Raw genomic sequence first — 288,358 nt, forward strand, 5'->3', positions numbered from 1 at the left:
AAGATGTAAACATAAAGGTGATCAAAGTGGGGAAAGATGAAGTAAAACTCTCCCTCTTTGTAGATGACATGATTTGTATTAAAGAATTCCACTCCCACATTACTGGAGCTGATTTGAAACTTTGGCAAAGTTGCGGGGTATAAAATTAACCCTCAAAAAATCAATGGCTTTTCTGCATGCCAACTATGAGAAGAGCGTAGCTGAAATCAGGAAAGCAACTCTATTTTAATAGCCCCACAAAAAATAAAATACCTAAGAATTAACTTAGTTAAAGAAGTGAAGGACCTCTATGATGAAACCATTAAAACCTAAAAAGGAAATCAAAACAGAAACTTAGAAAGTGGAAAAACTTCTCATGCTCCTGGATTGGAAAGATCAACATCGTGAAAATGGCAATACTTCCCAAGGTTATCTACAAATTTAATGAAATACCTATCAATATTCCAACCCTAATCTTCATGGAAATAGAAGAGGCAATCCAAAAATTCATCTGGAACAATGAAAGACCCCAAATAGCAAAAATGATCCTTAACAGAAAGAACAGTGCTGGAGGAATATCAATACCAAATTTCAAACTCTACTACAAAGCTACTTGTGCTACTGGCACAAGAACAGACCTCAGGACCAATGGAATAGAACTGAAAACCCAGAAATGTACCTACAGACCTATAGCCATCTAATCTTCGATAAGGGAGCTAAAAAAATAGAATGGAAGAAAGACAGCCTCTTCAGTAAATGGTGCTGGCATTTAGTAAATGGTGCTGTAGAAAACTAAAGCTAGATCCTTATATATTACCCTATACCAGAATCAACTCCAAATAGATCAAAGACCTTGAGGTCAAAGCAGACACCCTGAAAACATTACAGGATGGAATAAAAGAAACTCTACTTCTCCTTGGCACAGGCTGAAATTTTCTTAATAGAGACCCAGAAATACAACAAATCAAAGAAAGCTTGGATAAATGGGATTGCATGAAATTGCAGAGCTTCTGCATAAGCAAAGGACATAGCTAGCAAGATCAATAGAAAGCCCACGGATTGGGAGAGGATCTCACTGGCCATACAACAGACAAAGGTCTCATATCTAAAATATACCTGGAACTCAAAAAATAAATCCCCCAACAACAAATCCTCAAAGAAACAACTGCCAAATAAGTGGGCTAAAGACTTGAAGACAAACTTCTCTGAAGTGGAAATAAGAATGGCCAATAGACACATGAAGAAATGCTCAACCTCTCTATCCATGAAAGAAATGCAAATCAAAACAATATTGAGATACCACCTCATCCCAGTTAGAATGGCTAGAATCAAGAACTCTAATAACAACAGATGCTGGAGGGGATGTGGACAGAAGGGAACCCTACTGCATTGTGGAGGGAATGTAAACTTGTTCAACCACTTTGGAAAGTAGTCTGGAGGTTCCTTAAAAGACTCCACATAGAGATCCCCTATGACCCAGCAATCCCACTTTTGGGCATTTACCCAAATGACCACAAACAAGGCCATACTAAAGCTACCAACACAACTATGTTATTTGCAGCATTATTTACCATAACTAAGATATGGAACCAACCCAGATGCCTCTCAGTAGATGAATGGCTCAAGAAAAAGTGGTATATATACACAATGAAATTCTATGCCTCCATCAGAAAGAATGACATTGCCCCATTTGTTAGCAAATGGAAAGATTTGGAAAAAATTATATTAAGTGAAGTAACCAGGCCCAAAGGAACATAGGTCCCATGGTTTCCCTTATTTGCAATAACTAGTACATGTCTGGGACAAGTAGAAAAGGTCAAAAGCTATATACATATGACCAGATAAGATGAAGGTAAGTGAAATGAACCCCAAGATAGAGACACAAGTGTTTTTTTCTTTCTTGCTATTGTTTCTAACATATTTTTAAGGTACCATGTGATTTTTTGTTGCTTTGTATCTCCCTCCCCCATGGTATAACCCCTGTTTTCACTGTATTTGATGTTGGTATAATTTGGGGAGAGGAAGGGAAAAAAACTAAATGTTTAGCAACAATGAGATGTACAAGATGCTATGTTGAAAAAGGAACTTTACAATTTAAGCAGGTGTGGGGAGTGTAGTTGTGGAGGTGGGAGCAAAGGGATGGTAGGGGAAAAACAAAGGAGGAGGCAATAATACTTGATGAGAAATGTATTCATTACCTTGCTCATGTAACTGTAACCCCTCTTTTCCAGTATTTTCACAATAAAAAACATTAAAAAGTCAAGAATGGTTCTTATAAGGATTCAGAAAAAAGAGATCGCTTTTAGTCTTCTCGCCATGTTGAAAATGGGTATCTCTCTGTAGGGCAGTGTATCATTACTGATATATACCATAGTGAAACGGAATGAATAATGAAACAGCTATTTCCTTTTCAATAATGTAACTTGGAGGTAAATTTAAACATGAATAAAGATTTAGTTCTGAAGTTGGGTTCACAGGAAAAATATTGGCAACAACCTAAATATCCAAGTTTTTGTTTATATAAATTATAATGCAATGAAATGTGGCAATGTTTTACAGATGTGTATGACAAGAACAGACTTATAGTAAAATTCAGAGTGAAAAAAGAATTCTATGCAGCAAAAATACCCACTACAGATCTCTGTACAGATGTAATGTTGTCTTAGCCACACATAGTTGTTGTTGACATATGCCTTCATATTAGAGTTATTACAAATTTAAAATTTTTGGTTTTCTTACACATTTTTCTAATGATTCTATCTTACATAGATATGATTATATAATTAAAAACCCCAAGCCGAGTGAACAGTGTGGATAGGCTCCTAGCCCCTGTTTGTGAATAGAATTGGTTGTGATAAATTTGCTTTAGGTAATGCTCACATTCACTCAGCATGCACATGCAGAGCCCCTACTGTATGCAGAACTCCATGTTTGACATCCTTTCACTGTGGAGATGTTGACTTCACCGAACTCTTTACCACCATTGTCAACATTTCTAGAGGACCGGGAAGGGACTTTATTACACATCACTTTATTTCCCATTTCTTGAAGATAGTTCAAAAATGGGAAATCTCTTCCAGGCTCTTGTTTTGGACAGCTAGTCTACAGTGACTTCTTACTCAGGAGAGCTGAAGCTTGACTGCAAGATTGAGTTTTGGATCTACCAGTCTGATGTCTTCTTTTCACTGTGTTCCTGAGCTGTTTGTCAGGCTCATCTTGCTATGACAGAGCTTTGGCACTAACACTTACTTTCATCTCACCAAGTTGACAGAGGATAGAGTTAAAAGCAACATGCTAAGTGACCTTCAGACAGAAGTGGTAAAGACTATTCAGGAGCTGGTAGCCCCCTTCTCCAGGGGTCCTGTGTAATGCAGGATCCCCAGTGCCTGGCATATGAGTTAACACAGACTAGGTAGGTACTGAATGGGCCATGGGACTAGATGGTTGAGAATAAAATCAGCTATTGGTGTGCTTGTAAATCAGCTCACTGGCCTTTGTAATGCAGGATCCCCAGTGCCTGGCATATGGGTCAACACAGACTAGGTACTGAATGGACAATGGGACTGGGTGATTGAGAATAAAACCAGCTATTGGAGTGCTTGTATCTCAGCTCACTGGGAAAGAAACCAAGGTAAGCCCCTTTTCCTAAATTCTCCATAGACGGAATCAGGGATACATGGAAATATAGGGAATTTGGAAAGGGCATTATGTGGATAATAATTCTGACAAATGAGAGTGTGTGGTGGCACAATGCCAGAAATGAGAGGGAACATAACCCATGTGCCCTCTAAGGACTGCAAACACAGGAAGGACACTCAGCCCTGTCTCTGTTTAGTGTACAGGAATTTAATTGGGGACCTAAATAATATAGGACGTTTTCTGTATTAGAATTACACTATGCCTTTCTGTATACCTGTCCCTAAATGAGGTTCTTTGTACTGGCATGCCCAGATTGCTTTATTCAACACCAGCAGGCAGCCACTGTTCACCTGTGTTCATTCAAGTAATTGGGAGGGAGTTCTTGTCTTCCTAGCGGGCAGTGATGCTTTGGCGGAAGTTGTCACTCCCTGTCTATTGATGTTACTAATCTGTGGGAAGAACAAGCAGACTTCCTTTCTCAAATTAACAGAAACTCCCAGTCTTACTCAATACCTAATGTATCCTAAGTAGGCCAGCACACCCCTTTGTTCCACTTACTCCAAGATTTGCCTCCCTTTTTATTAGACAGAAAAGTGGAAGGCTTTTCTTTTCTTTTCTTTTTTTCTACCGAGGGATGGTACAAAATAGTTTTATCTTCTCTTTTACTCTTGTTCTCATTCTTATTCTCATCAAGAAATAGATGTCAGCGGGGTGCAGGTGACTCACGCCTGTAATCCTAGCTACTCAGGAGGTTGAGATTTGAGGATCGTAGTTCAAAGCTAGCCTAGGTAGGAAAGTCTGTGAGACTCTTATCTCCAATAAACCACTAGAAAACCGGAAGTGGTGCTGTGGCTCAAGCGGTAGAGTGGTTGCCTTGAGCTGAAGAGCTGAGGGATAGTGCCCAAGCCCAGAGTTCAAGCCTCAGGATGGACAAAAAAAAACCAAAAAGCAAAAAACAATAACAACAACATAAACAAAACCAAAAAAAAGAAACACAAAGAAATAGATGTCAGAAGAAAAATAGGCTACTTTGCTGCTTTTGATTGTCAATCAATTTTCTAAGCTAGCTAACAAGGAGGGACTTTATGAACAGGAGAGTAGAAGAGTTTTGAATGTGTTTAGGAGTGACACCCTTCCCCTGTGGTGGCTATTATCAGCATCACAAGATGATAATGTCAGGGCAAGAAAAATGCCTCTTTTGCCCTTTAAGACAGTTGAGAGGCTTTTATAGTCAACCAACCAAAGACTACTCTGCACTGCCATTTAGTTTTTAATTAATATTCAATTTACAATTGGATTTTTAGCACATCTCTCATTTGGCCCATGTTGGCCATGAGAGAGTTCACCTGGAAGGATATTCGAAAGAACACCAGGGGAATGAATAAATAGCCATGGTTGCAAGAAAGCACAGAGAGGAAATGAATCTCAGTGAACACCAAAGGGAACTCCAGAAGCCCAATGACACTTGTGAAACACTGATCATTGAGAGCCTTGTTCTGCGATAACTGCAAGATTTATTTCACTTAGGGAACTTTCAGAGTTGGGGGAGGGTGGTATGGTTGAATTCAAAGGCATTGGATTTGGGTTTTGGAATTAGTCACTTGAGGTGAAAGAGTCTAGAATATACCCTCTAGCACCCCTGGAAAGGTTATCTAGCCAGATTTGGGGGCCAGATATTAGTTGTTATGGCTTCAAATTTGGGTTCAAAGAGGGATTTGCAGACTGGTGTCAGTGAAAACAATTGTTTTTAAAATTAACTTTTAAGGATACAGGTCATGACCACAACAGAGAATTTCTCAGGATACTTCTGTGAGGATGCAGATAACAGAGCAGGTGCATTGTTTCTACGGAGCAAGCAGGCTTTATTTTGATGGTACATTGCTAGAGTGCCTGGAGTGTTCATGGAAAGGAGAAAAAAGAGAAGGAGAAATAGAAGGGGAAGCAGCAAGAAGGAGGAGGAAGAGAGGGAAGAAGATGAAAAGGAAGAGAAGGAGAAGGATATGGGGGAGAAAGAAACAGGAGAGAGTCCTAGAGCTGACCGGGAAACTTTTACATCTCTATTAAAAAGTTATTTATTTGACCAGATTAAAATATTCTGCTATAATAGTAACTGTAATTCTCTTTGAATAAATTGAAAATGAAAACTGTTTCTCTTGGGGCTGGGAAGGTGGCTCTGTGGTAAAGTGCTTGTCTTGCATGCACGAGGCTCTGGGTTTGATTCCTCAGCACCAGATAAGCAGAAAAAGCTGGAAGTGGTGCTGTGGCTTAAGTGGTAGAGCTCTAGCCTTAAACTGAAGAGCTGAGGGACACCGCCCAGGTCCAGAGTTTGGCTCTATGACCAACCAAAAAAAAAAAAAAAACAAAACCACAAAACTTTTTCTTGACCTATCTGTATTTTCCATATTTTCTACAATTTCTTGAACATATATTACCTCTATAATTAGGAAAAGTCAAATAAAATGGGACCCTTGCATGGCAGGATGATATTTTTTAACTAGATTTGAGAGAGTAATGTTAAAAGACAAATGTCAGAGGAACATGTTCTTCCAGAAAGGGATGAATTCCCTCATGATGTTACAAAAAAATAAAAGAACAAAGGAAAGGAAATTTAAGTGGTTGAGGTTATGGAGAAATGGTAACAGTTCTGTGATGTATTATAAGACATCCTAAGACGCAGACAGCTCTTGGAGGACTTTACTGATTAGAATGAAAAGTCATAACTGCAGAAAAAGACCAGCATTTTTAAAGAGTTCGGGAGGAACAAAATTAGTAAAAATAGGGTGAGTGAGAAGTATGACTTGGTGTTTCAAATAATTTTCTATTCCTATCTTCTTGATATTGGCTTTTTGTTTTCTTTAGTATGTATATTGTCTGTCATGGTAAATAAAGATGACATAGCACTTTGATGAAGATGCACAAGCCAACTGCTTTGGATTGACTTTTATCCCCCCCTCCCTCCAAATTCATAGGTTGAAGCCCTAACCTCCAATGTGACTGTGTTTGGAAATAGAGCTGTCAGGAGTTAATTAAGGTTAAATGAAGTACTTAGAGTCGGCCCTAATTTGACAGAATTGATAGTGTTATAGAAGGAAGTTCTGTGTCCGCCCATCTTTCCTTTTCTAGTACTATCTCTACCTTTCTCTGCACATGTTTGTGTGCTCATGTGCCAAGTAAAGGCCACATAAGTACACACCGAGAAGGATGCCGGGTGCAACCCAAGCCCCTCACTAGACAGTAGTCATTCTGGCACTTTGACCTTTGACTTACTGACCTCTAGCAGTAAGGGAATAAATTACTGTTATCTAAGCCACCAGAATGTGGTATTTTGCTAGGGCAATCAGACATGAAGAAGACACCAGCTACCTTGTAGAATTTTGTAATCATTTTGTACTTAGTTTCTATAAATTACTGTGAAAGGATCTTGACCTAGAGGGGGTAATTTAAAATAAAACCAGTTATTTGCATCTCCTTTCTTAAAGTTTCCTAACAGAAATTATATCTTAATATTTTCTAGTCACTTCCTGTCACCTGCCATGATGTTTTCTCATTGGAGATACAGTTACTACACACCCTGAAATGCTCATTTCGTTTTACCAATCCATCTCATAAACTATGTTTAACCTTAAAGGCAAACCTTCAGAATAGGAATTTTTTCCTGTTGGTTGTGGGGCTTGAACTCAGGGACTCGGCACTGTCCCTAAGTTCTTTTGCTCAAGGCTTGTTCTCTACCACATTGAACTACAGCTCTACATCCAGTTTTCTGGTGGTTAGTTGAAGATAAGAGTCTCATAGAGACATTTCTGCCTGGGCAGGCTTTACCATCGTCAGATCTCAGCCTCCTGAGTAGGTAGGATTACAGGTTGGAGCCACCGGCACTTAGCAAGGGATATTCTTGTTTTATCTCAATTCTAAGTCTTGGATAGTTTTATTTGACTGTTTCCTAAACTATGTAACAAAGAACTGTGTTGCATCAATGGATGTAGGGAGCTTGGTTTCTACTCTAATCTACGGTTAATAATGGCACAGTATTAGTGGAACATCAAAAGAATATAAAGACGAATAAATACTGTTTCAGAGCATTCAAAACTAAGTACAGATTTTTAGGAAAGTATTTTATTTTTGTGTCTCAACAGATGAAATTCATAACCTTGTTTTCTGATAAGACAATTCAAACATACAAATCAAATACAACATGTGCTTATCAGCTCCCCCCTCCCACCCCTATACTTGAAAGCAACTGACAGTTTTGAAGGACACCAAGACAATAGGGCTTAGCTAAACAATGTAGCAATTAAAATTGGCCCTCTCAGAAAATAATTACAATAGTGGTTGAAAAGATTATTTTTTTTTTTGTGAGCAGAACAGAGTGAGTGAAAGGAATCACATGAAACCAGGAAGATTTTAGCTTCCCTTCTGATACGAGAGGATATATGTTAAAATAATGGTACAGAAAAGTTGGGGAGTCAGACTGAAAACAACAGAAAGCCCTAGGCAAAAAGTTGCTCCAATAAAATGCATCCCCTTGAAGATATCCATTCAAACTCTTGTTCATATAGAAGTAAATAACTATTTTCCCACCCCAGCACTTGCCAGTAAATAATTTCTGCACTTTTTTTTGTTAAAACTCATTTAATCATTTTTTTCATAAGCCAGTATCTCTCAAAGAGACAGTTGGATTTGTTATAGAGTTTTGTAGAATCAGTGAGCTGAAAGAGAAATTGTGACAACTTGTAGCCAATAGCATTTTAAATGCAAAAGGACATAGATAATATCCTGCCAGACCTGGTGCTTCCAGTGGGGTGAGGTCCATAGTTACTGATTTCTTCTAGTCACTCTCAATCCTGTAGCACCTTGGTAATAGCTTTCTAATTGCACACATCATTCCCTCATGTTCTTCGTGGTAGGCCTCACAGCACCCTTGTGAGGTAGTTAGTGTTATGGTCTTGAGAGATGGGGATGCAGAGATGTTTACTCACTTGCCCGTATAGAATCATGAATCTAGTGCCAGAGCCCTGGGAACTCTTAACTCCAGATTCTTGTCTCTTAATTACTTAACTAATCTGACTCCCTGAGAGTGGATCATTAAAGCAGGTATGTCCTTAACACCAGACTGCATGCCTGGCCAGTTGACAATAAGGCCCATCTCCAAACCACGTGGGTTTAGATGGCAGAATGAGATATAGATTGTGAGCAACATGGAAGCCAAAGGAGTTCATGTGAATTAAAATTGGAACAACAATTTGATTCTGACTTTATTTATGGATGTGTCATTTACCACATTGCATGGTCAAATAAATGAATGAGTAAGCTGAATGAATGGAGATTGTGCTTGAATACGTGGAAAATTAAATTTTCTGTATCTTTAAAAAAGCTGAAAATATGTAGTTATATTTTCTGATTAAGGATGAAAAAGAAGTAAATAGTATTCTGAATTTTCTGTGAGCATATATATATAATATCTTATATTATATATATATATATATATATATATGAAATGATGCTGGTAGCATTTAAAATGATATAAATACAAAGCCATTTATCAATGATTTTCTGTAAAGAACTTGTTTACTTATTGGCTTGGAACCCAAACCATGAAAGATCACTATCAGAGGCAATGAGACAGACATAGACCTCATCCATTTTCCTCTGTAGATAAAGTCTCTGGTATATGACTAGTCACTCATTGCATTTCTTGGAAAAAAGTCTGTGCTCTCCAATGCACCAAATATTATTTTTAAAAGTTGTTGAACTACCTAAACAGTAAACTACTCTTTGCACTTAGCAGCTAGGAGACATTTTTCAGTTCCTTTCTATTTCTGTGAACCCATTTTATTTTTGCACTCCATAAGACTCAGCAGAAAACAGTGCTTTATATTGAAACCGGCACTGCATTAATACCAACAAGTTTCTTATAGCAGTGCCTTGGAGGGCTCTTGAGAGTGCTGAAGTATAGGCAACTGGATTCTCCAGGTATTGCTAAAATAGAAGAACTCATATAAATCAAGATGTTGGAGCTGGTAATCTCTTTGCATTACATGCTTGTTCTGTGCTCAGTGAATTAATTCCCAGTAGGTTGTTAGGACTGATACACTGGGAGGCTTAAGGAACTCTGGATTCCATAATATGGATTTGTGTGTGAGTGTGTTTAAAGAAGTATTTGTTTAACTTTCATGAGAGCCCTGTATGTATAAAATGGATGTAACCTATTAGTCTCTTGTACATCCAGCTAATAGCCCATGGCTAAAGGAATAGATTAAATGTAGTGAATTGCCTTTGTGCTACAGTGCTAGCATGCTTGATCTCTCCCACTAAGGAATAATATGCCTAGTGAGGCTATCGTTAGAAAAAGGTTCACATAAATGTTACCTCTGCCTTAGAGGGAGATCTGGTAAATAGATTTATCTCTTGCTGTGATAATAAAAGCTCCCAAATTATTTATTATGGATATAACTTTTGCAATCCTACACAAGATCTAGATCTTCCCATCAAACTGATAACCCCTCTAGCAACATTTTATGTTTATGGAGACTCTAAGGTCTTAGAATCTCAGACTTTGAATGGTTGTGGTCTTAGTTTTCTATATTGGGTGGCCAATCTTAATAGTAAGAATCTTCAAATCACCCATATATTTTGTGTGATTTCTTTTTTCTTATAATTTCTGCAGATGGTACTTAGTACTGTGTGTGTGAGTGTGCATGTGTGCATATGTATACATGTGTACACATCTGGCATTAAAATACAGGTGCTATTTAGAGATTTATTGGTTTATTTCCTGATTCACTCAGCTGAGAGTGTTATAGAATGAAACAATGCCTGCAGATTTACAATAAGGGATTTCCTTCACAATCCATGTTCTTAAAAAGAGTCATACTTTTTGCATTTACTTATTTGTAAGAGTTGATGAAAGGCACCAGAGTGAAAAGCCCTAGAAGCTATCGTTTTCCCACCGAACAGCGGTAGAAATACTAGGCGATTTTCCCTTAGGTTTCTCCATCTTCTCCTTTGCTTGGCTTTATTCCACATTCATCTTCTGAAACTGACAATGAGGATATTAAGAACACAGGGTTGATTGATTAGTTTACTTGTCTGTAAGGGAGTAAGTAGAAACACCTAAATTTTATTTCCACTATATTGACTCACACAGAAGTAACAGTCAGCCATCTGTAATAGGATGTTTATGACTTACGAAATGTGAGAAAGAGGAAACAAACCCAAAATAAACATGCAAAACTATGAGCCTCTAACCAAAAAGTCTTTACAAAGGCAGACCACTGAGTTAAAATTAACTAGCTTTCATTTAAAATGCTGGCTTCATTATATTACCGCTTTCCCATGGATGAAAAACAAGTCTTGAAGTACTGGGATCACCTTATCCCTGATCAGTGAGTTTTCGGGACAAACTAACTTGTAATGGGAGTTGGTAGAGATGTGTACCCAACACGTGCAGAAACTGGCTTAGTGGTATAAAATGAAAGGCCATCATTAGATATGTGAACTCTGGTGTTCCCAGAAAGCCTCTATACAGGGTTTCCCAGTCAGGTGACAAGGTCTTAGTTTGCAAGTATAGGATACTAGAAAAACCTTCTAAATCTTTTGCTAGCAGCTTCAGAACTCTATGTGCTTGCTGCTGCCTGAAGGTGAAGACTTCATTATCCTATAACACAGTAACTTCCAGGTACCACTAATGTTAGCTGTCTACTTCTTCCTTCACCTCTATTCTCTACACTCACTGGAAGGCATCAAATGAGCTACAGGGTCAGGGGGTGAATTTCATAGCACAGCTGATGATAGATATACCTGAACCCATCTCCTTTAAGCCTGAAGTACCAAAAGAGATGTGTGTGAGAGAGAGAGAGAGAGAGAGAGAGAGAGAGAGAGAGAGAATTTTTCCTCTCATCCTAAATACTACACATGAACAGTTTTCAAGTAAACACACTGGATGGTAAAAGACAAAAAAATTACACTTGAATACGATAAATTATACAGGACTCTAAACATTTACACAGTGAGGCCAAAGGAGGATATTCTTAAGAAAGGATCACAAAGGCTCAATAGCTATGTGCTTATGACCATATAAAATGATGTGTATGAAAATAAACTCTAAGAAAGGGAAAGAAAAAGGTTTTTTCTTCTTATTTTGCTTTTTTCTTCTCTCTCCTTTGTTGCTGTTTTTGATTTCTGTACCTTTGTCTTTTATTTCTAAAGTTATCTGTTTCGCAGAGGGTAATGGGGAACACAGAAATGGTGGGACAGTGTGTGAACGAAGTCGGCAGTGATACTAGACGCTATGTTGAAAATTAACTCTACAACTTGTGCAGGAGAGGGGTCAGGAGGGAAAAACTGGGAGAAAATGAGGGATGAGGTGACACTGTTCAAAAAGAAATGTACTGAATACCTTAGCAATACCCCCTGTACATCACCTTTAAAACAATAAAAAATATTAAAAAATATTCATTTTCCCTTTTAATACAAGACTGCCTTCTCTATCTTCTACTTCTAATTTTATTGAAGACAGAAGAGTGTTTTCTCTTTCAGTTCCTGTGCTTTTCTGTTGTACCTTATGTTTCAGACCAGGAAAAGCTGGTTCAGTGAAAGCTAACTCCTAAAAACTAAATGATGTTTCCAAGTCAAATGATTTGTCAATCCATCTTCCTTTTTTTTTTTTTCTTTTAAGAAAGATTTATCTTCACTAAAGTAGAATATCTTGAGTATGGTTAATTTTGCATAGATTCCCATACCCAGCAGGTAATTTTTCAGATTAAGAGCCTGGCAAGCTTGCCTCGCATTCTTTTGAGTAGTCTCTACTCATTCCCCTTTGGAATTCATGCCACAGGACTGGCCTCTTCTCTGACAGTTCTGAGTATTATTTCATGAATACAGTGCCAATGCTGTCTCAACAACCTCATGCTCTTTGAGAAGTTCATTTCCTTACTGAGAAATAAAAGTACCTTATTTCTCAATAAAGAAATAAATATATCCATGTGACTCCAATTACATTTTATTATATTTCATTTCTTAATAACCTAATAGATTTTTACTGAGATGACAGATGCATAAGCCCTTATCATCTGCAATGATAACATGTTTTCTAACTTATTTTACATGTTGGTAATTTGTTTTTACAATAGAAAATGCTCACAACAATTACCCAACAATAATAGTCAGTGAGACATAAACCTAAATCATAATCTTTTTTTCTTTGATATTAATGTTTTAAAGAAGAAAAACTTTCAGGCATTTTGAAAGAAAAAAATTGTTAGTTAGTGTTGAGTAATTTTCAATGGTGGAGTATTTCCAGAGTAAGATTTTGATAATAAGAAAAAGAAAATACAAACATACATTTTGTTTCTTCCCCTCTGTTTAGATGCACCAATGTTCATAAGAGTTACATTTTAACACTTAAAAAATCAAACCATCCTCCCCTATATATTTATATATGTTTATATAAACAATGCCTTTTTGAGTGATTATGATGAAGGGTGTTCCATACCCTACAGATAAAACATATGAAGACAAACGCTTTATGTACCAAGAAACTCAACTATGTACGGTGCCCCTGATTTTATTACAGAGGAGTAAAGTTTTCTTCCAAGTGGCCTCCATGTGTCTATACAACATGTTCATGACTCATTTTTCCATTTCTCAATGTCACATACATACATAGTTGAATCTAGATGTAGCTAGACCTACAGCTGTAAGGAATGGGAAATATTTTTTGGAAGGTTGAGTTAGTCTTCTGCCTAGTCATTATTTGTTGACTGTATTATATTATGGGTTGAATTGATTGTTTTGCAGTATAGATTAAGAATATTAAAGCAATTTAGAATTAGAGGTGTGCAATGATGAATAACGGTAAGATGGCAACCACATTTCTGATTCTTTTGGCCTTGTAGATCAGACACAAAAAATTTTAAGCCATTTTCAGTAAAGAAAGTTACCTTGTGGGCTATACTACAATTGATAGAGCTAATCAATTTAGAGGACACAAATTTGCATTTTGTTACCTTCTAATGGCTAATTTATCCTATTAAAGGTAGATCCTTCCTGAAAATGTGGAGTGCTCTCTTGATTATGCCAGCTCTTCTCTCATTTTGCTTAGGCTATAAATAAATCTGTCTATTTAAGGTCGGCATTTTATCAATCCACCTGCTTTGGGAAGAGAAAAAAAAAACCACCTCAGAATCATTCAGTCTGCAGATTGCTGTCAGCTTGTGATTATGTGAATGGAAAGTCTTCACTTTTAAAGTGTTGTGTGAGATAGGCTTTAGGGCTATTTTTTTAAGAGCAAGATCTAGCTTAACAATTATTCAAGAATTTCTGAGTACCAATGAAAGAAGACTTATCTTGTGCAAGAACGTTCATCGAAGGGCATGACAGCTGCTCAGAGGTGACAGTGGAGATGGGGAAGGCAGGAGAATGAAGGATCACTTCAATCTTGGCAGCAGAAAAGCACTCAGGAGTGTGAGGAAACACCAAAGTCTTCCACAGCTGTCTCAGGGGAGTTTTTGCAGTCACCCCCTACCCCCACACTTCACCATCATTTTGCTTCACTTGCTCCAGCTAGCCAAGATCATTCTCCATTGAAAAATACTAAATGACTATCTGGGGGTGTAGTGCACAGAGAATGCACATCCACATATCATTTATTATAGTATATTGCTATAATTGTACTTAATTTAGAAATTAAACTTTGTCAACAGGCATATTTGTACAGGGTGAAAATCAGTATATAGGATTAGATATTATTACTGAGTAGCAACTGACAGTCTTGGAATTTATCCCCATGGGGGTGGGATGGGAATCTACTGTGGTCACTGCTACTGTCCTCCAACCTATTGATGATATTTTCAGAGAGCTGGAGGAATAGGAAGGAGAAGATACATTAAATACCTGGGTAAACTGAAGGAGGGCGGTCTAGGACATACGTAATCATGTCCTGATCACATTTCTGTGTTTGGAAAGAGGAACTTCAGCTCTAGTTCTGTTTTAAAATGAAAACTCATTTATATAACCTGCTTTTTTTTCCCAAGGAAGGGTAGTACTTTCCCTTAAGCTATCTGTTGAGAAGTTCATATAAGATAAGGAGTTTCCTGTGCCTAGTGTTTTGTTGTTGTTGTTGGTTTTTTTAAAAAAAATATACAGTTACTTTTACTACTTCTAAATAGACAAGCCAATTTCAGATTTGAATGCCTGTCATTCATTATTGAGTTACAATGTAATTCTCTTAGCTAAGCCTTGTAGGCATAGATTTTCTCTGAGCCCAATGTTTATTAGGTAAAGTTAGCTAAAGATCACAGCAAATCAGCTCTCATCTCATCCTATAGGACAAAGTTGTGAAGCTTCCCCCTGACCCCCCACTGGTTATAGACTTTTTTTTGGGAAAAGTGATAAGACTTTCTTGGGAATGGCTTTTGTAGGGGTGAATGATAGAGCAAAGCACTGAGAGCATCATATCAAATGCTTGCTTGTCATCGTTCCTTCAAACACTCTGCTGTCTAATGAAAAGATGAAATTCTAAAAATATTAGGCAAGAGCCAGGTGCCGATGGCTTATGCCTATAATTCTAGCTAATCAGGAGGCTGAGATCCGAGGATCATGGTTCAGAGACAGCCTGAGCAAGAAAGTCTCATATCTCTAATAAACTAACCCTGCAAAAAGCTGGGAGTAGAGTTCTGACTCAAGTGCTAGAGAGCTAGCCTTGAGGAAAGGAAGTCAAGGACAGCGCCTCATTTCAAGCCCCAGGACCAGCACACAACAAAAACAAGAAATAATATTTCACTTCTCAATGCTTTATATACAAAAGATAGAATAACTGTAAACCTCTTTCACCAGAGATATATCAAGGATTTTAGCCAAAAGGAATTGTAAAGGAGGAATCTCAATAGAAATAACCAAGAAAATGATGTATTAGTCTTTCAGGAAATGTTAATTTTAGTAATAAAAAGGATAAGATTTTACCTAAGTACCAAGTGCAATGAATGGCTATTGTGTTAACAGATTTTCTAATTGGTTCACAGGTCACAAGATCCATTTGAAATCGGATGTAAGCTATAGTGTCCAGGAGTTAGAGGATAAATGCATAAACCAATGAATGTTAGAAAAGACTATAATCACTTTTTCAGATACAACTATAAAAATTATCAATAAAAGAAAGATCATGGGGCTGGTGGTAGAGTGCTTGCCTTGCATACATGAGGCCCTAGGTTTGATTCCTCAGCACCATATAAGCAGAAAAAGCCAGAAGTGGCGCTGTGGTTCAAGTGGTAGAGTGCTAGCCTTGAGCTGAAGGGCTGAGGGACTGTGCCTAGGCCCAGAGTACAGGTCCCATGACCAAGCCCCCCAAAAAAGCAGAAATAACAAGTCCCAGAGTGTTCTCCAACCTTTCTTTAAAGTCCTGATACGTCTTTTTTGCAAGTCTTATTCAAGCTGTAAATGGACTATTTTTTTCTCCTCTAGAGAGCCTCAAGACACCCTTTGTGATATTCAAAAGTTTCTATGAGCAGAACCTGAATGTAAAAGAACTGTCTTGATATAGAGTTGAAGGAAGACCCTTAGACTCTACTTAATTTTATTTCTCTAAGATCACATCTTCTCTTTGTACTTCTAATATAAAAATACTTTATCTAGTACTAGAGTAATGGGAAGTTACAAAAGTCAAGCTTCAACAGAGGTGAGATTTCAATGATTCTTTTTTTAACAGAGACACAGAAGATTGCTGAGAACAAAATTTTTGATATGACAATGAAAAAAAGAATCCCACCCTAAATACTATAGAGTAAATTTGAATACCTTTGAACTACAAGAGAACTGATGTTAAGCTTTCTGAGAAAATTGAGCAAAATCAGAGTTTTAACAATTTCCTGAGGAACTTAGGAAGTATGAGTCTTTGAAATTTATGGATTACATTTGAAAAGCACATGATTGTAAATACCATGTAAATGAAAAGCCTGGAAAAGTGAGGATTCTGAAAAATGTGTAAAAGTAGAAACTGCTATATACGAATATGTTAGACCAAATTGGGTGAGTCTTACTCTAGTCTTACTCTAATAATATGCTGTTCAGACATGTGGGCTTGTGTGTCAATTTTCTAATATTATTAGGACTCGGCTCAAGGATTTCTTTTCTCATAGAAATTTAATGGCTATAGAGAGAAAATACTACTCTAAAATATTTAATATCATATATACTACTGGTCAACCTAGAACAAAATGCTGAGCCAAACATCTATATTTCTTCATAGTATACTTTGAAACACACCCTGTAGGAAGAAGATAATTCTGAGATGTCATACCTAAGGTAAGAATTGGCCTGTGTGTTGGGATGAACTGTTATTCTATACTATGATCTAGTTTGGTCAAACAGAGGTCATCTATAAGCATAAAGAAAATTTTATGCAATCCTTTTGTAAGACTGAGTACTGATGTTCCAGATTACATTTAATGCCAAAGCCTTGCAGATATTAAAAGCAAGATTCACATAAATAGTGAAAATATAGAAAAGGTAAGGGGCTATTCAGTTACTTATAAACCCATAACCACATTGCTTCAAGCAAAATATAGTCAATTATTTCAAATACATTTGGTCAATATACTGTTGTGGTCTGAATAGTTATACAAGTGATATATATATATATATATATATATATATATATGTATACATACATATATATAAATGTATATGTTTTACTTCAAGAAAAACTTATGTAAGAGACTTTTTCTTTGTAACTGTTTTGTTTTTTTCTTTTTGTCTTTTTTTTCACATATCTGTCTTTGGGAGGAACACAGAAATGGAGGAACAAAGGAGGAACAAATGCAGCAGTACTCACTAGATGCTATGTTGAAAATGAACAAAACAACTTATAGATAGGGACAGCAGGGAAAAACTGGGAAAGAATGAGGGAGGGGTGACATTGTCCAAGAAGAAATATACTCTTTATCTGACTATAACCCCTCTGTGCATCACCTTTATAATAACAATAATAGTGTATGAGAAAAAGCATGGTTCTTATTTACAGAGGGTTTCTTAGACTAATATAGACTTCAAAGGAAAGACAATAGAAATGCAATATTTACCCAGTTATTGGTCAGTGGGGCTCTTAAAGATTGCCAATACGATCTTTACTATTCCATGGATCTGAGTATGGAAACTTGAATCCAGTCTGAATTCTTTGAATGAAATATGTAAGTCATTTAGCCAAATATTTTCATGAATGGGTTTAACTTTAATTTAATTTAATTTTACTTGGGAGGTTTTATTCAACTTTTAGTTTGACAGAAAAGAAGGAGTAGCAAAACTCATTTATTAGCTCAGTTTTTGCTCCGTCCTTGCTTGGTCTCTGTCTCTGCCTCTGTCTCTTTCTTTCTGGTAGTTGGTAAAATATTTCTTCATAAAAGATTCCAAAGTTAAAAAGAAGTAGTTTTTCTTTGAAAGGCTATTTTTCTATTTTATCTTTAGTTTTTCTTTTAAATCCAAAGAATCTATTTATTTGCACAGGACTTAGAATTTTGATAGAATTTCTGCACAGTGTGATTTGTATTACTAGATATAAATAAGTTCACAGATGAGAAAAGAACTTCTAAAATATCTATGATAATCATCGAGATAGTCAAATGAAATATGACTCAAATGGGTAATTATTTGATTTTTCTTTCTCATTTTCCATTTATTATTAAGGGAGAAATGGGTTGAGATGTGCTGTTATTCAAGTGGTGATACAATTTCTGCACTTGTCACTTTTGTATTGGGTTTGAATTAATCTTGTTAAAGTTGCTTGAAATTTCAAGTATTAAAAAAAGCCAGTGGCTTAAAAATCAGATCCTGATTTTATATATCAAGAAGGACAGTCCTTTAAACCAGATCACTTCTGGTAATGATATGATGTTATTTTTTTAAAACTAGAATTTTAAATCTTGAGTAAAGTAACATTAATGCCAACTGAGTTGGGCAACTATCCTCAGGTCAAGAGGGTAAAAGAATCAGCAGAATTTTACAGATATAATTTTATTTTATTTTCTCAGTGGAAGAAGATAATCAGTAAATGCCATTTAATCCACCATTTTCCCTTCACCTCTTCAAAAATAAAACACATTCTTCTGATCTGTATAAGATAAATTTCAAAATAAAGCCCATAAATCTACTTGGTAGAAAAAAGTAGGGAGAATTTCTGAAGATAATACTGTGCATATAGCACTGGAATAGAGAACATCAGAGTGGTAGTAGATATATATTCCCTTTGACTGGGGTTAATCTAGAATTCCAGTAGCTATCATGGTTTAAATAGATCCTTAGGTGCATCACCATCTTGTCTTGCACAGATGACCCTGGTTCATACTGGCAACTGAAAAAAACCATATTTAGGGCTCTTTCAGACAAAATAATCCTTGGTGTATATATATATATATATATTTCCATATATATATGTATATATCATATATATATTTATACCTCCTTTTCCATTTTAAATTAGCCCATTAGCAGTGACTGGTAAAATTAATATCAACGGGTGACTAAGGGGATTATTTTAATTAATAACACCTACCTTGCATTTTTCAAGGTACATCTAGTGGCATACCTCCTCCTGGAGAAACCCAGGGCTTTGTTACAGTAAACTGGTCCGGTGTGATATTACAAGTATAAAAAATATTCCATTCTGTATCAAAACTAGGCACATGCCTTTATTTATAATAACAGAAGTGAACAGACTTGAGCAGTTTTGCCTTGGGTCCTGTTTCTTAGCATCCTCTACCAGACATACACAACTGTCAACAAATTTCCACCCATTACCTCCAGGGATCTAATCTCAGGCTTATCTGTAGTAAAGGAACATGAAATCACACTTGGATCTATAGTGGTGAGTAACTAAAAAGCACAACCTCTCATTCATATTGCTTCAAAACATATACAGCATATATGTTTCAAAAAAAAAAACCAAAAAAGGAAAATAATCTATTGATCTGTTTTTGGTGCAGAAGCAACAGTATGGTATGATGCAAAGCTTTAACAAATGATAATTATAGATACAAATTTTTCTGTAGAGTATGTGTTAAACAAATGTGTCTTTTTAAATATGTAAATCCTACACTGTAGGTTGTTCTTTTTAATTTTTTTAATTTTCATTTTTTGCCGTGGTAGAAAATGCTGAATTATTGTCCATGAGCATGAGCCAAAGGTTCAGGTTCATGACTGAGATCCCCAGAATGCCAGTATTTGCAATGCAAACAATTAGTATCCCACTGAGTGAAGGGTTCTGACACATGCCTGCCTGCCTCTAAACATCGAGAGTCTCCATAAGAATTCTTCCTGCTTCCATACAGGGGGCAGCTGGGAGCAGCTGCTTCTCAAACTAAGGATTTTCTGTGCCAGACTGCTTTACGGATCACCAACAATGACACAGAGACAGTAGTGCCCATCAGTGGTAGACCCTCAAATCATTTTCATGTTGAACCTCCTGGGTCCGGCCACCTCCCCTTCTACAACAGCACCATTGTTTTTTCGGGGTACATACTCAAGGTCAATGCTGTTTTTGTGCTTGCCTTTCCCTCGGCTCCACACAAAAAGGAGGAGAAAACAAAATAAAACCACTCCCAGGAATGTGAAACAGCCCATGGCTGTAGATACCAGTATTGTTTTAAGGTCCAGGGAGAAAGTATTGGCATTGGTGCCATTGGAAATGGTGTCATTGGAGTCGGTCATGTACATAGGGGTCCTATTTGCGTAAAGGAAGCGGTCTGAAGTGAATCCTTTCACAGTTAAGGAGGCTGTGAAGGTGTCATTTCCCGCAGCGTTGCTAGCGATGCAAACATACATCCCACTGTCTTGATCCTGGGCAAAGCGGATTTCTAAGGTGCCATCACCCAAGACGGTGGCCCTTCCGTTGGACTTGGAGGTGATAAAACGCCGTCGGGGTGTCACCCAGGAAATCATGGGCTGTGGATCTCCATCTGCATTGCATTCTAGCTGCACCGTCTGCCCTTCATCTACCAGAAGGTGTTGCAACTTCTTTTCGCGGATTTTGGGTTTTTTGCAGGTAAAATAAAAAGAAAGGGCAGTGCTGTGGAAATCCTTGAAGGATTTCTCCCGGATGGTATCTGGCCCAGCGCACATGGGCTGCTGGCCACCGAACTGCAGGGTGGGCTGTCGCTGCAGGATCCAGAGGAGACGGCAGTCACAGGCCAGTGGGTTGTTATTAATGCTCAGGACCTCCAAAGCCCTCGGGGAGGAGAAGACATTCTCTTCCAAAGTTTCCAGTAGGTTCTGAGACACGTTGAGCACACGAAGGAAACGGAGCCCTTGGAAGGAATGAGGCTCAATGGTCCGGAGCTGAGCCCCCACGATATGGAGCTCCTGAAGGCGGGTCAGGTCAGAGAACATGCCTGCTTCAATAGTGCTGATGGGGTTGTAGGAGAGGTTAAGGTGGGTCAGGTATACCAGATGTTTAAAGGCCAGGAAGGGAACCGTGGACAGGTTGGTGTTAGTGATAGAAAGGGATGTGAGGTTGAGACCGTAGAGGCTATTGGCGGGCATCATATCCAGTAAAGGCCAATAGTCAATCTCTAGGTGTTTCAGATGGAACAATCTTTTGAAGGCATACACGGGCATATTGTTGATGTTAAGATGCTTCAGATGTAGGCTGATGAGGCTGCGGAGGTGGGAGAGGGCTTCCGTGGGGACTGCCGTTAGATTGCATTTCTCCAGGGTGAGCTGTTCCAAGCTAAGTAGCCCGCTGAAAGCCCGGTGTGATATATAAACCAAATCATTGTCTCCCACTTCGAGAGACTTCAGGTTATGCAGATCCTGGAACATGTAATCCAGTAAAATGACAATCTTATTTTCACTAATGTCCAGCTTGGTGAGGTTGGACAGCCCCGTGAATACTCCTAAGGGGACCAACTTCAGGCGATTGCCTTTCAGGCGAAGGGAACGCAGGTTAAAGAGATTGTTGAATGCTCCCGGCTCCACATTGGCAATGATATTGTCACTCAAGTCTATCTCCTCCAGGAGAGGGTATGATATGAATTCTTCAGGGTTGACACTTTTCAACCTGTTTTTGCTGAGGTCCAAGATTTTGGTCTCGATGGGAATGCCCTCAGGGATGGCAATCAGCCTTCTTCTGTGGCAGCTAACAGACTTGTTCTGGGCAGAGCACTCACAGCGAGCGGGGCAGCCGATGGTGGATCCCATGAAGATGAACACCACAGCCAGACCCAGGAGTGGCTGCCAGCATGATACGGCTGTGTGAAGCATGACTCCACTTCTTAGTCTACACCTTGGTCACGGGCCTGCAGAGACAGGGCAAAAGAAGGAAGAGACGTTGAGTTAGAGCATACTTAAGGGACATCAACAGATGGGTAAAGGAAACACGACTCTGGATGAGGAGCGAGAGCTGGGATTATGCTGGAGGGCTCCCCCTGCGGAGCACATGATCTTGGAGAGGTTATTTTGGCTCTCTGTACTTTGAGAATCTCTCATCTATGATTATAATGCAAGGTAGTATTCTAATGGTGTTAGTAATTGTAATACCTTCCTAGAACTCGGCATGACAAACTTAGTGTTCGACAAATCTAACAAGACGAGTTTAGTGTCTGGAACAGACGGAGGTAAAACAGCATATAATTCACATGCTTTCGTTTAAATTCAAGTGAGAGAATCAGAGGTCAATAGCTAAGAGGAAAGCAGTTCTGTGGGAATGGCAGTCTGCATCTGTAATGTCTGAGATCTCATTCTCTATTCAAAATGAAGCTAATAGAAGTTTCATTCAACATCAGGCTAGTGGGTCCAACAAGCCAAGCAAAAAAATTACACTTACTACAAAGTGCTGAGATTCTGCTCCACCTCCCCACCATATATTCCCTTAAAAAGGACTTACGATTTTAAGGCAATCTTCTGGTAAGAAGTCAGTGAAATTTGATTTAGGAAGGACCCCCCACCACCTTTTTTTTTTTGAGGCAAACCAACATTTTGCCTTCATTGTCTCCCTGTTGGTTGTGTGTTTCTTGTAGAGATGAAACACAATCAAGGTACCTTGATGACTATGGTATAAAGACTTATAAGCTTCCATCATTCAGGATGGGAAAACTTGTCAAAAACTATTTGATCAAATAGGAAAATAAGGAATCTAGAGTTTGCAAAGTAAAATATATATATTTACTTGTGTTGTAAAACTTATTTTAGTTAATATCATTACTAAAGAATATCAAAGTTCTTAGAATAAACTTAAGAAATGCATAGAAGTAATATGACAATTACTAAATCCTACTGATAAGTCAAAATAAAATTTACTAAACAAGGACAAACTCTATAGTTAGAAATATGAAATAACATAATCTCAATGAAAACATTCATTACAAAATATTTTAATATAGAAAATTAATTCTAAAGTGGAAATAAACAAGCAAAATACAAAGGTTTGTCAAAGATATCTCTTAATATTAGTTGGATTCCATAGTAGAGCTTAATAAACATCATATTAGTTCTATGTATTTCCTTTTAAGGTTATTTTTGTTTATCTGTTATAGAGGAAGACTGGAAATGTATAGTGTATACATATAGTATAATCTTGGTTTTATAAGTTATGATATCATTATACCACAAAATTATGTTTGTAAAAATAAACATGGTAAAATAATCAGAAAAAGTAAGGAAACATAATGAAAATAGTATTGTATATTTAAACATAGGAAGTAAAACGAATAAAGCAATGTGACATTGCTATAAAATATATAGTTAAAGAATAAAGAATTATATCTGAATGCATGTGAAAAATGCTGTGTTGAAGATGACTGATGTTAACAATTTAGTGAGGAAAATATACATAATTAGCTAAATATTGTCAAAAGAAGGTTGGAAGAATAAACAATACAGATGGAGAGAAAATAATAAAAATACATTATTATGCCTTTATGCAAATATCACTATGAAGCCTCTTTGCATAGTTTGTTAACAAAATGTATACAAAGAATAACAGTGTTCAAATTTATATATTCACATTTACTTTATTATGGCAGGGAAATATGTTTTTGACTATATTTGTATGGGTCTTTATGGATGAAAAGATTTTTATATCATTTATACATTTTTTGTTTCTTTGGAACTGGTAAAGTGAGTCTTTCAAAAAAATTCCACTGAAGAATACTGTTATCTTTGGTAAAAATTTGCTTAATGTACATGTAACCAGTTAGATAATGAGAAAATTGGCATCTTGGTTCTGACTTGTTTCAATAATATTTTAGGAAAGTGTTCTTTATTAAATCCATTAATTTGGCAAGGAGAGTACACTTTGGAAGATAGTGATCCAATCATTGCTATAGCTAACCTGGGAAGGAGTTCAATAGCTAGTATATATATTTTAAAGGTTATTTTGGCTGAAGTCAAAATGATGGGCTGTCCAAATGGTTTGTACTCAGCTAGCAGGCAGCAGGCAAGCTATCTTCAGCTCAGGAACACTTCAGCCATTGATTACTAGCAGAAGTAGATAACCTGGAACCATAACGCATCTGAGTTCATTGATGTAGCTTGGAAACTGTGGAGGAAGGTTATACTTTACTATTTTCCCCACAAATATTCTTTGGTTTTACTCTGGCAGGGCAAACTGCTGATTCCATTTAGCTTTCACTGTCAGTAGAAGTCTTACAATCAAAGCTTCCAATGTCCAACTGTGACCAAGGTTTGACAGGATGAACTTTGTTCGTTAAGAATAAGCAGAAATTTCAAATATATAGGGAGCATACAAGGGCCCTTCCATTAATTCTGATCAAATGGACTCACCAGGATAGTGATTAGTAGCTTTTTAAACCTAGTGTGTGAAGTTCGACATTTTCATCCTTAACATTTTCTCTAAGCTTGGTATTTATTTACGACTTAATGTATTGTATTACTGGAAGAAACACAAACAAAAGCATCAGGGGTTGTATGAAAAAGAAAAGCAACCTAGGAGGACAGAAACAGCAAAAAATTCTACCTGGCTCAATGATAAGTTATAAGGTTCTCACATACACATGTTATTTTGTGGTTATAAAAGAGAATAAATGGGAGCATTAAAGATGGTATATGTATGGTGCCTCACACATTAATAGCTGTTATTTTCCTCATGTTTTAATGGGAGAATGGTTTGGCTTCCTGAAGCGGTGTCAGTCAGAACAGAATATCAAGCCAAAGAAAGACGTGGATTTCTACTGAGGACAAGACAGCTCAGAAGAAAGAGATCTTCCAGGGTTTGATACATTGGCCAGAAGTGGGCAGTTTGCTACAATGAAGAAAGAGAAATAGAGAATTCCAAGTAGCCATAATATTTAAAAATACCAGTAAGAAAGGGGGGTAACAGTTGTATATTATTTATAAAGAAAAATTCAGAAAGGAAATAGCTGCTTTGATGGATAGTACAGTAATGATAAATTGTTTAGTCTGGGAATTCTATGATTAATTTAGTTCTCTGACAACTGAACAAGGGCACAAAACAATAAATGGACACCATGGAAATCTTAAACCTTCATCCTACTTAATGATAGGATTTTCTCCTCCAATAAAACGATTTCCCAAAATGGAGAGAAGTAGTGATAAATAAAAGAAGTAGGGAAGAAAAGGAAACAAAAGATGCAATGAACAAAGGCTTCCAAATTCATCTGATATCATCAAACTTTATAGTTGTCTAAGACTCTAAATTGGAAATGCTACTGTGTCAAAAATCAGATACACCTGTGTGAGCCAGGTGCTCATTGGTCATACTTGTAATCTGAGCTACTCAGGAGGCTGAGATCTGAGGATCATGGTTTAAACCAGTCCAGGCAGGAAAGGACATGGAACTCTTATCTCCAATTAACCACCAGAAAACTGGAAACAGAGATGTGGCTCAAAGGGATAGAGCACCAGCCTTGAACAGAAATGCTCAGGGACAGGCCCAGGCCCTGAGTTCAAGCTCTATGACTGACAAAAACCAAACACCAAAATCCAAAACCCAAGAAATCACTTGTGAAATCTGTACAAAGCACTGGAATCAGAGAAATCCATTCTATTGTGAATATATCTGGAAACTCAACAGGGGGACCTGAGTTCCTTGAAGGATGTAAGGAAAATTGAGATCAAACCCAGTGTCCCAAATCTATCAGAAACTATTGGACTTGAGCTCTTTCTCTACAGAAATTAAATTTCTCCTTCTACATGCTTCACAATTACCCTCAAAGCATTGATTCCATTTTTCTTAAAAAAAGGAAGAGTTTTATTTTTCATTTTTAAAAAAACTATATCTAAGTAGCTATACAACGAGTTTTCCATTCAACCTGTCACCTGGAAAGTTTTAATACTGAAGCTCAATTTAGAGAATCTTCAAGAGAAAATGGTTATAGTCACCATGACAGCCAGATGTGGAGAACACCAAATGAGTTTTATATTATAAACATAGTTCTTAAACTAAAATTTATAAGCACAACAATAAAAATTTTTCAGTGGTTCAGACTAGAAAGAAAAGTTACCCACCATTTATAATGATACCTTTCAGTTATCCATGGTCTATGACCAAATCTGTGAATCATTTTTATTATCTTTTAGTAGTTTTACAAAGGAGTTGTGATTTAACAAAGCAGTTTGTAAATGTAATATATGTTGATTAATGTCACTATGTTCAATATTTTCACCAATCCCTCTCCTACCCATCCTTTCCCTTACTCTTGTGAATTTTGTAGGATATACATTAGATTCTTGTCTGCATTTTTCTGTGAATCATTTAAGAGAGCATTTGGATATGAAGTTATAGTACTTGTAGAAACTATTAGATACTTGCAATTACTATTTAGTTTAAAATCTATATAAATAGCATAAGATTCTATCTGTATTGAAAGGAACTGTTAAAATGACAATGTAATAAAGTCTTTGTAAACTGATATAAAATGGGCATATATCTTATAAATCAGACATATAGTCATATCACTTATTTACTTTTTCCTCTCTGCTGACCCTTATAGTTTATTCAGAAGAGGTAAGTAGATTAAGAAAGTTTTTATTTAATTCTATCATAAATACATTAGTGTTATGTGGAACTGATGGATTTTCTTTTTAAAAGTTAACAACTTTTATGTAGTAATCTCTTGGGATTTTCAGGAAATACAATCAAGAAACATTTTATATAGTTCCCTTTGAGCCTGATAATTGAATCTCTGACTTGGTGAGTCTCTAGGACTCCTATCTATTAAAGATGCCACTTTAAACAAGGGGAAACCATGCTGGTATTGGCTCTCTCATGAATGTGAGAAATAGTTATTTAACTGGAAAAATTCTAGGAATGCAAAAAAAAAGCCCCACAAAAACCCCCAACAACCCAAAAGCTCTCAATAGAGCAACAACTCTTTTTACTCTGACCTAAAAGAAGACAGCTCCTTAATATGTGTTCTCTTGCCAGGCAAGAGCTAGACAGGAGGCATGACGGACTTTTTGCTACAGGGTGAGACTACTGAGGAGTCCATCTAATCCTGTTGAAGTACTTATCTCTTGACTTCAGAAGGAAAAAAAAAATACACCCTTCTTGCTGATGTGTCATTTGCCTAGGGTTACAGCCTTAGTACTGGAGAATGTATTTTTAACCAGGATCTCTTGATACCCAGGATTTTTTCTATCCATGATTGCTTGAGCTCTTAACGTTTATACTTCCTGCATCCCTTCTCTCTCTCTCTCTCTCTCTGTCTCTCTCTCTCTCTCTCTCTCTCACACACACACACACACACACACATATTACTATACAAATCGTATCCCAAAGAGATAGAACTATTTTTGAAGAGCGTATTTTTTAAATAGAAAGTGTACACTTTTCTCTATTCCCTTGGGGCTGTGCTTTGGAATCTTTTTATTTTTTTCTTTTCTTTATTTTTCTTTTGTATGACTCAGAATCAGTTTTCTACCAGATTGTATCTATTTTAAATCACGAGTTCATCTTGAATTCAAATAACTGGTAAACAATTAGAAAAGCTTGTCCTAAATCATTACTTAATAGTTTCTGTTTAATCTTTCTTGCAACTGGAGAGCTCGCCATTCTGGTGTTTATTTGGATCTCTTTGAAATGAAAATTATTTCCTATAGTTCTAAATCTCCTTTTGGCCTACATAGAAATATTTGGACACATAGAGTATGTCTATATTACTTGCAACTTTAAAAGATGAAAGTGGTTTTTGTTTAACTTAGAAATTAACATTACTAATTAGAGGTTAGTTGGCTTCAGATGCCTGGTGGCCTCAAAAGTGTGGTACAGAATGCTTCCAATCAACAAGCAGGCATTGGGTGATAGCTTAGAGCACGGGTATGCTTACAAATCTAGGCCTTGATATTCTACTTCATCTTACCTCAAAAGCAAGAACAATAGTGAGCATGCTACAAGACTTTTTATAAGAATTAAATGTGATCATGTAACTAAAATCCTTTATATATTTTGTGTGTGTGTGTGTGTGTGTGTGTGTGTGTGTGTGTGTGTGTTTATGAGTACTCATGACCTCATATATTCACTTGGCTTTTTTGAGGAAGGCTGGTATCCTACTACTTGAGTCATACCACAACTTCAGGCGTTTTGCTGGTTAATTAGAGATAAGAGTATTACAAACTTTTCTACCCAGGTTGGGTTTGAACTGTGATCCTCTGATCTCAGCTCCTCAGTAGTTAGGAGTAGGATGTGAGCCACCACTGCCTAACCACACTTTTTTTTTTTTTTTTAATATTTAGAGAAAGGAAGATGCTTCAAATGGAACCAAAAGTCTTTGAACTGAAGACAGCCCTAAAATTCTTTTTCTTTTACAATGCAAATAGTTACTTAGAAAATAGAGAATCCTTAGCTCCTGGGTTAATCTATTGCGGTAGGTGTCAAAGTTGGTTAAGTATTTCATATTACAGATGAAAAAATTAAGATAGAACCCAGGGCAAGAAAATTCTTCTCAGAAATTACTTACATTCTCTAAAGAAGGCAGGCAGAGCTATGAAATATGTGCCTTGCTTGGACTAGAGTAAAAAAAAAAAGTTGGCTGTCTTTTTGTGATAATTACTCATCTTCAAGATCCACCCAGGCTAATCTGAAGGAAACATGGACTGCCAAGAACCAATACTCCTCCTTTAAAAGGTTATTAATTTTTTCTCGAGAAAATAGGATCAGACAGAAGAAAATTCTGTTAGTAGTTTTCCTTTCAGATTCTTGAATTTTATCTATTTTTTTCCCATGAAGAAATGGACTTTTTGAAGTGCTGGTATTCATGAACAAAGGCTACTCTCTGCGGATTACCTGATTTTAATTAGTTGGTGCTGAAGGCACCTAGACATTTTAGCTTCTTTCTTGTTTAAAGCTGTTTAGATAAGATAGCTGTCTTAAATCCCTTCTGGAACACTCTGGAAATGAAACAAATATAAATTCATACCAGCTTCTGTAACAGATAAATCTGAGTAGCTTAAAATGAAAGAAGTTTATTAGTTCTGCTCCATGAAGACATTGAGAGACTGGGGCTGGATTTTAAAGTTTCCACTCTCTTCCAAGTCTTTGAAGTCCCCTCCATTCCAGGAAGACAAAAAGGATCACAATTGAAGGGTCCTTATGAACCAGACCTGACATTTAATTAGCCACTCAGTCATGTGGTCATGTAAGTCATTGGGAAAGAAAGGGCTCAAGTCAGAGCTGCTACAAAGAGAGCTGCCACATGCCCCAATCCAGCTGTTCTGTGTCCATGATCTTTTCACATATAATGGCGATTTTCACTGTTTATTTAGGTTTGATAGATAGTGTTCTTGTACTTTCTTGTACTAAGCACAGTGAAGTGTTACAGTAGCAATAGCACACTACCTATATTTGTTTTTTGCTATTAACGTCATGACTTTTATTGAACCCCTGTGTGTACCCACACCATGATTTGTTTCATATTATTTTTAAAACCACCTAAAGACAGACTATGCTTATTTCAAATGGAAAACATAAATGGGAAGTAATAATTGAGAGGTAATTTGAACATATATAATAGAAACAAATTAATGTTATATTCCAAATAAAATATCTTCAAGAATCTATTTGGGAAGAATATTCAGGGTTAGAGAGGTATTAAAAATAAATCTTTTTTTTTCAGGGAACTATTATTTTAAAACTCTTATTGACTAATTTTCTCTAAATATTGAGTATAACATTAGACTGTATGTCACACTCTGGAAAACATATTAAAGACAGGTATAGGGTTGTTCACATTTACTAAAAGTTGTTAAGACTATAAAGCAGAAACAACAAGGTTTTGGTTCACATATTTAAAAAATGCAGGGATGGGAACTCTACCATCTTGACTGCCATTCCATTCTGTTTTTCTAACACACATCTCTTTTTTTATTTCATTGCTTGGGATAAATTGCTATATAAAGAATAATTACTAACATTTTTCTGTCTTTCAAGTAAATTATTTCTAAGGAATCTTTTAAACTGATTTTTTGCTTTATTTAATTTCATAGGGCTAAGAGCTTTGTTTTGTATATGTTAGCAATATATCTAAACATGTATGTGTGTTTTAGCGGGCACCTACCTAAACCTATACTACATATGTATCACTTGTCTGTATGTATAGAAGGGGAGGGAAGATACCATATAAGTATTCTCACATTTATTTATATTTTGGTAAACATTTCTAAAAGCATAGGGAATCAGGTTATCTTGAATGTTTTTTTTTCAAGTTAATGGAAACAAGTCTTTAGTAAGTAACTTTTAATATCAGAAAAATAAGACTCTTATAATTCTCTTTACAGCAAATTTATAATATCATTGCTTTGGCCATCTTAAGTTAAAGGCCCTTTATCATAAAATATATGGTTTTAAACTTTACTCAAATTGAATTCATAATCTCTATGACTTCCCTACATATACATAAGAGTGCAGTAAAATTAGCAAATACTAAACTCTTGATAATTTATCATTCCTAGTTTGTGGTTTTTAGGAACAGTACACACACTTAATATATATTGATTCCTTGGTTTAGCTGCAGTGTTCAATTAAACAAAATACAAAATACATGCTTGGTGAACATTTCACCTGTGGATGTCTATGACGTCACCCTCAGTATGTTCCCAAATCTTGGCTAGCATTGAAAGGACAAAACATCATGCTGGTGGGGTTTTCTACTAATAGTTTTTTTGAAGCATTATTTCTCCAACACAAAAGAGCTTTTTTCCCCCCTCAGTATAATGAGAATTGAAATCCTATGTGTATCAATAGCAAATAGACAAATTTTATTTTTTATTTTTTCAAATAACTGTTTTTATTTTTATTTTTTCAGTATAAATATTTGCCTTAATGGCATATTATGATGAAACACCAAATTGCTTGTAGGGTAGGTAAATATCTCAGTATTGAAACCTAATCTCTAGTTGTTGTCTTAAATATTATGTTTGCATTCATGCAACATACACACTGCTTAGCCTCATCTAGATACATTTGTCTTGAAAAAAAAACCAATAAATGGCTCAGCAAACAAATTTTTATGATTGCAAATATAGATGGAAATCAAATAAAACATGAAAGAGCCCAGAGACACTGTAAAAACCTGACATAAAGAAATGAATCATGGTGATTCTCACCATTTTATAGAAGCAATTTTTTTTTGAATAGTCATGGGGCTTGAAGTCAGGGATTGGGCTCTGTCCCTGAGCTTCCTTTGCTCAAGGCTAGCACTTTACCACTTGAGCCACAGTGCTATTTCTAGCTTTTTCTGTGTATGTGGTACTGAGGAATGAACCCAGGGCTTCATGCATGTTAGGCAAGCACTCTACCACAACACCAAATGCCCAGCCCTAGAATTAATTCATTTTAAACTTCAGCCCACCCAAATCCAAAGTATAATCCATAGGCAATGTTCTAACAAAACCTTCACTTATGTATTTCAAATCAGGTAAAGTCTTAGTTTGGCTTTCAGACAAGAAAACTTATTTTAAATTAGGACTGGTACTGCTGAAATACGTAGCTAGAAGACACAAGCAAGGTTACCTAAGAAGTTCTGGAACAAATGGTATGCATGAGGTCTATGATTATTTTCCTATATGGTATTTCCAAATAATGACCATAATGAAATTATTTAAGACACGGTAACTTTGTATGCCTTATATTAATTAATATATTAATTAATTAATGCCTTATATCAATACAATCTCCTCTGAGATAAAACTTTTTCATATTAGCAATTTTTTTTTGCCAGTCTTGGGGCTTGAATTTGGCCCAGGTGCTGTCCCTGGACTCTTTCTGCTCAAGGCTAGCATTTTACCATGTGAGCTACAGCTCCACTTCTGGTCTTTTAAGAGTAGTTTATTGGAGATAAGAGTCTCATGGACTTTCCTGCCTGGGCTGGCTTTGAACTGGGATCCTCAGATCTCAGCCTCCTGAGAAGCTAAGATTACAGGTTTGTGTCACCAATGCCTGGGTCACGTTAGCATTTTATAGGTGGAAAACTGAGGCTGTGGTTTAAATATATATGTAGAAGATCACACAGAAAAGCAGCAGTCAAAATGGGATTCAGAGTAAGTTCTTTATAGCTCCAAGTTCTAGTTACTAGGTTACAAACAGCCCTGGGTGGTAGCAATTTTATTCCTACACCTCCAACAGAATATTCACCTGAGCCTCAGACAACCAGAGCAAATACTCCAAGGTCATTCCAGTAGTAATAGGCAGAACTAGGATTCCAATTAACTCAGGCCTGTCAGTGAACATCCTCTTCCTAGCTCTGAATAAAAATATAGAACTGCTGTAGTGGAGACACAAAGACAAATAATTGTTGAGACTCCTTACATTTTATAGATTAGATCAGCAGACTTTACTATAGAATTGATCAGTTTTAGCTTCATCAAGGTCTTAGACTCTTGAATTAGGCTTCATTTCCATGGCATGTTCTCAGCATGGAAAAACTCAAGGAGTGAGGGAACTATGCTGTGTCTCTTGGTGATCTAGTTTTCTACAAGTAGAGTGACCTGAAAATGTAGTATTTAAACTTTGAACTTCTGGGATGTGCAGAGCACTATTCACCTAGATGCAAATTCATAGAAATACAATGAGAAACAGGGTCAATTCCAGCCAAAGGCAGATACATGGCCACCATCCTTGGGACATGTAGTCTCTCTTCCCTGACTGTCCTAGGCTGGTGTTTTCCTTGCATGAGCTTAAGAGTTCTCCTGTAAAGATTCTTGCTCTGTGTATTGCTGTCAAAACTAATGGAGTTTTTTCAACAATAATCCACAGCAAAAAAATAATCCTAATCTATTAATCCAGATTTAGGTATAAGTTTGACAAGAAATGCATTTACTACATTACTTATACAACTGTAACCCTTATGTATATCACTTTGACAATAAAAAATTTAAAAAATCCTGTTAAAAAATCTAAAATTAGGTGTATGAGGATTGAGACTAAAGTTGAGCAGATTCTCTTTCCTTTTGGGGGCCTTGGTCATTTTTATGGCCAGAAGATTGTTAAGATTCAGGAGTCTGCATTTTAACATTGAGTAAACAGCATTGATTTTTGTGTCTCATTTTTGTGGCAAGAGTGATGCTCATGAATTCCATTAATGCCTCAGGAGATATATTGCCTTTGACTTTCAATCCTTGTTTGGAACTCCAATGTGAGAACTTTTGTAGAGCAGACCTTTTTAAAATTCCAGTGAACAATGTTATAATTGGGAGTTTGGATTCATAATCAAGGACTTGGAATCAGCAATAGATGAATGAAAAATCATAGTTATAGTGCTGTGCCCTGGAAGCAAAGATATAATCACTGAAATGAATAACACTTTATTCAAATATACTTTGAGCTAAAAAATTAAGTACCTCAAAAATAAACCCTCAAAGAAGCAATGCAATTAATAAATGGGCAAATGAATTAAAGAGAAACTTTTTCAAAAGAATTAAAAAAATGCTCAATATCTCTGACCATAAAAGGAATGTAAATCAAAGCAACACTGAGATTCCACCTCAGTTAGAGTGTCCATTATCAAGAAAACTAAACAATTAGAGATGCTGATGGGGATGTGGCCAAAAGGGAACACTACTAGACTGTTGGTGGGAAGTAACATTGTTCAGCCACTCTGGAAAGCAGTATGGAGGTTCCTCAAAAGTCTAAACATAGAGCTCCCCTATGACCCAGCAATTCCACTACTGGGTATTTTTTTCATAGACCACAAACTAGACCACATTAACAATACCAGTACAACCATGCTCATTGCAGCCTTATGTACCCCTATATTTCCCTGTCTTTTCTACGTCTGCCCCTCTGTAGCTTTTCTTCCTTTCTTCTTTTCTTCTTTTATTCTGCTTTGTTCCCTACCTCTTGCCCTCTAATTTTCTCTGTCTCTTACTCAAAGTGGATGGTAAGCAACACAAAATGACAAAATGTACATACTAGACATCAAAAATAGTTTTATAAAATGAAAATTTTACTTTAATAATTAATGAAATAATAATATAATAAAATAATGAAATAATTAGTTATTTAATCAGTATAAGTCAGGCTAATTTAGAAGGGTTCTACTGACTATATTAATTAACACTCTTTTGTTGTTGTTGTTGATGTTGTTGGTTGTGGGGCTTGGACTCAGGTCCTGGGCATTGTCCCTGAACTTTTGTGCTCAAGGCTAGCACTCTATCATTTTGAGCCACATGAGGTTTTCTGGTGGTTAATTGGAGATAAGAGTCTCATGTACTTTTTCTGCCTGGGCTTGCTTTGAACTGTGATCCTCATATTTCAGCCTCTTGAGTAGCTAGGATTACAGGCATGAGCCACCAGCACCTGGATGTCAAATAACACTCTTTAAGAAATGTGCTGATATTATTTACCATAGCTAAGATATGGAACCATCCCAGATGCCCCTCAGTAGATCAAGAAAATATTTTATACACACACACACACACACACACACACACACACAAACAAACTGGAATTTTATGCTTCCATTAGAAAGACTGAAACCTCCCCATTTGTAATGAAATGGAAGGACTTGGAAAAAAATCATATTGAGTGAAGTAAGCCAGACCCAAAGAAACATAGGTCCTATGGTTTCCCTTATGTGTAATAATTAGGATACATTCATGATAATCTTAGCATATGAGCAGAATAGCTCGATAGCTATGTATACATGGCCATATAAGATGATGCTAAGTGAAATGAACTCCAAGACATGGACAGGAGATTTTACTTTGTTGTTGTTGTTCTTAACATACTAGGTGACTTCTTTTGTCTTATGTCTTTTTCCCCCTGTGGCTTATCCCCTGTTGTCATTGTATTCAATTTTGGTGCCCTGAGGTATATACATTTATCTGAATTAGGGAAGGGGAACAACAAAATGGTGAGACTAGGACAAAGGAGGAACCTATACAACATCCATACTCACAAGACAATGTGTGGGAAATGATCTGTTCAAACTGGGAGGGTAGGGAATGAAAGAGAAAATGAGGGAGGGGTAACACGTTAGACAAGAAATATACTTACTAGGTACCTGTAACTACTTATGTAACTGTAACCTCTCTGTACATCACCCGACAAAATTAAAATAAAAAAAAGAAATGTGCCGATACACTGGGTGTCAGTGGCTCATGTTTGTAATCCTAGTTACTCAGGAGGCTGAGATCTGAAGATCATGGTTTAAAGCCAGCCTGAGCAAAAAAGTCCATGAGATTTATCTGCAATTAACCATTAATAAAGCCAGAAATGAAGTCGTAGCTTAAGTGGTTGAGTGTTAGCCTTGAGCACCTAAGCTCAAGGATAACACATAGACAATGAATTCAAGTCACAGGATTAGCAAAAAAGAGAAGAAAAGAAAGGGAAAGAAAAAGAAAGAAAAGGAAATGTGAAGATTGTTGACCATATTTCTCTCTGGAAGACAAAGTTCTCTATAGTTAATAGACACATGAATGTCACTTTAGATGAAATAGTCTTCAAACTTCTTTACTTTTTATTTTAATTTTTTAAAAAAAAGACTTTCCTGTTGGGAGCCAATGGCTCACACCTGTGATCTTAAGCTGCTAAAGTGATATCTGAGGATAGCAGTTCAAAGCCAGCCTGGGCAGGAAAATCTGTAAGACTTTTATCTCCAAAAAAATTACCATGAAAGCCAGAAGTACAGTTGTTGCTCAAATGATAGAGTGCTAGCCTTGAGCAAAAGAACCCCAGGGATAGCGTTCAGACTGTTGGATTGGAAAAAACCCACCAAAAAACCCTTTTCTTTCCGTCACTAACGATTTTACCCAGTGGATTGAGCTCTCCCACTGAGCTACATCCCTGGCCCCTTGAAACTGTTGTTGTTGTGTTAGGGTTTGTGTGTGTTTATGTATATTTGTAGGCGTCTTCTCGCCCTATGGCTTTCAATAACAGGTCCTAGAATGGAACCAAAGTCATGAAGAAATTTATAAAAAAAAGAAATGTAAGGTATATCAATAAAAGAAAGAGATACAAGTAAAAAATAAACAGTTCTTTGTCTTGGTTTAGGCTCCGGTGAGGGCATCTAAGGACTTATTGTATGAATTTGATTTTTCAGTACTTTTAGCATCAGCAGCTGGGATCTGGTAACTGAAGGCTGATTACGATGTAAAGGAGGGAAAATAGATTTTAATTAGATAAAATTGTCTGCAGAGAATAGGAGCATTTTGGAAACCCGTGATATAAGAAAGCTAGACTTCTAGCAAGCTTGTCTACTAAAGGAACAGTTTCCTCTCCACATCCAACCCTTCTCCCTGTGTGTCACAACCTGCCTGACTGAACAAATCACTTCCCATAGTGTGGGGTTGGGGAATAGCACAGTTCTCTTTGACAATGGAACCTTGTGGTTTAGCTGTGCCTTATCCTCACCAACAATCCTATTCCAACAGTGAGGCCAACTGAAAGAATTACAGGAATTATTCTCTCTTTTTTTATGTAAGTAGAATTGTCTAGAAAAGCTTATGTAAAAGCTTATCCCAGCTTTTACACCTGAGATTCTCTTCTTTGATTTTTCCCTATCACACTAACCACTGTCAGTATCGCTGCAATGAACTCCAGGGTGATTACTTTTTTTTATATGTCCACTTGCCTGGGTTAAAAGACGCTGACAGTATTGGTAAGACTTTATTTATGGTTGTTTCTGGGAAGATTGGCATTTGATTAGTAACTGAGTAAATGGATCCACCCTCACTGATCTGGGCGGGCAGTGTTCAATTGGCTGAGAGAACAAAAAGCAAACTTTTCTGTGTGTTTTTGAGTTGAGCTATCTATCTTCTTCTGCGCTCAGATATAGGGTGTCCTGGTTCTCAGGCCTCTGGTCTCAGATTGCCTTACACTGTGCTTCCCTAGCTTGTGGATGGCAGAAGGTGGGCGATCTAGGGCTCCATAATTAGATGAGCCAATTCTCACAGTCTCTCCCTCTTCCTCTCTCTCCCTCTGTCCCTGTTACAGTTCTTGTCCTATAAGTTTACTTCATTGTAGAATTCTGGGTAGTAGATGCCTTACAGTACTATGCCAGTGTTGGCTTAAAGCAAGTAGGGTCTCTGACATTAGTGAATAAAGAATCATCTAGGAGAGAACAGGATGGGGAGGTGTGATTCACAAGGTCCAGGAAGGGAATCCGGAATGAATCATCTTTTATTTATTTATTTATTGATTGATTGATAAGCACTTTCTGGTGATTCTAATTTAAATGAGTAATGGAACCCACTCTTTTTTTTCCAACAGAAGTGTGTAGAAGAAAAACATTATTCTAGAGAATTCATACTTCATAGAAGCAGGCTATGTTCCTTCCCCAAGTTAGGGAAATTGGAGCTCTAAAACATTTAAGGAAGTAAATCTATCAACAGGATTGCTGCCAAGAGGCCAATCTGGTCATTATCTTGTCCTAGGAAGAGACGTGGTAGACATGGTCATAGCTAGTTTAGCCTTTGGATTTTTCAGAGCTACCTCATTTTTCAGAGTTACCTCTGAAAAATTGAGTAACTTTCTTGCTGCACTAGTCAGCTTCTTGGGTTTTCCTTCTTTTTCTGCTGATCCTGGGTTTTGAACTCAGAATCTGGCTCTGTCCTTCAGCTTCTCTGCCCATGTCGAGTGCTCTACCACTTGAGCCACAGCTCTACTTCTGGCTTTTTTAGGGGGGTAGTTTACTGTAGTCTCCTGGACTTTCCTACCCAGGCCGGCTTTGAATCAGGATCCTCAGATCTCAGCCTCCTGAGTAGCTAGGATAATAGGCATGAGCCATCAATACCTGGCTTTTATTAGGTTTTTTATTAAGATCCAGATAATCAGTTCTCTAAATAGGTGGCATATTTATAAACACAACTTGTTCTGTGGCACTCCCAGTGGGGATGTCATGGTGGGGATTCAAGAGAATTTTCCTTGAGTTGCCATCTTCCATTGCATTTCCTCATCTGAGTCTTCTCTTCTTCTTGGGATGGAGGACAGCATTTGTAATGGAAGGCCTTTTATTTCTCTGCAATGTCTTATTAGGAGTCATAATACATTCTAATAATAGTAACAGCTTTAGGTTGGCCTTTCCCCCTTCCTTCCTTCCTTCCTTCCTTCCTTCCTTCCTTCCTTCCTTCCTTCCTTCCTTCCTTCCTTCTTTCCTTCCTTCCTGTCTGTGTTTGGATGTTGGTATACTTTTGAAGAATTGTGGAAATGTGTGAAATACAGGGCAGAGACCCCTTCCTATGTGTCACTAAAGACCTGTAGATGGTATTCCACTCATGTGAAATCCCTTGAAGAAACCAGGTATAGTCCATACTTTGATAGTCACCATACCTGTGTTCATTACTGCCAAGTACTGAATGCTTTTACAGGGGATTTATAGCAGTAAGACTTCTCAGGGCAGAAGCATTATTCTTATTACTGGATAGGAGTTCTCCCCTTTAACAGTTGGGTTTAATAAACAAGAATTGGCAGGTCAAGATTACATGAAAGGCAGTATTTAATTCAAAAGCTAAAATTGTAGCATGTCTCTTGGGTCTCATGCCTGTAATCTTATCTACTCAAGAGGCTGAGGTCTGAGGGTATCAATTCAAAGCCAGATGGAAAAAATTCTGAGAGACTCTGTTGAATTAAACATGGAAGCATGGCTCATGTGGTACAACGCCAGACATGAGAAAACGCCCTTGAGAATTCAAGTCTCTGAGCTCAAACCTCATTCTCAGCACAATAAAAACAATAACCAACAAAATAAGCAAACAATTGTCACTATCACTAAGATAGGAAAAAAAAATGTTGGTTATCTCCTTTTAGAGAAAGAAACAAAGATGAAGAGTAGGCTCATCCTGACTGGGGGAATGGTAGGCTTTTTCAGTCTATTTAATTTTCTAATTCCACACTAATGCTTGACATTAGGAAACAATTGCTACAAGAGTGAAACAGGAAGTTCAGATTCTGTAAGCTAACCTATCAAACCTGCTGCTTGCAGACATATTTTGTGTGTGTGTGTGTGTGTGTGTGTGTGTGTGTGTATGTGGTCAAGGGAGTTATTAGAAAAGTAGTCATTGCTTTGTTATCTTTGTAGTTGTGAAAAGAGTTGACATTCAACAAAGTAGCATATGTATACAATATATCTCCATCAGTGTCACCCCTTTCAATATAACCATCTCCCCCGCCTTTCCACTCAACTTTATTAATTTTGTAGACTATGTACTGACTTTGTAACTGCAGTCTTGTGACTTGTGTTGTAGGACTTCCTGAGTAAGGACTTAAGGGCACCTTTTATTTACCATGTGTTTAGCTCCAAGGGTTTTGCCAAAATAGTGATTTAGGTACTTAATAGAAAAGAGATGAGAGATAAATTCTGTGTCTAATCCATATTTTTGGCTACTAGCAGTAATGGGGTGCTTAAAATTAAGAAGTCGATACTGTGATTAACATTTTATTTAATGTGCCAGTCTTAGTAATGTATTATTTAAAGTAATTTTCTCTTCATAATACCTATAAAGATTGTATCAAAGTACTTTGAGATTTAAGAGCTACTAAATGGTTGTATAGTGATAAATTTGAAATAACTGTGTGCTTCAAAATAGGGGAAATGCCTTATTTTCAGATTTTTGCTAGAATTCCTACCTACCAACACATTCATAAATTTGTGCAAAGTTAATTATTGATACTTTAAGACCTAGTGAGAGGTAGATCTAATATATTCAGTAACTGCATCCTATACATTTAGTTAAGTAGCTACTTATATACAGAAACAATATCTTATATAATAAGTACAATTTTATGCAAAATATGTTATCAAATATAAGATTGCATTGTTGAAATACTAGTATGCATTGTTTTATAATACTTAACTATTTCTGAAAAGCTGCCAATCAATTGGAAATATCTCAAATTTAAGCTTTGTGGTAGCACAAACAGTTGCAAAATGGATTGAAATAACTAGAGAAGAATTAATTAAAACTGAAAGCTCTCAGGCACCAGGAGCTCATGCCTATAATCCAAGCTATGCAGGATGCTGAGATCTGAGGATTACAGTTCAAAGCCAGCTGGAGCAGGAAAGTCTGTGAGACTTGTATGTCCAGTTAAACATCAAAAAGCCAGAAGTGGAGCTATAACTCAAGCGGAACTACACTAGCCTTGAGACAATGCCCAGGCCCTGAGTTCAAGCCTCAGTACCAGCACACATACATGTTCTCTCTCTCTCTTTCTCTCTCTCTCTCTCTCTCTCTCTCTCTCTCTCTCTCTCTCTCCCCGCCACCTCCAATGGAAATATAAAACTACTAATGAAATATACTGAAGGGGATATAAAAAAGAGGAAAGGCTTCCCATTTTTATAGGTTAGAATAGACAATATCATTAAAATATCTATACTATTCAAAACAGATTACCAATATTAATTTGATCCTTGAGCAAATACCAATGATGATATGGAAACAACCCAGATCTCCCCTCAGTAGACGAATGGATAAAGAAAATGTTATATATATATATATATATATATATATATATATATATATAGTATGTATATATATAATGGAATTATATGCTTCCATCAGAAAGAATGACATCGCCCCATTTGTAAAGAAACGGAAAAACTTGTTAAAAATAATATTAAGTGAAGTAAGCCAGACCCAAAGAAACATAGGTCTCATGGTTTCCCTCATTTGTAACAGTTAGAATATGTCTAGGATAGTCTTAGAAGAGGTTCACAATAGCTCAATAATGATGTACATATGACCATACAAGATGATGTTAATTGAAATGAACTCCAAGATATGGAGACAAAAGGTTTTTTTCTGTGTGGTTGTTTAGGTTTTTCTTTTTCTTGCTTTTTTTTTAAAGTGTACTCTTTGCAGTTATTTCTTTGTCTTTCTTTCTTTCCTCTGGTTTATTCCCTGTGGCCACTGTTTCTGATTTTGGTATACCTTGTCTTGCATATAAGTTTATCTGATTTGGGGAATGGAAGGGGAATCACAGAAATGGTGGGATGAATGGTGAACCAATGTAACAGCAGTACTCACTAGACACTATGTTGAAAATGAACTTTACAACTTGGGTGGTAAGGAAGTCAGGTGGGAAGGAAAGTGGGAGAAAACAAGGGAAGGGTAACCTTTGAAAAGAAATGCACTCATTACCTTACTTATGTAACCGTAACCCCCTGCACATCACCTTTACAATAAAATTAAATTAAAAATAAAAGAAGGGCTGAGAATGTGGCTTAGTGTTAGAGTGTTCATCTAGCATGCATGAAGACCTGGGTTCAATTCCTCAGTACCACATACACAGAAAATGCCAGAAGTGGTGCTGTGGCTCAAGTAGTAGAGTTCTAACCTTGAGCAAAAGAAGTTCAGAGACAGTGCCCAGGCCCTGAGTTCAAGCTCTAGGACTGGCAAAGAAAGAAAGGAAGAAAGAAAAGAAAAGAAAAAGAAAGAAAGAAAGAAAGAAAAATGCACTAATTATCTAACTTTATATAACTGTAACTTCTCTGTATATCATGTCTACAATAACAATAAAAAATAAATAAAAAATAAACCAACATAGAGCAAGTATGTATTAGGTCATCAATGTAGTTAGCAGAGATTGATGGTGAAGCCCAAAGTTCTGAAGTCAGGCTGGTTTTATCCCTAATCACCTGACAGAATGAGAGTAAGGCAATTGCTTAATCTATCTGCATCAGTTTTCCCTCTATATAATGGAGTAATGACCATACATTAACAAATTAAATATATAAAAATCTCTGAGAGCGGTATTTGCCTCCTAGTGAGCATACTGAAGATTTTATGGCTATTGACAGTATATTTGATCAGTCTCAGATTGTACAAGAGTGCTGTTTCTCAAAGTAGAGGGTGCCAGAAAGGTATGTTTTAACAAATTCTGCAGATATATACAATGGTTTAAGAAGTTTGAGACTGAAATTTCCACTAGAAATTCCTGTGTTTTGAAGGTTCCAGAGGAGTTAAGTAACAACTTGGAGACCTCCTGTATTTGAGTCATCTGTAGAACTGGTTCAAAATGCAGATTCATATTTATTTACATATGAAAATACTTTAAACATATCATTGCCTATATGAGAATAGAAAGCTTTGTAAGAATTCAAAGATGGGCAGATGGGCGATGCAAGTTGAAAAGAAAATGTTATTATGTCTGTTCCTTTTGACTTTGGAACCATATGTAACTTACAACGTTAAATATTGAAACTAAAGTAATTTTAAATACATTGCATATTCTGACTGTAATGACTATATATTGGATATCAGTTATAGTTATGAAGGTCAGATTTATGGGTATTACTCACAATATGTTCAATTCAAACCTAGCCTAGAGCTGAGTGCCAATGGCTCACGCCTGTAATCCTAGTGACTGAGGAGGCTGAGATCTGAGGATCACAGTTTGAAGGCTGCCAAGGGCAGGAATGTCCACGAGACTCTTAGTTCCAATATACTACTCTGAGAAAGCTTAAGTGGTAGATTACTAGTCTTGAGCACAAGGAGGCTCAGGGACAGTGCCCAGTCTCTGAGTTCAGACCACAGGACCAGAAGCAGCCTAGAACCTGGGAAGGCTGAATCCATGTGGCTTATTTCTAGAAATTCCACGTCGTGGAAGTGGCGTTGTAGCTCAAGTGGTAGCACGCTCGCCTTGAGCTGAAGAGCTGAGGGTCAGCACCCAGGCCCAGAGTTCAAGTCCCATGATTGACAAAAAAAAAAAAAAGAAATTCCACATCGTTGTCTTAACTATCATGAACACCGTAGGTAGAAACCTACTGCTGTTAGAAAGGTTACTGGTGTTGGCTTGTTGCCTGAATTGTATTATTTGTTGGGCTAACAAAGAATGAGATGTCCTTCTAAGTAAAATATGACATTGATAGGAGGCATTTAAGGCTTCATTTCTTGGAAGGTCTTTACATATTGGACATTATTGTCCCTAGGAGGTAGGACACTTGCATTCTAATATGCCTTGCTACTGTCTAGGTATCTCTGGGTAAGTCTATTATCTTTTCCATCTTTTTGGTTTTCTTATCTTCCAAATGGGAATATTAATAACTATTCCATTTCCCGCTCTGGGTCAAATGGGACAAGATCTGAAACCATTTCTAAAGCACAAAGGTACTGTGAAAGGCAATTAAATCTGGCCTTGACAGATTCATTGCACATTTATGACATTTTAATGACATTTCAGATTGTGCTAGGACAGAAGTCTCTTAGAAACTCATGTCTCATTTGCTGTAGGAGTAATTTAAAAAATTGAACTAAACTTAGGTCTAAAAATCTACTTTCCTGTAATAAGAAAGAGTAGAGGCATTCAATCACTTGTCTTTGAGCCCATTTGTATTGTACAACATTTGTGGATTTTGTAATCTCTTTAATGCTATGAAGGAGTTGATTCTTCCGACAGTACTGGATACATTTGACTTGAATTGCTTGACAATGCCCTTGCCAAAAGAAAAACCATCACTTTATCTGAATTATTATTAATTAGCTTCCCACAGGTTATAAAAGTGCCACATGTGAGCCTGCACAGATGTTAGATGGAAATAAATGAAATAATGGCTTGAGCAATGAAATAAAACCAATAAGGAAGCAGCTTTTCCTCCCTCATGCAGTTTACAGAAGAAGCTGCTCCTAGGCTTGAGGGATTCATAGGAGCTGCCTGACCACTCTTACAGGAGTATGTCTGCCTGAAGGCCCATCTTCTAGGAAGTACTATGGACCATGGACTCATTCTCAGTGTAGACTCTTTTTCTTCTTGCAAAAGAAGTGTTGCATAATTACTAACTCAAACTAATCTTTTCTATTTAAGCAGGTCCAAAAATTCTCTTCCATCTTATTTTTCTGGTGGGACAAAGTTTTGAATTCAGGGTTTAGTGCTTGCTAAGAAAGTATTCTACGACTTGAACCATACCCCCAATTTTTGTTGCTTTGGTTTTTCTTTTAAGATAGGGTCTTGAGTTCTTGCCAAAGCTGGCCTTAGAATGCAATCCTCCTACCTCTCCCAAGCAGGCATTTGAGGCATGAACTACTAATTCTCTTCCTTATATTTGTTTTTTGTTTTTTGGTCGGTCTTGGGGCGTGAACTTTGGGCCTGGGCGCTGTCCCTGCGCTCTTCAGCTCAAGGTGAGCGCTCTACCGTTTGAGCCACAGCACCCATTGTTTGTGAGGCCATTTGGCCTGAAAGCAAAAACACTTAAAATATAATAAGAGCTACTATTTATATTCTGGGAGCTATGCTGGGTTCTTGTGGCGTATCATGTCATCTATGCCTCACAACAACTCTACAAAGGAAGGTTTACTTTTTATTTTTGTAGATGAGGCAGTGGATTGTTAGATCCCTAAAAGGATGTGGCTGGTGTCATATGCTAGTAACAGCTCTGTTTCATCACCTGTGTTTTGTTCCATTCTATCATATTGACTTATTTTTCTAAAAGGATGATATTAAAAAAATTCACCTTTACTTTTTATGTGATTAAGCATTGAGAAAGTGATTGAATTTATAAATATACTCCTTTCCCAGTTGACTGGATGCTGGGCCAGCAGTCAACCTAGCTAGAAAAGAATTATTTATGTGACAGGAATAAACTGAATTGGACTAGGATATTTTGCAAAACCTTCTGTATATATATGCATATATATATGCATATATATATATGTTCTACATTTGGTTCTCAGCACATAATCTCTGTGAAATCCTGTGTGAAGATTCCACTAAGGCAACAACAAAGACTTCTGTTTCAATTGACTTTTTATGTAAATGGAGAAAAATTGAACCTGAAGCCAACATTTGAAAATGCATAAGATGCTATTCCCTCAATAATGATGCAATATCCATAGAAAAAGACTGTAGGTAACATGCTAAAATATGGATTTCACATTTTTTTCCTCACTCAAAAAGTGGAAGAGCAGAAGGGAGGATAAAATGTTAGCAGCCGGAGAAAACGGGAGGCAAAGACAGGAGGAGGCATTTCACAGTTGCTCAGAATGGCAAGTATCTGGGAATTAAACTTCCCAGACAACCAGGGAGGTTTCAATTGCCTGGAATGTTCACACCTTTCTGGATGACTAATTCATTATCTTAGGAAATGGAGACCAAGAAGTACACACAAGAATTTTTTTGTGGCTTATTCTTATATCCCCAAAAGAAAATTAATAATAATAATAATTGTTATTATTAGTTGCTTTTGCACTTCCGCAGGTTACCAGGACTCCCTGGTTGCAAGAATAAATAAGAAGCTTCTATTACAAGGGATGGTATGTTAGGGAGAGCTCTTGACTACCCATACTCAGAAGACCATGCATTTTATTGGAAATAAAAAGGAATGTGACTATAATAAGTAGCACTATCAGTATACACTTTCTAAATATTTTACTACTATGTTAGTGAAATATTTAAAAAGGCTCTGTGTGAATCGCTCCTGGATTATGACTCTGTCATAAGCCAATCCAACCATCTGACAATCTCATGGCAGGATAACACCACCATGAAAAAATAATTATGCCTAAGAATGACTACAACTCTTTTTCACTTTTAATATGGGTCTCAAATTAAATATGTGGTAAGACTATGCATTAAGAGCTGCAGCAAGCCATTTTTCCACCTGATTCAGGCTCTGCAAACAGGCCCCAATTGAGCTTCAATGCACAGGTCACTTTTGGTTCAGTCAAGTATGTGCTTGACTGCTTTTAGCTTCTTCCTTAGCTTCTTCATTGGGGAGGACATCTCATGAAGAGCCTCTCAGGCCTGGCAACACTGTGTGGGTTGTTCATCTTTTGCCCCTTTTGTTCCTGGGATAAAATGTAAGAACATGCCATCTCCGGACTCATGTTTGGCCTGGATTCAATGCTACATTCTAAAATTTTTTCACATTTCCTTAGACACTAAATGAGCCATCTTTAGGTGAACTGCAGTTGGGAGCAACAGATGAATTGGAGTTACGTTGGAGGACATAGCTGAACCCAATAGGTTCTGTCTAGATGTTTCCAAATGGAGTCTTGCTGGGGACTGAATGTATGCCTACTACCAACATTCCTGTGTTAAATCCTAATTCCCAATATATGATGTAAGAAGGTGAAGACTTTGAGAGGTGATTAGGTTATAAGTTTGGGTCTCATATAAATGAGATTAGTATGCTTACAGAGCTACCTCTCTCCTCCTTCTGATGAGAAGATGCTTTCTATGAACCAGAAGTTTGGCACTTACTAAACACTACCTTAGTCAGTGACATGATCTTGGACTTCTCAGCCTTTAAGAAATAAACTGTGAGGAATAAATTCCTGTTAAGTTCATGATGATTGACAAAAGTTGATAAAAATGCTGCAAAGTACCACAACAGTAACAGATCTTTGCTGTTATGGCCAAGGGAGTGGGGCAGGGAGTTTTTCTTTTCCTTTTTTGGTTTGTTTTTATCGTTTCTTCTGCTTTATTGAGTAGAGCTTTCCAGATACTTATAATTTTGTTCAAATGACTTGGAATTGGAAGAGCAGTGGCTCCTATGGACATATAACATACTGCTACTAATGGTCTTCATACAAATTTGAATATAATTTTATACACTGAATTTTTGGAAACTTCAGCTATGCTGTCATCTTTGAAAAAAAAAAAGTATCTTACTTTACTTGTTGACTTGGCATTATATGGAAGTTAACGGCCATATTGGTCTAGAATCATTACACTCAATTTTTTTCATTTATACAGAGTTAACACAGTGTGTCAAAAATATAAGGTTTTATCTATATGAGTTAGATTACAGAAAACAAGTCAAGTACTTTCTAAATAATGAAATAAATAAATAAATTTCCATTCTTATATGGTACTGAATCCATGGTACTCTGGTATAACACCTTGAATGAATTAAAGACCTTCCTAGACCAATTTACACTTTAGTATAGAATATAGAATCAAAGCCTAAGATTCCATCAGAAAGCTCTATAGAACTCTTTGTGCACACATTTGACTAAATTGAATGCAGTAAATTGAAGAATGGAAAATGTAGGAAAGTAGCTGATTCTTTTGGACCACTGCGATCAATACCATGAGAACTTACTTTATGTTCCATGTTCTGTGATAAACATTTTACCCCCATCGTATAACAACCTTGAGAAAAAGCTAGAATTATATTGTAAAAGCAATCCAGGACTCAGAGAAGTTAAATCATATATTGAAACTCACACAGCATGTAAAAGATGGAATTAGAATTTGAATGCTGCTTAATCTTACTGCAAACCAATTAGTATTTAATTGCTAAATCAGGGATAGAAAGATACCTCATATTGTATGCCGGCATTATTCAATTGAAACACTGGGTAGTGGACACTTGTAAGGCTGAATGTGTAGGTCACCAGAAAGAAGGAGATCAGTCAAGCATGGCAGTAGTGGTAGCTCTCTTGCAAGGATTTGCCATCCTTACTTCCTTCGGTCACTAAGCTCTTCCTCCTATTTTAATTTCCTGGTTAATATATATTTGGGGAAGGATTAACACAGTGAGGTGAAAAAGACTTAGAATTAATTTACTCCTGATCACTATTTCACTTGGTGATCTTGAGGTCATCTTTGTTTTTATTTTGCAACAGTGTCTTGCTATGTTGCCCAGGCACAAGGAATCCTTCCAGTTTAGCCTTCTGAACCTCTCCCAGCTCTCCATTTTCTATAAATGATTTATAAGAATTAATTTGAGATCAATATTGGAGATTCAATAATTTTATGTGCAAATGTGTAAAATAGCAACTAACTAGTTCTAACATTATAGCTGGTAAATTGCATTTCACTTCATAGCCTTTAGTATTCTGTTCTGTTAACAATCTACCTGAATGAAAAAGAAAATGATATAGAGGTACAATACAATACATAACCTTTTCACAAAGCAAAATTCTGTATTGACTTGCCTTCTCGTTTACCTCTGCAATGCCGCCAAATTTGGAAGATTATTCCACTGCGATCCCATGATTTCAGTCACAATAATAATAGAAAAGAAACCTTTTTGGCTTCGTGAAATGATACCTCTCTTGTTTTATATTAAAGGACAAAGGCTTACAAAGGAAAAAAAAAACTTGCTCAGAATTTAGGCACACTATGTATTTTATGTTAATGAAGATTCACAAAAACTAATCTGAAGAGAAGGAATCACATTTCATATGAGCAGCCACCCTCTTTATAGCTATTTAAGGAGGCCAGATTCCCAGGACCTGAGGTATATATAGTTATTTCCAGCATGAGCTGTTCAGAATGTTTTAGCCTTTTCTTTGCACGGTGACAAAGCATTTTGCCTGGAGAGGGAGAGGCAAAGGTGCAGAGTAAGTGTTCCTATTTAGTCAAGAGAAACAAAATCATGTAGAGCAATGAAGCCAGAGAGCAAGAGAGGAACAGCCGTAGCAGTAAGGCCCTCAGACTTACAGGTGCGAAGTACTTTTTATGCCAGTCATTCATTTGGCAATGAATTGACAAGAAAACATTTAGTTAACAATGCATTATTTCATGTTAAATCAAAGGCCTTTCAAAGAGGAATTGCTTTTTCAAAGAGATATAGTCATGCCTAGCCATTGGTGGGGGCATTGGAGACTACATTTCAAAATATTTTCTTCATTTTCAAGTTCAAGAGGCAGAATGTAATGCCAATGCCTTTAAAAGAAATAACTTCAATGTTTTGACCACTACTAACAAGATGATTAGAATGTCTCTAGCCATCTTTATGTAACAACATATGTTTGCCTTGGCATTTTTCCAGTCTTCCTGTGTCAGCAAACCTAATCTTCCCTTTTCATTAGCTGGTGTGCTATTCATTTCTAGTCAGTGAAGAGGCTGCTTTTCGGCCTGCCATGCTAGTGCTTTGATTTCAGATGTGGGAAGTTGGCTGATCTCAGACAGGTACATAGATTCCCCGAGCTTTTACATAGGTCATGTGAGACTTAGGCAGCTAGGGGGCAAAGCAGGCAACAGAAGTGTTCCTTAAGTGGTACTTTTACTCAGTGTGCATGTTTACCCTATAATGTGCCATAATAAATTATGAACTGAAGGCAATTGGAAGATTTGTGCCCTCTGTGCAGAGCAGAAGTTTAATATATGAAAGCAAACTACAGGTCAATTAGGAGAGTTGATCAATATTTATATTGCTCTTTCATGAAAGGAAATAACCCAGATGGATTTTCCTTGGGATTGCTGATGAGTATGTATTTGTAGTCACACATGAGGCTTTTCATTGATCGTGGTCAAATTAAAATTTTATTAACAAGTCAGACAACCACCTGGATTTTTCCAGAAGTTCTACTCTAAAAGCCAGTTAATAACCTTGCCTTCTACTTTCTATCCCCCTAGTCAGAATTAACATTTAAGTGCTCACTATGTGCCAAATAGTGTCTCAATTATTGCCTCATAGAATCCTCACAACCACATCGCAAGATAATATTAACTCCATTTTTAACTTCAAACTGTAAATCTTTAGCCATAAATTTTCTCATTAACTCTTCAACCACCAGGTGGGGTTGATGATATTAACTCTGGATTTTTGATAGGAAACTGAAGCTAAGTATGATTTCAGTGACTTCTCCAAGATCTGGTAGTTCTTAGAACCTGGAATGTTAGTTCTGTAACCCCACACTATTATCTCAGGTGGAATGATGGTTATTTTGTCACATGGCCTTGTTTGAATGGAGCTGTTAAGAAAGGAGAATGATGAGAGTGACAGGGAGCTGCCCCTATACCAGTGTGTAAGAACTGTCTGAACCAGCCCAGAAAGGTCCGGGACTGTTGCACCTGCCTTATTCAGAGAACAGATCCTCAAACACATCTACCTTAACGAAGGAACAGAAAGTCCTATGTGGCATCTTTAAGCCAAGTGATGGAATTTAGCACATGTGACCTGAAAACCTTCCTAGTCTCCATTGAGTCTCTTGTTTTTAGTGGCTGTAAAGTAAATACAATCATCATTTGGTATTTCAAACTCTCTGTTTAGATTGTGTCTTCACTTTGTCCAGGGCTGATTCTAGACATCCAAGCAACATTCCTTTTATTAGAAAGTTTGACGTTTAATCAATAGAATTGACCACAAAAGAATTCAAAAGCCACACTTCCTGGTTCCATACTTCATGCACCAGGTAGACGTCAAGTCTCATTTTGTGTTTGATCTAAAGTCTCTGTGAAAATTATATTGCTTCCTTCCTACATGAAATTTAAGATTCCAGCTTGCATTATGTTCAGCAGGCTGCAGGGCTACAGTGGCAATCAGCTCTAGAAGTGTAGAAATTTTATCTGAGCTGCACTGTAATGAAGATTACATTAGAGGTCAGAGTATTTTTTTTCTCTTCCTCTTCTACATATTAGACTTGCTCCTTAATGGATGGCCTGATGCATGCTCTCAATCTCCTTATAAATAGATTACACATAATTTATAATCAGGCAGACACTAGGAATCAGCTCTTGTATAAAGGAAATGAAATATACTTTAGGGGCTAATGTGTGACAGACATCCAGAGATGAAACAGGCATGCATGAAACACATGTATGAATGCATATACTTGTACGCGTATACACACATGCACACACGCACACACACACACACACACACACACACACACACACACATGCTAGTGCTTTTTACATGCTGCCTACATTCCAGGTTCTAAGAACTTTGCAGACACTAATTAAATTGCCTCAACAATTGTATTTGGTAGGTTCATCTCAATTTGTAAGGGGAAGCTAAGGTAATACAAATTAAGTAACTTGCCTTATTTATTTTATATAGCTAGCAAGTAACCAGTTTTGTTGTTAATACTGAGTAATATTGGTTAAGAGGATATACCCTTAACTATTCTGCTGTCCTTGTTCAAGATTTGTTTGGAGAGCAGAAAGCCTGAACCTTAGCTATGAGATCTTGGACAAGTCACTGAAATCATACTTAGCCTCAGTTTCCTATAAAAATTCAGAATTAATAACATCAACCCCACCTGATGGTTGAGGAGTTAATAAAAAATGCATGAAAGGTACTTTGCAAATTTGTAAAGTGCTGCATCCGTGTCATCAATCTTTTACTGATATGACGCATAATATACACTCAGTCTTTGCTGCTTTAGACTCTTCTGTGTCCTTCCTCCCCACACAATGATCTGAACTCATGAAAATATACAACACTTAAAAATAATAATGTACAGGGGCTGGGAAGGTGGCTCAATGGTAGAGCGCTTGCCTTGCATGCCTGAGGCCCTCGGTTCAATTCCTCAGCACCACATAAGCAAAATGAAAAAAGCCGGAAGTGGTGCTATGGTTCAAGTGGTAGAGCGATAGACTTGAGCTGAAGAGCTGAGGGACAGCGCCCAGGCCCAGAGTTCAGGCCCCATGACCAGACCCCCCTTCCCCAAATAATGTACATTATATACATTCCCTTAAATCTATGAAATATCCTAATAGATCATGTGTTAATAATAAAATATGCATGAATACAATATTTTATATCACAAAGAAAATAGAGAATGATTTGCAAGCCAAGGCAACACATTCTGCCATCTAGTTATGGGGAATGGATGATCTCAAAGGCTCTATTAATCTAAATGGTAACACCAAAGTATTAGCAGGAGAGCTATTACTACTATGAAAACAGAGAGACTGGTGTGTTCCCCACCCAAAGCACAGAACCTAGAAGGGTGAGACTTTCAAAAAAAGAGACAGTGTGATGAAGTCCTACCTGGGACAAGCCATACAGTGCATTGGCTCTGGATTTAGAAAACTTGGGTGCAATTCACCCATTCATTCAAAAGTGGTCGAATGGAGAGTTTGTACAGGTTCTTTGGTCAGGGAGGTTCCAGAGATCAAAGCGACTACAGACATGATTTGATTTGTGTGTTCCTGCCTACTCACTAGGGTGCTTTCTGTCTCTCTTTCCCTCTGTGTGTGTGTCCACCTAAGAAGATTCTTGGTTTCCTGTAAGCAAAAGAGACCAAATGGAAAATCAGGGAGCTAAAACCACTTTTTAAAGCAGATGCTTCGAACTCATAAGGTGCAGAATGAAAACTTTAGACATCCTATCCCATTCTTTCCCCAACTGGATTTCATTAATACTCCTGTAATTTACCCCACAGTTCATTTCATTTACTATTTGGCCATAATATATCAAGATGTTATTTATTAACTTTTGTACTTCACATTTTTTTTTTTAGTGTGTGTGTTACCACTGGAGATTTCTGATAAAATATTAAAATCTTCCCTTGCTAAGATCAGTGTAGCCTTGGACCATTCCTGGACCATGCAAAATTGACTTTCAAAGTGAGTACAAGGAGGAAGTGAAAACAAGAACCAGAGTTTCCACAGGTTGAGAAGGGAAGTTATACTCTTTGGCACAATGAGATTGGCAAGAACCAAAAAAAAGAAAGAAAGAAAACAGGCTTACGCCTGGGAATTTTTATCCTCTTCATTTAATACTGCTGGTTTGAGCTATTTGAAATTATCCTTGGATGATGGTGGTAATCCAACCAAACTGTTGCTCTGTATGTAATTTCTTTATGAGAGCCACAGGCTATGTGTCTTATAAAAGCCATGGACTTTATCTTATTGGTAATGGAAGACTGCCAGAAGTCCTTCTGAATGTATCTTACCAGTAGAACCAACCAAGCTTACTTACTTAAGAACAATGGGTTAACATCTACTAGAAAAAAATGCTATTAGAAGATAGAATTGGTTTCTGAGTGTTGTTTTGCTAGGAATAAACACCTATGCCAAGACTTCTTGTGTCCTCTAGGTTTGAAAGGAAAGGTACTTGTGGTCTATCATTTCATTATCATGTTACCTCAATGGTTGTAACTAGCAGTCAATAAACCAGATCTTGATTGGGTAGGGACATGAAAAGAGCATCACATCATCTTTTTCTGGACTAAGAAGGTGGAATTCTAGTATGGATACTGATAAAACCAGCAAATATTTAAGATGCTTTCTGAGCTCCCAGGTCTGGGGTAAGGTTGTAGCTTGCCCTTGAGAATTTTATGTTCTAGGGGCAGAACTGGGTAAAGAGTTTAAGATTAACTGAGAGCGACCATGAGACGTCAGCTTATATTTATCATCTGTTTTTTAAAAATCTGCTTAATCATTTTGTTTGCTGGTATTACTATTATTCCAATTTACAAATAAGGAAGCATTTAGAGAATTCAAATGACTTCTTCAAAGTCACTAAATCACAATGATCACAGTAAAAAATTATCACAGTTGAGGAGGAGAAAAGAATAAGGTATTTTGTTTTGCATCATTTATTTTAACTCATGACAAATCATGTAGTAGGATATTCTGTATGTGGTAGCTGCAATGTAAAACTAGATTAGGTATCAAGATTCATGCACTAAATATTTGCACTTTTTCACATCTGTTATACTTCAATATTAAAACAGAAACAGGAAGGACATATTTAGGGACAGTGTTTATGTTTTTAGCATTATGTAGGATGTAGGTGACAATTGTATGAGTATTACAATTACACTCCTCAAGATTCAGATATTAAATGTATATTTTTTTGCCAGTTGGAGGGCTTTGAACTCAGGGCCTGGGCATGTCACTGAGCTTCTTTTGCTTAAGGCTAGCACAATATAATTTGAGCCACACATCTACTTCTGGATATTTCAGTGAATGATTGGGAATAAGAGCCTTTCAGACTGTCCTGCCCTGGCTAGTGGGGAACATTGAGAACAATGGAGGATTTGTGGGGAGGATAACTAGAGAAATAAATTCTGATTATAATCTCACATGTTTCTTATGACTCAGAGTTATTTTAGGTAGATAGTTTAGTTGTGAGATAAATATATGGAAAATTTCAATAGAACTACTGGGGCATTCTCCTTTCTGAATGTGTGAAGGCTTGTCTCCTGGTAGTTTCTCATTCCTCACCATAAGTGTCATAACATAACAGATATGTGCACTGTATATACACAACATCTGTTTATTTTTTATCTTACTTCTTTTTGGTTCTGATATGCTTTGATGTGAATGCATAATTATAGTCAGACAAAATACTAATTCAAAATTTAGCAACTCCATAGTAAGCCATCAAACACAAAGTTCAAACGGTACCTCTAAGACAAAAATAAATTAGTGTATTGCCAGTTTTTCCATCTCAAGGATGGATAAGACCCTGTATTTGGACACTTGTGACTTGAATCCTACCCTGAATCGTTTAGCTGTGAATCTTTTGGTAAATTAATGTCACCAGCTTCCTGTGTCTTTGTTTATTCATCTTTAATTTGAAGATGATGATATCTAACTCTTGTAAATTGGTAAAAACATGAGAAAAGGTAACACAAACTAAGAAAATACTAGGTAAAAAGTATTATTACTTTTATGATGATTTTTGTTTTACTATTACTGTATTGGCTGAATAAAAATCATAATCTGCATATATAAAATCTTGCAATTCGCCAACACTTTTGAAGCCATTCTGAATGTTTGGAAACTGTAGAAAAAGCTGGATAAGGTATCTAGTGCAGAAAGAATTCAATAAAATGTGAATTACAATATTGGAAGTTGATGGTAAAATCAAAGTAAACTTATTCTTTCACCTTCCTACCTGCCTGGAACCAAGACTTTTTTTGGTCAGTCATGGGGCTTGAACTCTGGGCTTGGGTGCTGTCCCTCAGCTCTTCAGCTCTAAGGCTAACACTCTACCACTTGAGCCACAGAGCCACTTCCAGTTTTTTGGTGGATTATTGGAGATAAGAGTCTTTTCTGCCCAGGCTGGCTTTGAATTGCCATCAGCCTGCTGAGTAGCTAGGATTACAGGTGTGAGCCACTGGCGCCTGGCCAACTAAGACTTTTTAATTCCCTCTCCAGTTTGAGAAACTTTTTTTTCACTGGGAAATGATAACCATATTTATAATGGTAGAGAGACAATCACATTCTCAAGCATTTATTTTATAAAAAGAACAACCTAGCAAGGAAAATGTTCCTTCTGAGTAGTAGATGGTGAGACACAGCAAACTAGTTTGGGCAGAATTATTATGAATTTAAAAAAAAACTTTGGTAAGAGGGTTGGCTTCTAGAGAGGGAGAAAACACCCAGAAAAGCCAGAAAAAGATAGAACATTGTCCTATGTGATATATCATAGTTATACCTTCTGTCGTTAATCAGCTAATTTGCAAAACATTTTACAGAGAAGAAAAGAAGAAAGATGGGGAGGAAGGAAGATAGGGAAGAAGAGAAGAAAAGAAAGATAGGGAAGAAGAGAAGAAAAGATGAAGGAGAGATGAGGTAAAAGAGTCAGAACTTTTGAATCAGTACCTGTGAACTTTGGGAGCATATATCAGAGAGATAAGTGCATCCCAGCTACTCCAGGCATGAATTTAATAATATTTCAGACCATATAATGAATACCTGAGCACAACTTATCTACAGTGTTTAAAAATTGGGGCTGAAAGTAGCCATCAGTCAGCAGTATTCACTGAAGGCTTATGATAGGTCAGAAAGCCTGTGGGCTTCTCCCTGCCTTCTATACCACAGGAAGTGGTTATGTGTCTCAAGGGGCAGAATGCCAGGCATGAGTGGAAAACAAAAAGAAAAGAAAGCATAGGCCTGATGTGGAAGGAAGATGACAGCAGATTATGGCTGGAACATCAAGAGAAGTAGAAATATCTCCTTGACCTTTTTCTTTCTCAAATGTTTGAAACTAATTTCCAAATGACACCGAATATTCTATTCTAATCTTGCATGTTAAAAATCCTGGGTGACATACTTTAGGAGAGTTGAGTGCCAGGAGTTTAGTGGGATATATTTGGAGGAAAAATAGTGTGTGAGTTTTTCTGGGATGGTGTCTCACTATCCAAGAGGAGGAAAGACATGAAAGACAGTTCTCTGTACTCGGAGTCAGCAAGACCTGCTCTTGCTCTTTATGCTATGGTTTATGGAAAAGAAGCTGAAGGGTATAATAGTTCCCTCAATGTCACTTAGAACCAGATTGTTTTGTGAGCTGGGGGTTGATATTCACCTTCACAAAGTAAAGCTAAAAACTGATCTTAAAGGGTACCGAGGAAGACGACATGGTGTGTGTGTGTGTGTGTGTGTGTGTGTGTGTGTGTGTGTGTGTGTGTGTGTGTGTGTGTGTGTGTGTGTGTGTGTGTGTGTGTGTGTGTGTGTGTGTGTGTGTGTATGTACCTGGGCTTGAACTCAGGGTCTCAGTACTATCCCTTAGCTTTTGTGTTCAAGGCTCAAGCTCTACTACTTGAGCCACAATGCTACGTTCTAGTTTTTTGGTGGTTAATAAGAGTCTCAGATACTTTGCTGCAGGGTGGCTTTGAACCTCCATCATTAGATCACAGCTTCCTGAGTAGCTAGGATTACAGGAATGAGCCATAGGCACTAGTCTTCAGATGATTTGTAAAATGAGCCAAATTTCTATTCTATCAGATATTCTTAATCCATAGCTGTTAATTTGAATCTGAGCAAACATTTCCTAGGTGACTGAATATGTCTATAGTCTCTTAGAACCGTTTCTCTCTTTAAAACTTAAGTGATGTGAATTTGGATTATAAGAACCACATTCTAAACAGCTGAGAGGTCACAGCTCCAGATCACTTTTACATTAAATGAATAAAATACTTGGTTGGAAGTTGATCACGTGGTATGCCAACGCAAATCACTTAGTCACTTAGCCAAGGGTGAAATGGAAGCACAGGAGAGCCAGCTCTCTGGCCTTGGTATACTAGGGACACTATCTGTTATCAGACCCTGGCTTTGGAAAGATACAATAAAATCTCATGAAACCATAAGCTCCACTGACAATGGCATGAAGTGTCAGCTTCACTTTAAATAATTCTTTGGATAACAAAGGAAAAAAATATTTCAATCCAAATTGCTATGTTTTATTTCCCAACGGTTTCTGCTCTGGAAGCTTGGTCCCCAGTGAGACAGTGTTGAGATGTGATCCTCAGCCGGGTGGAGTGTTGAGGAAGGTCATTTGTTTATAGGGGCTCCAGTCTTAGAAAGCATTAATGTAACTCTGGTGGGACTGGATTAATTGCCCTGAGGGTAGATTACTATAAAAGACAGCTTAGCCTTTCCCTGGTCTTCTTCCCTCTCCTGCCATGTGAACTCTTTTTCATGGCATGGAAAGGCACATGCCATGTTCTGATGTTCTCAGAAGGCTCTCACAGAAGATTACCACATAAGATCACAATATTATAGATTTTTCACTCTTCCAAATGATGAGATTAATAAACCTCTTCATTTATCTCTCTAAGTGGCATCATGTTCATGAAGTTACTCAGGGAAAAATTCAAGTGCTTCTGTTCATTCCACTTTCTTGCTCCCTAGAATATAATTGGATTTACCTTATCAACATCTGGATTGAATGGTCTACAATAAATTAAAAACAATGGAGACTTTTTAAAAATCCCACTATGACCCTAGTTGAAGCCATGATTATCTCTTGCCTAGATGACAGCAGTAGCTGTCTCTTAGCCATCTTCCTCTGCAGTTATTTTTAACTGTCCTGCACCTTCTTTTGACACAATATTCAGAACAATCAGTTCACCCAGATCTACTGATAGTTTTGAGATTTGCTAGCTATATTGATATTGTTGAAACCTGCCAAGATCTTTTCCACCTTGAGATTATATGTAGTTTCTTTTTCTTCTGCCTGGAAGATTCTTCAAGATCTTTGTAGGGCTTGTTCTTGCTGAATTCAGCACTTCTAGCAAAGGTCTACTTACTTTCTTCTCTTGTTATTCAGTCTTTTTTATTGCATATTTATTTTTTTATTTTCAATTGCTTGAGAGGCAAAGTGATTGGGGCAGTCATGAAGTCATTCTAAAAGGCCAGTACCATCATTTAAGCAGCACTTGTATTATTATTATGCATAATTGGAACCAAAACCTATATCCAGAACCAAAGGACATGAGTATGTGATACATTGCTACAAACTTCCATTTATATTACATCATTCAGCTCTTTCCTCAACAAAACTAGTGTTTTTCCTGTTTAGAACAAAGGGTTAAAAAGATTAACTCAGCTAAGTTCGTGGTGGAAAATAGTAAAGCTGGCATTTAAGTCCTTGTTTTATGACTTCAAGTCTATTTTTCTCCTAAACATTTTACATTTTTGTTGATACCACTGATAGGAAAGCTCAGTAGAAGGAAACAGAAATGAAAAGGAAGGGAGATGGAAAACAAAAAGAAGAAAAGGAAAAGGGGTCTCAGCTTTAGGGGGCTCAGTTAAAATCACGTTTTATACAAACCTTTCTGTACTGTTCCAAAATATATTAGGTAGTCATTTCCTTAATGTATTGTCAGTACTTATTTAGGAAATAGCTCAAGTTTTCTTCAGTCTTACTGATTTTTCTGTCTATACATTATCTAAGTGCTAGTTTAAATCTTGTGAAGTTTCATGAGATTTATATCTGATAGAATAACAATTCCATATTCTAATAGAAATTAAGATTTTTTGCCTGTCAAAATAGCAACTCCATATGATTTTACTTCATATAGCAAGTTTTCCTTAAAGCTAAGGGTCACATCTAATGTCTGCTTGACCTGTTCTAGTTTAATCTTTGTTCATAATTGATGATACTGGATATGGATCATCCCAATGTGAATGTACATGATGGCTTCTGTCTCTCAGTATACTGAACAGATCTGAAAAATGTCACTAAGATTCAGGACCATTGCAAAGAATCCCATCAACAGCCTCAGTCTCCCGATTTCTTTACTTCTATAGGCAGCCTCATTCACTGAGGGTTCTAACCCAATGCATATATGAAATAGTGAAAACAAAGAACTCATATAAAGAAAAATTCACAATTACTTACATTATTCCAGAGACTATGCTAAGCACTTTATGTGTATTATCACAATGGGCATTATAGGATACTATTCCAAGAATAAAACCTAGCATTCTCATTTCATAGTAGAGTGAGGGAGTAATCTGATCCTTGCTGCAAGGGTTGTAATGCAGAAGAAATAGAATAAAAACCCAAGTCTGCCTGGAAGACAGTCTACCTGATTAACCACTGAAGTACTCTGCATTCTCTCTGCCAAACACCCACCACACAAACTTTGCCTGCAGAAGTTGTGTAGGGTGTCATGGAAGCAGGCATCACATACCGATTCTGCCATCTAGCATCTGATTCCCTGTTGGACCTAAAAGTAAAGACTACGTTTGTTCTGCTGCCAAAGCAGGAAGAAAGAGTTCAGGAGCTCAGATGGGAAGATTCACTTTCCATGGGGGTAAGCAACCCCAGGTAGTCTCCATTTAGCCAGTCTGATCACAGATCAGCCTCACACTAAACAAGGGAGCCAACAAAAGTGGGACTAGTATCCTGAAAAATGCCAACATCAATGATAAAAGAAAGTAGTCTATTTTTCTTCCTCTCACTTCTTATGTTCAGGGACACACACCACTATCGAAGGAATGTCGCTCAACACAATAAACTGTGCACTGAGGTGAATGATTGAAGGGTTAGACTGCCTTCCCTGAAGAGCTTAGAGAAAGTGTACTTCTTTTCCTCTCTGTTATGATTCCCTTGGGGCTTTGGCCCTTGAACCTCAAAGCAAGCAAATAGAACATATGACCTTTCACAGTAACACTGTAAGCCTTTAAGATCTGAGTTCACAAGGTAAGTCAAAACCAGGATAGTTTCCAGCTTCACTTGAGCACATTGCTTGCAACCATAATTAGCACCATTCTTTCCAGGCCTGGCAGATGCCAGGTATCAAGGTGTCCCTGTTTTCAGAACACTTGCTTTGGTTGCCCATAAAAGGACATAGATAGAAAAGCATGAACAGATCATGTCAGACACAACTCAAAACACACAGCAGTATATTGAACATACTGCTTATGCAAACATAGGCTTTAACTTTTCACCATTAAGTATAATGCTGGCTGCAAATGTGCCCATATACCAGCCTTTATTATATTGAGGAATGTTTCATGGATTCTTAGCTTCTTCAGAGCTTTCATCATAAAGGGCTGTTGGATCTTGTCAAATGCTTTTTCTGCATCTATTGAGATGATCATGCTGTTATTGTCTTGCTCTTGTGGATATATTCAAGTACATTAATTGACTTGCGTATATTCAACCAGCTTTTGCATCCTTGGAATGAATCTTGTTTGATCATAGTGTATGATTCTTTCTTTTTTGGTTACATAGAAAACATGGAACTATACTTTTGGCAGACATCACCACTAGCTGTCTCTCCTACCTGACAGGACTCCCATGGACAGGAAAGAATTTTACAGGAGAAAAATGAGGAATACATATGATTTTTATTTCTGTCAAAGGAAATCTTGGTAGATATTCTTATACCAAATTGGCAGTCATATTAAAATAGTATGTGTTTTAATGGCATGTGTCCCAGCTGCCATTATTCAGCTAAACTCTTACCCATTTAAAAACTGTCTTTGTTCCTCATTTTCTCCTACCTGCCCTTCAATTTCCACAAGGTTCCAGTTGTCACCCAAATCATAAACTCATTTTCACTTCCATCTGTGCTAAACCCACATCCCGACTCTGGGATATTCCTACCCTGGGTATTCAGATTGATTTCTCTTACTTTTCTGTTTCTGTCAAGTTACTGGAGAAGGTGTTAATGATAACACAGCAGGCTATGGTCCCAGTAAGTCACTTCAGGCAGATGAATTTTGACAGAAAATACCCCTATAGTAGTTGGACCTCCTCTATTAATGATATTGTTTTCCATTTATTTACCTTCAAGTTCTTATTTTCAATATGTGAATGTTCTTTTCCAATGAAGCAATAATCATAGATTTTAAAAAGTTAGTCTGTTGGAAATCTCAACTATAAAAATAATGGCTACATAAATTATTATATATTGACCCAAGGTAAGAGGTTGGCTTTTATTAACTTATTCAGCAATTATTTACTGTGAGTATGAACAATATCCTCCTGTAGAAATTGCTAGAGCAAAGGCAAAGGAAACTAACTGTTCCTGGCTGGAAATAGTTTTGAAGGTGGGTAAATAAGAAAAAAAAGGAATTAGATGCACAAACTCATAAATATCATAATGGAAGTAAGAATAATGTACAATGGAGGGATAAAGAAGGGGACAATCAATGGAGAAAGAATCAATAACACAATGTAAAATACAAGTGAGTAAACAATATTGTATAAATGCTCTGGATGCATCACATATGCATACAGACAAGCCTTAGAAGTAATGAAGAAAACTGAAGTTAATATGTTAGAGTGGCAGATCTCTGGTTAGATTTCAGACCAGTTAGTTTATGTTTTGTCTTCTATTTTGTAATAAACAAGAATTTACTGAGGGAACTCTTACAAAGTAAATGGACCCTTGCGTGAAGCATGACTTGTCAAAGTAAGGGGGAGGGGGAAGTAGACTGACTGGTAGATTTTATATCCATAGGCAAATGAAATTGACATGAAGAACCATCTCCACACAACAGAAGGGCCACAGGTCACAACTAGGGGATTTAGACTATTCTCCTATTAACTGGATTATCTTAATCAGCCATTAGAAAGGAAGGCAACAGTAAAACCAAGCATTCTCCTGAATAAAAGCAAGAGTCAATGGTTAATGTTGGTGGATATGCCAACCTTATGGGTAGTGTCACATTTATCTGGATTTAGGAGAGCTTGGTAGGGTTTGTGGGTTTGTTTTTGAATTACCATAGAATTTAGGATCATTTCCATGCCATTCATTGTGATGACATGATAGGATTTCATATACTTAGCAACTTTTTCTTCTTTCCCAGTGACACTTCACATGTAACATAGGTTAACAAATAGCTTTTTGTTTTTCTGGGAAGGGGTATTTTGAGATTCAATTGTGGGTAATTTTGGTATTATCGTTTATTTTTCGTGAATGACAATATTAATATGAGCTCTGACTTTTATTTGGTCAAATCCTATTTATTATTGAAAATCCATTTCAAATCACCTCTTCTAAATAATCTTTTCTTTGATAATAATTTCTAAATGGATATAACCATTTCTCAATGTCTGACTCACTAAGCATAGATTAATAATTGCTTACTAATGTTCAAATACTTCTGTCAGATAGACTTTACAGATGCACTTTATTAGAAATTCCTTAAAGGAAGTCAATCTTATATTTTCCCAATTGCTCCTAGTGGTACCTACCATATGACCAAAGATATATAAATAGCTCAAAAATGCATTTTGCTTCTTAAAAATGATTAATTTATGTATTTTCTCTCTTATATACACACACACACCTGTTATTACTGTTATCGTATTATTCTGTGCATGTACTGGAGCTTGAACCCAGGGTCCTATGCTCTTAGCTTGGCTTTTTCAATCAAGGGTGGTGATCCACAACTTGATCCATACCTCTACTACTGGCTTTTTGTTGGTTAATTAGAGATGAGTGTTTCTTGAGTTTGTACTGGAGCTTGAACCCAGGGTCCTATGCTCTTAGCTTGGCTTTTTCAATCAAGGGTGGTGATCCACAACTTGATCCATACCTCTACTACTGGCTTTTTGTTGGTTAATTAGAGATGAGTGTTTCTTGAGTTTGTCACTCCAGGCTAGCTTTGAACCATTACTCTCAGATCTCAAACTACTGTAGAATTAGAATTACAGGCTTGAGGCACATCTAGCTTTTGTTGTTTCTATTGTGTGTGTGTGTGTGTGTGTGTGTGTGTGTGTGTGTGTGTGTGTGTGTGTGTGTGTGTGTGGCCTGAGGCTTGAACTCAGGGCCTGGGTGCTATCTTTTAACTTTTTTTTTTTTTTCTCAAGGCTAGTGCTCTACCACTTGAGTCATAGTTTTTTGTTTTTTTTTGTTTTTTTTGGCTAGTTGATTGGAGCTAAGTGTCTCATGGACTTTCCTACCCAGGCTGGCTTTGAACCACATCCTCAGATCTCAGCCTCCTGAGTAGCCAAGATTACATGCAAGAGCCACTGAACCTTCCCCTGCCCCTCCCCCAACATTTACTTATTATTTTCTGTTTTCACTGATACAGTTTCAAAGAGCCTCTTGTATAGTGATATATCAAATTGAATTTTTTTTACTCTTCCAAAAGGGAATTTAATACCTATATGTTCACATTCGGCAAGATTTCTCTTGAAATGGTTATTTACTTCTGACATGTAATGTTTCTAGTTCATTTTATATAACATTTAGTCAAAGCCCAGGACCTCATTTTGCAACATCTGTAGCCAGGTGGAATACATAGGCCACTTAGGGTCAGGGTTAATAATATCTACATTTTCACTCACTGGAAGATTAGCATGACTCAGGATGTGTATGTTCTCTATAGAATTCAGTAAAATGCCAGCTGAACTATAATGGCATTCATTTTGAGGTACTATCTAGAGGTCATTAAAAACTTTGAGATGTGCTTCTTTTTGTCATTAGCCAGAGAACCTGAGTCCAGATGAGCTCCAATTTCAATTCTGCTTCTAAACCATGTGTGGCCTTGGTTGGGTAGATCTTGCTGAGCCTCAGAATTCAGCCTCTAATATAAGGTAGTTTCATTAATGGATCACAAAGTACTTTTTTTCAGATTGCAATTCTCTGCCAATTAATTGATATTAATAGTCAATTTTATTGTTCATTTACTACATGCCAGCCAATTTGCTTTAATGAGTTGGCACTGTGTATCAAGTGGAAATGAAAACATCTTGCATTTAACCATAATGGAGATATATTTGTGAATATGTATCTTCTTGTCTTGTTGGAAAACTACCAGTAGATGAGTGTTTTGTTGTTCTCCTTTTTGCATCAAATAGCTTTAAAACAAACAGGAAACTACTGATTCCATATTCAAGTGCTGAACAAGTCAGTAAGTCTCCAAAATGTATTCAGTGGGTCATCTGATACCTTTAATAGAGTCTGGGACATATGATCTAAATGGTTTCAAGAGAAGGGTTTGTTCACCTAGCTAGTTGCTATCTGGATATTATTATTATTATTATTTCCTGGGGCTTGAACTCAGAGCCTGGGTACTGTCACGGAACTTCTTTTGCTCAAGGCTAGCACTCTACAGCTTGAGCTACAGAGCCATTTCTGGCTTCTTCTGAGTAGTTTATTGGAGAAAAGAATCTCAAGGACTTCATTGCCTGACCTGGTTTCAAACTAGTGATCTTCAGATTGCAGCTAGGATTACAGGTGTGAGCCACTGGTGCCTGGCTGCTTTGAAATTTTTAATGTGCCAGTTCTGTACTAACGTTTGACTTTGATACTCACTGTAGTGGCTTGTCTGTAAGGTGCTACACACCAGTTCTGTTCTTGTCTATATATGCAGGTCAATTTTATCTTTGAAAGATAAAATCTATTCTTTTTGTCATTTGGATCTGGCCTTGGCTATGACTACATTGACCAATAGAATACAGAGAAAGTGGGGTCAGGGACTTCTAGCTAGGTCATGTGAAGCCTTTCAGCTTCACATGGATCTCTCAGAATGTTCACTCTGGGGACAAGACAGCTGCCATGTATTAGTCCAACTGTTCTGAGGCCCTTTGTTGTGAGGAGGCCCAAGCTAGCCATGTTAGGAAGTTTCCTGGCTGGTGCTCCACTGGTCTTAGTCATCCTGGTCTAGGGACCAGTGAAGAAACTTTCACAGGACTTAAGCACCATACGATGGCAGGTCTGTGACTCCTTAAATGAGTACTACTATGGGAGACTGTGACTATCAGAGCATGAGAGAGAGGAATAAATTGTTATTTTAGATCTCTTGATGTTGGAGTAAGTTGCTACACCACACTCTATAATTTGAAAACTACACTAAGTCCAGAATACCATACAAGATAGAACATTGTTCCTTGTATAGCTGAAGTACTTCTGTTCTACGAGAGGATACAGATCAGAGTCATCCCCAGAATTCTCTATTACCTTTTTTTTTGCTTGTTAAAATCTTGGCACAATAGAGAATTAGGTACAACTAGGAATGAAAAATTATGCAAAACACCAAGAAGAAGAAAGGCATATTAGGCTTGGCCCTCAAAAGTCCAGATTACTTCACTTGATTGAAATCTACAAAAAAAAGAACACATAATTCCTCCAAGTTAAGATCGTAATCAAAATGTCTAAACCACATAATCTGGGAAAAAGGAATGTCTTGATGAAAGGCTTGGGCCTGGAAAATTGAAAGTTGTAATAGTTTGTGTGCAGGTATAACCAACCAACCAACTGACATACCCACTACACATTGCATTCCACCACTCTACACATTAATCACTATCTGATGGTGAACTCTGTGCATGCATGCATGTGGTATGCACATCCATTACAGGAATACCTATGTGGTCTATCTGGTAGAACTTATGTGAAGGACACTCATTGCCCTTTCTACCTGGAGGCAGTTTAATTATGGAGAATCAGGTGTTTCCCTGGAAGGGATTGTCATGCAAGACTTCAGCTTAGTCTATCAGAAGTCTTGCTTTGAAAACGTTAGAGGATTCAATGTCCACAATAATAAGTATCTCTAAGTCCAAGAAAAGACAGACTGTCAAAAGGACTGTTATAGACTGGGCAAGAAGTAGATGTTGCATGTTGTTTTCTAGGACTAGAGAACTCACAACAGACCTTATATAATATAGATACAATGGCAAATGGCACATCATAAATGATTAAGGGGTAAACTGGATTTTAAGTAACAAAATTCTCCTTTCACTCAAGATTAGATCCCTCTATACATGATATCAAATAGGTGTTATAATAGTTGAAATGAGCTTTAGAGGTGATTGGATTGTTTTCTAAAACCTCTTTCTCAGATATGCAACAATGATGTGATATTGATTTTAGAAAGTTAACAGGACGAATTCAATGAAAAGAGTAGTCGTGAGTGAATGTAGGTGAAAGTAGCACACATTCAGTGAGGAAGTACTGTGGAGCTATCAGACGAGATGATGGATAGCAGCAGAGCTCAAACTACAGAATGACTAAAATCAACTCGTGAACATTGTAGTTTGTAACCTGTAATAGGTTTTCCCACAGAAACAACACTATGAAGGATATTAGTTACATAAAACAGATTCAACATATAGAGCCACATAGGGATATCAATGGGCCTAAGAAAGGACAGAGAAAAAGTAGGTATAAGAAAAGAAAAATTGTGTGTTATTTTCTTTTTTTTTGGCTCTTTCATCATAAATTTAAAAAATCCAAGCCAATGGGGTTGGATTGAATTTTTAAAACACAGACATTGGTTGAAATTCCTCTGACAGAGGATTTTATATGCTTTTGTTGTTATCAAGTGACTAACTCTATTACTAAAATATTACTCATTTCTGACACTGTATTGAATGACACAAGCATTTACTGAGTACCACCTGAATGCCTAGGAACTGTGTTAATAACTGTAGAACAATTCTGACATTTTTGGATTTGTCAAGATTGTAGAATATGTAGAAGGGAGAACACCACCATAAAACTGACATGAGAGTTATTTCCAAGAATACACACACAAAAGAAAATAATTGCCATTTATTCTTCTGTATAGTCTGGTAGAAACTTTACCCAGACTCACAGTTGGGGATTACTGTACTCTAAAGTACTTAAAATTTATTAACCTTATTCCCACTTCCCTAGTTTCCTTCTCCTGACATGCAAGATACATTCTTAGTTGAACAATGACTAAAGCTGATATTCCTTTCAAGACAATTCCAGATTACTCTTATGAAGTGTTTTGGATGATAGTTGCGTAGCTAATCAGTCCCTCATAGTTCTAGAGATCCACAGTCAACATAGCTTTACATAATTTTAGGCAAGTTTTAAAATCCATTACAGAAGTTCTCAAATCTTTTTTTTATTTTTTTAAAGCACAGAATTCTTTCTTCAAATGAAATCTTACTCAGGAAGGCTAATATCTAAAATAGATCAAAGTGAGTTGTTCCCATTGAAGCAGGCTGCTTGATTGCCCTTACCTTTCTCCTCTCTGCTAAAGTAACTCCCAAGGCAACTCCACACAACACCCAGGGATCTACAGAGTGGTCTTGAACAGCTCCTGATCTAACTGACTTGGAGAATACCTAATTCAGATATCATAGCTACCATCACAAATTATGGAACAGCAAGCCAGAAGGATCTTAGAGATCAGCTGGTTTATCTGTTTCAATTCCAAAGTAAGAAAACAGGCACAGGAAAGGTGTGAAATATCCTTCACATCATCATTACTAGTTAGTGTCAGATAACATGACTAAACTCAGGATTCCCAATACTTTTCTACATCTATTGTGAGTTTCAGACATACAGTGTATAGGATCAATGATAGGATCATTTAGAAAAAGAATTATTCATACTGCTTTCCAGAGTGGTTGAACAAGTTTACATTCCCACCAACAATGCAGTAGGGTTCCCTTTTGGCCATATTCCCTCCAGCATCTGCTGTTATTAGAGTTCTTGATTATAGCCATTCTAGCTAGGGTGAGGTGGAATCTCAGCCTTGTCTTGATTTGCATTTCTTTTATGGCTAGAGAGGTTGAGCATTTCTTCATGTGTCTATTGGACATTCTTATTTCCTCTTTAGAGAAGTCTCTCTTTAAGTCTTTAGCCCATTTGTTAATTAGGCAGTTGTTTCTTTGAGGATTTGTTGTTGGGGGATTTAGTTTTTTGAGTTATAAGTATATTTTAGATATGAGGCCCTTGTCTGTTGTATGGCTTCTCCCAGTCCATGGGCTTTCTGTTGATCTTGCTAGCTATGTCCTTTGCCTTGCAGAAGCTCTGAAGTTTCATGCAGTCCCATTTGTCCAACCTTTGTTTGATTTGTTGTGCTTCTGGGTCTCTATTAAGAAAAATTTGTCCTGTGCCAAGAAGCCCTAGAGTTTCTCCTATTCCTTCCTGTAATGTTTTCAAAGAGTCTGCTTTTATTTTGAGTTCTTTGATCCATTTGGAGTTGATTCTTGCGCAGGGTGATATATATGGATCTAGCTTTAGTTTTCTACAAGTGTTTAACCAATTTTGCCAGAACCATTTATTTAAAAGGCTGTCTTTCTTCCATTCTATTTCTTTAGCTCCCTTGTCAAAGATTAGGTGCCTATAGGTCTGTGGGTTCATTTCTGGGTCTTACGTCCTATTCCATTAGTCCTCAGTTCTGTTCTTGTGCTAGTACCAAGCTGTTTTGATTACTGTGGCTTTGTAATAGAGTTTGAAGTTTGGAATTAATATTCCTCTGGCACTGTTCTTTCCACTAAGGATTGTTTTTGGTATTCAGGGTCTTTTATTGTTCCATAGGAAAGACACCACACAGAGCTCCCTTATGACCCAGCAATCCCACTTTTGGGCATTTACCCAAAGGATCACAAACAAGGTCATACCAAAGCTACCAGCACAATCATGTTTATCACAGCATTATTTACCATAGCTAAGATATGGAACCAAACTAGATGCCCCTCAGTAGATGAATGGATCAAGAAAATGTGGTATGTAAATATATATATATATACATATATGTGTGTGTATATACATATATATGTATATATATATATATATATATGTATATACATGCCTCTTTTGTTAGGAAATGGAAAGAGTTGGAAAAAATCATGTTAAGTGAAGTAAACCAGGCCCAAAGAAACATAGGTCCATGGTTTCCCTTGTTTGCAGTGACTAGTACATGTCTAGGACAAACAGAGTAGGTTAAAGGGTATGTACATATGAGATAATGTTAAGCAAAATGTACCCTAAGACAGGGACACAAGAGTTTTTTTTCTCTTTTTTGCTAGTGTTTTTAATATACTTATAATACACTATGTGATTCTTTTGTTTCTATTATATGTTCTTCTCCCATGTTATAACCCCTGTTTTCACTGGATTTAATGCTGGTGCTCTGCACCTTGTATATACATTTTGTAATTTGGGGAGGGGAAGAGATATTGCAGAATGCTTAAACAAGGATGCAGGCTGACCCATTGTGATGACGAGATGTACAGGACACTATACTGAAAACGAACTTTACAATGTCAGGGTGGGAGGGGTGGCGGGAGGAGGTGGGGAGGTGGGGAGGGAAGTGATGGTAGGGGGAAAATAAAGGAGGAGGTAACAATGCTCACTATGAAATGTACTCATTACCCTACTCATGTAACTGTAATCCCTCTGTACAACATTTTTACAATAAAAAATTAATAATAAAAAAGAAAAGGAATTATTCACAGCAGAACAAGATGCTAGCAGAGAAGTGAAAGCAGGATACAGGAAGAAAAAGGAATAAATTAGTGGAACTCAACTGTTGTTAATTTTCCCAAGTTAAAAAAAAAGAATGGAATCATTATCTATGTAGAGGCATATAATCTAGTTAAGAAAAAGAGAAAGAGCCACACAAAAGAATTTTACATCTTCTATGATGTTCCAAGCAAAACTCTAGCTAATGACAAATTGTGATTAAAAATCTTGATAACAGCCAACTCAGAAGACATATGAAGAAAGCTGGCTGCACCATAATCATGAGGTTAAAATTAAAATTTAAAGCCACAATTTGAAAAATCCAGTTCCTTAAAGGCAGCCTATAGGTAAGTTTTCATAGAATGATGCACTTACTCCTTTTCAAGACACAGGTCTGATAGAAGGCAAATTACAATGTGAGATCAACCAACATAAGCCACACAATAGAGATGGATTTTGGGAGCATTGATACAGGTAGTTTTTTGTACCACCACTGCGTATGTCCAGCACAAACACACAGTGATCAACAAGATACATATTTTCCCTTCTCCTCCTCTATTACTTTTCTCTACCCTTTTATACTCCAGCTTGCTTCGTGTATGTATGTATGTATAAAATTACTAACTAAACAGAGTCTCAGTATTTACCCTAATCCATGCTAGCAATTATAGTCAAATTTTGACTTGTGTGAAGCCATGGCAAATTCATTCTTATAGAGTTCATCCATTAGCAAGTGGCTCTGATCTAGGAAGAACTCTGAGAAAGAAGCCAACTTCTGAACTGGTCCAATTAACTTCTTTTTCTGTTATTAAAACTACCATAATTATATTAAGGGCACTTTAAAAAAATTTTTATTTTTTTATTGTGAAAATACTGTACAGAGGGGTTACAATTACATGGGCAAGATAATGAGTACATTTCCTATCAAGCATTGTAGCCTCCTCCTTTGTTTCCCCTTCCTATCCCCTCCCAGCCTCCCCCTGCCTCCCCCCCCCCCAATCCGCCCAAAAAGGAAAACGCCTTTATATATTATAACTGATTCCAACTAGTCTATATTCACACTGAATCTGTTTTTGTAGTCTTAATATTCTTAAGAATTTCTAAAACAGCTAGAACCATGATGTGGCATGCAGTTTTACATTCTATTTTGATCATACTGCACAGTGTGTTTGTATATGGAACTAATTCATTTCTTCATCAGAGACCCTTAAAATCAATGGGCATGAAGAGATGTAAGAACTTACACCTAGCCACCTTGTTTATCTTTTGAAAACTAACTATGTTTTATGGACAGTCTTATGGAAATAGAAATGGAAATTTTGCTTGTTTGAGAGTAATTTTTAAAAGTAGCCATTTGAGGAGAATATAGGTAAATTTGAACCCAGTGAATAGATAATTCAACCCCAAAGTAGCATGTTTTCTGTTTTAGAATGATGAGATATATGAAAAGTATAACTTTATGATATCTACCTTAGAATATCTGTATCATTAACTCCTTATTACTTACCTCCTATTTACCTAAACCTCTTTAATAGTAACTAGTTACTTTTCATTAAGGGAAGTTCCCATAAATAAAAGAACAAAAACCACTTTTTATTTTTCTTATATATGTTCATTTAAAATACTAGAAAGAACAAATTAAATTGTATTATTTAGATTTAATATATTTAAAAATGTATGGAAGATTATTAGTTGGATAGATATAGAGCTTCTTAGCTGATTCATTCTCTCCTTCACAATTTGTACAGTTTACTTATACCAAAAGCATATGCTCAATATAGTTTATTCCATTGAATTGATCTTAGTCTCATCTTAGTTCAAGAACACATCTAACAAATGTAAGTCAGTTTATAACTGGAGTCTTCATGATGACTACATAAGACATTTAGGCAGGGAAATTATCATTGAACTATGCTGGTAGAATCAAAAGCTACTAAAGTCATGAGCGTGAAATGAAAACTTTGGAAGCAAGGCTATCTGATACCCGGGCCTCTCTGCCTTCCTCCTAGACACTCTTAATTTCCTTTCATCCCCATTTCCATAAATGGATGAAAAAAACTCAGATGACTTTCCTCATTCTTGGACCTTACATTGTTAATCTTGTAACCAAGTTTGTTCCCTTTTAGTTATAATCCAGCAACGTTTGGATGGAACCTGACATATGTAGAGGCTCTTTAGCCTGGCCCCCTTAGAGGATCCTTAGACTACCTGCTTTCCTATCAATGTCTCTGAACCAGCAAGGAGTAGCAAGCAGTTAAATGACCTCTTCAGAGAGGAGAAATGAAAGGAAATAATAGAAAGGCAGGCAGTGAGGGAATTGAAGACTATACAACTTAAAGATGGCAGATTAGTTTATAAGCAAAAACCTGTTTGATAAGGAAATGAGGCCAGGGTTCTACAAAAGAATGAGGAAGTAAAAAGGACAAAAGAATGAGAAAATAAAGACAGGACACTATACCTTTGGCCCCATGACCTAATAGGGAAAAAAAAGGAGGCCTACCAAACAGAAAGCTGTCCTCAAGGATACCAATTCTCCCTATTAAACCCAAGGCCAAGCTCTGTAATAAGCACCAGAGACACACAAAATGGCTGGGATGGTCTGATGTACTATGTTGTTGTGGCATGTCTTTGCTTTTTGCTCTCTTTCTCTGACATGTATTTCTTCTCTAATAAACTTTCCAATCACCTTAAAAAGCACAAACAAGGCTACAGTAAAGCCATCAACACAACCATGTTCATTACAGCATTATTTACCATAGCCAAAATATAGAATCAGTCCAGCAACTCTTTAAGGGACAAGTGGATCAAGAAAATGTAGTGTATATACACAGTAGAATTTTATGCATCCATTAGAAAGAATGATATTGTATCATTTGTAAGGAAATGGAAAGTCTTGGAATAAATATATGGGGCAAAGGTTGCATGTTTTCCTTTATTTGTGCTATGGAGAATGTGTCTATAAATCTACAAATAAACATACTGGGTGGTATGCAAGTGGTTACAAATGAATTAACTGAAGTATAATAGAATCTATGGAGAGTTCAAATAGTATAATTCTGTGGGGAGAATAAGTCAGAGCCCCACAAAGTAAGTACTAGGAAATGGAGGGAGGGCTGGGGTGAAGAGGAGAGGGGTAGACTACTGAAGGGAAGAAGGGGGAAGTATAAAATCAAGAATTCATTGCATATATCAGAAAATTAAGAAAAATAAGAGAAGGGGTGGATCAAAGGAGGGTGAAAATGTTGAAGGTGTGATAGAGATAAAGACACATTGTACAAATAAACTGCTCTGCTAAATAGGAAAAAATACCAATAAATACTCTACAAAATTAAGAAAAGTGAGGAAAAAGGTTTGTTTGGGAGAGTTGGGTAAGAATATTGGAAGAGGTGACACTAATCAAGATGCATTGTGTTCATAAACTGCTTTGTAGAATGGCAACTCCTTTATGCAATTAAAAAAGACAATATATTTTTTAAAAAAGTAAATAAGATCTTCTCCCAATTGGTGGGCTTTCTATTGATCTTGCTAGCTATGTCCTTTGCCTTGCAGAAGCTCTGAAGTTTCATGCAATTCCATTTGTCCAACCTTTCTTTGATTTGTTGTGTTTCTGGGTCTCTATTAAGAAATTTTCAGCCTGTGCCAAGGAGACCTAGGGTTTCTCCTATTCCATCCTGTAATGTTTTCAGGGTGTCTGCTTTGACTTCGAGGTCTTGATCCATTTGGAGTCGATTCTGGTATAGGGTGATATATAAGGATCTAGTTTTAGTTTTCTACAATTTTGCCAGCATCATTTACTGAAAAGGATGTCTTTCTTCTATTCTATTATTTTAGCTCCCTTATCAAACATTAGGTGAATATAGGTCTGAGGGTTCATTTCTGGGGTCTTCGGTTCTATTCCATTGGTCCGCAGGTCTGTTCTTGTGCCAGTACCAAGCTGTTTTGATTACTATGGCTTTGTTGTAGAGTTTGAAATTTGGTATTGATACTCCTTCAGTACTGTTCTTTCTGCTAAGGATTGTTTTTCTATTTGGGGTCCTTTACTGTTCCATATGAATTTTTGGATTGCTTCTATTTCATTGAAGAATGAGGTTGGAATGTTGATAGGAATCACATTGAATTTGTAGATAGCCTTTGGAAGCATTGCCATTTTCACGATGTTAATTCTCCCAATCCAGGAGCATGGGAGGTTTTTCCACTTCCTTAGTTTTGTTCTAATTTCCTTTTTCAGGTTTTTAAAGTTTTCATTATACAGGTCCTTCACTTCTTTAGTTAACTCCTAGGTATTTTATTTTTTGTGCAGCTACTTTTGGGCATTTGTACAAATGATCACAGACAAGGCCATACTAAAGCTATCAGCACAACTATGTTTATTGCAGTATTACTTACCATAGCTAAGATATGGAACCAACCCAGATGCCCCTCAGTAGATGAATGGATCAAGAAAATGTGATATGTATGTATACACACACACACACACACACACACACACACACTATATATATATATATATATATACATATATGCATATATATATGTATATATATATATAGTGGAATCTATGCTTCCATCAAAAAGAATGACACTTCCCTATTTGTTAGGAAATGGAAAGACTTGGAAAAATTATATTAAGTGAAGTAACCCAGGCCCAAAGAAACATAGGACTCATGGTTTTTCTTATCTGAAATAACTACTATATGTCTAGGACAAGCAGAAAAGCTATGTACATATGACCATATAAGATGATGCTAAGCAAAATGAACCTCAAGATAGGGACACAAGAGGTTTTATCTTTCTTACTGTTGTTTCTAATGTATTCATAATGTACTACGTGTTTATTTGTTTCTTTTGTATGTTCTTCCCTTGTGGCACAACCCCTGTTTTCACTGTATTTGATTCTGGTGTCCTGCATCTGTATATACATTTTTCTATTTTGGGGAGGGGAAAGGAGATAACAAAATGTTGAAATATGGATACAGGTTGGTCCACTGTAACAATGAGATGTACAAGACATTATGTTAAAAACAAAGTTTACAACTTTGGGGTGGGGGAGGAAGGAGTTGGGGAAGTAGAGAGGGAAAGGATGGTAGGGGGAAAACAAAGGAGGAGGTAACAATGCTCCATAGGAAATGTACTCATTACCTTGCTCATGTAACTGTAACCCCTTTGTACAGTATCTTTACAATAAAAAATATATACTAAAAAGTTCACTAACATCAAAAAAAGTAAACAAGAAATTGAAAAGCTATTATTTTGAGTACTTATTCTGTTCCAAGTGTTATGAAATTACTTAACTAATTTCTGACTCTAGGAGTTTCTATAAGATTTGGTCTCTTGTGCTTTGTCACTTAGAATTCACTTTGAGTGAATTATGAAGAAGATGTGTTATATGATAGTGATGTCAGAAAAGGATTTGTTATTCTTCTGTATCCTCTTAAAGGCAATATTCTCATAATATCTACTCAGTAATTATAGATTATTTGAAACCTCCTTCTGAGTCTGCCAAGACTATATGAGGAAGTCTGTTTGTGTATTTTTTTCTCCCTAGAGTTTAGTCCACAGTAGAGAGTCAGCCAAAGCACCTGAACAAATTCATGAAGTCAAAGTGAAAGCAGAAATTGAACTGGGTTTTAAAGACAAGTGAGGGAATGATCTGTCAGAATGAGGAACAGCTAAGTGAGAGGCTTAAAGGAGAACACTGGTAGAGGTAGAGACATTGGGAAGATCCCTAAGGGATTGCACAGAGAATACAACAGGGAGCTCTGTTTTGGTAGCAGGTGTATATACCACAGAAGTTTACTCCAGGAAAGAATTTGTGTTTTTACCTGATAGTGTTTTTTGAAAAACCAAGAAACTCAGCAATAATGAGTAGTCACAGATACAAAAAGGCTGTGTTCTAGGCACATAAAGTTAGGATTTTTCATTATGCAAGAGGAAATTTCCATGATGCACTTAATTAGGCAGGGTTTCAGAAAGTGGCAAGTTATTGTTGTTTTCTTCTCTTGGAAAAAGGAAAATAAATTAACCAGTTTCCCCAGAAGCACACATGACTCCCAATTGGGTGTGATCAATTACATTCATACAAATCTAGTAGTTCTAAGTGAAATGGCCATGTCTTCTATGAGACAGTGTTTGGTGTCCACCATGGCTGTTTTAGAAGTTCAGAATGTGTGTGTCTGTTTCAATGTTAGGTAGTTTAGAAACCACCAGTGTGATTTTGGTCTGGTAAAGGGAATTCTTTTGGGAGCTTCTTGACCCCCCAGAGAAGATTGGAGAACCAGTGAGATAGGTCCTCTCTATTTCTTCTTCCTTCTTTTTTTTAAAAATTATTTTAAATATTTTATGTTTTTAATTTAAATTTTTTGTATTGGTGATGTGGAGAGGGGTTACAGTTACCTAAGTCAGGTAACGACTACATTACTTTTTGAACAGTGTTATCCCTTCCCTCATTTTCTTCCATTTTTCTTTTTGCCAGTTCTATTTCCCATTGTCATTCCCATTGGATATACCTAACTTCCCATATATTCCAGGTCAGGTGGCATCCCATGTCCCAAATTACCACATGTATTTTGTAAGTAGAAAACACTTTTTTTTTCTTTTCAAGTTTTGTGAAAAGAACGTGGCTGGTGCCTTGCTGGACTACAGGACTATAGTATTTTCAGTGTGTTGTATTTGGGCGATTTCAGTCTGAGGTTTATTTCACTTGTGGAGGGAAGGAAAATGGCTGCAAGTTTGTGTGTATTTTTAAAATACTATTTTTGAGTTTGCAGTTTTGGATAGAAATGCATTTTGCAAAGCCTCCTTTCCCAGGGCAGTTAGAACAAAGTAAAAAGGTGGGAAGGGGTGGGGAACCTTGTGAGACAGCAGAGATGGCCTTATCATTTTGAGATGGTCGACCTAGCTCAGTATTCTTTCTTTGTCTGGTTTGTATTAGAGCCATTAATGGATTCAGTGGACTGTACTTCCTGTCTGTCTTCCTGGAGATGTAGACCCTGGTGGCCTCAAAAACCTATGAGTAGGCCTGTATGTACTGATAAGCAATTATCACTGGTGTAAAAGGAAGAGAGATAAGGTCTAGGCCATTACAGGACAAAGACATTAAGATTTATTTCCAGTGTTATCAGGAGAGCTTTACTACCCGTGAAAAGCTCCTTCAGGCAGGAAAATAAAAGAAGGAAAGAAAAAGCATAAGGAGAGATTATATTTCTTGCAAGCACATCAATCAAAACAAGAAACTCTGAATGCAAAATTGAAACACAATCACAAAGTCAATTTTAAATGGAAGAAAAGCTTGAAAAAACATGGTCCTTCTGAGGATTAATAAGAAATACTTACCCAAGATATTATATATATATATATATATATATATGCATAATCTTCCCCAAGGGTATATATATATATATATATATATGTATATATGATAGATAAATATATGTATGCCAGAAATCAAAATTAACAGAGTATGAGAGGGAAGAATAGTAGACACTGCTTTTACAAATGATTTGAGATTGAAATAATTTATATAGCTTGTATTCAGCCAGCGAGTTGGAAAATTTATAGAACTTGTAAAATGGCTTGCATTAGATCAGAACTATTAAGAAATAGAACAGAATCTTAACTCCTGGGATGTAAAAGGATTTTTTTTAAATTAGGAAATCCAAGTTATCCATGGAATATAATTTTAATCATGAATTTAAGGATGGTACATATTAATTCCAAAGATGAAAACTATTACTTCCTACTAGTGTTCCTTCTTAAGGATTCCTTATTGAAATGGAAACATCAAGGACTCAGTTCACAGACTAAGGAATGCTAAAATGATTTATTATGCACTACCCCCATGGTTTTCTGTCTCAGAAATGCCTTCCACTAAAACTGAATAGCAATATGCAACAAATCTTTATGACTGAACCAATTGCCCAGAAGCCTATCCATGTGTGTGTGTGTGTGTGTGTGTGTGTGTGTGTGTGTGTGTGTGTGTGTGTGTGTGTGTATGAAGCTAGTCTCATTCATCATTCACTCAATAATTCATGAAACAATTCTTTACTGAACATTTAATCTGTGTCACTAGAGTGAACAAACAGACAAGGTTCCTTCCTCTAAAGGACAAAGACACTTAGGAGTCAGTGAATTGTATGGATAAAAGAAGTTCAGGGACAGGTCATCTAATTCAACTCTTTAATGCAAGAAATAGAGCAAAATTTAGAGTCATTAAGCTTCAAAGTTTCTGTGACCAAGAGGTGAAAAGCCCAGGAAATGGTGATGTACAAAATAGTAACAGAAATCTAAGAGAATTCTTTTGTTCTTGTTCTTGCTGATGGTAGTGGTGGTTCTAGGGCTTGAACTTAGGGTCTGGTCACTATTCTGGAGCTCCTTTGCTGAAGGCTAGCACTCTATCATTTCCACTTCTGGTTTTTTGTTAGTTAATTACAGATAAGAGTCTCATGGACTGCCTTTCCCAGGCTGGCTTTGAACTGTAATCCACAGATCTCAGCCTCCTGAGTAGCTAGTATTATAGACATGAGCCACCAGTGCCTGGCCCTAAGAGAATTCTTTATAGACAACTTGATGATAAGTCTCATATTACTCATCATTCAACAGTTTTACAGTGATTTTTTTGTTTTGCTATCTTCATTCATAGATGTAATGTATTTGAGTATTGTTAATCTTTTAATATTTGCTCTTCCATCACCTCAAATGGTTCCATAATTACAAGCATGTCACATATATATATATATATATATATATATATATCATATACAATGTATGTGTGTGTGTGTATATATATATATATATATATATATATATATATTAAGTTACCTATAGGTTTATCTTTTAGGTCTAGCATCCACATATGAGAGAAAACATATAACCCTTTTTCCTCTGAACCTGTCTTACTTCACTTAACACAATGTTCATTCTTCAGTTCCATCTATTTCCTTCTAACAACATAATTTCATTCTCTTTTATGGCTGAACAATACTCCATACTCCGTGTGTGTGTGTGTGTGTGTGTGTGTGCATACATACATACATACATATATATATATATATATATATCTTACATTTTCTTGATCCATTCATCCTTGTAGGACATGTGAGCTGTTTCCACAGTTCTGCTGTTGTGTAATAATGTTGCAATGAACATTAGTAAGCAGGTGCCTTTATTGTATTCTGCCTTACATTTCCTCAGATATATGTTCAAGAGTTACATGAGAAGGATAGCTTAATTAAAACAGTGAGTTTGCATGTGTGAAATACTGTGGTGAAACACCTTTGAGCAATTAGGACATAATAAAAAATTGAATGACAGTAATATCAAATAGTCCTGTCTGGAATTGGGGTATTAATGAGAGATAGGGGGAATGGAGATAGTAAAGGAGGATGAGTATAGTGCAAATCCTTTATGCACAAGTGTGAAAATGGACCAGTGAAGCTAGTTGAGGTTGGTTTGGGAAGGGGACAGGAGGAACAAAGGAGAGCGACAAGGGGAGGGCATCTAATCAAGGTACGTTGTATGCATCTGTGCACATGGCAGATGACATGGGGCTTTTGCTAACATGTTTTCCCAGACTTCCATCTAAAAACTTATTCATTAACTTTTTTTTTTAAAGAATCACATCACCCCTCTCTCAAAGGGATCTTTTCCTGTAGAGGTGAGCAGGCTTTCTGTGGAAAGAGAGTGTGAGGAAACCTAAAGCTTATTTTAGCAAATTGAGAATGATAGGAAATATTAAAAATCAAACCTCATTCCTGTGAGAAGTTCCTCAGTAGCTAGTCTTTACTTCTCTGCATAAATAAAATTTGTGTCTTCATGGTGAACATTTCAAAGAAATGTAACCAGACCATTTTTTACTTCTATTCAATATTGTATTGGAAGCAAGTAGAGGAAAAAAATGAAAAGCATACAGTTTGATTATATAGAAAGAAATAGAACTCTCTTTGTTGATGATGATCTGATATATCGTGATCTGATTACAATTGATAATTAAATTGATATCTCATGATTGCACTATATCAAATGTCTGTTGATTCAGAACATTGACTAATTTTTGTCAGAGGCTGAATCATGGAAGAAATAAAAAGGTGGTACCCAAGGGCCCAAAGTATATTGAGAGGGTAATGACAAAAATGTTTTACAATGAATTGTGGTGTAGACTGCAGATTTTTTAAGATGTTCTTTCATAGTCTTGGGGGCTTGAACTCAATGACTCATGGTTTTGGTTGGATTTTTCATTTGCAGCTGGCATTCTAACAATTCAATTTCACCTCTTCTTCTAGCTTTTGCTTTTTTTGGTGGTGAACTGGAGATAAGAGTCTCATGAGTTTTTCTGTCTGGGTTGGCTTTGAATCTCAATCTTCAGGTCTCAACCCCCTGAATAGCTAAGAATTATAGGTATGAGCCACCAGCTCTTGGCTTCTGTGAGTATTTTTTTTTTTTGCAAAATTACTTTTGTTTACTTTTTTGTACTTTTTTTATTGTAAAAATACTGTACAGAGGGGTTAAAGTTACATGAGCAAGGTAATGAGTACAGCATTGTTGCCTCCTCCTTTGTTTTTCCCCTACCATCCCTTCCTCCCATCTCCACAACTACTCTACCACCCACGTCCACCTCATCTGAAATTGTAAAGTTCATTTTCAACACAGTGTCTTGTACATCTCATTGTTACAATGGGTCAACCTGTATCCCTATTTAAGCATTTTGTTTTTTGCCTTCCCCTCCCCGAATTACAGAAGTGTATTATACAAGACACAGGGAACCAACATCAAATACAGTGAAAACGGGTTATACTGTGGGGGAAGAACATACAAAGAAACAACAACAAAAAAAACATAGTACATTATAAATACGTTAGAAACAATAGCAAGCAAGAAAAAAATATTTGTGCCCCTGTAGAAACAATAGCAAGCAAGGAAAAAAAAATTTGTGTCCCTGTCTTGGGGTTCATTTCACTTAACATTGTCTTATATGGTCATATGTAGATTGCTTTTGGCCTTTTCTGCTTGTCCTACACATGTACTAGTTATTGCAAATAAGGGAAACCATGGGACCTATATTTCTTTGGGCCTGGATTACTTCACTTAATATAATTTTTTCCAAGTCTGTGAATACTGAATTGTTTACTTAAAAATAATTTTCTTAAAAAAATTAAAAATGTGGTAAAATTCTTGAAATTAAACATCAAAAGCCAACTGTACCTGACTTATACATGTGTGATTTGTTGGTGTATGGGCATATGAGTCAATGAGACTCTACAGTAACATAGTTTGTAACCTGGGCACATGGATTCTGAGACCTCAGCCTAGTTTTCTCATCAGTATTACACCAAGGAATTGTCCTTCAGGTGAGATAGCCCTGTTTTCCCCCAAATAAAATGCTACAGGGGAAACAATACGTATAATAGAGACAAGGCCAATTTATCTGGTTCTAAATGAGCATGGAGGTGGAAGTTCTGCATCCAATTTTCTTTTGTCCTTCCTACCCTCTTTTCTTCCTTCCCTCCTTCCTTCTTTCTTTTCCTTCCTTCCTCATGTGGTCTCAGAACACACGGGGCCTATGGACATGTCTCATAGAAGACTGGTTAAAATCAATATAAAGGGATTGAATGTTGCCTTCTAAGATTAATGATGAAGTGATGGCATCTGCCAGCACGTGGGTTTAGTCCTAAAGCAGGAACTACTTGTGAGGAAGAGCTGAATGACAACCAGGGACCGCTCAGTCAAGAGCGGTTTAAGATAATTAAGGCTGAAATAAAAGGTAAGGAACCAAGTCAAACTGACTTTTAAGTTGGCAGGGACAAAGATAAGAGAAGAAAGGAAAAGAGAAAAATGAAAAAGAAAAGAGAAAAAAATTCTCAGCTGGACCCCGCTGGTACATGCCTAAAATGCCAGCTAAGACAAAGGTCAGGTGATTATAGTCTGAGGATGGCACTAGGTCTTATTTGTAAGCGAACTAAATGCATAAAAATAACAGTGGATGGTTCAAGTGGTAAAGTTTTTGAGCATGAGGTCCTGAGTTCAAAACTGGATACCACCAGAAAAAAACAAAACTCTTGCTTCCCTTGTTTTGGGCCAATGATCAAAAGGATAAATTGCTCATGATTTACCACCCAAGAGTTACTCAAAAATGAAGATTCTTTCATGAAAATAAGGATTCGAGCCTGCTAGCTTCCCCAGGTTCTAGTCCAGGACAGTGAGCACTATGCATGCTGACTGTGTGCACAGGACACACAGCCTGACTTCAAGCTCCATAATGAATTCCCCTGTCACCAGCCTCTCCTGCTACCACCAGCTCCTCCACTTGACAAGCCCTCTACCCTGTCAGACCAAGCTACTTCACTGCACAAACCAGTCTTCAATGACCTGCTATAGTTAGTTAGCTGTGGTTAGTAGCTGTCTGAGCTCTCAGGTTGCCCATAGATGCAAGCCCCTGGGGAACAACCAGCCATATTCCCAAGAAGTATACTATCTTTCCTTCCCTCTGCGATGTCTCTATTCAAAAGTAGTCAATCTCAACCCAACTATTTAAAGAAACATGTTTGCACTCATATGTAGAGATTAGGCCCAAAAGACAACAACCTGCTATGAAACACACACAGGGGACTATTCATACAAACATGATCAAGCGCAGTATAGTAGATGCAAGAGTAAAACTTAATGGTGTATAGACTTTAATAAGTCAATTTGACAAAATGAGTATCGGGAAGTTGACATGTTCTGAATGGAAGGTGGAGTAGAGGAAGGAGGTGAATAAATAGAAAAGGGACCAGCAGGTGCATGCAGTCAGAATCCTCAGTGAACATAGGTGAAAAAGGAAGTAGGAAACTGGATGATAACTGGTGATGGAAGAGTAAATGGGAGTGGGGAGAATGATGGCAGAGTGATCCCGATCAAGCTGCACTATGCATGTAAATGGACATGTGAAATTGTAACCCTTGTACAACCATTTAATGATAAAAATTAAATTACAAGTATTATGCCCACTGACTTGTTGAATCATTGTGTCTTGCTCATGTATTCCATAAGTGCATTGCTCTGTGTCATTTTATAATATTCAGGAGACCCCAATGTTCAAGATGACAGACAGGGATGTGTAACAATAGTGGTGAGAAAAGAGCACTAGGTAAACTCATAATCTGTTCATCTGCTAGATGGCTTGTAGTTAGAGTGGCCACTCCTCCTTCTAGCCTGGCAATTCAGGAATCAATCAATCCGTCAGTCATTCCAGCATTCTGGAAATATTTGGCTCAAGGCTTTTCAACAACTGTCACAACACCTGTCCAGACGAATGTGAAGATGAGTAGAAAACAAGAAGAAACTGACAGTGGCTCTACTTTTAGTTTTTTAACATTTACCCTGGCTTTTCACGTGAAGCTTGTATTTTGCTTTATGGCATGGCCCTAGGTTGTTAATAGGAAGCAGAGACTTTCTACCTGGAATTTCGTTCTCTCTCTCTCTTTCCTTTTCTCTCTCTGTCTTTCTCTCTCTCAGACCTCAGTGTGGAGTTAGAAATCGATAAGTTCAAGGACATTTCTTACCTTTATCCTCTTAGCTCAGCAAATGGGGATAGATGATAGGGGTTTAACTAGTTGTTATATTGTTAGGTGAAAGGATTCCTAGCTAAAGAATGAGGTTTTCTCATGGCCATTATTTTCTTTTCAATTCTTTTTCAGTTCATAGAAAGAACTGAAACTGGTTACATTGCTAAGGTGAAAAGGTCCGTGCTCTAGCATTCTGCTCTTGTATTTCTGCAATGAAGTCTTTCAGGCCTTGACACTTTACAAGCCCATAATGTCAATCATTATTCCCAGCATGTATACTCTTCTTGCCACCACTGTGTAGGATGTGGGTACCACTCAGAAATTATAGCAAGTTAATCTACAGGCTTTATTTAATCATCCTTAGAAACATATGAACACAGTTGGTGTGCTTGAGTACTTGGAAAATTAAATTATTCTTTACAATTAGTCTACTGAGCTGGAAGAAAAAAAAATAAAGAACACTCATCAAAGGGGGGAATAGTGACAAAAATTGCAATCACTAATGGTTTTTAATTATAATTGCATAATACTCTCTTGATACAAGTGCTACTCATTGTTTTGATACTTCCTGCCACTGATCCATTAGCCACCCCCCAAACTTACACAAGCATCTAGCCTAGACAACAGAATATGAGAATATTATTCACTGCACTCAAGAGTCATGAGGGATAGCTAAGCTAATGGTTCATGCCTATAATCCTAGCTACTTAGGATTGTGAGATTTGAGGATTGTGGATCAAAGCTAGCTTTGGCAGGAAAAATCTATGAGACTGTTACCTCTGGTTATCTACCAAAAGGCTGGAAATGGAGGTGTGGCTCAAGATCACCAGCATTGAGTGAAAAAGCTAAGGCACAGCACCCAGGCCCTGAGTTCAAGCACCAGTACAAGCACAAAGAAAGTGAGATTAAGTTAATGTAATGCTTGACTATTCTATTAGCAAGTGCTGGGGAAATGAGAAATGATAGAAGCTTTAACCATATATATATATATTTGGGTCCAGTTGTGGGACCTGAACTCTCAGCCTGGGTGCTGTCCCTGAGCTTTTCAGCTCAAGGCTAGTGCTCTATCACTTGAGCCACAGCGCAACTTCCAGCTTTTTTCTTTTTGCTTATGTGGTGCTGAGGAATCGAACCCAGGGCTTCATGCATGCAAGGCAAGCGCTCTACCACTGAGCCACCTTCCCAGCCCTATCCTTATATTTTATATAACGTCTTTATCCTAGGATGAAAAGAGAAGTAAAATAACACAGGTCATTTTTGTTTATTATGTATTATTTATTAATATCTTGCTATTAATATTTACCTACTGGGTTTTATGTAAACTTAAGTTTATATATCTCTAGGATCATTTTAGAAGTTGGATTGTTGGATCACATGATATATTAGCAGGGTCTGACTTTAAAGGATTCATATGAAATACTTTGTGATGATTGTTATAAAATTTAGATATATGTTGCTACTCAGAAGTATAGCTACCGAAAGCAGATACAAATTTAAACTTCTTAATGGGGTTCCTTTCTGGCCACATCCTTGCCAGCATTTGTTATTGTTAGATTTCCTAATAATGGCCATTCTAACTGGAATGAGTGGATTTCAATTTGTTTTGATTTGCATTTCTTTTATGGCCAGAGATATTGAACTCTACTTCATATGTCTATTACCTGTTTTTTCTTCCTCTGAGAAGTCTCTTTTTAGGTCTTTAGCCCATTTATTGATTGGGTTTTGAGCTTTATTTTTGGGCTCCAAGTATATTTTGGATGTGACGTCCTTGTCTGATCCATAGCTAGTGAAGCTTTTCAGCCATTCTGAGGGCTTTCTATTTATCTTGCTAGCTATGTCCTTTGCTAAGCAGAAGTTCTTCAGTTTGATTTATTCCCATGCATCCAGCCTTTATTTGATTTGTTGTGATTATGGATCTTGTTTAGGAAGTTTCGTCCTGTGTTTAGAAGGCTTAGGGTTTCCCCTAGCTCTTCCTGTAGTATTTTCACAGTATCTGGCCTTACACTGAGGTCTCTGATCCATTTAGAGTTGATTCTGGTACAAGGTGATATATATGAATGTAGCTTCAGTTTTTTGCATGTAGCTAGCCAATTTTGCCAGCATCATTTGTTGAAGAGGCTTTCTTCCCACCTGTGTTTTCGGCTCCTTTCTAAAATATTAGGTGGCGATATGTTTGTGGGCTTATTTCTGGACCTTCTATTCTATTCCCTTCACTCTGGAAAGCAGTATAGAACTTCCTTAAAAGACTAGATATAGAGCTTCCCTATGACCCAGCAATTCAACTCCTGGGTGTTTATCAAATGGACCAAAAACCAGGCCAAACTTAAGCCACCAGCACAACCATGTTTATTACAGCATTGTGTACTATAGCCAAGATATGGAATCAACCTAGATGATCCTCAGTGGATGAATGGGTCAAGAAAATGTCACAATGACTCTTCTCTCTCTCTCTCTCTCTCTCTCTCACACACACACACACACACACACACACACACACACACACACACACTGGAATTCTATTCATCCATCAGAAAGAATGATTTTGTACCATTTGTAAGGGAATAAAGACTTCAAAAATATTGTATTAAGTGAAGTAAGCCAGAACCAAAGCAACATAGGCCGCCCGCATGGTTTACCTCATTTGTGGAAACTAGAATGTGCTTATAAATCTACAAGTAAGCACATTGAATGACCCAAACAAATAAATAAAACTAGGACATGATATATTATACAGGACCCTAATCATTAACATACAGAGGCAAAAGGAGACTAAGCATAGGAGTGGTAGACAAAGGGCTCAATAGCTAAGTGCATATAATCATATGAAATAATATTCTATGAAATGAACTCCAGAAAATAAAATGAGACAGTTTTTCAGTTGCAATTGTTGCTGTTTTCATTCTTCTTTCCTTTTTTATTGTTTGTATTTGGAAGGGTATGGGAGGGCAATTAAAAGGTGGAACAAGGATGAACAAATACAACAGTGATTCTCATCAGACACTATGTAGAAAATCAACTGGATATCTTATGGGTGGGGATGGAAGGGGAAGATTGGTAAAGAGTGACAGAGGGGAAAAATGGTTAAAAAAGAATTGTACTCACTGTACGTGAGTCATGTAACTATAACCCCTCTGTATATCAACTATACAAAAACAATTTAAAAAACAAATTTAAATCTTAATGAATGACAATTTAAGAAATTCTCCAGATAATCTGTAGCAGATATATAAATTAAAATTATTACACAGAACATAGTGATACCTTTAGTACTTCAGGAAGGTAAAACACTTCAGAAAGAAAAAGTCAATTTCCTATTGAAGATTCCATAAGAAAATGTTAATATATCAGTGTGAAGTGATTTTTTTGGATGGGAAGTAGGATATGAAAAGCCTATAATTTAATTTATCTATTTTCCTAAATTGCCAATCAAGGGTTAGGCAAACCATACCTTACTTCAAGAACTTCTGTTAAGAGATGAGAGAAAAAAAACTCTACTCCTGCATATGGAGTCACAAATTTTTCCAGTCCTCCAATGGAGAATTATTAAAATTTTAATTATAAAACTATATAGGACACCCTCAGTAGGACAATTGAAAAATATTATCTAAATCATAACTTCTCTTGTTAAGTCCATCAAGAGCAAACGGTTGATGAAAGAACTTTAAGAGGGATGAGTCACTTATCTTTATCTTTAAATTCAAGTATTTCAGGCTGTTGGCTGAATATGATTTATATCAATAGATATTACTTGTCATGTAGGTTATAGGTAATTTTCAAGAGTCCCTTTATATTGAGAAACTGGTCTTAGAATCAGAAATCACTGCTAAAACAGGAAGAATGCTGCTAATAGTAGCTTTGTTTTTAATTAACAGAATAATTCAGAATGTACACTTGGAGAAATAACTACATCCACTAAACTACTTAGGAGCTACTTCCCATCCCTACTTTCTCCCCTTAAAATGCACCATGACACAGGTGACGGTCTGTAAGAGACTAATGTTGAGATAGGATATGACATGTAATGGAATCTTATGAATTCTTCATTATTCAATCATTCATTTGGTTATTGAATAGATACATATTAGATACAACCATGCAACTACCATGAACCATGCAAAGTTTTTTCAGATTCCATGGTGAGTTCAAGATTTTGGATCTAAAAACAGAAAAAAAAAGATTTTGGATCTGAGAAATGTAAGAATCACACAAATATTTCATTAAGAATTGTGCTAATCATTATGGGGGAAAAGTAAAAGAGACCTTCTCCCCTCAAAACTGGGATGGATTAAGGGATTGTATCTACTTGAAGTTCAAAGGTTTCTCAGGGCAGTAGCACCTGATTTTGTAATTGGCAACCTTCGTTTCCTAATTCCAATTCTGTTTTCCTCTTCATGCTGGCTAATAGTTATATGATAGTCTTACTGCTTTATGATTCAAGTGAGACATAAAATTATACTAAAGTGGACAGCAGAAATATCACTCTAAACAAGGCAAGTGATTATCTCCAAGATTCCTGATTCAGTCCCTTCCATTCCCCAAAATTTCTATCAGGCTTCTTGTTCCCTGGGCTACTTTGATCCCCTGAAAGCAAGGGTGGATTCTTATATGTACTATCCAAAAACAAGGAAAGGAGCACTATCTGTATCTGATATTTCTAATCATAGCATTTCCAGTCAGACTCAGATGCTGATATATTGAGAAATACCAGATTCAAACCTATAGTAAATAGGAAACTTTATTTTTTTTGCATCCTTTGAAGTTCATTACAGCTAATGAGCATTTGACAGGAAACCATGGAATAAATAAAGGAAAATGCACCCTAATCTAATCTTTGCTCTGGGGAAATGTGAAACTCAACAATGAACTAAAGCTACAGGCAATAAATAAAAAGCAAGTTGTGTGTGTTAATATAGTCAGACATAATCTTAGAGTTAAAACTCCTAAATAAAAAGCTAACACTAGACAACTAAAATTTAATGGAGTCTATCCTGAAGTGGTAGGCTTGTGGTTGGTTATTGATTATTTTCTCCTTATTTATACTTTCAATTTTTTCTATAAACTCTTTCTTTTACAATATATAGATAGTGAAACATTTTCTTTATATACATAAGTACATAAATAGATCATATATCACATACAATATACGAATAATATAGAGTGTAAAAATGTATAAATGTGTTATATACATATACACATGCACATTATATAAGTTTTTTTAAAACAAATCTGATATAATTCTTATTGTGTTCCTCTCTAATTGCCTCCTAAACCACAGGTCCAGATTTTAATTTTCTTTCTAATGCCTTTCCTCCCCTCTAGTTTGTGATTTTTTTATACTTATGTATACTTCCTAGATCTGTTATCATTAGTTTTGGGTATCAATGGTCATTATGACTTCTAATACACCTTCTGTTTTGTTCTCTCCTCTCCTTTCCCTTCTAAGGACACTTAGGTGATACCTTTTGAAAATATCCCATGATTCTCGGGTGTTCTGTTGTGCTTCTTTGCTGATTTTCCCCTCTGCATTTCAGTTTGAGCAGTTTCTATTGACCTATCTTCAAGCTCATTGATTCTTTCCTTGATTGTGTCTGGTTTACTAATGATTTCATCAAAGGCAGTCTTTTCTTCTGTTACCACCAGCCTTTCCTTTGATTCTTTTCTTCCAGAATTTCCATTTCACTGATTACATTACTCATTTGTTCTTGCGTGTTTCCTATATTTTTTTCATTAGAACCTTTAACATATTAATCATAGTTATTTCAATTCATTGTCTGATAATTCCAAAATCTGCATCACCTGAGTCTGATTTTGATGCTTTCTCTGTTTCTATAGACATCTCTTGAAATGACTTGTCAAAAACTAATAAGCAGCTGAAGTAAATAAGCTTTTATATATAGATTTAATGTGTATCTGACTAGGAGTTGTAATATATTTAGTATTTGTTGTGTTTTTAGGCTCCATAGATTTTAAATCCTTTCACTATCCTTATTTTGTGTTCTCCTTAAGTAGCCTCCTATTATTTCTGAGCTGTAGTCTACTATTATACTGGAACTCTATTGGCACAGTTTAAGCTGTGGAAAGGAAGTCTTCTATGACCTTATGAACAAATGCCAGTCTTTTAATGGGTATGTATGTCTTGGACTTCACAAACTTTACAAGTATATTTTAGTCTTCCCCACATTCAAGCTAGAGTGTGCTGGAGTTAAGGGAAAACATATGGCCTTTCTCTTGGTTGTGTAAAGCTATGGTTCTGTTGTTTCTGACTATAGGCATTTGGTATGAAAAATGCTTTGTATGTCAGTCTTTTATGGTGTTTCTTCTTCTCCCCTGCTAAATCCAAGAGTTCTTTATTGGCTCTTTAATATGAAATCTCTGAGAGTTCTTGAAGTAAACTCACCAATATGTGCCCCCTGGTACCCAGGTATCTGTCACTCTTCAGAGTCTATACTCAGCCACCCAACAATCCATGAAATCTGCCATTTAAGTTTTCCTTCTGGTGTATATGCAATAGTCTCTGTCCAGAAAAGCAATTGCTTCACTCTCCAAATTCAGTCAACATTCTAAATTTTAGGATAGCAATTTGTCTTTCTAGTTGTAAAAACATAAATGATCTCTTCCAAAAGCCTTTAAATGTTGGAGCCAAAAACTATGAGAAGCTCTATTTTATAATTGCACCTTTCCAGTGACATATTTGAGCAAACTTGAACTATTTCAGTCATTGAAGTATTTTCTGGTTTGCTGCCTAGGGTTGTGAAGGTGGTATTCTAAACAAGAGCAGCCAGTTTAGGAGGCAAGAAAGTGTGGCATCTAATTTACACAAAGGTACTCTGTGGACTAACCACTGACTCTGTCTTGCATGATGAGGCAGGGAAATTGAAGCCTGAACTTAGCAACTACACACCTTCTGCAAAACTATGTATTGGCTCTTTCTAGCTCAGTTTATGATGGCTATCCAGACCTACCACTCAGAATTCCCCTACTCCATTGAGTCTTGACAGAACAAGGCCTGGGAAGGTTGCCTTTTTATGATTCTTTATGAATCTCCTGGTTTATTCTCTGTGAAAGCCAGACCATCCCTTTGCAATATTTTTACTTGTATTGTGTCTCTTGCTATCTTGGGCTTGCCTAGCTACCTGGTTTGACAACTTATGTTTGAATGTGAGTCTCTAAGTTTGATAATCCCTTCTTAATGGACATTCTCATGCTCTGGGAAGTCAAGAGTCAAATGTGAAGGCAAATTTGAGGACTGGTGAGTAGCATGTATAAGGCAGCCAACTTCTCTAATATGGAGCCAGATGTTGCATCTAAGAGAGTTATTTGTGCAGTATCCCTCCAGCTCTGAAAGTCAAATCAGATCCCGAGGAGGTTGGTGGCTATAGAAGCCAGTAATGGTCCTGGCACTGGACCAGCAGCAGGCAGCCCTCATTTGTTTTGCTGCCTAGCACCAGGGCGAGATGATTGTTTATTATGGCTCAAAGGCAGTAATCATTTCACATAATGTGAGGATTTTTTTTCACTCAATTACTTTCATGCTCTGGGCTGATGAGAATAATAATCATGTGTTTACTGGTATCATGATTACTGGTATCTTGACTGATGCTGCGTAGAAATGCTGGTGACGCTTCAATTCTACCCTTGCCACTCCCCCATAGATATTGAAGATGGTGATTTGGAATCTCACTTGGTCATTGCTTTTCCAATCCCAAAGTTTCTAATGCAGAAAGGACCGAAGCAAGATATGCAGGGTCCCCAATTTCTGCAGACTACCCTATGGGATAATTTATGCTGATTTGTTCTAAAGAGACAGACATGCATAATTCATGTCTCGCGCATTGTGGCTTTTAGCCATTGAAAAATACTATCTCTCTTTGGGCAGTGCTTGCAGGAACTAGCTACAATAAACACTTCATACCTCAGTGGACACCCTTTCCTCAGCTAATAGAAGCCTGGCTTAAATAAATGTAGACTTCATCATGAGAGGAGTGTATTTAATGGTGAATTCAGCTGAGCAATATTTTTTCCCTTCCAAAGCATAAAATGAACTTATTATCAGTATCAATAGTTGGTTTTTTTCTCTGAAGGAGTCAAGGTGTGAATGGGCATGAAAGGGAAATTAAATTGAAACTCTTGGTGGTTTCATGGTTGGAGGCCAGTTTAAAGCTCCAATTCTAATAAATGCTTTTGAACTAGGCAGGAGAATTCTAAGGTCAGAAAGCACACAGATTTGAAGGGAGGCTTCAGAGTTAGGCTTTCTACCCAGAAGGCAGAGGGCCAGACACATTGGAGATTTCTGAGTGTATTGGGGCTACTGCTGAGGATGACTGAACTTATACCCTTAGAGATTACATACGTATTAAATATGTCCCATCCAAAAAGAGCCAAAGTGGTATTTTAAAGTGCAAAGCTCATCAAGCTTGATCCTCTCCTCACAACCACTCTCTGGCTTTCTATTTCATATGGAATGAAGGCCAAAGAACCATCCTGACTGATGGGGTCTCTACTAAAGTTTCTCCCTCACCCAGTCTCTGATTACCTTTCTTACCATGCTTAGTTAGTAGGAGCTGTTTTTTTAATTTTTATAACACCATGCCTTTACCTGGAAAACCATACTCATGCTCCAGGAATCACCTTAAATACCATTTTTCAAGGAATTTGTCTGAGTTATTATGTCATCCTGTTAAATGTGTTCAAATACCTTATGTGCCAATGAGTTTTAAAAATATATTTTTTGTCATTTTTGATGTTTGTTTCCTTCCACTTGACTGTTAAGCCCAGTCTATGAAAGTTTCTTTCCAGACCACAAACACCTTCTAATTAGTTGATAAATGAGTAGATGAATTAGAGGGATTATTCTCTAACATTTTGGATAGCATGGTTACATGCATGTCTTGTGAAAATAGAACTTCTAGTCAATGGGAGTAGAACTCTTTTACATTTCTAATGTGCTCCTAATCTATACTGGGATCACACTCTGAGAGCTACACAAAAAAAGGAAGTTCTCTCATTACTTTAGTCTAAGTACAGGGTCCCAATAAATTAAATTTAGTCAGGCACGGGTGGCTCATATCTGCAATCCTAGCTATTTAAGGAGGATGCAATCTGAAGATCTCAGTCAAAGCCTGCCTGGGCAGGAAAGTTAATGAGACTTATATCTCCAATTAACCACCAACAAGCCAGAAGTAGAGCTGTAGTCCAAATGTGGTAGAATACTGCCTTTGAATGAAAAGGCATGTGCAGGTGCTGTCTTTTTAAATAAAAATACAATTTCAGATTTAATTCTAGGTCCTTCTCAATAAGAAATCATCTGGAAGTCCTACACAAATCCTTGCAACTTCTGTCTACTCAATAGATGCATCCTATAGCTTCTTTCATGAATGGATAGCCTAGACTTCCTCCCTCTTTCCCCTCTCTGCTGTGTTTCTGTGTGGGGGAATACCTGGACCTTACATGTGATCCACAATAGCAACTTTAGCATTTTATTGTCCCTCATTCTCTGCTCTTTGGAAATCCTTTGTTTACTTTATTTCTGATTTTATGTCACCTTTATCTAAAATGTTGCTGAATCTCAGCATTTGAGGCTTTTCACAATCTGTGCATCCTGCTGTGCGTCCTGACTGGCCTATCCCAGTCAGAACAGAATTCTTCATAGCTTATTGTACTAATTGTCTACCTACCCCATAGGCTATGAATTATGTAAGGCCAAGTACATTGCCAGTATTACCCATATAACATAAGCTTTTCCCATCATTACTGAATTATCAAACATTACTAGATTGGACTTACTGTATGTCAGAATTCTTCCATCATTTTACATACATTGTCTGATTTAGTCCTTACCTAGATTCTCTACTTTACAGATAAGGAAACTGAGGCACAGAGAATTGGAGTAACTTGCTCATAGTCACTCAAGTGATAACTCAAAGATTGAAAAGCAAGAATTTGGCTGTAGGATTTTTTTTAAAAAATTAAGATACCCAAATATACAGTATTAATTGGATTATGAAGAATCTGGTGTGTTTGTGCCAGTTTATTGAGCTACATTGTCACAGAAAATAATTCACTGAGGATCTTTTATGTATGGGGGACTATGACAGGTACCAAGGATGCTAAACATGCACAGTATAAGACAGTCTGGTCCTACAGATGAAGTCAGATGATCCATGCTCTACCCCTTTCTTAGCTATGTGATGATCTTGGACAACTTACTCAATCTCCTTCCTGTTCTTTGTCTTTTTATTTTTTTGGACAATACTAAGGCTTGAACCGAGGGCCTAGGTATTATCCCTTAGATTTTATGCTCAAGACTTGTGCACTACCACTTGAATCATACCACCACTTTTGGATCTTTGGTGGTTAATTGGAAATAAGGTTCTCCCGGACTTTCATGCCCAGGCTGGCTTTGAACCTGGATCCTCAGTTGCTAGAAATATTCCTAGCAACCTGAGTTTCTAGGAATACAGGCTATGAGCCACCAGTACCCAGCCTGATCCTCGTCTTTAACATGGGAAAAGTAAAAAAAAGTATATATATATATACATATATATTTAAATGTGAGGTGTTTAGAAAGGCGTTGGCCCTGTGCTGAATGTATTGTGTGTTTAGTAGATGAGTTTTATCATCCTGCTCTGCCCTTGTGGAATTACTCATTCAGGTGATATGAATTGGTAGTGATCCTCTTAGTTTACCAATTGGGGTACTATAAGCAGTTGCCTTAATGTATCCAATATTGAATATCACTTATGGACAAAAGCTATGTAAGAGGGATAGGTAATATCCAATGAAAGAGAAAAATAAAAGTTAGAACCATATATAATAAAGCATACCAGCATGAACTCCAAGAATTGGAAACAAAAGGTTCTTATGTCTGGTATGCAGTTATTTCTATTTTTTCTTCCTGCTTTAGTTTTCTGTACCCTTCATCTTGCATATAAATGTATTCAGTCTGTGGAAGGGAAAGGGAATCACAGAAACAGCAGGACAAAGGATGAACTAATGCAACAATGATACTCACTTGACACTATGTTGGAAATGAACCAGACAACTTGGGGGGAGGAGGGGAGTAGGGAGAGTAAATGAGAGAAAATGAAGGAGGGAGTAACTATTAAAAAAGAAATGTACTTATTTCCTTACTTATGTAACTGTAACCCCTCTGTTCATCACCTTTACAATAAAGATATAAAAAGAAATCATAAAACAATCTGCAAATTAGATTTCTTGGAGGTGTGTGTGTGTCGGGGGGGAATCATGGTGCTTAAACTCAGTGCCTGTGTTCTGTCCCTCAGCCTCTCTTTGCTTAAGGCTAGCACTCTCACTACTTGACCCACAGCACTACTTCCAGTTTTTTTTCTGATTCGTTTCTTGGTGATAAGACTCTCACAGACTTTCCTGCCCAGGTTGGCTTTTAACCATGATCCTCAGATCTCAGTTTCTTGACTAGTTAGGATTACAGGCATGAGCAACTGGTGCCATGGAGCAAATAAGCTGTTTGACCATTCACTAATCTGTTATTTGTTGAGCCCCTAGGTATGAGAAACTATTTTAAGTACCAAGAGTTCAGAGGAGAAGGTAGACTCTGCCCTTTATCTCTCAAAGCTGTTTGTAGCACCCGTGCTGTATTTAAGCTTCTGTATTGACCTTCATGATCATGAAGTCAAAAGTGACTTTAAAGCTAAGTTTATGCTAATACAGAGGGCATACCAATGCCTTATACAGACCAAGAAGGGTTGGGTGGATAGACTTCTAACATAGGCTTAACCAACTAGGCAAGTATAATATAGTGATGACAGATTTACCTTTTATCCATTATTACTAATTTTCTCAGCTTTTCAAGTTACTATGCTGTCATAACAACAGAATAAATCACAATGAGTTGAGAGGATATTACAGATATTTAAAGCAAGCACAGGTTACTTTCATTATAGGTATGATCCAAATACCTAAGCAAACAATTTATAGAAGGAGAGAGGTCCTTATGGTTTCAGAGGATACATTCCATAGTTTCTGGCCCCATGCACTTGTGAAGAACATCATGAAAATAGGATAGAGGGCGTTCGTCATCTCTTCTGAGTGGATGGGACTGATTTCATCTTGGCCATGAAGCACAAAGACAGACAGCACAAATTGGGATGGGGACTCAGGGCAAAATAAAACTACCAATTGATCTGCTTTCTCCAGCCAGGTCCTACCATCTCAAGTCTTTAGAACTTCCTGAAAGAACACTACTCATTAAGGACCATGTGTTCAACCCAGGTGTCTACTGGGAATATTACGCCTTCAAACCATAGCAAGCTATAAAAGATAGAAGGATTTGGTTTCCATATATACAATTATTTGTTTATATACAAATTATATGCATAACATCCATAGATGATTATATGGTTCCATATAAATATGATTTAAAGTAATATCTCTATAAAATATCTAAAGCATATATGTATATGATGACTTATAGGTATTATGTATATAAAGAGTTTACCTCTGTCTCTGTCTCTCTCTCTCTCTGTATCTATGTATACAGACATACACACAGCCACACACTTGTAATCATTCAAAATTTACCTCTTCTGAGCCTATGGGACCAATTTAATCTTTGTGTAGTGGGCCCCAAAGCAACATCAAACTCTGCACAGACATGTTCTTATTTGATGCTTACTAGGAAGGTTCACAGAAGCTTCTAGAAATAGGATTGATATATCTAGATTGGAGTGAGACTGTAAAAGGAACTTTATGCAGTTAAGCTCTAACGGTGCATCTTTCTACTTATGGAAAGGTGTATTTAATTCACGTTTTATTTGAGTATATTTAAATATCCTCAAATAAGTTCTTTTTCACAAGTCAAATGGTGACTGTTTTTTCAACTAGAACTGTGATTTTCAAACTGTAGTGCTATTCACATCACTAGAGGTTATTGTAAAAATGCAAGGTTAGACCCACAGAAATTTCTACTGAGGGTGGGATCCAAGAATCTGAATTTTAAGAAGCACCCCCAACTGTACTGCTGCCTTTGATGTGTGGCCACACAATGAAAAACACTGAGGTGTAAATTAAAAGCAGGCAGGTACCATTCATAGCTATTTAGCAGACAGAAAGAACGCAAGGACTGTTGGCAGGAGAGATGTCCAAGTTACTTCAAAAGTGAGAGGCGAGTAGAGGATGTTAGCATTAGGAGTTCCAAAAACAGGAGAAGCTATGAAAGGAATTACCGCTTAAAATCTGAAGGATAGTCAAAAATAAGCTGAAGGTGTTAATATGGTGAGAAGACAAACGTGATCTATGATAGATAATAATAAGAGGCCAATTAAAAATGTATGTATATGTTGAGATAGTCAAAGCATATAATAATGGCAAGTAGATACTATTTAGATTTTTGTTTCTTTGAATTTTTCTTTGAAGTGTTATTTTCTCATTTAAAAGTAGCAACACACTTTCGTATCTAAACAACTCCAGTTTTCCCAAGTACTAAGACACATTCACTCACGCCTACATAGATTTCCTATCAGTTTCATCATAGGCAAATGGGCAGTAAGCCATTTTGGAGATCTAAGATAAATTTCCTGGTGTGCTATGAAGAAGTAAATACAATAATGTGTGGGAAGCTCTTACAAGAGTTCCTGGCATGTCCATATTGCTGGACTAATTGTTATTATTAATAATTAACAGGCAATTCTGGCTTCAAGCACATCTCTTTGGTTGATTGGCTTAAGGTTATTGGTCAGAGAGTGAAGCCTCAAGACACAATAGTTCTAGTGTCCTCAGAGACATAGCCAGTTTTTTAATCAAGGATGAGGATGAATCTCATGTGATAAGTATAAGCAAGGGAATCTGGAATCCCAGAAATGGGAGAGGATGATGTGAACCACAGGAGAGGAGATGAGCAGGAAGGTGATTCCCAAGGAAAAGCATTCTGACCTGTGTCAGAATGTGTCAGTCTTCCTGCACTTTAGGTAATAACTTGCCGTCATTGAAGATGTGGGAAAAGCCACAAATTATAGGACAGAATAATGGTGGTAGGTGAACACTTAGGTATAAATAGCTTATGTGCAATTCAATCTAGGGCATGAGAAAATATCTCCCTAGGTCAGGACATTTCTGAGAATCTGAGATAGATAGTTACAAAATGAAGTGTACATTTACTTTATTTTTTTTTACCCATCTGCATATTTACTCCTTTTCTTTTATCTTATATGGATGTTCTTATTCATAAACTTTGATTTTTATTCACTGATTACTAAGAATAGGATTCCACATTAATAAACACACTGGTATTTAAGCAAATAAAGGTCTTGCAAAACTCCACAGGGTATAAAAGATTAGTGTTGTACCAAAGTGAGGGAAACAAAGACCCAGAGACACTATAAGTTGCAGGTCTGACAATTGCAAATGCATAAAATAGCTTGGAAATGGGAAATCAGAACATACCATGTGCCAAGCATGTGGAAGTATCTTACTTCAGATCCTAGTAACAGGGCAACCTTAGAGTCACCTACCATCCCTTTAGTTCCAGTTACTGAGATGATATTTAAAGTAGCTAATTAATAGTATTTGAGATGAAAGCCTTACATGTTCTGATCATTTTCCATAAACAGCAAACTTCAATAGAGCTTGGCAAGGTGGTACAGAGCAAAATGGAACAAGGACTAATCTAATCACAATGGAAGAAACACTAAGCTGTAAAAGACAGACACTGATTCCAAAGTGGCGCCATGAAATCATTCAGATTACTGCGCCCCTCCCCACTCCTCGCGACCTTGGCAGTGCTGCGGTTTCAACTCAAGGTACCATACTTCCTTAGGCAGTCACTCTCACACTGCACCATACCCACAACTCCCTTTTCTGTAGTCATTTTTGAGACTGAATCTCAAATTCATACACAAGCATGCCTGTACCTCCATCTGCCTCTTTTAGGCTTCCTGTCATTGCTGAGATGAATGGCAAGTACTATTGTGAATAGCTTGGAGTTTCATGGGTATGGGTATGGGTTGAAATACAGCCTCCTGAATTTTTCTCCCTGATCTAGCTACAAACTTCAATCAGTTTGATGTGTGTCCCAAGTTGTGAGGATTGCAAATGTCAGCCATATCCAAGTCATGCTACTGAGACTTTATACATTCACATCCTTCTTTGCTAAAATGTGGGGACAAATCAAAGCAATGGGTCACAATATCATTTGGTTTGCAAATGGCATATCCTTTGTGCTCTGAGGATCTCTGATGTGTGCATCTGAAGTATAGACCAGGCCTCAACCAATAATTAGCAATGATACCTTTGAATTCATAGATTAATTAATTCCCAAACTTTTAATAAGTGCCCACTGTATGCTAGGCACACTTTTAGGAATACACTGTCGGTATACAACAGTGCTAAAACAGACACAAATCCCTGTCATTGTAGGGAAAGTGGAAAGTAAGATTCTATTAAGTACATAGAAAAGAAATATCAGGTGGGGGAGACTGTAAGTTTGAAAAAAAAGAGGTGCTAAAGGAGGCCTCACTGTGAGAGGAATTAGCAAAGATCTGGAGAAAGTGGAGGCACTGGTTACAGATAGAGGCATACTGGCAGTGAGGTTGGCAGTGTGAGCAATGGGAAAGCAATGGAGACAAAGCAAGGAGATAGCACTGTAAGGCACATTCAATATATATATATTTCTTGCTGATTCGTGGGGAGGGGCTGGGGTAGGGTGTGGGTGTAGATTATGGTACTTGGTTTTGAACTTAAGGCTTGGTGTTTTCTCAATGTACTTGCTCTGCTGACGCTCTACTATTTGACCCAGTCCAGTTTTTTGATGGTTATTTTGGAGGTTGAATCTAGTGGACTTTTCTGCCCACGCTACCTTCAAAACTACTATCCATAGATCTCAGCCTCTTGCATAGATAGGGTTATAGCTAAGAGCCATCAGTAACAGGCTTTGCAAAAATTTTAATTTGGTTTGAGGGGATGAAAGTCCAACATCTGAATCAATGAAAATCAATCTGAATTCAAATAGTTTTCCACCTAAGGTAGAGATGCTGTTCTATGCATTCAGGAAGTGAGTTAGTAGAGTTGTATCCAATAAAGGTCCCCAGGGAACAGGCCTTCATGAAAAGACAAAAATGACTCATAATTAGTGTATCAATCATTTGCATGTGAATAGATTCTTGAAGGCAATTTGTTCAAGTAGCTTAAATATTCCATTGCAAATGTGTGTGTCCTATTGATTTACTTAGCAAATGCTACCATCTTTAATGGGAACACAGCTAAACTTCAGCCCACTTTCCTGTTTTGACAAGTACAAAAGGAATATTTCTCTGGATAAAGATGCTTGCTCCTCAGGGCCTCACTGTTCTTTGAGAGAGGGGGAGATACAAGACACAGAGATAGTGACAGGCAGAGACAGAGACAGAGATAAAACTGGAGATGTCCTAGGAGTAAGACTTAAACCATACAGTGACTTCCACACTCTTCTAATTGTGATGATATAATAGAAACTAGCAGAAGGCTGACTTAACAAGGTTTTATATAGTTCTAAGGTCAAGTTCTCCTCCTATCTTTGCTGCTTCTTTGCTATCAATGAGTCTTTAGCATAGAAATATAGAAGTAAAAACAATTTCCTGGAGACCAAGCCCATGTGGAGGGCATGATTTCTCTGATAGCATCAAAGTATCAGTGAGGCCTAGAAACAATAAATAAAAGGAGGCCATCCACCACACTTTTTTTGGCTTTGTTTTTACAGATCTGCAGCTTCTGTGCCTCTACCACTTCTGTAGAACAATAGGTTGGATAATGGATATTTGTTGCATTTTATTTAGTTTAACGAATGGTAACTTTTATATATTATGGGGGTAAAATATGATGGTTTGGTGTTCATACTGACAAATGATGAGAGCAAGCTAATTATGTCATCGTACATACACAGTTGCTGTTAAGGGAAGATGGGGTTTGATGGTCAGAGAGCTTCAGTTGAAACCTAAGGTCTTAGCCTCTCAAAAACTCAGTTTCCTCATGTATTCTAATGGGAATGGTGAGATATCTGACATGCAGATCGGGTAGGATTAGGAGAGATGATGATGGTCTCCTTTATCAGTGTTGTCTGTGATTTTTGTCTGGGAGGGGCTGTTGGGCATATCTAGAAACTCTGCCAGCTCACTTCCAATAATGTGTAGTCTGCAAGCTGTCCAGAACACATACTCAATCTATCAAAGGAAAACAAATCATTATTGGGAGATATTAGCAATTCTATTCTTAAACTATTGGGCAAAACCACACTTCACCATAATCCTCCAAATCCTCCTTAAAATACCTTCAATCTGGCATCTTATTGTTATAGCCAACTGGGTAGAAGGCAGACAGTACCTATTAAAAGTTGTTTGGAGATTAGGGCTACAAGAACAGCTGGGTACCTTTGTTACTAGCATGCTGCTGACTCAAAATGATGAGAAAAAAAAGGGCTCACCGGGATCAAGAGAGGAGAGAAAAACCACAGAGCTGGGTAGAAATAAAAACAGTGTTGGCCTTTGAAAACAGATTGCTCTGCTGTCCTGTCATGAAGTGGGTATGTAGGCATTCACAATTCCACACAGGGCCTAATACAATTCTTAAAAAAAAAAAGGTACAACATGATAAAATGCAGGTCCAGGTGCAGGCTGTTTCCTCCTGATACTTTGTTCGAGGAAGCTTCTGTTGCTGTATTTGTATTATGAAAGTACACGCATTGCCCTCTTGCTCGCAAATCTGGGACTACAGGAATGCTGACCACAGAAAGGCTCCCAATAGGTAAGAGGGGGAGATGTTGCCCTTGTCAGCAATAAATATGATTCACTTAACTAACTGTTTCTGCCTTAGGATTCCAGGCCTCTGACTTGTTATGGATCTAGTATCAGCTCCTAGAGAAGCTGGCACCAGAAATACTTCGCTTGTCTCAGTGCCCCTGGCCACTCCTACTCAGCATGGATAGGAGTCTGATGAAGCAGGCAGACTGGATTTCCTTTATCATTTTCACAAATGAAAACACTGAGACTTCAAGCAGTCAACAACCTGTCAAGGTCACACAACCAGTCAGAGATAGAGATGGAATTCTACAAGGAGAGCCGACTATTATTGGAAATGTGCTGTTATAAACAGAAATGCTCTCCACAATTTTACGATGAAACAGTAAATATGGCACCATCCAAAGGTCTATTTTGGTTTAGCTGAGCTACTCTAGACACAGTCAACAATGTCACGTCTGCAGCAGCATGCAGATAAAGAAAATAGTTTTAAACGGAAGCCTTCCAACCAAGTTCCTGGCTTCTCTAAGAAAGAGATTTGAACCTGAAAAATTTAGGACAACATATCAGGTTAATCTCATTATTTCTATGATAATTTCACCAAAATAAATGGGGACAGCTCTTACATGAGATGAGGTATGTGATAGAAAACATTGTGCATCAAAAATCCTATTACAATCCTATTACAACTAATAATACGGCACTGGTTCCATCCTGCATTTAATCTCTTGGTCGCTTTAGCTAGTTGTGTCAGTTTGTGTATGTGAGTTGTGTCTTTCATTCTCTTTATGCATGCCCTTCAGTGTGTTAAAATAAATCCGCATTTATTCAATTACTCTAGCATGTCCTCAGAGCTATGAGCAGTATTAGGTTTCTGTAGTTGAAAGAATTTCAATGATGAGGGAGAGTTAGGGGTGAGTTAAGAGTCAATGCCTTCCACATGGGAAGATGTTGGAGACCCTGAGACAATTCCAGGGGGAGGAATTGTCCACATGTTCTAGCTTACTGCTGGGCCTCACTAAAACCTTTGGTTTAGAGAGAGGACCTTTGGTTGGGGGCAGGGAAAAGTATACCATTATAGACACCTAAGTTGACATGGGCTATCTTACAAAAGGTTCCTAGAAAGTAAATATACTAAGATGCCAATTAAGTATTTTAATCAGGGGCTAACTATTTTTTCTTTTGAATTTGCAAAAAAAAAAAAAGCTGAGATTGGATTCTTTTAATTATGAAAAAGTTATTTTTAACATTTTCATTCTTCTTAGGATTAATATGATTCTTAATAAGCAGTGTCACTTGTGAAATATTAAGAAATAATTTAAAAATTAACTAGGGTTATCCACTAATTTTACTAGGAAGACAGCAGCAAGTTCTGCTGGTTTCTTTTTTCAATGTTTTAAAATTCACTTTATTGCTATCGTAGTCATATACAGTGGGATTATTACAGTTACATGAGTCAGGTAATGAGTACATTTCCTGTATGGTATCTTCCAGTTAGAATGTCTATAATCAAGAAATCTAATAACAGATATTGGAGGGGATGTGGCCAAAAGGGAATGTACTGAACTGTTGGTGAGAGTATAAATTTGTTCAACCACTCTGGAAAACAGTGTGGAGTTTCCCCAAAAGACCATAAATAGAGCTCCTCTATGACCCAGCAGTCCCACTTCTGGGAATTTACCCAAATGAAAACAAAGAAGGCCATACTAAAGCTACCAGCACAAATATGTTTATTGCAGCATTATTCACCATAGCTAAGATATGGTACCAACCCAGATGCCCCTCAGTAGATGAGTGGATCAAGAAAATGTGATATATATATATATAGAGAGAGAGAGAGAGAAAGATAGATAGGTATAGATATATGAATTCTATGCTTCCATCAGAAATAACAACACAGCCCCATTGGTTAGGAAATGGAAAGACTTGGAAAAAAATCATATTAAGTGAAATAAGCCAGGCCCAAAGAAATTTAGGTCCCATGGTATCCCTTACTGCAATAACTAGCATACATATAGGATAATCTTATCAGATGAGCTGAAAAGCTCAAAAGTTATGTACACATGTCCATATAAGATGATGCTAAGTGAAATGCTGGTTTCTTATAGTTAGTTTGGCATGCATTCAGCCCATTATGTGTAGTAGACTCCCTGAAGGACATTTCTCCACCACACAATGATTTTACAACTCCCTCCTCCTCCACCACAGTCCATCACTTTCTCCTGCCCCTGCCTCATGTGAATGCTATTCTTGTAAACATCACTTCAAATAACACTCTCTAGGAAGGGCAGTTCATTGTTAGGCATTTCTGCAGGTCTTCCCTTCTAGAAGATGTCTCATTTGCTCCAAAGCAGCCCTCCTTATCTCCTGGAGGCTCGTCCTAAGTGAACCAGCTTCCTCATTTCCCCTTAAACCTATGAGGTGCTTGTTTCCTAGGGCCAGGGCTTGCTTGGGCATTTCAACTGCTGGTAAGCCAGCTGCTGCTTTGGCTCCCTAGTGTACATCCTGCAATAACACAGCTCCTTTTCTGTTTGTTGAATAGGCAGAGGGGCAGCTGTGAAGGGCACAAGAAAGCTGATTATTCATTTTCTTTCTTTTGGAAATTCTGCTTTGGGATCTTGTTCCTACTTAGAATGTTTCCCCAGAAGCTTATTCTATTTAGCTCTCTTGCTAGGGAGCTTTTCTGTCAACATTTCAAAATGTGCAATTCCAGGAAGTTAGTTAGTTGAAGATTTTGCTTATATTCTAGTTAGGCAAGCCCTACCTGGCTGTTCTCTGTATTGGAGAAGTCCACAAGTTTAGCAACTCACAGAAATCTCAGGTATTCTTTATATGAAACTTGAAGGGTAAGGCTTTTTGGGTAAGGAGAATATCTCTTGGGGATCGAATGAAGTATGAAAAGTCATTCTCTTCTGGCTTGAGAATAAGGATTTATTTCTCCAGAACAAGTACTCAGGTGTGCTAGCTTGTCACTTGTCTTTTTTCTCTTATGAGTTCAAAAATGATATTTGTCCAGGCCTTGGTAGCTCATGCATGTAATCCTAGCTATTCAGGACTGAGATCTGAGGATTGCAGTGTTCAAAGCCAGCTTGGGCATGAAAAGTTCATGAGACTATCTCCAATTAATCACAGAATGCTGAGAGTGGAGTTGTGGCTCAAGTGGTAGAATGCTAGGCTTGATCAAGAGCTCAGGGAGAGTGCCCAGGCTCTGAATTTAATCCTCAGTACTGGTGCATGCACACACATGGGCGTGCACATACACATTTGTATGAAAAAAAATGAATTTTTGGAAATGACCAAAAAGCATACATAACACACAATAGGCAGAAACTATGTCCCTTACAATTACCTAAAATTATGAAAAAAAATATCTATGAATTATCAGGCAAGAGGCTTTGCCATTTTTTAAAAAGGTATTTTGCAGGGTCATGAATTAAGGAGAAGGTAGATTCTATGCTAGATGCCATCTTCCTCCCCCATTCCTTTGACACTTTCTTTGTATTTCTGAAGTATCCTTTTCCTCTTCTCAACTGTATGTTCCTACCAGCTCCTATACTCACAAGTATTATGACCAGTTTTTGCCCTTGAATCAAGTTCTTTTTTTCCTCTTGTGATTGTGGAACCAATACCAAAATGAAGCACCACTCAGGCAGTGAAGGGGAGTACGGGTAAGGGCCAGGATAGAAGCGGTAGAGTAAGCTAATAATAGCTATTGCTATTCTACCCTTTCTTCTTAAGAAATCGCCTTCCTTTCTTTCCTTCCTTGTCTTTACAAGCAGATACAAGCTCTCATTTCAGGTGGATCATTTGGGAATGGGTAATAAGTAGTTACAGACTTCTAGTGTGTACAGAGGGTGTGACTAGCTGGGAACACTGTATAGGTGAAGTTTACCTATTGTTGGAGTGTCTCCCCATTCCACAGGGTTGATAAACTACAGATCTAATATCAATACAACCCTGTAACCAATCTACTCATTTTGATATTCAAATGTTTTCGGTTTTTTTTTTTTTTTTTTTCGTCGGTCATGGGGCTTGAACTCTGGGTCTGGGTGCTGTCCCTGAGCTCTTCAGCTCAAGGTGAGCACTCTACCACTTAAGCCACAGCATTACTTCCAGTTTCTGGTGGTTTATTGGAAGTAAGAATCTTTTCCTGCCCAGGCTGGCTTTGAACCGCATCCTGAGATCTCAGCTTCCTTAGTAGCTAGGATTACAGGTATGAGCCACTGGCGCCCGGCTTTCAAATGTTTTATTAAAAAGTAAAAATTATGAATTAGCTTGCTGTACCTGCACTCTAGAAAAACCTCGCCCTCAGGGTCTTTTGTTCAGCGGTCCAGAATTTCTTTTCTTTTCTACTCTTGTCAATATATAGCACTCAATTAAACATTCTGTTTCATACTTTATATTTCAGAGAGATTTTTATAAGAAAATAGATAAAGCCATAAAATTCCTTATTGGGTATATTTTAAATAACTTTGAAGTGAAATCCTGTGTTTTCACTATGGTTTTCAAATGCCTTTCTGAAAGCATTTAATAGATATTTTCAAGAGTTGTGCCACATTTATGAAGGTCTTTTATAGAATGACTACCTTAGACAACTATAATATGATTTCTGATACGTTACTGTAATGTTATTAACTATGTGCTGAAGTAGAGAAATTTTTCTTAAGCTCAAGTAATTGAATAATTAGCACATCTGCTATTAACATCCCTTAATATAAACAATAAGTATATGCATATTATAAAAGTATGTTTTTAGTAGAGACATTTAATAAACTTCTTATTTTCCCTCTCATTAGTTGCACATATTTTAGGGATAACATTACCTTAAAAAATCTGAGTATGTCTTAGAGCATTAATCCTTTAGCCTACAGAACATACAGAGTTGGTAACTCAATAGGTAGGTATCTGTGCCTTGAAAATGTATTATTAAATATTATCAGTTGGAGGAGGTCTATATGAATGCAAAGCCTTATTATTATTAACTTTTGTGTTTTCTTGCTTTGAATTCCTTATTATTTAATTAAGGAATAAATGGAACTTGTAGAAAGTATACACAAAGGTACATACAATTCTAATATAATCACATGATATGGTCTTTCAGCAATTTATCCTATAATATTGAAAATTGATTATTACTGGAATGTGCCAAATGAAGGTGGGATATAGTTTATTTAGGAAATCTCTCTTCAGAATGACAAGAAAGGGTTAAACAATTTAAATGAGACCCAAGGGAGTTTTCTATTGGTGAGAAAGTAATTACAATACAGGCTAAAGCATCAATACTGAGCAGGACTGTTGTGTTTTGCACTCATTTGTGGATGAATATGGAAGCTTTTGCAAGGGGAGACAAAGACTTTAAAGAAGTGATAAGATGTTCTTAGCCAGGCAATTTCTTTACCAGCAATTAGTCATTTCTTCTAACTAAAAGTAGATCATGAGTGAGAAAGATCATGAAAACAGGCAGGCTGGAGATATAATATCCAGGCTAGGGCTAGTTTGGGGGTAGCTAGATTCTTTATTGCTCCTGGTTAGTCAAACAAAGAGACCCAGGAGAACTGAAGTTATCAATTTGTTCTAGTTGATGATGCCACACAAGTCATTACTTGTCACAAAGGCAGAGTTCTTAACCAGTGGAAGGATTTATGTTTGCATAAAAGGTAGGTAATTCTTATTAGAAAATAGTCCAAAGAAAAAGTGCTATTTTGAGAAGATGTAAATAATGACAATTCAAGGGATAAGATTTTATATACTTTGGTATATTTTATATACCAAAGATTGATATACTTTAGAATAAATGAAGATGACTACTAAATACATGAGCAGATAAGGACAGCTTTCCCATTCTAGCAGCATAGTAAAGTATTGTGGAAAAATATATGTGTAAGAAAAGTAACAGGAGGGGAAAAGGCTACTTATCAACTTAGCTAGAGAAAGTTCATAAGTGGAAAATGCCACAGCAAGAAATAACTAGCTGGGCTGGGAAGGTGGCTCAGTGGTAGAGCGCTTGCCTTGCATGCATGAGGCCCTGGGTTCGATTCCTCAGCACCACATAAGCAGAAAAAGCCAGAAGTGGCGCTGTGGCTCAAGTGATAGAGTGCTAGCCTTGAGCTGAAGAGCTGAGGGATAGCGCCCAGGCCCAGAGTTCAAGCCCCACGACTGGCAAAAAAAAAAAAAAAGAAAGAAATAACTAGCTGAGGCTAGATAGAGATGCTAAAGAAAAGTTTGGAGCTTAGAGCTCATGGCTCATGCCTGTAATTCTAGCTACTCAGTAAGCTGAGATCTAAAGATTGTGGTTCAGAGGCAGGCTGGAAAGATAAATCCAAGAGACTCTTTATCTTCAATTAGCCCGAAAAAGTAGCCAGAAGTGGAGATGTGACTCAAATGCAGCCTTAAAGCAGCTGAGGGGGTGGGGGTATGGAGGCAGAGAAACGAGAAGGAACAGGCCTGAAGTTTAAGTCTCAGTACAGTGTCAGCAAAAACAAACGGACAAATAAAAAATTGGGGAATATAGAAGGGAATACAGACTCTGTCACTAGCCAAGTGGATTGTGTTTAATGATTAATATTTAAGCCATTGTGAGATTAATATTTAAGCCATTGTGATTCATTATATCAAGATCTCCATGTAAGGCATCCATGCTGCCATTTGCTTACTCTAGTTGAATTCTTTTTCTAAGAGTCCACACCCAAGCATTCCACTCAAATGGTGTTAATATAGGAAAGCCTAAGTACAGATGGAACCCCATAACTGCATAGACACAACCTCTATCTGCTCAGCGTTTGGAGAGAATGCTGAATGGATTCCCAGTTCTCTAAACACTAGTCATGCAATACAAAACAAAACAACTTACTACAACATCCACAAACTCCCCCAAACAGCAACTATCTTTCATCTATCATTTTTTTAAGCAGAATCCACAAGTGTTTCCTGGCTCCTGTCTACAACCATGTCTTGTGATTTCTCGATTTAAAGTTGATACTTCAGTGTGCTTACTATTTCAGAACTCTGAATCCTATTTGCATTGCCTAGAATCAATTCTGTTTGTGTGCTTGGTGAGCTTCTATTCACCCTTCAAGAACTAAGTTAATCTTTCATTTCCTTTAGGAAGTCTCCCCAGAGTCCTTAGAGAGTCTTGATTACTTTCCTGTGCAATGGCTTTGTCTTCTTGTAGTTTTTTTTTTATTCCTGCACTTTCTCACTGCATTTTTATTTGTCTGTTATATGCTATTTTCTTTTCAGCCTGCAAACTCTTTGGAAGAAACAGCTGTGTCTCATTCTTTTTTGTGGCAACAGTGTGGGCACAATGCCAGTGCTGCCATAGCAGAGATCAATGGGTAAACACTATCTTCCTAGTCTCTTCTGTGTTGCTATAACAGAGTTCTGCAGACTGCCTGGGTAATTTGTAAAAAAAAAAAAAGAAATTTATTTGATCCAGTTTCTGGATGTTGGGAACTTCAAGTTTGAAAGGTTGTGCATTTATGGGCCTTCTTTTTCTATGGCAAAAGGTGGAAGTCAGAAGGGTAAGAGAAGTGACTGCAAGGGAAAAAGAGAGGGCTGAACTCACTCTGATAAGTCTGTTCTCTGAGGAACAATTTCATTCCTATAATAAGCATATTAGTCTATCCACAAGGGCAGAATCCTCATGACATTGATAACTGATTTTGCCCAACTTCCCAACACTGTGAATTGGAACTTGTTTACAACAAATGAACTTTGTGGAACATATTCAGTCATAGTATCCACTGAATTTGTGAATGTCTGAATTAGGACCTAGGAAATCAAATGTAGGTCACCAATAGGATTACCAGAAATTCTAAGAAAAAGCTATAGAACTCTCTTAACATGATTCCTATTTGAGGTAGCTACCATGCTATCTGCCAGCCTTGCTGCAATCCTTTATAAGAATGAACTCATTTACAGAGTAATCACAACCATGGGAGCTTAGTATTCTATATATAATTTGGCAGTCCTGGGGTTTGAACTTAGGACCTAGTGCTTGCCTAGCAGCTACCATCACTTGAACCTGCACTATTGTTTTAGGTAGGGTCTCATACTTTTGTCTGGGGCCAGCCTGGATCATAGTCTTCCTGATTTTGCCTCCCTAGTAGCTGGAAGACAGAAGCAGAACTAATCTTCTCAATATTAGATAGAAAATAGAGGCTGAACTGGATTTTGAACCAGGCTAGTGAGTTTCAGAGTTAATCTTTTACAATCAGGCTATACTACCTTTCCATGAAAAGATTGTGAGTGTAGGTTCTCCTTAGCTAATTCTGAAAGATGAACCTTTAATTTCATTTTCTAAGATGATAAAAGGCATTTTAACCTGAGCAGCCACTATTTATAATGGATTTAATCTGATACCATTCCAGGACAGGCATTTATCATGGTTCATTTAAGTAACTGTTCGTTAAGAGACTGGGGAAAAGAAAACTACTCTGAAACTAAAAGGGGCCTCTAATGAGAAAAAGAAGATATGGGAAGCAAAAAAAATCTGAATTATTGGGAAGGAATATTAATGAAAATTGTAGAAATGTGCATATGCTCATATTCATAAATTTAAAAGCATTGCCTCTATTTGTCTATAGCTTTGTAGTAGGTCAGAGCAAGGCTGAGATGGAAGAGAAACACTCCAATGAAGCAAAGTATTTTGTTATTTTTAGGAATGCAAGTATTTCATGTGTATAATTTTCAGAATATTTTCCACAATATTTTAAAAGTCCTATTTTTTTTTTACGAACATGATTACTTCTTTTTGACTACATGTGTTTTTGTAGAGTTCCTTTCTAAATCTCTTCTGTATCAAACTTGAGTTTCTTTCTCTGGGGTCACTATTTTTCCTTGTCTCCATAGTATAAAATCCCAAAGGAGTTTTGTCATGGAAATAATATCCTCAGGAGGTAAAGAGGTCAAGATGGTTCTGGCAAAGCCAAAATCCTTTCAGTAGGCAAAGGGAAGAGGACCTCAACTGACTACCAATTACTTTTCCACATTACAGAATGGAGACAGGAATATAAGCTGCCTTTGGAGCGCTGAAAGCTGGACATTCATGATACGTCATTTTTATAAATGTTTCCCAGAGGAAGAAGGACGTGTCTTTAAATAAAAGGATTCAGACAAACAAAAGGAAAAGTCCAATACATTTGACTAAGCTGTTTCATTAACATTCTTAAAGTTCTATGTGTAAAATGTAAATTCAAAAAGAATCCAGAATTTTTTGGTGGTATTTGGGCTTGAACAGGGCCTGTACTATCTAGGTAGGCCCTCTACCACTTGAATCATGCCTCCATCATTCTTTGGGTTGGATACCTTTTGAATAGTCTCACATTTGTGTCGAGGCTGACCTGGACCATGATCTTCCTATTTGTGATTCCTGTGCAATTGGGATGACAGGTACATGCCATCACATTTACTTTTTATTGGCTGAGATGGGATCACTTGGCCTTTTTTCCGTCAAGTATGCCTGGAACCATTTTATCCTTCTGATCTCTGCCTGCCACATGGCTAGGATTGCAAGTGTTAGCTACTACAGAATTTTCTTTTGGGCAAAATTAAGAAAATGCATTTTAGTTTATGAGAGTCACAAGGAAAAGTGGGGAGGAGGAGTAATAAAAAACAAAGTTCATCAAAGAGATTGTTTTAAAGGTTGAGGTGTGTGTGTGTGTGTGTGTGTGTGTGTGTGTAAAAAGGATCACAATGAAAGCAGAATCTCTTAAATTCCATTGAGCATGTATAAATCTTTTGAACTATGCATATCAGTAGAGGATCTGTGTAATTTTAGGGAACATACTTCAAGGGAGCCTAACTCAAATCAGTAAATCTCAATTCAAAAATCACTTGACCAGATACAATAAACGTAGTCTTTAAATAGACTCCCAATATGTTATTTTCCTTAGTCAACACAAAGGCCAGTGCTCATCTTACCTTCCGAAGGAAGTCATTCCCTTTAAAGTATTCCTCTGTTCTTGGATCATCAGCCCTCTAAGATCATAGTTGAACTAAATATTTTCTCCTTTGTACAGGTGCCTTATTCTCTATAAATGCAAATTTAATACATATGCCAACCCCAAGCCTATCAGCATATCATATCAGCATAAAATAAGCCAAACTATTTTATTTTGGTCCTGGGTGACTTTTCAAAACTATTTTGCTTTATTCACTGTGTTTAAAGTGAAAATCAAGTTCTGTGTGATTATTATCCTTTTCCTTACAAACCACATTTGTCTTCTTCCTTATTAGGCTTTTGTTGATGTTAGCAAAACAGGTTGATTCATTAAAAGCTAGCTGTGATCTCTTCAATTTCTCTCTAAAACCTATGCAATTGCAGCAAGAACAAGTTACTAGTAATTTGTCCTGAACAGTATGGCTCAGCATTTGAAAAGCCTGTGGTGCCAAAAATGAACCTGAATTTTACAAATTGCTAAACTGTTAAGTCCCAAGCAATGGTCAAGTGAAATTTTCTCCCCAGGCTTCTCGGTAGTTGTTCAAAGATTGCTTTAAGTCTTTATTCAGTCTCAGTTGTTTAAACTTTTTTCTCCCGTTAAGCTGGGCATGGGTGGCTCATTCTAGAATCTTAGCTACTCAGGAGGCCGAGATCTGAGGGTCATGATTCAAGGCCAGTCCAGACAGATATGCCTGAAGACTCTTATCTGTAATTAACCACCTAAAAGTCAGAAGTGGAGATATGTCCCAAGTGGTAGAGCATCAAATTTGAGCAAAAAAAAAAAAAAGCCAAATATACAGAATGGTCCCGAGTTCAAGCCTCTTGAATTCAGTACCAGCACACAGACACAGACAGACAGACAGACATTCCCCTCAATCCTTTTCTTGGTATTATAAATATTCTGTTCTATTTTCTTGTTAGATTCATGTCAGCGTCATTATTATGTTATGGCTTATAATCCAGGTATTTATAATAATTCTACTGATCAAACATATATGAAGTGTTGCCTGATTCCAATTCTTTCATGGCTAGAACAAATTGAAGGCTACTTTGGGTGGACCATTTCCAAACACTGTAAACTTCTAAGCTTTATTAATCCTGTTTTATTCATTAAACAAAAAAACAATAATAACTGAGGCTCAGAAATTTTAACTGAATTATCCCCAAACACATAGAGCCTAAACTTTGAACCCAGGGGTATCTGGCTCCAAATTTCATGTTTTTCCAGTTTAAAATACAATCTGCTGCTTTAATCTACTGTCCAGTGAATATTAGGCATGAAGTAGGTACTGTCATAATAAAGGAATTTGTCTGCAGACCATGTTTCCCTCTAGAGCTCACCAATTTGGCATCGAAGAGTAAAATACTGACAGTATCTGAGGCAGGGAAGACTTCCCTAGGAGGAAGTGTCATTCTCTCACTTGAGTAAGCATGCCAGAGTCCTGATGCTAGCATTTCCTCCATGAAGTCTAGAGTGGGCTGGGAAAGCAGTTCAGTGGTAGAGCATTCACCTGGTGTGTGTAAGGTCCAGGGTTCAACCTCGATTACTGCACACAACAAAACAAATCACACAAAATGCTGAAACAAAGATACAGGTTGACCCATGATAACAATGAGACATACAAGACACTATGTTGAAAAAGAACTTTACAACCTCAGGGTGGGTGGAAGGGGAGGGGTTGGAAGGTAGGGAGGGAAGGGATGGTAGGGGAAAACAAAGGAGGTAGTAATAATACTCGATAGGAAATGTACTCATTACCTTACTCATGTAACTGTAACCCCTCTGTACAGTATCTTTACAATAAAACATATATATGTATATATAAAGAAAGAAAGAAAAAAAATCACAAAAACCCAGATCTAAACAGAGAAGATATTCTAAAAAATAATACTATTGCTGGATGTAAAAAAATTCCCTCTTTTGAAGATCACTTGTGTCTGTATCCAGTATCTATTCTCTTTCTATTCCACATTGTTAAGTATGTTTTCTCAGAGATTTGGAGGTAAAGGTGGCCAGTACAAGTTCATACTAAAGCAGCAAGACTCTGAACTTGGGTCTATATCAACATCCCTCATCCCTCCCTGAGTTCACAAGGAGTAGTAGAAGACAGTTGACTGGTCAGATAGACAGGTGTCCTAATGTTCAAACTGTGCTGAGTAACTGAATTCTCTGGAATTTCTCTTCACTTGTGTGATCTACATATGAAATCTACTCTGAAGTTCCCTTCCTTGGATATAAATTTTGTGTGTGTGTGTGTGTGTGTGTGTGTGTGTGTGTGTGTGTGTAAGAGAGAGAGAGAGAGAGAGACAGAGACAGAGACAGAGAGACAGAGATAGAGACAGAGACAAAGACAAAGAGACAGAAACAGAGAGACAGAGACAGAGAGAGAGCAGGAGAGAGTGAGAGACAGACAGACAGACAGGCAGACAGAAACTGAGGAAGAGGAACAGGGAGTAGAGACAGAAATTGGCTAACATGGAAAGCCAATGTAATGTTTTTAATAAAACTGAGCAGTCATATTTCTAAATAATCTCAGTTCTGACAGATTTAGACTTATAATCCATCAACTAGAGAAAGAAATCACAGAAGAAAAGATAATTTAAACTTGATCTAATAAAATCATGTTGAATTTGGCAGTGATGATTTGGCCAAAGAATTAAGATTTATTCAGGGCCACATGAATCAGTAATGAAGGATGATAATGTATGTATATGTTCCTTTCCCATGGCATCTTTCCTTACAACATACAAGCTTGTAGTTGAGATTATTGTGATTTGGAAAGCCCTTAACTCTAGAGTGCCTGGAATAATTCTTCTTTTAAAATCTGTGAACCAGGGTGAGCACCATTTTCTTTGTAGTAAGAAGAGTTAATGTAATTCAGTAAAAATGAAGCAAATGTCAAACCCAGACACAGCTGGATCTGAAGCTCATTCATGTGTGACTTTGTAGCAAACAGTTTCCTCATCTGTGAAACGGGAGGAGAATAAAATTACTTCTATACTTGTGTCTAAAGATACTGGTAAAGAAATACCAATTTTCCTGTTCAATACAAGAAAGAATGGGACCAGTAAGTCAGAATCTACTGAGTGCCTATTTCCTTTCTTCCAATTGCTTTAAACTTAAAACTCTGAAGCATTTCTTGATAATGGATGTTCTTAAAAGGAACACAATAGAAAATTCATCTCATGAATACCTGTTAATCTCGATCACCATTACCATCCAATGTATGACTTGTCCCTTTTTGCTCTATCCTGAAGTAATCAATCTGCTTTAAATTGAATTGTCAAGTTGAATAAAACTGACAAAGCCAAGATAAGTTTAGGGAGAAGATACATAGAAGTTATCGAGCTATTGGCCTATGTTGTAAATTTGATGATGAACTGTATCTTAGACAAACTGTCAGGTGGACATTTTTAATAACATACTTATTTTTCCTTTTAATTTTGAAAAAAATAAATGGAGAATTATTATAACTAAAGGTCACTGTCTTTCAGCCTGAAGGCTGGTAGCATCTGTCTCAAGATCTGAAAGAAAGCTGTGAAATTCTAGATTGTTCCCCCTTTGTACTTTGAATTTTATCATGTGCCTTTTGGGAAAATTCACATCTTTAGATTTCAGTGGTCTGTCTCTACTTAACAAACCTATTTGAACCTGACAGTAATAATACACTTGCTTCATTCTTATTCTGCAGTGAACAAAACCTTATACACTTTACTCTCCCTTTTGCTTTTCCTGGGGAAGCTATCTGTATCCCTTTCCTTCACCCTCCCCTATAACGAATGTTGATTATATGAAGGACAATTTGAAGGGTATTGAGTGGGAAAGAATGATTAGTGACACATTGCCATCTTTTATTTTTGAGTTTGCCAGACCTATGGTTCAGTGGCACGGCAGAGAAAGGAAGGGAGGAAATAGTGTGAATATTTCCACAGATAGCAAGTGTACTTGGGGGTTTAATGCAATGCAACTTTAATACATTGCATGGGTCAAATAAAAACTATGCCGAGATAGTACACACATGCACACAAATTGGGGCACTTTGCCTGACTGAACCCCCAGTGTTAATGAGACACTGCAGGACAGCCTGGCTTTACCAGTGAGACAGTGGAAGATGTCAGTGTGTGCCTCCAGGGCATTGGAAGCTGGCACTAATTTTCAAATTTCCTTCCTGGCTGACAAGGAAAACACTTTCTCAGACATATGATAAAACTATAGCACCAAGTGGGATAACAAGATTCTGGCCTGGTCTGTTTCAGAGAGGCATTGTGTAGACTAGCTACATTGACTGCATGTCACACACCCGCACACACACACACACACACACACACACACACACACACACACACACACACACACACACACCCTCTGGAGGGAGAACTACTTTTCTCTACACTGAGGAAGAATTACCATCGGACGAGGCTCACCTGGAAGGATCTCCCATATGATGTACAGTATATATATGGATCATGGCAGTTGCTCTAGAAGCTGAAAGAAAGACCTTGAAAAACTGGGGACTGAAATAGGAGGCAAGCAAATGTGGGTTTAATAGTATGAGAAAAATAGGATACTTCTTTGCTCTGGGACCAAGAAGGTTAAAAAGAAAACTGTGCTAGTTACTATCCCATTTTTGCAAATTTCTTTTTAAATGAAAGATTTCAAACATGTACAAAATAATGGGATCCTAGGATCATCCAATGTCAACCATGATGACCAATTCTGCTCCATCTGCCTGTGTATTATTCTCAATCTCAACCAATCCTCAAATCTTCTCTTAGGTTAAGTCAGGGCTGGTAGGATTTTATTTAATTTACTATACTTTACTATACATTCCTAAGAACTCTTTAAAGCCTGTGTTGTGCAAGAGATAAGAAATACTTTCTTGTAATTATCAAATACCCATTTGACCAGTATGAGAATTTTCCTAGTTGACTTCCATACACCCCATCCCCATTTTCCATTGTTATTAGTTGTTGGTATATCCTGCAAGGTATTTTTCTTCAATCTATAAATATTCCACACTTGCTTTGAAATATTCTTGACTATGAATCTCCAAGCCTTTGTATCAGAAATTATAAATCTGACTTTAAAAAACTTGAGGTAACTCAAATGTCCACTTATGAAAAAAATGGCTAATTCAAATTTCAACATCAACTTTGGTGCACGCATTTGTGGAATATTGTACATGATGTCCTGGAAAGACTGCTCTTTGTAGAACCTAGGGAAAGTTATTTTGGAACCTTAATGTATCATTTTGGGGGGAGGGGTCCGGTAATGGGGCCTGAACTCTGGGCCTGAGTGCTGTCCCTCAGCTCTTCAGCTCAAGGCTAGCGCTCTACCACTTGAGCCACAGCGCCACTGCCGGCTTTTTTCTTTTTGCTTATGTGGTGCTGAGGAATCGAACCCAGGGTCTCAGGCATGCAAGGCAAGCGCTCTACCACTGAGCCACCTTCCCAGCCCCTTAATGTATCATTTTTACAACTGGAATAATGATGCCAACTCAAAAATGAAATTAGAGTACATATATCTCTCATAACAATGCTTGGTATATAGTAAAAGAACTCAGGCATGTTTTTGATATAATTTTAACATGCACTTGAACATTTTACAAGACCTATCTTATTTTTTTCCCTCGTGTTAGGCTACATCTAAGTTTGTCTCCAGAGAAGGAATAAATATTGTCCCAGTCATTTATGGTTCATCTTTAAGTCTCAGACCAGTATGTAAAGCCTAGTGACAACCAGAAATTCTGGTGTGGAAAGCCATCATCTGGGAGGTTTTTTCATGTGAAGATCTCGCCTGTAAATGTATAGTATTTCTTATTCATTTTACTTTCACTTTTTTAAAGTTTATAGAAAACACACGATAATAGTATGCTGTTGTATTTCTAGTAAAATAGCAATAAGAAATCCTTCTCTTGGTGCTGCTAGAGAAGAGGAGAGTCCAAACAAGCTGGGCAGCTTCAGTAAGTATGCAAGAAGGAGAAAGAACTGGGGAAAGCAGAGGGGAGGTACATGTGTCTTAACATCTCATCTAGGCAGATGTTTCAGAGATAAAGAAAATTTACCAAAAGTTATAAAGAAAGCCAAGAGCACAGGGGCCATTTCCCTTTCTCCATCTCTACCTGAGGACCACACTCAAAAAAATCTAAGGGTGGTTGATATAAACAAACTGGTAAAGATGGACAGAGCATGTGCAAGGAATCATTGAGCACAACTCTGAGAGAGAATTGTACTTGGTTGTGTATTTCACAGGAAGGAACTGGTTTATCGACTGTCAAGTTTCAGTTTCTTCATCACCTAGGAAGCTGATTAGAAAAATTGGGTTAGTCCTAGCAATTTAAAAAGCTGTGTTTTCAGTCATAATACTGAATCTCTGTATACTAAATGGAGCTAGGTAACTTAGGGATACAAGGATGGAAGACAACTGGTACAGGTTGGAAGGAAAAGAAAGAGTGACATTTTCAAGATGTACTGTACGTATAAATCAACATGTATGACTACTTAAAGATAATTTTAAACACGTGTTCTGTATAATTTTATTTCCTAATATTCTCAACAATGATTAGGGTTGGAAGGAGAATTCAGGATTTTATGCATGTTATGATAATAACCATGTAAAAACAAACAGAAGTTTTAGAAAATGTGGGAGAGATCAAGTCATTATTCTAAAATGTAAGTCACATTTTTGTTTAGTTATGGGAACGGTTTTCTCTATTTTATTTAATTATATTTTTATTTAATATTTTTAACCTGGTGAGTTAACTAAACCAAATATATGTCATCTGATAAATAAAAATTGAGCATTAATGTCCCACATGCACAGAACCAGGCACTGTGGAAGATATAAAGATGGATGAGACATAACCTCAAAACCTAAAGAGCTCAGTATGATGGGAGAAAATGCTGGGTAGGTGGCCCCAGGAATTTATCATGAGTTGAGCACTCACTATTAGGAATTAATGGTATCCTATTTATTTCAACACACCTCTGAAAGTATCAAATCAGCTGGAAGATGATATAAAGAAAAGAGTAAGAAGAGCAAATTGATCTCCTTTGGGTGAAAATATTAGATCTATGATGGGGATAGTTCCTGATTTCATTAGTAGACAACACAGCTTGGTATGTATAAGAGACCTCCAGCCACTTTGGGGAATCTCCAAGGGGAAGCTGGAGGTTCAACAAAACAATCTCAGGGTTCATATCCTGAGACTATGTATGGAATGAAACCACTTTACAATGAGATACTTTTTCTGTCTTAATAACCAGCTACCTTTGATACCAAACAAAACTGACATTTCATTGATTGATATATGACAAATAATAGATTAACGTTTGGAAATTGTAAATTTATCTAGGTTAGTACTTGTCAAACATTAGTGTGGATGAGGAATCACTTGGATGACTTGTTTCAGAACACAGATTGCTGGGCCACACCCTCAGTTCCTGCTTTATTAGTCCACTCATTGGCATTTCTAACCAGGGTGTTTTCTGGCTAATGCCTCAAATTCTCGACTTGCAGTTGAAGAACAGTTAATCTAGGGCAATTTCCTCTGCAATTTAGGAATCTCTTCTTTGTAACCACTGGTCTCCACTTCAACACTTCAAATGATAACATACCATTGTAAGAAGCCCAGATTCACTCACTGTTAGGCTAATTCTTCAAAACTTCATCAGAGCCCAAATCTCTCTCCCTGCGCGCCCCTCCCACCCCCAAGAGATCTGATTGAGCATGAATGTCTCCCAGGCACAGAAGCCAGGCACCATAGAAGTTAAAAAGATGGATGAGAGATAGCCTCAAAGCTGAGAATAGTTCTCAGTTCTGTATACTTACTGCCTATACTCATAACGGCTTTTCAGGTATCTTAAGCAGAATTAATGTTCACATCCTTCAATCATTTGTTTCAATAACACTAGTACATCATTATGACAGCCCCTCAATGAAAGTTCACTGTACAAACCATCCTTAGAATGTGGGGCAGAGTACACAGTCTTCCAGATGTGGGTCTACTGAAACTATTTTCTTTCAGAAACAGACATCATGTATCTATGAACACAGAGCTGTACCCAGTCACAGGGTTTAAAGCAGTTCTCATGCAAATATGTTTGATATACATGAATGAACAGGGAGTTGTTAGACAAGGTGACCAGAGAAATATTGATGCCCAATCACTGTAGCTCAGAGCATCTCTCCCTTTAGCAAAGTGAAGCAATGTAGAGAACATAAACAATCCTTTTAAGCAAATAAGTAAATTAATTAAGAAAGCAAAAGACTGCCATGATATGCCATCAGTGACTTTTCTAGTACAAGATAAGATAGGTTTGTGTTGCAAGAAGGGAGATCTACTTGTCTAGCTACCACCAAAACCCACCTCTGTCTAGAAGCCTCTCCTACTTAAATCCTCAACTACAACCAAATCTGGAGTGGTTTGGCTCTTTCTTTGTCTGAGCTTGCCTTCTGCTTACAGAGAATAGTTCTCAGTTCTGGCAGGGAGTTTTCTCCACAGCAGTCATGTCACATAATTAGTATTAAAGATCAAGGGAAAAAAAACACCAAACCTGAGTACTTTTTCACATCCTAATTACTGTAGATATGAGTCTTCCTCTTCTTAGACAATTGAAGTATTGACCTTAGCTCAAGAATTTTGCTTTAATGTAACTAAATTCCTTTATATCAACAACAGATTCCAGTTTAGTAAGTATAAAGAGCAGAGTTTTTGGAGGCCAGGCATGATAGTACATGTCTTTAATCCCAGCTATTCTGAAGGTGTAAATAGGAAAATCACAGTCCACGGCTGGCATGGAATAAAACTGTGAGAACTTGTCTGAAAAGTAACTCAAACAAAAACATCATCCTCATCATCATCCTCATCATCATCCTCATCATCATCATCATAAAGCTGGAGCCAGAGCTTAAGTAGTAGTGTCTTCAGTGTATGGCTCTCAGTCCAAACCCCTGTACTACTGCCATTCACTGCCCCTCCTTCATCCCCTGCCCTCCCCTCAAAAAAAAAAAAAAGATCGTGGCCTTTGAAGTCAGATAGTTCATAGTTCAAATCAACACTGCTTCTCAACAGCCAGGTGGCTCTAGATAATTTACAGGTTCAGTCTAAGCTGCCACTTCCTCCTAAGTAATGATAGCAGACAGTAGCTACAGAAGTAACTACTAAAAGACTGAATATAGCAGGAATATCCAAGATTAGAGAAACAAATGTAATAAAAATCAACAAGGCCAATATTATATAGTCACTAAAATAACTTATAAAGGATACATAGAAATGTTTAAAAATACCATTACAAAATAGTAGCAGGCATACACACACACACACACACACACACACACACATATATATATGTATATATATATATATATATATATATACATGAATGCATTCACACACATGCTCAGGCTTGGCATTTTAGATGCATTTAGGGTGCACTCATCCTAAATGTAACAAAATAAACACATGTGATACAAAATGTAAAATATAGTTGTACTAATAATAGCATTAGAGGAAGACTATGGTAGTTTATCAAGCATTATTTATACATTTATAGCATAATTCCAGTTTAAATTAACAGTTTTGAATTTGTTTTGTTACACAATACAGACATATTTATTGGCTTCATATCTGAAAAATCTGAGAAATATGTGTAATGCTTTTATTCACTTTATCAATACATGATACAACGGCATCAGAGTTCCATTGCCTATGGTCATTCTTGCATTGACCCAACAAATATTTATTTAGCTAATATGCCAGTGATGCCAGTAATCCTGTCAATATATAAGGAGAGCATAATATGGTCTCAGCCTTGGTGATCTAACAAGGAAGATCAACATATAAGTACATAAAGTGATCATTAAATTAATTACTATGGTAATTACAATTCTAGAGCTATGGTCATATAGTTTAGACACACCAAGGTGGTATTTAATCCAACATAAATAATGAAAGATGCTGAATCTGAATTACAGGATGAGATACGAAGAAGGATAAGTGGTTGGAGGAAAGGCATAGTGTACAGAAAGCAGGTACAAAGGTAGGGATTGGAATGGTAATCTGGGGAAATCTTGACATGATGGAAAAGGAGCCAAGTGTTTTGGGTTCATGTGTGGGTTTTGGTTTACCTTTTCTGAGCTGGGTGACTCGTTGTTTACAAAATGCAAACAAGTCTACTTCTTCAAAACCTGATGTAAGGATTAAATGACATCATAGGAGGCACTTATGCCTGCCATGTGGCGGCCCCTCAACAAATAGAGTTATTCAGATCGTATTAAGGGTTGTGATACCATTGGAACAAAAGTCACAGGGCAGGATGAGGTGGATGGTAGGAGACAATCGAAGCACACTGGGCTTCTTTCTTTTAGGCCCAAGAGTTTGGACTATCTTATAAATCTTTGACAACTCTGAAGGTTTTTAATCTGGAGAGTCAACCTGATCAGGACTCCTTTTGCAGTATATCACCTTGAAATGTATCACCTTGACTTCAAGTTGGATTGATGGTGCCAAGATTGACAGCAAGGAGGTCAAATGGTTCTTATTGTCCTAGAGAAGATGTCCAAGGCCTGGTAGTGAGGATGGAAATGAGAAGATGGCTTGGGAAATACTCCTCAGGTAAAACAAGTAAGGTGCTAGATTATATAAAGTTGATCGAAGAGGGAGTAGAGAGTAATCCATCAAACCTGTGTAGTTTTTTAGAATGTGTAGCTAAGTGGATAAGAGTAAACAGTTAAGATGTTAAAGAAATTAGGAGCTGCTTAAGGGAGGGTACAGGTTCTAGGCAATATACTGAGGTCTGAGACTAAATGATGAATTAGGAATCATCTGTCTGGACAGAGTTTATATGTTGGTAGGAAAACCAATGAATAATGAACAATACAATTTAGAATAACCTATCTGAATTCTTAACAAAAATTAATATTTAATAATGAAAAGATAAGTATACATATCTCAATCAACAAATATCAGTAAGACAATATGGATTCTTTGGAAATATTTATATCTTGAATGACAAAAATGGGAGATTAATCAATATTAAATGAGCTCATTAGCTATGGCTACTTGGGGTTCATGCCTATAACCACAGCTAATTAAAAGGCTCAGATTTGAGGATTACAGTTTGAAGCCAGCTAGGGCAGGAAGGTTCAGGAGACCTCTACTTCAAGTTAATCATCAAAAAGCCAGAAGTGGAGGTGTGGTTCAATGGTAGAGTGCCAGCCTTGTGCACAGTTCCCAGGCCCCATTACTGGCACCAAAAAAAAAAAAAAAAGAAAGAAAGTGAATAGAATCTGAGAAATGAATGCAAATGTATTATCATTCATCCCACTCCAAGAGAACATTGAGAGCACATGATTATGATAATTGGAAAAGTTTAATATGGGCCTTAAATAAAATATTATTGCTTTATTAATAAAATATCTGATGATAAACATCTTTGATGTACAAATGTTGTTATGGTTATGTAAAAGAGTCCTAGAGATTCAAACATAGATGCTGAAATAGTTATGTAACATTTATGTAACTTACTTTTAAACATTTGTGTGCTTTCATATATGTTATGAATATACATAGGAAGAATGCATAGCTGAATGTGGTAATATGTCTACTTTAGTGACTTTAGATGAAATATGGTTGTATGTTAATTTTATCCCTTTTCCAATTAATGTACAGATTTAAGGTTTTCCAAGTAAAAAGTTGGAAAACTGCAGTGAGATACCTATTATTGCTAGAGATGGGTTTAATATATCATCACAGTAGTAACAAATGAAGATAAAAAACAAGAATGATGAAGCAAAGTTTTGCTTTTAGTTTTGCTCTAGTTTTTAGATAATCCCTTTTGTTCACTGTCTTCTTCTTGCTTTCATTTTCCAATATAAACCTTATGTGAAATTTAGAATGCTAGCTGTGATGACTAGTTGGGCCATATTAGTCTATTATGTTGTGGTAACAGACAGCATTGATTTAATAACTACAGCAAATCAGTCACTATAGACAGTTTTCTTAAATGGGAAGGCAACTACTGAGAAAGGATATATTTAGATACATTACTGAAAGTTCATAAAGCATGTCAAATCCCTTCCTCTGTAGCACAAAAGTTGATTTATTTTCAAACTACCTCTGAATTTTATTCTCTATTTTGAAATCTTATCTACTAAGTAGACATTTCCAACCACAGCTTCATTTGATCTAGAAACAATTCTAGCCATTTCCATTTGTTGAATACTGCTATGCCCCAAGCATGGCATCTGATATTTTGCATAAATGAAAATTATTCATTTATCCAAGAAGATTTTTTACTTTATAACAGGCACTATTCAAAGCACTGAAATACAGCAAAGAACTAGACATAAACCCTGCTTATCCTAATGAACTCCTTCAAGCTATATTTACAATCCCATTCAATCTTTACCATCAGACTGAAAGGGAGATGAGATTTCAAACCCTGACTTGTTTTATAAATGGGTTCCAACCATACTTTTACAGGTTCTAACGTGCATACTTTCCACCCCTCCCCCAGAATCACTAAAATCTGAGAATCTTGAAAGGTGATGTGATTAAGCAGGGATTTGTTCATGAATAAAGAATTTGCTCTGTTTAAACCCAAATCAAATACGTTAGGCTGTACATTCACTCTAAGAATATACAAGAGGCTAGGGCACATATTTCATAATGAAGTGATGGGGCATTTTTCACTTATCAATAAAAATAAGTAAAGAATATTTCACATTTCATTTTCCCTGGGTTCAGTAAGCATTACCTCGGATTCCACACAACCCTCCTCTCATTGTACAGTTGGGGTTGTCTCTCACACCGAGCTCTGCTTGCTCTTATCACTTTGATATGCTAAGGGACTCTGCAAAGCCAGTTGGTGAGTTGGGCCCAGCCACTGTGCAGATTTAAACTTTGATTCATGAAAGAAACACACAGTTCTCTAAATTCTGAAAAAGGTAGACAACTCTCATCCAACAATAATTCTGGAGAATGGAAATTTAAAGTGCTAACACCAGCAATTAAAAGTAATGACTAGTTTATTAGGCTATTGCTTTAAGCAGCATTAGTTACACTTTAACACAAAGTATCTCTCACACGTCACACATAGGAGTTAGTACCCAGGTGGAGAATTTGGGGGCTTCCAAGGAGCTAAAGAGCTCAGTTCTGAGATTTAGGGTTCTTCTCATTGAACACGTCATTTCCCAAAGGTACAGACACTGCCTCTGATACCATCTGCCAGAGAGGACTCTATGCAGCCCAGATAATCCTCTACTTAGATTATAGCTTAAATCTCTGGCACCAGTTTGCAAGGATATGAATGGGTATTCATAAATCTCAAGAGTTAGAATAACCTATCAAAATTCTTTGTTCACTTTCAAAGTTTCTGGCATGTAGGTTCTCACAATCACAAATTAAATCCCAAGAACCTAGAAGATTTTTTCACATCTAGCAAGTGGGAGAGGAAGAATATTTATTTTTCAAAGGATGAAAATCAGCAGAAAAAGGTAACTGTCAATTATTTGAATATTTTATGTGAACATTATTTGGGCTGGCAATATCTAGGCCACTGCTACTCAATGTGGATGAATGAACACAAAGTTCTCCACCTAAATAAAGTCACTTCAAAAGACATTGATTGAGCCTGGCTTACTTCACTTAACATAATGTTTTCCAAGTCTTTCCATTTCCTAACAAATGGGGCAATGTCATTCTTTCTGATGGCATAGAATTCCCTTGTGTATCTATACCACATTTTCTTGATCCATTCATCTACTGAGGGGCATCTGGGTTGGTTCCATATCTTAGCTATGGTAAATAATGCTGCAATAAACATAGTTATGCTGGTAGCTTTAGTATGTTCCTGTTTGTGATCATTTGGGTAAATACCCAAAAGTGGGATTGCTGGATGATAGGGGAACTCTATGTGGAGTCTTTTGAGGAACCTCCATACTACTTTCCAGAGTGGTTGAACAAGTTTACAGTTGTCCCATGGTTTCTCTTATTTGCAATAACTAGTATATGTCTGAGACAAGCAGAAAAGGTCAGATAAGTTGATGTTAGGTGAAATGAACACCAAGGTAAGGACTCAAATGTTTTTTCTTTCTTGCTATTGTTTTTAACATATTTATAAGATGATTTTTTTGTTGCTTTGTATGTCCCTCCCCCATGGTATAACCCCTGTTTTCACTGTATTTGATGTTGGTATAATTTGGGGAGGGGAAGGGAAAAACCAAATCGTTTAACTGGGGATACAGGTGGGCCCATTGCAACAATGAGATGTACAAGATGTTATGTCGATGAACTTTACAACTTTGGCGAGGGTGAGGGTGGGGTGGGTGGAGCGGGGGGTGTGGTGGCCGGGGTAGGGGGGGGCACTGGAGATGGGAAGGGATGGGAAGGGGAAACAAAGGAGGAGGCAACAATGCTTGATAAGAAATGTAGTCATTACCTTGCCCATGTAACCCCCCTGTACGGTATTTTCACAATAATAATAAAAATAAGACATTGATTGAGCATCTACTGTGTATTTGGTGCTATGCCAGAGAGTGGAAATAAAACAGTAAGTAGCACTGATGTGTTTCCTGTCATCTAGAAACATACAGCTCAGGCAGGAAGACAGAGAAGTCAGTAGGGAAGGACATAGCCCTAAGAAAGGGAAAGTAAGACATACTGGGAGTGGAATGTTCTCCAGTTACACTTGGAGTCAGGAGGAAATGGTCAATATACTGAATCCCAGGGAATAGAGAGGAATGGCACAGCGGAGGAGAGATGCTGGTTCTAGTAATGGGAACCAGGAGAGTTAGAGAGTAAGGCAAGCTGGGAAAACAGGGCAGTTTAGTATGACTACACTTTAGGCTACAAGGGAAGGAGTCATGAGAGAAACTAGAAGGCTAAGCAGAAGACTGTAAGGACATATGCAACTTTTGTGGATTTAATTTTAAAAGAACTAACAGATAATCGGGTAAATGGTGCTGATCTGTTTTGCATTTTTATAAAAGTTAAAAGAATAAAAACCAAATCTGACAAACAAAAGGAAAGAAAACAAAAGCAACACCAATGGCAACTAAAAATGTCTCTTGTTTCCTTTTTTTGGTGTTCATTTCATAGAATACAATTTTATATGATCATCTATACATAGCTATTGAGCCTTTGTCCTCCACTCCTACGCATAGCCTCCTTTGGCCTCTGTATGCTGTCTTCTTTGGTAGTCTGTTTGTATTTGGGAGGGTAAGAGAGGGTGGAACAAGGATGAGCAAATACAACAGTGATACTCACCAGACACTACATGGAAAGTGAACTGGATATCTTGTGGGTGGGAATGGGAGGGAAAGCCTGGGAGAGAGTGATGGAAGGGGAGACATGGTTCAAAAAGAATTGTACTCATTATGCATTACCTGATTCATGTAACTAACTCCTCTGTATATCCACTCTCCAATAATAATTAAAAAAACAAAACAATTAAAAAGCTGAACCCAATAAAACATTCAAGGGAAGTATTAATTTAGACTCTGAAACCTTGACTGACAATGCTCATTGTGAATTCTTTCCTAAGATACAGTGTATAGCAGGTCCTGTAGTGTTCACAATCAAGACACTGTGGCCAGGAATTGCAACTTCTGGAGTGCTTCTCAGCCCTGGATTCTAAGTCAAGATGACCTGAGGAGTTTAAAAACCACCTGATGTCTAGTTCTCATCACAAGACTATGATTCACTAGGTTGGTATTGCAGAACTCCAGTATGTTTCAAAGCACGTATTCTTTAAACTAATTATGTCAGAGCCGATTCTGTCCTCTTTGATCATGAGTTGCTTGCAGTCTAATTGGAGACTAACTTCTGTTTCATCATAATCATTATTTTCAACAACTACCCAAGGTAGAGGCACTAAGGAGTAAGGAAACAATGGATTATACAAGCCATGAAGCGGAAGGAGGGTTGTAAAACACACAAAATGCTGAATGTCCCAGATATTCAATATAATATCCAGTTATCTAATGTTGAGGGTCTTCTATATACATGCTTTTGTATTTCTAGCACTTAGCAATATATGCCCAACATATGTGCTTGATAAAGGTGGGAGCAGTGAGTTAATACCAGCTATAATGATAAGGAAATGAGGCGTAGAGTTTTGTCACTATCACACTGGAAAAGGATAATTCTTTTCCTCGCTTATGCTATGAGCGTTCATGAGATGTATCCAAGGTCATTTTATAGACAACAACCCACGTGAGCATCTCATCTATTAGGAGCAATAGAGAAAGTCTGACTTATTTACTAGTTTGGAGGAAATTGTCTCCTCCTCTGGCCAATACCTACTTATTCCAGATAGGGTCATCTCCTGTCTCTTGTTCAGCTTACCTTCTCCCACCAGCTCAGTAGTCTCAGTAGTCTCTGAAGAGGGGGAAAAGATTACAGCCCAGCGGGCAGAAACAGAAACCTAGGAGTGGATTGGATGATGGTCTAGTGCTGTGCATTGTGTGGTATAAGAATCTGTAGTAGGAGAGAGAACTTAACATAGAAATCAAATGGCCAGGCTGACAGGGTCATATGGGTCACTGGCTACATTTTTTTCCTGAGGATGTGGTGTAAACTCAAGGCTCACTCATATTTGCAAAGCAGTTGCTCTACTACTTGATTCATGCCTTTAGCCTCATTTAGATCTTGGTTATTTTCAAAGTAGGGTCTTACTTTCTGTTAGGACAGAATACAGTCCTTCTATTTGTACTTCCAACACTGCTGGGGATGACAGACATGCGTGCAAAAGTGCCCAGTTATTGTGTATCCCCCATCAACGCGATAACAGGCATAAGCCACCATACCCAGAATTGATTGAAATGGATTTTTGTAACCTTTTATACCTGGGCTGGCCTCAAACCAAGATCCCTTGATCTCTGTCTTCTAAAAAGATGAGATTACAGACTTGAGCCACCATGCCTGGCTCAAACCCTGGCTCTTTGTCATGCAATTATAATAAGGCAGTAAGAGTAGTAATGGGCACAAGAAAAGAATTCCAAATAGAAAAAGTAAATGCATGGAAGACACAAAATCTTCTCTGATCCCCTTTTCTCAGTTCAATCCAACTAGAAGGAGTTGTGGCTACACTTTACCTTTTCTTGGAAACTTGTTGTTTTAATTTGTTTACATATTTTTAACCATCTCACCTAGAGGCTATGGAGAGTATGGGAAGATTAGTAGTCGTTGGTAAGTTAGAGCTTCTTATGAAGCCTACTTAGTTAAAACATTCCTGTATGGACATTCAGATACACAACTTTCTTATCTATTTTTTTAACAAACATAGCATATATTATGAATTTCAGAGAACTATTATGCTACATTTATTGGCTAAAGTTTCAAGTTATGTAATGCATACTTTAAAAAATTAAATTAGAAACTTGAAATTTCACCTCCTTCCTCCTTTTCCTTACTTCAAAAATACAACAAAGTTGGTGCCAATGGCTGACACCTGTAATCCTAACTACTCATGAGGCTGAGATCTGAGGATTGTGGTTCAAAGCCAGCCCTGGAAAGAAGTCAGTGAGACTTTTATCTCGAATTAATCAATAGCTGGAAGTGGTTCTGTGGGTCAAATGGTAGAGTGCTAGATGTGAGCAAAAGGAGCTCAGTGACAGCACCCAGGCCCAGAGTTCAAGCTCCAGGACTGGCAAATAAAGGTAAAAAAAGAAAAACAAAGAGCAAAATGAGGAATAGACCTTAATCTGAGCTTGACTTTCTTTTGGTGAACAGGTACCTTCTCATATTCATAGGTAAGTCAGAGTAACGATGTTGATAAAAACAATGTCTTTGATATAATTCATAACTATTAAATCATAAGTAGAAGTGATCATATCCCAATAATAATCATAGATTTCTAATTTTCAATATTTTTGGGGTATTTATATAAAATCTAAGCCTTAGGTTTTTATATCATTATTTGCCAAAATATCCAAAGATGTACTCTTACATATACCAATCTTTTGGCATCTCAAATATTATCATTCTGCATAAATAAAAATAACTTCTCCTTTCCTCTAAGATGTGAAAGCTGTTCACAAAGGACTTAACCAAAATTTAATTCTATTTCTGATTAAAACAAAACCCCGAAATTACAATATATAGTTTCCCAGAAGGAAGTTAGATTTAATCAAGAATTTTTAGAAACCACAGTGTATTTTAATTTTAAAAGAAAACTTTCACGGCAAAATGCTGATTTTTTAACTTTTTCCTTGTGATTTATTCTCATATATAAATTAGCTGAAGTTCTTACATTCTTGTAGACTTAATTCCTTATCAATAGAGAGCTTATGACTGAGAAAACCTATAACCATACCTTTTACCCTATAAGTGATTATAATCTTTGATTTTAAATGGCACAGAGGTATCTTGATAGAGTAGGACAGGTGAACAAGAGTTGCTCAGGTCAACAACCTGGACATTCTCCACATCCCTATTCTTAGTATCACCTCTCTATTGGATACAATGACATTTGTAGGAAGTCTTTTTTTTTTTTTGCATAAAGCACAATAACTAATACAAGGGGGAGCATGAGGCTCGACTTCAATAAAGTGTGAACTACTTTTTGGGAGCTTACCTTATGGCTTCCACACTGAATTGAACTCTTCATTGAAAGTCCAAGATTTTAGTACATTTTCTCAAAAGTTTTGAGTTTCAGTTGTTTGCATAGGAAAAAAAATAGAAGGGAATTCTCCCTTGGTTATTCATCTGTACTCTTATATAAAATTTAAAGCACTTTTATTTTTTAAAAGATGCATAATCAGAATTTTATCTCTTTTAAAAGTTTACTTCTATTTGAGGCCTTTGAATACCACTGACTTAAAAGGAAAAGTCTTATTGTATAACCTAATGTCTTTCAACTTGTATAGGCTTCACAGAGTATATGTGTGTGAATGTGTGCATGAATGTATATAGTAAATAATAAGACCTTAAGTTTTTACACTATCTAGCATTCTTCTTATGAAAAACTACATTTCCTAAAGCTTAAGTCAATCAGTTCCTAGAAAGAGCTATCAAGAAAGGTGTAGTTAGCTGTGACTCTGTATTTTTCTTGTAAGGGTGTATATATAAAAAAAGTCCAGAGTGCACATATTCAACGATATTAACATTTTGTGTGGTAGATAGAACTCTGCCTTCTCTTGCTAACAAGGTTAGAATGAGTAAATGCCAAGTACCCAGTGGTATTCTTCATGAGCAGAGAGCAGGTGATTGAAGAATTAGGAGGTTTTGTAGATTTCAATCACAGACTTTTAGGAAACCAAATTCCTTATCAATAACAATTTTTGTAGGATACACAATTGTATAACAGATGAATAAACAAATTCAGTTAAGCAAGTATGTTAGAAAGTCATGTTGACTTTACCTTCAATTGAGTTCACCAAAATTATATAACTAACAATTTCAGTATAAAGCAGTTACTTTAATGGATAGGCACTACATTGACTCTTCCCAACAATGCCTTTTCCAGAGCCAAATGCTGCTAATGTAAGTCAAGATAATAGTGGGGAATAAGATGGGAATGGGAGGAATTTGAATCAAATGCACATGGGTTCAAATCATACATCTGTGTCTTGCTACTTGTGACTATAGAAGCTTCATAATCTTTTCTTAGTATCAGTTTCTTTGTCACTGTATTTGATTCTGGTGCCCTGCATCTTGTGTATACATTTTTCTAATTTGGGGAGGAGGAGGGAAATAACAAAATGCTGAAATAAGGATGACCCATTGTAACAATGAGATATACAAGATACTATGTTGAAAATGAACTTTACAACTTTGCAGTGGGGGGGTGGAGGGTGGGAGGGGAGAGTTGAGGAGGTGGGAGGAAAGAGATGGAAGGGGAAAAACAAAGGAGGAGACAACAATGCTCGATAGGAAATGGACTCATTACCTTGCTCATGTAACTGTAACCCTCTGTATAGTATCTTTACAATAAAATATATTTAATAAAAATGTACTCCTTACCTTGGTTATGTAACTGTAACCTTTCTGTACATCACTTTCACAATAAAATAAAATAAAATTTAAAAATTCAAAGAAATTATCTCACAAACTTAAGGTATGGTTGAAATGATTGCTACTATTGCTATAGAAATAAATATCTGCTGTATTTTAGTCAAAATTAAAACTTAGACTATTTGACTAAAGATTTATATTCAGTTTGTGTCCATAAAAGCAACAAAACTTCCATTACTATATCCTAGGAATTGAGGTGAACAGTTGAATTTTAAATCAAAATATACACAAATATCTCCAAAGTTTCTTAGCTGGCAGTAGTGTCATCAGCACTGATTGTTATTATATCATCAACCTCTTTTCAGAAAACATTGAGCCGTTCATTATACTATGGATATAATTATGTTCATTAACATTTACTGTATACTTGGTACTCTTCCAAGTTCCTCATATATTACATATATTTTATATACCTAAATTCCTTAAAATTAAAAACTGTGTTTATCCTTAGTTTGTAGAAAAGGAAAAATGGACACAAAAGATCCAGCCAGAGGCCAAGGTCACAGAGCTAGGAGATAAATAGATCTCAGATTTGAACCACTGTCATCTGACTCCAGAACTTAAACTAATAACCACTGTGCCTACCTTCCCCAGGAAAGGTTACCATTTCCCATTCCCTGTGCCCTGTGAGCTCAATGTGCAGAGACCTTGGGCCTTCTCCAATATAGGTAAGGAAGTATAACAGAGTTAAAATATGACACGAACACATGAAAGGAGACTAAATATTATAGTAAATCTTCAGCCAAGGTAGATAAGTTTAAGATGAAAGTAAGGGTATACTCAGAGTTTTAGACTAGGGAGAAGACCTAGTTTAATTTTGAACTTGCCATGACTGTTAATATTAGTTGTATTGACCTCTTCTTATTTTTGTAGAAATACCAATATCCTTCTGCTAGAGGAATTATAGATATATTCTTTCTTCTTACCACAGACCAACCCCTAGCATCTGTCAGATGCCAACTTTAATCCCATTTTCATTTATAAAAAACCAACCCCCCCCAAAAAAAAACCCACTTTATCCAAGCTCCAGTAGCTCATGCCTATAGTCCTAGTTACTCAAGAGGCTAACTGAGGACTGCAGTTCAAAGCCATCTTGGACAGGAAGATCCGTGATACCCTTATCTCCAATTAATCACCAAAAATAAAAGCTCAGGGAAAGGACCTAGGCCCTGAGTTCAAGCCCAAAGACTAGCCCAAAACCAAATTTTTCAGCATATATAAATTATACAGAGTAAAGGGTTTCATTGCATTATTTTCATGCTTACATATAAAGTACTTTGATCAAATTCACCCTGATTATTTCTTTGACCCCACTCATCCTATTTTTTTAAGAGAATTTTTCCTCTTCTCCTCTCTGTAGGCTAGAAAAGCATTCTCATTTTTTCTTGCAACTCTACCTGCTATAGTAATTATAGGTACAACTATTTGTTATGGTTATTTTAAAAATGTGTTCTTTTCTTCTAAAGGATAAACTCACCATTCTTCCTGGCTATCTTCTGTATACCTCATGCCTGCATTGACTAGTTTCTCTGAACGAATGAATAAGAGATGATTAGGGGTGTAAGGAGAACTATAGTAGAAAGACATCCAGTAATAAAGGAGATAAGGACTATGATACCATTGCACCATTGACACAGGAGCACAAATGGTCACCCTTCCTATACTTTCTCCTCTGAAGTTGATCCCAGTAGAGCAGACTTCTATCTCTTGACCGCTAATCTCAATCTTTGTGAAAACACAACCAAGAAGAACTATCTGGATTTGAATCTTGTTTCAAAACCTCTACTCTCACAACTTATAAAAATGGACAAAATAAAATAACTAGCTTAGTGCTGAGATAAGAATTAAAATAATTCAGTCATAATATTCATTGCATATTCTATAAAAGTAGGAAAATTGAAGAGAAGGGTTGAATTGGAAGGGATAGGGAAGAATGACAAAGTGATGATACTGTTCAACTAAAATATAATTTAAAAATGCAATTCCTCAAAGAAACCCCAAAACACCCCAACCAAACTGAAGTTGCATATGCAGAAACACACATGCTATCCCATCCCTTAGGAGGCTGAGGCAGGAAGATTCATAATTTTGAGGCCATCTTGGGCTACATCATGAGTTTGAGTTGAGACAATGCTACAAAGGGAAATCCTGTCTCAAAACCAAACCAAATCAAACCAAGACAAAACAAACCAAAACAAACCCAAACCAAAAAATCAGAATTCAAATCAAAGAGAAAAGCTAAAGTATTTTTCCCAGTGCCTGGCAATGTTACCACTAATGATGGAATATAAGGATACAAGTGGGAATAAATAGCATGGTTCTGGGGAAGGTGGATATACCACTTTATTGCAATGTCTTTAGGACTAATTCTTTGAACTCTGAGAGGAACAAGTTTGTTCAAATCCTGATATTTAAACATTACAGGTACATAACAGTAAAAAAGAGAGATAAGAAAATAGCCTCAGATTTATAGTCCATGCTCATTTTTTCCCCTGAATTCCATGGAATGCAGTTCTTACTAGTATTACTGCAGGTTGATATAGAATTGTTATACTTTCTTTTCGGAAAGGTGTCAGCTTCCTTTCTGCTTTTTTCTCATAGAACTTTCATTAAGAGGTGGCATTTTCCATTTAGAGCTACACATCAACAGCTAACCAATATCATAGGTGCCCTGACATATAATTTTTATTATGCAAACATAGTTTTAGAAAACAATAGCATTACTGAGATATAATTTTAAAAATAATACAAACAACGTAATCTACATATTTTAAAGTCCTTAAATTCTGAAAAGTTGTTCTCATTTGGCTTTACTCCCTTTCCACCTACCTTCCACTCTCCTCCATCCCCCTCTGCAACTTCATGCCTTCTTCCCATCTCTATAGACTTCCTTATTCTGGACATCTCACATAACCAATTTATTATTAGTACTCTAAGTATTCCTTTCATTAAGTTTCCACACAGGTTCTAAAGGGTATAATGCCTTTGCTCTGGTGGGAGGGAAGACTAGAATCAAGGCAAAAAGATCTCAATTGCAGACTAGCTTCTGAACAATCTAGAAATTGTAGAACATATGAACAAACCATGCTTTGGGTTCTAGAAATGGAGGAATTTTAGTTTTCAAACTCCACACATGATTATGAATACTCAAAACCTCACCAAGACCATTTAAACCAAGTCAGCGTTTTGGCACGTAACCTTATTTGAGCCATATACTATGTTAGGCACTATGCTGGACATTGTACAAACAATTCTGTGAGCCGATAGTACGTCTGTGTTGTCACCCTCTTTTGAAGGATAAAGAAATTAGAACTCCCAACAGCCCTAAATCAGGCATGTGTGGAAGAAGTGTGAATTGGATTTAGATCTTTACAGTTTATAACGCACTTTCACTATCGTGTTTTTTTTTCTACTCCCAAACAATCTCAGTTCTGTTCTAAAGACTGTGCAAAATATGAACTCGGTAAGAATGTGTCATACTTCTCTAAGACTATTTTCCTAAGGTACCCTATGACCATAGTTCAGACATTCACACATACAGCAGAATTGCTTCACGATAGGATATTGTGAAACGGTGTAAAAATCCCTCTCTCCTGCTTTGCTGTTCTCCTTGATGTTCCAAAATGCAGATGGGCTTAGCTATTTGAGCTCTAGAATTTTTCATTCTCTTCACTCATACCTTAATACACAATATGCTCTCCTGGATATTAAATCCCAGTGGGTTTTGTTATAAAAAATAATAATGTAAGACAAAAAAATAATGTGTGATCATTTTACACAAAGAGTTTCTAGCGTAAATTTCTCAGGCTAGAAATTCAGTAAAGAGGAGAAAAAAGGAGCGAGGAAGTGGGGAGGGGGTAGACGGGCGATGACAGGTTAGCCTTCATTACCAGCAGCCCTGGCATAACAACATCAGAGAAATGTCTAATCGCCTTACCAATCATTGTGCTCTCTTGCTGTGTTTGGGATAGTGTGTTTCAGGGTAGATTGCCGCTTTCCTAGCTCTTAAGTGCCTTCAGGTTGAAGGCACCGATATTTCCGTGAGGTATACACACTTAACCCGGGGCAGGAATCATCTTCTGCAGTTGAACAGGGCTGTCTATGTGCAGGCTGACTTTCCAGAATCCACTGGAACAGTCTTCAGTGAGCAGAAACTCGGCCAGGCCAGGCAGGACTGCATTGACGGATCAGCTGGGCTTGTCTTGGTACAGTAACCTAATAAACTCCAACTGCAAAAGGTACCAGTGGTGCCGAGAAACCCGATTGTTCATAGTAACTAAGGCCTTTCTTCAGTACAGTTGGTGAAAAATGCAGTGGTCCTGTCTGCCAGTAATATCCGGGGCACTACCTCATCCATTTAATTAACCCCCAGAGAGCTAGCCAAGGAACTGCTCTGATTACAAAATAATGGGTCCATCAGGCACAATTAGTACGCAAGTGAAACATGGCAGTTTGCATGAAAACCATTGAAGTAAACAATTCCGGGCCCTGCAAGGGGCTTGCTTCCTAATTAACCCTTAGAGGGCTAATCTGTGTGCTCAAACAAAATCTCACCTAGTGCCTTTGCCAATTGGCATGTTGGGAAAATGATTTTTGCATCAGATCTCGCTATGCATAGCACTGTCAAGTGAAAAATGACTGATCCCGGAAGATTTACACCAAAGAACACCTTGAAGATGCACTGGCTTCTGTGACTGTATTAAACAGTGATTTGCTAAAGCATTAAAAAGCTCCATTATAGAGAATAAATCCTAGAGAGAGTCTTAGAAAAAAGACTCAGCATATGATTTCTTCTGTCTGAGAATGCCACAGAACCTGACCTAATATCAACAGGCTGGAGGCACACAGCCTAAACTGCGGGTATGGCTTGCATTGAAAGGTGACTGGCTTTAAAAAAGAAATCTGTTGTTTCTTCTAGCGGCCTCCAAAAAAGGAAGTCTCAAATCAGTTTCAATTGCCATATTTTTGTACTATATTTTGATGAGATTTAAATTTGTTTTCTCCGTTTCCATATTTAGAACAACACAAAGCCAGACACTTCTCTTTTTTTGTATATTTTTTATTGTAAAAATGCTGTACAGAGGGGTTACAGTTATATGAGCAAGGTAATGAATTCATTTCCTATTGAGCGTTGTTGCCTCCTCCTTTGTTTTCTCCCTACCATCCCTTCTTAAAATACTTGTTAAATAATTAGATGGATGACTAAAAAGGGGGCTACTATGAATGAGAGGCTGGTGGCAACAGGAATCATCAGAAATAACATATTTAAGAATTTTAATGGCAGGAAAGGCAATGATTTACATTTGATACATGTGGTTGGTCTTTGCTATTTGTTTTGTATTGCTTAAAAATATATTTTAAAAATAATAAAACAGTTTTATTGCCTTTGAGACTACATACATCTTCTAAGAGTATGAAATACTCAGAGTCAAAATAGTGGTTACTAAATAAGTGAGACTTTCCCATGAATCCTCAGATTCTAGGGATCTCCGGGAGATTGGTTAGATGTAGTGAGATGTAACAGTACAAGCCATTATGTCATCCTCTGTCAACAGAGCTCTTACCACCTGCCTTCATCTTAACATAAGAGGGTTGATAATTGCTACTAATGATGAGGGGGAGGAGGAAAAGGAGGAAGAAGAGGTGAAAGTGTAGGAAGAAGAGAGAGTAAACTAAGGCAGAGCTCATGAATAATTAGTAGTGTTCAGTTACTCACAGGTAACAGGTTCAGGAAACAATTAAAATTCAGTTGTATGTTTCAAAGCACACATACATATGGAAGATAATGTTCTCTATGTGTATTTGGACAACATACTCCAAATAAGAGCTAACCAAACAGGTGCTTTTGAGGCTCTCTTTGTGCCACAGACATCATATCAGAAGGGAATGCCTTCTATAAAGATGCAAGTTCAAAGTCATTCAAAGTCCCTGAAAGTCTTCAGTCTGGCAGAACCTTAAGCCAATGAAGTCATGGACCAAAAATGTGTCAGAGGAAGAGTTTGACTCTTTGGTTTTTGATTTGTAGGTCAGTGGGCAGAAATCATACTCAAAAAAAAAAAAAAAACATGGATGAGCAGCCAAAGAGAGGAACATTTGGCAAATAGCCATGGTTGGCTCATCTTTTTTTATGGAAAAACAATACCGAAATGCTGTCTCTCATGCACTTGCTTAGTAGGGTTATTTAAATATATGCTCAGGACAATACCATAGCAATCACTATGGAAGCCATGATCTCATGTTTAGAAGAAAGCGTCTTACCTGGACTCCTTGTAATCCTGAAATTGTATCATGATCTCAATCCCCTTAGGGCTTCCTGTGTGGAACCTTAGCTAGGAGAATAGGAATGACCCTGAGGACAATCCCAAGTCCCTTTCCACACAAAGCTTTCAAGTCCAGGGCTTGTGTTGCCCTTATTGAACTGCTATGAAATGATAAGATTGAGGGAAAGGAAAAAAAATGATGTCTCTCCAGGGAGAAATATCTACTTTTCTTTCTTGAAGACAGACTGAACAAGATGTTTAAAATATAGAAGAGGGCTTTAAGAAACCCATCTGGTCTCTGAATGCCCAATTTGCTTTAAATTCCTGGGAGTCAGGCTTGGATGTCAATATAATCTGAGGAATGATGTGTTATTCATGTTCCTCTCAGGTCATCAATGTCTTTGCTTGCTATTCTTACAATTCTTCAGAATAATGGTGCTTAGTGAAGCAATTTCTTCTGAACGTTGACTATGTGCCTAGTTATAGACTATATTCAAAAGCTTATTTTAAAATTCTACACCTCATCATCATCATTTCTCCAGAGATTTAAATGCAATCTAGACCTCTCTACTCATCTTATTATTTGCTTAATAAGTACTCTGCAGATGTAGAATGTGAACCTCACTACTTCTATTTTATACAAGGGCTCAGGTTTCAAAATATGCAGGATCACATATCTTTTGGGATATATACAGGCACAAAATATTTTTACAGTAACAGTGCTTTAAAAAAATCTTTGGGAAAGATTAAATAACAATATGGGTGTTCTGCCAATCTTAACTGACAAGGGACCCATTAACAATTAATGAAGGCCTGTTGCTAAGTTGAACATTGAAAATAGTTCCCAGGAAGAACTATATATTCGTCTAAAGCTACATTTTGAAGTTATAAGAAATTTCATAAAATTTCAGATCGTTATTGGCTTGGATGTGATCGGGGAAACTAGGTCTCACTGAAAAATAAAGTCTACTGTATTTGAAAACCATAAAGCTCCTATTTTTGTGTTTAGGGGAAAAAGTTCCATTTCTGGAACTATTGAACATGTGTTGGGACATTTAATCGTACATTGGCAAGCTTTGTGGCCCTGGACAACTCACTTTGCCTCTGTAGTATACTTTCTTCTCTATAAAATGAAGCTCACTGGATTGCTGTGTTGATTAAAAAATTAATACACTCAATAAATCCCAGGATGCTTTGAAATTTCTAGGTCATAGGAAATCCTGGTAAGAAAGTTAATTTTCATACGCATAGGAGGTAATATCAACCATGAATTTTTAATGGCATGCTACTACTAATAAGACCTTACATTTTACTGGTATTTAATAACTTGCAAATATTTATCAACACATAAACTTAATTTGATATTGCAATAAGGCTGGGAGGTAGATACATTGGCCATTCTTATCTTCATTTTATAGATAAGGCAATAGAGGATCAGAAAGTTAAAGTGTCTTGCCAGAGGCACTGACTGAGGCTTTATTATCTTAATACATACTTTAATTCTTTCCCTTCTGTTGTGAAGTTAGGAGAGAGCTGATAAATATGCTCAGTAAATTTGCAGTATAGCATTTTTAAACATCAGCTATTTCTCTGGAATGGCTGAAGTATCTGTTCCTCTAGTGTATCATTGCTCACCTCTTGATTGGATTTGCAAATTACTTAGCCTTTATGGATTCATAATTTTTTCTATTCATTAATTAATTCATGCATACATACTGTTTTAGTCAGCTCAGGCTACCATTTCAAAATACTATAGACAAGGTGGTTTCAAGAACCAACTCATTTCTCACGTTCTGGTGACTGGAAAGCTCAGAAGGGAGTGTTAACAAGGTGTGTTTCACTTGGAGACCTCTCCTCTTGGCTTATAGACAATTCGTATTTTTTAATATACTCAACTGACCTTTACTTGGTCAGCACAAGGAGAGAAAAAAATCTCAAAAGTTCTCTGGTATCTCTTCTTATGCAGATACAACTATCATTGTAAGGGCCTGCCGCGTGACCTCCTTAACCCTAATCACTTCTCCAAGGTCCCATTTCAAATGCCATCAAATTGTGGGGTGGAACTTCTGCACATAAATTTTGAAGCAAATAAACTGTCAGTCCAAAAAATACGTGTTCACTTGACAGTAATCATTACATTCTCGGTTGTAATGATATACACTCATTTAGCAATAAACAAAGATCTTTTCCATATATATCTCACACTTTACTGGGTCTCTGCAATAATTCTGTGTAATGAATAAAACATAAATTATTATTTCTACCCGACATATAGGAAGCTGAATCTCAGAAAGGCAAAGGGGTCAACTTTCAAAATTTTGCGTTTAAATCTAAGGTATTTCAGTTCAATTCCCAAAGTCTATACACAAAACAAGGTACTTTGAAGGATGCAGAATCATTAATTAATCAACTCATTCATTCATACAAAATATCTACAGAGAACTACCACGTACATGCTAGTTACTGGGGATAGGACACAAATCTGAACAAAACTAACAGAATCATGCTGCTTTTTTGAGAGTATATTTTAGAGCTTTTATTTTCTAGATACACAAACATTGAGAAAAACATGCATACAAAAATCAACCAACCATCCAAACAAACCAACCACTGTAGTTCAAGGAAACCTAGCAGATAAAAATCCATCTACACAGAAAAGGCAACAAGTGCAGCAGGATTTTAAAGGCATTCAGACTGGGTTGGGTATGAAAATTCAGAAAAATCTCCATATAGGGAGAAGTACTTGAGGTAAAGTTTGGAGGATATTGGCATGAAAACATAAGCAAGAAAAACAAATTAGAGGTTCCAGTAGACTTTCAGTCCCATGTGGGAAAGTCTTACCTAGCTGGCTGGTTCTTATATTATTAGCATATAGTCTCAATATCTACTGAATTAACAGCAGCTAATTCTGAGCATAGCTATAGTAAGATGGCACCCTGAAGAAAGGGGAATAAAGTTCAAAGTGTGTCTAAGGGAGGTATTATGGTAGAGCAGGTTGGTAATACTTTCTACCGAGAATTCAAATACAGAACTATTCTTATAGTAGAGACAGAAATCAACAACATTTTTCTCTGTCTCTGTTTGTCTCTGTCTGTCTGTCTGCCTGTCTTTCTGTCTGTCTGTCTCATTTCAGCAGGACTTAGCCTAGTGACTATTTTGTATTCAACCCATGGCTCAGGTTTTGATATTTTTTCTGAATGCCTTTCTTATACCACTCCAAATGGAATTTCAGCTCCTAGAGTTTCTGGCTCTTAGATCTTACTAGAATTTTCTAGCGAGAATGTATTCGCTCTGTACTGAGGAACATATTGAAAGAGCGGCAACATTTAGTACCCAGGGAGCTTGATGCTGAGCTCATGGAGAGGGCAGAGATATTCAAGTTATGAAGTTTCCTCATTGCTATAGTGAGCTGGCTGTTCCCGGTGGGAATCCCATTGGCAGAGGTTAGTAGGGGAGGCAATTTAATAGTTTGTTTTAACTGCCAAATGGCCATATAAAAATGGAAGCTCTTCTAAGCAGCCGTGAGTGTTGTAGTGCACAGTGAAGCGATGCAATGAAGAAGGCGCAGTGCACAAAGCCAACTCAAACACACTGGGAAATACAAATGGCTCAGGCAGTGCAAGAATGCTTGCTTAGGACAGACACATTAATACAAGGCCCTTCTTACATGTCACAGAGTGCTCTGACAGGATCCCCAGACTATCCACACCTGGAGATGGCCCAGATTCCTCCAACTCAAAAACTGTGCAAGTGCTTCACTACCAGCCATTTTGGTAAGCTCACCTGTCTATGAAAAGATGAATATATCAGAAATTGAGTCATCATGATGCAGAAAGTTTCCCTGGAGTTGGTTGGGTTATGCCATTTAGATATATATAGTTGCATGGGTAAGACTTCTTTTTCCTCTTTAATCTTTTTTGCTATTAGGTTTATAAATCTTACATAAAGACCATGGTCTATGTCAAAAGAGAAAAACACACAAACAAAAACAAACACAGTTAAATCTAACATATGTCAAAGCAAAAACAAACACACAAACAATCCCCCTCAAAACACCCCAAAGACACAAATTAGAACATCAACAGATACACATATACACACTTTGGTCACTTAAGCTTAGTTAATTGTTCTATATTCTTGTTGCAAATCCAAAGCTGACTTTTCTATTTGCACACATAAATACAAGGAAGTGACACTCATATGACAATCATGTATTACATCTAATTTGTATAAAAGGGTCACTTGTAAACATTACTATTTGAAACAGAACTATTGAGTTGTGACAAATTGTACAAGTTATTTTGTACTTAGCACTAAATAACCATGAACCAAACCTACTGTTTTTCAAAGTTCATCAGGGAGCTTGGGGTGGTTTTCATGTGCACCCAACTACTTTTTATTATGTCCTGAGTCACTTCTTTTGCTACAGATGCTCTTAACTCTCAGAAAGTTATTTATAAGGAAGTGACAGGAAAAGCCTATCCATGTAGTAATATTCACACTCAGGTAAGGAGAGTAAAGCAGTTATCTCAGGAATTTGGTAAGGGTTGATGCTTTCTTGCATGTATTTACAGTAGGCATTTTGAAATTTGAAAGATGGATATTCATACCTTTGTTCAGATGTGCTTGACAGTTCACTGCTGTCTCTTTGTTGGGGTTGGGGACTGGGAGTTTATTTAGCCTTTAGCTGTAAATTTCAATTGATGGCCCTAGCTCTCAACTTATATTGCCAACCAAGCTCCAGTCATATTTATGATGCTCATATAATAAAATATGGAGTAGACTACGTTCTTACTCAATTCCCTTTATGTCCTTTTAATATGGAAATTACAATAACATGACCCTTATACTTTTCAATTGTTAGTACCTTTTCAATCTATGTCATTCTTTGTACTTTGTCATTGTATCTTGCTTGATCATTACATTGCCAGTGGCTCTCCCCTACTGACATTTTTATGTCTTTGGATGACATTTTTTTCTGAATGCTTTTATAGTTATATATTTATAATCACTCATGCTAATTTTATCAAATTTCTCATTGCATACTAAAAGTCCTACAAAGCCTAAGAGTCCTAAAAATTATTAGATAGATATTAATATCTTCTATTCCTTGAAAAAAATCATTAAGGACCAGAAATATTTGTGTGTCTGTCTTCAAATCAGCTCTTAAGTGAATGATAAAAACCAAATATACTTCATGTCCATCAGTTTCTAACTTTAGTCCTTCATATGATTTGTTCTCTTCTTTCGGGCAATACATAAAATGTTGATATATATATATATATATATATATATATATATATACACACACACACACACATATATATATATATATATATATATATATATATATCATCATATATATAGGGCTGGGAAGTAGCTCAGTGGTAGAGTGCTTGCCTTGCATGCATGAGGCCCTGGGTTTGATTCCTCAGCAGCACATAAGCAGAAAAAGCCAGAAGTGGTGCTGTGGCTCAAGTGGTAGAGAGCTAGCCTTGAGCTAAAGAGCTGAAGGACAGTGTCCAGGCCCAGAGTTCAGCACCCATGACCAACGAAAGAAAACAAACAAACACATATATATGGTAAAATATTTTTATGAATTATATGTATTATCTCAAAATAAAAACAAAGAGTCAAACTTTATTATAAAATGACTATTATGACTTGGGGCCATTCAGCGCTCAATATATGTGTATCCTATTATATGCTGCTTAAATGTCTTTAGAAATATACATATACATATACACACACATATACACAGTGGTTTTTAGTAAAGCACAGGTTTTATTAAAACAAAGCTATATCTTCTACAAATCTTAAGAAATTTGTATTTAAATAAATATCTTCTATTACCTGGCAGAAAACAATCTTTATTCTAGGTAGATGGTAATAAATGTATATTTTCTGGGAAGAAGACTGGCAGGTTTGCATAACGTTGGTCTTACTTATGGACAGCATGTCAACCCTCTCCTGTTCTATTGTGTATTCTGAGACTCATTCTCTCTAGGAAACACATTCCTCATACCTTTCCACTTTCCTCTTTAAGGTTTTTCTTAACAGGTAGACACAAAAGTGGTTGTTCGGTAGAACTGGCTTGCATTTGTCTTCCAACAGTTTCTTTCTCTGGATTTCAGTAGAAACCAAAATAAGAAGAATCTTCAGAATATCAAGCACATAAGTTTACTTGATGAAGTAATGAATCTTGATAAAATATTTGGTGAAGAAATGAATCTTGACCAAATATTTCACCTAGACGTGAGGTGTCTGTCAGGACAAAAGGTTTAGAGCCATTTCTTTACCATGAAGAATCATGAATGCCTTCCCAGTAGGACTTCACATGATTCTATTTCCTGACTGGCGTTTTAAACAATTTAACACTTATTAAATGAGGCAGAAAATTCTCCCTCTGGGTTCTTTCTTTTCTTGTCTTATTTATTTATTTATTGCTAGGAAGTGAGAGAGAAACACAGCCGATATTTTCTTTTATTCATTTTATCTTTATCTTTACCAGCATAAAATTCACCAAATATTATTGCAAATGGGTCAACAACTGCTTTTTTATTTTTAATATATTCATAGCAAGCCCACTTTAAAGACCACAACAGGCAGGGTTGGAGATATTTCCAGTATACCTTATACTCATAGACACATTAGATATCACAGTATCCACTTGGAGTCTCTCTTCTGGCCCATTTCTAAGTTCTCCTTACACTTCTGCTGTACAGTAAGCATGGATTGATTTGGCAGTTACTGAAACTTCTTTCAATTTTGACTTGCCTACGATCTTTGATCCTTGTTCATATCTGCAGCCCGATTCATGACAGCTTCACCAGATACTTCTGTTCTAGTCTCAGCCAATCTGGCCTTCATGAAACATCAACTCAGGGGTGTATCTAGCAGATCCATCTGTAACTCTCTTCCTGTCCTTTGCTCAGATTTGATAAGTTTCGCCAGCATTTGAAGAAGATTCCATGAAAACAATATTCCTTCCTAGCGTTAGATTATCCCAATCCCCCTTTTCCCTTTTGGCTGGGTTTCTTTAAACTCGTCACCAGCTTTTTCCAGGTTTGTTTCATCATCTGTCAAATGAGAATGGAAGAAAATGGTTTGTCCAGTTCTGTAGAAGAGATGCCATGAGTTCATAGGGACATGACAGAGTCAACTGTGAAGTGCCTTGAATATAGTGCATGCAAATGCAGAACAACTCTTTTTGGTTCTCTGCTGCCCTCTCCTGGCTCCCAGTTTCCCAAAATAGGATTTTTCAGTGGCATTTAACTCTGGAAGTGTTGATAGCCTCAGAGACTAAACCAGTGATAGGATGAACAGTATACAAAGATGTGATATTGGCCATATATAAAGAGAATACAAATCACATAATTGGTTAAGACTCTCTTAAAGTCTATTAACCGTTACAGCCTAGATCTTCTGAAGTATTTCTTGACTTAGTTTCTTTATTCCTGAGTTTTCCCAGCTAATCTTGTTCTTTGCGCCTATGAAGAACGTTTTCTTGATGGAGTTTTTCCATTTAGAAAGAACTTTTACTATACTCTTTGGGGCATTCTTTCAAACTGCTGGTATCCATTTTACAAGTCTGAAGCTGGGTTGTCTTGAGTCTATCAGATTCTATCAATAGAAATGTCAGGTAGACAAGCAAGATTCACAATTTTCTTCAAATTATTTATTGACTGTAGCATTCAGGGCTTCTGTTGTGCAGTCATGAAGATGAGAGGATTATCCATATCCGCTAAAATAAACTCAGAACCTTCTTCATTTCCTTTTAGTATGTATTGGTTCTTGAGTTGACTACTATTCTGGAAAGTATCTTTCTGCTCTTTTGCCTTTTTGTTCCCTCAGGGGTAGCTTACCTTTCCTCATTGACTTGAAGAAGTTCACTGTTCTTTATCTTTTACAAAGGATCCTAATTCCTTTGGGGTTTTAAAAAACAAATAGTATATTTCAAATGTCTTCTATCACTTTATAGCTCCTTTTCTTGAGTTTCTATCTTTGAGTAGTAGTTCATAATCTTTTATTTGATTTTTAAAAATCTTACTGTAAAGATGGTGTGTAGGGGGTTACAGTTACGTAAGTCAGGTAATGAGGGCATTTCTTCTTGAACATTGTCACATTTTCATTCATTTTCTTCCTGCTTTCCTTCCCAACCATACTCTCCCACAAGTTATATAGTATTAAATTATAATATATTTATATAATTTATAATATAATAATCTGAAGATAATCATTATAATAATGATATAATAACAATCTTAAAGTAATATGCTAGTATAACAATATTACAAGTATAATAATCTTCAGGTAATCAACTTTTCTCATTTTTCTATTCATAATTTTTCCTTTTGTAGTAAGTAGTTGCAGGGAAATAGACAGTTTTTGTAAAGATTATCAATTATTCTGTCTACTGAATGGCCCATCTTTTCCCCAATGATCTATAATATTATATCCTCCATATTGTTCACAGTTCAATTAGTTTAAATATTCACGTGTGCAGCATAGTTTAATACCTATGTTTTTCAAAGTAAATCTTCAATACCTGATAGCACAATTAACATCACATTTCCCATTCCATTTGCTTTTCCTGATCCTTTATTTTTCCTGTATACATCATAGAATTATATTGAATTTTGACTGTAAAGATGTCTAGGTGATCAAACTTTTTCTTTTTTTAACTCATGTTTTTGCTATTTGTATACATTAGCTCCATTATGTTACTTAATACTATTGAGGTGTAAGCATGAATGTTTAATGCAGTCTAAGTTAACCAGTATCTTTAACCTACTTCCAAACAGAAAAAAGGATCCTAGAACACTTTAATTTTCATCTCCTCCTGGCTAACATTAGTATTTCTTATTTTGATTAATTAATTTACTAAAATTAGACCTTTTTGTTTATTTCTAAGAAAACATGTATTTAAGTCTAACAACATATTATATCCTTTGCTCACTTTGATTTCTTTTTTAATATATTTTTATTGTAAAAGTACTATACAGAGGGGTTATAGTTATGTGAGTAGGGTAATACGTACATTTCCTATGGAGCATTGTTACCTCCTCCTTTGTTTTTCCCCTTCCACCCCTTCCATCTCCACCTCCCCAACTCCTACTGCTCCTCTCCTTCGCCACCCCCATCCAGTGGAGTTGTAAAGTTTGTTTTCAACATAGTGTCTTGAACATCTCATTGTTACAATGAGTCAATCTCTATCCTTACATAAGCATTTTGTTATTTTCCTTCCCCTCCCCAAATTAGAAAAACTCTATATACAAGATGCAGGGCACTGGAATACTTTGATTTCTTTATCTCAGATTTTTTGGGTATTCATTATTTCTTCCTGAAATACCGACATATATATTTTTTGGAGGAGCAAAGGAGTGTTGGCCCTGGGGCTTGAACTCAGGGCCTGGGCACTGTCCCTGAATTTTTTTTTTTTTTTTTTGCTTAAGGCTAGTGCTGTACAACTTGAGTTACAGCTCTATCCACTTCTGCCTTTTTTTGTGTGTGTGGTGGTTAATGGATGTAAGAGCCTCACATACTTTCCTCTCTCAGTTGGATTCCAACTGCCATCTTCAGATCTTAGCCTCCTGACTAGCTAGGAATACAGGCATGGCCTACCAGCACCCAGCCTAAAATATATATTTTTAAACTGAAGGTCTGCTCTTGCTATATTTTGTCCTTGCAATTTTCTGAAATTGAATTTATTTAAACCTGGTTTTGAAAATATATGTTCATGGGCTTAAGATTTTAGACCATCAATTATCTTATAAAATGGATCTAAATGTGATATATATACACAATGGCATTCTATACTTCCATTAAAAAGAATGATGTTGCCTCATTCATAAAGAAATGGAAAAATCTGGAAAAATATATATTAAGTGAAGCAAGCCAGGCCCAAAGAAATGTAGGTTGCATGGTTTCCCTAATTTGCAATAACTAGAATATGTCTATAATATTCTTAGCAGAGTATCATAAAGCCCAATTGTTACGTGCATAGGAATGAATATATATATATGACCATATATATGACCATATATATATATATATATACACACACACACACACACACACACACATATAAAATGAAGCCTATCAAAATGAACTCCAAGAAATGGAAACAATAGGTTCTTATTATATAATATATTTCTATATTTTTTGTTTTAGTTTTCAGTACCCTTTGTCTTGTTTTCTGATCCATGAAAGAGGAAGGGAATCACAGATGACCCAATGCAACAATGATACTCACTAGATGCTATGTTGGAAATGAACTTTACAACTTGAGGGAGAGAGAAATGGGGAGGGGTAAGTGGGAGAAAATGAGGGAGGGCGTAACAATGTTTAAAAGGAATAAACTCATTACCTTACTTATGTAAATGTAGCCGCCCCCTGTTCATCATCTTTTCAATAAATATATTTAAAAATGGATCTAAGACTCATTCCACTGTTTTCTGTGTTCCACAATGATGATCCAAAATCATTTGTCAAATAAGTTCCTGGGTATTTATTTCCAGATTCTAAGGACAATTTTTTATTTCTTTATTTGGTCTCCAATAAAGACATTAGAAATTGTGTGATGTGATTGGAAATGGTAGTATATAGTGAATGCAGTAAGTAAGGATACTTCTCGCTAGTAGCTGACTCACTAGTAGCTTCTCACTGATTAGCTTCCCCATAGAAAACAGTAATGACTCTATGAGAAAACCATTATCACATACATGGTTTGAAAGACTGTGAAATCACAAGAATACTGACAGTCAGTGGATCACCAAGGTATGTTCTTCGTAAATAGTACATACTTCTATTTGCTTCTGTCAGGCTTAAATATCTTAAGATATCATGTTAAGTAAGTCCGGTCCAGAGCAACAAAGTATCTAGGTTTTCCCTTATATTCAGAAGCTAGATTTCCCTTACAAACTCATGAGTAAATACATTGGGTGGTATGCAAGTGTACACAAGTGAATTAACTGAAATATGGTAGATTCAAGGAAAATCTCTAATAGTATAACTCCTTTGAAGGCCAAAATCAAAATTAAGCAAAATAAAACATCAGAAAGTGTGTTCCTAAGGGGAAAAGAGTAGATGAATAAAGGGGATCATAGAGCACAATTGCTAAGGGCATAGGAATGAATATATATATATATATATATGTATATATATATACATATATGTATATATATATATATATATATATACATATATAAGGGGTGGGTAGCAGAGAGGTGGGTGAGAATGTTGAAAGGGGTGACATTAATCAAGATACATTGTATTCATTTACTGCTTGGATAAATGGAAGCTCTTTTGTACAACTACTTAAAGATAATAAAGAAAAATATCGACAAAAATAAGAATTGAATTAAGTCACAATAAAAAGATAGAATGCATTGGACATAATTAATTTTTTTCCAATATACATATTTTCATGACAGTAAAAATCATTAAAATGTGCTATATATTCTCTTATGATAACAGATAGGAATTGGACAGCTTATTCCTACATATTTGTAGTTTGTTTATTTGCCAAACTTTAGTAGCTATGCGTATTCACTACTAGCTTCATTCATTCACTTCAAGTATTTATTAAAGCCGTCTATATTCTAGGAACTCATATTCCAATCTAATTAAATGCATAAAAATCATTTCCAAAAATTTTAAGATAGCAGAAGTGAAGCACTCAGTTATAAAGGCAGTCACAACACAGATATAAGAATATTTTAATTCATATCTTAGCTATTGTAAATAATGCTAAATACCAGTACATAGTTGTGCTGGTAACTTTAGTATACCTTTGTTTGTGATTATTTGGGTAAATGCCCAAAAGTAGGATTGCTGGGTCATAGGAGAGCTCTATGTGGAGTGTTTTGAGGAACCTCCATACCGCTTTCCAAAGTGGCTGAACAAGTTTACACTCCCACCAACAATGCAGTAGGGTTCCCTTCTGGCCACATTCCCTCCAGCATCTGTTGTTATTAGAGTTCTTGCTTATAGCCAGATAAGATGATGTTAAGCGAAATCAACCCCAAGATAGGGACACAAGTGGTTTTTTTCTTTCTTGCTATTATTTCTAACGTATTTATAATGTACCATGTGATTTTTTTTGTTGCTTTGTATGTTCCTCCCCCACAGTATAACCCTTGATTTCACTGTATTTGATGTTGGTGCTCTGCATCTTGTGTATACACTTCTCTAATATGGGGAGGGGAAGGGTAAAAACAAAATGTTTAAATAGGGATACAGGTTGACCCATTATAACAATGAGATGTACCAGACATTATGTTGAAAAACGAACTTTACAATTTAGGTGTGTGTGTGTGGGGGGGAGTGTAGTTGTAGAGGTGGGAGGGAAGGGATGGTAGGGGAAAAACAAAGGAAGAGGTAACAATGCTTGATAGGAAATGTACTCATTACCTTGCTCATGTAACTGTAACCCCTCTGTACAGTATTTTTACAATAAAAAACTTAAAAAAGAATATTTTAATTCAAATTTAAGTTAAGTTGAGAAGAAACACAAAAGCTAAAACCAAACCCACTCCAATGTTACCTGAGGTTCCTAACAGATTTGCTTTATTCTTTGAGAAGATTGTAAGCAAATAAATAAAATAAAAAAGAGGAAAGAGGGAAAGGAGAGCAAGGAAACCTTAATAAGATGTGATCTTTATGTTTAGCCGACATTATCACATTCTCAACCTGTTTTTAATAAGTTTATTTATTGAGATAGATCTTCCTGCCAGAAGTAGATGAGGTAGTTTTTAAATCACGTTGTTTTTTGAAGCATATCAAAAGGTGAAAATAAAAGTTGGGCATTAGTGGTTCTAGCTACTTAGGAGGTAGAGATCTGGAGGACAATGATTCAAAGTCAGCCTGAGAAGAAGGTCTATGAGACTCCTTGTGCAAAATAACCAGCAAAAGCCAGGCTGGTGGTGTAGCTCAAGTGGTAAAACACCAGCATACTGAGCAAGCATGAATCCTGAGTTCAAACTCTGGAACCTCCAAAAAAATTAAAAGGTGAAAAAAATACCCAGAAAATGCATTAAGACAACAGAGACTTTGTGAGTTATCACCTTCAAGCATTGATTTCATAAAACTTCATCTCAAGTTGGTAATAGAACCATAAGACATATAAGCTCAACTATGATAATAAGTTTGTGGGAATACCAGTATAAAGACTTTTATTATTATGAAGTGTCAGATTTCTTAAATTTTGGATTTTATTTCCCGATAAAAGGGTTAAGTCCCCAAGGTTAGCTTAGTATGAAAATGAGCTTCATCTTAATTGAAATTTCTAATTTTTCCCAAAGCTGTGAGTATGGAGTCTAGTGATAAATCATGGGCACAACACTTGGATGGAGATTTGCAGTGAGGCAGTTTGAAAATGGCAGATAAATGCTCCCACAATGGAGTTACTGAAAGCTCTGAATTGGTGTTACAATATAAGTTAATTTTGTAACCAAGCACAGTTCTCTACATCAAAACCAGAAATACCCCCAGTTAAATACATACAATGTTTTCTCTCATCCACTCAGTACCTCTCTCTATCTCTTTTTCTCATTCAGTCTTGTTCTAACTTATAGTTTGCCCCATTCTTCTCTGGATTATCTTACCTTCTATCTTTCAATCAAAAAGCTTACATGTGAAACTCTAGATTCTATTTGTTCTGTGTCACAAGCTTCCAACTAGTGCTGAGACATTATCTGTGATTAACCTTGGTTAATTTTTCTAACCCTTTCCCCAGGCATATTTTGCTGTTGGCTCAATGCTAGTGCTTACTTATGTGTTAGCACTATTCTTTGATAATGAAACTCTCTCCCTTCCTCTCCTACTTTCAAACTAAACTAAACATATCCCAGCTTTCAAGGCTATCCCCCAAACTAGGATTGCACTCTGAAACTCATATACATTGCTAAGTATCATCTCTAAAGACAAGATTCCCAAACAGGACACACTGTTGGTCAATACAAAGGTATTTCAGTATCCAGGTAGTGAGTGTTTACGCTGTAGGAGGTAAGCCATTTGTTTAGCTTTAACCTTCTTTTGACCACTATATGCTACACTTGAATGCTCCAACCTGTGATGAGTCCTCTCACTGGGTTGTGCTATGGAGTGATAGTGGAAACCTATTTTAACAGCATGCTTTTGTTATAAGTAGGAGATGACTGTCTTCGTGAGTTGACAGCTGACAAGAAAAGGAGTTCCAATTTTTCCTTTAATAGATTGACTTATTATAGATTGACTTGACCATTTGGTATACTCCATTTGGATTATTCCTGTGTTTCACAGGAAGAAGGCAAGGAATTAGACTTCCCAGAATCCCTTTCTCTTCATGATTTCTGTTAGACTTGGCCACTATGGAGGTTAAAGAGAATGCCTCATCAAACTGCCAAGGATTGTTTCTGATGGGTTAAATAGCTAATCATTTCAATGAGGTATCTTTTTTTTTTCTCTTTCTCAGCCATGGATACTGATGTCACAATTAGGACATGTGTACCAAATCTAATGAACTTATAACCTTGCAAAGAACATCAGATATGTTCCTCAATCAATAGTAATTGCATGTTCTTGAGAGGATTCACCTATAGTAATTGAAAAACCTGGAAATGACCTAGTATAAAGTCCAAGAGAGGAGGGAAATAAGAACAGTTAAGGGCACTTGTGTGTTGGGAAATTTCATATAAAAGAGGAATTGTAGGGGCTGGGAAGGTGGCTGAGAGGCAGAGTGCTTGCCCCCCCATGCATGAGGCCCTGGGTTCGATTCCTCAGCATCACATAAGCAGAAAAAGCCAGAAGTGGTGCTGTGGCTCGTGGTAGAGCGCTAGCCATGAGCTGAAGAGCTGAGGGACAGTGCCCAGGCCCAGAGTTCAAGCCCCACAACCGACAAAAAAAAAAAAAAAAAAAAGAAGAGGAATTGTATATTGGGTGTCACATTAAGATGAGGATCCATTTTTAATTAGCTAATAATGAATTCTTTCTGCCATTTTGCTGTGCTGTGTGTATCTTTTTGGACCTTCTTGGACTTAAGAGTACAATCTGATGAAATAATAATTACAAGAAAATTGGTGCATTCTGAAAAGGAAGGGCAAGGAAGAAAGCTGTACATACAGCACACACAGTGCATTTACTATCGTGCAGACTTTAGAGTAGTCTGGTTTCAGAATTCAAAATTACTTTTTAGAAGGAGCACACCTTTGTTTTTGCCAGAAGCATTTGAATTAAACTCTTTGTTTTCTTTTAAAGGGAATTTAAAAGCTGCACTCACTCAGCATCTAGTGTTCCTGAATGACCATGAAACACATTCCTCCACATAATGTTCAGTGCCCAGACGCAGAAATATGCCAAGATTATTCAAAATACATTTATATTTCCACCCCCATCCCACTTTGCCAGCTGCCCAGACAAGTACACTGAGGGCTACAATGTAGATCTTGATACAATCCTTTGGAAAAATAGCATCACATTGGTTTAGATTTTTCAACCCTATGTTCCGAATAGCTTATAACATAGCCAGGAGCTTTTGATCTGCCGCCATTTCCACCTGCCTTAGAAGGGTAACACTTCAAAGCCTGCCGGAGGAGCTCTTCTGTCATAGCAGCATCCACATTCACTATAAGGAGCCAGTCAGTGTCAGATGCATGTGTCTCCATAACCTCACCTCTCACGTTACTTGGATAACCAGTGGAGCAGCTGAAGAGAGGAGTTCAAATTCTGGCTCATAATTAGCTTTACATAGGAAAGATAACTTAGGCTTTAGCTTAATTTTTTTTTTTTTTTTGGTGCTGATCCTGAGGCTTTAACTCAAGGCCTCGATGCTAAAGGCTAATGCTCTAACATTTGAACCACAACTCCATTTCCAGCTTTTTACTGGTTAATTGGATATAAGGGTCTAATGGACTTTCCTGCCCAGGTTGGCTTTGAACTGTGATCCTCAGATTTTAGCCTCCTGAGTAGCTAGGATTACAGGCATGAGCTACAAGGGCCTGGCTAAGTATTAGCTCCTTTTCCCTCTTTTTTCCTTTTTCCAATATTTTCCTTTTCCAATATTTCCTGCACAGGGATTTCAGGGGAAAGAAGAGATAGACAACATCTCTTTCTCTCTGTCTCTCTCTCTCTGTCTCTGTCTGTCTGTATGTCTCTCTCTCACACACACATATACACAGAATACATAATGAACAAAGAAAAAATGAAGTTTAGTTATGCTTTTGCAAGACAGTAAACATCTTTGTAGGAGATATATTGGGATCCTAGATGAGACTAGTATATCCTTTAGATGCTAGCCTTCATCACCAAACTATCCTGATGAAAGAAAACGCAGCAGTGGTACACACGAGACACTATGGTGAAAATGAACTGTACAACTTGTGGGTGGGGACAGGAAGGAAAATCTGGGAGAGAACAAGGGAAGGGGTGACACTGTCCAAAAAGACATGTACTCTTCATCTGACTTATGTAACTATAACCCCTCTGTACATCACCTTGATAACAACAGCAACAACAAACCGTGAGTTCTCTCATTAGAAGCACACTAATGATCCTAATGATCTGTGTTCCACTGGGCACTGGCTTTGTCTTCCCATTCCCCTTTGCCAACCTCAGGGTCCACTGATGAAGTGCTGCATGATTTAGCAGGTCAAAGTTTTCTGATTATTCACTGAAACAATGTGTAATGAAGACATAGCTGTGCCAGAGTCTTCAGTGTGGAAAAAAATTCCTTTCCTTATTCTAAACCAAGCAGCTTCTTCCTCATCTGTGGAAATAATCATGAGAATGTCATATCCTTTAGTGATAATGAACATTTTATAACATAGAGTCCTAAAGCAGTTATCATTTAGTGAGCCCTTGTGATGTACAGACATTAGACTATTGTTTATATGAACCTTGGCTTTCATTTTTATCACAGCCTTATGAGTAAGTGCTTTAGTTCCATCTATGACAGGGATAAATAATACCAAGAAAGGCTAAGTAACTTGCTCAAGGGCAAGTTAGCCCATAATAGAGTAAGATTTAAATCCAGGCAAGTCAGTCTTCGAGTCTTGGCTTTATCTCTTGGCTAGTTAGCCCAGCTGCAGAGTAACGGAGGCAGAGTTCTGCCTCCTCAAGAATTCTTCATCTACTTCTAAGGCTGCGCTGCCTAAGAGATAGGAAGGTAAGAAGCAATTTATGCAGTACATTTTCCTCCAGAATGAAAGGACTCATTTCCTTGTCACACAGCTGCAGACATCTCTGTGGGGGAAAAAAAAGTCCCTGGTCATTACCAGGAGCATTAGTGGCAATCTCTGACAAGAAGCAAAGGTTTCTTTGTTCTGATAATGCCAAAGATGGGCATTTGGGTGAGACAGACTGACACTACAGTGTAACGTGCTTGCAGCATACCAGCATCCTAGGTTCTCTGTGAACTATAAGTCCTTCACAGGTTGTATTTAGTGTGGCAATTAGCACATAGTAAGTACTCATTAAATGTGTTTCTTTCAACAATTACCTTTGCAAAAACTTTACATATTTTCCAATTAAATAGGAATGTCAGGTATCTGATGACGATTTCAACAACCTGAAACTCCTTTGTTCCTGAAAATGGCATTTCTAAAAGCCCCTGCAGCCAGCCTGAGAGGACCATGTGTTGTTAGCTTAAATAAACCCTTGCCATTAGAACATCTTTCTTTTTTAAACACTCTTAGCCAGGAGCTTTTGTGTTGGCAGACTGAGCCTTGAAAAAAGCAAAGGCTGTTAGCCACACTCTGGCGATATCTTAAGATATGTGTGTCTTTCCCAGAAGCTAAAGATTTGTTTTTAGTCAAACTATCTACAGCCATGCATAGTTCTAGAAATCTAGTCACAGTCACTATTGAAGAGCTTATAATGGAAGTACAATGCTAAGGAATATAAATTTGTTAGGACAATTGCCACATTTATTAAGATGTATTCTAAATTCTTCTAATACATGTAACAAACTTCTTCTAAATTCTCTATTAGAATCTATTCTAAATTTTCTAGTATATCTTGACTCTAACACCCCGTACAGGACTTGGCACAAAATATACACTCACAAAATTTGATTGGAACAAGGAGCTCTTTTGAGGTGGTCAAATAATTAAATTGGATCTATAGTTGGAGGAAAACATTTCCAAAGAAACACAATTATTTCACTAAAATTTGGTAAAACAGGGATGGCTTACTTAAGGAAGAACACTAGCATATGATTTGTGATCTGGCAAAGAGGAATGAGGGTAGCTTAATCAAGAGACAGCTTAGATAAACTTCTGGGAAGAATGCTAATTATTAACAAATGAATGAGCCTCATGTACAGTTAGTTACCTCATCTGTGGTTACATTTTAGCAAGCTATAGGATGTAGCAGGAATTAGTTCATCTCCCAAAGTGAATTCAGTGCTTACCACAGTTTATAAGACCTTCTTGAATAAATCTACTAAATCTGGCAAAAAAATTGATCAAGGTGAATTTTGTATGTGTGTGCATACATGTGCATGTGTGTTTGTGTGCATGTGTGTTTGTGTGCGTGTGTGTGTGTGTGTGTGTGTGAGAAACAGAGACAGACAGAGACAGAGAGAGAATTAACTTGTCACTTTATATGTCTTACATTATAAATGGTTCTTCTGATTATATTACAAAGGCACGATGTATTTAGTAACTTATGGGAAAGATCCTAAATGTGCTACAGGTGGATGCTGATTGATTTTTACCCCTTGAGCATCATAAAATACTTAATAAACTACACATTAAACTAGTGTTCAATTTTCAGCTCTTCATCAACAAGATTTGAGGTGCAACTACACTGAAGAAAAACGCTACTTCCCTCCTACTCCATCAAGTTCTCAAATGTAATTGTGCAGTTCTTTAAAGGTAGCAATAGAGTTAGTCCTTTCACTTAGATTAAGCCTGCTTAGTAGCATAACACACCCTCGGTGGTCTCTTTGTAGAAACAGGAGATGGGACATCGGCGCTCACTAATTGCCTAAGGACCACTTCGGAGGTAATTAGCACATAATCAAAGTATATCTAAACCAATAACACAATGTTTTAAAATTTTAATAACAATAGAATTAGAATTCCACAATTAAAAGTTTAACATTAACATTTTAGGGATGGACTCATAATTTCTAGTAAGAGTTATAACATGAATTAAATGTCTTATTTCTCCTGGAAGACAGAGTGGCACCTTCAGTGTGGTCTGGAGGGAGGGAAAAAAAAAGTATTAGGATAAGTCTATGTGACTCTCAGCAAGCTCATAGCCGCTGAAAACGCTCCTCTGTCTTCATGTCACAATTGCCACTTGATACCAGGACAATTCCCCATCCAGCTACTCTGTTATGAATCAGGTGGTGAGTGACATAAGAGTGGCTTAGAAATGGGAGAAAGTAACAGACGAATGGGGTAAGTATAGATGAAGAGTTGAAGGAATGTCTGCAAACAAGTCTTGCCCAATATTTTTATTGTAATAACAATGAATTGGGGGGGATGTATAACATTCCACATCGTTTTGTCACTCTCCTCTAAACCTGCCCCATGGGTTCAGCTCCTACTCAGCTCACTTTTGTCCATATATAGATATTTATGGGGGGCTGTGGGGGGGGGAAGGCTGCATTATATGTTTTGCACCTAGAATTTCCTCCTGTAATGTACTTTTATCTATTCTGTTTGGGGTCCTCTTTTTTTCACAGTATGGCAAGTATCTTCTGGGTTATATGTGGATAGTAGTCACTGGTGAGGTCCATATGATTTGAAAGAGTCAGGAATTCCAAGCACCACATGGGGATGATGAGCGCATCAATGGATCTATCTATCTATCTATCCATCATTGTATATATATATATATATATATATATATATATATATATATATATATATATATATATGACAGATGCTATCTATATGACCGGAATACTATATGGGCCACAGCAAACCTAACAGCTGAGGTTCACACCCATCTTGAAAAGGGATTTTGAAATGAAGAGTAATTTGGTTGTAGCAGATTTACATCTCTGACTTCAACACCCACAACTCTCTGAAGTCGCTTTGCTCCTCAAAGCTCTTGTTCCACTTAGGTCTTATTTTAATTGTGCTCCCTCCATCTGGAATGTCCATCCACTCAGACAACTGATGGAGAGTGTAAAATTGTGACCCACCTCTCATTTCTGTGAAGAAAATATTATTTCTAACTGTGTTTCCAGCTCTCATAGCTCCATATACTTTTCCTTTTAGCACTAACCACAATGAAATTCAAGATCATGGGTAATTACTGTTTTAGATTGTAAGCTCCCAAACACACTTTTATTCCTACATGTTGCTTTTCTACCATTACATCTAGAACAGTGAATTAAAAATTATTTAACAAATGAGACAGTGATTGCAATGAGCAAAGAGGAGCTACAATAGCCCATTCAAGTGTAACAAACAGTAAGTAGAAAACTTAGTCTATGGAGAAAGCTTTCTTACTGAGGGATCTTAGCATATACTATACCCTGTATAGACAAAGATAAATGCAGTGTTTCCTGCTTCAAGCTGATAACTCATAATGTTGTAGTGGTGGAGGGAGGACCTGAAGGGGAGAGTAAACAGAATATAAGGGAGTGCATGCTAGTGTAGAGCTTCGGACACTGTTATATAAAATTGAAAGAAATGCATACATACTAACAAGGAACTCAAACTTTCCTCCTTTGTAGGTTCACACTTAATTTCATAGAGAAAATTATCATAATATGTGAAATTCAGAAGACAAGTCTAGTTTGCTAGCCTTATCATCCAGGCTTGTTTATAGATAGTAGTTGTTCCACATTGAGACAGAACCAAAGGGCGGAGGGGGTATCTCTGTGGGATTCGAGGTTTGGTTTACATTCTTCATTTCAGAGAATGTTGCTTCTCATCCTCTGCTTTTACATGTCTTTTCTTAAGTGAATTGATGCAAGTGCTGTCCCAATACCTGGCTTTATAAGATTGATGATTCTATTGGCATTGGACTTTGTTTATGGTTTTGTTATCTTTAAATTATTGTTTGGGGCTTTCTGTCTTTTTCTACCCTTGAAAATTGTATTTGAAAGTGTGTGTGTGGAGAGTTTTGTATCAGTCAATAAATGGATGAGTAAAGGAGTTTTGTTAGGAATAGATGTGAAAAGGAAGCTGAGAAAGCAACTGTCCCTCTCAAATAGCTCCCACAATTATATACTCTTTTCAGTTTTATGGACATAATATGTTTATATAACTTTCTTTGAGGAAATGATAAAAATAAAAAAGATAAAAAGAAACATCATGAAACTAAAGCCATGAGACAAGGGGAGAATGCAATAAAATAATACTGGGTTTTGATAGATTGTAGCTTCTTCTCTACCAATACTGGTATGGTGTCTGTCTGTCTGTCTGTCTGTCAGTCTGTGTGTGTGTGTGTGTGTGTGTGTGTGTGTGTGTGTGTTCACTTCCTTTCCTTCATCCCTCCACATCTAATATTTCTCTATATTCTTAGGCCTTGACTTTGCTATTGATAAGGCAGCCAGTTTTGATAAAATCCTGAAGTTCAGAGATGTATATTTTAGCTATTGATGAATAACAACCAAATTTACCAAAAGCTATGTAATTGTACTTACAGAATAACCAAATGTTAGAGTACAAAGCTAAAACAAGGAAGCACTTCAAAAAAAACTATTCACATGATTTTTAACTAGGTCGCTTCAAGGCTCTCGCTAAGAGGAGAAAAAGTCTTCTAATTGCTTGCTATTGTAAGTGCTGCACAGCCTAATACCTCACAGTGTGAAGAGTAAATTAGAGCAACTTTTCATTGACAAAGATTAAACTTTTTCATCATTCTTAAATTCCTGGGGATTTCCTCCCACTGATTCTATGTGTTTTAAGCTTTTCAATTACATATCCTGGGTAGTGCCTGTGAGAATTCACACTGACAAGGAAATATTTGTGCCAGGAAGAGTTAAACGATTTCAATAGTGTTTGTCTTGGTTACTCCTGTACAGTCTGCATCTCTCAACAATGGTACCTTATCAGCATTCACTGCTAAAAGCCAATGCAGGTCACATTACTTGCCACCAAATAGGAACTAATGATGAATTTAATTTGGGGATGAAAGTCTGTAAAAAGTCAGGGAGTCACTACAGTAACCTTGATAACGCATTTCTTTTCCTTGGGATAATTTATTTTGACATTTAGAAGAATGCACCAGGACTATAAACCCCAGTGAACATGGCGTCATAGGCTGGTGTGACAAATATAGCTTCTGCCTCCCAACTTTTCATCAGCTTTACCTCCAACTCACCTTGAGTTCCCACCCCCCGACTCCCATCCCCAGTGTTTTGAATGCTTTAGTGGACTGCCTCAGAGCCCATACTGGAATCACAACTGTTTTGGTCTGTCCCTTGGCTGGAGCAGTCAATTAAAATCAGCTTAGAAGAGTCCTAGAAAGGGTTATATTTTTTCTATAAAATATTTCTGATGGGACTATGGGAAAAGATAGCTTTCAATTTTAAACATTATACATGCTTGAAGGATAGATCAAAACAGCCATGTGGGAAACTGGTAGCATGGAATGATGCGGTAGAAATAGCAATACTATTTTAAATTCAATTATTAATTCTGATAGGAAACACACACACACACACACACACACACACACACACACACACACACACACACACACACACTTATACACAAGGCAGAGAAAGGGATCTCTAGCTGCCAGGAATGAGGTAAAAGATGAATTCATTGAAGAAATCTTTATTTCCTAAAATGAAAACTTGCCTTAAGCAAGAGAACATTTCTAAGATATTGCAGATGGGAGAGGAGGGCAAACAGATCAGTAATTTTATTTTAAATATGCTGTATGAGTTTAATTAGTTTCAAAACAAGGATTAGTGAGGGAGACTGCACCTGGGAAGGCAAAAGGGTTATTTATTTAATTGAGAAGCTTAAATATAAGCTCAAATTCAGATTTGATAGACACTCAAAACCCACAGCCTCCTGATAAATTGGGCATCACAAGCTATATAGAGACATATAACATTAATTGCCTCTTATCACTCATAAACACAAAAGCAAAGTAGGCCCTAGATTGGTTTCTGGGCTCTTATTCACAGTAACTCAAAAGTACTATCTCTTCTCAAAAAATAGGACACAGGAGAAATGAACTGATCACACATTTTCCCACAGAAATGTAATAGTCAGAAATTACCAAAGAAGTAGATTTTAGAAATGAAGGCCTGCAAAACTAGAATATGTTGATGATTATTCTGACGATCGCCACTGCGGGAGAGAAGTTGGTCTGTTAACTTCTGAGAATCCACAGTGAAACCAGAAGCTGCAAAGACTCACTACATTTTCTACTTGGGTTGATTTAAAATATGTGTGTAGGTAGACCATTGGAGATTTTTTTCCAAATTTATATTTGTTCAGAGTTCAGAAACACTTATGCTATAAATTTCTGTTAACCAGAGGTGCTAGAACATGTAAGTATGTGATCTACCGAGGTATAATGTAAGGTTCCTTGAAGTTCAATGGCAAGTTGAACAGTAAATTCAGAAATTTAAGAAAAACAGTGAAGAAAATGAATCATCATTTTTATTTACCTGTACCATCCATTATAAAAATAGTCATGATTCTTTGAAATCCCTTTCCTCTCTTGCATTGGGTTGGCCAGTGGCCTGTTTAGTCTAAGAGGATAGCAGGGAGGGGTAAATCTCTTGTTCACCTGGTAGCTCAGTCACTGTCCAATGTGAATAAGTCAAGATTAGCTTGCTGGAGAATGAGAGACACAGCACTGCTTCCATTGCCCCTGTGGACAACAGCCATCATTCTCAAAGAGGAGAGCTGAAAACCAGACTAATCACTGACCTTAGCAGCATGGGTGGGTGCAGCTAAACCCAGAAGAAGAGCCACTTGGCTGAGCCAAATCAAACCAGCTGATAAAACCACTAAGAAATTAAGGAAATAATTGTTTTCAATTATGAAGTTCTGGACTTTTCTAATGGCCTATGGGAAAAATACTGGATAAATGTACCCATAGAATAAATATGACAAAGTTATCGCCCTATTGCAATGGTGTTATGGTTTGGGTATGAATTGCCCCTCCTTCCCAAAGCTCATGTGTTGAAGACTTGGTGACTAACTAGAGGCGCTAATGAGAGGTAATTGAATCATCAGAGTGTGGACTTCATCAATAGATCAAGGTCATTGATGAGTGAGCTGAATAGGCTATGAGGGGAGGCCTAATAGGAAGAAGTGAGATATTGAGATGTACATTTAATAGGTATCCTTTCCTCGCCTGCCCTTTCTCTCTCCCTTCTTCTTTCCCTTCCTCCTCCTCCTGTTCTTCCTTCTCCTCTACTCCCTTCTTTGCTTCCTCTTTCTCTCCCTCTGAACTTCCTCACTCTGATTTCCTGAAGTGAACAGCTCTGTCATGTCCTCTGTGACATTCTGCTTTGCAGAAGGTCTACATAAAGGGAGCTAAGCAATCATGGACAGAAACCTTTGGAACCATGAGCCAAAATGACTCTTTCTCCCTTGAAGTTGATTTATATAGGTGTTTGTCCCAATGACCAAAAGGCACTAACCTAAATGGGAACTGAAATTTTATCTGTTGTACACACCCAAAGAGTTGAAGATAAAATACAGAATAGGAAGCTTATAAGACAGAGTCTCTTTCATATACACGAATGAATGTGCTAACAAGAGACTTTTTAACTTCCAGGCTCATGGTATAATTGAAGACATCTCCACTTATAAGCATTGATCACCCTGCCATATGCACAGCCTCTGAAGCATGGGGACCCAGAAACACTCATCATTCCAACCTGATTGCAATTAGAGTTAGGAAGTCAGACTTGCACACTTTATCCTCTGGGTATGCAGTAATAGATATCTAGAGAGAAAGTACGAATATGCATGAGCAGCTGAAGACAAAAATACTCAACTTCTGTTTTTCCTCTCAGGAACTTTTCTGAAACACCAGGGGGTAGTTTTGCTTGAACTGATGAGAAGTCACTCTATTAGGAAGTGCTCTGAAAACATACTCTCTAGCAAGGCACTCATACAATATCTGAGAAGAGAATTGCTCTTCTCCTCATTTCAGCAAATGTCCTCTGGTGTCCTATATGTGAGACACCATTCTAGGCACTGGATATATGATAATGAGAAAGACAAAGTAGTGCTCTACTGAAGTTCAAATTCTATCTGAGTAGAAAAATCATACTAATGAAAACCAAAGAAACAATTACAAAGAAGAAACAATGTCAAGTAGTGACAATGGCTACTCAGAAAGTCCAATTGGGTGGGTGAACATAAAGAAATTGAAACAAGGTACTACAGAGTAGTGTTCCCCTCAAATTCATAAGCCCTATTTAAACCCCAATGTGACTGTAGTTGGAGATAGGGCTTTAGGAGATAATTGGATTAAACGAAGTCATAAAGGATGAGGCCCTGATCCAATAGGTCTGGTGACCTTATAAGGAGATTGAGACAACTTTCATTCTATATCTTTGCTCTTTCTTCATCCATCCTCATTAAGAAAAAGCCAAGGGAGTAGATAGCAACTAGCTAGCCATTTACAGTCAGGAAGAGATCTTCAATAAAATCAAAGGAGGAGGCAACAATGCTTGATAAGAAATGTACTCATTACCTTGCTCATTGTAACCCCTATGTATGGTATTTTCACAATAAAAATCTTATTAACACAAAGCAACTAACTAGCACCTTACCTTGCACTTCTAGCCTATGGAACTATGAGACGCTTTTTCTGCTGGATGCTAGAGGCTCACAACATTGATACTTGCTATTCAGGAGGATGAGTTCTGAGGATCAGATCTCATTTAGAGGTCAACCAGGGTGGAAAAGTACATGAGGCTCCTGTTTCCAGTTAACCAGCAAATAGATGTGCAGATGTGGCACAAATGGTAGAGCTCCAGCCTTGAGTGAAAAACCCAAGCAGGAGCACAACACACTGAGTTCAAGTCCCATTACTGGCACAAAAAAGGAAATAAAAAGAGAGGAAAAACAGAAAATAATTTATATATTTTTTTCTTTCTTTAATCTACCCAAACTATGGTATCTTGTTCTACCATCACCAGCATACTTATTCAAAAGAAAATGAAGAATTTTTAGATAATGTGTCTTATTTCCTAAGATACAAAGTTAAGAGGCAATTCATGCCTCATGAATTGTTCTTACTATAAAATACTTTTTTTTTCAATTTCCTTTGTTCTTTTTTTATACTTCCTATATCCAGGGAACACACTGAAAGCCTGCAGAGGAAGAAAAATCTTTATTTCATCTCACATCTGACCAAGAATAGTATATACATTGTTAATTCATTGGTCTGGTTTTACTTGCCTCTCTCAGCATCTTTCCCGCCTGCCTCACCCCTACCTTGCCCAACCCCTGAAGAAACACATTGTATCTGAAATCTGACACACATCTCTGTTTACTGCCTGTGCTAATTTTCCTTAAACTACCCATACCTTGATCATAGGGAAAAATACCTATTTGATACTTTTGCTGAAAAGACTAAATAAAGCAACACAAATGAGGATTCCTTGTTCATAGAACAATGAGTTATTTTTATTTACTTCTATTTTTCCCTTCCCACCTTAGCCCTATGCCTCATATTTCTGCAACTACTAACTCCATAAACAAATGATTCTGAGTTTTCTCATGGTATTTTTTTTTAAGAATCTGTATTCATCCATGCATTCTTGCATTCCTTCTGCATCCTTTCATTCTTTTTCCTGGTTAATTCTGCTTCTGTTTTTCAGATCTCACTTTACTTATCCTGTTGGTTTTCTTTATTTCCTAACTTTAACTTCTATTATTTTTTCTTGTAGCATCAAATACCTTGTACATATATTACTTAACACAATACATGTGTTATGGTGGTAGTGTGTGTGTGTGTGTGTGTGTGTGTGTGTATGTGTGTGTTCATTGAGTAGTAGTCACACTTATGTGAAAGCTGATAAGTTTGTTTTGTACAATATTATATCCTTAGGCCTTGTTACAATCTTAGTAGATAAAAGTCATAAAGATTCAATTAATCATTTTCCTCAGTACTACAATTTCACATTTTACATATATTCTAAGTTTCAGATATTATATTGTCTTGATCTTTAAATCATGGCTTGCTTAGTAAGCCTAAGGTTTTTGTCAGTGTTAAATAGAGGAGCATACTATGATAAACCTTTTCTAAGCAACGCAAAGGACAAAGTAGAGAGGTAAATGCTAATATATAATTGCAACTTCAACAACCTCACTTGGTTGGTTTGCTGGACCTCATTCATGCTTCATTTCTAAGGAGGCTGTGTGCATTTTTGTCAGAGATAAAATGCTAGGCTACTTTTTGAAAATAGGTGAGTCATCAAAGTCTGAAATTCAGAGTTATAGAAACCTCCCCTACACTTATCCCTTCTAAGAAAAGGCTGTCATTTTAGAAATCCACTTCATGTTGCAGGACATAGAATTGCAGGGACTAAAGTACAGTCTATAAGAGTTGCTTTAAAGGGAACAGAGATATGAGAATAAGAGCAGTGCAAGTTCATTGATGCTCAGTCACAAATGGGAGCATAAAGCCAGTGGCACTGCCAGAACCTTGTTCTAATGGGTGTAGATACAGGACTGAGAGCTTTCCCTGAATGAGTCTTTCCTTTGCTCTCAATTCTGAAAGCTCTCTCCTAGTAACAATACCTAGTGACTCAATCCCAGTGCCATCTTTGAAAGGGAACACAGGCTCTGAGGTCTTTTTCTGGTTGAAATTAGGTTGTTTCCCTCATGAAAAGGCTGGGTGAAAAAAAAGAATGTGAGCTTACCTATCTTTTCTTAGATAAAATTACCTTTTAAGAGTCTTCAGGCAGCCAAGTGTGCCACAACTATTAAACGGCATGTCACACTTGCTACAATGATTTAATGCTTGGCTACACTTCCATATTAAGGAAAATGCAGTGGAAATTTTCTTTCTCTTCATATAGGCCATTTTATGCACACTCATGGCAAACTCCAACTCACATAAAATGATCTTAGAATAACCAAAAATCCACCAAGAATAAGAAAAAAAAGAACTAGTCTTACATAAGAGTGTAACTAGACTCACAGAAGAATGAGGGAAGGGCAAAAACAAATTGTTTAGCTAGGGATACAGGTGGACCCATGGCAACAATGAGATGTACAAGTCGTTATGTCAAAAAATGAACTTTACAACTTTGGTGTGTGTGGGGGAATCAGGTGAGGGGATGTGGGGGGAGTATGGGAAGGGATGGGAAGGGGAAACAAAGAGGAGGCAACAATGCTTGATAAGAAAAGTACATTTCTTGCCCATGTAATTGTAACCTCTCTGTACAGTATTTTCACAATAATAAAAAAGAAAAGAATGTGACTTTCTGAAACAGAGGCTTCGAAGGGCTGGACACTTTAATTTTCTTAGTAGGTTTGTTGCAACTAGAAAGAGAATGTACCTTAGGTCTATTAGTTTCTGACAATATGAACTCAAAGGATTGATACTAACAACCCTTAGGTAGTGTCAACCACTAATATGTTTATATTCTCTTTAATACACATACTCTACTAGATAAATACCATTCACATGTATGTTTTAGATGAGAATAGGTATTCTCAGAAAGGTATACCAATGTGTTAAAGTTCACAGAAATGAACATCAGCTGTAAGCCAAGCCAGTTCATGACATTTGGTTTGTATTCTTATCCATGTTACATAAAGGAGGAGAGAAATTGGTTGGTATCATAAAATTCTTCTTATGTGAACTTACTAGAATTGCACAGAAAAAAATCTTTGCTCTAGGGAACTTTTATCTCTGGCTAGATGTTTTATTAACTTATAATCATATTTTGGGAAGAAAATAATCAAAGCTAATTTTGCTAGTTCAGAGCAATTGTTCTAATTTTCATTAATTCAACAAATATTTGTTGAATTTTCTTAAGTTCTTTTCAAAAGAACTTAAAAATCTATCAAGAAAGGAGATGTTGGGAAAAAGATGATTGTAGTGCAACAAACCTAATAAAAAGGGTGTTAACCACTTAACTGATCAACAAAGTGTAGTTTTCTTTTCTTATTAAAAAATAGAAGATAAGCTTGCTGCAACAGAGACATACAAAGGTTTGTAGGGTCAGAGGTAGGAGAAGAATTATATTATTTCTGAGGATGTTATGATGTATGATGATGACATTTAAACTACATTTTAGAGGGTAGAATATTAATTATCCCAGGCTACAGAGTAAACAAAATAATATGGGAAGAGGAAGAGTAAAGGTACAAAGCATGAGAGAATGGAAACAGCACAGGAATGTGGGCTGACTACAAACTGACTACAGAGTTTCTAAATAAATAGAATTTATTTAGATGGATTGGAACCTCTCTGGAGGCCCTGTAAGACATATAACCCCAAAATATTCAATTGTCTCTAGATTTTAAAAAAGCGTATTAATGTTTTTTCATCAAAATTAAGTTATAAACACACTGCTGCTTTAATGAAGCATTTCTAACAGCGCAGTATCACATTCAGTAAGCCATCTTCTTTTGGTGTGGCACACAGAAAGGAAGGTATAAGAAATAAGAGGGGCTAGGAAGGTAGCTCAGTGGTAGAGCGCTTGCCTTGCATGCATGAGGCCCTGGGTTCGATTCCTTAGCACCACATAAGCAAAAAGAAAAAAGCCGGAAGTGGCACTGTGGCTCAAGTAGTAGAGTGCTAGCTTTGAGCTGAAGAGCTGAGGGACAGAGCCCAGGCCCAGAGTTCAGGCCCACGACCCGACCCCCGACCCCCATCCTCCCCCAAAAAAAAGAAAAAAGAAAGGCCAAGAGTAGGCATTATAAAAAGATAGTTCAGTGTGATTGTTGGAAGGGTTAGTTACTGATAAAATTTCTGATTGCAATATACACATACAGGTGTATGTTATTCACTACTGCTATAAAAACTTGTGTGCCTAATCAGTGTTAATGATTTGTGCTATCTTTTGGAGATGTCTTAGAAAGTATCATGCAAGGAGGACTGGAGGAAGATGGCAGAGATGTAGCTGGGCTATATGTGAGCTCTCCCCAAGAAACCAGTTTTCCCAGTTCAGGGAATAACTCACTATGGGAAAATCACACCTAGTGAGCCATAATAGTACAGAGATTCTGCCTAGTGAGGAAAAATTCAGGCAGTTTGCACCACAAGACAGATTTGAGCACAAGCAACTGCCGCAGCCTCTGGAGGCTGCTGTGGGACCAGCCAGAGACCGTGGGCGCACATCTCTTCACCCACCTCCAGCGCGGAGTGGATCATCAGGAGCAGAGTTCCACACTGCGCAGCCTACTGTTGGGCGCAGACCAGGACGGGCCCAAAAGCCAAGGGAAACTGTGAGTATCCCCAATCCTCCCCTCAGAACAGCTCAAGGAAAGCAGCGCCCCCTCTCTAACCCCCCACGGAGCTGGCCATATTTGATACTGGCATAGACTCTGCCATGATAGCTAGCAGATAACTTGGGACACCAAAGCAACAAGTAGCATCATTTTTGTCCAGGGCAAGGACTTGGACCTGTGAGAATCGGCATGGCCAAGGAGAAAGCCCAGGAGACCTCACAGGGCCAGGGTGGATCAACCTTCACTACCTGCTGAGCCCAAAGAAGCAGCCACAGCCCGCTGTAGGCAACAAAGGAATCCCAAAGTCAATCAAAGACGCCATCAAGGGACTGGGAAGTGGACTTAAGGGAGACATAAGAGCCCCGCCCCCCAAATAAATAGAAGATACTTTTTTCCCCTTTTTCCCCCAATTATAATTTTTTTTAAAAATTTTTCTTTATTGTTTTTAAGTTCTTTAAAAAAATTATTTTTGCTCCTCTCTTTTTTATTTTTTTGCAACTAGCTTAACTCTCTGCTGCCTTTTTTTTGGGTCAGTTTTTAAAATGTATTTTGTTTTTAGTTTTATTTTCTTGTTTTTTCATTTTGCAATAATCCTGTTGGTTTATTTTTGTTTTCCTTCCTCATTGCTTTTCTGTTCACTACTGGATACACAGCCTACAGTGACCACAAGGCTTTCTCCTTAACAATATATATAGACTTAATTCAGAGTATCAATTGATCACCCAATCTCTATTGCACAATATTAATATTCCTAATTTTAGTATTATTACTTCACACCTACATAATTGTTCTAATTTTTTATTTTTTATATGTATTTTTTCCTCTTTCCTTTTGTTTGTTTTGTCTGTATTAATTTTTTTCTCTTTCTTACTTAGAAGTTAGGCCACAACTTTCCTCTCTCTATTCCTTTCCTTTGCTACATCCCTCTAATCTGCTGAGCCCAAAGGACAACCCTTTTGTCCTCCTATATTTCATTGATTTCATTATTTAACCTTAATATCTCCTCTAACTATACACCTCAACCCATTTACAATTATTTCTACTCCTTCATTCCCTCTTTGATTTCTTTATTCTGTTGATTCCAAAGTGTGAAATATGGAGATAGGCTATATCAGTAGTCAGTGAGACAGTGCCAAAGTGGCTCGGGATATTATTCCTTCTGCTCAAACAATTCTAAACCCCATAACAAAGCTACTCACTAATTACAACTGTTTATTATCCCCACTTCTGAAACACAATACCCCTCCCCTGACAATGATAGAGACAAATAAGGGAACACCTATCTATGATTGGGAATCTCTAAAATCAGTGCAAAGATACCACCCAGGTGTGGATTTTTGTCTTAAAACTGTGCTCAGTGGTGGTATTGGGCCTACTTACATATCCAGCAGAGGAGTGATAGAGTGAAGTACTATTTGGATTGTGTACTTCCAAAGTCTGTACAACCTCAGGACTCTGAGTTGGTGCTTATCTTAAAATTGTGTTCAGGTAAGGGACTGGATATACTTTCATCTCCAAAAAAGGAGAGATATAGTGAAAATACCTATCTTTGAGTGTGAACCTCTGATTCCTGTGTAACTACAGGACTTTGGGTGGGGGCTTGTCTTAGAATTGCAATTTAGTGGATAATTGATACATTCTCACTCCCCCAAAAGGTGAGAAATGGTAAAAACTTCCATTCTTGATTGTAAGCCCCCAACGTCTGTGCTACTACAGTGCTCTGGGTAAGTGCTAGTGTTAGACGTGTGTTCTGGTGTGTAATAGGATATAATCTCACTCCCAAAAAGGTGAGAAGAGTGAAAATACCCATCATTGATTGTAAACTCCCAAAGTCTGTGCAACTGCAGTGCTCTGGGTAAGTGCTTGTCTTAGAATTGTGTTCTGGTGTGTAATTGGATATGCACTCACCTCCAAAAAAGGTGAGATAGAGTGAAAAAAAACCCATTGTTAATTGTAAATCTCCAAAACCTGTACAACCAAGAGCTCTGGGTTGGTATTTGTGTTTTAGTGAAGAATTGGATTTGCTTTCATTCCCAAATGGGCAGAACAAGCCGCAGAAACAAGAAACATGGAAAGTCAAGGAATTTCAACTCCCACCCAGGAAGAACAGGCAACAGAGAATTTAATAAAAAAAACCCAGAGGATACCTTTGGAAATGCTTTACAAACACTACTGGTAAATATGCTGAATTGAAATCCTACATAGGGCTATGTATGAGTGCAATGAGGCAAACAAAAGATTAAAGAGGAATTCATGGGATCCACAACCAAAAAGCTGAATGAATTCCAACAAAAAAGAAAGGAAATCCAGTGAAAGTATAGCCACTCAACTAAGGGATTTGAGAGTGAGCACGGAAAACCAAATCAAGGAGGCAAAGAAATCCATACAAGACCTAAAACAAAGCTTCAATAGAAATTGAAGCCATTAAAACAGAACAATTAGAATGAAGAGTAGTGAAAAACAAAGTAGAAAGTCTGGACAGTAGGCTAGACCATGACTGTATCTCTCGGATAGAAGATATCCTAGACATTATAGAGAAAGAACAGACAAGTATTCAAAACAAAGCCAAAAAATATGATAGAAGACATATAGAAGACACCATCAGAAGCCTAATTTAAGGCTAATGGGGATAGAAGAGGGCCTAGAAACAGAAGCCAAAGGTCTTAGAAATTTATTTAACAGAATCCTAGCAGAGGATCTTCCCAAACATGCAAAAAGATAGGCCCATTCAAGTACAAGAAGCCTTTTGAACCCCTAAAAGACCAGACCAGAACAGGACATCCCACTGCCTCATTGTAATCTTCACAGGATCAATAGAAACCGAGGAAAGGATCCTTACAGCTGTCAGAGAGAAAAGATCAATCACCTAGAAAGGAAAACCCATCAGGATAACTAAAGATTTCTCAGTAGAGACCATGAAAGCAAGAAGAGCCTGGCATGAAGTATGCCACACCCTAAAGACAAACCATGATCAACCAAAAATAGTGTACCCAGCTAAACTATCCTTCATAACTGAGGAAAAAATGAAAATCTTCTGTAGCAAAGAAAAACTGAAACAATATGTCTCTACCAGACCAGCACTACAAAAGATACTTAAATATGTCCTGCACATAGAGAACAACTAGAACAGGATGAAGGCAGAGAAACAGCCCCCAAACAAACAATCAGATAAACACAGGCAGAACGAAGATGAAACAGTCCCTAAGAAGGTGAATGACATGACAGGAGCCACCAAACACCTCTCAGTCCTAACTCTCAATATTAATGGCTTAACTCTACAATCAAGCATCATAGATTCTCTACTTGGATCAAAAAACAGTATTAATCTATCTTCTGTCTTCAAGAGATGTACCTTCCCTACAAAAACAAACATATTCTGAAAGTGAAAGGCTGGAATAAAATCTACCAAACAAACAATCCCCACAAACAGGCTGAAGTAGCAATCCTAATATCAGATAACATGCACTTCAAATTAAAACTAGTGAGAAGAGATAAAGAAGGGCAATGCATACTAATAAAAGGATTTATCCTTAAGGAGGATATAACAATTCTAAATATTGGAGTACCCAAATTTATCTAAGAACCACTACTTTCCCTAAAACCATGCATCCATACAAAGACATTGATTGTCCGTGACTTTGACACACCACTTTCCCCACTGGATAGATCAACTTGGCAAAAGCTCAATAGGGAAAGAGCAGATCTAAAGAACTGCATAGACCAACTAGACTTAACAGACCTCTATAGAATATTTCACCCATCAGCAACAAAATACACATTCTTCTCAGAAGCACTTGGAACATTCTCAAAAACAGACCATATTTTAGGCCACAAAGAAAATCTGTCCAAATACAGAAACATTGAAATTACACCCTGCATTCTCTTAGAACACAAGGGAATAAAATCAGAATTCAACACCAAAGGCCACCAAATAAAATTCTGTAACACATGGACGTTGAACAATACACTGTTGGACCATGAGTGGGTCATGGGAGAGATTAGAAAGGAGATTCAAAGGTTCATTATATTTAACAAAAATAACATATAATCTACCAGCTCCTCCAGGACACAGCAAAAGCAGGAAAATTCATAGCTCTGAGTTCTTACATCAACAAATTGGAGAGATCTCAAACCAACAATTTAATGATGCAACTGAAGCTCCTTGAAAAAAAGCAACAAGCCAAACCCCAATCCAAATAGACAGAAACAAATAATTAAAATTAAATCAAAATTAAATGAATTAGAATCCCCAAAACCTATAGAAAGAACCAACAAAACAAAGAATTGGTTCTTCGAAAAAAGTAACAAAATTGACAGACCCTTAGCAAATTTTAATCTGAAAAATAAGAGAACACACCCAAAGAAACAAACTCAGAGATGAGAATGAACACGTTACCACAGAAAAAACCCAGATTCACAACATTATAAGGAATACTTCTCAAACCTTTATGCTAATAAGTTTGAGAATCTGGATGAAATGGATAAATTTCTAGCAAATATTGATAAATTTCTAGCAAATATCAATATTTGCTAAACTAAACTAAACCAAGAGGAGTTAAACCAAATTAACAGACCCATATCAAACACTGATATAGAAACAGCAATAAAAGACCTCCTATCCGAGAAAAGCCCAGGACCAGATGTGTTCACTGCTGAATTGTACTAGGCCTTCAAAGCAAAACTCACACCAAAACTCCTCCAACTCTTCAATGAAATTGAAAATGAAAGTTTACTACCAAACTCCTTCTATAAGGCTATCATAACACTCATCCCAAAACCAGGCAGGGACTCATCACAGAAAGAGAACTATAGATCCATTTCTTTGATGAACATCTATGCAAAACTTCCCAATAAAATTCTGGCCAATCAAATTCAACAACTCATTACAAAAATCATACACCATGATCAAACAGGATTCATTCCAGGTATTCAAAGCTGGTTCAATATACACAAATCAGTTAATGTAGTATATCACATCAATAAGAGCAAAGATAAGAACCACATGGTTATCTCAATAGGCACAGAAAAAAATGACAAAATTCAGCACCCCTTTATGATGAAAGCTCTGGAGATGCTAGGAATCCAGGGAACATTTCTCAATACAATAAAGGCCGTGTATGGCAATCCTACAGCCAGCTTTATACTTAATGGTGAAAAGCTAAAGCCATTTCCTCTAAACTCAGGAATGAGAAAAGGATGTCCATCTCTTCATTCCTCTGCATTTTAGTATTAGAATGCCTAGCTAGAGCAATAAGACAAGATGCAAACTTAAAAGGGATCCAAATAGGGAAAGATGAAGTAAAACTCTCCTTCTTTGCAGATGACATGATCTTGTATTTAAAGTACCACATGGACTTTACTCCAAAGTTACTGGAGCTGATTTGAAACATTGGCAAATAGCAGGGTATAAAAGTAACCCTTAAAAATCAATGGCTGAGAGGGGAGTGGGGGGGGTAGGGGGGATGGGAAGGGATGGGAAGGGGAAACAAAGAAATGTACTCATTATCTTGCCCATGTAATTGTAACCCCTCTGTACGGTATTTTCACAATTAAAAAAATTCAATGGCTTCTCGTATGTCAATAATGAGAAGAGCACAACTGAAATCAGGAAAGCAACTCCTTTTGTAATAGATCCACAAGAAATAAAATACCTAGGAATTAACTAAAGAAGTGAAGGACCTCTATGATGAAAACTTTAAAAATCTGAAAAAGGAAATTAAAGCAGAACTAAGGAAGTAGAAAAACCTCCCATGCTCCTGGATAGGGAGGATTAACATCATGAAAATTGCAATACTGCTAAAGCCTAGCTACAAATTCAGTGCAATTCCCATCAATATCTCAGCTTCATTCTTCAAGAAAATAGAGGCAATCCAAAAATTCATATGGAACAATCGAAGACCCCAATAGCAAAAATAATCCTTAGCAGAAAGAACAGTTCTGGAGGAGTAACAATACCAGACTTGAAGCTCTACTCCAAGGTCATAATAATCAAAACAGCTTGGTGCTGGCACAAGGATCAATGGAATAGAACGAAGACACAGAAATGAACCCACAGATCTATAGCCAACTAATCTTTGATAAGGGAACCAAAAACTAGAATGGAAGAAAGACAGCCTCTTCAGTAAATGGTGCTGGCAAAATTGGTTAAACACCTGTAGAAAACTAAAGCTAGATCCTTATATACCAGCCTCCACCAGAATCAACTCCAAATGGATCAAAGACCCTGGAAGTCAAAGCAGACACTCTGAAAACATTACAGGATGGAATAGGAGAAACTCTAGGACTTCTTGGCACAGGCTGAAATTTTCTTAATAAAGACTCACAACAAATCAAAGAAAGGTTGGACAAATGGGATTGCATGAAATTGCAGAGCTTTTGCATGGCAAAGGACATAGCTAGTAAGATTAATAGAAAGCCCATGGATTAGAAGATCTTAACTAGCTATACAACAGACAAGGGTCTCATATCTAAAATATACTTACAACTCAACAAATTAAATCTCCCAAGAACAAATCCTCACAGAAACAACCCATCAACCAGTGGGCCAATGACTTAAAGAGACTTTTCTGAAGAGTAAATAAGAATGGCCAATAGACACACACACACACACACACACACACACACACACACACACACACACACACACACACACACGATGGAATTCTGTGCTTCCATCAGAAAAAACAACACCATCCCATTTGTTAGGAAATGGAAACACTTGGAAAAAACCATATGAAGTGAAGTAAGCCAGTCCTAAAGAAATGCAAGCCCCATGATTTACCTTATTTACAACAATTAGTATAGGTATAGGATAATCTTATCAGATGAACTGAAGAGCTCAAACGGTATGAACATATGATTATATAAGTTGATGTTAAGTGAAATCATCCCCAAGATATGGACACAAGATATCTGTCCTTGTTGTTGTTTGTAAATGTACTAGGTGATCTTTTTTGTTTCCTATATATGTTCTTCCCCCTATGCTATATCCCCTGTTGTCACTGTACTTGGTTTTGGTACACTTTGCATCTTATATATACATTTGTCAATATGGGGAGGGGAAAGGGAATAACAAAATGGTGAAATAAGGACACAGGATGACCCATTGCAACAATGATACCACAAGACAATATATTGGAAATTAACTTTACAATTTTGGGTGGGGGTTGGGGGTGGGGATGAGGTGAGGAGGAGTATGGGAGGTGGGGGAGGGAAGGGTTAGTGGGACAACATGGGAAGGGGTAACAATGATCAACAAGTAATGCCTTACTCATGTAACTGTAACCCCTCTGAACAGCATCTTTACAATAAAATTTATTAAAAATATCATGCATGGTTCTATAGATATATGGGGGCATAGATCTAGAAGTGGGTTAAAATCAGTTGTATGGTACCCAAGTCAGAATATGATCCTTGCTATGAATTATAGTTAACAGTTCTGGGATCCTGATAGCACGAAGGGTGTGGTACCTCATAGAAGCTGATGTTACCTGTTTATGGTGAAGGATTTGAAATTAAATTTTATAATTTGCCCTTTCTTTGTGAATTGTTACCATCCCAAGTTGAAAAGTTATCTTGGTTAACATGAAACATTTTGCCTTGGCTATAAATTAGAACATGATAGTTTTGAAAATGAGGCCCACTTTTGTACGTGTATAAAAATGGAAAGCATAGAGTGAACAACTGCTGGCACAATCTGAGTTGTGAAAAGGATGGAAGGTGGATGGAAGGATTTCAGAATCTAGGGCAGCACCCACAAAATCGCTTTGTGAAGTCTACATAGCTGGAAGACAGAGTCAGAAAATTACAACCAAAAACGTTTGAAGATCAACAGTCAGAAAATCCAAGCTTATAGGTCAGAAAGTTGGGATGGAAAAGCTGTAGCATAGTTTTGCTAATAAGTAGATTGCCCCTCATTAAGAACAATTGCCCACAGCTTCATCAGAGAGCTAAAATACATTTACCAAGTGTATTTTTAGTTATCTGCAAACGCATCATCCAAGTTGTCCTCACTATAGTAGCCCAGTTACAAAACTAATAGCACACTAATACCTTCCAAACCTAGTCAAATTTGAAACCATCCATTAATTTATTTTAGATGTCAGATCACCTAAAACACTTTATTTCCTTTTTTTTTTTATAGACATGGTGAAAACAGTGAGGAGTTAGAACAACAAGAGGAAAAAAGTCTAGTATTATTTTGAAAGCTTTGAGTTGCACTTAAATTTCAGTTTGGAATAACTCCTTAGCAGGTAATATGACAACCTAACAAAAATAAATCTCCTCTACCACAAACTGGAAAGAAACAGGATTGATGCTAATGAAACTGAGAAGGGAACTAAATAGACTTAGAAAAGCTTAGGATGCTGTGCCAAGCCCAAAAAGATGTGGAAACCAATCTAAGGTAATTCAGTTCATCACAAAACACATTGTCCAATTGGAGGCAGCGTGAATAATACCTTAATGGCTGTCACAATAGATCAGAACAGTCTTTCCTTTATTCTTTTATTCTGAAGCTATCTCTTTGTGTAACTTTATTTGTATAGCTAACCAGCTGAATGAAGGAACTCTGGTGAGGACTTGTGCATCATTATTGTTGCCAGGGAAACCAGGGTCTTCATTTCTAGTGGCTTTAATGGCAAAGAAAACTGGCTAAGGAGAAGGAAGGAACTTGCTAACACTGAATTTGCTGGAAATATTCAGTCTTCAGGGATCCTTTTCTGAAACTACAATTCACAATCCAATTGTAAATCTCCTTCCTCAACCTTTTTCTATCTCCTGGTTTAAATGTACTACTAAGTAGCAGTTTGAGTTTGAGTTGATACACAAAATTTTTAGCTGCAACATGGAAAAACATAACAATGAATTCCAATGAAAGCAGCACAATTTTCTTCCTGACAGTTGAAACTTGCCTTTGAGGGCAAAAGTCTACGGTTCCCATTTACAAAGTTTTTCTTTCTGAAACCAAGGAGCATCCTGGGCTTTGTGTGGCACTGTTTAATAGCTTGTAACTGTATACTCTAATTGGAAAAGAACAAAAAGAAAGAAAGAAATTGCCTGGATTAAAAAAAATCATATCATTATAGTAAAAAATATATTTTATATCAATTTATATAGAATCAACCTACTTCAATTTGAGAATCTGGGGCCGTATTTCCCCTTGAATTTGTATTTCAGTTACATGTACAGGAGATTATTTTGGATCTGAAGGCTGAAAATCAATTGTAGACTATGAATTTTATGGCAAAACAATTCAAAAAGACAATCTAAAGACAAAAATAAAAAAGAAGGAAAAAAATGAAGAAAAGTGCTAAGGATAGAGTATGTATATGCTTCTTTTATAATATAGATTTGATTTTTAACCCCTACTAGCACATAGAGAACATACTGAAGTATGTGTAAGTAAATTAAAGTAATTTTAAAATATTGATTAGTGTCTTTGGTTTGACTTTACCCACAGGTTGGAGGAGGTATAACTGAAACTGTTCTTTCAGGGTTTTTGCTTTTCCCTGCTCTTACAAAGGAATTTAACCTCTTTAAAATGCCTTTTAATCTGTTATCTTTGGTTATCCTTACTCTCTCTGCATCTGTTGTTATGTTAGACATGGTGGCACTCCCATGGAACCTTCAGGAAGACAAAGGGACCTAGTCCTTTTTGTACTTGGAGCTACTGCAGCCAGAAGATAGGCAATCTAAATGAAATCAGCTGGGTCTCTTGGCAGAGAGCCACAAAAGACAATAGGACAATAGAATTGAAAATGCGTCCCTTACAAGAATGTTCCTTAGAGAAACACCCAATTATTTATGAAATATCTTTGAGAAGATTTTTTTTTGAATAGTTGGGGTGGGTGTTACAAAAGCTCTTCTGAAGATCAATGAATAAAGGAAAACTGGGTCTCTAAAAAATTGTTTCTTCTCTTTACTTCACTACAATACAAATCAGGGAAAATAAGCATAAAGACCTTAGAAGCTGCTGAATTATACATTGAACCTTTGTGCTATTAAAAAAACACTTTTAATGCTCTTTTAAATTCTTAATAGAAAAAAATAACAGTCCCTCCCCCCACAAAATAAATGCCACTATCTTCATTTTATGTATGGGAGAGAATAAGAAAAAAGATAAATTGAAGTACCTGGAGAAATCAGAGCTAAGAGAAGACTTACTTCCTGGCCTATGACATGAAAAGATGATAGTTTTCTTTCTATAACTCCCTAACTTCAATGTCTTCAACTATCTTGAGGCAGTATACAAGAAACCTCAAAACAAAAAGAATTTTAGCATCTACTTTAGTGATAGATAATCACTTAAAAATATTAAAGTGATTTCTCTAAAGATCAGCTCAAGCTGGTGACATTGTTACATGGTAGACTGTTTTTCAGGGTTATTGAAATGTGAAGAATTCCCAAGGAAACAGGATTCTATATACACAAGTTCAGGGAGTAGAAGATATAAAGTAGCAAGTTCTTAGTGCCCCTTAAGAGATGCCAGGGAAGCACAAAACTTTTCTCACTGAAACTCACATGTTGCAGAAAGCCATCAGTATTATTATTTTGTCTATCGCAAAACATAAATGGAATAGGGAACAGGAGAAAAAGAATACTCAAGGGGAAATAATACTCAAGGGAAAAATAGACCCCCCCCACTAAACAAAAAACAAACAAAAAACAGAATCAGTGAGTTTTATTACCCTGTTCAGACTCATACAGTATCAAGCAGAATTAGAGCCAGAAGTGTGTGGCTACTAATTTTTTTTATTTGTTATAACAAAAACTTGTAGGATTCAATATGAATTCTATATTCAATATGAATGCTGTACAGTCATTTCTTTTTCTGCCTTTTTCCTAAGAATAAAAAGTAATCTCTCCAGAATATGCTAACTTAATCTTTTCTTTGACTTTTCAATTTCCATACCATCATCTCTATATCAACAGAGCTACCAGTGATGTTCTATAATTCATGGACCTTGTTTCAGAGGTACTGTTACATTTTTAATTACTATAATTCTTAACTCCAGTGAAGTGTGTTGGGATTGAGATTCCTACTGTAGGTAACATGCCGGTTATCCCTTATTTTCTGATGCTAGAATTAGAAATATCTAATGTGTCACAATAGGTGCGTGACATGTAAAAACGTTAAACCCAATATTTGAGGGGCTTGAATAATGAAGCCCTTCATACATTCAGAATATATAAAAATAAAAAGAATAGTGGTATATCTCTCACTTTAAAATAAGAATCACATTTGGGTTTCAAAAAATAAGCCAACTTAGTTAACGACAGAGAGAGAGAGAGAGAGAGAGAGAGAGAGAGAGAGAGAGAGATTAAAACCCTCTCCTGAGTGAAATGTGAAATGTGAAAGCAATGTGGATTTCATTGAAGCATCAGTTCTAATCTGTTCAGCAATGGCACCATTTTTCTCTCTTTCTCTCAACTACAGGTATGACTTTTCCAAAGTCACACTCTCTGGGAAGTGTGTAGGGTAGTGAAGGGTAGGGTAGATTTTCTAGAGAATAGGGCCTGACTTTAGTGGAGGGAACGTTGATGTATGTAGCCCTCATGATTCAGAGTATAGTGATCAACACATATTCTACATTTAAAACTGCTTCTTTAATTGACTGCTTCTTTATTCTGACTAAAATTAAATGAAATGGAAACATTCCATGAAACAAGGACATGTAATCTTTGCTTTCCCTGGACAGATATTAAAAATCCCCATTCTTGGTATGGAGAAGCATGATAATTGTATGGAATATCACAAGAAGGCCATATGACTTGGAAGCCATTAGCCTTGGATACAACAGATAGCTGTTAGTCCAAGTTGAATTCAGAATTCTGGTTCCATTATACTAGTTTAAAGTCAACCCATTAAAACTATGTCCCCAAGTCTATGAACAAGATCTCAGGAAAGACACTGAGAAAACTAATCGATGTCTTGTTATAGGAATAAGATATTGCCCTAAATTGTTTTATATCATTGGTAATTTAAAAACCAAACATATGTAAAGATAAGAAGTTTTTTTTTGATCACAGCCATAATGTATTTATAATGGTATGAGTTACACCACCTATTCATTCCTATTAGAAGAAAATAAGGAAGGACCCTAGGGAAAACAATGTTTATCTTTTACTTTATTTCTTTTAAAAAACTGTTGTACATCTATGGTCCAAACATTAATTTTTTTACTTACCCCTGAATAGATATAAAACTTCCATCTCCAATGAAGTAAGCATTGACCTTCTTTTAATATTGCACTGACTAAGAAATGGAAGGGCTATTGGAGCAGTTGACCATATTGCCTAGCAGGGTTGCTCTTGAGGAAAGGCAGGGCCAGTGCTTTAGAGAAAGACAAACAAGAATAAAAGGAAAACTCCTACTTTCTTTAGTGGTTTACATCCTAGTCTTTCAAGCCATTCAAACTATGTGTAGTGGAAAAATATAAGTATTACCTAAAATTGAGAAGAACATTTGAAATTAAATGGATACCTATTTTGTTTAAAACCTTGGCAACTTTTCTTTAAAATCTCATAGAAGTCAAGGGAATTGTGCTTCTAGGAGAGCATCTGTAACTTTGGAGCCAGATAATATAAAAGTGATTTTTTTGAGGAATAAAAAAGAGTGAGTTGAATCCATGAAACTAAATGGCAACTTCCATAAGGAGGTTAAGGATGATCAACCACTGAAACAAATACTTTCAAGTCCAACTCTGGAGATTCCAGTTTTATATTTCCCAAACATCTCTCACTGACATCATATTTATCTTACCATTTGTATTAAACAATCTCTAGTGCAAATGAAATATCATCTGAACTGCATCTTTCCTCCATACCAATAGGATCCCAAATGCAAGTCATTCCAGGTATACTTGACACGGCTGATTTAAATAAACAGCCTTAAATATTGAGCATCTCTATTATTCTGGAAACTCTTGATGGAAGGCCAGATATATTCTCTCTACTAAAATGGTCTTTTATGCTCTTTCCTATATGTCATTTTTTGAAGGCCAAATATGGGATACTATATTCTGAGCTGTGATTCTATGGGGTGACTTAAAATGGAAGCTTATTTGTAAAGGGTCAAACCTATATATAACTGTGTTTTGTGAGCTCCAGGTACCACAAAATGTAAAACCTGTAATAACTGCTAAATAAACCCCATCTTCCAGGAATATGAGGAAGTTCAATCCACAGGAATAGCAACTGAAAATGAAAAGAACTTCTTGATGACCACAAAGAGTGAGATAATGTATTAAATAGCTGATACAGCTTTTTATGGGTCTCTACTATTTTCTAATGACTCTACCAAAATAAAGCAATGTGCCTGTCTTTTCATTACAATATCAAGATTGAAAGCTGCCAAGCAGTATCCTTAAAAGTGAATGATGTTAAAAGAAATGTGAATCAACAACACTGAGATTCTACCTCACCTCAGTCAGAATGGCTACAATCAAGAACTCTAATAACAACAGATACTGGAGGGGATGTGGCCAAAAAGTAACCCTACTGCATTGTTGGCGGGAGTGTAAATTTGTTCAATCACTTTGGAAAGCAGTATGGAGGTTTCTCAAAAGACTCCACATAGAGCTCATCTATGACCCAGCAATCCCACTTTTGGGCATTTACCTGTTTGGCTATACTAAAGTTACCAGCACAGCTATGTTTATTGCAGCATTATTTACCATAGCTAAGATATGGAACCAATCCAGATGCCCCTCAGTAGATGCATGGATCAAGAAAATGTTGTGTGAGTGTGTGTGTGTATACATATATAATGAAATTCTATGCCTCCATCAGAAAGAATGACACCGCCCCATTTGTTAGGAACTGGAAAGACCTGGAAAATATTATATTAAGTGAAGTAAGCCAGGCCCAAAGAAATATAGGTCCCATGGTTTCTCTTATTTGTAATAACTAGTACAAGTCTAGGACAAACAGAAAAGGTAAAAAGTTATGTACTTATGACCATATAAGATGATGTTAAGTGAAATGAACCCCAAGATAGGGACACAACTGTTTTTTTTTCTTGCTATTGTTTTTAACGTATTTAAAATGTACTATGTGATTTTTTTGTATGCTCTTCCCCCCACAGTATAACCCCTGTTTTCACTGTATTTGATGTCAGTGCCCTGCATCTCATATATACATTTTTCTAGTTTGGGGAGAGGAAGGAAAATAACAAAATGCTTAAATAAGGATACAGGTTGACCCATTGTAACTATGAGATGTACAAGACACTATGTTGAAAACGAACTTTACAACTTGGGTGGGAGAGGGAGGAGGTGGGGAGGTAGGGAGGGAAGAGATGGTAGGGAAGGGGAAAAACAAAGCAGGAGGTAACAATGCTCAATAGGAAATGTACTCATTACCTTACTCATGTAAGTTGTAACCCCTTTGTAAAGTATTTCTACAATAAAAACATATAAAAAAGTGAATGATGTGTTTGAAATGATTTGCCTAAAACTCAAGCAAAGCAGAACTCTTTGGGGAGCCCTGGTGTTGCCACAAAGAAATAGCAATCATGCAATTAGAGGCTTGATTCTCAGTACAGGACTTACCATGTACATTAAGAGGCCACAGATAGAACAAACAAGTCATCAACTAAAAGTTAAGGCATTTTGGGCATTAAATGTGTTTGTAAAGCTAGTAGCTCTTCAATTGCAAAGGCTCGGTGATGAGCAATAAGGTATTATTCTGTGGTAGAAAGAATTGCTCTCTACCTGTACTTTGATTTGTTCCTCATGAGGGTATTAAAGGAAAAAAAAGGAAATAAATATCTACTATGACTGAAGTGCTGGCTAGCCACACACACTCTCTCTATCCTTTCTATTGGTACACAAGCACAATCTTAAACAAATTATTTTAAAGATGAGTAACTTGAGATTCAACATTCTCTTGAATGGTAGAAGAAACTAAATGGAAGCTCAGGTCTGTTGGAGTCTATGAAACCGGACACGGAAATTGCTTCTTTCCTTTGCACTCCTCCCATCTAGAATTGAGGAGCACTCTTCTTCCCCTTGAATCTGAGCTGGCCTGGCCACATGACTGATCTAGCTAATAAGTGACGCTCTGGGACTTCAGAATCCAGATCTTAGAACCTTTGCAGCATTTGCTTTCAACCCAGATGAGAGAAATCATGTAAAGGAAAACTACATGGTTGAGAGAGGGAAACTTGGAGAATAAGAGCTCCTGGTAAGATGTCCTCACCAAAACAAGGAGAAACAGATATATAAGCCATTTCCATAAAGCCCTTCTCCAAATGGCATATTAATGGGCAAAATTATTCTAAGCCATTAAATTTTGGAGAGGTTTTAGAAAACAATAGATCACTGAAGAAATATTCGCAGAGTCAGGTTATTTCTATTGTGTGATGGTGGTTTCTCTAATCATATAGATTTCTTTAACTATTAATTTGACAAGTACACATTTGGCTGAGTCAAGGTGGATTAATCCTGTATCAATGGTAAAGAACAATTCTAAGAGTTGGCTTCAGAGCTAAGCTCCTCACAGCTAAAACATATTGTTTGGACAGTCTTGACATTGACCTTGTATCAGGTCAACTGACATATATCTCTGACAGGTTTTACATGTTTATAACTTAGAGCTTTAATGTTTGACTTGCAACATTGGGCTGTATCATGAAGAATTTTTTTTTTTTGGGTCTGGTCGTGGGGCCTGAACTCTGGGCCTGGGCACTGTCCCTCAGCTCTTCAGCTCAAGGCTAGCGCCTCACAGCTAAAACATATTGTTTGGACAATCTTGACATTGACCTTGTATCAGGTCAACTGACATATATCTCTGACAGGTTTTACATGTTTATAACGTAGAGCTTTAATGTTTGACTTGCAACATTGGGCTGTGTCATGAAGAATTTTTGTTGGAGGGTAAGTGCAGTGTTCAGATGAGGCCTTACATCTTGGGATGTTGCATATGGTGAACTTTGGGAATAGAAAACATTCTCGTTGGATCAGATAATAGGCCCATATAATTTCATCTTTGTGCCCCACTCATTATAGCACATAGATCTAAGACTAGACAATTGACATAAGGAGAAAACATTGGTAAAGTCATAGCCAAGGTGAGATAAAAGATTTTATGTTCTGGCAGATAATTTTTCTTTGATGTTAGGATACAAATTTGACTATTATTCTGAACCTGAGGTTAGGCAATGAACTCTGGTGAGGCACAGCATTTAACTTAATCCATAAGACAAACAAAATGATGGAGCTCCCTTGTTCCCTATCATTGTAAGGTAGGTGAGTATTCTCATAGAGCCTATGAAGCTGAGCCCTGGCTTTCCTCTTGTGTTGTGATAGGTGGGCATTCCTCATTCTATGAGAAACTCATAAAATCTTCCACTTGAGCATTTTTGGTTGCCCTGGGTATGCAAGCAGTTTTCTTAATTGCATAGCTTTAGTCAATCTTCAGCATAGGCCAGGTCCAGCCTACATGAATCAATCTAGAATCACGCTTGTGACTTCTCTGTTTTCCTATAAATAGCTATGACTTAATCATTGCCTAAGCTAAGGCCAGAAAAAGAAGAAAAAAGGAGAACTTTAAGATTGATGATTACTTCTTATGAGTGGTCTAGTTGTAAATTTGGAAATTTCCATTGATCAAATGTGCAGATATTTAACTACACATAATTGAAAAAAATCCTTTCATAATCTTTATTTCTTATGATTTTTTATTTATAAAATGGAAAATATGTACAATGGAATGCTTGGAAATAAATAGAAGTGCATAGGAGAAAATATGCTTTCCTTTTTGTAGAATGAGAGAAATCTCTACACATAGTTGTGATTTAACCTAGATCACATGAATCTTGGTGTGATAATAACTTGTGTTTCAGTGGATTTCTATTTTAGTTGACTTTTTCCCCCTATAAAATGTAAGAAGCTACAAAGTGACCTTTTCAGACTATTTCAGATACATCAGGATCTCATGAATATATTTATTGATCTTTAAGTAAACTCTTAGGGATTTTTGTCAATTCTCACATTGATTCCCACATACAATAGAGGACTTTTCTAGACTTAGAATTGTGACTCAATTTTAACCGCTTGTTTGAACTCTAGATCCTATAAGATTGATCTCAAGACTCCCCATCAGATTTTCAAAGATTGCTGCTTCTTTTCGGATTCAACTGCATTTGTTCTGCTATGACTGTATTACTTCTGGATTCAAAAGTGTAAGCTACCTGTAAGGCTAGTATGTAAACTTTCCTTCTTGCCATGAGAGTAGAAGGCATTTAAGCATTCATATGGAGAAGACTATGTCAGGATCAGTGCCAGACCCATGAAATTTTAAATTCTTTGTGTTCCGGATCCAAATTCAAGGTTCTGTGAACTGCTCACCATATAACTATTGACAATAATTTAATCTCTTGTTAAAATAATCTGTTATAATAGGAGAACATTGTTCTAAGGAATTTACAATCTAGACAAACATGTACAGATATAATTAATAGTTTCAGAACTCACATGGTAGAAATCATTAATCAGTAAATGAATTAGTAGCATGGACATGAGAGGGTAGAGAGTTAAGGTTCCAATAGGGTAATTGAACAGAGTAGGATATTGTTTCTATTATAGATATTTTGTACTTAATATGCAGAAATGGAAAAAAAAGTTTAAAATTTGAGAAATAGTACAGTTTAGCTAAAGGAAGAAGCCTAGTAAATGTAGTTCTGTGTAGGCATTTGGAGACTCCCGCAAATAGGCCACATGCTATCTTTGTTTCAGTTCTCTCTCTCTGTCTCTGCAATCTCAGTGCAGCCAAACTGGTACAGTTCCAATTTCGCAAACATTTCTATCCTTTCTCCTCTCTGCCCTTGCCAGTGTTTCTTCCTTAACACTTACTATGCTTCCTTTTCCTCTCTCCTTATTTCTTCAGAGTGAAAGTGAAAAAATGGTAAGGTTTTCTTTGTTGCCAACTCTGAACAACTGGGAAATATTCCTAGAGGTAAGGCAAACATTATAAAGTCATTAGTAATGTCAAATAAGATACTCTTTAGGGAATGATGGCATAAATGCCATGTATCTAGGCACAGAGAAAGTAGAAATCTAAGTATTTATGGATCATAAGTTTGAGGTACTCTTTGAGATACTTTTTTTTTTTTTTGTCGGTCATGGGGCTTGAACTCTGGGCTTGGGCACTGTTCCTGCGCTCTTCAGCTCAAGGCAAGTGCTCTACCACTTGAGCCACAGTGCCACTTCTGGTTTTCTAGTGGTTCATTGGAGATAAGAGTCTCACGGACTTTCCTGCCTGGGCTGGATTTGAACTGCGATCCTCAAATCTCAGCCTCCTGAGTAGCTAGGGTTACAGCTGTGAGCCACCAGTGCCTGGCTTCACTCTCTCTCTATATATATATGTTGCACAGAGGGGTTACAGTTACATGAGTAGGGTAATGAGTACGCTTTGTAGCGAACATTGTTACCTCCTCCTTTGTTTTCCCCCTACTATCATTTCCCTCCCCACCTCCCCAACTTCTCCCACCCCCCACCCCCGACACTGTAAAGTTTGTTTTCAACATAGTGTCCTGAACATCTCCTCGTCATACTGGGTCAGCCTGCATCCCCATTTAAGCATTCTGCAATATCCCTTTTCTTCCCCAGATTACAAAAATGTATATACAAGATGCAGAACATTGGTGTCAAATCCAGTGAAACGGGTTATACTGTGGGGGAAGAACATACAAAAGAAACAAATGAATCACATAGTGCATTGTAAGTACATTAAAAACACTAGCAAGAAAGAAAAAATACTTGTGTCCCTGTCTTGGGGTACATTTTACTTAACATTATCTCATGTGGTCATATGTACATAGCCTTTGACCTTCTCTGCTTGTCCTAGACATGTACTAACCATTGCAAACAAGGGAAACCAATGAGATGCACTTTTTCTCTCATGAAATATCCACTGTATTTTAATCTTAACAAAAAAGAACACATCTCACTAATTTCAATTTTTCCAGAATGCCTACTAAAAAAAAATATAAGTTTAGTAAATATCTCATGAATTTAATATAATGTAGGAAAGCAGGATCTAAAGCTAAAAATGCATATTACAGATAAAATATAGAACTACTAATAATATAATTTAGTTGATAATTACAATATAAGAGATTCATGTATATTGGATTTATCTCTATAATATTCAGATGCTGCAGGATAGAAGCTTTAATGCATTCTCATTTATAACTTCAAATAACAGCAGGTTGCTGACCTGCCATCTAGGGTTTGGATCCTTCAGTTGGAAGGAATTAAGGGCAAAAACTTTATCAATGATTACACTTCTAACAGCCTTTCAAGGAAATTGAGATATTTGAAGATGAAAGAGGTTGAACAAAAGTGGAAAGAGTGCAAGTAGGGTGAACACCTGAGTTTTCAAAAGGAAGAAAACTCATCAGCACATTGTGATAGAAAGAATGCAGATTTAAAATCAAAGATCATATCTCAGCTCTGCCACTCAGGTGCACTACTCTGTGCCACAGAAAGTTAAGTAACTTCTGTGAACCTTTTCAAAGATGCACCATCATACCAAGTTCCTAAATGTTCTGAGCTAAGTATTTCAGTAACTCCTTTTCATAGACATAGAACGTTGTCTATACACATACAATCTTTTCTTATAAAATGTTCTAGACCATTTACATTTCTCCATTGGCCCTGGTATTTTTTGGTAGTTTATAAATATATTTATACTGTAAATATATTGGGTTAAAATCATTTGAAGAATTATTGGAGAATAAAAAAGAATGTCTAAAATAAAAATATTTCATAGAACTTACTTATCTTTCCAACAAAATGCTGACTTCAAGAGATGTTCCAAACTGAATAAAAATGACAAGCCATGTTTATGGCTGTCAAAGTGACAACCATTTCAGGCATTTTCAACTGGATTGCTTTCATCTCTATGGTCAGTTCTTTGGATTTTCCTGAGGTTATGTAGTTTGACAGGTTAAAAAAATGTTGACATCACTTGAAAGAAATTATCAAATAACTCTGCTATACATTTTTATTCCTTTATGTCAATGCTTGTCATTTCAATAATTCGGGTGTCTTGTAAGACAACTACAGATACTTTTGGTTTACAGATTTGACTGGATAAAGACTGAGCTTTGGTCTGTTACTCCATGAAGTGAAATGTACTTTTTTTCTGACATTAAGGTCCCAGATAAATTTTTGTCCTTCTTTAAATGCTATGCTTTCAAGGGGAGGACAAAACTGACCTTGACCTGTTTGTTTTCAGTGGGCACTTATGCAAATAGCAATAGCAGTAACAGTCTTAAACTAAGACATCACATCAATATGAGCAGACACCTCTGTCTATCAAAAGATAATCTCCACATTCATAAAGAAAACTCAGTGAACTGTGGGTAAGGCTTTCAGTCCATACATTTTGTAAAGACATAAATACCCTAAGAATAAGCACCTAAAATGTCACAAAAATGCAAGGGGAGAGAAAAATAGCCTTCCACCTCATTATATCAATCCATAAAGCGGCTGACATTTCTTAAGAAGAAGATTATGTGAACAAAATTGCTCCAGAAAGCTAAGATCATCCTATTCATAAGTAACCTTTAAAGAGATTAAGAAGATAAGCGAACGAAGAAGGATCTGAAAGATTAAAAGTGATTATTTCTTTAGTATATAATTATTAAGGAAGAACCTGATAGACTAATAATGCCTTATGTGTTATGCAATTATGGTAAGTTATATATTTAAACCCCAGGGAAATCTGCTATTGTACTTTGTTGTAAGAAAATAGAAAATTGTTGCACATTTTTCCATATAATAATTATAACATACATGTTTGAGATTCTATTAGACATTCAAGGAAAGCTGCCACTTAGACAAATATATGAACCTTCAGATAAAAGTCTGCACCAAAGATGAAATTAACAACATACATCTAGTATTTAAAATTAAGCATTTAATAGTAAAATATTTTTCCAGGTAAACTTGGTCATAGGAGTATATTTTTGAAAGATGAATTATCTTAGATCACTTAGCTAAGAAAACAGTATGCTAAGCGACAGACTAAGAAGGCTCTGATGGGCATCTTAGGGGCATGGGTCACAGAACTCAGATTCCTCATGTGTGAAATGAGGCTTTCTGTCCATCACAATGCTTCTCCTCTTCAAGCTCTTTGTCTATTGCTCTATTTCCCTTTATTTTAAATGCTCATGTTCTTTAGGGTTTGGTCCTTGAATACTTATTTTCATCAAACTCTCTCCCTCTAGAATTCCATCAAAATGGTATGTTTTGAATACTATTTTTACTTTGTTAGTGTTCAAGCTTATATCTCCAAGACAAAACCATCATTTTAGTTTAGAATTTGACATTTCACATTTCTTTTTAGATGTCATAATATCATCCAACATCTAATTCAGCATGCCCCCAAAGAACTCCTGTTAAATAAGGAAGGTTTGAGAATATGGAGTTTGAGTACACTATAGTTCTAGAATGAATTATGGTAAACATGGAGCTATACATATGTTTATTTATGTATATATGTATATATATATATATATATATATACACATTATATGTACACACACTCATTTCTTTGTATTATTGGTATTTTTACTGACTTTTAAAAATCTGGAGACTGGGCTGGGAAGGTGGCTCAGTGGTAGAGTGCTTGCCTTACATGCCTGAGGCCCTGGGTTCTATTCCTCAGCACCACATAAGCAAAAAAGAAAAAAGCCGGAAGTGGCACTGTGACTCAAGTGGTAGAGTGCTAGCCTTGAGCTGAAGAGCTGAGGGACAGTGCCAAGGCCCAGAGTACGGGCCCCACGACTGGACTCCCCCCCCCCAAAAAATAAACAGAATAAAAATTAAAAAAATAAAAAATCTGGAGAGAGAGCCTTTTTATGCATTCCAGGTTGATTTCAAACTTGCAACCCTCCTGCCTCTATGTCAAAATTTTGATAGAATATTGGCATGTACTGCCATGTCCAGCTTTCACTAATTTTTTTAAATATGTAAAGACAAGACAGGCATCAGTGGCTCATAGCTTCAATCCTACCTACTCAGGAGGCTGAGATCTGAGAACCATGGTTAAAAGCCAACTTGGGCAAGAAAGTCTGTGAAACTCTTATCTCTTCTTACCTACAAAAGAAGCTGGAAGTGGAGCTCAGTTGCTCAAGTGGTAGAGCACTAGCCTTGAGCAAAAAGGCTCAAGAACAGTGTCTAGGCTCTGAATTCAAGCCTTAAAACACACACACACACACACACACACACACACACACACACACACACACACATTATGAAAAGCCAACATACATTTTATAGAAAGGTATGTTTCTAATTTGTTCATTTTTTATCATAAATATTTTTAATAATAATAGGCATATAATCCTTTAAGACTGATAATGTAAGTGAAGGTTAGTAGACTTGATGAAAGTTTAACTACAAAATTGACATTCTCATTTAAAAAATATTCTGACATACAAGCGGAAAAGGTCAGATAATGTGATGTTAGGAAAACGAACCCGTAAATATGTATTTTAATGTTTTTTTTTCTTTCATGCATGTGTTTCTAATGCATTTATAAGATTATTTCTTTGTTGCTTTGTATGTCCCTCCCCCACAGTGTAACCCCCACTTTCACTATATTTGATGTCAGTATAACTTGTGGAGGAGATGGGGACAAACAAGTCGTTTAAGGATTCAGGTGGACCTGTTGCAACAATGAGAAGTACAAAATGTCATGTCAAAAATGAGCTTTACAATGTCGGTGTGGGGGGGGAGGGGAGGAAGATTGGGGGGAGGGGGGAGGCTGGGAAGGGAGGTGAAGGGTAAACAAAGTAGGAGGCTACAATGCTTGGTAAGAAATGTATGCATTATCCTGCCCATGTAATTGTAACCCCTCTGTACAGTATGTTCTCAAATAAATTAAAATAAAATTAAAAAAAAAAGAAAAAAAAAAAGGAAAAATATTCTGACATATTTTAGCTTCCATGAAGCAAGAAAAGAATCCTGAGAATTCATGCAAAGTAAGTAACTTATAAATGGAAATTTCACAATCAAATTATATGAATGTTTCTATCTTCAAGAAATAGAATATTCTTTTGAGAAATATATGCATTATTAGCAACTGAGTGCCAAATTCTTTACTGCTCAATGTTTTATAGGCATTATCAATTAGTCCTTATAAAAACTCTGGAAGATACATATCATCCCTAGGTTATCGATAAAGAAAATAAGCCTTAGAAATAAATTAACAATTTTTCTCAAGATCAGCTTGACATTTAGAGTAAAAGTAGCTAGTGATGAAGATTAAACCTTAGGAGACTAGATTATTGAATCACATGGGGCTGAATTCCCCAAACAAATCCTCAATTCAGTAGCTCTCCCTGGACTAGACTCTTTTTTCCTTTGCTTTTCCTTTAATGGCATCTGCAATCATACATAACTCCCTATCTCTATTAAGAGATATAGCAGAAGACTGTAAGATGTGCTTTGTCTGCATGTATACAGTATAGAAGACAAAGAAAAAAATGTCTTTCTTGACAATTCATTAGTGACTAAGCTGAGAATTAAAATTTTAATTCTGCCCCAACAATCAAATGTAGAATCAATCCATCTTTCTTCATGAGACAATTTTTCATATATTGATGAAAGATTGTAATGCCGTTTTCTTACATGGCCCAGCCTTTGATTAAAGAAATAGAGTCTTCCTTTGAAAAGCAGAATGATGTGGTGACACATTAAAATAATTATGAACTTTTTTTCTTTTTTTCTTTTTTCGGTCGTGGGGCCTGAACTCTGGGCCTGGGCGCTGTCCCTCAGCTCTTCAGCTCAAGGCTAGCACTCCACCACTTGAGCCACAGCTCCACTTCCAGCTTTTTCTGCTTATGTGGTGCTGAGCAATCCAACCCAGAGCCTCATGCATGCAAGGCAAGCACTCTACCACTGAGCCACCTACCCAGCCCCAATCGTTATGAACTTTATTCCACTTCTTTTTATGGAGGTACTTATATCCTTGAGCCTTTTTTATGACCATCATATAAAAACTCAGTGATGCTAGTATTAACAAGCACATAGAAAGTTTCAACTTGTTCCCTGGCACCCTAGTGTTACCCCATCTTCTCCTGTAATAGTTTCATGGTTTCCAGTCTTACATTGAGGTCTTTGACCCATTTTTAATTGGCAAAAGGTGATATATCAGGATCTAGTTTCAGTTTCCCACATGTGGATATCCAATTTAGCTAGCACCATTTGTTGAAGAGGCTGTACTTTTTTTAGCCTGTTTGTGGTTCCCTTATCAAATATTAGATGTGTATAGGTCCATGGATTTTTTTTCTGGGTCTTCTGTTCCTTTGTTCTTCTGGCCTATTTTTGTATCAGTACCAAGCTTTTTTCATTACTATAGCTTTGCAATAGAGTTTGAGGTTTGGTATTGTTATTCCTCCAACACTATTCTGCCTACTGAGGATTGATTTTGCTATTCCGGGTCTTTTGTTATTCCATATGAATTTTTTCAATGCTTTCTCTGTCTCATTGAAGAATGTAGTTGGGATTTTGGTGGCTCTTGTATTGAACTTGTAGATTGTTTTGGGCAGTAATACTATTGTTACAATGTTAATTCTTCCAATCTAGAAGTATGAAAGGATTTTTCCAATTCCTTCAATCTTCTTTTGTTAAGTCAATTCTTAGTTGTTTTCTTTTTGAGGCTATTGCAAATAGGGTTGCTTTCCTGATTTCATTCACTATCTTCTCATTGGCATATGGAAAAGCTACTGGTCTTTGTGGATTTATTTTATACCCTGCTACTTTACCAAAGTTTTGACTAGATCTAGTAGCTTGGGGGAGGAGTATCCAGAAATACAAAAAATCAAAGAAAGAGTTGATAAGTGGGATTGCATCAAATTAAAAGTTTCTGTATAGTAAACGATGTGGCTAACAAGCTACATAGACCACAGAATGAGAGATTTTTACCTGCTAAATATCAGACACAGATCTAATATCCAGTTTATACTTAAAGCTCCAAAAATTAAACCCTCAAAGAAACAATAACCCAATTAGTAAATGGGCCAATGACTTAGAGTGAAACTTTTTCAAAGGAATAAAAATAACCAATAGATATATGAAGAAATGTTCAACATCTCTGGCCATAAAAGAAATGCAAATCAAAACAACACTGAGATTCTACCTCATCCCAGTTAGAATGGTCATTATCAAGAAAACTACCAATAACAAATGCTAGTGAGGATATGGTTAAAGGGAAAATCTAATGTACTATTGGTGGGAATATAAGCTTGTTTAACTACTCTAGGAAGCAGTATGGAGCTTCCTCAAAAAACAGAGAACTCTATGACCCAGCCATTCATTCCACTTCAGAGCATTTATCCAATAGAACATAAACAATGTTACAGTAAAGCCACGAGCATAACCGGGTTTATTACAACACTATTCACTATAGCCAAGATATGGAATCAGCCCAGATACCCCTCAATGGACAAATGGAGCATGATAATATGGTACATATATACAATGGAATTATACTCATCTATTAGAAAGAAAGATATTGTACCAGTCACAAGGAAATGGAAAGAGTAGGAAAAAATATATAAAGTGCAATAAGCCAGCCCCAGAGAAACAAAGTTTGAATGTTTTCCCTCAGTTGTGGTAGACAGAATGAGCCTATAAATCTATAAGTAAACACACTAGGTGGTATGCAAGTGGTTACAGATGAAATAATTTAAGTATAATATTCTCTGTGGAGAGCTCAAATAGTATACTTTTTTAGAAGGACTAGGTCAAAATCAACAAAATAAACACCAAGAAATGTCTACATGCCTATCATCACAACGATGTTCATTGAAGCATTATTTACCATAACTAAGATATGGAACCAACCCAGATGAATGGATCAATATAAAATGTATATTTGCACAATGGAATTTTATGTTTCTATCAGAAATAATGACATTTCCCCTTTTGTAAAGAAATGGAAAGACTTGGAAAAAATCATATTAAATGAAGTAAGCCAGACCCAAAGAAACGTAGGTTCTATGGTTTCCTTCATTTGTAATAATTAGTATATGACTAGGTTAGTCCTAGGCATCAATAATAGCTCAGGAATCATAATAGCTCAAGAACTATATATATATATGACAATACAAAATACTAATTGAAATGAACTCCAAGACATGGAAACAATAGGTCTTTTTTTTTTTAAGTTGTCAACCTTGATGTCTCCAATGTACTGTATCTAGTTTTTTCTTCTTACTTTATTTCATTCTGCTTTTTCCATTGGTTTATCCCTGGCAATCTCTGTCTTTGATTCTGGTACTCTCCATCTTGTGTATGCATTTATCTGATTGGGGAAAGGGAAGGGAATAACAAAATGCTGAAAGAAATACAAAAGATGACCCATTGCAACAATGATACTCACAAGAGACTATTTTGGAAATGAACTTTACAACTTCATAGTGAGGATAAGAAGGGGGGAGGGCAAATTACTCAAGCTGATTCAAAACTTTGGCAAAGTAGCAGGTTATAAAATTAACCCCCCAAAATCAATGGCTTTTCTGTATGCCAACAATGAGAAAAGTGTGGCTGAAATTAGGAAAGCAACTCCATTTGTAATAGCCCCACAAAAAATAAAATACCTAGGAATTAACTAAAGAAGTGAAGGACCTCTATGATGAAAACTTCAAAATCTTGAAAAAGGAAATCAACACAGAACTTAAAAAATGGCAAAACCTCCCATGCTCCTGGATTGGAAAGATTAACATCGTGAAAATGGCAATACTTCCCAAGGCTATCTACAAATTCAACGCAATACCTATCCAAATTCCAACCTCATTCTTCAAGGAAATAGAAGAGGCAATCCAAAAATTCATATGGAACAATAAAAGACCCCGAATAGCAAAAACGCTCCTTAATGGAAAGAACACTGCTGGAGGAATATCAATACCAAATTTCAAACTCTACTATAAAGCCATAGTAATCAAAACAGCTTGGTATTGGCATAAGAACAGACCTCAGGACCAATGGAATAGAATTGAAAACCCAGAAATGAACCTACAGACCTATAGCCATCTAATCTTCGATAAGGGAACTAAAACAATAGAATGGAAGAAAGACAGCCTCTTCAGTAAATGGTGCTGGCAAAATTGGTTAACTACATGTAGAAAACTAAAGCTAGATCCTTATATATCACCCTGCACCAGAATCAACTTCAAATGGATCAAAGACCTTGAAGTCAAAGCAGACACGCTGAAAACATTACAGGATGGAATAGGAGAAACCCTAGGTCTCCTTGGCTCAGGCCGAAATTTTCTGAATAGAGACCCGGAAACACAACAAATCAAAGAAAGGTTGGACAAATGGGATTGCATAAAGTTGCAGAGCTTCTGCAGGGCAAATGACATAGCTAGCAAGATCAATAGAAAGCCCACGGATTGGGAGAAGATCTTTACTAGCCATACAACGGACAAGGGTCTCATATCTAAAATATACTTGGAACTCAAAAAATTAAACCCCCCAACAACAACTCCTCAAAGAAACAACTGCCCAATAAATAAGTGGGCGAAAGACTTAAAGAGAAACTTCTCTGAAGAAGAGAGAAGGATGGCCAATAGACACATGAAGAAATGTTCAACATCCCTAGCCATAAAAGAAATGCAAATCAAAACAACATTGAGATATCACCTCACCCCAGTTAGAACGGCAAAAATCAAGAACTCTAACAACAACAGATGCTGGAGGGGATGTGGACAGAAAGGAACCTTACTTCATTGTTGGTGGGAATGTAAACTTGTTCAACCACTTTGGAAAGCAGTATGGAGGTTCCTCAAAAGACTTCACATAGAACTCCCCTATGACCCAGCAATCCCACTTTTGGGCATTTACCCTAATGTTTACAAAAAAGACCACACTAAAGCTATCAGCACTACTATGTTTATTGCAGCATTATTTACCATAGCTAAGATATGGAACCAACCCAGATGCCCCTCAGTAGATGAATGGATCAAGAAAATGTGGTATATATACACAATGGAATTCTATGCCTCCATCAGAAAGAATGACATTTCCCCATTTGTTAGGAAATGGAAAGGCTTGGAAAAAATTATATTAAGTGAAGTAAGCCAGGCCCAAAGAAACATAGGTCCCATGGTTTCCCTTATTTGCAATATCTAGTATATGTATGAGTCAAGCGGAAAAGGGCAGATAATGTGATGTCAGGAAAATGAACCCTTAGATATGTATTTTAAGGTTTTTTTTCTTTCATGAATGTGGTTCTAACGCATTTATAAGATTATCTCTTTGTTGCTTTGTATGTCCCTCCCCCCACAGTATAACCCCTGCTTTCACTATATTTGATGTCAGTATAACTTGTTGAGGAGATGGGGAAAAACCAGTTGTTTAAGGATACAGGTGGATCTGTTGCAACAATGAGAAGTACAAGTTGTCATGTCCAAAACGAGCTCTACAACGTCGGTGAGGGGGTGGGGGGGAAGGGGGGGAAGGAGAAGGATTGGGATTGGGGGAGGAGGGGGGAGGCTGGGTAGGGATGTGAAGGGTAAACAAAGGAGGAGGCTGCAATGCTTGGTAAGAAATGTATGCATTATCCTGCCCATGTAATTGTAACCCCTCTGTACAGTATGTTCACAAATAAAATAAAATAAAATTTAAAAAAAAAAAGAAGGGGGGAGGGAAGGGATAGTGGGAGAACAACAATGGAGTGGGTAACAATGTTCAACAAGAAATGTACCTTACTCATGTAAATGCAACCCCTCTGTACAGCATCTTTACAATAAAATAAAATTTCAAAAAAGAAATGGCTACATGCAAAAGCAGGGAGTGAGGGCAAGGGGGTGGGATAGAAAAATGAAGGGGGATAGGAGGAAAATCCAGTCAATAATTCATAGTATAAACCACAAAATTAAGAAAAGCAAGAATGTTGAAGAGGTAATACTTGCTGAGAAACATTATATTTATAAATTGCTTTGTTATATGACAACTCCTTTGTACAACTACTTAAAGATAATACAAACTCTTATTTATTAAAAAAAAAATATACATTGCATGTTTTTTTCACTTACCCTAAACAATTTGGCTAAAATCTGATACAGTGTAGTTATGTTCAATGAATATACATCAACAAGATTGGAATTCCACAAATTAAAAAATTTAAAAAAAAAATCAAGAAGTAAGAAAAATGAGAAAAGTACCAACTTTATCTGCAATAGGTAAAGACCACTTTCTGTTTAAGGAAAATCTCCCTAAACAGTCAATTTCATTGAAAGTTTATCCTTTCACTGTCAGTAAAAAGAGGCCTTCAAAAGGGAGGGTCCTGCTCAGTCATGCCTGAAGCTATTTTTCAGGTTAGTTACCTATCAAAAAACAAACTTATAAAAGCCCTGTGGAGTATGTCATTATCTGTCATTGAAGAGTGAGAGTTAAAGTGGTGTAACTCATCAATGCAGGGCCTCTATCTTCCCAATGACTACTGGCATATGTTATTACTAAAATGCCACTGGCAATCTGTTCTTGGCCAGAGGAATCTTTGATTCCAAAAGCTTTCCAGAATGTGTTAAAACATGGTTAAGATGCACCTTACTAATAACATATATACACATGCTAGACATATGTGCACCTGAAAGTACCTTTAACTCAAATTATTTGAATGTGTTATAATTTTCTTTTTAAAATTTGCTCCCAATTCCTTTAATTAAATTCTGACTCCAGCCTGGTATATCAGTTACCTTCCTGGTTATTCACTGAGCACATGTATAAGAAGCAAAACTGATCAAAGAAATAAAGATTTCAATTAAATAGCACAAAGTAAAGCATTTTCTGCAGTTTTCAATAAAAAGGCTTTGATTCTTTCCTTGGGCCTTCTCATTGAATTTATTTCTTCCTACTACGAGATCTAATTTATTATAAAGACATTATATTACCAGCAAGGTTTACAAAATGAACCAACATGTGCATACTGAAAAATAAAAAAAAGAGACCACAAACTAATATGGGAAAATACAATGAGTGTTTGAAGTATGAATGTAGGGAACTCTGTAAGTTGGCTTTGAGGGTTCAAAGGTAAAATTAAAGTCATTCTGAATCATCCTAAAAGACCACTAAACTCATTTTTGAAATGTTTAGGGTTGTTATTAAATTAAACAATATTGTGCTGTTACTATTTGATTCACATTATAATTATTCACCTTAGATGTTTTGAAATAAGGTTAGGGTTGTAGTTATTTCTATCTGAGGATGGTAGGTATATAGATGTACATAACCTTACCAAGATAAACTTGGTCACTTATGTAAAACAGAACTCTATAAAGACCTAACTGAGATCAACTAAATCTTACACAACTAAGTTGTTAGATTTAAACCACGATATATCATAAGGCAAAATAACTAAGTTATTGGTGAAATTTCCGTTTTTTTTTTTTCGTAAATATGGACAACATAGAAAGCTGGACAGTTAGTCCAATGGCAAACAGAAACAACTTTCCTTCCCACGTTTCCATAAAATGATGTGTTTAATCTGTGATACAAATTAAGGAAGACATTTACATCATATACCAGAGATGGTTAATTAATACAATAGAGTAATTAGGAACTATGTAAATCACTCCTCAATATTGCTGAAAATCCTCATAGGCTTTCTTAATCCCCACAGGAAAGAAGCCTTATTTCTTATCAATGTTCTTTTGAACGCACTCCATTTTAAGTCTCATTTTCTACTGTTTCTTTCTGTTCCAGCTTCTTTGAATTACTGCTATATAATAATGCTATGTCCTGTCCATAAAATTTTCTTTTACCAAAAGCCATTTCTATCTTTTTTTAACTCCTACTGTTTGGGGGAAAATATTTTCTAGAAGTATCTTTAAACCAATTAACAAAGTTATCAGCATTACTTGAATTTCTCCATTTTGAACATATATTATTAAAAATCTAGTAGCATATTGCATTTAATACAGTATGTCACATTATAATTATTTAGTATATAATCAGTATTACATTTCTAATGAATGTGTTAGTTAGAATTCAGAGATAGAACAAACAGGAAGAAGAGAGAGAGGGAGGAAAGAAGGGGGAAGGGAAGAAAGTAAAAAGAGAGAAAGAGATGGAAGTAGAAAGAGAGGGAGGGAGGGAGAAAGGGGAAAATGGTATTTATTAAGGGAATTGGCTCACTTCATTGTGGAAGGCTGGGGAATTCCAGGATGGGCCATTTGCAAGATAGCGGAGCACAAAATATAAGTTGAAGGCCTTGAATTAGGGGAGCTAGTATCAGGGTTCAGTTTTACCATGCAGTCCTACAACCATGGGAACTGTCAGTGTGGTTCAGACTAAGACCAATGACCTTAGAATCAGGAAAGTGATAGTATGGCACAGTCCAATTTTAAAATCCTTAGAATTAAGGAAGCCAATACTAACTCCCAGTTTGGAGTTCAAAGCCAGAGCCAGGGAATCAAGAATAGGATGGATTGCTGGTGTGAGTTTCAGAATCTAAAAGGTAGACCTTAAGAGTTCTAACATCCATGGACTGGAAGATGGCAGAGGAGAAGCTGGAGGCTAAACAGGCTCTCACATAGAAAGCAGTTTTAGTGTTCCAGTGAACAGTCCTAGGCCAGAGAATTACACCAAGTGTGTCATCACAGTACAGAGAGTTAGGCCAAAGAGGGAAAATCCAGGCAAGGATACAGATCTGAGCACTTGCTGGCAGCCGTGGCTGAGGGGCCAGCCATAGTCGCCATACCAGCAACACAGAAAGTTCAGGACAAAGGTGTCAGACACAGCGGGTGAGTGGATTCTACTCAACACCAGGAAGAACTGACAAGAAGCAGATATCTTCATCTTGCAGATTGCAGACCAGAGACAACCCAGGAACGAAGATTTCGGCATGAGTAGAACCCTGACATCCTTACTCCTTCTCAGGGAGCAGAGGAGGGAAGGCCACCCTCCCTCCATCCCCCACCTCCCACCAGAGATTTCCATCTTTGATACTGACAAAGGTCCTGCTGAGCAGCTAGCTCCAATTCAGGCCTTGGAAGAAAACAAAAGAGTCAGTTAGCAGGTCACAGGAACCTGACCTGACCTGTCAGGCTCAGCTCCACCCAGGGGAAAGTCACCCAGACCAGGCAAGAAAGTTCTGCTCCTGGAGGGGTGACTTTCTTCACTGGGTAAAGAGAGCCAGAGGCTGCCTCTTTCTACAGCAGCCTAGACAAACAATTGAAATTCAGTAAACATAAACCCTGAGAATGGCTCCAGGGCTCTGTGAGTGTCTCAGAAGCTAACCCCTCAGGGAAAAGCTACTGTATGCTGAAAGGCCTCAACTCTACCCAGAACCTAGCCTCATCACAGCATCTCCAAAATAGAGAAACAGCCATCTCCCTCTTTTGTGATACTCTAAGCAGATCTCCCTCCGACTGAACTAGCCTGGGAGGAGGATCACAAAATCCTGGGTAAAGCAGAGCATTTTTCTGCCTGCTCAAACAAACTGATTTAAGAAACTAATCAAGCCACAAGAAAACCAAACACCACAAGCAGACCAGAGACTCTACCAAGAGACTGGTTATGGACACAAGTGAGATACAGGATCTTCCCATCCACCCCAACCCCCCCAAAAAATCAAAGAACTCTTTTTTTTGTACCTTTTTTCTAAATTTTGAATTAAAAAATTGTTTTCTATTAATCTTTTTTCCCCTCTTATAATTATTTTATTTTCCCTCTTATAATTTTATTTTAGGTGTACATGTGTGTGTGTACTTCTTTTTTAATCTCTACTGACCTTTTCGTCCTTTTTTTTTTCTTTTTTCTTTCTCATTCTTTTCCTTTTTCTTTTCTTTCATTCCTTTTTGTGTGACTTAATTGCTGTTCTGCTCATCCTCAGATATACCCATTTTTGATTATTAGACCTTATCCCTGATTGTGTTCACACTTAATCCAGAAATTTATTACTCAATTCAAAACCTCTTAGGCTTAAATCCTTAATAGCAACATTATCTCTTTATACTTATATAATTTTTTGAGAATTTTTATTTTTCAGTTTTTCATGTCTCCTTTCTATCCCTCCCCTCCTCTCATGCTATCCCTGTTCTTCTCTAAATTTCACCTTTAAAATTATAATTTTTAAGTTTCACTTTTTAAATTAAAATTTTGGTTTCCCATTTTTTCTTGTCTCTTTTTTTCTCTCTCTCTCATATCATTCTGTCCAATCCATTTCCCTCTTTGAGATTAGGACTTGGTTAATTTCACTCTCATTTTACCTTTCCACATCCCTCTAATCCTATTTTTCCCCACATTTCTCCCTAAACCTAATAATTTCTGGTTTGCCAAATTCTTCTTCGCTGTTCTTAGCCCATTAATACATAATTGTTTGATGTTGAAAAGATTGTATCTAACTGCCCAATAAGTAAGTGGGCGAAAGACTTAAAGAGAAGCTTCTCTGAAGAAGAAAGAAGGATGGCCAATAGACACATGAAGAAATGTTCAACATCCCTAGCCATAAAAGAAATGCAAATCAAAACAACATTGAGATATCACCTCACTCCAGTTAGAACGGCAAAAATCAAGAACTCTAACAACAGATGCTGGAGGGGATGTGGACAGAAAGGAACCTTACTTCATTGTTGGTGGGAATGTAAACTTGTTCAACCACTTTGGAAAGCAGTATGGAGGTTCCTCAAAAGACTTCACATAGAACTCCCCTATGACCCAGCAATCCCACTTTTGGGCATTTACCCTAATGTTTACAAAAAAGACCACACTAAAGCTATCAGCACTACTATGTTTATTGCAGCATTATTTACCATAGCTAAGATATGGAACCAACCCAGATGCCCCTCAGTAGATGAATGGATCAAGAAAATGTGGTATATATACACAATGGAATTCTATGCCTCCATCAGAAAGAATGACATTTCCCCATTTGTTAGGAAATGGAAAGGCTTGGAAAAAATTATATTAAGTGAAGTAAGCCAGGCCCAAAGAAACATAGGTCCCATGGTTTCCCTTATTTGCAATATCTAGTATAGGTATGAGTCAAGCGGAAAAAGTCAGAGAATGTGATGTTAGGAAAACGAACCCTCAAATATGTATTTTAATGTTTTTGTTTCTTTCATGCATGTGTTTCTAACGCATTTATAAGATTATTTCTTTGTTGCTTTGTATGTCCCTCCCCCACAGTGTAACCCCCGCTTTCACTATATTTGATGTCAGTATAACATGTGGAGGAGACGGGGACAAATAAGTCATTTAAGGATTCAGGTGGACCTGTTGCAACAATGAGAAGTACAAAATGTCATGTCAAAACCAGCTTTACAATGTCGGTGTGGGGGGGGGAGGGGGGGTATGATTGGGTGGGGGGGAGGGGGGAGGCTGGGAAGGGAGGTGAAGGGTAAACAAAGGAGGAGGCTGCAACGCTTGGTAAGAAATGTATGCATTATCCTGCCCTTGTAATTGTAACCCCTCTGTACAGTATGTTCTCAAATAAAATAAAATAAAATTAAAAAAAAAAGAAAAGATTGTATCTGTTGAACTAGATTGTATCTGCAGCCTTTTGACTGTGCAACTACGAGACTTTGGTTGATGCCTTAAAATAGTGTTCTAGCACAAAATTGATGTTACTTACATATCAAATGGGCAGGACAGACACAAGAAAAATGCTGGAAAAACACAAGAAAAATGGTAAGTCCAGGTATCTCAACTCCCACTCATGATAATCAGGTGACAGAACTGATAATGAATAATCCAGAGGAAAGTTCCCAAAAAGCTCTACAAACACTACTGGTAAACATGGTGAATGAAAAGATTGAAAACCTGCAAAGGACTCAGTGCCAGTGTGATAGGGAGAGAGAAGAGGCAAATCAAAAATCAATACAGGAATATCATGAGCATGAGGAAGCCACTCAAAGATTGATACAGGAATTGCGTGAGCAGGTTGAGAACACTCAAAGAGAAATAAAGGAATTGCATGAGCAGGCTGAGAACAGTCAGAGAGATAGACAGGAATTGTGTGAGCAGGCTGAGAAAAGACAGAGAACTACAGGAATTGCATTAACGTGAGGAAGTTAATCAAAGAGTAATACAGGAATTTCGAGGGCAGGATGAGAATAGACAAAGATCAATAGAGGCATTCATGAATCCATAAACAGACAGCTGAAAGAATTCAGGGAGACCACAAAGGAATGCTGAATGGAACCCAACAGAAGTCCAAGAAAACCATAACCAATCAACTAAGTGATTTGAGAATAAATTAAGGAAGTAAAGAATTAGTTCATACAAGATCTAAAACAAAGCTTCAACTAAGAATTTGAAGCCACCAAAGCTGACCAATTAGAAGGAAAATAAACAAAAAACGAAGTAGAAAGTCTTGACAGTAGGTTAGACCATGCAGAAGATCGAATCTTGGGGATTGAAGACAGCTTAAATATTATAGAGAAAGAACATACAACCATCCAAGACAAATCCAAGAAATATGATAGATCTATTCAACATTTGGAAGACACCATCAGAAGGCCTAATCTAAGGATAATGGGTCTAGAGGAGCACCTAGAGAAAGAAGTTAGTGGTCTAAGAAATTTGTTTAACAGGATCCTAGCGGAGAACTTCCCAAACATGCAAAAAGATAGTCCTATTCAGATACAAGAAGCTTTTAGAACCCCAAATAGACCAGACCAGAACAGGACATCCCACCGTCACATTATAATCTGCACAGGATCAATTCAGACCAAAGAAAAGATCCTTAAAGCTGTCAAGGACAAAAGATCAATCACCTATAAAGGGAAACCAATTAGAATCACCTCAGATTTCTCAGCAGAGACAATTAAAGCAAGAAAAGTCTGGAATGATGTATGTCATGCCCTAAAGACAAACAACTATCAACCAAGAATACGGTAACCAGCTAAACTCTCCTTCATAACTGAAGGTCAAATGAAAACCTTCCATAGCAAAAAAACCCTGAAACAATATATCTCCACCAAACCGGCCCTACAAAAGGTACTTAAAAAATATTCTACACATAGCAAATCAACAAGACCACAATAAAAGCCAAGAAACCACATCCAAACTGAGAATCCATAACCATAGAAAGAACCCAGTGGCCGCAGCACCCAAGAAGGTGGATAAAATGGCAAGAACTCCCAAATACCTCAGTCCTATCTCTCAACATTAATGGATTTAACTCTCCAATTAAGCAACATAGACTGTCTAGTTAGATTAAAAAGCAAGATTCTTCTATCTGCTGCCTTCAGGACTCACACCTTGCCCATAAAAACAAACATATTTTGAAAGTGAAAGACTGGAACAAAATATACCAAGCAAATGGCCCCCATAAACAGGCAAGAGTTGCAATGCTAATATCAGATAAAATAGACTTCAAATTAAAATTAGTGAGAAGAGATAAAGGTCACTACATACTAATGAATAGATCTCTCCTTCAGGAGGATATTACAATTCTAAATCCCCATTCGCCAAACGATGGAGCACCCAAATTTATCCAAGAAACACTACTTTCCCCTCAAATCTCACATAGATACAAAGACATTAATTGTTGGGAACTTTAACACACCACTATCCCCACTGGATAGATCAACTCGGCAAAAACTCAACAGAGAAACCACAGATCTAAACTACTGCATAGATCAATTAGATTTAATAGACATCTATTGAATATTTCACCCAGAAGCATCAGAATACATGTTTTTCTCAGCAGCACATGGAACATTTTCCAAAATAGACCGCATTTTAGGTCACAAAGCAAACGTTCAAATTCAGAAACATTGAAGTTATACCTTGCATTCTCTCAGACCACAAGGGAATAAAATTAGAACTTAACATAAAAAGCCACCAAAGAAACTCCTGCAATACATGGAGGCTGAACAACATACTGTTGAATCACCAGTGGGTTATGGAAGAGATTAGAAAGGAAATTCAAATGTTCATGATATTCAACAAAAATGAACATACAAATTACCAGCTCCTCTGGGACACAGCAAAGGCAGTACTTGGAGGAAAGTTTACAGCTCTGAGTTCCTGCATCAACAAATTCGAGGGATCTGAAACCAACAATTTAATGAGACATCTGAGCTTCCTTGAAAAAGAGCAGCAAACTAAACCCCAATCCAGTAGATGGAAAGAAATAATTAAAATTAAATCAGAATTAAATGAATTTGAATCTAAAAAAAAATAGAAAAATCAACAAAACAAAGAGTTGGTTCTTTGAAAAAATAAACAAAATTGACAGACCCTTAGCAAATCTTATCAGAAAAAAAAGAGAACACACCCAAATAAATAAATTCAGAGATGGGAATGGAAACATCACCCCAGAAACAACCAAGATTCAGAACATTATAAGGGAATACATCTCAAACCTTTATGCTAATAAGTTTGAGAACCTGGAAGAAATGGACCTTCTCCTAGCAAATATGGACATGCTGAAACTAAACCAAGATTAGTTAAACCATCTTAACAGGCCCATATCAAGCATTGAAATAGAAACAGCAATAAGAGACCTCCCATCTAAGAAAAGCCTAGGACCAGATGGATTTACAGTGGAATTCTACAAGGCCTTCAAAGCAGAGCTCACACCAATACTCCTCCAACTATTCAATGAAATTCAAAGAGAAAGTTCACTACCAAACTCATTCTATGAAGCCATCATAGTCCACATCCCCAAACCAGGCAGGGACTCATCAAAGAAAGAGAACTATAGACCCATTTCTTTGATGAATATTGATGCAAAACTTCTCAACAAAATTTTGGCCAATCAACTTCAACAATTCATTCAAAAAAAATCATACACCATGATCAAACAGGATTCATTTCAGGGATTCAAAGCTGGTTCAATATATGCAAATTAATTAATATAATTCATCACATCAACAAGAGCAAGGATAAAAACCACATGGTTATCTCAATAGATGTAAACATAGCATTTGACAAGATCCAACACCCTTTTATGATGAAGGCTCTGGAAAAATTGGGAATCCATGGAACATTCCTTAATATAATAAAGGCTGTACATGAGAAACTTACAGCTAGCATTATACTTAATGGTGAAAAACTAAAGCCATTTCCTCTTAACTCAGGAATGAGACAAGGATGCCCACTCTCTCCACTTCTCTTCAATCTAGTATTAGAATGCCCAGCTACAGCAATAAGACAAGATGCAAACATAAAAGGGATCCAAATAGGGAAAGATGAAGTAAAACTCTCCCTCTTTGCAGATGACATGATCTTGTATTTAAAGAATCCCATGGATTCCACTCCCAAATTACTCAAGCTGATTCAAAACTTTGGCAAAGTAGCAGGGTACAAAATTAACCCTCAACAATCAATGGCTTTTCTGTATGCCAACAATGAGAAAAGCGTGGTTGAAATCAGGAAAGCAAATCTATTCGTAATAGCCCCACAAAAAATAAAATACCTAGGAATTTACTTAACCAAAGAAGTGAAGGACCTCTATGATGAATACTTTAAAAACCAGAAAAAGGAAATCAAAACAGAACTTAGAATGTGGCAAAGCCTCCCATGCTGCTGGATTAGAATGATCAACATCATGAAAATGGCAATACTTCCCAAGGCTATCTACAAATTCAATTTGATACCTATCAGTATTCCAACCTCAATCTTCAAGGAAATAGAAGAGGCAACCCAATAAAAGACCCCGAATAGCAAAAAACAATCCTTAACATAACATGCTGGAGGAATATCAATACCAATTTTCAAACTCCACTACAAAGACAGCTTGGTACTGGCACAAGAACAGACCTCAGGACCAATGGAATAGAATTGAAAACCCAGAAATGAACCTACAGACCTATAGCCATCTAATTTTCGATAAGGGAACTAAAGAAGTAGGATGGAAGAAAGAGAGCCTCTTCAGTAAATGGTGCTGGCAAAACTGGTTAACTACATGTAGAAAACTAAAGCTAGATCCTTATATACCACCCTGTACCAGAATCAACTCCAAATGGATCAAAGACCTCGGAGTCAAAGCAGACATTACAGAATGGACTAGGAGAAACCCTAGGTCTCCTTGGCACAGGCCCAAATTTTCTTGATAGAGACCCAGAAACACAACAAATCAAAGAAAGGTTGGACAAATGGGACTGCATGATATTTTAGAGCTTCTTCATGGCCAAGGACATAGCTAGCAAGATCAATAGAAAGCCCACAGAATGGGAGAAGATCTTCACTAGCCATACAACAGACAAGGGTCTCGTATCTAAAATATACCTGGAACTCAAAAAATTAAATCCTCCAACAACAAATCTTCAAAGAAACAACTGCCCAATAAATAAGTGGGCTAAAGACTTAAAGAGAAACTTCTCTGAAGAGGAAAGAAGGATGGCCAATAGACACATGAAGAAATGCTCAACCTCTCTAGCCATAAAACAAATGCAAATCAAAACAACATTGAGATACCACTTCATGCTAGTTAGAATGGCTATAATCAAGAACTCTAATAACAACAGATGCTGGAGAGGATGTGGGCAGAAGGGAACCTTACTGCATTGTTGGTGGGAGTGTATTGGGCATTTATCCTAATGATCACAAACAAGACCATACTAAAGCTACCAGCACAACTATGTTTATTGCAGCATTATTTACCATAGCTAAGATATGGAACCCAGATGCCCCTAGGTAGATAAATGGATCAAGAAAATGTGGTATATATACACAATGGAATTCTGTGCCTCCATCAGAAAGAATGACATTGACCCATTTATCAGGAAATGAAAGACTTGGAAAAAATTACATTGTGAAGTAAGCCAGGCCCAACGAATCATAGGTCCCATGGTTTCCCTTATTTGCAATAACTAGTATATGTCTGAGACAAGCAGAAATGGTCAGATAAGTTGATGTTAGGTGAAATGAACCCCAAGATAAGGATTCAAATGGTTTTTCTTTCTTGTGATTGTTTCTAACATATTTGTAAGATGATTTCTGTGTTGCTTTGTATGTCCCTCCCCCACGTTATAAGCCCTGTTTTCACTGTATTTGATGTTGGTATAATTTGTGGAGGGGAAGGGCAAAAACAATTGTTTAAATAGGGATACAGATGGACACATTGCAACAATAAGATGTACAAATCGTTATATCGAAAACGAACTTTACAACTTTGGCCGGGCGTGGGGAGTGGAGGGTGGGGATGGGACGTAGGGGGGTTGGGAGATGGGAAGGGATGGGAAGGGGAAACAAAGGAGGAGGCAACAATGCTTGATAAGAAATGTTCTCCTTATCTTGCCCATGTAATTAAAACCCTTCTATACAGTTTTTTCACAATAAAAAAAAAGCGTTCTGACATCCAAGAGAAGGAGAATAAAACTTCTCTGTCTCTGGAAGAGAGGGAATGAGATTTCTCTCTTCTTCCACCGTTTGTTCCACTCAAGATTGCAGGAAATTGGGTAATGCCTACTTACACTGAGAGATCTGCACTCAGTCCACCAACTCTCAAGAAACACACTTATAGACACACCCAAAGAAACCTAGACATTCTACTCAAATGCAAAGCCACCTGACATCCATTCCAACAGAAGAAAAACTCAATGCTGACTGAAGTATTAAGAGTATTTAAAAATGATTGAGAATGAGTAATGCTCTATCAGCTACCAGTTGATACTCAACCCTCATGAAACACTTTGCCTTCCTTTTATTCCAGATAAATCTTGGCAGGATGGAGAGAGGAAGAGTGGTTGAAGACAGTGATCATTTTCAAAGTACATATGTGAAAATGGAGCCAGATAACCTTAGGAGATTGGTGGAGTCAAAAGAGTTTAGGGAGAATGGATGGACTGGGGTTTTATTGGTCAATATGCTTTGTACTCATACATTTTTACTACTACTTAATAATAATTAAAGAAATTTATTACAGCACTTCTCAAATCAGGCTGTATCTAACACACATGGCCAGCCTGTTCAAAATCATATCTGTGCAGGTTGGCATTCTAAGATCTTCCAATCTTGCCTGGTGATAGTCAATTATACATGTCAGCCTGATTGTGCCCCATCATGTCTAGATATAACTGCATAAATCTGTTTCTGGGTGAAATTAATATTTTCTGTATGTATAGTTAGTTTATGTTACTTGTACAAGATAATAGTTTTCACTATGCCATTTTCATATATGCATATATTGAATAATATGCATACATTTTTCTAAATATCTTATGAAACTATTTGATAGGTACTTCGTTAATATTCCTTTTCTACTAAATTATAGGCTCCACAAAGGTAGGATCATTCCTACTCAAATACAAATTCTTTTTAATGCTCATCATAGTGTTAGGTACATGCTAGTCATCAAGATTATTCCATTAATAAATAACATGCCTTGCTAATTCCATTACTATAAAACGTATTTAATATAAATCTTTATTTATTGCAATATATAACACTATAAGCATAATATAGCCATTAGTCATCAATAATACAAAATTAAAATGCATTCTGGGAATATAAATTATCTTGGGCCAAAATTGATAATGCTTAAATAACATTTGGTTGAATGTTGTAATATAGAAAATTGCCTTAGTTATTCAATATGGGTTAGAAGAAAACTTTAATAATTAGAGAAAAATAACATAAATGGGATTGGCTATGAAGTTGGGGGACAAATATAAACAAACGATATAAGTAGTGAATTTTCTAATCTTCCTATCTGAAAGATTTTGATTGATCAATAGAAATGTCCTTAAACACTAATGATTCCATCTGATTAAAGATAATAAGCATTTACATCTCTAGTAATTCCTTTTACCTCATTGTCTGCCAAATGAGTATTATTTTTTTCTTTTTAGTCTTTTCATTCCACCTTTCCTAACTAGAGTTGATACCCTGACAAGAATTCGATCTCATGGCATTCTCTCTATATATCAATAACTTTCTGTCCTGGTTTATGTGGGTCTTTGTTATTGACAAATTTATTCTAGTGTCTTTCAACTGATCAATTCAAATTGTATTGGCAAACTCTGAATTTCAAGGACTTCAAAGCTGAGGGTGAGACAATTAGCTTATTTGTCAAATTCTACCTAAGGTAGCTTAAGTAAGTGGCAAAACAGCTCTACTTAGAAATCATTCTCGTGTTCTCTAACTGCAAGAAGCAGTCGATTTAGGATCTTTAGCCTTGGAATTGTGTAGCTTTAGGATTTAATGAGCTATTCAAAGTACTCAAAATTTGCTGCATTTCTGAATAGTTGTAGCAAATTTTTATTTTTATTGTAGTTATTATAACTATGATATACAGAGGGGTTTCAGTTGAATAAGTCAGGTAATGAGTACATTTCTTTTTGGACAATGTCACGCCTTTTTGTGCTTTCTCCCAATTTTTCCTTCCTGCCTCACCCACAAGTTAAACAGTTCATTTTAGATACTTCTGCCTTTGTTCACCCTTAATCTGTCTATTTCTCTGCCCCCCTTTACCTTCCCAAAGACAGATAAATGAATACAATAAAGACAAAAAGAAAAAAAAGCAACAATAACAACAAAGAAAAAACCCTCTTGTTTCCATTTCCTAGAGTTCATTTTGATAATTATTTTATGTGATCAGAGGCACATAGCATTGAGCCTTCGTGTTCCTCTCCTAGAAGTATCCTCCTTTGGTCTCATTGAGTGTGAATGCATAGAGTCCTGTATTATATATCATATCCCAGTGTATTTTAGATGTAGCTTCTGCATGTAAGAGAAGACATGCATCATTTGTATCTCTGTGATTGGCTTACTTCACTTAACAAGTATATAGTCATATCAAACTTAACAACAATGATGTATTTGAGGTCCATCCATTTCACTGCAAATGATATAATATAATTCTTTATAACGGCTGTGTAAAAGATGTGTTTTTTTAAAAAGTAAAACTGGAAATCAAATGTGGATTCTAATGACTAGAATATGAAGAGCTAGCCAAACACTTCAAATGGAGAAAGAACATTTGCTATTTTGGATTTGTAGGCTATCTCACATCTTAAAATTGATAATCCTTTCATATTGACATCTAAAACAATCACATCTCTTCCAGTAGCAGAGGATGAGAGAAGCAAAATAAATGCAAAGGAGCAGGCAGATGAGCAAATAGGCTTAAGTTTGTTAAAGAAATAGATGAATCAAATTGTGCCACACTTTCAGTATGGCCTGAGTAATGACTAGGAAGATTTTTAGTTGAGTTTTCTGTATGAAACATAAATGTCAAGGAAAAAGAGGAGATATTTAGCAGAAAACAAAAGCATGTAAATAGAAAACCTGGTAATGAAACTGTAAACTAAACCTTTCTAGTCAAAATACATCTTTCTAATAACAAGAACTGCTTATTACATTATTTGAATTGCTTGCGAGGAAAGACCATGCATTCAGATTTCAAAAACTATTTCAATATATAGAAAAACATTCAGTGAAGCTGAAATTTTAAAAATTTCTGTTTCTTATTAGTTTTATAGTGAGTTTTATTGTATCTTCTAGCATAGGCTCAACTTGAAAGCATAAATTACTTGTAGAGGAGATCTTAAATTTATTTGAGGGAAAAGTATTCATGGTATATTCATGGTATATATTTATATATATTCATGGTAGATAAAAAGGTGGTATGGACAGAGGGTTGGATAGAAAGAGAAATAGATAAAATTAATTTATATTCTTTTGAAATTTAATTGAAATTTAAACTCCTTGGTTAATTGCAAAAAGTACATTCTGTAATAGAAATGTCTTCTGTCTCTTAATCTTGAGGTTAAAAGGCACATATAATTTTAAATAAGGAAAATATGCATTTTCTCAGGATTTTTCAGATGTAGATTTCACTTTCATGCTATAATATTTCTCAAACTTGGCTACAGTTATAATCCCAGGGAGGATGACTAATGATAGGAATTCATGGAATCTACAGCAACTTACTGAATCCAGATCTTTGGTAGCAGGGCCATAGAATTCTTAGGAATTCTTAGGGTTTGATGGAATTTCTTATGATTCCTGAATTGAGGGCAGCAACATCCACAATTCTAGAAATGAGAATTTTAATAGGTAGGCTTTTTCCAAGATCAATTTTAGTTTTGGGAAAAGCTGGGAGAATACGTGGTCTATTTTATCTCCTGGAGTGTACATTGAGTTTCATTGCTCAAGAACTATTTGAAATGTAGTGAGTCTATGTTTAGACTTTTTTTTTGCTACGTTGCTAGAGGCTGGCAAGTACATAGTCATATCAAACAACAATGACAACCAAATGAGTCCAAGAAGCTTACAGATTAATTTGACAAATCTGAATTAAAAAATTGAGGATGTATGACTCAAATCATATATGATTAAGCATTTGGCCATTGATGAAGTACAACAGGAGTAAAAGAAAGAATAAGATCACTGTGAGCCTGAGGTGTATCATGATAAAAATATCCCAATGAGCTAGAGAGCCAAACATGACTCATTTAGTCCAGCATAGTTTTAACTAAAATTCATAAATTGTGATATTTCCATCCCCAACGATTCATTCCTAGGAAAAAGCAAATGCATTCAGTGCAAGAGGCAGGAATGAATATGGGGTGTTGTCTAGCCATTGCAGAGGCCATCCAAGCAGAACAATATTGGACCTCTTTTTCTTTATATTGGTGTATCTGTTCAAATTTGGATAATACAGAAAATTGTATCACAGAAAGGAATATTCTGTCTTAAATAGCTCTAAAAGGTAAGGACATGAGAAACCCAGAATGGGGATGCTGAGGGAGGAAGAAAAGGGTAAAATGAGAAAGGAAAGATACAGGGGTAACTACAGGGTGTTTTCCATATACTGAATAATTTGTACTCTAAGCTAGGAAGTTCTATGGGTTCATTTATATACTGTGGATACTTCACATAATTCTCTAATGATATGGAACATGGAGTAGTTTATGATATAATATGATCATGTAGTACTTTCCAAGTGTACCAGATTGTTTTCTCGAGGGCCCCACATTATCATTTCTTTGTAAAAGATGGGTTTTGATTTATAATTTATAATTAAGAAGTGGGAATGAGTGTTTAAATTCTAGTTCTAGTTCTGAGATGTGCTTATGACCTATTTTTTTTTGTGAACACTTGGGAAACATCTGCTCTAAATCAGAGGAAACCATGCCTTTTCCGTTTCTCCCCTTTTTTCTCTTTCAGTCTTTTGCAGTCATATTCTCTCTTTCTCTGCATGTGAAGCTTGAACTAAGAATCATTAAGTTGCCTGTGTTATCCATTTTTCCTACAATTTTTATACAAGAGTGAATAGAAGTTTTTATTTGTATTCATTCCTCCTCCCCTTCTTCCTCCACCTTTGTCATCTCTCCACTTCTCTCTGTCTGTCTCTGTCTCTGTCTGTCTCTGTCTGACTCTGTCTCTCTCTGTCTTTCTCTGTCTCTGCCTGTCTGTCTGTCTGTCTCTCATTACACAGAGAGTTTCAGCAAAATCAAAAGGAGGATTGGGTGTGATAGATCATGCCTGTAATCCCAGGTACTTGGGATATAGGGGTAGCACAGTGACCTGAATCTGGCCTTAACAAAAATATGGGATCCTATCTGAAGAATAACCAAAGCAGAAAAGGCTGGAGGGTGTGCTTCAATGACAGTGTTCATGTCTAGCAAATGTAAGGACCCTAGTTCAAATTCTCAGTGCTGTCAAAACAAGAACCAAAAAAGTAAAAGAAACTACTTAATATCTTCATAGACTCAGTACCAAGACTTCGTCACTAGAATTATCCCTACTAAGACTCTTCTGTCTTTCTCAAACTGTGTGAGCCTGAGGCCCTCTTGATGGTTTGCTCAGTGCTAAGGTTATCTCAGATCTCCACGGCTTGGTGTAGCAGACAGATGAAAGGAGACAAAATTGATTTATGAAGTTGAAGTTCTTATTTCTATTAAGTATCTTGAGATACTTCCTAAGTCCTTTACTACTCAGCCTCCTGGGGTTTTATTTGCAAGAGGAAGTATGCAGCCTTCATTGATTAAGAGCCAGAGGAACCACAAACAGCAAACAGTTAATTGCAACTGCCCACAGGCCAAGAGTAAGCAGTTTTATTGGTTGATGTTCTAAAGAAAAGTAGCTATCTTTGGGCTTTCTTCCTCATCAGCCCATAGCATGTGTCAGAACAGAGAAGGACCCTTGCAAGGAGAATTCTTACATAATCCTCCCAGCCTGCTGCCATCCACAGGGATCTCAATGGTCTCTGAAGTAGACACTTAAATAAAGCTTACTCCTTGCCAGTCACCCACCATATGCTATATATCTTTATGAGACCTGACAGTCCATATAACCCCCGTAACACTCTTATGAGATAGCTACAATTATTATAACCATTTTACACATGAGGAAACCAAGGTGTGAAGACACTAGATGATTTGCCCAAGGCCACCTTGGAGAAAAGGTGAGAAAATGGAAATGAGGTCTTTTGAGGTCCTGTTAATTGAATTAATTAATTCTAGGAAGAGCTTTACCACTTAGACACATTTCACAGTCTTTTTGTTTTCATCTTGTTTTTGAGGTATGGTGAATCTAGTTTACCTGGAATAGCTTTGAGCTCATGATCCTATTGCCTCTATCATCTAAATAGCTGGGATTATGCATGTGTGATACCAAGCCTGACTGGAAATTAACTTGACTAGATAATAGGACAGTTGCACTTGTTTTCTCAGAAAAATCAATGTGCATAATGTCAAGTAATTGCTTCATCTTCTTCTTTTGTTTTCTAAGTCTACGTTTTATTCACTGCTAGAAATGTCATGCTAAGACACAAACTGAACTTCAGATGTCAAGAGAATAATAACATTGATAGGAAGGGAGGGCTGAAGTTCCCAAAATCAACCTGATAACTTCTTGCTATGTGTACAGTATCCTAGAGTATCAGACTCTTATCTCAACTATTTCTTTTATAATTTTTATTTCTTCTAAATAGATAGATCAGGACTTTACTAAAAACTGAAAACTCCTAGGACTTATATCCTGCTTCCTACTTACTTCTCACTGCCATGCAGAAAGTAGAGAAGAAACACAAAAATTAAAAGGAAAATTAATAAAATAGAAACAAAACTATATGTAATTATACTTTAAAAACAGCTAATAAAATCATATGCCCCTAGCGAGCTTCATCTAGCAAGACTGCAAATGTACAAATACTGATTATAGTTTGATAAAAGTGAGAGATTTATAGCTATACAGGAAATTAAATGTTTGCAAACCCAGATAAAGTGATTGATTTTCTAGAAAAACCTGAACTACCAAAATTTACTTAAGAAGTGATAAAATTCCTAAACAGGTCAATAATCATAGAGGATATTAAGGATATTGTCAAAGAGTTCCCTCCTGAAATAGTGCCTAATTCAGATGACTTTTTAATCCTTAAAGGAACAAACCATGCCAACACTACTTAAAAGTTATGAGAATTAACCAAAACACAGGAGAATTCCTGACTATTTAATTTTACTTTATTTTTTAAATTTTTTTTGGGTCTGGTCATGGGGCCTGAACTCTAGGCCTGAGTGCTATCCCTCAACTCTTCAGCTCAAGGCTAGTGCTCTACCACTTGAGCCACAGCGCCACTTCCGGCTTTTTTCTTTTTGCTTATATGGTGCTGAGGAATCGAACCCAGGGCCTCAGGCATGCAAGGCAAGCACTCTACCACTGAGCCAACTTCCCAGCCCCCTGACTATTTTAAAAAGTCAGAGAAACACCTTTTCTGATCCTGAGAGAGCAGATATTCATAAAATTATACAATTTATGAAAAATTATACAATTACGAAATTTATACAATGATTTCATTTCCTCTAATGAATGGAGAAACCCTAAAAAATCCAGCAATATTTTATAAGACTAATTTACTATGTGCAAATATATCTTACTCTTGCAAAACAAAGACATTTCAGTATTAGGATATCAGTATCTATAATCTACTATTGTAAGCAATTAATGGATTCCATATAAATCCTTTAATATATGCTTATAAAATATTTGACAAACCCCAACATTCTTCCCTCATAAAAATGTTCAATACATGGGGCTTATATAATGTTTTTTAGGAAAATATGTACACAGGTATATACATTACATATAGTGTTTATATATATATATACACCAAGAGATATATAGTATATATATGTATATATATATATACCAAAAGATCAATATAAAATGCTAATGAATATAAATATTAGAGGCAATTATGGTGTTCAGACTTAAAAAGGATATTATTGAAAAATAAAGATCTACATAAGTATAAATTTTATCATTAGAGCTCTGTAATATTATTCTTGAAATGGTGAGAAATATAGTACCATGCCTATCTAAATAAGGAAGGAGATCTTTTTTTGTACATTTTTTATTGTAAAAATGCTGTACAGAGGGGTTACAGTTACATGAGCAAGGTAATGAGAACATTTCTTATTGAGCATTGTTGCCTCCTCCTTTGTTTTCCCCCTACCATCCCTTCCCTCCCACCTCTACAACTACTCCTTCCCACACTGAAGTTGTAAAGTTCATTTTCAACATAGTGTCTTGTACATCTCATTGTTACAATGGGTCAACCTGTATCTTTATTTAAGCATTTTGTTTTTTACCCTTCCCCTCCCCAAATTAGAGAAGTGTATATACAAGATGCAGGGCACCAACATCAAATGCAGTGTAATCAAAAGTTGATATGAAAATGAAAAAATGATCAAATTAATTAAATTTAATAAAACTTAAAGATATATTCAGATTATAAAGCATAAAAAATCATGAAAAATCTGATTTAACATGGAAATAATTCTTTCCTTGAGAAAATATTTAAAATATAGATTTGGCAGATGTAATAAGCTAATAAAGATGTGGGTAAATGCTCATATTTTGTTCTTGGACCAGATGATTCAACATTACAAAGATTCCAAAGTTCCTTATAATAGCCTAGAAATGAAGATTCCAGTGGCTCATGTCTGTTATCCTCATCACATTAGAAGTTAAACCTACTTGGAAGTAGAAAAGGCTTCAAAAATGACAAAATTGAAGACTCATTATTACAATCACTGATAAATACAAACATGAAAGCCAAAATCAGAGCTAGTATGTAGCTTATTGCCCTGGCTTTATCCCCACAGCTAGAAAAAAAAAGGTAGTATCACCTATCAGTCCTTCTTAAACAATATAAACTGATGGGCAACAACTTTAATAAGAAACAAAATTCTGATGTGAAAAAGATAATTACAAGCACTCAATATTAATAAAATTATTAGAATTTAATCAGAGCTTACCATCAGAAAAGCAAAATGTCCACATTGTATGACAAGATATTTATAATTCCTGAGGATTTACATTTTCATAATTTCCAAAAAGGTAATTTGGAAATACCTGGTAAAATAATTGTCTTTTTTTTTCTGATCCTAGGACTTGAACTCTGGGCCTGGGTGCTGCCCCTGAGCCTCTTTTTTCTCAAGGCTAGTGCTCTACCACTTGAGCAACAGAGCCACTTTTGGCATTTTCTAAGTAGTTTTTTGGGCATTAGAGTCTCAAGGACTTTTCTGCGTTGGCTGGTTTTGAACTGTGATTCTCAGCTTCCTGAGTAGCTAGTTTCACATGAGTGAGCCTTCAGCGCTCAGAGAACATCACTGATTTTAACATCGATTTCACTTAGTTTACATTTATATGAGTGTAGAAATAATATAATATTTTATGTTATATTCAAGATTTTTACATGATATAGTGTATTATACAAACTAAAATTTTATTATGTACTTCATATTTATATATACTTAAGTTTTCATTGTGGCAAATTTTCTGATAATTGTTAGATATGGGAAACAGCTTGGAAACCACAAATGTAGATATATGTTGTGGTATATCTGTCTCTGTAGAGGTAGATCTCTACTTACAGCAATAGAACTAATTCTAACTTATTCAGATCCTATTTAGATTATTTATTTCTACAACTAAGTGCCTGTGACAATGCCTGACACTGTTATTGCATTTTGAATATACAGATATATTATTATATGCCAAGAGTAAGTTTCAATTTATCATGTAACATAAAATGACATATCTGTCAAAAGTTTCTTGCTCTAAAACAAGTAATCCACAGTCTTTATAGTATAAGATATTTTCCCTTGCTAAATGGGACATGCAAAATCACTGCTAGGAGTTAAGCAAAAGAGTAACAATAACCAGGCGCTGGTGGCTCACGCCTGTAATCCTAGCTAGTTAGGAGGCTGAGATCTGAGGATCTCGGTTCAAAGCCAGACCACGCAAGAAAGTCCTTGAGATTCCTATCTCCAATTAATCACCAGAAAACCAGAAGTGGCGCCGTGGCTCAAGCGGTAGAGCGCTCGCCTTGAGCTGAAGAGCATAGAGACAGCACCCAAGGGCAGAGTTCAAGCCCCACAACTGACAAAACAAACAACAACAAAAAATAACATACTTTAGACTTTAGAATTTCCCTCTCTAAAGAATAAATCAAAGAAAGGTCATGCTAAGGTAAGAAGACCAAACAAGAGATTATATGGTTATATATTTTATATATATATGGTTATATATTTTAAAAAGATATTTTCACTTGTTAATTCTTAAATTTCTGTAATCAAAGCTGCCTTAATAAATAGGCAATCAAAATATCAAATGAACACATCTCATTTCCTTTTTATTGAAACAGTTGAAAGAGGAACATTGGGAAGTGGTGCTGGGCTCAAAGAAAAATGTTTAGAGACAGTGTCCAGGCTGTAAGTTCAAGCCCAAGGACAAAAAAAGAAATCATTATATAGCATTTGTGTGTGTTTCTTTGTTTGTAACAAAGCATTACAGACAGGTGCAAACAGTAAATCTTCTTTTGTAACCTAGAACTCATGATTGATATAAGATTTTGGTACATGTGAGAAGGAATATGATTTTTATAATAGTTGGCAATGTGGGTTTTTTTTTTAAACTCACCACAGGTTGGCTCTGAGAATAAAGTTGATACTAAAGCTAATTTATGCTTCTGAGACTTAGTAAACATTTCAGTTTTCATGTGATAATGAAGATGGCTTTTTTTAAATAAGAGGATCTCTAAAACGGTATTGTGGAGTCTAATATTTATTACTATACATTTTGTTTCATTCATATGTATATATATATATATATATCTATAAAGGAAAGTTGAGAATTTAGGTCATATTATTAAGCATTGTTTTCCTACTCAAAATAAACATCTAGGATAATCTTATCAGATGAGAAGAAGAGCTCAAAAGCTATGTACATATGACCATATAGGATGATGCTAAATGAAATGAACCCCGAGATATGGACACCAGAGGTTTTTCTTTGTTGTTGTTGTTTTTAATGTACTATGTAATTTTCTTTTGTTTCTTTCTTATGTTCTTCCCCCTATGGCATATCCCCTATTGCCACTGTATTTGATTCTGGTGCCCTGCATCTTGTATATACATTTATCTAATTTAGGGAGGGGAAGGGGAATAACAAAATGCTGAAATAAGGTCACACGATGACCCATTGTAACAATGATACTTACAAGACACTATGTTGGAAATGAACTTTACAACTTCGCGGTGGGAGGAGGAGTGAGGGAGGAGGAGAAGGGAAGGGATAGTAAGGAGGGGTAACAATGCTGGACAGGAAACGTACTCATTACCTTACTCCCCAGACTGTAGCTAGAACACCAGAAGTAATGGGAAATAAAGTCTCCTGAGAAGCCACAGGCTGTGTGAAAGTGTTAGTCATGAAAAGTTATGCTCTAGAAGGATCCTTGTGCTCTCATTTAAGGTGCCTTTAACTTTTCCTTTGCACACAATCCTAGAAAGTTATATTTTTGTATCTATTCTTACATTCCACTACATTCTTTACAAAATAAACTATGTCTGTTATTGACAAAATAAAAATTAAATTACATGCTAAGATTATATGTATATATATTTAAAACATATGCATGCATATTTATAAGATAAAATTAGCTCTGGAATATATACAGCAACTACTGTAGGACTTTCAATACTCTATCTTTTCAAAACTAATATGTTAAACCTTCACCTCTAAAGTAATGGTATTAGAGGCCAGACCTTTGGGAAGTGATTACATAATGAATCTACTTAGTGCCCTTATAAAATGGGCTCAAGGGAGTTTGTTTACCTTTCCAATAATGCAAGGACACAGTGAGACAGTGCCATCTACCAACCAAGAGTTGTTGCCTTCGTTGAAACCTAGTATTAGCATATACTGAGTCTGCTAGCACATTGATATTGAGCTTCTCAGCCATTACATTTTTGTTGTTATTAGATTTTTGTTGTTATTAACTAACTGGTCCATGTTTTATTTTAAATTAGCTTGATTGGATGAAGACAAATAACTGCTACTGACTTTAAGTCAATCTCATGAATTATTCACTAAAACAGAAAAGATTTTATTGAAGCAGCATCTACAAAAATTTCAGGATGGAATTCATTCTTGCTTTCTGAGACTAACTAGTTTTTTTTTTTTTCTAGTTTCCATACATATACAAAGTAATAACATTTGAGAACAGTTATGTCAGATATGACCGCTTCAAGGTCTCAAACATCTTCCCTAAACTGGAGATAAGGCCAGAAAACAATTTTACTTATCATGAACTCAAAATTCAATGGTAGTAATCATTTTGTTAAATTATAGTAAGTCAAACAAGTATTGTTAAAGAAACCATTATGCACCAGGCAGTGTAAGGTATTTTTAAAGTATGTTCTATCATTCTATCTCTGAATATCCATACCTAATCTTATGATTTTTAAAGATACAATTATTTTTATTAGTTTTAATAGCTCTAGACAGGGGTTTCAATTTAACATGTGTTTATGAGGGCAATGCATCTGGATCAAAATCCTCTTATCATTTCTCCCTCTGCCAATCCCAACCTCACTTGTCCTCTTAAGTTTACTAATCTTATGATTTTTATCCCAACTTCACAAATGAAGGTCAGTTTAACTCTTCTAGGGAAAATAAGATACTTCTAAAAGCTCAGCTATATCAAAATATAAGTAATAGAAGTTGTCTTCTGGTATCATAAAGGAAGAGAATCACTATTTTGCATTGAGTTTAGGAAAGTGAAAATCATATGTGCATAGTTTCTCAATGGTTAGCCAAAAATAGCCAGAGAAGAGTCATTGCATTAGAGCTAGAAATTGAACACCTGAATAGAACAGGGATACATAGTAGCTGGTTGGTATCTCCAGTATATGAGTCTGAGGAGATCACTGTATAGCCACAAATGCTCAAGGTACCAAGCGTCTGTACGCTTCTGCTTGATTCATTTTTTTCCTATAAGTTGCCAACTTCCATTATAGATATGCTGCCTTTCAACAAGCCTAGCAATGCCACTTTAGCACTTAAGCACATTTGCTTTTTCCTTACTTCTTTGGCCCATTGTCTTTTGGGGAGTCATGTTTTCACAAAATTAAGAGCAGAGAAACACTCAGCAGCTCACAAAATGATTTTCAAACAACTGATAAGCCTGGCCACAATGGCTCATGCCTGTACAAATTCTAGCTACTAAGGAGGCTGAAAATCTGAGGATTATGTTTTAAGGCCAGGCCAATTAGGAAAGTCTGTGACACCCTTAACTCCAATTAAGCACCAAACAAAGCCAGGAGTGGAGCTGAGGCTCAAGTAGTAGAGTGCTAGCTTTTAGCAAAAAAAAAAAAAAAAAAGCTCAGAAACAGCAGTTAGCCCTGAGTTTAAGACTCAGGATCAGCACACACAGAGGAAATAAAAACACAAGACTTATGGCATGATACTGAGAGCTTCTCTACATCAGTTGAGCTGTGAGCCTGGGGAATTTAAAATGTTCATTTCTGATATTTTATCTTTTTATTTATTTATTTTTATCAGTTGGGGGCTTGACTCTGGGCCTGGGTTCTGTCCCTAAGCTCTTCAGTTCAAGGCCAGCGCTCTCCCACTTGAGCTACGGGGCCACTTCCAGTTTTCTGGTGTTTAATTGGAGATAAGAGTCTCATGGACTTTCCTGCCTGGACTGGCTTTGAACCGCAGTCCTCAGATCTCAGCCTCCTGAGTAGCTAGGATTACAGGCATGAGCCACTGGCACCTGTCTTAAAATTTTATTTTATTTCTTTTACTTATTTTTTTTCTTTCTTATTTTTTTATCGTGAAAATACCATACAGAGGGGTTACAATTACATGAGCAAGGTAATGAGTACATTTCTTATCACACATTGTTGCCTCTTCCTTTGTTTCCCCTTCCCATCCCTGTAAATTCAAAGAAACATAGGTCTCATGGTTTCCCTTATTTGCAATAACTAGTATATGTCTGACACAAGCAGAAATGGTCAGGTAAGTTGAGGTTAGGCGAAATGAACCCCAAGATAAGGCCTCAAATGTTTTTTTCTTGCTATTGTTTCTAACATATTTATAAGATGATTTCTTTGTTGCTTTGTATGTCCTTCCTCCACGGTATAACCTCTGTTTTCTCTGTATTTGATGTCGGTATAATTTGTGGAGGGGAAGGGAAAAAAACAAAACATTTTTTTAAATTGTGAAAATACCGTACAGAGGGGTTACAATTACATGGGCAAGGCAGTGAGTGCATTTTTTTTATCAAGCATTGCTGCCTCCTCCTTTGTTTCCCTTTGCCATCCCTTCCCATCTCACCCACCCCACCCCCCATGCCAAAGTTTTAAAGTTTATTTTTGACATAACATCTTGCACGTCTCATTGGTGCAATGGGACCACCTGTATCCCTAGTTAAACAATTTGTTTTTTCCCTTCCCCTCCACAAATTATACCAACATCAAATACAGTGAAAACAGGGGTTATACTGTGGGGGAGGAATATACAAAGCAACAAAGAAATATCTTGTAAATATGTTAGACACAATAGCAAGAAAGAAAAAAAACATTTGAGTCCTTAACTTGGGGTTCATTTTGCTTGACATCAACTTATCTGACCATTTCTTCTTGTCTCAGACATATGCTAGTTATTGCAAATAAGGGAAACCATGGGACCTATGTTTCTTTGGGCCTGGCTTACTTACTTAATATAATTTTTTCCAAGTCTTTCCATTTCCTAACAAATGGGACAATGTCATTCTTTCTAATGGAGGCATAGAATTCCATTGTGTATATATACCACATTTTCTTGATCCATTCATCTACTGAGGGGCATCTGGGTTGGTTCCATATCTTAGCTATGGTAAATATGCTGCAATAAACATAGTTGTGCTGGTAGCTTTAGTGTGGTCTTGTTTATGATCATTTGGATAAATGCTCAAAAGTGGGATTGATGGGTCATAAGGGGGTTTTATGTGGAGTCTTTTGAGGAACTTCCATACTGCTCTCCAAAGTGGTTGAACAAGTTTACACTCCCACCAACAATGCAGTAAGGTTCCCTTCTGTCCACATCCCCTCCAGCATCTGTTGTTCTTAGAGTTCTTTGTTTAAATAAGGATACAGGTGTACCCACTGCAACAATGAGATGAACAAGACGTTATGTTGAAAAATGAATTTAAATTTTTATTTTATACTAATTAATTAAACAAAACATGCTCTGCCACAACCATGCATAATGAATAAGTGAATTTATTATATCTTCAGGTTGTCTGAATATATTGTATCAGTGATGATGATGCCAGTTTATATTGTAATTTACTGAGTACTTTCTATGAATCAAACAATGGATAAAGTTAATACATTATCTTATTTGAAGTCTACAGCTACATAAGGCAGGTATTCCTATTTATATCTTAGATGATAAAACTTTGAGCTGAAATTTCTTAAGACAGCTCCTAGAGAAATACAAAATTTGGATTAAGTCTTGTTATAGTCACAAATTCTGTATTCTTTACCTCTAGTGTTCATTATAGTCTCAAAATGTGTCCAATCACTCAATTTTCTTGACCTTACCATAATTCTATATTCCTAGGGCTTCTTGGCTATAGATTTGGTTTCCCAACTACATGGCCTAGATGATGAATATTCGAGACTCTTGAGCATGGTCATCCACAATGTACATAGAACAAGCCTTTCTGTTTACTAAACAACTGGAATATGTTTTAGAATTGTAGACTCCATTCCTTAAAGTCTTATTACTCTGAGCAATAAAAAAGAGAACTATCAAATTAGTGAGGTTCAAGAATTAAACAAGAGGGTGATAAACCATACCATAAAACTTCCAATATCATGGTGAACCTGTGTGAGGACTGTAGTAATTTATAAACGCAGTGATTGTTTTCCACATTGTGCTGACACTTAATGAAAAGCCTTCTAATGAAGCTCCCTACCTTCCAGCAGGTTCATGAAATTTTCCCAGATCGGAGTGATCAGAAGAAGGAAAATACTCTGGAACACCCATGGAGTTCATGGTAAGAGGGAAAATAGTGAAAGAGGGCCAGGGTAGGAAGGCGATTACAGTTGGTTAGGGAGTCTGAACGCAAAGAAAGCAGACTTCATTTCTCCCCAGAACTTCCTCTGGGTCTCATGTGTTTTCCCCTTTAACCTGCATCTCCTTTAGGTTCAAATCAGCTGAAAACTCCCTTAGGGCTCAGTGGAACATGTCCAGCAGACTGTGAGTGGAAGGAAAGTGGGTATTGTGTCATCCACAGGGTAACAATGAAGGGCCAGGGTGACATAGACAAGAGAGGCTGCCTTCTACCTCTTATTCCCATGTAGAATGTCTCACTGTGCATGCTCAGTAGGTTACAGAGGATGCTAAGGATGAGTTTTGAAGGAGATAAGCTAAGGAATGATCCTTCACAGTGTATAAATTGAGGAGGAACTATTAGTTTAATTTTTACTTCCATTGGAATTATTTATAAAGAGCTCTTTTTAAAAGCATGTCTTTATTTATTTAAACCATTCTGCTTTCCTTTATTGTGTTTCTGACCAAGGAAATACATAATAAAACATAAAAACAAACTAAAAGGAAGTTATACACAGACATGTACATGAGCAGGATAGATCTGAATTCTGACACAAGCTGTCATTTTCATGCTTGACTTAAATAGATGACAAGCTGCTGTATGGATGAATGCAGTGTTAGCCATAAATATATTTTTATTTTGTTACTTGAATTTTTAGTCAGTATATATTTCACTTTTGCTTTGATATTTTGAAATGATCTGATAACATTTTCCTTTAAGTATTCTTTTATTTTTATATGAGTCCTGGGTCTTGAACTCAGGGCCTTGGTGCTATCTTTGAGCTTTTCTGATCAAAACTATTGATCTACCACTTGAGCCACAGCTCCACTTCCAGCTTTTTGATGGTTAATTGGAGATAAGAGTGTTAAGGACTTTCTTGCCCAGGCTGGCTTCAAACAGCAATCCTCCAATCTCAGCTTCCTGACTAGCTAGAATGACAGGCACATGTCATGTCATTGTCACCCACTAGTATTTTAAATTTTTTAGGTGAATTGACAAAGGAGAATTAAAATGCTGGGACAATATTGTGGTTAAAGTCAGTTAAAATTCCCCTAGGAAAGTATATATACATATTTATATATGTCATATAACATATATATTATATATATAAATTATATGTGTATTTCAAACAAGTTTTAGTATGAATATACTTTTTTGCTTGCTTTTTAATTTTATTATTTTTGTATATGTGTGGCAGTCTGGGGCTTGAACTCAGGGCCTAGGCACTGTCCCTGAGCTTCTTTGCATAAGGCTAGTGCTTTACCACTTGGGCCACAGCTTCAATTTTGGTTTTGTGGTGCTTGGTCAGAAATAAGAGTCTCATGGATTTTCTTGTTAGGGCTGGCTTTGAACCTTGATCCTTAGGTCTAAACCTCCTGAGCCTGAGTGGCTATGATTACAGGCATGAGCCACTGGTGCTTATTCTTTAACTTTTTTATTTTTAATTTAGAAAAAAAATCATTGTGTATATTTACAAAGAACAATTTAATTCATATTTATTTTATGGAGTAAATTAAACTTATGAATCTATTTTTTTCTTTATAAAGTAGTTTCTGATGATAAATCCTGTTGACCATTTTGAAGAGAGTGAAATAAAAAAACGACTAAGGTGAAAATACAAATAAACTTTTAAAATCCTTTTATATCCTTCAAGGATTTCCTGGGTTTATTTAGAACTTGAACATGATCTAATGGTGCCCTTTTGAATTTATTGAGTGGCTTTTCTAACTAAAGATAATTAAAATATATAGCAAAAACTATTTCAGGTAATAAAGATGTCTTTTTGTGTTTGTTTTTGTTTTCCAGTCATAGGGTTTGAACTCAGGGTCTAGGTGCTGTCCCTGGGCTTCTTTTGCTCAAGGCTAGCACTCTATTACTCTATTACTTAAGTCACAACACCACTTTTGGATTTTCCTGAATAGTTTATTGGAGATAAGGGTCTCATGGACTTTTCTGACCAGGCTGGCTTTGAACTGTGGTCCTTAGATCTCAGCCTTCAGAGTAGCTAAGATTATGTGTGAGCCACTTGGCAAGAAGAGTATTTTTAAAAATTTGAATAGAGTCCTTTAACCTGATCCTATAAAGTAAGCCATTATGCACAGATGCATTTAAGTGAGTTATTTTATTTTCACTTTCTGATCTAGACTCATTGAACATAGATTCTAGCTCCTATGATTGCTGAAATGATACTTTTGTAGATAGGGTTTTAGAGGGATTCTGGACATTATAAAAGGGAATCTAATACAACTGAAGGAAAATCAGTGGCACTAGAATAGAAAGGTTAATAACAGTATTATCTGATGCCCTAAGAGGCAGGAAAGGTATACTGCATTGAGCTTGTCTGTGTACCTCTTGTACTCATTGGAGTCTATTTTACTACAGTAAACATAATGTCTTTCTTATATGATATCCTGAGAACAGACTCTGGCCTGCAGTGAATTTCTGTGAGGGACTCACTAAAAGAATAATGATTCTATCAGGATGCTGGTGGCTCATGCCTGTAATTCTAGCTATTCAGGAGAATGAGAGCTGGAGGACCTCAGTTCAGAGCTAACTTGTGCAAAAAAGTCTTTGAGAATCCATTTCCAATTAAATCAAAATACAAGACAAGAGGAATGGTTCAATGGCTGGCAGAGTGTCTGCCCTGAGCAAGAAAGCTGAGTGAGAGCAAAAGGCATCTGAATTCAAAGCCTAATATAAAATAAATAAATGATAGTGCTTAGATCTATCATATTAATGATAAGGTAAAAAGGAGAGATATTTCTGGCACTAAATTATCAATTGCCTTACCTAGGTTCAGTGATATGGATAAAAGTTTATCCTAATTACCTGCTACTTTTCTATTCCTTTTGTGTCAATTTCCTTCTTCCTCCATCAACCCCCAGGTCTAGATTATCCCATAAGAAAAGAAACAACTCTGTCCTCCCTTCTTCTGTTATTCTTTGTATTTATGATGTGATAGCCTACAAATGGGCATTGTTAATTGATTTACTTTTCCACAGCTACCTGTTATGCAGTAAATGTTTAGTGATGGTTTCTATAGAGGGGTAACATTTTTGTGATTTGTTCTTTTATTCTATCATCACTAAGGAGAATAACATCTGGCAATATCACATAATGGGCAGGTATGGGCTAAATGAATAAATGAATGAAATGAATGGCATCGCACTGCCCACTATATATTTTGCTTCATATCTCAATTTATTAGCCCTTCTGGCCCACTGGGACCTCAGGATCCTCCTGATTTCCTCCCTGGGCCTAGGATCCTATGCAATGCTTAATGGTATCTGAGACTTCATTTTAATCTCTTTACAATGGCATTAAGTGGAGGTTTCCAGAATCAAGTTCTAGCCTTACAATATCTCACCCCCTGGATTAATAATTTTACATCATTGTCTTAGCCAAAGGGGAAAGGGTTTCAAGGCAAAAACTCCTACTATAAAATAAACAGATAATACCTCAATAGAGTAAAATTTCTAACACATTTTCAGTTGTACAAATAAACTTTGTTCTTACTTGTTGAAAGCAATGGGCAATCAGATATCTGAAGGAAAGACAGTTGTACTCTAGGCCCCAAAAATCACCTGCTGAAAAAAAGAGCAGCTACTTATAATGAGTAACTGATGAAGAGATATGAGTGTATTATGCTAAGAATGTTCTTAAGGAAAAAATGCTAGCAATAAACTTTTGATATTGTTTTTTCAGTTATTTTGCCATGGTACAAAAATGTAAGTCTAATTATAATGATCTTTTTCATTAGATAATGGGTAAAAGTACAGATTTTAAACACTAGTTTCTTAAAAACTATTAAGTGAAGTAAGCCAGACCCAAAAAAACATATGCTCTATAGTTTCCCTCATCTGTAATAATTAGTATATATGTAGGATAGTCCTAGCTGAGGATCAAGTAGATTAATTGCTATGTACATATGGCCATATAAAATGATGCTAATTGAAATAAACAAGAGGTTTTTCTTTGTTGTGTTTTTTATGTACTGTGTGAAGTTATTTTTTTCTTTCATTCTTTTTCCCTTTGGTTTATCCTCTGTTGTCACTGTTTCTGACTTTGGTACCCTGTGTCTTGCATATATGTTTATCTGATTTGGGGAAGGGAAGGGGAACAAAAATTGTGCGACAAAAGACAAAGGGTGAACCAATGTAACAGGGATACTTATTTGGAAATGAACTTTACAACTGGGGGTGGGGGAGGGAAAGTAGGAGAAAAATGAAGGAGGGGCAACAATGTTTGACAATAAATGTCCTCATTACCTTATGCATGTAACATTAACCCCTCTGTACATCACCTTGACAATAAAATTAAATTAAAAATTATTTAGCCAAATGATGCCATGAATCTCATTTTATTTCTTTATTGTTATTGTCAAGGTGATATACAGAGAGGTTACAGTTACATAAGTAAGGTAATAAGTACATTTCTTGTCAAAGTTGTTACCCCTTCCCTTATTGTTCTCCTACATCCCCCCCAACCCTCAAGTTGTACAGATCACTTCCAACACATTGTCTTGTGTATATTGCTGCAAGGCAAGCACTCTACCACTGAGCTACCTTCCCAGCCCAAATCTGTGAGTTTTTTTTTTTTGGGGGGGGGGGGGGTTGTGGGGCTTGAACTCTGGGCCTGGGCGCTGTCCCTCAGCTCTTCAGCTCAAGGTGAGCGCTCTACCGCTTGAGCCACATGGATGTGTATATCACTGTTGCATTGGTTCCCCCCTTGTCCTTTGTCTCATCATTATCTAATTCAAATAAATGTATAGGCAATACCAGGGTACCAGAATCAAATAGAGTGGGAACAGATGACGTTTTTTTTTTTTTTTGCTTTTAATGTACTATGTGATTTTTTTGTTTCCTTTGTATGAATCTCATTTTTTAACATTGGAAAAATAATGGACAAAAATTACGTGGCTCTCCTAAGGCTGAAAACATTAAAAATTTCTATCTCCATTTATATTGCAAATACACTAATATTTTATGTATAATATTTGTTAGTGTGTATTCATCATTATATAAAATAGAGGATAGCTTATATCTTATAAGAAATGCAGACACAGAAGACATTCAATAATGATTTAAATATTTATCAGAATGTAAAAATATTGTCAAATCATACTTCAGAAATGTTCATCTTAAGGTATTTTCATGATTTCATTCCTTCTCATAAAAGTTAACTCACAGAGTATTTTCTAATTAATTTTATCACACATGCAATACATGTTAGTTAAGTATTGTCTTATATGAAGTGCTAACAACTTTCCCCAAATGCCATAAATTATTCTCAGAATGTTTCAGTAGCATGTCTCAAACAGCAAAGTCAAAGTCATATTTTGAGAGATGTAAGAAGAATTGAATGGTTTGCTGGGAATTCAAAGTATCTTCAAAGGTTTATCTTACATGCTAAAAGTACAAGCACAGTTTGAATTAAATTTCATCACATGTTCCTATATTGCCTGAATTCTTTCAGTTACAAATAGTTGAAGTCAATACCAAACTAATTTAGGCAAAAAGGAGAAACTTGCAGGAAAAATATTAAAAGTGAAGGAAACAGAAATGAAGAAGGACATATCTATGAAAGACTTGAACAACCTCAAGTTTCTGTCCCTTTGTTTTCTTCTTTTCTAGGTTCTATATCCATCTCTGATCTCTGTGAGGTTAAAAAACCTTCAATCTCTTAACTCTGACTACTTATGTAACTTCCAGATCTTCTAGCTCACATCTACTTGTATCATGGTGTAGGTCATCTTTCATGTCAGAATCTGGATTTAAAAAAAAATCCCAAAACATAATGTTTATTTGCATGATTTGAGTCAGAGATATAGAGGATAAGCCACTTAGAGACAAGAATACCAAAATGTGGAGCAATGTAGAAGCCCACTCAAAATCATCTCAAATGACATCATTGGAGAAAGAAACCTTTACCCAATGATGGAAAAATACCAGTTGGAAAGGGAGGGAACATAAAACAATAGATATTCAACTATCTGATCAACTAAGAAATGTAGTGATGACTTAACTTGGGGTTACAATTTAAGCTCTAAGAAGACATTATATTTTATTTTTCCTGATGAATTTTATTTCCCTGTGTAGTACTCCAGGCTGGGATATGGATGGATGGTGATAATATTTAGTGAGGTTCTAGGATACAAATACATAGATTAAGTTAGTTACTATTCACAAGGGGTTTCACTTAGAAATGATTGCTCATGCATATTAGCTCAACATACATATGATGAAGCATAGTAAGAGCTGGTCCAGAGATGCAAAGGGTAAAAACATTCCAGAAAAAAGGAAGTGCTTCATTCAGGAAGCAAATGCAGGAGACCTATAAAATGTGGTGATGGAAGAGGGTGAACATGTTTTAGGACAATAACTAGAGAACTCTGTAAGTACCAAGCTGAGAAGCTTAGATTTTATTTATTTACAGTTGGAAAAGGTATGAATGTTTACATTTGAATTGAGAATGACTAGCTGGAGTATGTAAGGACCACCTGAGGATCCAGAAACCAGAGGCGGAAAATGATGTTATATCTGATGTTATGTCTGTTATTTCTGATTAACAGGTTAAGTTACTTCTTAATTTAATGCATTGGAAAGTTGGCACCAATGGAAACAGTGATAAAGCAGGAACAAAGGTAGAGACAATCCCAGCCAAAAGTATGGGAGACCTTAAGTGTGAGCTACAGGTATGGACATCATACCTAAAAGTTGGTGATTGGTCAATGCGTCCTGGTAAACTAAAATCAATAAACATTATTCGTCACATCTCCACAGAAGATATGTTCCAAGATCCCCAGGAATAGCCTGAGGCTGTGCCTTTTATGCCCCATATTTTTCCTAAACATGCTCTACTCTGATGAAGATTAATTTATAGACTGGGCACAGAAAGACAATAATAATTTCCAGCTAGGTGCTGGTGGCTCATTCCTGTAATCCTAGCTACTCAGTAGGGTGAGATCTGTGGATCTTGGTTCAAAGCTAGCCAAGAAGGAAAGTCTGTGAAACTCTTATCTCTAATAATAACCTACTCAGAAAAAGCTGGTGCTTGGCTCAAGTGGTTGAGTTCAGAGAAGTTCAGGGACAGAGCCCAGAACCTGAGTTCAAGCCCCAGCACTGGCAGAAAGTAAAAGGTAGGGAAGAGGAGGGACTAATAATTTCTCACAAGTAAAGCATTACACTTTAACAAAAGTTATGTGAATGTGAGTTTTTTCCTCTCTCAATTTTCTTTATTTTAGTGAGTATCATAAATACTACAGTCTAAGATTTTCTTTCTTTCTTTCTTTAAGTTAGATTTTCATCTTTTTTCCTAAAAGGAAGCACATCATACCTTCCCTTTGACATGTCTACAACTGTCAGCATCACCATTCTTGTGCTCTAAAACAAACATCAAAATAAATAAGACTTGAACAATTATGTGATGCCCTGGCTAAATGTTCAATGGCACTCAGCATCTACACTATGAATACAAGTGGACCAAGGGAAGCCTTGTGTCCTAGGAAGAGGGACAAAAAGAATGTGAGATTTTGGCACACACACACACACACACACACACACACACACACACACACACAAAAGTTCTGTGAAATTTAAAACTTGTAAGTAATTTTGGTGATTTCCTATTTAATATTTTCAGACTGTGATGGGTTGTGCTTGATGGGGGTAACAGAAACCACCATTATCAAAATAATGGGATTGTATGTTTCTTTTTTCAATGGACTTTAAAGACAGTTGAAATAATCCATTTTTTCTTACAAAAGGCAGAATGCACTAAAAAAAAATAAAACATAGGATTCACATACAAATTCTAATATAGGGGAATTGGGTGACATTATCTAAAGGTCATTAGGATAGTATCATATATGACTTCTGGTAGTTGTTCTTAAGACAAATATAAATAATAATAATAAGAGTAAAGGTTCAAACAACAAAATCAAGAGTACATCTCATGGTGACCAGTTACTTTGTGTGTGTATGTGTGTGTGCATGCACGTACGTGTGTACATGCACGGATGCATTCGAATCTTCTCTCTCCTTAGCCACACGGCAACACATACACAAGCCACATGTATAGCTCAATTTTCTGCTTAATGGAATCCAACTTGCCTACTTACAATTCACCGGACTTGGTTAAAACTCTAATAACAATTACTCGACTGATTTGATTTCCTGATGTAACTAGGAACTCTTCCGCAACAGCTCAGAATTAAGATGTCTTTTGGTTGTGACTTGTAACATCGATCAAGATGAAAATAGGTCAGCTTACATTTGTCCAGGAAATGATTCTGCTTGTATTTTGTAAGGTCAAAAATATCAAGCTAATCGGAAAAGAAAATCGCTCTAAAGGTTGGAAATTATTCTCTGCTCAAATGCAGTGAAAAAACAGCTTTCCTCATAAGAATAAGGAAGAAAATTATCACTTTGGACAACTTTTAAGATGTCTTATTAATTCTCATTCTAAATAAGGTAACTGTTTTGACCTCTGTAAATACTTGCAAACTTAAGATTTATGACCTTTAGTTCACTAACTTATCTAACTTATTAGGTATTTATAGGTGACAAACAGTGGTTCAGGCCTTGTACTAAATAAACACTGATAAACCAAAATGATGATGACTATATTAATAAAATATAAATTTCTTGCATGTCACAACTTGCCAGCAATTATTCTCATACAAGTTCACATATGCATTTAAAAATATGTAATAACTTCTGTTATTTCTGTTAGTTATGAAAGTATAAAAGCACAAAGATATTTAAACATTTCCCCAAGAAAACACAGCTGGAAGTGTTGAAATGGAGCCTCAGATCCAGGTAACCTGTTTCTGGCTTCTGTGTTAAAGGACTGAAAATAACAAATGATACTGGAGCAGTTACTGACAAGTGCCTAAATAACACAAAGGAAGCCACAGTCATCTAGACATCAGAGGATGTTGAAGGAACATCAGGGAAGGTGGCATTTGTAATGAGTCTAAGTGCTTTATGCCTCTGAGATGGATGATACACTCCCATGTAAGTAGCTAGCATTGTTCACCAAAGTAAGGTCTGAGCATCTTCACATGGATTTTGAGCTTCGAGCCATTAGTTCTAGGTTCCTTTGATTCTTAGACTCTACTATGTTTCCTGATTGATTTATTGCTGTAAATTTTTCCTCCCATCACAGATTGGACATTCTACTTGAGTAGATTCCACGGGCCCTTGGAATGGCCTTCTTTCTCAAGTCAAGGGGACTTGGATGAAACAAAACAACATTATCACCCAGATTTGGCTGTTCTTTGCCAGTTAATTTCTGAGACAGAAGACTAGACCTATAGGATTTTGGATTTTCACATTGATAGTGCTTCTAATTTTGACAAAGGCAATTTACTTTTAAAGCCAGATGTCTAAAACAGCAAGTGCAAAGTCATAAAAGTTATAATTCCCTTAAAATAATGTTCTTAAGGATCTTCTGTTTAAAGCAGAAGTCAATCAATAGTGTTTTCTATCAGTCTTCTTCATAATAATGCTTTTGAAAATAGTGTGCTTTGTTACTTCACTATACTTCAAAGATGGAAAATCTGGAGCGATTCAGGATCCAAACTTCTAGATTAAGAATCCCGACTGTGGGCATAGGTGAGGTTCAAAGATAGGAGGTAATTAACCACTGTTTTGCCACAAATTGCTCCCAGGTTTTACACAAAGATGCTTTGTTTTCTCTGTTCAAACCCTATTGGGGTTTAACCAAAAAATTGTCCTCAATTTATTGCAATCACAAGGTCATTATTTCCATGTCACCTCCCTTTCATTTTCAGCTCTAAAGGCAGAAAAATATAAGTGCAAAAAAATAAAATTCTGAAAATAAAAAATCATTGAAACTGTAAAGTCTGTGGTTCTACTCATAATGATGTTTTTTTGCCCCTTTATTCCTTTTGAACTGTAGTTTTCCCTCTACAGAAGCTGAAGTCTGTCGCCTAACAATGTTTTTAGGTTTTTTTTCCCTTTCCCTTTAATTAGACAAATCTTACTTTACTAAAATAATTTAATACTTAATGATTAGAATATTGATCCTTATGTTTGCCAGCTCTGAAAACACAATCTTTTATGTCTGAGGAAATACATTTTGCTTCAGAATTCTAGTAAGTAGGAACATAAAATACAGATGATCTAAAAGGCAAAAAAGAAAAGAAAAAATAATCAGAAATCTTATTTGCTGAACACAAAACTCTAAAATACATTATACGTATATATCAGGTACATTGAATTTACCTAAGCAGGACTCATGATAGAATTACCTTTGAAAAGATATTTATAACATTCATGTTATTCATTCAGCCATTAAATATCTCTGCCAATATTCAACTATAGAGAAAACCTTATGTAAGGCATTATGAAGGGAGGGGGTGGTGGAGTACATAGGAAAAGTACACAACCTTTTTCCTAAGTACTTCCAGTGGGGGGGGGGGAATGATGTAACATACATACAGAATCCCTTTAGCTATAGGAACAAGGTGTCTTCACTAGACACTTTGAGTTCAATCCTCAGCTTTGCAACTTACACGTTTTCTAAGACTCAGTGATGTCAGTAGAAAAAGAGTGTCATGGAAAAGGTTTGTTTGTTGTGGAGGTTAAATGAGATGAGGTGCTTTATACAGCAACTTTCATGGTGCTGAAGAGAATAACTATTATCTTCCACTGTGAACACTACTGGTGGCACTACAACACTCTGCCCTCATTAAACTTTGGAGGCCATGAGATATCCAAGCCAAAGGGCTCATGGGAGGTATAATTATGCTATTTTCTTATTCTAGCACTTTCTTCCTCTTAACTTCTCTTTTTCTGAAAATTCCAGGAAAATTCTCTCCTCAATCTCTGACCTCCATCTATTTAACTTTTTCAAACCTCCCCATGACATCCCAGGTATTAATATTTCTGCATTATCACCTGAAAAGTATGTTTAGACACAAATCCTGTCATCCTTTGGCTTACCTCATTTATTTCTCTTCTCTAAGAGAAATTAGCTGTTTGATTATATTATATTACATTATATTATATAGGCAGTTATGTAGTTGACTTGCTGAGAGAATCATTATGCTTCTAGCTTATCCTATAAAGCAGAAGTAGAAGGGCTCAAACTGGTACCCATAGTTTACAAAGCACCCAGGTAATTTGTATATACTTAGGTTGGGCACTGTAATCTCTGTCCCCTCACGTTGGGAAGGGTCTTCCCAGGCAAGAAGAGTTGTGGTTTTGCCAACCAGTATCCTTTCAGTCCTTTTTGGATAATTTCTCCATTTTCCCCTTGGAAGAGAGTATTCACCCCTCAGTTCAGTCCCTGATCGTAACATTTCCCTAGCCCCAATGATTTGGTTCTGGCAGGCCAGTGCTTGATCTTCTAAGAAAAAGTCTTCCTTCTCATAGTTTGTAGGAGAGGCTGTGCATACCAGCTGTGCATAGGGAATGTAACGATGCCATTACTCAGGCCCTGACTCAAGTTAAGCCTAAAGACAGATTTGATAGTTCAAGTCTACTAGTCAAATCATTTTCTTTCTTTTATTTTTTTCTTTTTGTCTGTCATGGGGCTCAAAATCAGGGTCTGGAACATAGTCCTGGGATCTTTTTCCTTAAAGCTAGTGCTCTATCACTCAAAGCCACAGATCCACTTCTAATAGTTTACTGGAGATAAGAATCTTATGGATTTTTCCTGCTTTGCACTATAATCCTCAAATCTCAGCCTCCCAAATAGGATTATATATGTGAGCCAGCAGTGCCCAGCTGTAATTTTTCTTTTTACTTCACTAGACAGTAGATTTTGAGTTGTGATAATTAGAATAAGATTTATATCTCTTCTCAGGAACCACAGAATCCTGATACCTACTATAGGGTTAAAAAATTTTATGAACTTTTGAGTCAGAAGACTAGGATTCTTCTTCAGAAAATAATGTACAAAGCTGAGAACATTCTTTCCCTGTTCCTGCCATTTCTAAAGTCAAGTTCTCACTTGTGCTTATTAATAGGTCAAGTAGAATTGCTTCTTTTCTTCTTGATTTGCTTTGCTAAAAATACCTAGTTGGTTCTTAGTGGTTATCATTTTTGACATTAGCATGTTCCGTGTGTGTAGAGCACATATACAAACATGCATAGCATTCATTGTGCTAGAGGTATGGGCTTAAGTGATTTCATGGATGGCCACGAACAAGGTTAAAAGATATGTGGAACCTAAATCGTATTTAAGGAATTTCAGCCAACATGTAGTCAATAAAAAGAGTCAATTAATATGAGTAGTCTCTCATCATCATACCAACATAGAGGAAGGTGTTATCACAAAGGATATTAGAATGACTGTGGTCAGCTTTGTGCCTCACCACCCCCACTCAAACAATCAATCATCCAGTAACCCCATGCATGAATGAATGACAGTGACTGAAGAACTGATCTGTGCTAAGTACTATGCAAACATCTCATTTACCAAAGAACCAAGTATCTTTGAGATAGCGAAGGATTTGCACATCAACAAAAGTCCCAATGCTCTTAAACCCACTGTCCATAGAATATGGTTTGTGTTCGTCATCAACTAAAGGTGAATGCATTCCAAGGCCCTTAATTCATGACTTGTTACTCATTAAAAATAGGGTATGTCTTCTTCCCCATCACCCCTACTTTCCCAAGCAATTTTATCTATCCCAGGAATCAAGTAGTTCATAAACACTAGGATAGATTTGCCTTAAAGTCTCCAAGAATGAACTAGCTGAGAGGAGTCTTTGGGAATCACCACAAAAGGAAAGAAGGCAAACCAGCTCCTGAGCCCTTAACCTCTTCTTAGTAAACAAGTTATTTCTTGTTTTCTTGCATCTCTGTTGGCATGTTTTCTTAGCAGAGAGGTTCGTTTGTAACAGAAGGCCAAGATATTATAAAAGCAATGCAAAAGTTCCTAGGTCTAGCTGACCACTTGTTCCTCAAGACTAGGATATTTGAATATATGTGTATGTATAATATATATATATATATATGAAATTATGTCCAGGACTAGTGAAAAAAAATGTCTAGACTTTGGTCCATCCACGTGAATCCCTCCCATGAATAAGAACTTTGTCTCTTCCTGTCTTGAGGAGGGAAGGGTGGTTTGATCTCTCTCAATCAATAAGTCTGTCCTTGAAGTGGAGCCTTCATTAGAGCCTTGCCCAAAAGTTGACGCCCACTTAGCTTGGTTTTATTCTTATGGTCTTTGTGCTAGAAGTTCTCACCTCCCCTATCATTTGTACCCATAAATTCAATTCTTTCAGGCATTTAATATTAAAAAAGTCAATTTTCTGACTAATGAATTCTATAAACCTTGTATAGCCACTTTTCAAAGAGTTTGAAGTGCTTTATTAATTTCCTTACTTTTAATGTGTACATTTTGGCAACTCAATTCTATGCTTTTACATAGCCAGGACAGCAACACACAGAATGAAAAGGCACATCTGCTCAGATTCAGTACTCCGTATGCTAAATTTCTTTGCTAAACTTGAAATATTCTTTGACATAAGTAGAGTTGGACTGAGAAGGGAAATGACAAAACTTTTTACATTAAAAAGTTCATTTTCAATGTACTTAAAATATAGTAATCCACGTTGAATTGAAATCTCTGTGTCCAACTTCTTAAAGATAATAAAAAATGATATAGTAGTAGTTCATATTTTCAATCAGAAAAGTTAAGACATCACAGAGCACTACCAGAAAAAAGCATATTTAACAGTCACATACCAATAAGCATAGGAATGTTAACTAATTCATTCTTTCAAAAAATGTTCCTCACTAATCTGTACACTGAACACATATTTATGCAGGACCTATTTGTTGTATATATGTTTAGGTTTTCACTCACCTAGGTTCTAGTGATAAAACTCCACATAGAGCTCCCCTATGACCCAACAATCCCACTTTTGGGCATTTATCCAAATGTTCACAAACAAGACCACACTAAAGCTACCAGCACGACTATGTTTATTGCAGCATTATTTACCATAGCTAAGATATGGAACCAACCCAGATGCCCCTCAGTAGATGAATGGATCAAGAAAATGTGATATATATACACAATGGAATTCTATGCTTCCATCAGAAAGAATGACATTTCCTCATTTGTTAGGAAATGGAAAGACTTGGAAAAAATTATATTAAGTGAAGTAATCCAGGCCCAAAGAAACATAAGCCCCATGGTTTCCCTTATTTGCAATATCTAGTATATGTCTGAGTCAAGCAGAAAAGGTCAGATAAGTTGATGTTAGGGAAATGAACCCTAAGATCTGTATTCAAATATTTTTTTTCTTTCATGCGATTGTTTCTATCACATTTATAAGATTATTTTTGCTTCTAACACATTTTGTTTTATTTTGTTTCTCACTCATTTATTAGATTATTATTATTTATAAGATTATTATTGTTGCTTTGTATGTCCCTCCCCCACGGTATAACCCCTGCTTTCACTGTGTTTGATGTCAGTATAATTTTTTGGAGGGAAGGGAAAAAACAAATCGTTTAAATAGGGATACAGATGGACCCATTGCAACAATGAGATGTTCAAGTCGTTATGTCGAAAACGAACTTTACAACTTTGGTGAGGGGGGGAGGGGAGGAAGAGGATTGGGTGGGGGGGGTGGGAGGAGGATGGGAAGGGATGGGAAGGGGAAATAAAGGAGGAGGCTACAATGCTTGATAAGAAATGTACTCATGATCTTGCTCATGTAATTGTAACCCCTCTGTACAGTATTTTCACAAAAAAAGACATGCAAAAAAAAGTCTAAGAAGAAAAAAATTTTTATTTATTGTGAAAATATCGTACAGAGGGGTTACAATTACATAAGCAAGATCACGAGTACATTTCTTATCAAGCACTGTTGCCTCCTCCTTTGTTTCCCCTTAACATCCCTTCCCAACCTCCAATCCCCCCCCTCCCCACCAAAGTTGTAAAGCTCGTTTTTCAACATAATGTCTTGTACATCTCATTGTTGCAATGGGTCCACCTGTATCCCTATTTAAACGATTTGTTTTTGCCTTTCCCCTCCACAAATTATACCAACATCAACTTCTGCATGGCAAAGGACATAGCTAGCAAGATCAATAGAAAGCCCACAGATTGGGAGAAATCTTCACTAGCCATACAACTGACAAGGGTCTCATATCTAAAATATACCTGGAACTCAAAAAGTTAAATCCCCCTACAACAAATCCTCAAAGAAACAACTGCCCAATAAATAAGTGAGCTAAAGACTTAAAGAGAAACTTCTCTGAAGAGGAAAGAAGGATGGCCAATAGACACATGAAGAAATGCTCAACCTCTCTAGCCATAAAAGAAATGCAAATCAAAACAACATTAAGATACCACCTCACCCCAGTTAGAATGGCTATAATGAAGAATTCTAATAACAACAGATGCTGGAGGGGATGTGCACAGAAGGGAACCCTACTGTATTGTTGGTGGGAGTGTAAACTTGTTCAAACACTTTAGAAAGTAGTATGGAGGTTCCTCAAAAGACTCCATATAGAGCTCCCCTATGACCCAACAATCCCACTTTTGGGCATTTACCCAAATGATCACAAACAAGACCATACTAAAGCTACCAGCACAACTACGTTTATTGCAGCATTATTTACTATGACTAAGATTTTTTAAAGCCCGTATTTTAATGCAATGCACAATTAATTAGGGGAACATACAAAAGGCAAACAAATAGAAGTATATAATCAAGGGCAAAGATTACAGAGAGATTCAAAACTAAGCTGGAGAAGTGAGATGGTACCTGAAAGAGACAATGGAGCAAAGAATGTATTATGTTCGTCATTTGCTAGATGCAAGAAATAATGCTGCACATTTTCTATCTGGAATTCTCTCTCTGAGTTGCTTTTTAGCAAATGTCTGCTAGCACATTTTGATATACACCCCTTCTTGAGTGTCATCTGTTCAGTGAGGCCTTGGTTATCTTTTTAAGTTTACAACCCTTCTTAACTCGTTAGAACTCCTGGTCTACTATGTGCTTTGTCCTATCATTATTGGTGTTGCTTGTTATCTGCCTTAGATTTACAGCAAAGAGGAAAGAATCACTTTCTCTTGTGTTCACTGCTCCATCAACAGCACTTGGAACATATTCCTGGCATATTCATGGTACTCATCACATGTTTTTAAATATGTGTTTGAATGAATGAGTAAGTGAGCTATGAGAGTGCTTGTCATATTTTTTAGGTAAAGGAAGGAGGCTCATTGCTGTACATATCATGAAGAAATACTGTCTGGTATTGTTCCGAATAATTTTATGTACATGTGCTATCTAAATTAATACAAAATTTCATTTAGTGGGATATGCTGGTGGCTCATACCTATCATCTTAACTAGTCAAGATCCAGATTCTGCCCAGGCAGAAAAGGCCCCCCAATTCTTATCTCCAATTAGAAAAAAGCCAGCAAAGGAGGTGTGGCTCAAGAACCTGAAGCTATGAGTTCAAGCCCCAGTACTCACCCCAAGTATAAGCCCCAAGCACATACCCTCAACAAAAACATCATTTAGTGATTATTATTGTTTCCCATAGGAAATGGAGACAGACTCTACTGCCATGTAAAAGAAGTCTAGTGCCTATTCATCTAATAAGGAGAACAGTTAAAAAAATCCCCTTGCATTCTCTTTTATCATTATCAAATCTAGCTTTTATCGTGATCAAATCTAACCTTTAAAAGTTGTTGGTGTCTAAATGGTAGAAATAAATCTAAGCTTGATCAGGCTGTACTCAAAAGGGCTAGTTGTACTTATGTCCTCCAGTAACATTGAAGCTACACAAGGTTGAAAATGGGCTTACATGAACCACAGAAGGCTGAGAGAGGAGGGAGGGAGGGAGAGAGGGAGAGAGGGAGAGAGAGAGACAGAGACAGAGAGACAGAGAAACAGAGAGAGACAGAGAGAGACAGAGAGAGTGACAGAGAGAGACAGAGACAGAGACACAGAGAGACAGAGAGCTCTCAACAACACTGAAAAGATAAGGCACTATTAGAGCATGGATGAGAGGTTCCAAATTTCAGGAACCTAATAATTTATGCTTGTCACTATTCCAGTGTTACATCTGATATTATGGCCAACAAAGAACACTCTTAGATTTGGCTTAAGTAGCAATGACCTCTACTTCAGTTGCTCTTCTTGCTGATATGTTCAGCATTATCTGCCTGCATCCAGATAAGATCCCTGAAAAGAAGTGGGTATTATCTTCATTTAAAACATCTCAGAGCCAGGCACTGGTGGCTCCTGCCTATAACCTAGCTAGTCAGGAGACTGAGATCTGAAGATTACAGTTTGAAGCCAGCCAGGCAGGAAAGTCCTAGAGACTCTTATCTCGAATTACCTACCAGAAAACTGGAAGTGGAGCTGTGGGTCAACGTGGTAGAGTGCTAACCTTAAACATTGTGCATTTCTGTGATTTGAAAGAAATCGTTGAACAATTAGTCATAACCAAACCTATACCATAGCGACACATGAAAAAGTAGCTTTGAAGAGAATCTTTATATATGTATATATATATATATATATACAATAATTATATATATATATATATATAATTATTGTGAAAATACTGTACAGAGGGGTTACAATTACATGGGCAAGATAATGAGTACATTTCTTATCAAACATTATTGCCTCCTCCTTTGTTTCCCCTTCCCATCCCTTCCCATTCACCCCCGCCCCTCCCCCCCCCACCCCCCTACCCCGCCAAAGTTGTTAAGTTCGTTTTTTGACATAACGACTTCTACATCTCATTGTTGCAATGAGTCCACCTCTATCCCTATTTAAATGATTTGTTTTTGCCCTTCCCCTCCACAAATTATACCAAAATCAAATACAGTGAGAACAGGGGTTATACCGTGGAGGAGGGACATACAAAGCACAACTAGGTTTATTGCAGCATTATTTATCATCACTAAGATATGGAAGCAACCCAGATGCCCCTCAGTAGATGAATGGATCAAGAAAATGTGGTATATCTACACAATGGAATTCTATGCCTCCATCAGAAAGAATGACATTGCCCCCATTTGTTAGGAAATGGAAATACTTGGAAAAAATTATATTAAGTGAAGTAAGCCAGGCCCAAAGAAACATAGGACCCATGGTTTCCCTTATTTGCAATAACTAGTATATGTCTGAGACAAGCAGGAAAGATCAGATAAATTGGTGTTAGGTGAAATGAACCCCAAGATAAGTATTCAAATATTTTTTTCTTTCATGAGATTGTTTCTAACATATTGATAAGATGATTTCTTTGTTGCTTTGAAGGGAATCTTATAGGGAAAGATGGCCAAAAAAAGTTCAAGTATTCACAGTGCTGAATGTGTGTAGTGTAGCTTCAACTTTACCTTCATGTCTGTATCTCCTCAGGAAGTCTTATCAGCCCATAGATAACAAACAGATGGACTTCTTCAACTTCACTGTCAAAAACAAAATTTAAGCCAATACCAAAGCAGATGTCTTATCCATACCCATGTAGCCTACCATTGAAGCTAACAAAGATGATCCACCACCCGAACACCTAAAAGTGCTGGAGATTCTCATACCTTCATCCTAATAAGTGTAACCAGGACTTGAAATTGTCCTTATCCTACAGATTAAGTTTAACTAGCTCAGAATTTCCTATGGACTCATCCCATGTGGGATATACTTTTTTCACCTGAAGCTCTTTCTTCTACTTCCTACTCTGTTTTCTTCTTCATTCTTCTTATTGTTGTTGTTGACAGTTTTCATGATTTTTTAAAAAATACTTAAAATATTAAGAAAAAGAATATAGGTTGAAATAGTGTCTTTTGCCTTTGGATTGTTGCTTACCTGCATATACAACTCATCTTCTTAGCCTTTATGAACTGGAGTGATGCAATGAGAACTTTCTGGAATCTAACTTGTTGAAACTTTGTGACTACAACAGTTAGCGTCATCTCCGAGGTGCTCAACAGTTTTTAAATTGTGTAGTCTGAAGACTTCAATTCTGTTCCCCTTCAAAATACTATCTTTGCTTGTAGTTTTAAAGACAGCTTAAGGAGTTTAAGGTTATTTCTTTTTAAACACAGACATATACAAGAGAAGCTTTAGGATTACTGGTACTTATTAATAAATTAGAAGCAGAAAACAACTAAGCATTAAAAAATATCTTCATTTTCCTCCAGTGTTCATCTTGAGGTCCCAAAAGATCTTCTAGCTCTCTTTCCTTAAAATGCATTTATAGCTCCTATTTTCTCTTCTATAATGCAGAACTTGATACTGTAAGGCAGATAGCTGAAACTCTAGGGGAGTGGAAAATTGAAAAGTTAAATATAACAGGAGGAAAAAAGCAAAGGAGAAAACCTTTCTTTTTATTGAGGCTTAAAGGGATAGGACTGATTTTCTGGGTTATACAGAGATTCTGAGACCAATAGATGATCAATGCATCCTCAACCAAGTAGAGGGGAAAGGGAATCTCCAAGGCAAAGGCTATCATGTTGGGACCACTACAGTTGAACATTTGGTTAATACTCTACAGAGAGACACAAGACATCCTTTCACATCTAGAAATACTAAAACTTTCAAGTGCTTTGTCACACTGATGTTTGACTACAGAATGGCGATTAGAATGTGAAGTGGTTTCACTGTATGTACAATTCATGAGACTATGACTTCTCAGAAAACCACAACTGGATGCACTATTAGAAGTAGGAGGTTGTTCCAAACTATGCTTTAAAGATTATACTTATTCTTTATATCCAACTCCACTCAGGAAATGAGATCTAAATCGGAGAAATGCACATTACAATAAGTTGCTATCCATTCACCTGAAATAAAGGACTATAAAGAAATGCTTTCTCAGGTATTAGTGTGGATGCATTAAGGTTTTTTTTTTTTTTTTTGCTAAGGAACAAAACAATGAAAAACTTCATGCACCATGTTTCTGCTAAGCTATTCCAAAGGCTGCTGCTCAGTAGAGGATTTGGCTTAGTGAGGCTGACAGCTGCTTGGGGTAAGCTACGACATTTCTAAAATGAGCATCTAGTCCGAATTACAAGCCTTCATTCTTCTATTAATTAAAAGGTGTAATAAAAGAAATGTTCCTCTCTTGAAGATTGAGAATTCAACTGTAGAATCAACACATAATGGGTCAGAACAATGCTCCAGCAAGCAAATTACTCTCATTTGTCCTGAATGCCATTTTCCCGTGCTTTTCCTCTTCTCCATTCACAGTGCATTCACTCCTCCTAAATATCTCTCTTCTCCCTCTTTTCTTTCCCCCTCTGACAGATAGATGCACACACACACACACACACACACACACACACACACACACACACACACACACCCATACACACTCCCACTCCCATTATACATATAAACTTCCAACTAAGTTTTGCTCAGCCTGTGCATTTCAGTTTAGACACATGGGAGACGAACCTGATTCAGGTTTCTATCATGTTTCTTTTAGTTTCTCCCATAGCCTTGTGTGCTATCATCAAGCTCATGGACACAGACTAAAAACTCATTTTTCTCTTCCATCGACTGTAAACTGTAGGATCCATGCTATGAGTAATCCAATGTCTTTTCTGTGATATGTACTGTAAAAAGTGGTCTGACTGAGTACTGCAAAGATAGAACTTAAAAGAATGACTTGTGTTCTATTACAAAGCATATTCATTGGATGATTGTATAAAATGACACAGCATTCTAATAATTGAGGTAAGAGGAGAGTAGGTTGCAGCAAGAGGCCAAAGACTGTCATAAGGCAATGGGCAATAATAGTATCTTTTAGAATTGCCTGTGGAAAAAGGATATCCTTATCTTTATCAAGACTCCATTCTTCCTGCTTTGCCAGCATATAAATGTTCATTATTGAAACGGATATGTCAGACTATTGAAGTCTGAAATTCTTAGGCAGTTGAATCATAACAAAATATCCTGGATGTGGAACCAAGTCCTTCAAAGCAAACTTAGGTTCTAAAATCACCTATATATCATACTTATGAGAGACTGCTCCATCCATGAGAGGAGAGCTCTCAGCATTCATTATCTAATTCACATATAAATCATTCCTGAGCATATAGAATCAAGGTCAGAAACAAGAATAGGATCTATTCATGAAAAAAATGTTTATGCGGACTTGCCATCTTTGTGGCAAGTTAATTATTCTGATCAAGCAATCTTCTATCATGTAATGTCACTTGAACTTACATGTTAATAGTTAAAAATAAAGCACATTGCCTTTAAACAGTGGCTTTTGAAATAAAAAGTATACTTTTCTCAATTTTAGCCATCTAAGAGGTTTTATCAAGAACAAATTGTTCACATCTTAATTATGCCACATGAGGAATACATATATTTTATGAAATCCTATTTTTGAAATAAAAGACCTGTGTGTGTGTGTGTGTGTGTGTGTGTGTGTGTGTGTGTACATGCACGTGCATGTGTGTGCATCTCTCCTGGTGCTTAAACTCAGGGCCTAAGTTTTTTTCCCCTCAAAGCTAGTGTTCTAGTACTTGAGCCAGAGTTCTACTTCCAGCTTTTGCAGGGTTACTTTGTTGGAGATAAGCATTTCACGAACTTTTTGCAAAGGCTGGTTTTGAGCCTTGATATTCAGATTTTAGCCTCCTGAGTAGTTAGTATTATAGGTGTGAGGCACTCACATGCATCTCAAGAAGCATTTTTTAAAGGAAAAAATCATGGTCATTTTATTCTAGTTAATACAATCATGTCAATCTATATTTCAGTTATGCCAAGTTATACTCTGATAGCCACATATGAAATATTAATGCTTAACCCTTATAGAACTGTAGAAAAATCAATTTAGAAGGTAAATGTAAATAAGATGTTTAAAATTCCAGTAAAATTAAGATGCATAAAATTCAGTTTCATTAATTAGTGAGGGATCACTGTTGTGAGGACTTTGCTATTATTTGTATAATACACACATGATATACTAACCATTTGGAACCATTTGTGATATATAATGACACTGAGATAGCATTCTCTAATCAAGAATAGTCAGAAGGATCACAATGTAGGGATTTATTTCTGGACCACATGGGATGAGTCAGTAGGAAATTCTGAGCAAGTTATACTTAATCTGTAAGATAAGGGCAATTTCAAGTCCTAGTTACTTTTATTAGGATGTAGGTATGAGAATCTCTAGCACTTTTAGGTGTTCAGGTTGTGGATCATCTTTGTTAGCTTCAATACCTGTAGGCTACATGGGTATGGACAAGACATCTGCTTTGTATTGTATTGTATTTGTATTTGTTTTGTTTTTGACAGTGAAGTTGAAGAAGTCCATCTGTTTGTTATCTAGGGACTGATAAGACCTCCTGAGTTGGAAGATACATGAAGGTAAGGATGATCTATAACCTCCACTGTTAGTTCTCTACCGTCAATCTGTTTCCTCTTTTCGAAAATATTTACATGTCCTCTCTAATGTGATACAAAGCTTTCATATACAGCATTCAAATCTGTTACTGAATTTCTTCTATCACTACACTCCTGAGTAAGTTCTATGGCCTACTCATAAGAGGCAACTGTGTCATGCTCTCAAACCCAACTCTCCTTTCCATCTGGGAGATTTCTGCCTGTAATGATTTTTTCTTGGAGAACTTCCCTCCCAGCTACTAGAGCAAGTTTAATGTCTCACTTCCACCTAAAAATTTCCTGAAAAACTTGCCTTTTCATTCTGAATTAGTTACCTCTGTTATTTCTATAACACTGCTAGCAGTTTGCACATGGAGTTTTCATTGCTTAAATAAAACGTATCTTCACTCAATAGTTAGATGCGTAAGGGTGAAATAACTTATATTTGAGTGGTTGGAGTCCCATCATCATGCTTAGTAAAGGCTTAGTACTCAGAATTTAATAAATATCTGACATTTACACAATAGAATTTATGTAAGTTTCACATACATTATTTCCCTTAATCTTTTCAATGGGCCAATGAGACTTTCTTTTTTTACAATTATTTCTATATTGCAGGTAAACTATTTGCAAGAATATCTGGGACCTACTTAGCACAGTGCTCATCACAAATCCTTCTCTGCTCTTAACAATTACCCTCAACTCTCTGTATCTTCACAGAAAACAAACATGCAGTCTTCTTTCAGCAGCATGAGCCATATATTGCTTTGTAATCACTTGAAATCCCAGAACCACATCTTCAACCTTGCCTTACAATTTCTATCACAAATATGACTTAGGATGCGGCATTTAAATGTTAGTCTGGCTACCTTTTCCAGTGAAATTAGCACTGTAATTCTTAGGTTTTGTTTCAAGCTTCCTGAATTCTCATTTGACTGAGGTAGCACATATCAAGCCTTCAGCCCACAAAAAAATTTACAGACTGTACAAATTCGGATACCTTAGAAAGATAGACACGAATCTAGAGAATGTATATGTCTTAAGCTGGGCGCCAGTGGCTCGTGCCTGTAATCCTAGCTACTCAGGAGGCTGAGATCTGAGGATCAGGGTTCAAAGCCAGCCCAGGCAGGAAAGTCTATGAGACTCTCATCTCCAGTAAACCACCAGAAAACTGGAAGTTGCGCTGTGGCTCAAGTGGTAGAGTGCTAGTCTTGAGCTGAAGAGCTGAGGTACAGCGCCCAGCCCCAGAGTTCAAGACCCACAACTGACAAAAACAAACAAACAAATAAATAAATTAAAATTTAAAAAAGAATGTATATGTCTTATTTCAACATGACAGATTCCACTTGTTATCACCTGATCAGATATTCCTAGTGTTCTATGTGTTTAGCTAAAACTATAGACAGCTTATGTATGTAAAAGATGGCCTCTTTGAGTGTACATATGAAATACAGTTAGAAAACTTCATGGGAACAGCTAGCTTGCTGGAATGTAATTTTGTAAAGGTTCTGAATTGAGACTGGCCAAAGTTATGAAAGATTTTTTTTTTTCGGTCAGCAGCCCAGCTATTCCCGGTACTCTCAGGGAAATCAGTATTTATACTTTCTAATTTCCGAAGGTCGTATGGAACTAATAATGCTTCAGGAACCTCTGAGTTCATAGTTATGTACTCAAATCCCCAGTCTACCACTAACCCTGATGAACCTTTCTGAGCCTCATTATCTCCCTCTGTTAAATGGAAATAAAAGTACTGTCTACCTCACAGTTATTATGATAACCTTCAAGATTATTTTTTTGTATTACATGTGATGAGGAACATAAAGCTTGCTATAATGCTTAACACATATTAAATGCCCAAGAAATACTGTCCTATTGCTGTGGTGGGAATGAAAGAATAGGAATAGGAAAAAGGGGATGGATTCAGAATTCCCACAGATCAGAGGTCTTGCTGGACGTTTTTGTTCATTCTTAACAAAAATCCATGAAATAGAGTTCAGGAGCATTCCTGCTTTATAGATGAGGACACTCTGACCTAAATAGTGGGTGACTTCAAGGTCTCATTCATGTACTATTATCTATCACAGGTGATGGTGACTGTCAATAATTTAGTATTCTATAGCTAACCATAGTCTTTGCCGTCTTATTCTTGTTCTTTAAAAGGGAATCTGTATTAGACTTTCAGTTTCCCACAAGGTGTTTTGAAGGTCATACAAGAAGCTATGAAAATAGCAATGTTTGCTTCCTTACTGCCTTCTGGACAGATCCTGAAGTCCTGGGATCTATGAGGCCTACTTGTAAATCATCATCAACTATCTGCCTTCCATCACTTTATCTCTGCCTTGTTCTCTGAGATTTAACAGGCTGAAACTGATTGGCACAGCACTGTCTATCTGCCTCACACTTCAGGGCATAAACCATGGGGTGAAATCAAGCTGCAGACACTAGCAACTTTTCTCCCGCAGTGTTGTGATAAAACTTAAATTACAACTAGAGAAGAGAGTATAGATAGTATATTAAAAAGCCTGGCTCTCATACACAGAAAGAATAACTTGAAGCACAGTATACAGTCTTAGTGAACTCAGAGGAAGAAATGCCTCCTGTGAGTGGAACTCACATCTGAAAATACATAACAATGATAGTGAATATTTAAAAAAAAACCCACATTTCTAAATATTAAGTATGGCTATAGGATTTCCTGCATCAGAGGTCCTTGGTTAGACTGCTACAAGCATTAATATCTATTAGAGAAAAAAGGATTTGATAACCAGAGAAGAAACAGGACAAATCTTGAGTGATAATGAGAAATTATATTCTTAGTATTTAGGGAACATTTTCCTCTCCATTTCACAAGTTAAAGTTGACACTAAAGTTAGGTTCCCTCTCGACTGTGAATTTTCTTCCATAAATGTGCTCTTTTCATAGCCTGATTCTCTTGTTTTTATTTTAGCAATTACAATATAATTGATTCTAGTCAAATGTGTATCATGGATATTATTATTGATAGCTTGAGGGTTTCCAACCCAAGAAACTTTCCAATGGGAAAGAGGAACTAAGTGAACAGTGTAGTAGGGAGAAATAACTTTTATTAGCTTCTTTCTAAGTTGAAAATGATACATACTCCATTTTCAATTTTTCTGAATCCATGCTCCATTGGGTTATATCAGGTTTCACCTTTAACATCAGCCAAATAGATTTGAAGGAAGACAAATTGAGATTCAAAGGATAATATAGTTTTTGAAGATATAATAAAGCCCATGAACATGAATTGGATAGCAGCTTGAAGCAAATGTTAAAAATTTTTAATACAAGGAATTGGTGTCTGCTAAAACCACTTATTTAAAGTTTTTCCCTAGATTTTATTGGAAGCTGATACTTAAAAGGATTTATAACATGGCTAAAGAATCTCTTAGAACTGAATGTGAATGCATTCAATTTTAACTTGCTTCCTTTTACACCATAAAAATGGTATTTTCCCTTGGTAATTACTTACCAAAACATGCAGAATTCTACATTTGCAATGCCTTACTCATTTTGATTTCTTTGTGTGTGTGTGTGTGTGTGTGTGTGTGTGTTTGGTGTGTGTGTTTAGAGTGCCTAATAAACAGGCTACTGTGGTGTAAAGTTTTGGTATATTAGGATAGAAAAACATAAAAATGAGCCCCTAAATAAAACTTGGAGGTAGATCAATTTATTTCTTGGAATTACAAGCTGCACTTATTTAACTACAGCCTCAAAGGTCTGCAATAATATTATTGATATTCATATTTTCTGTCACAATCTCTGAGCTTCCACTGATGTTGCCACTTTGGGTTCAGATCAGTCTTTTGGTGCTTTATGGTCAGTTAGGGAACTAAAACCAGATAACTTTACTGTATGCTGTACAAGGTATTTCCAGCTGGGCATGGGAAAGCAGGAGATAGTCTGTTTTACAATAACCACTGAGCTACCTCTGTGTCATGAGCTCACATCCTCAGGTCGATGTTTGTTCTGTGGCTTTTTGTTCAGGAAGGTCTGTAAAGCGAACTTAGCAAGCTCCTGTTGGATCCATTTTCCCATGACTCAGTATAAATTATTCTATGTTTTGTGGGTTTTAAAAGAACTTTCCAAATATTTCTCTGGTGTGTAAATGGTGCATGCACAGGAAAAACTTCTAAACGCAACCTTCCATTTGCATTAGCATAGATTGTTGGTAGGGTTATTCAAGATAGTAGACAGAGACAGACCAGTTTAATTCTGTGTTCCTTACTCCTTTTCAGTCTCTGTGTTCTCCCTCTGGTTTAATCTTCTCTTTATTCTCACTCAGGTATAAATGACTGCTAACATCATAAAAATGTTTTTTCCCCCGACAAAATAGTGTAGTTCAAAAAAAGTTCAAGCATTAGCCACGAGTAAAGAGGTTTTTGCAGAGCACAGAATGATTTGCCCATCCACTTTGCTAATAAATATCATTTTTCTTCTTTCTTCTTCCAAGTAAAAAAAAAAAACCAAGGGTGTTACGTGCATTAAATACCCACCCCACCCCCACACCACAGAATATGAAAAGAATGTGCAGTGTTTGACTTAAAAAAGGGCAAAAACATGGGGTTATTGAGTGATTTCATTGATATGACCAGACAAATAGGTAGCTGTGTGTCAGTGGAGCTTGCTAGGCGCTTCCATGGAAACAAAGCAACATTATGGGAATTGGGATCATATTAATACAGGAGGATAACTACTGTTTGATTTTTATGAGATTTAGGTAGAAGCACATTCCTTTAAGCCTTCACTCCAGAGACCCATATTGATGAATGGAGGTGGAGGTAGACAACAGATTACAGGAAGCCTCCTGGACTGAGGACTCTCAGAAACCGGCTGCAGCTCTGATTCCCACCCAATCAACGTTATCTATCCATTTCAAGTTGTACTGTAGGGGCTGCCTGCAATAGGTACCTAAATTGTCAACAGTGAAGCAAATTCATGGATGAAATCACAGTGTTGTATAAGAAGTTTTCTATGAGTGACACTGGGAAGATGGAGCAATTCTATTGTTGTTTAAATAATAGTATCTGTCCTATTATTGAGAGAGAATCTTTGACGTTTTTGAGGGGCAGAGGATAGGGTCAGGCCAGTGGATCTCAAAGTGTGAACTTCAGATGAGAAACATCCACAAGTTTGGGAATCTTGTAAGAGCTGTAAATTCTCAGGTCTTGTCTCTGACATACTAGATTAGATGTGCTGGGCTGGGAGAGAGCTATTGCTGTTTGTGTGTTCTCCAGGTACTTGTGCATATACAAGCACATTTGAGAACCATTAGCACAGGCAATTTTGCGAAACCCACAATCATATTTTCATATTGACATCAAGGATTAAGCCCTGCTGACAGTTTACAAAAAGAACACAAGACTTTCTTAGATTTTTTTTGACAGTTTCAATAGTAGAGTCAATCCCCGAGAACCAGGCTCCAGAATCCCAGGGAGTTTCTATGCATAGAAGTGTACGTTTGATAGATACATTAGATCATAATGAATGCATGAAAGCTAGATCACTGTTCCTTTTGTAAATAAAGTTTTATTAGGACATAGCTACAGGCATAATTTTACTTATTGTGCATGATTATTTCCACACCATAAACTCAGAGTTGAGTAATCGTGGTAAAGACCTTAAAGCATCAGATGCTGGTGGCTCACACCTGTAATCCTAGCTACTTGAGAGGCTGAGATCTGAGGATCTTAGTTCAAGCCAGAATGGACAGAAAAGTCACCATGAGACTCTTTTCTCCACTAAACCACTCAAAAACTGGAAGTGATGCTGTGGCTCAGGTTGATAGAGTGCTAGCTTTGAGCACAAAGAGGCTCAGGGACAGTGCCCAGGCCCTGAGTTCAAGCCCTATGGCCGACAAAAAGAAAAGATCCTAGGGGAAACAAAGGAGAAGGCAACAATGCTTGATAAGAAATGTACTCATTACCTTGTCCATGTAATGGTAACCCTCTGTACAGTATTTTCACAATAAAAATAAATAAAAAAAAGAAAAGACTCTATACCAAGCAATGAGAGTTATACAATATGACTAGAAGAAACTGTTGCAAGGAGATTGCTTGAATAATTTTCATACTTAAATTTATATCTCACATACCCATACAACTCTCTCTTTCTCTTTCTTTCTCTTTCTTTCCCTCTCTCTCCTTCTCTTTCTTTCCCCCTCTCTCTCTCTCTCTCTCTCTCTCTCACACACACACACACACACACACACAAACACACACACACACACACACACACACACACACACAGTCTTTGCAAGGAAATACACAGGGTAGCCTCATTCAGAACTGTTATCATGTTGGGCATGAGCTACTTTGGGTTTCTACAGAACAAACTAGAAGATGGGGTAAAATTGTAAAATCTGGCTGGCAAAGGAAAGAGAAGGGTAGAACTAGAAATGTCACATGTTCCAACCTTGTTTTTTGCATGCAAATGGCCAGCATTATAGATTAACATGATATGTCTATCCTCAGAAACCTGCCAGAAGCTCACCAACCTTCTCTATTTTTTTTTTTTACAATTGATCTGTGGAGGAAAATTATCTGTCATCCTGTTCTTGGATTATGAATATATCATCAAAGAATCATAAGGTGTTGTCTACAACTAGCATAGGGAAGTAGCAGGGGACTCACGAGGTTAATGTGGATGGAAAAATCTTTTACAGAAAGTATTAATGGGAAGGGAGGTAAGTGGGAGGTAAAAGAGAATTTCAGGTACTTTCATACATGTTGTTTTATTCAGTCCTTTCTGTTCTTCCACAAGTTAGTTATCACTTTTGTTTGCTTATTTTTTAATGTAAGGACATGGCACCCAGAACTCGTAGGTACTTGGATGAGGGTTAACAATCAAAAAGTTCTACCTTGGTTCTACCATGTCTTGTATAATGCTCTGTTAATTTCATTTTTTCCTTTTAAATGAAGGAAGATGTAGGAGAGAAAGGGAAGGAAAGTCAGATAAGAGGGGGATGAAAAAATGAAAAAGAAAGACAGGAAAACAATCTTACTCTGCGTCAGATAGATATACAAAGGCAGAGATAGAGGCTGAGAACATAATGCAGAACGAATATGGATATGTCACATAAAAAAGTGAAAGTCAAAACTTCAACATGAAACTATCTGAAAGAAAGGAAAATGGAAGAGAATAGAAATAACTGTACCCCTTCAAGATAATATCTGCTGTTTTGTCTGACCCAGGAGACAAATATTAACGTACAATTTTTCCAGGCTCAAGAAAGCATAATGATGGGGGGCTGAAGACAAAGGTAAAATATCAAAACAGTTTTTTCCAAACCTTGGGAGAGACAAGAATGGATCTGGATTGTGAGCAGTGGTTGATTGCCCTGGAAAGCCCAGCCAGTCTGAAACATTACCCATCCCAGCTTCCAGTCTTCCAAGCAGCATCTTTTGGAAAATTATTTCTTTGCTTTAAATGACATCCTCTTCTGGATTTATTTTAAAGGTAAATAAATTTGAAGTAACCAATGTGCAACTGTGAAAGGAAGAGCAATATCTTGCCACATAATTTTTAAATTTTCAGTGTTACATACAATGTAAGGCATTTGAAGCATCCTTATGTGACTTCACAATCATAATGAATTCTGTCTTATAAATGCCATAACACTATGCCACTGTTAATCAAATGTGTTTCCCAGAATACACATTCTGCATAATTCTCCTTGATTAACAGGTAAAATATAAATTTGGAAAATGTGGCCTACTTTATCATCTTCATGGCATATCACAATTGGTATAAAATGGCTCTGAAAAACCCATAGTAATGTTACTTAACTTTTCCCAAATATATTTTACTGAAGAGCTGTAGCCTTGGCCCTTCAGTATTATCATTGTTTAGAAAACTGAGACACAATTTTGGAAATAGAACTACAATAACATATTTCTGAACAGCATTTTCTTTCTCTCATAGATATTTATTGTTCATTTCTAAACTTTAGATAGATAACCCTATGGCTTTATAGTCCATAAGAATTATCTAGAAACTTTAAAAATCACAATTGATATTATTCTAAAATTATTCTCGAAAATCTTCAGGAACTTGCCTTTTTTTAGTGGCCTTATAACTGATTTATATGAGTTGTTTCTAGGTTATAATCTGTAATATGAAAGGGAAAATAATTTTCTTTTTAGCAAGCTCAAGTTTTGACCAGTAAAAGGTTTTGTCTAGGAGGATTTGGTAATAATAGAGAACAGAGCCTTATTTCCAGAGATGTTTGATTTTTCAGAACTTGCTTTATCTTCTTCCATACCCCTTTATCTGGCCCAAGCATCCTTTTACCCTGTGATATAATATGAGGCTGCATTATATTATTCTGGACCCAGCTTCATGCCTTTGCTCTTTTGACCTTATGCTACAGCTTGAATTTTGACAGAAGGACATCAGATACCAGTCCATCTCAGATGTGCTCACATCTTCCCCTTCCTTCCAAGTAGCCTAGGGGTATTGTTCTTAGTTTAGATTTTTTGAAGCCCAGTCAAATAAGAGTTTAAGCTGAGGCTTCTTTTGTACATTTTTCCCCAGAGGGCTTGAACAAATAAAACATAGTACACTTGAGATGTTGGATCAGAGAAGGACAGCCAGAAAAGGGGTAGTGAGTCCTAGAACTTGTTTCCTACATGCAGTCATTCATGTCTTTCCCATCTCTGTGTTCATCTTGATTTCCTCTCTTAGAGACACTGGAGAAGTGTGAAGAAAGGACTTCTCCACAAACTTATATTCCTTAAAGTGAAGAGAAGCTCCTTCTTGTAAGTAGCTCTTGTCTTATCCCATGGTACAATATGTCGATCTGTCACTTTGGTGTCTGTTTAGATGAATATAATTATAAATATGAAAGATAGCTAATTCTGTAGAAACTTATAGGAGGCACGTTGTGCGTCAGTTACTGCTATAGATCTTGGTGATTTAGAGCTAAAGAATAAAGCAAAAATTCTTCATGACGTCTATGTTTTAGTATCAGATTCTTCATGAAGCTGATGTTTTAGAATCTAGATGAATGAAACACAAACAAGCAAAGTAAGAAAAAGTAATAGTTTATAAAATGATAAGTTATATGAAGAAAACTCATGAAGAATGATTAGAAAAATCATGGAAAGTGAGTAGAGAGTGTTAGGAAAAGTACAGAGTACAGTGGTAGGGATTTGGAATTTTACATAGGATAGGCTAGGGAGATTTAAATGAGCAAAGGATTGAAAAATGTGAAAAAGGGATTTGTTCACATATCTGGCCTGAAATAATTATAGAAAGAGGAAAGAGTAGATTGATTCAAAGGCCCTGAGGTGCAGACAGGCTTGGCCTGTTGAACAAATAGAACATTCTAGGATGTTGGAGCAAAGAAGCGAAGAGAAAGGTAGAAGCCCATGAGGTGAGAAATAACTGGGGCACAACTCCTTGGATTTTTGTAGGCCATTGTGATTTACATTTCATTTTACTTCAGCCGCTCATTGGAGATTTGGTGCAGGGGAAGGTCATGTTTGTAAAGTAGCTAGAAGAGACTGACTCAGTAGTAGACACAGGCAGTTGATAGTTGTCAGAAAACAGAATTCATATAGGAAATCAATGATGTTGGCTGAGATTTAGATAGACATGGTGAAGGCAATGTAAAGATAGGGGTGGGTATCAAAACTAAAGAATCAGGACTTCTAGACAGATTGGCAATGATGACAGGACTCACGGACAACTCTGAAGTTTTGAGTTCTACTACTAGATGAACAGAGTTGCCAACCATTGGGACGTTAAAGTTTGCAAGAGCTGGAGGTTATAATTTGGCCATAAATTTCTGACATTATAAGTTTGTAGTGCTTATTTTGAATATCAAATTCAGTGTAAAAGACTTGGTTGGATATACACATTTTAAAGTTGAAAAGAGAAGAAAGACGTAGTATCATTTATATTAGGCAAATGCATGGGTGCTTACTAGGTAAGACAATAGGATGGTTTATAATGGATTAATTCTTAACACACTTATGATAACATGATCTCTAAGTTTTATCCACAGCCTAAACATCTATGATTTAATTTCATACCACAACTAGAAAAGTATTTGAATCATAAATCCCTTAAGAACTAGGTAATTGCGGTTTAATTCTGGACTATGATTTGTTTCTTTATCTTTCTCCCTTGTACTTTTGTCACTTCAGACACTTTCATTGCTTCTGGCTTCAGCTATCCAAGCTTGTAATTAGTTGCTCGTTACAAAAAGGCTCATCAATCCTTTTTAATATTTCTCTGCAATTTGCTTTGAACTCTAAATGTTTTTACTCAGCCATGTTTTTACGGCCTTCTAGAACTCAAAACCTTCAAGTGGACTACATGGCTGAAGAATTCTTCAAATGACCTTGCCCTGTCTAATTCATAGTTAATTTCTATGTATTCATTTGGAGCTTCTTCTGTGTGAATGCACATTACTGTGGACTACCTGTTTCTTTAATAATCTAGAAAATTCATTCTTTTAACTAAACACAGAGACATGCTTCTCTACAAAGCTAAATTGTTTCTCTCAGATACATTGGCTTCTAAGTTGTCAACATCAAGAATATCAGTGGTCTGCATTTATGAAAGGCCACACTTTTGTGCAACCATCTACCGAAGGAGAAGCATTGCAATCACAGCTGTAACAAGGGCAGAAGCAATGAGAAAAGAACTGAGATTAGTATCATTTTTATAAACTTGCTTGGGAAACACTCTGATTCAGGGAGGGAAAATTGTTCTCTTATCTTTTCCCCTGTTGCTAAATATTAGGACCTTTTTAAACCCATATTTGGATGTAAGAGGCAACAAGAAAGATGATGGCAATTTCCCAGTCATTCTGATGGTTTCTTATGACAATATTTGGAATATGGGTTGAGCCAAGGAAAGTGCAAAAGTGATTACCATACCCACGGCATGTCCTCTCAGAGCCAAGAAATGATTCTATTTTCACTGTGATGGGAAAATCAAGTCTTCTAAGCTGGAGCAGCACACAATCATCTATAAATCATATCACATCAAAATATTCCCCATGTTCAAAACAGAGGTCTTTTGAACTGATTTTGGGGAACATAATCAGTCCTTAATTTCCTACCAGAAAAAAAGTCTCATAACAGTATCTTAAGATTGATGGGGTGTAGGGAGTAGATGGATAGAAAAAGAAGAAAGATATAGAAGACCATTCTAAAAGTTTGCAGCCATCATATTAAATATTAGAGACTTTGTGCTAAAAAGGTCAGAGTTCAATGCCAACTTTTGTGTTACTAGACGTTTACCTGCAGAACAAAGTTCAGAACAAAGTTTCCTGATGTTATCCTTACACAACTTCCCCTAACACTCAAAACCAAAAGGAACAAAAGAAAGAAAGCCAAAGAAATGATCATTTTTTTCCTGATAATAATTAGCTGGAGAAGTCAGATTTAAAAGACAATTGATTTTAGTGTTTCTAAGTGCCTGATACTTCCTGGCAAATGAAAAGCTTGGAGTAATTGCCATCAGATGACCAAGGCAACTGCTCTGATTCTGTGTATGTTGTGTATGTATATATACATGTGAGATGTGTGTAAAATGTATGATGAGGAATGAGGGGGGAGGAAAACAGTAGTCTAGGAAGAGGGACCATACATTGTCAAGGAGAAGAAGTTGAGTGGCGTAGAGCTTTCTTTCTGATGCTTAAGACGAAGGGTGTTTGGAGAGAATGCAGTTAACCAAGGCCTACTAATCCAGGTCCATGGACCTAGGCTGTGTTACTCACAAGGAAGTGTAAGAAGTTATAGAGATGGGAGGGAAAGGATGGTAGAGGAAAAACAAAGGAGGAGACAACAATGCTTGATAAGAAATGTACTCATTACCTTGCTCATGTAACTGTAACCCCTCCTCTGTACAGTATTTTCACAATACAAAACTTACTTAGAAAAAAAAGTTTAAAAAATGAACATTGCTGGATACCGGTGGCTCATGCCTGTAACCCTAGCTATTCAGGAGACTGAGATGTGAGGATTGTGGTTCTGAGCTAGCCCTGAACAACTCTGTGAACTCATCTCCAATAAACTACTCAAAAAACCTGGAGGTGGTGCTGTGGCTCAAGTGGTAGAGCACTTACTTTGAGCAAAAGAAGTTCTGGGACAGTGCCCATGCCCTGAGTTCAAGCCCCAGAACTAGAAAGAAAAATAAAGCGGGGGACATTACAATACAGTATGGCATGGAGATCATGTTTACAACAGTCTCCTCAGTTTCACTGTGATTCTGATGCCAGGTTGTCTTACCCATAACTTGAATATTCCTGAGCTATCTGTCCCCAATTCTGCTTGAGAGTATTGGTAGACTCCTCCAATTGTAAAATTTGGTATATCTTCTTTTTCTGGGGTGGAAATCCATAGCTGATACAGACTCTCACAGAGTTCTAGAGCTTCTCTAATACAGTGTTTTAAAAAGAAAGAATCAAAGGAAATCAGATTGCTTCTTACAATGGACTGAATATTTTTTTAATCTCCCCCAAATTTGTATACTGAAATCTTAACTCACACTGTAATGATTCTGAGAGGTGAATTCTTTCTGAGAGAGTCAGCTCATAGATAGAGCCCTTACAAATGAGAATAAAGCCCTCCTAAAAGATTCCAGAGAGTTTGCTATTCCTTCTGACAAATAAGGTCACAGCAAAATCACAATCAAATCCAAAGGGTATCCTAACTAGACACTAAATTTCCCAGTGCCTTCATCTTGGATTTCCCAATCTCTTAAAATAGGTTTCTGATGTAGTTAAGCCACCAGTCTATAGTATTTTGTTATATCATACAAAAAAATTCTTAGACACTGATATTTTTGGTCATCTATTTATGAATCCACAGGTACCAATATAATAAGGTTAAGGAAGGACAAACACAACTAGGCTAAATTAACTGGTATCATATACTCATGCTGAACAATCGTCTCAATTTCAAATACAGTATTAGACAATTAGGAGAATTTAAACGCTAGTATCTCCAACAGATGTCTGCTCTCTCATTGTTTTGCACTGCAGTGACCAAATAATTTGTAATTGCCTAAGCAAAGAGACTGAATTACATTGCTCTGTGCCAGCCAGGTGCCAATTAGCATTTTGAAGGCAGTGTGAAGCCTCAGAATAGCTGCTTTGTCATTGTCAGTTTCTTTGTCATTGTCAGTTTCTTTAAAGTAAATGGCCAGTCCCAAAGCATAGCCCCTGGACAGGCCATAAGAGATAGTACAAGAAAGGTCCAAGGATGTACTTGCTTGAGGTATGCCTCCTTGATTTTTTGCCAGGGCAACATCACTGTGTAAAAATAGATAAATGAATGAAATAACTTCTGGTCACAGTGCTGAAGGTGAAACAATCAAGTCTTTAGATTTCCACTTTTTCTTTGATGCTTGGCCATCTGAAGGAGGCCCTTATAAATTTATTCCATTAAACAAAGGTAATACCATTATGTATGACTCTGCCCGTCACCTAGAATCCTTAAATCTCCTGCCTGAATCCTTGGCCTGCTGCCTATGACTTCATCCTCTAGCAAGCAGCTCACATAATCAAATACGAGTTTTTATTTAGGTAGGAAGAATAGAATACAATCACTTAGTTTGTTTAGCCAGCCGTTGTTTTTTTTTTTTTTCTGTTTGATTTGGGGTTTTCTTTATGTGCCAGGACTGAGGCTTGACCTCAGGGTCTCTTGCTCAGCTTTCTCATTCATGGCTCGTGATATACTACTTGAGTTACCCTACCAATTATTGCTTTTTGTTGATTAATTGGAGATAAGTGCCTGGAGAATTTTTTTCCGCCAAGATTGGCTCACTACTTCTGATTTCTGCTTCCTGAATAGCTAAGATTACAGGTGTGAGGTACCAGTCACCAGCCATTATATCTTTATGCTCATTTTCTCACCTCTTTCTCCCTTACTTTCTCCTTCTACAAGTAGTTAATAAGTACCTATTCTGTATCTGAGCCTAGGAAAAGAATAAAGAATAAGTAAACATTACTAACACACTGGATGATAAATTAAGATATGACAATTTTATTCTTGTCTTTCCCTACCTCTCAAGTGGAACCTAAAATTCTAATCTCATTAACTGACTCTGTCTCTGTTTCTGTCTCTCTCTCTTTAACAGAGAGGCCACCCTGGGTTCTCTTTGAAACAGCATGTGCCCCAAAACATGATATTTGATACAAATGTATGTATATATTAGGCTCTCAATTTTATATGTTAAAATGTTGACTTTGAAGCCATTGCCTCCTTCTCAGGGGAAACAAGATAAAACAATTCTGACAGTACCCACTGGGCCAACACTAAAGACATTAAGATCGAGATATAATTGGGGGAACACAGAAGAACCTAACCAATGTGTCACAACTCATACTGAAGAACAGCTCACATCTGATGGTTATCAACATGGTACAAATTTAATTTATTCCTAGTGGAATCAAGATGAAAAGACAGATTACCCTGATGTTCTCAACATTTTATGCTGAGAGTTCAAATGTTCTGTGAATTTCTTACGCTGCAGTAAGTGATATTATTGCAAATATGAGTTCATCCCCAGTGCCTTTTCTCCAAGTTTTCCTATTCATCCTTAAGTAAAGCCTTACTTTACCAAGGTTACCCTCCATTTGCTATGTTATTTTGATGCAAAACACAATTAATTAAAATTTTCTAGTTAAACTGACACTTGTGCTGCTTGTCAGTAGTTTTTATACTGCAAAATGAAAGATGTTACTAAGTCTTATGACTTCTTAAATTTTAAAGAGTATAATGGAGATAAAAGATAAAATGGGGATAAAAGATAAAATGGATGATATGTACTCAAAATGCATTTTAAGTAGATGCTGCTGGATCTTCAATTTTGACTGCTGTCAACTGTAATGTTCTTTCAAAAACCATTTGAAAGATTTCATTTCCAAGTATTTTCAGCAGTGGAATACTGTAACAATGAGACATATATGCACACAGTATGTAGTTAAGAAGCTATAACTTGGTATAAAAGGATAGTTTTGCGCCCATAAAAGCGGGTATAGTTAATGCTCAGATATTTAAGAAATATCAAATAAGTACATTTAAAGAACTTTGAAAGGTATAAAAGCAAGTGCTACATAAAACATGTATAATAAAGTTAGGCAATACAGGAAGGTAGAAAATGGAAATATACTAGCTACATCAAATCTAAGAAGAAGCCAGTAAGATACATTCTTAGAAACCAGATCATTAAGCATTATATAAAATGATTTATGTAAATGTAGCCCCAGAACAAAAAATACGAGCCTTATGTTCTGGTGATTGTCCTATATTCAATTCTCTGAAAAAAGTTAAGTGCTTTATAGTAACAATCATTATTTTATTATCTCTCAGTAGTTCTGTGGACTATGAACTCAGAAAGGTTTTGCAGTTTTGGTTCAGAATCCCTCCTATGAGTCCAGGCATGTGGAGCTAAGAGCCATAAGGAGCTATCCAAGCATCTTTTTGCATTCTTAGTTTCTTTCTATGGTCTACATGGAGATATTTAGTATTCTTTATAGCATGACAGTCTCAGTGTAGTCATACTGCTTAGGTAGTGGTTAGCTCATTCCCAAGTTATAAAAGTGGAAAGGTATGGCCTTATTATGGCTTGCTTTGAAATAACAGAATCTCCTCTACCTTAGTCTCTCGATCAAGATAGTCACAAAGACTAATCCAGTTTCAGAGGAAGAGGACATTTTCAAAGTCAAATTATAACGCTGATATATTAAATCAGGATTCTGTCATGACTATCCTAGAAAATGCAATTTGCCATAAAATACAAAGAAATACCTAACAAAAGAAATAACAAAAAGTACAAGAAGACACAACAAAATAAATATCATAAAAGAAAAAAAGGAAGAAATATATAACAAAAGAAACTGAATATAGACCATACAGTGATAAGAAAAATACAAACTTATAATATAAATTATAACAATAATAGCAAGCATTGTGGGCAAGTACTTTGACAAAAAACATCCTTTAACATAGTAACCTAACTAATAAAATAATTATGAGAAAGATATCACTAGCTCCTTGATTTCAAAGATTGGAAGTTAAGGACTTATAAAAATTTGAAAAGCATTAGGATCCCAAACCTATGTTGATACAGCTGAAAAGCCCCCAGAGTCAATTAGAACTCTAAAATCAGAGAATCATGTAAAATTGATTGGCCAAAATTACAATATTGGCATCACGCATGGTGGTACGTGCCTGTAATTCTAGCACTTGATGTAGAAGTGGGAAGACTGAGGATATATAGAGAGACTCTGTCTTAACAAAATAAAAAGCTACAGATGTAGCTAGTGGTAAAGCATTTTGCCTAACATATGCAAAGTTCTGGGTTTGATCCTCAGCACTGTAAAAACAAACAAACAAACAAATAATTAAAGGTATTGGAAGAAATAGAGAATAATTATTAATAGCAATGCAAAGTTTATGCTAGAGGAAAAGATCTCATTTATAATGGAAACAAAAAGGGTAATACCTGGGCACTGGTGGTTCATACCTATAATCCTAGTTACTGAGGATGACTGTTCAAAAGCCAACCTGGGCAAGAAAGTCTGTGAGACCCTTACTTCCAAATAAACATAAAAAACCAAAACCAAAACCAAAACAACCCCCCCCCCCAAAAAAAAAACCCAAAGTGGAAGTATGGTAGAGCAGTAGTAGCGTTGAGCATAAAAATACCAGGGGCAGCATGCAGGATCTGTGTTGAAGCCAGGGACCAACACACATTAAACAGTATAATCATAAAGGAGAAAGCCTGAACAAAAAATATGAAGATTTGATTAATTCCTAACATTTAAAAAGAAATACAAAGAAGATTGGGACATTTTTTCAGATAGAAAAATTTAATGCTATAAGGGTGTCAATCCTCTTAATTTAGCCTAAATTTTTATGGGATTTCAAAAATACAAGTTTCTTTTGTAAAATCTAAACAAGTTAATTCCAAATTTTAATAGAAAACTATAAGCAAAGATTCCTCAAAATTTCTGGGGAAAAGAAAGAAGTAAAGAACATTCATCTATGTAATATTGAAGACATCATAAATTTAAAATAAATAAAGCAACATAGTACTGATTCCAGGAACAAAGACCAGAAGTAAAATTAATTAATAATAAAACAAATATAATAAAAATGCTATTTCTCTAGGGAAGCACCAATTTCCTAATAAAAATAAAATAGTGTCTCTATTTCTTCCTTTCCAGCAATATAAAGTCCAGATTAAGCAAAAATTTTTAACATCAATAAAGCAGCACAAACTTGAAAAAAATTGACTTGTATAATTCTGAAGGCCTTTAAAAAATATGTTTTATAAAGTGATTTGAAACAAGAAAGGAATTTATGAATTTTACTCTTAAAAATTCAGGTAAACTGGGTGCTAGTGACTCATACCTGTAATCCTAGCTAGACAGGAGGCTGAGATTTGAAGATCACAGTTCAAAGCCAGCCTGGGAAAAGTTCCCATAAGACTCTTATCTCCAATTAATCACTCAAAATGCAGGAAGTGGAGGTGCAGCTCAAAGTGCTAGAATACTAGAGAGCTCATGGACAGTGGCCAGGCTCTGAGTTCAAGCCTGATAACCAACAAAATCAATCAATCAATCAATCAGTAAATTAATTCAGGTAAATGCATGAAAATTTTCAAGTCAAAACAAACTGGAAGTCAGAAAGTACATACTTGTAATTCATACTTGCAACTCATACTAGAAAAGGCTAATTACCTTAAATAGCTCTCAAGAAATGCTGATTTGCATAACAGAAACACAAAAGGCTATTTATCATCCTCACTCATTAGAAGAGAAACACAAAGTACAACCACAGTAAGATGCCACTTTGAACTAATATACTGGGAGGAAGGAAAAAGTTTAAAAAGGAACCATGCTAATTAAAGTGTGGGGATTTATTTAAATGGAAAGAAAAATAGATTAAACCTTAATGGGTAGTTATTTGGCATAGTTACCATATTATTTACTTGACTCAAACATTTTATTCCTAAAATATATATACTACAGATTCATATTTGAGAAATAACATACTGGGAGAAAATCTAAACACTTATCAACAAGGTTTCTCCAAGTAATTACAATGTTCTGTTAAGAATCTCAGGCCATTTTTACATTTACAAATATAGGAAGATCTCTGAAAGTGTGTCACAGAATGATGTGTCTAGACAAGACACATGCGTCTGGGCGGGGTCTATCGTATGTGTGAACATATATGCATTTCCAAACCCCACCTGCTCAGCTGTAAGTAGATTATTTCTGTGTGGAAAAATAAGAAACTGAGAAAAGATAAGAAATGGGGAAAAGATAAGAAAGGGGAAAGACCAAAGAGAGGATAACAATGTTTGACAAGAAATATACTCATTACCTTACTCATGTAAATGTAACCCCTCTGTATAGCATCTTTACAATAAAATATTTTTTTAAAAAAGATAAGAAATGGCTAGCAGAGTTTGATTCTGGGGAAGAATGGGGAATGCAAACAAATGAATTTTACTGTTCACCAATCACATAGTTTGCTTTATTTCCTATGTATATGAATTAATATGCAAAAGTAGTGACAATTATTCTCTTTTCAGGTCATCTTGCAATTCCAGTATCCTCAGTGATTTGGGACATTATGGAATGCCTACTTTATTTTGATGTAACTCACCTTGATTCATATTCTTTGAATGAATGTGTCTCATCCAACTCTCTATGTCTGCTAATTAAATGAACAGTTCTTTAAAATCTTAAATTCTATTCTGAAACTGTTATCAATAATAAAGAGAAGTAGAGTATATGTCCTAGGGAATTTATTGGCATAACCAATATATGAGAAGACCTTCAAATATACCTATGTAGATATATATATATGTATATATATATAGGATATCTATATATACTATATATAGATAGATACTGAATAAATATCCAATATATAGATATCTAATATATATATATATAAATGTATACAAATATATACAAATGCATATATATATCTATATAATATATATTAAATAATAAATACATATATTACCATTGGAAAATATTTTGAAGAATAGCAATGGTTCCGAAACTACAAGTCAAGAAGACCAACTAACAGACTTTTATAGTTACTTTGTACAAGCTAAATTCAATTAAACTTGATTTAAAGCCAAAAAAGCCTTCCGGTGTAAAATGAAAGCTAATTAAAAAATAAACAGGCAAAAAAGCAGATACTCTCACCACAACAGGGAATTTTTAAAAGAAAAAGGAGCCCTACATTCACATGTAACACAGAACTATTATGGGATTTACGATTCAATAAGCATTTAAGTTAATGTAGTTCCAGCCAAAAGGGTTTTAAACTCCACAATAGTTAACTAAGGGAGGTAACCTTCCCTCTGGAGTTATTTTAAGCAAAAGACAGTTGGTATCTAGGATGGAGTTGGACTTAATGACTTCTCAAACTTCCTTCCAGTTTTATCACTTCTTTTGGGAGGAAAAAGAACAGCTCTCCAAATTTGGGAGAAGAAAGAACACTCAATATTTTCAAGATAAATCACACAGCCTTTCTCTGGGGTAGCACCCTCATCTATAAAGAGAACTAGGTCATGCAGGCTTGAGCAATGGTTTTCCCAAAGTAGACGCATCTCTTAAGGAAAAACCTACCATTTACATAAATCTATAAAAATACTTCCAATTACTTCTAAAAACTCAGTATTTAGTCAGGACACACTGGGTGCAAAGGTATGACTCATATTCCTCAAGCTGTTCTTGATAAAATAAAATTTTGCATGTAGGTTTTGTTTTGTGAAATTGAATACATTGTGATTAAGGTCTTTTAATATATAAGGAATATAAGTGAGACACAAATTAAGTACCCTCCCACAATCTTCTTTGTTACTATAAATTTGTGTATTCAGAATACTTGCCTGCATTTTAAAAGTCCAGTGATAAAATGTTCAGAATGGAACTAAAACTATTCATAATGATTATGGTTAAAAACAATGTTTCCATTTCCATGTATTTAAAATGCTGAAGCAATTTGGAAAAGGAATAATTGTGTGTGTGTGTGTTAATAGGGTTTGAACTCAGGGCCTGGTCATTTTCCTTAAGGCTGTTTGTTGTTTTACCACTTGAGTCGCATCTCCACTTCTGGCTTTTTTTTCTGGTGAATTGGAGATTAGAGACTCAAGGAACTGTCTTACTTGGCCTGGCTTCAAGCTGCCATGCTCAGATCTCAGCATTCTGAGAAGCTAGGATTATAGACATAAGCTACGCAGCGTCTGGTAGCAATGATTTTTTTAAATTAAATAAATAAACCACTATGCCAAAACCCTAACCTGGTCTCTAGTTTTTGCTTAAAAAAGAAAACAAATTATGCTTTAATTTTTTTTCTTATTACCACCCTGATTCATAATACTAACTGATGTTTTCCCCCTCTCTTTAAGGAGAAAGTTGTGCCAATTGATCTAGCTTCATCCCCCATATCTTTATCTCCCTCCTTTTCCTTCCCTTTCTGCTTTTAGAATTCCCTACCACCTTAACAGATAATCTTATAACAAACGTGCCACCATTTTAGCTGCTGGTGCCACATCTTCTGTCCTCCTGTCTTTCATGGATCAATTTTAGTTCCACGCATCCTTTCACTGTTCCTCAGAATCACTGGGAATACTTGTGGAAAAAGACAAGCTCCTCTCTTTATCAAATGCCAGAGCTAGAGTGAGCAAATTATTGTGAAGGGCATGTCTTAAACCCAAAATTATTGTCTCAAGATCCTGGAAGCTAAGTGTCCAAAATCAAGGTGTTGTTAAGATTCGTTCCCTCAAAGGCTAAAGGAAAGAACGTGCTCTGTATGAGTCAAAGATTGGAGGTTTGCAGCAGTTGAGCAGTTGCTGGTGGGACTTGACTCGTAGATTATCTGCCTTCATCTTCACGTGGTCTTCTGACTCTAAATGTGTCCAAATATTTATAAACTCATCATTTATAGTATAACAAAGCCTGCTCGCTCCATTATGACCTTTGCTTAAGAAACTAACTGGGCAGTGGCTATTTTTAAGTGTGATCACACTGGAATATTGGGGTTAGAACTAAAATATATGAACTGTAAGGAAGGGCCAGTGTTCAACCCCACTTGGAAATCTCACCCTGCAGTTCTGAGATAGGAACCCATGCACCACAATTTAACAAATATCTGTGAAAATTGTGATGCAGCTGAGTAGGAAAAACACAAAACAAAACTGTAAACAGAAAGTCATCTATTAATTTTTAGAACAGAAATTCTTTCTTCCCTGTGGTGACTGAAATACTTTTCCTCCTAACATTTTCCACGAAGGATTTACATTAATATTTTATCTCTATTCACATATATTGTTTGGAAAAACAAGAATTAAAAAAACTGAAGAGGATCTTTCATTGAAAAAACTTTGCTTATTGTCTGCTTCTGTGATTTAATAATATTTTAATGTATATAATTTGGGCAAATCACCTAAACTTCATATTGACTTCTATTTCTCAAAGGTAAAATCTACTTGACCAGAAAGAACAAGGAGACTATGCCTGGCACCAAGTATGTGCTCAATAAATGCTACCATTCTTGGTGAATCTACACTAATAAACACACCTTAGACTAATATCTTCTATCCAAAATTCCAATGAACAAATGGAGTGAAAAAATAAAAAGATTGTTCTTGGCTATTTTTACTGTACCAAATAAAAATGCTGATTGTATGAATAATGTATACAATATAAAGTAAGGATTTTGCTTTGCATAATGCCATGGCTTTTTATATACATTAGAACTTAGATCCTCGTAGTTGCTCAATGAGTAGTTAAACACTAAATGAATCTACAGATTACTAGACAGGAAAGTAGCAAAAAATAACTTTATTGCCCGAATTATAACAAAACCTGTAGCCTTCCACCTAAAATGATAGATAATACATTTTATATAATAACGTAGGGTTAAACATTTGACATCAAACATTCTCATAAAAATTTACATAGTAACAGCTACTCAGGAGGCTGAGATTTGAGGATCCCAGTTCAAAGCCAGCCCAGGCAGGAAAGTCCATGTGACTCTTTAATTTATCACCAAAAGGCTAGAAGTACATGTGTGGCTCAAGTGGTAAAGTACTAGCCTTGAGCAGAAAAGATAAGGCACAATAGCCAGGCCCTGAATTCAAGGCCCAGTACAGAGGCGCGCACACACACACACACACACACACACACACACACACACACACGCACGCACACACACACGCACGCACACACGCACGCACGCACACACACACACACACACAAATATATCATAGAATTTCAATATGTTTAGATGCCACATGTATTTAACCATTTATGAGTGGGGAACTTGTTTATTTCTAATGTATACTTTTCTAAGAAATGTTACATAATTTTTCTTGTGATAAATTCTATGGAATATGCAGAGTCTAAAGTTCTCCTAGGTTGGGCAATATAAGGTGGAGTCCACTCACTAAAGTATAATATAATGATTACAAATAGAATGCAATGACATTGAAGTATAAAGTAATATCAGCATTACAAAGAGCATTATTTTGGGGCTTTCTCTTTAATGGAGTGATAGATAGTGAGCTAGGTGAGTGGTGAGCCTGGAATGAAATTTGGGATGAAACTGAATATCCATCATTGATGAATTATGGTAAGTATTGCTTTTCCAAAAGTTTTCAGAAAGAATGAAGAGACTCAGAGGAAACACAGACCATAGAAATTTAGACTACAGCAAAATGATCAACAACCAGATCCAAGGAAAATTCCTTTTTATGAAAAGTATTAGCGAGAGCAGTGGAATAAATAATAGATCTGTCTGTACCACTTACTATGCACTTTCTGAAAACTAAAAGAACTAATCCTTTCGGTTCCAGGGTACTTGCTATAAAACTAGTTCATGGAGATTTACTAGACATTTTTAAAAAGCAAATAGAAAGGGATATTATGGTCACTATGTTTGTGAAACTATGGGGCTATGCAAACACCTGTAAAGAGTATTCCCCTGTAAAGAGTATTCCTGGGGCTCATCAACACTTTTACCACTGTATTACACATTTTGAGTTTTCCAAAAGGGTCACAGAATATATATAGCCTTTCTAAAATTTATTTGACACTGAGCAGTTTACTCATGAAATGTCACAGAGGGTTAGTGTTGCATGGGATATGCTTTAATATTGGCTTTCTGGAGACTCAAAAATCAGGTCACAATGTCACCACAGCAACTATTTTTCACTTACCTATATTTTTCCTGGACACTATTTATATCTAAATCTGAATCTATATCTATGTTTACCTTACTCTGGAGTCTAAAGGGGTGACACTGTTCAAAAGGAAATGCACTCATTACCTGTCTTATGTAACTGTAACCTCTCTGTGAATCACCTTTGCCATAAAATACTTCTTCTGTGTGTGTGTGTGTGTGTGTGTGTGTGTGTGTGTGTGTGTGTGCATGTGCACACACACGCACAATTATCAGGAACAGGCATTCATCCTCTTCAATGAAAATAAAAAAAAATTACCTTCACTTATATCTTGCTGCAGTGAGCAGAGGCTAGCAGTCAAGTAGGTCCTTCTTGGGAAGGGAGTATTGAGCACCGTAAGCAGTCTGAGAAAACTGCAATCCAATGCAATGGGCATTCTAACCATAGCTGGTGCTGGGGTAAAGGCCAGTTGCTTCAGGAGGCCAGGCCTTGCTCCAGTCATAACCATCTGGCCAGCACCAGCACATGAACACCCCATTTTAGCCTTGACAAACCTTGCTGACCGCCAAATAACCTTTCCAGCAACTACGCCAGAAGGCCCTTACCTGTGGCTGTTCTTGATCTTGTCATAGCAGTCTTCATTTGGGCCAGAAAGAGGAAAATCATTTTCCCAAGTGACTCTGCATAACGCTTGTGTTTGACAGGAATGAAGCATCCATGTAAAGCTCATGATTAGTCCTCATGCAAGGCTTATGATTGGTGGAACTGGAAGCTGTGCAATGATTGGTAAAGTTACAATCTGTGCACTACCGTGTCATATACTTCTTTTATCTGTCCAAGCATTGTATTTTATAGTCTTTTGGGGTTAATCTGGGAGTTTTCTCTCCTACAGTCTACATTCCTCTTCCCCAGTATTAGCATATTAGGCCCTAATAAAAATCTTCTCTCAAGGTAGTCACTTTGCCTACTTGTGGATTTTTTTTGTTTGTTTGTTTGCTGAGGGTTTTTATTTTCTTTATTTTTTTTGTCCCTACTGAGTTTGGACTCAGGACTTCACACTTGTTTCCGTAAGACAAACCTTATCACTTCCTTCCTTTATTCTAAGTCCAAGCTCAGTAAACAAGAGCAGTTTGAAGTGCTAATTTTTCAGGTACCTTCATTTTTCAATAAACTCGAGAGGACAGTCATGTTCACAATGCTGTGCTTTTCTTCATAAATAAAGGGATAGGAATTTAGCTTAATTATTCATATCTTGTGAATTTGACAACTTCAAATTAGGATTATTTCACTGTATAACCTCTAGCTACAATTATAATTAAATATTTGACCCAAAAATCTAAAAATATAATGGTGAAGTGTGGTGGCCACACACAAAGAACTTAAAGAGATATTCCTTATTTATTAGCAAATTTCCGTGGACATCATTTCCAGGAGGGATTTAAGTTCTATACATGAAATGATGTCCAAAGCCGGCACAAAAATGCCTTTTCTTATGCTAAATATATCATTGTAAGTAGTGCTCAGCACTGATACAACGTTCCTTATTTGAGAAATGTCTCGGTTTACAGTTCACATTTTCCTGACTCATGGAGAAGTTAAAGGGTGTCTGTTCAGGGAGAATAAACATGACCTAGTTATTAAACTTAACTACATAATTTCTTATCTCTAGTCTTCTATGATTACAAAAATTCTCTCTGTAAAACAAACTTGAATTCTATGCTTAACCAGTAAAATATTTCCCTAATATAAAACAATATTAGCTCCTGAAATTATATGTCATAAAACTTTGTTCTGAGAAATGTTAAGAGAAAAGAACAATATTTGTGTTTACAATCTGAAGCATTAATATTAGGAAGGATGTCAGGTAATGTTTTCTAAAGATTTTTTGCAAGGCATCATTGATTTACTAGCTTAAATATTTTACTGAAATGCCATATAAGTTACCTCTGATGGACTCCAGGAACAAATTATTCTTTTCTGGCCACACTGTTCTTGCTCAAACCTAGATATTTCTGAACATTTGGATAGACTTTGTGGTTTTTTTTATGTTGTTTTTTTTTTTTTTTTGGTCGGTCCTGGGGCTTGAACTCTGGGCCTGGGCGCTATCCCTGTGCTCTTCAGCTCAAGGCACACGCTCTACCACTTGAGCTACAGCGCCACTTCCGATTTTCTAGTTGTTTATTGGAGATAAGAGTCTCATGGACTTTCCTGCCCTGGCTGGCTTTGAACCGGGATCCTCTGATCTCAGCCTCCTGAGTAGGTAGGATTACAGGTGTGAGCCACTGGTACCCCGTGACTTTGTGTTTTTTGAGATTCCAAGGATCAGATTTCATTTTAGCACACAGTTATTAAGTATATACATTTTTCATACTTTTTAATGTACAAATAATGTTTCTCCTGCTTCTGTATATTTACTGCTAAATGTATGAGACAACTTAAGAAGTTACACAAGAGCCAATTAAACGTTTAATTGTCTTATCTGGTCTAAGTCCTGTAGAATGGAACTTATATCTTATCTGCCATTACTGCTAGCACTCAGTGATATTTTTTCTAGGTAAAGTGTGTTTTTTTAATATGAACCCTATGTAACTTAATTGCTTTTCAATGTAAAAGTACTCTTAGGTTGTCCCTGAAATCCATGTAGTGCACAGTCTAATTTCCTATCATGTTGAATAATCAAGGCCTGTTGAGAAGATGAAACCTATTTAATACCATTTAGAGGGTTTTTTTTTGCTGGTAGCTTTAGCGTTGTTTGTTTGTTTATTTATTGTGAAAATACTGTACAGAGGGGTTACAATTACATGGGCACGGTAATGAGTGCATTTCTTATCAAACATTGCTGCCTCCTCCTTTGTTTCCCCTTTCCATCCCTTCCCATCTCTGCCCGCCCCCCCCCCCCCCACCAAAGTTGTAAAGTTCATTTTTGACATAACATCTTGTACATCTCATTGTTGCAATGGGTCCACCTGTATCCCTATTTAAACAATTTGTTTTTGCCCTTCCCCTCCACAAATTATACCAACACCAAATACAGTGAAAACAGGGGTTATACCGTGGGGGAGGGACATACAAAGCAACATAGAAATCATCTTATAAATATGTTAGAAACAATAGCAAGAAAGAAAAAACATTTGAGTCCTTATTTGGGGGTTCATTTTGCTTAATGTTAACTTATCTGACCGTGTCTACTTGTCTCAGACATATACTAGTTATTGCAAATAAGGGAAACCATGGGACCTATCTTTCTTTAGGCCTGGTTTAATTCACTTAATATAATTTTTTCCAAGTCTTTTCATTTCCTAACAAATGGGGCAACATCATTCTTTCTGATGGAGGCATAGAATTCCATTGTGTATATATACCACATTTTCTTGATCCATTCATCTACCAAGGGGCATCTGGATTGGTTCCATATCTTAGCTATGGTAAATAATGCTGCAATAAACATAGTTGTTCTGGTAGCTTTAGTATGTATGGTCTTGTTTGTGATCATTTGGGTAAATGCCCAAAAGTGGGATTGTTGGGTCATAGGGGAGCTCTATGTGGAGTCTTTTGAGGAACCGCCATACTATTTTCCAAAGCGATTGAACAAGTTTACACTCCCACTAACAATGCAGTAAGGTTCCCTTCTGTCCACATCCCCTCCAGCATCTGTTGTTATTAGAGTTCTTCATTATAGCCATTCTAACTGGGGTGAGGTGCTATCTCAATGTTGTTTTGATTTGCATTTCTTTTATGGCCAGGGAGGTTGAGCATTTTTTTATGTGTCTATTGGCCATTCTTATTTCCTCTTCAGAGAAGTTTCTCTTTAAGTCTTTAGCCCACTTATTTATTGAGCAGTTGTTTCTTTGAGGATTTGTTGTAGGGGGATTTAATTTTTTGAGTTCCAGGTATATTTTAGATATGAGACCCTTGTCTATTGTATGGCTAGTGAAGATCTTCTCTCAATCTGTGGGCTTTATGTCCTTTAACATGCAGAAGCTCTGCAACTTTATGCAATCCCATTTGTCCAACCTTTCTATGATTTGTTGTGTTTCTGAGTCTCTATTAAGAAAATTTGGGCCTGTGCCAAGGAGACCTAGGGTTTCTCCTATTCCATCCTGTAATGTTTTCAGAGTGTCTGCTTTGACTCCGAGGTCTTTGATCCTTTGGAGTTGATTCTGGTGCAGGGTAATATATAAGGATCTAGCTTTAGTTTTCTACAAGTAGTTAACCAATTTTGCCAGCACCATTTACTGAAGAGGCTGTCTTTCTTTATTCTATTTTTTTAGCTCCCTTATCGAAAATTAGATGGCTATAGATTGGTGGGTTCATTTTTGGGTTTTCAATTCTATTCCATTGGTCCTGAGGTCTGTTCTTGTGCCAGTACCACGCTGTTTTGATTACTATGGCTTTGTAGTAGAGTTTGAAATTTGGTATTGAATTCCTCCAGCACTGTTCTTTCTGTTAAGGATCGGTTTTTGCTATTCGGGGTCTTTTATTGTTCTATATGAATTTTTGGATTGCCTCTTATTTCTTTGAAGAATGAGGTTGGAATATTGATAGGTATCGAGTTGAATTTGTAGACAGCCTTGGGAAGTATTGCCATTTTCACGATTTTGATCCTTCCATTTCAGGAGCATTGGAGGTTTTCCACTTTCAAGTTCCCATTTAGAGTTCTTAAAAATGCTAATTTCACAATTTTATCTGGTTTATATCAATTGGAATTGACCTATCAAGCTTTAACACTTTTTTCTGGTTTGTGAGTGTGGTGTGTGTGTGGTGAGTGTGTAAGTATGGTGAGTGTGTGTTTGAATGTGGTGTGTGTGTGAGTGTGGTGAGTAGTGAGTGTATGTGTGTGTGTGGTATGTGTGTTTGAGTGTGGTGTGTGTGTAAGTATGGAGAGTGTGTGGTGAGTATATGTGTGTGTGAGTGTGGTGAGTGCAAGTGGTGTGAGTGTGTTTGAATGTGGTGAGTGTGGTGGGAGAGTGTGGTGTTTGTGTTTGATTGTAGTGTGTCTATGTGGTGAGTGTGTATTGGTGTGGTGTGTGTACGTGTGTGTGAGTTTAGTGAGTGTTGTGAGTGTGTGTGTGTCATGAATGTGTGTGTATGGTGAGTCTGTGAGTGTGATATGTGTGTGTGTGTGTGTGTGTGTGTGTGTGTGTGTGTGTGTGTTGGCACTGGGGATTGAACTCAGGGCTTCATGTTCGTGCTTAGATTTTTCACTCAAAGTGGTTGCTCTACCACTTTAGCCATACCTCTACTTTTGGCTTTCTACTCATTAATTGGGGCTAAGAGTCTCCAAAGTTAGCTCTTGCTGGCTTTGAACCTTGACCCTCACCTTTCTTCCTCTTCAATAGCTAGAATTACAGATGTGAGCCACCAGCACCCAGGTATACACTTTCTTTTTTTGAGGACATACTTGACTTCATTTATTTGTTTGTTTGCTTATTTATTTATTATCTTTAAGGAAAGGCTTGATTTCTTATAATGAGAAAGTATTAATCATGGAAATAATACATAAATATAACTGACCAATCTGTTCATCTTCAGGAGAAAAAAAATCTCTCTTGTCTCTCACTTGCAGCATCTGATAACCAAAATATTTTTCTCCATCCTAAACTATTCTGTTTTAACTCCATCTGCATCCTGACTGGATTCTTCAGCTATGATAGGATCTACAGGTGCCCAAGAGAAAAGTCCAGAAACCAATTTTAGGATTTGCTGAATCAGAAGACATAAGCTTTTGCTGCTCTGCCTAAAAATAATTAGCAAAGCTTAATTCCAAAAATAGACTTTGTGTGTCTGCCAACGTTTTAAGAACTGAAGGAGTGTTTTTCTTTTTTAAATGAAACTTGGCTGTTCCATATGTCCTCAGGGAAGCAGGGAATGCTCCATGAATACCTGAGTAAGTAGATTGGAAATTCAAGGCCTGCTTTTTCAGGCTATGGAATTGTTACCAACAGAGTTGACTTTCCCAGCCCCTTTTACACCAGCACTGAGCAGGGTTCTCTGCTTTGTGGTTGCTTTATTTTTTTTTAAACCCAATGTCTGAATACTTACAGCTGTTTTAAGAACATCTCAGTTATACAGGAATACGTTTGCCAGTTTGTATTCTAAATGTAAAAGATTAAAAGAGGGAATCATAAAGGAAAATGATGGAAGGTATGATACTGATTGAGATGCATTGTCCTTATCACTTGATTCATAGATTTGTAACCACTTTGTACAACTACTAAATAATTAAAAAATAAAAACACATTTTCAGTTTTCAATTTTGGCTTAACAAGTCATTATAAGGCTTAGGACCAAAAATAATCGTCTTGAATTCCATCTGCTTCTCAAAGCAGCACTGGAGTTTGAACTGAGCCTCATGCTTAATAGGCAGGTGCTTTATCATTTGAGCCTTGCTGCTAGGTTTTCATTGTTTCCTTTATTTTTCAAATAGACGTGTCATGGAGAGAGACAGAGAGAAGTGTGTCACCAGTTTCTAAGGTTCTATTGTGGGTTTTTAAAAGTGTCTTCTTGATACCTTAGTTATTTACTCTGAATATGTTTTGGTATTATTGGTTTTAGTTTTAATGCATTAGAGATTTTCATAATCAAATATATTTCATACCATTTTTATATTAAATTTCTTGAAGATGTGATGCCTGTGATAGGCGCTCAAAAAATTCTATTTGACTTGTAAATATTCTTTCTTCCTCAGCCTGATTGATTCATCTTTTCCTGCACACATAAATCTTACGAACACCTCCCATACTTCCTGGCATTGGTGTCCCTCAGGACTTTCCATTCATACTGCATTAGGGCCTCTGGCTGTGTTGTTATGCTCTACTTATGGTGGTTATTTCTGAAGTGAAAATCAGAGACTAATATCAATTTTTTTCTTAAGAACAATTTTTCTTTCCTGACTTAGGAGTTTATATGAATGAAAGTCCTAAAAAATAAAATCACATTTAATGATCATTCAGTTTAATAAATAGCAAAACTTGGGGTCAACATTAAACTAGGTTGAAAAGACAAAACTTTCACTCTCTTTGAGGGACTTACTAGTTGAAGCATACACTGAATAAATGTTCTTTAGGGTAAGATTCCATCAGAAAAAGGTATAATGTTTCCATGTGTGTGGTAGACTGATGGAAGGATATATCATGGTACTTACTGGAAACATTTCGGGAACGAACAACCTTTTACAGGTTATTTTATGTTTATTTCAAGAGATAATAGATTCACTCTCCTAGGCTTATAATCATGGAAGGCAAGCTGTGAAACTATTCACCCAAGAAAATAAAAATTCCACCAATTTATCTCCTTAGCTTTAGGGTTGCAAGCACAAATAATTCAGAAGAACTTCCAATTAGCATACTCTAAAAACCATGTTAATGCAATCAGAAAGAAATCCTGAATGAATTTTCTTTATCCTCAGAGACAGAAGCAATCCGTGTTGTTGAAGGCATGAGTAATTTATGCTGACTTGTTTGTTAAACTTAGGGCCCAGTTATTTCAGTGTTTCTTCCATCTCTAATGGTTTTTGGTTCTTAGTGGTGACTGTGTTCTAATTAATTAGGCCATTGAATACAATTTTTCTATATTTTACTAGTCCTTAAACCTTAGATTTGTGAACCATCTAATAGAATAATTGGAAATGTTACTATTTCCTATTTGTGATTCCATCAGTATAATGTGATAATGTTTACTTATGAAAACTGCAGCATTAAAAATTTAAAAATAACCAATTGGTATTCATTATAATAGATGTTATTCACGAGCTTAGAGAGAAGACAATAAATATGGTTCATTATTATAACTAATAGCAAGCCCTATAGTTTTCAAAATTATTAAGATACTTTAAATGTCTAATCTGCACTTAATTTGACTGAATTGCAAGCTTCTGCACCTATGTAAAACTTGTGCCAATATGACAACCAATATGTATTGGTAGGAGTCTAAAAATGTCAAACCTATATTTATATTCTTGTTTTTACTGAACACTCGGGTACTTTGTGATATTCTAGGACACATATTTTTATAGACTTTTAAAAATGAGATTTCTATTCAGTTATTCACTACATCCAAATGGATAAAATCATATAACTGGGAGAAGAGTATCATCCCCTGACAGCCTATGGGAGAGCCATGGTAGGACTAAGAACTGACTGGTACCCAACAAAGGAGGCTGTCATTTACTCTCTAACTGAGAGTGATGAGGCTTTCCTCATGATGCATTTGATTGTATATCTCATGTGACTTGACTGAAAAATGGTGTAATTGCATCAACACTCTGAATTCCATGTTTTAAATTAATCTTTGTTATAAACCCACATTAAAAATTGCAGCACATATATGCAAAACTTAATATTTACTTATTAATTGTTATGTCTTCCTGTCATATATATTTTGAATTTTGGATTAACTAAAAAGCCATTAAAATAATAACTTACTAGCAATGAACTTGTTTTTCCTTTTGGGAAATAGAGATAGTGTTTTAAACATAAATTAGGAGAGTATTAAATGAGTAGGTACAAAGACAGCACCATCACAAACAAGATTATCACCATGCTTGCTAGTTCTGTGCTGAGTAATAAGCAAATCATTATTAGTTCCACTTACATCTTAGAAAGCTAAATCACCAAAAAGTTTCAATATATTGTTTAAGGTAGCACAGCAAACAAGGGTCAGATTTAGGATTTACATTTAAATTTGTCATATTCTAAAGCCTATACTCAAGTCACTGTTTGATTTGGCCTTCTATGCATTTCTTTATTGACATACCTGGGTTATCTCATTTTGTTCATGTAAACCTGAAACAGATTAGGAAAATAACTATAGGTCCTCTTTTATTCTGGGTCTCTTCAGACATACACATAGCTATGTACACAGAAACATACTTGCACATACTGAATAAAAGGTTTGTTTTAGTCAGGTAGAATTGTGTTTACATGTTAACTAAACCTAGTTTTAAAAATACAGCGGCATCAGGTTATAAGATAACATTTCAATTTGAAATAAATAACATTAAAAATTTAAACCCCTAATCTCACCAGCTTCCCATCCTGTATTTCAAAACTACATGTGGCTCGTGTTTACTAAATTGAGCATCACAGACACAGAAGTTTCATCACTGCAAAGCTATATTGTGCATCAATGAACTAGATGAGTTCTCTACTGTTCCTTCACCACAGAAGAGAGAGCACGTAATGGATTCTAATACACATGGACACATGCATGCAGAATTGTTCAAATCAAATATACAGGGAATTTAATTTCATTCTCTCATATATTTCCTTTAGGGTTCCTGTGATTCTAAGGCTGCATACAAGCTTTATCCCATACAATAACATATTTAATCAAAGCTTACTTATTATTTGCCCACTTCAACAGATTCTAATCTTGGTCACTCCAAAATGCATTAGGCCTTCAAAGCAGCACAAACATTAGTCATCCTCATTACTTGAAAGTTCCTAGAGAGTTCAATTTGTTGGAGAAGCTTCAATAAAGGAGGAATAGAGTATAGTTATTTGGGAACCCCTGTGTTTTTCTAGAGGAAATTTAACAAGCCAGAAGAGATGGCACTCTGATATATTGAGTCAATCTTCTGAAATAGTCTATGCAGCTGCAAAGATATGGAAAATGAAAAGCCAGAGTAATCAAACAATTCAGGAAAATAAACAGATAAGCACAAAAAATGAAATGAATCAGCATGCTTTACTTTTGCCTGGTTTTGTGAGGATCTAAATGGCAACCAGTCATAGAATTGTGACTTATTAAAACAAAAAAAGAACACATTTGTGCACGTATCTTGGTTCTGTCTCTTTTCTTTCTCTGTCTCTGTTCCTGTCTCTGTCTCTGTCCCCCCTGCCCTCTCTCTGTCTCTGTCTTTCTCTTTATATCTCCCCCACTTTTAATTCCTCCATCTCTCTCCTAAGCAGAGAGCATCTGTGTAATAAACATTATCTTTCTCTTCTTCTCTTCAATTAAGGTAGAATTATTACCTATCTCAGTTATAAGTAGTTATTTATTGATTACTCACAAATAAATATCTTTAGAAACTCTAGATACTGTAAATATCCATTATAGTTCTACATATATTATTAATATTTAATGTGTATTGGATTCATATACCTCTGCAAATGGCTCTTTAAAATGTGGTATCAACAAAATATGGTAAATTAAAAAAAAGAAACGGTTACCCTCTAACTTTCTTGATTTGAAATTATTAGCTCTATTGTAAGTATGTAGTATTCTTTAATTCAATTTTCAGTATTGATAGTTGAAAAGAATAAAGAAAGCTTTAGTTTCATGGATACATTTAAAATAAGTTTATGAGAAAGAGACAGTTTATGTTTGACATTATGTCAGAAAAATATGGGAAAACCGACAAAAAAGAAAAAAACATTTTGCTAACACAAACAGAAATTGAGGAACATTAGAGAGAAATCTATATTAAATTAGAGCTAGGGATGGATACTTTAAAAGTATGTCAGCATATTTATTAGTAACTTACACTCTTATTGAAGAAAAGAATCCTTCATATTTTGCCTTCATAAAATGAATTAAATAAAAATTACTGCTGGATCATGACATTCCTTTTGTCAGGATATCTACTCTTTTGACAGCTTACAATTGTTAAAGTCTTGCAGATATTCAAGGTCATCATTTCTGTTCATTTGTAAACATGTATTTCCAATGATGTTGTATCAATCTGCAGAAAGTCATGTCTCCACTTGAACATACACGAAAAGATTCTGCCATCACCCCAGAGACAATCTAGTTCCTGTCATATTGTCTGCATGAAAATATGAAGGTATTTCCTTAGCTCTGTCTGGTTCAGTTGCTCTTTCTCATAAACCTGAACTTACTAGTGTCTCTTCAGAGTTTCACTCTAGTCTAGCGTCACTGGGGAATACAAAGAAATTGATGTCAGATACTGATGTAGCTATTTTGCAAACAAGATTATCAGAAAATCTGCTGCTCACAACTGTCCAAATGCATGTGAAAACTCTTTTTTTTTGAAAGAAGATCCAATGGAATACATGCATTACACTCTATTTATTCTACTCAAAATAGAGTAGTACATATGCTCTACTCTATTTTGGCAAGCTGGTTGTATAGTAGAAAAGATATCAATGTCTTAAAATGGCGACATGTCAGTTTATTTTCCAAACCTTCTTGCAAAAGAAGCATATCCCCAAACTCTAATAACTGAAGTTTAAATGTGAATAGCAGGGGGAATTGCATGGCATACTCTGCACATCCTACTGTGTTTTCAGTGATATGGGGAAATTTAAATGCAAAGATCCTCTTATTGCTACAGTAGATGCATAATTTTCTTCACAGTTTCTTGGCTCCAAGCAGCAGGGAAATCCTAAGTGTGGCTCAATTTTCTGTGCCTCCATTACCATGAACAGGATGTTCGCAGATGAAGATTCTCTCACCAGTTAGTAGACAATTTTTAAGGGGTTGTATTAGTTTCTTTTCTTGTTGCTGCAACCAAAACATCTTACACAAACAACTTCAGAAAGGAAAGACATATTTGGACTCACAGTTTCTGAGCATTATTGCTTGTCCATAAGACTCGGACAGAATTCCATGGTGGCCAAACAAGCAAGCAAGCAAGCAAACAAACAAACAAAACATGTGGTTGAAGAGTTTCTTCCCTCAAGTAGGCCAGGAAGCAAAGAATAATAATACAGGAAGAAGTCATGGCAAGATATAACACCTCACCCAAGACTACTTCCTTCCACCAGGTCCTAATTAGATACTTTTAACCACCTGCCAACAATACTTTCCTATTATGAGTCCAACATAGCAATGATCTATTCATAAGGCCAGAATTCTCATGATCTAATCATCTCTGCAAATGCAATCATGGACTTGACAGCAGGTAAGTTTAAAAATATTCTAGGTACATCCTGATAATCCAATCAAGTAGACAATCAAGATTAATATCACAGTGATTTTATAGCTCCAGTATCAACTATTAAAGTTCTCTATGAGTAATTTCAGATTTCATACAAGAAAATAAAGCAGATGTCTCTTCCCTTTTTACCCCACAGCTTCAACATTTGTGCTTGAGGGATTGGAATATGACAGGAAAATATCCTGGGAATGCTTGCCATGTGAATTATTCTCGAAAACTATAGGTGGTTAAAATGACCATGCATGTTTCAAGAATCAATAATGATTAGAATTTGAGGTAACAATATACAAATAGTCACAAATCTTAAATGAATCCTTACTTGCACACATAAATTTAAACATTTGTAACTAAAGCCAAAAGCATTCATTGTGGTGCTTGAATTGTTTATTTTTCCATGTGGAAGGACAAGTGGATGTATTGCTTTTATGTACTGAGTGGTTGGTTCAGTTTAATTAAACAATGGGTGGGCCAGAAAACTAGACAATAAATTCAGTCTAAAAGAAATCATATTCATGTTGTGCATGTGTGTGTGAATTGAATTGGCAAAAGTGTCTAATCCACCACATTATTATAGCTATGACAGCACATAAAATACATAGAATGAGAACCCATCACAGAAATACTCTTCATAGTCACGGTATTGATTTCAATTATGATATCTTTCTTGCTAATATATTCTGCACAACTGTTGGCAGGCAGAGAAAGCAGGATTAAAGCAAACCAGAAGCCATACTTGCAGCAAATTAGGCATCATGTCCCCCCCCCCCCCCCCCCCACACACACACACACACAAAAGAGGGAAGAAACAAACACTGGGAGTTAGGAAATACATTCAGAGAGAAGTGCTCCATAGCAAGAAGTTTAACAACTCCCCGTAAAAAAATGAATACATTATCCATCTTTTTCTCTTTTGGCACTTGTACAGTTGACATTACCACTGCCAAATGGGAGCACTAAGCTGGCAAATGTGATAGCAAATCTTTAACTCAAGCAGCAGTATTTGGGGCAGGCAGTTAAAGTGCCAGGGTAGCAGAATGCATAAATGTCAACATTATTTTAGAATGATTTATTACATCCATAACAGTCAAAATAAATAAATGTGACCCCATCGTCTACAACTCATAGATAACTTTTCTAATTCAGAATCTGCGGATGACATTTTTTTCTATTAGAATGACATTTCAAATGTTTAAAAACAAAATGTAGGGTTGTGCCAGGGATTTTTCAAACTCTCATCATATTGTTTCAATGATTCTGGGAAGAAGGGTTATTTGTAAAGAACTATCAGAGAGCTAACTAAAACAATGGGGAGGAAGAGAATGCATGACAAAACTCAGTTATCTATCACTAAAGAAACAGAAACAGGAAGGGATGGGAAGGGGAAACAAAGGAGTTGAATCAGATTATTGTGTGTGTTTACAAGATAAACATACCTACCAATAGAATTTGAGAAGAAATTGCATAGCTATGTTAGTTAAAAATGCAAGTCAATGAACTATCTCTGCATAAATATTTAAATATTCAAGTTAAAAAAGAATTTATAGATACTACCGTATTACTTATTTGGGTTTTGATTTCTTTTTTTTTTTTAAATAAAATACAACAAGCCTTTCTCTAACAGTAATAGTCCTTAAAACTATGGCTCATTTATAATAATTATTGAGGTCACAAAACTTTGTAGCTTATTACTTTTAAACATTTGTCCTAATAAAAAAATTAGAAATTTCTCATAATATAAAATAAAAAAGATACAGCAGGTACCGGAGGCTCACCTCTAGCTACTCAGGAGGCTGAGGTCTGAGGATAGTGGTTCCAAGCCAGCCTGGGAAGGAAACCTTGAGACTCTTAGGTAACAATAAACTACTCAAAAGACCTGGAAGTGCCCAGGTGATGGTGGCTCATGCCTGTAATCCTAGTTACTCAGGAGCCTGAGATCTGAGAATCACAGTTTAAAGCCAGCCCGGGCAGGAACATTGGTGAGACTCTTATCTCCAATTAACCACCGGAAAACCAGAAGTGGTGCTGTGGCTCAAGTAATACAGAGCTAGCCTTGCGCTGAAGAGCTGAGGGACAAGACTCATGCCTAGAGTTCAAGCCCCACAATGACGACAAAAAAAAAAAAAATCCAAAAGTGATGCTGTGGCTCAAGTGGTAGAGGGTTTGCCTTTAGCAAAAGAAACTCAAGGACAGTGCCTAGGCTCAGAGCTCAAGCTCCAGCTCTGACAAAAAAAAAAAAAAAAAAAAGATAATTGGTGATAATTAGATGACAGTTTCAACTTCATTTATGTACATAGAATTTTTTGTGCACATACTCATTTTATGGCAACAGAGACACAAATGGTATAGAATTTATGTCGCTAAATTTATGAGTATATATGTGTATTATGTACTATAAATATTAGCAAATCTAATATATTAGAATCTAGCTATGTAATGCAATACATTTGTTATATACAGTAGATGTGTGAAAGGATTGAGTAGCATATTGTTTAAGCAGTTTTTGGGGGGAGAGTAGTGCTGATAATTGAATCTAGGTGCTCATACTTGCTAAGTGTGTACTCTACCACTAAGCTAAACTGATAGAACCCTATCTAGTTAAAAAATATAGAGTGAATTTATGAAAAAATTCTAGTAAAATTGCTTAGGTACTTTTCATTGAATTTAACCAACACCAAACATATATGCAATACCTAATTGTCTCTTTCTGTGGCAATATATTAAGAAATTTTGAAGGGAATTTGAGAAAAAAAAGACACTATCAAATTTTCAAAAATAAAGGAAATTGTTTTGATGTTTGAAAATATGTTTTAACATAACAACCTTGTTTTTACCCTTATGCATAGAATACTTCCTACATTTTTTTTTCTAAACGTGAACAAACACTGCCATTTGAAAAATCATTAGTCCACAGTCTTGGGACATATTTTTCTTGAAATATTGCCTTCATATTTCACATCTGCTAATATTAATTATTTTCCCAAAGTGTAGTCAACATTGTCTCTTCTATTTCTCCAATGTTTAAAGTAACCTTCATGTTCTGAGTCCTATAAAAGTTATTTGGAACTGGGCTTCAACAGCTCTCATCTGTAATTTTAGCAGGAACCTGTGGTCTGAGATCATGTTTCAAAGCCAGCCTAGGAAGGAAATTCCATGCGATTCATATCCAACTAACCACTAAAAAAGAAATAATTCTTAAAATGGTCTAAAGTATAGACTAAACATGAAGCCACATTTGGAAATAGCTAGAAATAATAGTCGATTTACAGCTATGCAGATCTAGTTTTGAAGTCAGGGCTATATTTTAGCTCTGCTGTGTGACATGCAGTTCCTAGATAAACTTAAAATTTTTGCCTCAAATTTCTAATTCAGCTTCTTTGGTAATGTAAGCATGGATAGAATCTATCAAAGCCAAATGAAGTACCTAATCTTACATATGTGCTTGTAAAGTGAATGAGGTCCTCTACTGAGTCATATCAATCAATACTCCTATTAACCATTCTCAGAGAACTCCCCGCATTCTAGTTAGAAATATTTATGGATTCCTCTACATTCCATATATTCTTGTAGGTATGGGTAAAGAAAAAGAAATTTGGAAAATAATCATTGTTTTCAAGAAACAATATTTAGAAGCACCAGTTGCTCTTTCCATATTTCCTTGTTCTTTTGGGTATTTGACACAGGACCTTTCTTCAGTAACACTCATTCATATTTAAATGTGATAGATATGCTTGCCTTATTCCCTATTTTAGATGTTCTTTTTAAAGGTTTCATACCTAGTAAGAATAATGACAAGTAAAATTTCATATCATTTCTGTCAAATTGTCAATATATTTATTTCTCTTCTTGGAGGCACTGTGAATACATATCCCTTAAATTATAATTTTCCTTCAGAATGCCTATCACATGGAGCTTTTGTCAAGATTATATTAAGGCTGCGGTTTGGCAAATCAGTTTAACTTCCTTCATAAAGCAACCAGCAAAACAAGCCTAGATATACAGTTTTTCTGGTGAATTCATATATTTATACCTTTCAAAGTTACTTTTATATGTTGTAAACTAGCATTGTAATGAGGTATATTTTATAGAATACTGGTTACCTTTATAAACAGTTACAAAGAGATATTCATGGATTAATGCATTATGAAATGCTATTTAATAAATTTCCCTCTTAGATATTCACAATGAAGATTAACTATTAAATGTTCTAAGTAATCACACAGGTTAGAAACTGTTTGACCTGTCTTTGACACATCACATAACCTCAATTTACTTGGCTATCAGTCCTTTAGTCTAGTACTGGTTTGTAGAACAAAATTAACAATTAAAATCATGTTTTTCTGCTGTCATAATAAGTAATTTCTTGAATACCAATATCACATAGTAGGAACTTTAAAAAATGAACAAAATGCTGCAAATGGTGTGTGTTTGTGTGTGTGTGTGTGTGTGTGTGTGTGTGTGTGAGATTTGGATTTATTCTGAAATATTTTAGGCTAGAGGTGTTACATATAGTTTAAGCAGAGTTGAACCTTTCACATTTCTCAATTCAATTAAATAAAAGATTGTTTATGCTAATTTATTCATTTGTTTTATTGGCTTAAGTTCATTTTTTATGTAGGTTAGTTTACATTATTTTTATTCCAAAGGAACCTAAATCTTAGAATAACAGATACTTCATAACCACTTGCAATTGGTTTCCAGGAAAATTGGGATGAAGATATCACTTGCAGACCTATACTTCTATTGAAAAATCAAAACAAAACAAAACAAAATAACAAAACAAAGAAAGAACACCCTCACCCCCAACAGAAAAACCTACAAACATAAATTCTAAATACAAATCTATTTACTTAACTGGAAGTGTGGGGGCTGTGTGAGGGTCAAATTGTCCTCCAAAAGGAGAGTAATATGTGGTTCTGAGTCCTATGAGAAATACATAGACCGTTTAAAACTCGCTCCTAATTAAAGGAGATACTGGAATTTTCCAATTATTACTCTGAATTTAAAATCCAATTATTACTCTGAATTTAAAAATATAGATAACATTAATTTACCTATTTCTGGGCAGAAGATGGAATTAGGATATGGAATTCTTCAGTAAGCCTTATTTCTACAACCTATGAATGAAGAAGATATTCAAATGAGGAAGATATCCAATAATGAAGATATACTTCAAGTTTCTGTAGAATAAAGAAGCAAAGAAGTGCTCTATCACCTCAATTTTATTTCACATTCATACATATTTTCAGTTCTTCAGTATTTCACAATGTGTGTTTGTTCCTTTCTTATTGAAGAGACCAAATCCATGTTTGTATTTACTTCAGAACAGGTAAATATTTTAGCTAAGGCACTTCTATTTCTGAATAATCCCACCTAACTTTATTTTGGAAAAATAGCCCCCAAAACATCCATCAGAACATTTTGTCTAAGCTAGATTTAGCTTAGTAAGTAAATATGTTGTGTGGTAGACAAGTGTATGCAAATGTATTAACTGAAATATGGTAGATTCAAGGGTGAACTCAAATTGTAATTCCTTAGAAAGGCAAAATCAAAGTTCAGCAAACTAAAATGCCAGAGGAGTATAAGCCAAATGGGTTGGGTGGGGTCACAGGGGAAAGGGGCAAACAAATGAAAAGAAGAAGAGGGGAAATATGCGAACAGATATCCATTGTGTATCCTACCAAATTAAGAAGAGAGGAGAGGGAAGGGATAGGGAGGTGAGGGATGTGTGACAATGTTGAAAGGGATGACATTGATCAAGTTACATTATATTCAGAAATGCTTTGTTAAATGGTAATTCCTTTGTATAACTAATTGAAGATAATAATTAAAAAATAAAAATATACATATGGGTTTGTTTAGTTTCAAAGTATGTTATGAACGGTATTCTAAAAGGAAAATCCTGGAGCATGAGCACTTTCACTTTAAGAATAAAAATGAAATTCACAGAACAAAGGAAGACTAAAATATAATCCTGAACATTTTTCTCATTTGATTAATTATTCAAGGGTAACATTTCTGTGGAAGAAATATTTCCTATCCAATAATTTTGAATTCAGTTCTACCATGATAAAAATTGTGGCAAGTGTGAGGAAGCACTGAATATGACTTTTTTAAATATTACTGTAACTTGATATAAGTGTAATTTAAATAGTGCATGAAAATAAATGGTGTTTTCAGGTATTATATGACATTGTTCCCATAAAATTCCAGTCTAAGTCATAAATCATAGCTTTTGAACCAAATATCTAGGTGCACTGATGCATTTCTAACAAATAACTCATTTTAACTGTAAAAATAAAAATAAATCATTGGCATGCAGGATTTTATAATTAGAGGCTCTAAGTTGCTCACCCTAAATTAAAATGTGAGCAAGGTAAGGGCAAAATGAAGACAAGCAGCATTACTGGGGGTTTATTTAAAACAAGTCACCTTTGGATCCAATCAAAATTAGGCCCTTGTTTGTTAGTCTGAAATGCAGGCAATTCCTATGATAATTGAGCCTATTTAATTTCATTTAATAAATATTTAGCTGACTCACAAGGTGCAGAAATCATTGAATAGAATGAGAGATGAGTGAACTCAATCTCTGCAGTTAAGCAGCTGAAAAAACTCTAGAAATGGAAATTGGTTAAACCTGCAAACAATTTTGTATTCTAGACAAGCTATGAATTTTCAAAATTAAGATATTCATAGATAATATACACCCAAACACAAAACAATATTTACTAGGTAGAGGTGAGCAAGGTAACACTCTGGGAGTAGCTGGATTATGGCCAAGTTGAAGAGAGGAATGAAGTTATCTGGTATTTGTGGGGAAGGGTAAGAGTTCTATTGTAGGATAGTATGATGCTCTGAAATCATCAGAAAAGTAGAGGAGAATAGGTAGCAAAACAGTCTTGCATTTTAACTTGAAGAACTTGGGCTCACTTAAGGAAAGAAGACACTGGATACAACCAAAGGATCTTAAGTGGAGGAGAGAGGGAATGTGTTTATGCTGCTATAAAAATATATCTGAGCCTGCATAATTAATGAAGGACAGAAATTTATTTTACTACTGTTCTGGAGTCTGGGACATCCAGATTAAGCTACCACAGATTTAGTTGTCATGCAGGAATTATGTTCTCCTTTCAAAATGGCATATCCTCCCAGAAGAGAGGAACATGACGGCCTCACGCGACAGATAAAGAGGTGAAAAAGTGAACAACACTTAGTGAAGCTTTTTGTTTAGTACTCAATTCCCTTCACATAGGGATTCCTATGCCCTTATCATTTGTTAAATGTCCCACATCTTAGTAGTTGCACATACATCCTTAAGTTTAAACACCTGAATGTTGGAGGTGACACATTCAAACCTAGCATACAAAGATATAGAAGGAAGACTGTGAAAAGGTTAATAAAATAATCCAGACAAGGTGTAAGAAACCCATAAATGGGATGGTAGTTATGCACATGAAGACAAAGGGATGGCTATGAAAACTTCATAAAGTTTAAAGACTTTAAAGATATGTCTACAGAATGCATATAAATAAAGTGCTCCACAATTTCATTTCCATGAAAGACAAAAGACAAAAATAACTTTAATATTTATAAGTTGATTATAAAATGTAATACCATTTATCCAAACTGGAAATCAAAAGTATAAATTATTCTTAGAAGTGAGAAAACAATTTGATGCTAGATTAGTTGAATTTAGAATACAATA

At 36.5% G+C, this 288,358-nt stretch overlaps 1 protein-coding gene and 1 non-coding gene across 2 annotated transcripts; one reads left to right on the forward strand and one right to left on the reverse strand.

Annotated features, from left to right (window-relative positions):
• Positions 1-19,741: 19,741 nt before the first annotated feature.
• Lingo2 (leucine rich repeat and Ig domain containing 2) lies at positions 19,742-134,364 on the reverse strand. Its single transcript, XM_042697633.1, has 2 exons — positions 134,229-134,364; positions 19,742-21,896 (listed from the first exon to the last, which is right to left on the reverse strand). Exon 2 carries the CDS (start codon positions 21,859-21,861, stop codon positions 20,041-20,043), a length of 1,821 nt encoding a protein of 606 aa, XP_042553567.1. The 5' UTR covers positions 21,862-21,896; positions 134,229-134,364; the 3' UTR covers positions 19,742-20,040.
• Positions 134,365-217,573: 83,209 nt separating this feature from the next.
• LOC122124389 lies at positions 217,574-217,697 on the forward strand. Its single transcript, XR_006150532.1, has one exon. It is a non-coding gene; the product is annotated as a small nucleolar RNA SNORA40 (small nucleolar RNA).
• The last annotated feature ends 70,661 nt before the right edge of the window (positions 217,698-288,358 follow it).

The sequence above is a fragment of the Dipodomys spectabilis genome, unplaced genomic scaffold (genome assembly GCF_019054845.1).
Source record: "Dipodomys spectabilis isolate Male_0828 unplaced genomic scaffold, ASM1905484v1 ptg000006l, whole genome shotgun sequence".
Classification (NCBI taxonomy): domain Eukaryota; kingdom Metazoa; phylum Chordata; class Mammalia; order Rodentia; family Heteromyidae; genus Dipodomys; species Dipodomys spectabilis.

What these genes read in the sequence shown, in the direction of transcription:
- Lingo2 (XM_042697633.1), bottom strand. Translation starts at nt 21,861, where the DNA reads ATGCTTCACACAGCCGTATCATGCTGGCAGCCACTCCTGGGTCTGGCT.